Here is a 288,358-nt window from a genome sequence, read left to right on the forward strand (position 1 = left end):
TCAGTTTAATTTATTAAGCACTAAAAAGTCAAAATAAAAAATCAAAATCCATTTAGCTATTTTATTTGCTTTATTTTAAGATTGTAGCCCTTTTGGCTCGCTGAGCACCGTCATGGCAGTCGGCAAGAACAAGCGCCTTACGAAAGGCGGCAAAAAGGGAGCCAAGAAGAAAGTACTATGATTGAAGCTCATGTTGATGTTAAGACTACTGATGGTTATTTGCTTCGTCTGTTCTGTGTTGGTTTAACTAAAAAACGCAACAATCAGATACGGAAGACCTCTTATGCCCAGCACCAACAGGTTCGCCAAATCCGGAAGAAAATAATGGAAATCATGACCAGAGAGATGCAGACCAATGACTTGAAAGAAGTTGTCAATAAATTGATTCCAGATAGCATTGGAAAAGACATAGAAAAGGCATGCCAATCTATTTATCCTCTCCATGATGTCTTCGTTAGAAAAGTAAAAATGCTAAAGAAACCCAAGTTTGAATTGGGAAAACTCATGGAGCTTCATGGTGAAGGTAGTAGCTCTGGAAAAGCTACTAGGGACGAGACAGGTGCTAAAGTTGAACGAGCTGATGGATATGAACCACCAGTCCAAGAATCTGTCTAAAATTCAGGCTTTTAATAATGACAAATAAAGAATCCTATTTGTGAAAAAAAAAAAAAAGATTGTACTAACTATACTAATTTGAATACAAGTCAAGTCTACTGTACTACTTGATGAATCAATAAAATTTCTAGGCATGATAACAAAATAAAAGATCCATATTAATGTTGGAATGAGCATCTAGGTATCAGAAGATTAATATATGTATCTTTTAATATCTGACATACCAAATTGTTCATATCTATATAGATTTTTACATAATTCTTTAAAGCTTTAAACATGCTTAGTAGTATAGAATAACACTTATAATAGAATGAAATTATTCAAAGGTACATTTTTTTCTTTATGGACAATTACACTGTGTTCAATTTGCCAAGCAATTACTAAGGAATTCTGTGCACAAGCTCTGTGCTAAAGGGACACAGGTAACACAGAAATGAGTAGCATATGGCCTATACCTCCAAGGGGATGAGGGATACACACAAAGAAATAATTAAAATAGCAAGTGAAACATGCAATTGCCAGAGAGCTTAGTCTCTAAAAATGTCTGTCTCAGTACGGGAAGGGCAGGGACATTTAAGCAGAAGGAAACTGGTTCCTGAGAAGAATAAGACAATTTTGGAAAGATGAGGGGAGGAGAGTTTTGCAGGAAATTGGACTAACATGTACAAAGTAACAGTGCCCAGAAAGTAGTCGGTTTCATTCAGATTCTCCAAGCAGTTCTCTGTGGCTGAGACATAGTTTGGTATTGTTGCCATTGTCACACCTTTGGATTGTGACATAACAAAAATATATATTTTTTGATTTTTGGTTCTGGCATTTTACCAGTATATCCCTTCATTAAATCCTTTTACTTTAACCTGAAGGGTCTGGATGCCCCCCGCCCCAAACAGATCATACAGATACTAATGTGCACCCAAAAAGACAAAAAAAAAAAAAAAAAAAAAAAAGAAAGAAAAACACCCTCTATTCCCAGCTATTCTTCCAAGCCTTTCTCTGTGGCTTTCAGTTTGAACAGTCATTTGTTCAATTTCTTTCCGGTAAACACTCTGTGATTGTGATCATTTTTGGAATGAGCTTGTTTTGTCTACTTTCTGTGGTACATTGCATTGAATTCTACCTTGCATTCTTTCCAGTGAATGACAAATGAACAAAGTGGCTGTAGGTAAATGTACAGAATATTCTGGAAGGGAAAAGTAGCTTGCTATGTGGTTCTCCTTACTATTTGTTAATCTTCTTATCCTTGAGGTAACTCAAGAGGCTCTGAATTCCACTTTTACAGGAGGAAGGAAAGGAAAATAAGAATAGGCTCATGTTTGGAGGTTTGGCCCCTACAAAGAATAATTTTACAAGGAAAACTGAAATATGAGAACCAAAGCAATAGCCCTGTACATACCTCAAATGCTAAGGGGAACAGAATTGTCCCTATTAATATCTGAAATATGGTTCATTCCTGGTATACTGAGCATTGGAGCAAATGTAGTATACTTTTGTATCCTACTTTTATACCCCTCCAAGGCTTACAACTTTGGAAGCATAAGGAATTAATACCAAATAAAAGATTGACAGTCTCAAGGATGTCAGAAGCTGCAGTAACAGAGGAGATATATATATTGTTAAAAATGCTTCATGGTAAGTAAATTTAAAAAATAGGGTGGAAATAGAAAATATAAGACAAGAGTTTACAAGAATATGTCAGACACTCCCTGAAAATTTCAAAAATAAGAACAAAAAATCCAGAATGGCTCACCAGGATTATGCATGTAGGGAAAAATTGATGATATTCAAATTATTATTAATATCATACCATTTACTCATAAGCAGGAAGGCGTATATTTTTATGTCAACAAGAAAGGCCACACATTTTTATAGCAACAAGAAGATGGAAAGAATAATGGAAATATATACTTGAGCTATATATGTGCATGAGAGAACCTTAAGGGTTTTAGATATATTTGATCCTTAGAAGAATCGCCTAAGGTGGGTATAAACATTTCTATGATTCCAGTGAGAAAAATCGACATACATAGACCTATTCCCCATGTCTCATTCAAACAGGTTGAAATATATACATGTTAACTACTTTGTTTCTGATCATTCAGATAGTAAATAACAGAGCTAGGTTACAGAGAGGATAATCTTACCTCAAAGTTTCTGCTTTTCTCATAAAATAAGGAGGTGCGACTGTCTCTTAGGTTATAGCTTAAAGTGGAATTCTAACGAAAGTGACCACCAGACCCCAAATCCATAACAGAAAAGAACATTCTCAATTCCTATTGAGACCTAAAAATTAAAGTTGCCAGATTTAGCAAGTAAAAATACAAATGCCAGTTAAATTTGAATTTCAGATAGGCAATGAATTTTTTAGTATAAATGTGACCCAAATATTTTATGCTAAATAATTTATCTGTGGTTTATCTGAATTTCAAATTTTGCTGGGTGTCCTATATTTTATCTGGCCATCCCTACTCAGTACAGAAATTATGTCACTCTCTTTATCAATCTGTATCAAAAATATTAAAGTAGAAAAAAATTCAGTGTTGACACTCTAACTCATAGGACTATTTTCTGAAAATATTAGATAATGGCTGTGTGTTCTATGCTGCTTTCACTGTAGCAACAAATATGCTCAGAATTTTCTCTGAATTTTTGAGTAGGTCTACAAAACAGATGAATTACTGGGAAAAAGGGCTTCGGAGAATCTTTAGTAATTCTGTGTACCTCATTGTAAGCTGTTCCAGGGATTCTCTAGCAAATGATTCACTCTGAAAACAAAAACAAGAGAAATAATTGATGTTTACTGAGACCTAGTTACCATCATTTTATCCCACAGTGAAGCTCAACTTCTTCCTAACATGGCTAGACAAAAGATGAACTTATCATTTCTAACAGGCACTATAGCAACAGAAAAATTTAATGCTTTTAAATGTAAAATTACTGAGTTTGACATGTAATTAAGAAATGTGAGTTCACACTGACTTCCTAGTATTTAAGATTGTGCACTGTGCTCAAAATCCTACTTCAGATCTGTTGCATTCTCTCTTCTCTTTATTTTCCTGAAGTTTTGGGTATGAATACACTTACAGAAGTTTTAAGTCATTCCAGAACCACCACAGCATCTGCTCTTATTGTGAATTTCCTCAGTGTGTGGTTTTACAAGTAAAGCTGCAGTCTCATTTTTCCCTTGAATTTGCTTTAGAATCATGTGCAAATTCTGCAGCAGCGCCTCTATACACAAGAGAATAAACGTATTGAAAGGCTAAGTTTTTGAGCCAGACTGCCTGGTATCAAACCCTGACTGTGCCAAGGTATCTATGTGTGACCAAAGAAAATTATTTTGTTTTACCTGGCTACAATTGTTAGGAAGATTAAAAGCACACAGGAGAGTGCTAAGCATATACTATTTTCTCAATATGTGTTATTTACTTTATTTTCTTATCAAAAAATATTCTTATTACATAGGATATTTTACAAAGATAAATGTCAGTAATTAGCCTGTGACTCATAGCAACATATGAAACAATTTTGGATCTTAATTTCCATTATAGTAAAAATGAGGGGATTTGAGAAATGATCCTTAAATAGTGACATGTAAAATAATCTATGATACTTAATTACAATTGCTGCTGGTAAAATGTGGGACCACACCTATGGAGCATATGACAAGGGTACAAGTCAAATCTGTCAAGTGTAGGAGATAAATGTCTTAGCACAATAATCAAGTAAATGAGGTGAAAGCTATGTTGATTGGTTTGATCTAACTATGTCAGATTGTCTAAAAAGAAATCAACACATTGTACCCCACATATGCATAAATGTATTCATGATCAAAAAAAAAATTGCTGCTGGTCATTGTAATAAAATATCCTAAAAATATATAGAATAAAATTAGCAATCATATTGCAGAATTGGAGTATAGGTAATAAAGTTCCAAAGTTAAATCTTCCCATTCACTGATTATGTTTCTATCTAAATCTTCTGGTTTGTAATCATTCTTGAGACCACAGAGAGATGAGGAAGAAGTTATATACTAAAATCTGTAAACTTGAGAGAAATTAAACAATCCAAGAGGCATAGTCCCTTGCTCAAATTAGTTAGCAATTTTGTGACTGTGGTAGCCATTACCCTAGGATAGCCCAATGCCTGCCACTCCTGTGAGGTACATGAGTTTCTCCTACTGAATATGGGCTGGACTCAGTGACTTGCTTTTAATAAATACAGTAACTAGAAATAGTGGTGTGGCTCCTTCTCCTCATTCCCCTTTCTTATTAGCCAGCTGACAACAGGAACAGCCAAAAGGAAAGGGCCAGCTGGCAAGGAAGTGAAGGTTCCTGCCGACGGACATGTAGGCGAGTTTGGAAACAGACTCCAGTCAACTCTTCCAATGAACGTTGCCTGACTACAGCCTCATGAGAGACTCTAGTTCAGAGCCGTACAGCTAAGCTGCTCCAGATCCCTGGCCCTCAGAAACTGGGTGAGATAATTCTGTTTTTTAAAGCTGTCAATATTTGGGCAAATTTGTTATGCATGACCAGTTAAGCAATGCAGAGGCAAAATCGTTACTAGAACATCATATTCTTACTGAGCTGATGTCAATTTCTCTGAGTAAAGTGTGAAATCAGTATTTGTTTTTTCTGTTTTCCCAACAGTCCTTAACAATGACTTAAAGAGAGTTGAAATTATTAGTTCAAATAAATCAATTATTAGTTTAAATTAGTTCAAAGTTGAAGTTGTTATTTCAAATGGACCCATTACTTAACTATAGGAATGGAAAGAACCAAAGTCACTCCTCACTTACCAACTACTTTGGCCACAGGTGCATTTCTGGTTATTTACTCAGGCTGGACTTAAACAGGGCAGACTTCAAAGCTACCTCTTCGGTTTGGCGTGGATAAACAGTTCTTACAAATCCTGCAGGTGATGACACATTTTGCAAACGCAGAATTCACAGGTGGATTGGATTCTCTATATTTTGACAACAAAACTCCAAACATAAAATAGATTCTATTTTTTAGAGAAAAACTATTTACCTAGCAATTTTTTCAGGTAGATCAGGATTTTAATCTTGGCTGAACTGTGAGGAAGCATACTAGTCCCTCCCAGGTCATCAAAATCATATCAAGCTTGGACAAGCATAAAAGTTGAGGTAAAGGGGCATTATGTCATCGCTGGTGTACAAGTAGAGAAAACCTCCCAAAAGTTGATTTTCATGAGATTTCAGGAACTTCAAGCCACATTCAAAGCTGACTACAACATTCTAGATTTTAAAAACAGATTGAATACAAATGCATTTGGAAAAAGAGGGAGACAATGGAAAGAAAACTCCATGGATGAAGAAAGATTTGATCCAAAAATGACAGTTGCCATGACTGTCAAGGGAAGGGGACAATTCCGATTATGATATGGCATCTTCATTCAATTTGTCTCCCAGGTATTCCTCACTTGGATTCACTCTTGGATCCCATGAATAATAGAGGGGGGCTAAATAAACCATGAAATAACTGGTCATTAAAAACTGTCGCTTATTGGGAGCATTGCCTTTGACTCACTTAGCACAGAAGAGTACCAAGAACAGAGAACTGTTTTTCTTTCTTCTTTTTTTTTTCCTCAAAAACTAACCTGCAAATTGTGGCCGTGTTTTGGGGATGGCTCTAGGAGGGGTCCAGTGGTACCCAGAACAGAGCACAGGATATGCCAGCACAACAAAATCTACTGGAGATAACCTTTGGAGCACTGTGGTGTCCAGAGAGCAGTGTAATCTTCCAGGAAAAGTGCACTGTTTTGAAGCAAATGTGTAGCAACCTCTGACAGCTCCCAGGAACACTGTGGAGGTGGGGCCTTGGCAAAGTGGAGAAAAGTGCCAATGAAATCTTAATAATTGCAACTGCCTTGACTATAGAGATGTTTTCAGGCCAATGAGGCCTTGGACAAATCAGTCTTCATGCGCTTATGCACATTTAAAACAGAACACTGAGGGAGGAAAGAAGAAAAACACTTTCTTGGAATTGGGATGGATAGATGCAGCTAACGGATGCAAGGGCTTAGGGAGACACACTGCAGCTACGGAGATGCAAGGCTCAGGAACTTCATGTGGGTTAGTATACAGAAAGCCTGCATTATATTCACATCTTATTGCTGCTGGAACAAATTACAGCAAAATTAGTTGCTTAAAACAACAAAAGTTCATTACATTATCTGGAGGTCAGAAATTCAAAGCCACTACTGGAAGGCCTTCTTAAGCCGACCCTCAGGAAAGAATACAGTCCCTGGCCTTTGCAGCTTCTAGAGCCTGCCTTACTCGTGGCACCGTCCTTCAAAGCTGGCAGTGTGACCTCTTCTCTTCTCCCTGCCCTCTACTTCTGTTTTTAGGTCTTTTCTTCTCTAATTCATAAGAATGCTTGTGACTTCATTGGCTGACCCAGGTAATCCTGAATAGTCTCTCTATATCAAAACCCTTAACTTAATTATATCTGCAAAGTCTTTTTTAATATGTAAGATAACATAGTCCAGGTTCTGAAGATTAGGACATAAACATCTTTGGAAAGGTACATTCATTATTCAGCATACAACATGCATATATAGGACTCATAAATTTATACCTTATAACAAATTCTGTTCTCTTCCATTTTTTTTGCTTTTCCAGGGAATAATTTTTCTTCATTGTTTTTAAAACTCAGAATTACAAGTTAAAGACCCTTTTTAAATCTCATTTAATTATTAGATCCATGACCTTCTAAGAGTTCATTTGTTGTCACTGGTATAGAACAAAGGAAATTTTGCCTGAGTTATGAAATGTCAGAAGATCTGTTTAATTCAATGAATACACAACTCTATGATTCTTGCTCATAAGCCAACATTTCAAAATTTTCATGATGATTCTTCTTTTCCAGTGTGGTTTTCCTATATCACAGCTTTCTGAATATAATAACATCATCATCCTTAATTATAATGACTCCTAATCTGCCAGCCAGTGATTATTTTTCTTTCCTCATTCCTGACTTTTTATATTTAATATTTTTTCCCTTTTCTATATCAGTTAACAATTTTAAATTAATTTTCCCATTTACTGTGTGATTAAATCTTAAAATTATCTTCAAATTATATAGAATCTCCATTTTTTAAAAAACTGCTTTCTTGGGGACATATATATGTATAAACTAAGGAATATCCCAACTGTGAAGATTTTACCACTCAAATCCCATTATAGCATTACAACTTCTGTTCAAACAAACCACAAGTGTTTCTATCCCCATTATCCCAATAGAGACAGATAAAAGGAGCTTCCTCTTTAGTAATCTGGCCCCATTTCATGAGCTATTTTTTCAAAGGACTACAGTCTAATATGCTAATGCTAAGATAACTACGTAACATTACTGTGGATGAAAATCTGGCCAATTACACATTTTCACAGGCCTACTATTAAATTTCATGTAATTGCTCAATTCTTGCATAACGTGAGCTATTAACGTCGCTTATCATGTAGCATGCCAGTATTGAATTTCCATCTAAAGGGTTATTTAATAATGGCATTGAAATAAAAAATGAAATCTCCAGACCCTGAGCGATATTACTGCTTTTACATGCTCTGCAGTCTGTAATAGGCTATTAGATAAAAGATAGGAATGTGTTCTGGAAGAGCAGGCCCATTGACAATGAATAAAGGGCATGATTTTATTCTTGCTTTGCAAAGAATGATGTCTGTATCTTTCATAAAAGAATTATAGTCTTCAAAGGCTTCCGGACTTATATCCTCATATAGCTGGCATACAGCTCTAGTTCTATACATCTTAAGCAGGAGAGACAGAAACATTCTAGAATATTTAGAAAAGTATCCAGGAATACAGATGTTTTGAAATGTTTAAAGCACCTAGAATTGTCAGGAAGTATTATTCACACCTTCCACATTTAATGAAGAACAGGAAAAAAGAAAATATTTCTTTAACATTTGTAAGATTGAGTGCATATAATTTCTAAATTAATTTATGGTAACAAAATAAATATTCACAGTATACATTTTTAAAATTATTAACCTTTTATATATTTCTAACTATATTTTTGTTATTTTGAAGTAGAGAATAACCTCTGTAAGTTGACCACCCAAGGGACTGTAAGAAACTGGTCCTTGTAGGGAGGTGGTCAGTAAAGGAACTAAGTCCACTGTACTGATAACGTATATGTGGTGCATGTCCAGTCTATGAAAATCAGGCCAACTTCTGGAGGTGGTCAGTGTAGGGAGAAGGTTGTCTATGGAGGTTCTCCTGTGTGTTTCTCAGTTACTCAAATATTTAGCAATGGTACAATTTCTATATAAATATTGAATGATTTTTTACTATGTTTTAAATGCTCAAAAATAAATACATTAATAATCCTCAAAGAAGTTGACTGTCTGATTTCTCATTAGTTATGCATTCAAGAGCAGTGCAGAAAGAATTTTTAACATCTGCAAGAGCCAGGGCTGTTAGTTAGAACCCAAGCCAAGCACACTTCATTTCTGTGGTTCATGCACCCTGCGGCTCTTCTCCATAAGAGGGAATTTGAAAAAAGGCAATTTGCTTATGTTAAAAAATCATAATGTAATCTCAAGTTACTATGGTGATACTCTAGAGACTTGTAAGGATTTAAAAGTGGCATATGCTTCCTGTTTACATTCCTCATTTGACATTCTTAGCTGACAAAAGAGAAGTCATTAAACACATTTGAAAATTTTATGACGAACTTGAAGTATTAAGCAAAAAGAAAATTAATAAAGAAACTTGCTATGCCCTTTCCAGGTACCAAAAAGATTTTGAGTGTAATACTGCCCTTCGATTTGCAGAAATCACTTGAATGCTGAATATTGAATTTTATGTCTTTCCTTTATGCTTGTAAAGGACAAACTGCCTTTCACCATTGGAATCAATTCAATGACTATTCATAGTCAATGTCTTTAACAGGACCTGAAAAAGAAATATACACATTAAAAGGAAAAAAGAATTATCTTGCTTATGTGAGGATGGGCAGCCATCAGAACATAGTCCACTAATTAAGAGTTAACTTCCTTCACAAACATATTGTGGCAATTGTTTAAAAACAAAAGAGGTCTCTTTTATTAAGGCATTAGTGTATACAAAATAAGGAAATTGATTGAGTCAGAAGAGAGGATCTGTCTGAATTTAAAAAGGAAAATTAAAGACAGGATCATGGTTTGCCTATCTATCACAGCAAAAATGTTATTTTAACAAAGTAATGGGGATAATTACCTTGTTCCCATGCAAAGCCCGGATTGACTTACTTTGTAAATTCAGACAACTCCATTAAGAGCAATAACTACAAAAAGTTTGAAAATATGAGTGGACTACTTGAAGTTGGCTTATTGATCTTGATTTAGATGCAAGGACAGAACAAAAACAATTTTAAAAGGAAGTTGGAAATAAAGATCTATTTGCCTTATTGCAGGTTTGGTGTAGAGCTGAGATTTCCTAAAGTTCCTGAGATTCAAGATCTGTCCCAAGACATTCTACTTGTATGAAAGGTAAGGAAATAATCAGTATCATTTCTTCTTTTCTTTACCCACATAAAGGGTATTAATGTCACAGAAAACATGCTGAGAAGGCTTATTTCAGGTAAAAATGACTAACTTTGAAATATGTGCATTTATCTATAGACAGTATTCACATGATATATCTCATATGTTCATAAGAGAAAACTTCATTATCATTTTTTAGAGAAGAGTTTTCTTCTTCTTCTTCTTCTTTTTTTTTTTTTTTTGTACAATGAGACAGTTGTCTCTCTCTGTTGTTAAAAGGAACAAGCCTAATTCTGGGCACTCATCTTAACATCAGTCTCAGTTTGTTTCATTATTTAAGAGAAAGTCTTTTGCCTCTCTTAAGTTTTAATTTCTTCATTTAAAAAAACACCAGAATATTTTATATAAAAAGAAATCCAATTCCGAAATTTCTACATGTTGTATTATGCAACTAGTGGCCAATAATCACCACTAGTTGCATAATAGTGGATAATAGTGCAAATCACCTTCCCAGAGCCCACCTTCCATGTTTGAGTGATAATTTGAAGCTCTAAGGAAGAGAGAAGTGGAGATCAGCAGCTACAGAAGGTTTGTCCATAAGATGCTGGGAGAATCTTCCTGCCAAAGATGTGCAACTTGAGGGTTCTCCTTGGTTGAGAGGGAAGGTTCGCCATCCTACTGGCAGCACAGTGCTGTGAGCTCCACACTCACAAAGACACTTACAGCTTCCTTCAGTGCATGAGGACGAGGCAGGCACAGAGAGACAGGCATGGGAGATGTATCCCCTGCAGAAGGCCTGCAGAGCGGTGGCCTGATGAAGAATGGAGAAGAACGCGTGTGCCTTGCAATGCATTTCCAGGAATGCTCTGAGATGACGGAAGTAGATGTTGAGGAAGGAGAAAGAGTGGACTAAGATCTTGTCAGGAGAGAGAGGTCAAACAGACATTATTTCATTTTAATAAGATCTCATTTGCACCCAGAGATTAGTGCTGGCTGGAATAGATTAAATCATCATTCTCTAGTGGCCACACAGACAGGTTTTTAGGTGACCTGAACCATGCCCTAAAGGTGTCGGAGCAGCGGAGATCCAATCTGTAGAGATCGTCATGACGGAGTGCAGGGCAAATTCCTGCTCCTCAGAGTTTATTATCTAGTGATTTGTAAGAGGAAAAAGAATCTTGAACAGGTCTTTGGAGACCTGAGCTGTGGCTTTGAGTCTATCGTTGTGTGAAATAAGAGCAGCTTCTTCCTATCTATAGGTCTCTCACACTGCCCAAGCCTTTAGCTTCCTTCTGTGATGAGCTCAATGAAATGAAAATACTTTTATGATGACAATTGCATTTTTATTTCCACTGATAGACAAGATCTAATAGAACAGAACAGAATTTAATGAGATAGACAGAAAATAATAACCAATAATGCAAAGTTATATATAATGAACTGTTAACTTGTATGCTGAGGACTTTATAAAATACTCTCAAATCAGCTCACATCAGCTTGCCAAGGTAAGAGCTCTTTGAGGGCAAGAACTATGTCAAAGTCATCTTTCAATCGCTGGTACCTAATGCTGCACCTGACACACAGACTTACATAATTAAATTATTTTAATCACTCAAGAGGACAAATAAGATTACAATGTACACATAATTATTTGTGTTTTGGTAAAAATAAATTTAAAACTTAGACTCAATAAAAACAAGATGACATATATTAAGCACTTCCCATATTTCTGGTACTGTGTTATTTTTATGTAAGTTTCATGTTCATCGCTTCTCTAAAGGTTAGTTGCTATTGTTAGTATCTAGATGGGGGGTTATGGTGTATGGCACATCTCCTGGGGGTGGGAACCAATTGTAAGAGGGACTTTACCTAACAAATGCAATCAGTAAAATTTTTTGTACCCACAATGAATCACAAACACGAAAAAAGAAAAAAAGAAAAAGAAATGAATCTGAGGCTAGGAAAAGATTGGAAACCACACTTGAGTCTGAAGAACAATGATCTTTACATGTGTCTCGTGTTCTCACCTAAGTGACTCTCACTTGACTTACACATATACTGAATGAACTCACCTACTCTGGATAAATTTCCCAACAATTCTACATTGTGGGGAGTGTTCACATTTCCCATCAATGGAACACTTAGAGAAAACTTACTGCTACTTCAGGTGTTTACCACATTGCACTTAAACCCTTATTTGCATATAGTCTAATGTGTGTGAACTTGACAATAAGAAAAGCAGTGTTTACTCCATTTTGTGTCTCAGCTTTTGCTTTACTGTAGTAAAAAAAAAAAAATGTAAAGCTGTTTTTATTGTCATATTAACTAATCCCTGCTTACTAAATTGATGATCTGTTTACTGAAAAGGTGATACCTCCGTAGCTGTACTTGCAGCAGAATTTGATCATAAGGGAAGGAAAGCAGAAGATACTTGTCTGCCCCAATAAGCCAATGAGGAACAAAAAAGATGTTTGAGATGTGATTATATTTTTAAAGGAGAAAACTTGGCCTTAAAATTAGTGTTCAAAGCCATCTTCATCCTTTGAGAATCAAAACTCCTTAAATGATCTTTAATAGACAAAGCTTTGGTAGGTTGATGAACAGAAAACAACTTTCTAGAGTTATTTTATAAAGGTTTTAGCCTGCAGATATTTATTCTAACTGACTTCATTTGTCCCCTTTATGTAAACTTTTCTTTCATATGCCTCACTGTCAGATAACTTATTTATTGATTATGATGAACTTGTAAAGGTTATAATTTATTTTCTGAACTCCTATCATGAGTTTGTATGTCTGAGGTAAATTGGTTTATCAATTCTAAGGCTTACATACATTACTATTAAGAATAGTTTCTACAATTACCCCATGGCCACTTTACTGTGACTAAAAATATACTAGTTTGCTGATGATCTATAGTTGAAAATGGTTAGGTGAATCTTTTGGAAATACCAAGAGCAGAACCTAGGCTGACCTTAATTATCATTTCTTTAGACCACAGAATTTCCAGGAAAGACTTTAGTTAAATTGATTGACCAGAATTAAAGCAATTGAAAATACATCAGATAATAATGAGCCATACTGATTTCTAGTAAATATGATCTCTTTAAATTCATTCCAAGTGGAATTATTTGATTAACTTAATTAAAATAAATGATGAAAAATGTATATGAATACCCCCCAAAGGTCTTGTAGGGAATATATTATTTTACATGGTTAAGAATCTCGTGTTAAGCAGCAAGGGAAGGTATAGAAAAGTATGGGCTTCCTAAGAAGTATTTTCCATTGAATAAAGTGTCCTTAAAATAGTCAAATTTGTATTCATGGAGAATTTATTTCTGTTTTTAAAACTCATGGACTAAGGAAATAGAGATTACATCAACCAACTATGTATCATCAATGCAGATCCTGTTTTAGGATTCTTAGCGTCCTAAATCCACTTACTTTCCCATCAGTTTTATTGGATGTCTTACAGATATCTCAAGTTCATCACATCCAAAACTTGACTGTTGATACTTCCCTTACACATGTCTTCTTCTTTAATATTCTTATCTGACTACCTAGCATTCCATTTTCTTACATTCTCCAGATGGTAAAATGGAAATCTTCCTTTTACTTCTCTCGTTCTTACTGACGCAAACACTATCATTTTTGCCTCAAAAATATAGTTTGACCTTATTTATTTCCATCTCCACTGCCACTCTGTAAGCCTTCATTCTTTCTCACTCACGTCATTCAAGGAGCCTCAAAACTGTTCCCTTGACATCTACTCTTGTCTGCTTCAAAGTTTCAGAGTACTTTCCTATTTAAATCCTTCAAGGGTATCACTTCTCATTTAATATAATACAAAAACTCCTTAAAAATTAAAAAAAGGTCACACCAACCTGCAGGAACTGTCATCTCCACTATTTGCTGGCCCCTCTAACCTCTTCTGACTCTCCCCACCACCACCTCTCACAGGATTTCAGTTACATTAGTTTTCTTTAGGTTACTAAAAACTTATTTCCTGCCTCGAGGCCTTTGCACTTGATGTGTTATCTCCCTGAAATTCCTTCCTCTCTCTCTTCATTTTTTCTTTTCTTTCTATTATTTGAAAATATTTTCATTTATGCATATTTATTTGTACAATTTAAATTTTATATAGATAACTTAAAATCTTTTTAAAGGATGTCTTATTTTTTATAAATGAGATATAATAAATAATAAGCTACATATGAATTCATTTGATAAATGCATCCATTCATCATGGTGTTCACTTTAAATATGTGTGGTTTTATATCTCAATTATACTTTAATAAAGCTGAAAAAATTAGTGAATATAAAATAACAAGACATTATAATGAACATATCAGTTATTTCCAAAAATGCTCTTGTGTCCCTCTGTAATTTCTGCCTTTCTTCTCCTTGCCCTTATTATTCCAATCCCTGGGCAATCAATCTTCTGCCCTTTATGATTATACATTAGTTTGTATTTGTATAAATTTTATATGCATGGAATATTTAAAAAATGGACTTTTTAGAGGGTATAGTTCTGGCTTATTTTCTTTAGCATAATTATTAACACATGTTGCATGTGACAAAAGAGTGCTACTATTTATTACTGTGCATCACCTCATTGTATAGATATATCAATATTTGTTTATCTATTGGTAGACATGTGGGGTAGGTCCAGTTTTGACTATTAAAAATTAACCATTTGTTTATTAGTCTTTACATTGACATGTGCTTTCATTTCTCTTGGTGAAATATAGACAGTGCTATAGCTGCAGCCTATGATGTGAGTCTGTTCAATGTTTTAAGAAACAGCCAGACTCATCCAAAGTGGCACGACTTTACATTTCCACCACAATGTGTGAGAGTTCCAGTTCTTCCACACCCTTGCCAAAACTTGACATAGTCAGTCACTCCTTTTACTTCTGAATTTAGAGTGCAGTGACCTCTTACTGTAGTTTCAATTTGCCCTTTCTAATGACCAATAATAATGATCATGTCTTTACGTGCTGATTTGCCATCTGTGTATCACCTCATTGAAATAACTTTTCAAGCATTTTGTTCATTTTAAAATATTTGACTGGCTGTCTTATTATAAGAGTTATAGGTAGGTATTCTAACATAGATATACATTCTCGGATATATATTTTATAAAAATTTCTTCTTCCTTTGTAGTTTGCTGTTTCATTCTGTCTTTTTAAAAAGAAGAACAATTATTTTAACTTTGGAGAAATTCATTGTAAAGATTTTTTTTCTTTTACATTTTGGAACTTTTGTGCCAGAAATATTTGCCAAACCAAACAGCACTTAAATTTTTATATGCTTTTATTTAGACATTTTATAATTACAGTTAGGTATAAAATATATTTTGAGCTATAGTTGTATATAGTGTGAGGCCAGGGCTGAGGCGTATGTATTTTTTCCATAAGGTTTTGTAATTATTTTCAGTGTATGTGTTGAAAAAGTTGTACTCATTGCATCGACTGGCATCTATGACAAAAATCTACCGTGTATTTTTGGGGTTCTTCCTGTACTCTTCCTATACCTTTCTGATGTATAATACTAGGGATAAGATATTACTTGATAGTATTTCTGTGAAGACTGCAGAAAATGAATATAATCATGATGAAAAAAAGAAAATCTAAACTGGGGATGTCACAAATTTAGACAACTGGCCTATAAACTTTGAAAATATTAAGGTGGTAAAAGAGAAGACAGACTGAATAGCTGTTTGAGTTTAAAAGATTAAAAACTAGGGAAAACTGAATAAAATGCATGAACATGGATGGAATACTGGACCAGAATTTCTTTTTTTGCCATAATGACATTATTAGGGAAATTGGAAAAATTTTAATCTAATCTATATATTAGATAACAGTGCTGTACATCTTTATTTTTTATTTATTTATTTTTATTAAATCATAGCTGTTTCATTGATATGATCATGGGGCATCATTCACTAGCTTCACAGACTGTTTACCAAGTTTCACGTATACCCTTGTAAGATGCACCACTGGTGTAATCCCACCAATCCCCTTCCCTCTACCCACCTGCTCCCCCCTCACCTCCCTTTCCCTCTTCCCCCTATTCTTAGGTTGTAACTGGGTTATAGCTTTCATGTGAAAACACCAAATTAGTTTCATAGTAGGGCTGAGTACATTGGGTACTTATCTCCATTCTTGAGATACTTTACTAAGAAGAATATGTTCCAGTTCCATCCATGTAAACATGAAAGAGGTAAAGTCTCCATCTTTATTTAAGGCTGCATAATATTCCATGGTGTACATGTACCACAATTTATTAATCCATTCATGGATCTATGGGCACTTGGGCTTCTTCCATGACTTAGCAATTATGAATTGACATTCTGGTACAAATATCTTTGTTATGATGTGCTTTTTGGTCTTCTGGGTATATGTCCAGTAGAGGGATTACAGGATTGAATGGCAGATCTATTTTTAGATCTCTAAGTGTTCTCCATATCTCTTTCCAAAAGGAATGTATTAATTTGCATTCCCACCAGCAGTGCAAAAGTGTTCCCTTTTCTCCACATCCGCGCCAACATCTCTGGTCTTGGGATTTTGTGATATAGGCTAGTCTCACTGGAGTTAGATGATATCTCAAAGTAGTTTTGATTTGCATTTCTCTCATGATTAAAGATGATGAGCATTTTTTCATATGTCTGAAGGCCACGCGCCTGTCTTCTTCAGAGAAGTTTCTCTTCAAATCCCTTGCCAAGCCTGCGATGGGATCCCTTCTTCTGTTCTTGCTAATGTGTTTGAGTTCTCTGTGAATTCTGGTTATTAAACCTTTGTCTGAGACATAACCTGCAAATATCTTCTCCCATCTGAGGGCTGTTTGCTTGCTTTACTTACTGTGTTCTTGGCTGTGCAGAAGGTTTTTAGTTTGATCAAATCCCAGTAGTGTATTTTTGAAGCTGTTTCAATTGCCCAGGGGGTCCTCCTCATAAAATACTCACCCATCCCGATTTCTTCAAGGGTTTTCCCTGCACTTTCCTCTAGTATTTTTATAGTTTCATGTCTTAAGTTTAAATCTTTGATCCAGTGAGAGTCTATCTTAGTTAATGGTGAAAGGTGTGGGTCCACTTTCAGTCTTCTACAGGTTGCCAGCCAGTTCACCCAGCACCATTTGTTAAATAGGGAATCTTTTCCCCACTGAATGTTTTTAATTGGCTTGTCAGAGATTAAATAACGGTAAGTAGCTGGATTCATTTATTGGTTCTCTATTCTGTTCCAGACATCTACTTCTCTGTTTTTATGCCAATACCATGCTGTTTTGATCACTATTGATTTGTAGTATAGTCTGAGGTCTGGTAGCGTAATTCCTCCTGCTTTGTTTTTATTTCTGAGTAATGTCTTGGCTATTCGAGGTTTTTTCTGATTCCATATAAAATGAAGTATTGTTTTTTCAAGATCTTTAAAGTATGACAGTGGAGATTTAATAGGGATTGCACTGAAATTATATATTGCTTTGGGTAGTATAGACATTTTGATAATGTTGATTCTTCCTAGCCATGAGCATGGTATGTTTTTCCATTTGTTAATATTTTCAGCTATTTCTTTTCTTAGAGTTTCATAGTTCTCTTTATAGAGATCTTTCACTTCCTTTGTTAGATAAATTCCCAAATATTTCATCTTCTTTGGCACTACTGTGAATGGGATAGAGTCCTTAACTGTTTTTTCAACTTGACTGTTGTTGGTATATATAAAGGCTACTGATTTATGAATGTTGATTTTGTAACCTGAGACACTGCTGTATTCCTTGATCAGTTCTAAGAGTTTTGTAGTAGAGTCCCTAGTGTTTTCTAGATATACTATCATATCATCCACCAAGAGCGAAAGTTTGATCTCTTCTGACCCTATATGGATACCCTTGATCACTTTTTCTTCCCTAATTGCAGTGGCTAAAACTTCCATTACAATGTTAAAAAGCAATGGAGACAATGGGCAGCCTTGTCTGGTTCCTGATCTGAGTGGAAATGATTCCAATTTAACTCCATTCAATATGATATTGGCTGTTGGTTTGCTGTAGATAGTCTCTATCAGTTTAAGAAATGTCCCATCTATACCGATTTTCTTAAGTGTTCTGATCATGAAGCGATGCTGGATATTATCAAAAGCTTTTTCTGCATCGATTGAGAGAATCATATGGTCTTTGTTTTTTAATTTGTTAATGTGCTGGATTACATTTATAGATTTACGTATATTGAACCAGCCTTGAGAACCTAGGATAAAACTGACTTGGTCATGATGTATAATTTGTTTGATGTGTTGCTGGATTCTGTTTGTTAGGATCTTGTTGAATATTTTTGCATCTATATTCATTACTGATATCAGTCTATAATTTTCTTTTCTTGTTGGGTCTTTTCCTGGTGTGGGGATCAGGGTGATGTTTGCTTCAAAGAATGTGTTGGGTAGTCTTCCTTCTTTTTCTACCTTTTGGAACAGGTTGAGTAATATAGGTACTAATTCCTTTTTAAAGTTTTGGTAGAATTCAGACGTGAAACCATCTGGCCCTGGGCTTTTCTTTTTAGGGAGGTTTTGTATGGTTGATGCTATTTTCGAACTTGATATGGGCCTGTTCAAAATTTCCATTTGATTCTGGCTAAGTCTTGGAAGGTGATGTGCTTCCAAGTATTGGTCAATTTCCTTCAGATTTTCATATTTCTGAGAATAAAGTTTCTTGTAATATTCATTAAGGAGTTTTTGGATTTCTGAGGATTCTGTTGTTATTTCATCTTTGTTGTTTCTGATTGATGAGATCAGAGATTTTACTCTTTTTTTCCTGATTAGGTTGGCCAAAGGTTTATCTATTTTATTGACCTTTTCAAAAACCCATCTTTTTGATTTATTGATCTGTTGTATTATTCTTTTGTTTTCAATTTCATTTAATTCTGCTCTAATTTTGGTTATTTCTTTTCTTCTATTGGGTTTGGGGTTGGAATGTTCTTTCTTTTCTAGTTGCTTGAGATGTCCCATTAAGTTGTTAACTTCTTCTCTTTCTGTTCTCTTGAGGTAGGCTTGCAGTGCTATAAATTTCCCTCTTAGAACTGCCTTTGTGGTGTCCCAGAGGTTCTGATAGTTCATGTCTTCATTGTCATTTTGTTCCAAAAAATTGGCGATTTCTTTCTTAATCTCATCTCTCACCCAGCTATCATTCAGCATAAGGTTATTTAACTTCCATGTTTTTGTGTGAGTATGCAGATTCCTGTTGTTACTCAGCTCAAGTTTTATTCCATGGTGGTCCGAGAAGATGCATGGAATAATTTCTATTCCTTTAAATTTACTGAGGTTAGATTGTGGCCTAAGATGTGATTGATTTCGGAGTAAGTTCCATGGGCTGATGAGAAATATGTGTATTCAGTTTTGTTGGGATGAAATGTTCTGTAGATGTCTGCTAAATCCAAGTGTTGGATGGTTAGGTTTAAATCTAAGATTTCTTTGCTCAGCTTCTTATTGGAGGATCGATCCAACAATGCCAAAGGAGTAAAATCTCCTACTATTATGGAGCTGGAAGAGATCAAGTTGCTCATGTCTGTTAGAGTTTCTCTTATAAATTGAGGTTCATTCTGGTTGGTTGCATAGATATTAATAATTGAGATCTCATCATATTGAGTATTACCCTTAACAATATGAAGTGACCATTCTTGTCCTTCCTTACTTTTGTTGGTTTAAAGCCTATTGTATCTGCAAATAAAATTGCAACACCTGCTTTTTTCTGATTACCATTTGCCTGAAATATGGACAACCATCCTTTCACCCTGAGTTTGTACTTGTCTTTTAAGTTAAGATGTGATTCTTGTATGCAAGAAATATCCGGCCTGAGTTTTTGTATCCAATCAGCTAACCTATGCCTCTTTAGAGGACAGTTTAAGCTGTTCACATTAACGGAGAATATTGATACGTCTGGTGAAGTTTTGGGTATCGAGTTTTTCAAAAGTCCAGTGGGCATTTTTAATCCTTTTGCCAGTGTGGAAATTGGATTTTGATCCGAAGTTTCTGAGTGAGTTTACTTTTGTGGTATAGGATTGGGTTGGTCATTATGGAGGATAGGTCTGAGAATATCCTGAAGAGCTGGTTTGGTTATGACAAATTTCTTCAACATATGAATGTCATTAAAGTATCTAATTTCTCCATCATAAATGAAACTCAGTTTAGCTGGATACAAGATCCGGGGTTGAAAGTTATTTTGCTTTAGGAGATTAAAAGTCAGTGACCACCCTCTTCTGACTTGAAAAATTTCAGCAGAGAGATCTGCAGTCATTCTAATATTCTTCCCTTTGAAGGTAATGGTTTTCTTTCTCCTGGAAGCTTTGAGGATTTTCTCCTTCATATTAACTTGAGTGAAGTTAATTATGATATGCCTGGGGGATGTCTTATTGGGGTTGAGTCATGCTGAGGTTCTGAGAAGCTGTCTGTTATCTGAATTTCAGAATCTCTAGATATGTCTGGAAAATTCTCTTTCATAATTTCATGCAGAAGGGCCTCTGTTCCCAGAGAGGCCACTTCATCTGTTTCTGGAACTCCTATGATTCAGATATTCGCCTTCTTCGAATTATCCCAGAGCTCTCTGAGAGAATGATCCATTTTTGCTCTCCATTTCTCTTCCTCTTTGAGAGTTTGGGAGCATTCAAAGGCTTTATCTTCGCTGTCAGAAATCCTTTCTTCTGCTTACTCCATTCTGTTACTGAGGGATTCTACTGTATTTTTCATATCTTTGAGGGCTGCAAATTCTTGCTTCAGTGTGTCTAAGTCTTTGGTGGTTTTGTCTTTAAATTCGTTAAATTCTTGAGACAACTTTTGAATTTCTCCTCGAATTCCTAATTCCACTTTGTTAATCTTGTCTGCAGTCCAAATTCTGAATTAGATTTCTGACATCTCAGCCAGTTGTTTATGAATGGGATCTTCAATTGCATCTCCCATATCTTTCCTTGGGGGGGGGTGATCTATTCTGGTTATTCACGTTACCAGAGTTTTTCCGCTGATTCCACCCCATGGTTGTTTTACTTCCTGTGATTTTTTCCCCTGGGGCTTTGTTGAGGGCCTGTACAGTGTTGTGGCCTGAGAAACTGGGGCCCTGTCTGGTGTAGTGGGGCTAAGTGGTCTGTCTTGTTTTCAGCTGGTTTCTGTTCCACCCTAGTGAAACAGATACTTTGAATTGAAGTCTCAGCTGTGGAGAAATATCAGTAATTAAGTCACCCCGCCCTCCAAAGGCAAACAATTTGAAAAGAAAAATCAAACCTTCCACCACCCTGCACCCAGGGCACCACCTGATTTGTCCTCAGGCGATTGGTTCAGTTCAAAAAGGTCCAAATCAATTGTCCTAGTCTGCACCTGTCTCGGGTGAGAGATTTTATGAGGTCTCTGGGAACTGGATCACAGGATTCTGGTGACTACTCTGGTATGGCTTGCTCCAGTGCTGCGTGGAGTCAGGAGAAGCCACCCAGCCAATAAATCAGTCTGGGAAGGTTGCTGCCTCCTTCCCCACCTTGCACCACTTCACACCCAGTCACTGATAGCCCTGCAGTTGGCTGACCCAGTTACCTGTAGTGAATTGGTACTCCAGGAGTTTGTACCTGCCTGAATCATAAGGAAGTCTGCCAGGCCGCTGCGCTCTGCCTCTCTCCAGCAGGAGGAGGTGAGGCCTGACAACCTCGGGCACTAGATGAAGGTTGAGGGGTTTTCACTCAGGTCCAGTCTCACCCCTGATTAATGTTACTGACAGAACAGAACAGAACAACTCTGCCGTTCCCCTGCAGAAGAGAAGCTGAATTGAGTTCCAAATCAGCTTGTCTTTGCTCTTGTATTGTCTATAGGCTGACGATCCCCTGAGGGCCAGGTGCGTCTTAGGTTTAGTAAAGTGGAGCTCTGGGTCAGCCGTGCCCTGGGAGTTTCCCCGGTTTGCAAGTTGGAGTTGCCTCAGGCAAACTCAGAGTCTCTGGTTGCCCAGGGAGACAGGGGGTGTGGCTTCAGAATATTCGGTAGTGAGCCATATTGCTAGCAAAAGAGGGCTGCTGTTTTATGGCTCAGGCAACCGCTGTTCCGGTGTAGCTCCTTTCCGGCCAACCGTCCTCTCTCTGCTCCCATACCCCAGAGTCTGCCCCCACCGGCTGCAGCCCAGCACTGTCTACACCCCTCGAGCAATCGCCCAAGATTCTGGACCCCTGGGAGACAGGCCTCCAGGCCTTGGAGCGAGAGTAGAAGGGAGTGCGGGGAGTGATGGGAGCCTGGGGTTGCGGCAGAGAACACACACAGCTTTACACAGTTTTATGCCTGGCCATATTGTCACCAAAAGACGACTGTCGCACTGTACCTCAGGGAACTGCCATTCCGGTGCAGTCCCCTCTCTGCCGACCGACCAGGACTGGCCTCCAGGCCCCAGTGTGAGCGAAGGGGAGTGCTGGGAGCTCAGAATTCCAGGTAGAGACTATATACATTTTATACAGTTTAATGCGTGGCAGGAAGATGCCGTGGCACCCTAGTAGGGGAGGTAGGTCCAGTTTTTAGAGGGTCTCTCCTGTGGAGTGTAGTGGGAGGACCTTTGAACTCTGCCCGGTTGTTTGTGGGGCACTCTGAGCCATTCTCATAGGGGAGGGGACTCCCGTCTGCTTGGTGATGGATTTTGTACCTTTTGTTTGTATCCTTGTGGTCGCAGCTTGCCTCAGCGGGGTTGATGTGCGTTCTACAACCTTCTCTCTTAGTGCAGCTCAAATCCACCAGTTACTTGCTGAATTTTTGTCCTTTAACTCTCCTTCTGGATGGGAGCCTCTGTGGAAAGCTGGCTTCAGTCAGCCATCTTGTCTCCTCCTCCCTGTATCATCTTTAATTTCCTAATCTTTATAATTTTAACATGGTTAATTTGATGTCCTTTTTCTTAGGAAACATATACACACATGCACATATTCCAGAAAGATAATAATAAGAAACACATGGTTAAATACTAACAATTAGAAAAATTGTGCACAGAGTTAACTAGAGTTCTTTAGAGTATTTTTTTTTTTTACTTTTCTGCAGGTCTGAAATTATTTTAACATACAAAGTTATCTAAAAATATCACTATGCCAGCTTGATGCCCATAGCACATTGGTTACAGCGCCAGCCACGTAGACAGAGGCTGGTGGGTTCGAACCCAGCCGGTCCATTGTTCGAACAATGACAACAGTACAACACCAAAAAACAAAGCAAAACAGAACAAAAAAACCCAGCTGGTCATTGTGGCAGGCACTTGTAGTCCCAGGGACTTGGGAGGCTGAGGCAAGCGAATCACTTAAGCCCAAAAATCTGAGGTTGCTGTGAGCTATGATGCAACAGCACTCTACTGCGGGTGACATAGTGAGACTGTGTCTTAAAATAAATAAATAAATAAATATAAAAATATCATGATGCCAATAAATGGTGCATTGAAAAAAAGCTTGTTATAACTATTTTCAAGTGAAAAAAGGAAATTTTGAAACTATATATAATGTCTCAGTATATATTTACTTAAAATGACCTAAAGAAAGAAAAAATATTATCAATATGTAGCTCAAAAGGATGGGATTATGTATGACTTATAACTTCTTTATACATTTTGTATCATCCAAATATTACAATAAATATGCATCATTTTATCTGAAAAAAAGTTAAACATTTTTATACATAATTGCATAGTTTAAGGCCAAGTATATACTTTTAGAAGTTAACATGAATGTATTTTTCTTTTCCTTTTCCTCTGATAATTAACATGAACTTGACTTCCACTGAAGACTTTTAGCTCTTAAAATAACTTGCTTCTGTGACTAGTCTTAGGCAATTCAGCTTTCAATCCCTCATAACTGTAATTTTCTGAGAGTAAGAATGGCTAATAATTAAGAGAAGTAGAGTGTGAGTGAAGTCAGAAATATGTATGAACCTAAGTTCAAATCTATTTACCAGCTGTGTGATCCAAGACAATTATCTCATTTCAGTTCTTTTATTTTGCAAGTAAGAAAAACTCTATTATAATATTTCATATAATTTATTATAGATTGAATTATACCCCCATGTAAAATTCACTTGCTAAAATCCTAACCCCGAATTCATCAGGCCGTGACTGTATTTAGACATAAGGTCTTTATAGAGGCAATTCAGTTAAGATAAGATCATTAAGACGGACCCTAATCCAGTATGACTAGTGTCCTTTTAAGCTGAATAAATTTGGACACTGAGGGAAGATGACATGAAGAGACACGGAGAAAAGATAGGCATTTATAAGACAAGAAATCTCAGATTTCTAGCCTCTAGAACTGTGAGCAAATAACTTTCTGTTGTCTAAGCTAGCTAGTCTGTGGTACTTTGCTATGGCAGCCCAGCAAGTTAAAATAGGGTTATAGGAAACATTAAAGAGACCACTTGAAATCTTACAAATGCCTGGTACAAAATGAACTAGGTGAATTATTGTTTTTAAAGTATAGACATTATTATGGGTAGCTTCCTGATGACTACAGAAAATAGTGACAGCATTTTTCTGTATGGTACTTCTAAAATATAAAGGCAAATTTTTTATTCATTCGTAAATCCGGCTGTGACCTGAAAATCTCTCTTAAAATAATTATTATTATGTGTATATATTAAAAGTGATTTAGAGTTTGTCTAGTTTCTCTCCCTTGATTTTTCTAGGAATGCAGAGTTTATATAATCTGTTGAAGGCAATCAAAGGTGAAACCATGCTTATATTATAGCAGGGACCTCCAGACTTTCATTCAAGAGTTATTTTAAAACATAGTATATTACACATAATTATGTTTGTTTTGCCTAATAAAACTGTCATTTTGCAGCTGGTGCAACACAGCAAGACCACATCTCTACAAAAACATTAAAAGTTGGGTCAAACTAAGTGGCCACATTGAGGCAGCACTGAACTGAAGGTTCATGAGTCCAGACAAATTCTGAAGAAGCATGATGCCAGGCAATAGGGGTGGGAGTGATATATTAAATTGGATTGAGAGACAATCAAGATGTATCTAGGAAAAAAAACATTGGCTATCATATTTGAAGGCGAAAACAAAAAGACAAAATGAACAACTGATCTGGAAACTGGGTGAATGGAAACCCAGGTTAGAAAATGTTTCTAGAAAATGATTGGGAAGTGAGAAAATAGAAACAGAAATAGACATAAGAATAGGGATGACTAGAGAGAGCGATGACTATGCAGAAACATTCTATACAACGCCATACCTCCAGTTCACTCAGACAGAGGCACTATAAAGAACCACACGGGGTTAGAAGGAGCCATGCATACTAGGATCAGCAACGGGGACGCAGTCAAACTATCGCTTTCCTCTATTCTTTCATTACTTTGCTAGCCACTTACAGAGATTCTGATTATTTGTAGGAAGATAGTAATGGAAAAGCAATAAGAAAAACAAGGCATTAATTATTCTTTTTTTTTTTTCAAGACAGAGTCCCACTCTGTCACCAGGCATCAGCCTAGCTCACAGCAACCTCAAACTCCTGGGTTCAAGAGATCCTCCTGCCACAGCCTCCTGAGTAGCAGGCAGGTGCCTGCCAAAACCCTGGCTAATTTTTCTATATTTAGTAGAGATATATCTTGCTTTTCTCAGGCTGGTCTTGAGCTCCTGAGCTCAAGTGCTTCTACCTCCTCGGCCTCCCAGACTGCTAGGCTTACAGGTGTGAGCCACCATGCCAGACTAATTATTCAATTCTTAAGATCACTCTAGTCTTTCTTCTTCAACATGGCTCCTATTTCCAAGGTTGGGATGCTTGATTTTTATTTGCAAGATCGAGTCCATGCCAATATAAAAAAAAAATCCTGAATATAGACAGGAAAAAAATCTAAGAATCTTGATTATCACTTATTATTTTTAGAAATGCTGTTGGTCTGATTCAGTTCCAAAACTAGGTCTCTGCCTTATTCCTCTGATGAAAATTTGCCCTTAAATCCAAGTCTTAAAAAGGCTTGTGCTTTTAAGCCCCTCGTCCAGGCACCTCTGTTGATTACTGGTATAGTAAAGTGCTTCCAGGTTTGGGATTTACTATATTCTTGCCAGTGTACTGGGAAGGGCAAGACATACAGCTGCTATGTAAGTAATCTTCATCTCTTGGCTGTGTTCTGCTTGTCAGCCAGTGGGCACCTGTCGCCTGTTCTCGCTGGTACTAGATGGTGTCTCGAAGAAGTGTCCTCTTACTCCACATTATACTTTTAGTATTAGGAAACCTACTGTTTGGGCCTTTTTCACATCACCTTCACCTGGCTAAATATTCCAATGTTACTCTTCTCCAGTGCCAAGTTCTGCATCATCTTCTCAGTTCCTAATTGGGTTCCTAATTTTTACCCTGCTTTGCTAGTGATCCAGCTTTCAGATCTGTGGTATCTTCAGCCTCTAGAAGGGCCTTATACTTGAAAGCAGGGTAAAAATCCACCAACACTCCAGCACTAGGAGAGTATCCAGTCCTTGCCTTCCCTGTGACTGTGTGGTATGCCTAGAAATGACTATAAATTACAACTTTATCATCAAGAAGGGCTGTATAGAGTAGGCTATACAAATGAAAGGAACATTTATTTCCTGCTCATATCTTATACTCATATTAGGCTGGTAGGGAGACATCTGCTCATGTAGTCTGTCTGCACCTCGGTCCCTTACAACAGCCACTATCCTGAACATTCCCAACCCCTATAAGAAAACAAAGAGAAAATGTCCCCATGCCTCATACTGGTCATTAAGTATTCAGCTAGGAAGTGACAAACATAGTTCTCTTCACAACATATTGACCAGAATTATTTGATCTCACTCAATCCCAAAAAGTTCTCAAAAACTGCAAGCTATCAAATTATTTGAATGGAAATAACTGGAAATTTTGTTAAATAGCACTAATAACTATCTTTGTGTTCAAGTTGTTAGCAACAACACCTGCCTGTACCAAAGTCAGGAAGTATAGGGAAAAACACAAGAAGATGGAAAAATAAATATCAGTGGCCAGAACATGAAATAGAGGAGTGAGCTACTGAATTGGTGATAGACTCAAGAGGCAGGAATGACAGAGATGAGAAATATCTTTACTGACAGAAGTGACCCCAAAGACGTGCAGTAGCTGGTAGAACAGAGGACAGTCCAGCAGTGTGCAGGGATGGACAAGCCACGTCTCTGTGCCTTAATCCCCTCTGAAGTTGGCGTTTGTTCACACTTTGCTAGAAGGGCTAAATTATATTAATTTTATTCTGTAATGAGACTTATTAACAGGTTTAATGTCAAATTTAGAAATTTGAAGTATTGATGACATTGTCTTACAAGGTTACACTGTTTTAAATAATAACATAGGAGAGATCTTGGAAATACAGATGTACCTGATGCACAACAGTGGAGTAAAGAGTGTTGCACATGAAGTGACTTTTGCCAGAGAATTGAGGGAGAGTTTTGATTTAAGAGATTTTCCTTCCACTTACTAGTGTTAATGGATCATTGGTTTCAAAAGTCATCTCAGAATATCTGGCACCAAAACAGAGACATAGTCCTATAGATCAGAACAGAGAACCTAGAGATGAAATCACGCTCATATGCCCATCTGGTCTTTGATAAAGAAGCCAAAAATATACACCGGAGAAAATAATTTATATTCAATAAGTGGGGCTGGGAAAATTTAATAGCCAGATGTGAAAGACTGAAATAGGATCTGTACCTCTCACCACTCACAAAAATTAAATCACAGTAGATGAAAGACTTACACCTAAGGCATGAACCTATAAGAATGCTGGAAGAAAATGTTGTAAAAACTCTTACAGATATTGGTCTAGGGAAGGAATTTATGAAGACCACAAAAGCAATGACAGCAACAACAAAAATAAACAAGTGGGACCTAATCAAATTAAATAGTTTCTGCACAGCTAAGAGCACAATCAATAGAGTAAATAGGCAACCTACAGAATGGGAGAAAATATTTGTATACTGTGCGTCTGATAAAGGGCTGACAGCTAGAATCTATGAAGAATTCAAGCAAATGAACAAGAAAAAAAAAATAAAACAACCTCATTTCAAAGTAGGCAAACTGAGATGTACCTAACACCATTGAAAATGGCTTATCTCAATAATCCCAAAGCAGCAGATGCTGGGTGCATGTGGGGAGAAAGGAACAATCATTCACTGTTTTGGGGACAAACTTGTACCTCTATGAAAAGTACTACAGAAATACTTTACAGAACTAGAAGTAGACCTACCATTTGACTTAGTGATCTCAAACTGGGTATTTACCCAAAGGGGGAAAAAAAGACAGTTTATAAAAAATGACACTTGCACTAAAATGGTTTATAGCAGCATAATTCACAATCACAAAGATGTGGAAACAACCCAAGAACCCATCAATACATGAATGGATTAATAAAATGGGTTATGTGTACACCCTGGAGTATTATAGTGCTATAAAAAAGAAATAGTGATTTAGTATCTTTTATAATAGCATTGATGGAATTGGTAACCATTCTTCTAAGTGAAGTACTACAGGGACAGAAAAACAAACATGACATGTGTTCATTACTAAATTGGAACCAGTCAATCAAAACTTATGAGCACATTTGGATGTAAAATTCAATGGAAACCAAGTATGTGGGCAGGTGGAGGAGGGGTTGGGTAAATTCACACATAACTTTGGTAATATACATATTTTTGGTGAAGGGGTCATTTGGAACTTTGCCTTAAAATATACAAAAGAAATTTATGTAATCAAGACATGTGTACCCTTGTGATATTCTGAAAAAAATTTTTTTAAAAGACTGAATTGAACAGGCTAGGTCCTTTTTGCACTTCTGCCAAATGAGAACACAGCAGTTAATATGTGTTTTGGAAGCAGAAAGTGGGCCCTTACTCGACACCAAATCTGCTGATGTTTTTATCTCACAGCTCCATAACTGAAGAAATAAATTTTTTTTTCTACAGATTGCTTGGTTTCAGACATTTGTTATAGCAACATGAACAAATGAATATACCAAGGATCAGTCAGAATGTGGGAGAATGGTGACTGTCATATATTGGTTTGGAAAACAGTCAATTTCTTACATAAATTTAAACAACTGTCCCAGAAATCCCACTCTTATGTGCCCAAGAGAAATAAGTGGTGTGTGCAAACATAGACTTGTACATAAAGGGTGACAGGTGCTTTATTTATAATAGTCCCTGACTTTGTTTACTGAGGCTGCTGTAACAACTTACTACAGACCTGGTGGTTTCAAACAAAATAAACTTATTCTCTCAGAGTTCTGGAGATCAGAAGTTCAAAAGAAGATTAATTGCATCAAATCAAGATGCAGGTGTGGTGGTGTTGTCTCTGGAGGCTCAGGGGAAGACTCCACTCCTTGCTGTTCTGAATCCCAGTGGCTGTTATCATTCCTGGACTTGTGGCTTATCATTCTGGTATCTTCAAATCTCTCACATTGCTGTCTCCTCTGTAAGTGTGTTAAATTCTCTTCTGTCTTCCTCTTATGAGGACATATATGATGGCATATAGGGCCCATGCTGGTGATCCAGGAAGAACTTCCCATCTTGAGATCTTTTATTTTATCTCATCTGCAAAGATGCCTTTTCCATGTAAAATAATGTGTACATATTTACAGGTTCAAGGGATTAGTACTTGAACATCTTTTGGGGTGTGGGGCATTTTTTCAGCCTACCATACCCTCAGATTAAAAATAATTCAAATGTTCATTAACAGATGAATGAAGGAACAAATCTGGATATTCATTAAAGAAAATAAAAAGGAATATCCCAGCAGGGAAATAACCAAGGGCTACGACTTCCACAGTATGCCTATTGCTGTGGTGATGTGTAACATGTCTCACAGTTATTTTTGAAAAATATTTTATTCTGAAGTTTCATTAAATTCTAATTGGGTGAATTTTTAACTTCCGAAATGACCCAGTTTTCAACATTCAACTCAATGAATTTCATGAACATCATATGAGAAAGATTAGCTTCTGGTTTAGATAAACTTGAAAAATGGTTGTGGCTAATTTGGGGACGTCTAGCATTTGAATCTTTAGTTATCCTTACTGCTTTTATCTGAAAAAATGCTTATTTTGATATAAAGAATGGCATTTTTTAAAAAAAGTTAAAATAATGAAGACCAATGAAGCCCTTAGGTAATAGTAGGAAAATATCTTCAAATGTATGTTTAGAGTGGAAAAAAAAAAAAAAAAAGGCAGTGTGCCACGCAGAGTGATGTGTGTTCTACCCTACCAGGAAAATTACTTGTATATGTATAAAAATAGTTGGAAGGACATAAAAATATAATAAAATTGTTTATTTGTGTGTGGGTTCAGAGAAGTTTGCTAAAGAGTTTAGTGGAAACTCTCTTTATATAAGGTTAGGTATTTGGATACAATAAACATGGAGACCTAAAGCTTAGTGACTTAGATTAAATTATTAATTATCTTCTTAATAAGACTAAAATATGTCTAGGGGAGATCATCTTATCTCCCTTATATCAGGAATTCTACATATATATGACTGTTGATGAAGACATATAAGAGAGAGAAAGGAGAAAGTTAACATAAAGTGATTGATTACCCAGGATTTAGTGGACTTCCATAGAAAATTTTTGATCAGCCATAATAACACCAAGGGGTAATTTTATAGCTAGAATTTTTCCCTTACCAGTTCTCTAGGGATACTTTTCGTTCTTTGCTTTGAACTTAGCTATAAGTCAGTAGAATGAAAGAAATCAGAAGATTTAGGCAATACATTCACTGTGAAACCACCTTTACTTCCCTGAATTTCCAAAGCCAAACTTTTGGAGCATGACTTTGCGCCTTCCAGGCAAGCAGTTGACCATATATCATTTCTAAGTGATATATGATAGCAATCCCACTGACTGTGCTCAGTCCTTATTAGGAAAGACCCAACTTAATTTTGATTAAAATTTAACTATGCCCTGTGACATAACCACAGTACATCTGAAGGTTTAATTGAGCACATATTACTTATTAATAAGAGTTGAATCATAACCAAATTAAAAAAATCAGCAACATCTGACATGAGAAAAGATCTCTTTTTATTTCAGTCATGCTTTGTTCGAAATTTGGCAGGAAAGTTCAAATTGTTAATGGGCAAAAGTATTTTTAATAAGTATCTGGTGCAAATGTCTTTGCTGTTTACGGCAGCCCAACTCATAATTGCCAAGTCATGGAAGCAGCTCAAGTGCCCATTGACTCAAGAATGGATTAACAAATTGTGGTATATGTACAGCATGGAATACTATACAGCCACAAAAATTATAGAGACTTTACAGCTTTTATGTTTACCTGGATGAAACTGGAAAATATTCTTCTTATTGAAGTATCTCAAGAATGGAAGAAAAAGTATCCAAGTACTCAATACTACTATGAAACCAACATATAATCACCCACACTCATACGAATGATAAAACACAACTGTAGTCCAGAAAGAAAGAGGGAAGAGAAGGGACAGGGGAGGGAAGGGGAGAGACCAGGAGAAGCGAGGGTATTTGGTTGGACCTCACCTAATGTGCATAATACAATGGTACATTTCAAAACTATTAAGAATAGAGTATAAATGTCTTACCACAACAAATAAGCAAGCGAGGTGATGGTTACAGGAATCAGTTCTATGTAAGCATTCCACATTATTTAACAGTTCAGCACATTGTACCCCATAAATGCATTTCTGTACATAGTCATAATTTAATAAAGAAAAAAAGTGGCCCAAACCTCTCATTTTCAGACAAGAGACCAGAGGTTTGGGGAAGTTGGATTCACTCTGTATATTCCCTCAGTAGAAGTTAGCGCAAAAAGTAGGTCTCTCAAGTCTTTCACAAAAAATACTGATCGTTTTCGTCATGCCATGCTTCCTAGCAACAACGTTAAAAATAAGTAATCAAATTAAATGGCACAAATATAATTATGCAATGAAGAAAATGTACGAGTTTAGTAAATTATTTTATGTGCAAGGTGTCTCTGGGTCATAGACAAGATACGTTCCTGAGAGCATCTTTAGGTTGGATTTATATGAAACTTGGATCCCTGAGGAACAGCACATATATGTAATAATAACAATGCTGTAATGGCTCATACGTGGTAATAAGACTGCAACTTCATATGGCAATAATAATAATAATAATGACACTCCTGTACTGTAAAAAATAAGTTACCAAAACTATTCACTCTTTCTTTTGATTACCAGGCTAATAAGAATGCTACGCTTATTTTGATTTCTAACTAAATCAATGATAACCTTTCCATTTCAATAATTAACCTACTATGGTAATATAATAATATATAATAATTGGTGCTTTCATTAAAGGCTTTCACATCTTCCATTATTCTCACTTTATCTTTCATAATTGTTCCAACAGTTGAATAAATGAAGCTTAATCCTTTCCCAGGATTAAGCCAGTAAGGCCAGTAAGTGCCTGGCCTTTCTCTGGACACTTAATTATTTCTACTTTTGCTTACATTGCCATCACCTTTCCCTTCCCCGCAGGCTCACCTATGGACTCTTGCTTTGGAGTCCTGGTGGTTAGCATAGACACAGCCTCACAAGATGGAATGAAATAGTTAAGACAGCAGAGATGCTGCATCAGCAACTGCGTAAGTGAAAGACTCTGCACCAACGAACCACTTGCACCATGCATGTTTGTTTACCAGTTCCTGAATTATTAATTCAATTATTTAATGATGAATTATCCTTGTTCAGAGGCTTAGAAGCCCATTCATAAGTACCAAATAGTATAAGTTAGGTTGTCCATAACCGAGGGACTGCCTGTACTATTTTATTATGCTGACAATGCAAAGCAGATATATTCAGTAACAATGAAACAGAAAGTATTTTGCTCTTATGATGATGTTTAGTCTTTCTGATTTTGATATTATGGTTTCAAAAAGAATTGAAGGTTCAATAAAGTTTAAATGTCAGTTACTAACATACGCATAAAATTTCTGTTACAGCATTAATAGAAACGGCTGATTTGAAAATGTTTCTTACAATGATAAAATTGTCCTTATAAGTATTTTGGAATCATGTATTTCTTTCCAATTTCATGGTTACACTAATATAATTCTATTTATATTTCCAAGGTGTATCTTAGAGTTATGGTTTCATATATATTCAATATATATCTGAACAATTCCATACAATGACAGAGATTCTTTTAGCACAGATGCATTAGGCAAGCAAGTCTCTTATGGCTAATGAGAGAGTGAATTCGGTTGAAATTATGATTAACCATTTCACCTATGAACCCTTATGCATGCTAACATATTTCCTAAGCTTCAGAAGTCTGAATAGTTTGTAACACTCATTGCAAAAGAATTATTTCTTCTTTAAATGGAGAAATATCACAAATCCAAGACGGTTCTTTTCCTTCTGGAGCTGTTATTCTTAAGGGATAGATATAAATATGTTCTTTAATGATGCACACAGGCAATTTCAAATATAATAGGAGTTATGCAGAGAAATTGAACAGAAAGTAGATCCTATCACGGCTAACTCAATGGAGCTCAGTCTCTGAAAAAAAATCACTATTATGGTCAGTGGGAACTTGAACAGATATTCAACTTTTGCAAAATAATATAACCCAAAACATTACCAGCTAAAAGGAAGTTTTCTAGCAGCCAGTACATACATCATAATAACTTTTGATCTCCATTCAAAGACAGAGAAGATCCCTATTCCTAGGCTTAATGTTAGCTGCAGGAAATAAGATTATTCACTCTGAAGACAAGTTTGCTAATGTCTTGGGAATAAAAATTCATGTTGGATAAGGTTAACCATGACAAAAAATGAACAGTGTCAATAAAGATATAATTTTAACCAGAAAGCTATTTCTTATGACAGCACCAAAAAAAAAAAAAGATAATTTTCATCTGCTATAAAAATAGAAAGAATTCTAATAATGTATAGCAGGTGTAGTACCATAGTTTCCGATTATGAGCCTGGCGTACCAGTCATATTAGCATAAATTATCATACCTAGTCCATTAACATGGGGTTATTATTTTCTTCTTTTTTTGAGCTTAAAACTGAATCATTGAGTATGGAAACAATTTACTTAAGGTAGTAAAAGATCACTGGTCTGCTGTGATACACTGGTGTGCTGTGAGAGGATCTTATATGTGCTGCAAAAAATTTTAAGGATCATTTTTTTTTTTGAGACAGAGCCTCAAGCTGTCGCCCTGGGTAGAGTGCTGTGGCATCACAGCTCACAACAACCTCCAATTCCTGGGCTCAAGAAATTCTCCTGCCTCCACCTCCGAAGTAGCTGGGACTACAGGTGCCCACCACAACGCCTGGCTATTTTTTGGTTGCAGCCGTCATTGTTGTTTGGCGAGCCTGGGTTGGATTCGAACCCACCAGCTCAGGTGTATGTGTCTGGCACCTTAGCCGCTTGAGTTACAGGCACTGAGCCAAGGATCAGTTTTAAATTATTTTTGAAACAAGTTCAAAGCATAGTAAATATATATATTTGTTTTTTTTTTTCAACTCATTTTCTTGATTAACATAATGTATGTGTGCTGTGGAAGTTTACCAGTTTCATAGTTCAACTGTGCGATGAGATAAAAAAGGTTAAAAAATACTGACTTGCAGTTATTGACTAGAAGAACTGAAATTCAAATTATAGAAGCTAATCCTGACCACTGCTAACTTCTTAATCTCTCAAATAAGTTATGCTGGCATCTCTAATTCTGTAATGATTAAATACAGATCTACATATTAAAAATATCGGGGACTACTGACTTAGAGGGAAAATTTTAGAATCAGAGAAACATGAACTCATATGTCATTTTTTCACTTGTAAGCGGGATATATTAAGCAAATTAATTAACTGTGGGCTTCTTAGTTCCTTTATGTATTGCTTAAATTCTATTTTTTAACATTTATTTTGAATCCACTCTGGACACTTTGAATGATCATTTTTAAACTCAATGAACAGTATAGGTACAAATATTAAAGTTGCAAAAATAATATGTTTTAGAACAGGATGTCCAACCCATGCCTGTGGGCCACATGTGGCCCAAGATGGCTATGACTGTGTTCCAACACAAAATTGTAAATTTACTTTAAAAATTGTGACCTTTTTTTGTGTGTGATTTTTTTTTGGTGGAACTTGATTGTGTGGTTCTTGAGCACAAACTGTGTAGACAACCACATCGTGTTGCAATGTCACATAAAATAAACATGTATGTTCTTGCTAGTTTTACACATGCCTGGCTTTAGTTTGACAGTGCCGTGCATTTTCCAGTGTGTTGTCTTCCAAACACACATAGTTGAATTGACACCATCAGACATTACTTGTGCTTACGGTGACTTGGCAAGACAGCAATTAACAAAAATATTTCAATGTACCATTGAAATATGGTAGATTGCAACATTAGGCATTTAATGTTATTTAGAAGTCAGGTAAACATTCTTATTTGATTATTAAGGATATTTACACTTCAGCAGCACCTCACACATTGCCCACTGTGCTTTATAATTTGCCCTCAGCGTGCTTTATAATTTGCCCTCAGCTTCATCCTGCGTTGGTAACTGAGATCTGGAAGGGCCCAAACCTTGCTTTCTGTTTACTTGTCAATTAATTTTTATAATAAAAGTAAATATAGTCCCTTATTTATTATGTTTTTTTATCCCAGCATGTGCTCTATAATGTCTCAAAGAAAACACTCCATCCAAAAATATTGTTAAAGGAAGATTGTTTAATGAAAAAGTAAACAGATGACTTCTGTTTTCTGGAGGCAAATTGTAAGGGACTCTGCTTAATTTGGAGGGAATGTGTGCAGGTTTTAAGAGAATATAATTTGAAAAAGCATTATATGACAAAACATGCTGCCAGAATATGCTTTGATGCATATGAAGTGTTGTAAGGACAAAATAGCAGAACCTCAACAAAAATTAAAAAAAAACTGAGATGGATTTCACTGTAAAATGGTAGCATATTTAATAGTAAAAAAATCAAAACCATTCAATGGTGGTAAATTTATTAACCAATGTATGAAAAGCATGACAGATATAATTTACCTGGAAGAAAGGGGGATATTTCTTTTTTCTTTTATTTATTTATTTTATTATTATTATTTATTATTTTTTTTTTGCAGTTTTCAGCCGGGGCTGGATTTGAACCCACCACCTCCAGCATATGGGGCTGGCACCCTACTCCTTTGAGCCACAAGCACTGCCCGAATGGGGGATATTTCTAAAATCAGTATGTATCACCACACTAGAGCCAGGTGAATTGAAGAAATTGGAAGATTCATTAAAAGAAATTTGCAGAGTAAAGCTACTAATTTTAAATTTTATGCCTTGGTGATAGCTGATAGCACTGATGCTACAAATCCGGCTCAACTTGCCATTTTTATTACAGATATTGATGATGAATATAATGTCACTGAAGACACGACCTCTTTAGAGCCATTAAAACGCACAACTAAATCAAGAGATATATACAAGAGTAAGAAATATGTTAAAGTGATTTTCTTTGTCCGTTATCAATATATGTGCTATAGTTACTGATGGTGCCCCGGTGATAATAGGTAAAAGACAGGGACTTATAAAATTAATAGAAAATGATGCAATTTCTGCCCAAAACTCACATTTGATGAAATATCATTGCATTGTACATCAAGAAAATGTATGAACCAAAGCTTTAAAAACAGCTAATGTTATGTAAATAGTCATCCAGACCGTGAATTTCATAAGGGCTAGAGGATTGAATCATCTCCAATCTTAGTAATTCCTTAAAAATACTGATGCTGACAACTTTTTGACCCAATGTTGAAAAGATTTTTTGAGATATTTTGATTTGAGACTTGTTATCAAGTCGTTCATAGAATCAAAAACCAATTTTGTGCCAGAATTCAATGATGAAAATTGGCTTAGAGATTTAGCAATTTTTATTCATCCATTCATTTAAATGAGCTAAAAATATATCTTCAAGGTGAAAACCAACTTATCAATACAATGTTTCAAACCATAACAGTATTCCAAATTAAACTGAAATTATGGCAAGCTCAAATTAAGGCAATTTTATGCATTTTGACATGTGTTTGTCTTGTGAACAGTGAAAAATATTCAGCCTTGCTTTTCAATTTGATATAAGAATTTGAAAACAGATTTTAATATTTAAGGAAGATTTAAAGATTTCAGTCTATATAAATATGTTACCTGCCAATTTTTAAATAGAATGCATAGAGCCACATGCGGACATTCAACTTAAAGAAAAACATCATATTTCTTTACTGGACTTCTATAAGTCCCATCTTCCCAGAAACAAACATCCCTCACTTCACAATCATGCCTTATTCATGTTATTGCTTTTTGGCAACACATTGGAGAGCAACTATTACTTTGTTTTGTTTTGTTTTGTTTTTTTAATTTCAGATAATATGAGGGTACAAATAATTAGGCAACATTGTTTGAATTTGTTAGGTACGGTCCAAGTTGTAGCTAAGCCCTTCACCCAGTAGGTGTGCCATAAACCCTTACATTATATGCACTAGGTGAGAGCTCACCAAATCCTCCCCCTTCTTCCCTCCTCCATCCTTCCTCCCCCCACTAACTTACCAATATGAAACTACATGCTCACAGGAAAGAGCAACTGTTTTCAAGAATGAAGCACATTAAAAGTAAAATCAGGACCAAAACATCTGATGAGCACCTTGAGAACTCATTAGCTATTGCAACTATTTCTATCCAATGAGATACTAATGAATCAGGTACTCAAATACAATGCAAATATCTCACTAGTTTTATGATGCTCACTTTTCTTCTACTTTTATAATAAAAAAAGCCAAAGAAACTCAAAGATGTTTCGGGTTAGATATGTACATTATCTATATTAGTGATTGCAAGCTAGGGACCTACTTAATGATTTCAAGAGACTCTCCGAATGGGCCACTGCATAATTAATACTTTTGTGCATGGAATTTTTTTGCTCATTACTTTTTTTTTGCTCATCAGCTGTCATTTGTGTTTGTGTATTTAATATGTGGACCAAGACAACCTTCTTTTTCCAGGGTGTCCCAGAGAAGTCAAAAGGTGGGATACCCCTGTTTTAGAGCATGAAAAAAAGTCAAAGAAACTCAAAGATGTTTGGGGTTAGATATGTACATTTTCTATATTAGTGATTGCAAACTAGGGACCTACTTAATGATTTTAAGATGCTCTCCGAATGGGACACTGCATAATTAATATTTTTGTTCATGGAATTTTTTTGCATATTGGTGGTGGGGGAATATGATAAAAATTATGTATAAAACTTTTCTTTTTGCTCATCAGCTGTCATTTGTGTTTGTGTATTTAATATGTGGACCAAGACAACCTTCTTTTTCCAGGGTGTCCCAGAGAAGCAAAAAGGTGGGATACCCCCGTTTTAGAGCATGAAAGACAGGCAGTTGAAATTAATATCTGACAAGAATTAAAAAAAATGTGCCTAAGCATTAGATCTTAATACTTCTCTCCTGCTCACAGACATATTTTATGAAAATATTTTTATATTAACTTCAATATGAAATAATTATTTATTTACCTATGTATTTTTTTAATTTGGATAGAAATGGATACCATTCTTCTAAGTGAAGTATCATAAAAATGATACTTTATATCATCATATGATATATTTAAAATAATATTTGAATTATCAATAGCTTTCTTAATATTGAGCCCTGTTGCATTATTTTTTAAAAATTTTTATTGAATACAGACAAAACAAAATAACAATTAATTATTATAAGCATGAAACCGGTAAACGTCCATGAAACAATACCTTCTTACTATCCAAACTACAATGGAAGTTAGAAAAATTCTTCATGTATCACCTACATATCAGCCACTCATAAGCAATCTTATTAAAGAAGAATCAAAAAACTTATTACCCTCTATCCATTGGTTGATTTCTTCTATTTCATCTCATGGACCAGAAATAGCTTCATTTTATCTTAAACCTAAGAAAAACTCAGAACATTTCTTGTGACCTGAAAAGTCCAGTAATTCGAATAATTCGAATATTTTGTTTTCCTTATTAAATTACAAAATTTTCTTTAAGAAAAATATTTTTTAAATTGTGATGCTGTTTAGGTCACGGTAGAAGCTTGTTACAGTAACAAGATGTAACAATGTAGCAAATAATTTTTAAAAGGTTAAGTATATCTTAACATTGTTGAAATAAAATTAATTTTTCCCAGGTTAGGAAATTTTCTATTATAATTTTAATTGGCTTGACAGTTAATTCTGCCAATGAAAGTTAATGAATCTTATTTCTTCCAAATTTATTCTAAACTGTCTTATATACTGTATGTATACAACACGCACACATATATAATATAATATGATATACTAAATTCTTTGGAGAAAAATGACAATGAAGAATAAATATTTATGTATGTATCTCTAACGGATATTTTCCTAGCTCCAGTAGGTAATTAAGTTGAAAATAGCATGGTGAATACGTGCAGAAATTTATAACTAGTGTTCAAACAGTTGTTTCATGACTGCTCAAGGAAACTAATGCTTGTCTTAGAATTTAAAAGGTCAGATGGAACAAAAGAGGAATGCTCAAAAGAGTCTGCTGTTACAATTTGTCACAACAAAAGGCAGCTCCAGAATTTTTACAAGGAGACTGATTTGGGGGGTACATCACGACCTCTACTGACATACTTAATATGGAGCATTCTTTGTTCTTTTCAAAGTATACTGCCTTACCAAAAATAAAGTCAAGTAAGACAAAATGGATAAAATTGGAATTAAAAACAAGAATGCAGCCTTTCCCCTACAATCATACCAGAGGGACATTGTTAAAGCAGGTATTCAGTTGTTTGAATTTAGCTAAAATTGGTTCACCAATGCCTCTCTGTTGAGAAAAGTTGACCCATTCAATTTTTAAAATAATCTTTTTTTGATTGAGTTGGCCCAAAGTGAAGTCACACGTCAATGGCATCTTTTTTAAGTATTTTTTCTGTAACTTCCCCAATTGTTGAAGACAGCAGCAAATGCATCTACATTTTATTTATCCCTCCTCCTTTATTTATAATTTCTCCAACATTTTCTAAGCTCTGCTCTGTTCCAGCAATACTGGTTGTCCTCTGGGGTGCATGATGATAGCAAGGTGGTATTGCTCTATCGACTTGTTTTCTTCAGTCATTCGTGGTGTTTAAGACATAGAGGCCACTGCCTCTTTATGGTCATGACAGCCAAAATAGCTGCTTTGTATTTACCACTACAAAGGCTATTTTCTAGAACCCCCTCAGTAGTCTTTATTGAATTTAGTCACATTGTTTCTAGCATAGAATGTGCGATTTCTTCCCCATCTAAGACCCCTGCACATCATAGCCTAAACAGCGAAACTGGCATCTATGGAACGCCAAAGTGCATATGTGACTTAGATGGACTATTTCACTTTTACTTGGAATCCATCTGCAATTCATTGCTTTTGCTCTGAGTCCCCACATGCTGGGCTTCTTCTTTTTCTTCTTCTTCTTTTTTTTTTTTTTTTTCAATTTTTGGCCGGGGCTGTGTTTGAACCCTACACTTCCAGCATATGGGGCTAGTGCCCTACTCCTTTGAGCCACAGGTGCTGCCCCTCATGCTGGGCTTCTTGTCTCTTCTACCTTTCTTGAGCGATTGATAGCCCTTCTCTTCTGAGAGGTCTCTTTTCTCTGTCTGAGTGATCAGCATTTGAACATCTGCCCCCTGCATACTTTCTTCCTGTCTTCTATGTCTCTGCCTTTCATCTCATTAATTTGCTTCCTGAAACAATCTCTTTTTATTTTATATATGCAGATGCCCTTTAAGTTTATTAAGTTCCATCCAGGGCCATGGAGCTATCTTATTCTTCTTCCAGAGAACATTCTGGAAAGGGACATCTCCTTATTTTTTAAATAGGAGCCACTCCCGAGTAGTCTGGAACAGATTTCTTCAGCTTTTTTTTACATTAGGTTAATAGCTGAGTTCTGCCTATAAAATTATCTAAATCTATAAAATTTTGCTTCTTTCTTCCATCTAAATATTTAGCATAGTTAACAAAAACCCCCAATTCATGTTCATTAACAACTTCCACACAATTTGATGTCCTCTAATTTTTATATGGACACGTGTACAATTATGCTCTTTTCATAGTTGCTACCAATTAGCTCTTGTAAAAATATTATTAAAAAACATGCTTTTAGTTGCTATTGTATTTTGAACAGTTATGTCAGACATTTTGATAAGTATTTATATAAAAGATCATTTAATTTTCTCAGTTGTCCTACAAGACAGATGTTATAATTATTATTGTTACTAATACCTTTTTACAGATATGAAAACTGAGAATAAAGTGGTTAAATATTTTCTTCAGAGTTATACAATCAGTAAAAAACATGTCATATTGCCAAATTAAGAAGGGGCAATCAAAAACTACATGACATTAACCAATACTATGCATGGCCTAAACTTTGCTTAATTTTATTCTGAAAGTATAAAATCCTTTCAGGTACTGCAAGAATAAATATCAGCTAAGGCTGAAAAAATAAAAGAGTATTTTGGTAAAGCTCTGTCATTGATCAGGCTTGAGTGAGAGATTGGACACAGACAAAGCTAGCTGGTACATTAATGGGAAACATTATTTTCCCAAGAGCCAACTGTAAAATGCCATAACAATCTCCTCACATGACTTCTGGGTGTTTACCAGTGATGCCTCCCACCCCTCCCCCCCGAAGTTCTTTGTCTTTCTTGCATTTTACTGAAGACTCCTGATTGCTCAAATGCTTTTACCTCATGACAGCACTCAATACCTTGTTAATCCTGGGTTGTCCATTTCCTGCCTATAAGCAAAAACTAATCCAGAATTAATACCCAATTCCCTTAAACATTCTTGGGAATCATTCAACAAGAACCAAAGCTTTACCTTCAATGCTTCCTTGCTCTCTCTTGTTAGGTGGTGTTCTATAGTCGCCATGCCCTCTCTTACTATATTAAGTCAGTAAATCTGATTCTGTTAGTCTTTGGCTGATTAAGCCCTTAACAATGCATGGTGAATTAATACACATAAGTAATTCCCAGAAGAAGAAAAATAAGTAGTCATTAAATATTTGAAAGAATCCTTAGTGGATATTATAATAAAAACACATGTTAAAATGGTATGCTATTTTTGTTTACTATTTTGGTAAAGACATTTAAAACTTTCCAAGATTCTGTATTATCAAGATCTGTTAGTAAAGGAATAGATGCATGGGTGCATACAGGGAAGGGGAGTTAAATGCTATTTCAACATTTCTAAAAGGGAATTCAGACTTAAAGTTTTTATGACCTAACTTTTAATAGGTTGTGAGCCAAAAAATACAGAAAAATTTTACTAGAATACTTAGGACTACACTTTCATAAAAAGAAACAAATAATCTGAATGTCCCTAAAGAGGCATTTAATTAAATAAATAATGGTAGGTGTATTAAATAGAATTATATGTCAATAAAAATCTTTTATAAATTAATATTTAGTAACATAATATATTAAATTGAAGGGATAATTTGTTGAATATATATTGGAGATCAAAATTTATTAAAAATCTTGGATCTATGTGGAAATATATAAAGATATGAACAAAATAGTTTAAAGACAACAGTGGCCTGGCATAACAGAGCCTGAAAGGAGCAAGGAGAAATTCCATAGAGAGGGTGGCAGTTATGATAGAAAATTGGTTGCATTGTGAAGGAATGATCAAATAGGTAAATCAATTGAGGCTAATAGGAGAGGGGGAAAATGAAAATGAAGCTTGCAATATTGGATTGGAATTAGAGCTATTGGTGTGAATTTGTGCTATTTATTTAAGAAATTAGACACCCTGCAATGCTCATTTTCTACCCGAGGCTAAAAAATATAAGAAGCATAAACACTAGATTATATTTTACGATTAATTCACCATTTATATAATAGATTTTTACCAAGCACTTCAGATGTTCTAGGTTACAGTTCCTTGACCCTGAGGAATTCATTGTGCAATGACATTTCAGATATATCAAAAAATAACTGCAGAGCTATTGTTAGTTGTGTAAAAGAGTTATTCAGAAAGTGTAATGGAACCAGGTGTAAATTTCTTCCCTCATGACTAGTAATTTCAAATGACTTATACAACAGAAGGAAGTGTTTGTGATTTGTGAGGAGCCTGTTTGTTAATTTCTGAGATCACTGAATAAATGTTAGGCAAAGGTTCTTATCCTAGTAGGACCCAACAGAGTCCCTTTCGCTCCCCTAATAAGAATATGTCAGAGGGTGGTGCCTGTGGCTCAAGGAGTAGGGCGCCGGTCCCATATGCTGGAGGTGGTGGGTTCAAACCCAGCCCCAGCCAAAAACCACACACACACACACACACACACAAAAAGAATATGTCAGAGACATAATTGAGGGGGAGAGTGGAGATCAGAAAAAAAATTATATATTCTCTAAACCAGTGGTTCTCAGCCTTTCTAATGGCACAGTCTTTTACTACCATTCTTGTGGGTCATGACCCACAGGTTGAGAATCGCTGCTGTAAAACCTTCTTTTACAAAAGAAACCGTTCTTTAGAAATTTCAATAGAATATATCAAAAGCATTAACTTTTGCTTTGTCTGGGAAATGCATTTTAGTTCAGGCCCATTTTCTGCTAAAAATTCTTTCAGAAAGCAAAAATCAAAAATGTAAACCAGCATTTCTCAGGTACTATTCTATTTCAGTGAAAATGTGCTATCCATTTTTTATCCCCTCACAAAGGAAGTTAAAATTTTTAACCTTAAGTGAGGGGAAATTTTACTCTTTAAAGATAAGAATAAACAACAGACTGAAAAAAAAAAAAGAAAGAAAGAAAATAAGGAAGAAAGGAAGGGAAATTATAGTCTTTGGAAGAAAAGGTATTAAGAATATTGGGGTTACCCGCAGACTTTGTGGTTTATTTAAAAAAAAAAAAAAGAATATTGGGGCTTCCACCTCCATCCTATACCAGTTCAGACTATCCTACTGAAAAGCAAAGAGCTATTTTGATAGTTGAGAGACATAACTTTGAATATATTATTGGGTCTGTTAAAGACTTTGACTTACTAAAGAGTTTCCAGAGTCCTGATGTTACTGAGGTTTTTATTTTTATGGAAACATTTTCAAATAATACAGCTTAATATACAGAAATATAGGAATGAAATACATAAGAAACAAACACGTAAAAATAAAAATAATCTCAATGGCTGAAAGTGTCATGAAGAAAATAAATAAGGATAATGTGATAGAAAGTGATTTAAGTTTCATTAAAAGTTTATTTATGGCAGAAACATAAAATTAGAGACCTTAAAGAGAGAGAAACATTCTGTGAATAGAAGGGAATTTTTAACGCGGGAGACAACTAATCCAGAAGCCCTGACTGAGGAAGACCGTGGAAGGCATTCAGTGGTTTTAAATGTACATTCTGATGTACACTTTAAAAAAATGTCATTGTCTACTGGGTTAGAAACTGGTAATCACAGGTCAGGAGTTGAAGATGTGAGATCAGGAGAAAGCTGCCGCATTACTCCTGATGAAAAGTGAGTTGGTATAAGTTAATGTGTTGGTAATGAAGATGGAGGGAAGTAAGAGAGGGGGTTAAACTGGGCAGAATAACTAATGCATTGAATATGGGATGGAAGGAATGAAGGAATCAAGTGTATTTCTGAACTTTGTGGCTTGAACCACTAAATGGAAGCTGACACGGATTCACACAGACGGGGAATCTTGAGGAAGAAATCCACGAAAAGAGTAGCGGGGAGAAAATTGGTTTAGAGGAATCAAGAATTCTTTTTCAGACATGTTGAATTTGAAAATCCCTATACAACTTTAAAATAAACATGCCAAGTAGAAAGTGGTGGTCAAAGGATAAGTTATGTTGAGCATAAGATTTTAACACAGAGACAGAATTTCAAGCCAGTGTTCAAAGAACATCACTTTGGGAGAAAATATGGAGACAGAAGAGAAAAAGGAATAGTGGTCTCCCAACAATAAAGTCTGGGAAGAGTAAAAAGAATCAGGAAATGAGCTTAAGGAAGACTAGCCCGTGAGATAGTAAGACCAGAAGACTTGTGTGTCATGGGAGCCAAGTAAAGTGTTTCAAATGAAGGGAGTGTAGTTCACACACTCTGGGGAATGTTGCTAAGAAGGTAAGTAAAATGGAGACAGGGAAGTGTCCATTAAAACTGGTTCCATGGAGATCATTGATAACCTAGACAAGAGCAGTTCCAGGGGTATAGTGAAGAAGCAAGCTGGATTAGAGAGAATGTAGGAGTGACAGGGACGAGAAGTGCTGAAAGAACTGAGAGGTGAATGGGATAGTACAGAAAACAGAAATAATAGTTAACAACTATTTTTAAAATTTGGCTGTAATGATTGTCAGAAAAGTGATTAGCTTTAGCTGAGGTGGGGAAGGAGGTTTATTTATTCTTAAAACACTGGAGTACGTTTCACATGTTGGTAGGAATAATCTATGAAAAAGGAGTTAGAGGGATGACAAGCAGAAGGTAGAAGTAAGAAATATAAGAGAAAAATCTTATAGAAGGTAATGAGGGATGGGACGCCGCAGCACAGTGGAGAGAGTTGGCCTTCAACATAACATGTTGTTTTTCATTACAGAGGCCGGAGACATAAAATATAGACCCAGATGCAAGTCCGTTAGGATATTTGGAGGCAAACAAGGGAGTTCTACTCTCAATGGTTAATGGCGATGATGTAATAGGTACGGTATTCGCTGTGTTTGTGTGTGTGTTTAGATTAGAGAGGGAAAGTAAGAGAATAGATTGCTTGAGGTTTTCAAAGCAAAGTTAGTATGGTAAGCTTATAAACTTAAATTTTGTAAAATTGGATTAAATATAGTTCTGATGAGGATAAAATATAATCAAGTATGTGGAGTCTTTGGATGAAATGTCTGAGATACAATAGATGTTCTAAAATGTTAACTTTATTACTTATACATTTTGAAGCCCCAGCCTTTTGCTTTGTTATTAAAAAGAAAAAAGAAAAAGAAGATCGGAGGAAATGAATACAAATGGAAGAATGAGTATATGACTATTTCTGTCAGTTCTTCATTTTTAAAATTTATTTTTCTAGTTTTTTTTTTTTTGTTATGGAGATACAAGTGTAGTTTTGTTTTGGTAGCTGGATAGAGTTACAGTGTAACCATTACCAGAATAGTGTACATCGTACCAATTAAGTAATTTCTCGCCTCTCTTCCTCCACCCCTCTACTTTCTCACCCTTCCGAGTTTTAACTGGGTATTATTCTACTCTACACCCATGTGTACACACTCTTTAGTTCAGTTTCCATTTCTGAGTTACTTCACTTAAGACAATGGCCTAAACTTACATCAATGTAGCAAACGACATGATTTCATTCTTTATTTGTGTCTAAGTAGCATTTCATGGTAAATATACTAAATTTTCTTTATCCAGTCACCCATTGATGGACATTAATGTTGATTCTATGTCTTTGCTATTATGAATAGTGCTGTAATATACAGTAGTGGGACTGTGGTATTGGATGTCAGTTCTATTTTTAGTTCTTTGTGAACTCTCCATATTATTGTCTATGGAAGTATTGATTTACTGTATATGAGATAAATATTCTCTTTTCTATGAATCCTCTCCAACATCTGTTTTTTTTTTTTTTTACATTTTAATAATAGCCATATGTCTGGTCTAAGATAGTATCTCGCTGGGATGTTAGTTTATATCTCTTTAATGATTAATGTTCTTGAGTTTTTTCATATACATATTGGTCATTTTTATGCCTTCTTTTGAAAAATACTTGTTCATTTCTTTTAATTTTTAATACATGGTCTGGTAATTAAAGTTATGAATTCACCTCTGTGCCTCTACATTCACAGAAATGTGCAAAGAACTCATGATCAGGGTATGTCAGTGTCTCACAGCTGTGTTTGGCTCAACATGTAGCATTGTCTTCCTAAGTAGCATTCATTATTGTTGTTACATGATTTTGTGGGGCATCACAACAGTGTCAGAGCTTTAATTAGTGCAACAAAAAGTATTAAATATTTTGTCTGGCTTATTTCACTAAGCATAATTATTTGAGATTTTTTTTTTCATGTTGTAGGAATCAATACTTTTTTCTATTAATGAGTAGTATAACTTTGTCTATCTATTCTCCTGAGATGGAGATTTAGGTTGTTTTCACTTTTTTGGCTGTTATAAGTAAAGGTGTTATCAATATTTGTGTACAAGAATTTGTATGGACATATAGTTTTATTTCTCTTGAATGGGAATGGAAGACCTCAGTCCTCTGCTAGAGGCATGTTTATCACTTTAAGAAGCTATCTTGCTGTTTTCCAAAAGGTTTGTGTCATTTTGCCTTCTCACTCACAGTGTGTAGATTCCCACTGTTCTCATCGTCTCCAATACTTGGCTTGCTCAGTCTTTTTAATTTCAGGCATTCTGCTGAGTGTGAAATGATTTCCACTTGTGTTTTTTTTTTTTTTTTTTTTGAGACAGAGCCTCAAGCTGTTGCCCTGGGTAGAGTGCTGTGGCATCACAGCTCACAGAAACCTCCGACTCCTGGGCTCAAGCAATTCTCCTACCTCCGCCTCCCAAGTAGCTGGACTACAACTGCCCTCCACAACTCCCAGCTTTTTTTTTTTTTTTTTTTTGGTTGCAGCTGTCATTGTTGTTTGGCGGGCCCAGGCTGGATTTGAACCTGCCAGCTCAGGCGTATGTGGCTGGCGCCTTAGCCACCTGAGCCACAGGCGCCGAGCCTCCACTTGTGATTTTAATTATTTCCACAATGATTGATGATATTGAAGATTTTTTCATAAACACAGTCAGAGAATTAAGTTCAAGAACTCATTCTAGAAAGAGTGCTACATATCTTATTACTGAAAATCACTAGGATTACCTTCAAAGTACTCCCCTTAGCCATGTGTTGACCATAGTGATATTCAGCAATAAGTTATGCAGCACTTTTCTGGGAAGAATTCACAAACTTAATTGTCTGACCTTGTATTTGCTTATCATTGATTTATCTGCTTTGATAAAGTTAACATGTTCTGCTCATTTTTAATGATTGCTTTCATTTTGTTGAGTTCTGAGGGTTCTTTACATATTCTATATGCAAGTTCTTTATCACGTTTGGTCTATGAATATTCTCACCATTCTGTGGCTTTTTTTTTCATTGTCTTCATGTTGTCTAATGAATAGCTGAAGGGCAGTGCCTGTGGCTCAGTGGGTAGGGCACCGGCCCCATATACCGAGGGTGGCAGGTTCAAACTCAGACCCAGCCAAACTACAACAAAAAAATAGCCATGCATTGTGGCGGGTGCCTGTAGTCCCAGCTCCTTGGGTGGCTGAGGCAAGACAATCGCCTAAGCCCAGGAGCAGGAGGTTGCTGTGAGCTATGTGACACCACAGCACTCTACCAAAGGCAGTAAAGTGAGACTCTGTCTCTACAAAATAAATAAATAATAAAAAATAAATTAAAAAAAATTAAAAATTTTTCCAAATAAAAGGCCAAGCATGGTGGTTCACATCTGTAATCCTAGCACTCTCGGAGGCCAAGGCAGGTGGATTACTTAAGTTCACAAGTTGGAGACCAGCCTGAGCAAGAGTGAGACCCCCCCCTTTCTAAAAAAATAGCTTGGCTTTGTGGCCGGTGCCTGTAGTCCCAGCTACTCAGGAGGCTGAGGCAAAAGGAACATTTGAGCCCAAGAGTTTGAGGTTGCTGTGAGCTATGACAGCACAGAACTCTATCAGGGGCAAGAAAGTGAAACTCAAAAAAAAAAAAAATCTAATTAATACAAGAGTACATATAATTAGGCCACATTGCTTACATTTGTAAGGCAAAGTCCACATTGTAGCAATGTCCCTGACACAGGAAGTGTACTGTATGCCTACACACCCTTCCTGCGGAGAAAGGACCTCCAAACCTCCTACACCACTCCCTCCTTCTTGGATTCAATTGAGTTCTTCTATCAGGTGGTCATGTTGTTGTTAAACTACAAGTTTTAAATTACTATTGTGTACACGCGATGCCCGTCTTTCCATTCTTGTGATACTTTACTCAGGAGAGTGTTCTCCAAATCCATCAAAATTGTAACAAGAATACAAAGTCTCCATCTTTTTTATGAGAGAAGAGGTTCATAATATTGGTGAAGTCCAATTTATCATTTTTCTTTCATGAATCATGCCTTGGCACAGAATCTAAGAAAATGTTTACCTAACTCTAGGTCATGAAGGTTTTCTCCTATATTTTTTCTGAAAGTTTTCTAATTTTAGGATCCCCTCTGACAGTTATTAGATCAGGAAGCACGAGTAACTCCAATACAACTTACATAGTAAGCAGTGGAAACATCAACAATAGTACTTCAAATCAGCACAAACCACCCTGTCCACAAGTTACTTCAAATTCTATTTCCCACTGTGAAATTATTAGTTAAATCCCGCACAGAGGGATGCTATGCTACAGAGTAGAATGGCAACTTGGTCATGTGTCCAAGTGGGTCAAAAAAGTTTGAGCCCCTCCTGTCTCCAACATTCCTCAGTATAATTGAACAGGTACGCATTGCCTTTACTTCTCCTGGGGACAGAAAGACCTTAGCCCCACCCCAATCATCTTTTTCTTTAAAACAGTTCTCAACATATCTCTTACATTTCTTCACATCTTTAAGAAAGGAATTAACTGACTTTTATTCTGGACTATATTTTCTAGAATATCTGCATAGTGAACAGTTTAGTCTTCCTTCAGAGGAAGAACTTATCATGCTTCATATCCAGTTTAAAGATTTGGACTCCCAAGTTTCCTCTGATATAACACAACCCACTGTATGTCCAAGTGTCATTTCTCTTTCTTTCTTAAAATCACTTTTCATAATAATTTATTATTTCTTCTCTGAATCATGCTTCTCATGTCTTCTAACAGTATCCATGAAAACACAGCAGGCTAACAGGTTAGTTTATAAGTCGAGTAAAATCTCAGACCCATTACAATTTTTCAACAAGGTTGGGTGCTAAAAAGACATGTTTTGTGGAAAAAGAAGGTTGAGTGCTTCATGGACCAATTCAGAGGATTTGAGGACGACCATGAGAATCAATAACAAATGTATTGACCAAATTTCATGGTTAATTGAACAACAAATGTTACTCTATGTTATTTTCTATTAATGGAGAGGGAATGAAAGATGTCATTGAAATGTGGGCACCAGGAATTAGCTGTCCAAAGACAGGGGCCCAAATGATCCTCTAAGTCTCTTCCAGGTGAGGCACATAGTAGCTGCCAGCCTCGTATGTGCATACTGTAACAATAAAAATTAAGATATTTTCTGGATTGGGCGGCGCCTGTGGCTCAGTCGGTAAGGCACTGGCCCCATATACTGAGGGTGGCGGGTTCAAACCCTGCCCCGGCTGAACTGCAACAAAAAAATAGCTGGGCGTTGTGGCGGGCGCCTGTAGTCCTGTAACTACTCGGGAGGCTGAGGCAGGAGAATTGCTTAAGGCCAGGAGTTGGAGGTTGCTGTGAGCTGTGTGACACCACAGCACTCTACCCAGGGCCATAAAGTGAGACTCTGTCTCTAAAAAAAAAAAAAAAAAAAAGATATTTTCTGGATTGAGAGATGCGTGGTCCTTTTTAGACAACAGTTACAGAGGTAGGCAGCTCCACCTAGAATGAAAAGAGGAAATTTAATGATTTCTATTAGCCACCAGGCAAAAGGTAAGCAGTTTGTCTGGGTTCCATTTGGAGATAAGGGAGTGGTGACTATATATTTCTTAAAAAAGAATAACAATGAACATATCATTCTATGGCTCTTTATGTTCTTTACCATGCTAACTTTAGATCCATTCAGAAATGATAGTGAAAGTTTAAGAGTTGTTGTTGGTGTCATCGTGCTTCCCAGGGAATCCTGGCTGCTCTATGAGTGTTTTGGGCATCTTGGAGAGATTTCCTGAATGCACAAAAACTCCCAAAGGAAACCATAAATGGGGCATTTTGTATTTGAGCCACTGGTCTAAACTGGGTTTATAAAACTGATGAAAGTGACCCTGAGAGAAAGGGAAATGGATTTAAAACAATCTAGATGAAGTCTTGCAGTTATATCCACCATGTGGAAAACTCTCCTACACATTAAGCTATAACCCAGTGAAACCTTAAGAGATGTTACCTCTTTCATGGTTACATGGATGGAGCTGGAACATATTCTTCTTAGTAAAGCATCTCAAGAATGGAAGAAAAAGTATCCAATGTACTCAGCCCTACTATGAAACTAATTTATGGCTTTCACATGAAAGCTATAACCCAGTTGTAACCTAAGCATATGGGGAAGGGGGTAAGGAAGGGGAGGGAGGAGTGAGGTGGGCGGAGGGAGGGTGATTGGTGGGATTACACCTGCGGTGCATCTTACAAGGGTACATGTGAAACTTAGTAAATGTAGAATGTAAATGTCTTAACACAATAACTAAGAAAATGCCAGGAAGGCTATGTTAACCAGTGTGATGGAAATGTGTCAAACGGTCTATAAAACCAGTGTATGGTGCCCCGTGATCGCATTAATGTACACAGCTATGATTTAATAATAAGGAAAAAGAAAGCAGCAGTCAGGGAATCCTGACTGGTTCAAAAACAATTGCAAGTGTAGTAGGAAAAGAAGACATACAATGCTATTTGGCCACCAGTATTGTGTCCGCCAAACACGTGGTTTATATATGAGTACAGGCAGGAGCATGGTACAAAAGACAGGAAAACCTAAAAGGGAAGGCTCATGTCAGTGTATATTGAAGAATATCAAAAAAGGCAGCACACCACATAGAAAATGAATGTGAATGTATTCTCCAAAGAGAACCATGTCCTAAAAGAAAAACAGAGGCGATTCCCTGTAATGCAAGACTTCAAAGTAGTAATGACCATGAAAGTTAGCCAGCTCTTCAGAACCAACTCTGTGCAACTGCCCATAATCTAGCTCTACAGTAGTACACTTCACTATGTGTCAAATTTTCTTTAGGTTCTTTTCTTTTCTTTTTTTAGTTATTTGTTTCACTATTTCAAATTGCCAGCAGTATTGTTTACAATTTCACCTTCATATCCTCTCCAATACTTGAAGTGTTAATATATTAATTGTGTGAAGACTTTTAGAGAGTTCTAATTCATTTTATGCATTTTTTGAAAATTACCACAATGTTGACTTTGTGTATTAAAATTGTAATATATGTATGTAAAAATGTTGAAACCTCCTCAATTAATGAAGAGATGTCCTTTTGTATATCTGCATTTGTGAAAAGAGATTTGAGATTGTGGCTCTCAAGGCATACTGATGCAGTGGTAACACACTGTAGTTTTTAATCCTTCTTGCCAACTGAAGTTGTCTATCATGGTATTTCAGGTGACTACAGTGTTTAGGCTGGGTGTACACAACTATAACCATAGACATACGAGCAATGACTTTATTTGTAAGTGTATAAATAAAATTGTTTTATACATTTCACTTTTGACCTGTTCCTTTATGAACATGGTGTATCTGCTCATAAATGTTATACCTGTGTGACTGTTGATACCCTGTTTCCCTGAAAATGAGACATCCTCCGAAAATAAGACTTACTTACAGGAAAGATAAGACATCCCCTGAAAATAAGAACTAGTGCATCTTTGGGAGCACACTTTAAAATAAGACACTGTCTTATTTTTGGGGAAACGGGGTAGTATGTAGGTGTTTATACTTGCAAACATGTGTTGTTGTGTAAAGTGGCCTATGTAGTATTCTATTGTGTTTTTGTGCTTCTCAAATACATTCCCTTTTAAAAGTGTCAACAAAATTTTAAAGAATTAAAAAAAAATTATCTCTATGCAAACCAAGTCTGAGACAGATAGAGCAAAACCCTCAGCTTCATACTGAACACTATGAAGCTGTGGCTGCAGAATTGAGGGATTTCCAAAGTTGAAATACAGACATCTCAGTGAAATGAAAATATTATATGTTTAGTTGGTTAACATGCACCACAGGAATTGGAAGGCAAATGTGCCTAGCTTTTTGGCTGCTATCTTTCTCTGCAGCATGTGGTTCCTCCCTCCCCGCTGTCCCAAACTTAATTGTCTCAACTCATGACAATTATTGGAATAACTGGAGTCTTTCTCTTTGTGTCATGGTCCAGAAACTTTCTCCAGGGAGTTAGCTAGGAAAGCTGGAGGGCTCACCTCATTTATTTCCCACCTCTCAGAGATCACTAGCCTTCATTATCTCATATCTAATATCTTGAAAATTATTGTTCCATGCATTTTATTTGTTTTCTTTTTAAACTGTTTCCAATATGGGTCAATTTGATCTCTATTAATTTTTCTTGGTCATAAGCGAAGTTAGGAACTACTTTGTTTCTCAATATGAATCATATGCTTCTCTTCACATTAACTCAGATTTGGGTTCAATTGACATTAATTGCAATTTCTGGTGGATAGGAACCAAGTCTTTCTGAATCTACTTTGCCTAATTAAATATACACAGGGTGGACATAAACTTCATGTGAAATTTAAGATAGTTTAATATAGTAAATTGCACATAAACTTTATGGACCCCCTATATATTGCTTAAGAATATATATAAGAGATTAGAACCCTGACCTCTTAGAAAAATAAGAAGCTATTGAGAATAGGTATTCCATTATCTCTATTTAGGAAAATGAGCCTGGAATAATTATAAAAGTTGGTCTATGGCCACCTGATTAGTGATAGTATGAAACTAGAATCTAGGGCTTGCTATTGCAGGCTTGCTACTATATTTAATTACTTTCATTTATAGGAAACATTTTAGAAGTAAATGGCCTGAAACTTTAGCTCTATTCATAGTCAAGGTCATGGTAAGTCTCCAGCCTGGTTCCTCTACTTCTCTGTACACCTGCCATTCTGCCAACTATTCTATACTTAAATTAATTGATGAACATATGTTTGCAGAACACAAAGAACAAATTGCCATTAATAAGGCAAAGTTTAGATGTCATTACCTGCCAGACATTTCTATTGTGAGGTTTAATTGTGGTGTGTCAAAATATTTGTCATTCACAGCTGAAAGTCGATCGAGAAAGTCAGCCTTACAGTGAATACAGGGGAACTCCATGAATATAGCCATATGCTTACAAAATAAATTCCAATTTTAGCTATTTTAAAACACATAATTAATGTCTCATTATTATATTGTGGCAGTGGATGAGTTGACATTTAAGTATTTTAAATAATTGAGCATAAAATAACCATAAAAGCAAAATAGTAGCTTCATAGTGATGCCACTGCCAACAAGTCTTAACTCAGGATTTTGCTCCCTTCAAAGCTTATCTTTCTTCCCATTCTCAGCATTTGCTACTAAAATGTTCTTAATAAACAATGTAAGTCCCATAGTCCATAAGCTTAAATTACTCTCTCACACAGATTGCACCATTCCTAGGGAAAACTTACATTATTAGCTTCTGTTGGCATCAGGTAAAGTGTTCTGACTTTCCAGAAGGTGCAGTATTTGCCATTCATTTGCAGGTCATAAGTTTTTACAAAGTCAAACTTGGCTGTCTCTACATTTCTCTTGGACATTGAGGGCATTTTTTTTTTTTTTTTCGAGAAAATGGGGAGTGATATTAAGGCTAGCGAGGTAATGAAGTCACCTATTAAGCCAGATGATAAATTGCAAGTCATTGGACCATTCTTTTGTTTCAAGAGCAAGAGGTCTGAGATTGCTATAAATTTATGGCAGCTTAGTAAGATACTCTGTGAAATTATATTGAAACCTTCAGGATTCAAGTACAGGGAAGATAGAATTCTTTGTAGAAATAAAGACTGAGAAGGTAGAAACATATTCTATCTTTAAAAAGAAGAAATGTATTTTGATCATTACATTATGCTGAAGATTAATCTTATAATATAGAGGTTAGAGAAATTATGAAATTTACAACTATAATTTTCTTCCTTTTTGCTGCAGAATCATTTATGTAAGCTTAGTAACTAAAATTTGGGCCCTAGTCTTTCTATATTCATTACATCCCCTGTGATCTTTGATATATTACTTCCTCATGAAATTAAGTTTTAAAAGTTTGTACCTAATATAGAAACCGAGGTTTTATATATTATTTAACTTACCCCTCAGGGGATGCTATCACCTCTTCATCTTTACTTCTCTTTGTGTATTCTTTTTCATCTCTATTTACATTTATTTAGCTCTTAAAAATGGTACAGAATAATAAATTATTCTCATAATTTTCTGGGAGATGATAAAAGATAATTAAAGTAACAGGAAAGTTCATATCAATTCATTAACTAGAGCATTGCTTTTCACATATGAATTATAATAATGATATAGTGGTTTATAAGCACTGAGTAAAATGCCCCCTGGTGTAGCTGCCACAGGGGCTAAAAGAATATGAAGTGCAATGTCTTATAAAATGGGAATTCCTATGGCACATGTGAGTTACCTCAAAGGCATTCCTAGATGCCCTTTGTTCAGTTCTAAAAGAGACACTTAGAAAAATTGACGGCTTGGAATGGAGTCTTAAGATAGTAACCAGATCATGATGGAATTAAAATTTGGCTACATGAAGAATGGTTGGAATGAGTGAATGGAGAGGTGTGGGGCACACATAGTCATCTTTTTGGGTCTCAAACATTTTCATTAGAATTTGATCTATGTATTTGATTCTTCATGTCAGATATAGAAGACAAAGTGGAGTTATGGGGAGGCAGCGGCTGCTCTACTGCTCAACAAAGAAGAAAGCTTTCACGTAATTGAAACTGTCAAAACTAGAAAGCAGTATTTGAGTAACACAAGTGTCCACGGATGTGTTGAGAATTCTATCAACAGGGTTTATGGTTCTGATCAAGAAGTTTACTAAATGATTTCTTATCCTCTTCTAACTCTGCAGGTCTATGAATTTTATTTTTATTAAAGATGGCTAATATTTACCCAGAGACTCATTTGAACCAGTAGAAGTTTGAGATTAAATAAGAACCATGTTTTATAGAAGAAAAATTTCTAAGAGATTGATAACAAATTTGGAGGTTGTTTTGGGTATGTCTGATTCTGCTCCAGCTATCTATGAAATTTACCTTTAATAAAGAAATGTGACTCATTTAAAAATTACTGTCTTCACACCCCCGCACCAGAAAACCTGCACCCAATGACTGATTCAATAGCAGGTGTAAATACCCAGTCTCCTGGCCTCAACTAGGAACAACTCTAAAATGCTGTTTTAGCTTCAGAGTCCCGTATGAAGTGAAGTTATATTCTGACTATGCTATAATCCATAAGTACAAGTTGCCTAATCTTTCCTTCCCTTTGCTCTGGAAGTTTGATCCTTAGAGCACCTCCTAATAAAAATCCTGTAAACTGTTTTCCATCTCAGAATCTGCTTCTTACAAAGATTTGAGGATGAAGAAGCTAGGATTAGATTTTAAAGTTAAATTATTTGCTGTCCTGTCAGTAGGATGTGATTACTAGTGCCGGGTATAAGGTAGTCAAACAACTGTAAGACCTAGGGCAAAGACAGTGGGAATTTATGAACTTGTAAATTTTGTTTTCTCTCTACGAAACTTCTGTTCTCCCTTCTGCTGAACCCTCTGTGCCTGCTGAAGGGAACCCCTCTTTCCAGTTAAGGACAGTGCTTCCCCTTTCTTGTAGTCTTTTTTCAGCCCACAGAAGATACCTTTTGCCCCCTTAGAAAATCCCCTACCTTCTTTCCTGACCACAAAGCTAACAACTAGATTTATTTACCACATAACATGGCCAAGGGTACTCTGGGCCTCCTAAGGGATAAAGGGAAACTCTCATGAAAGAACAATAGCACCTAGAAAACATATAATGAAAAGAATCTGGAGGAAACACATAGAACTAGATGCTGAAGATGTTGGATGGGGGTGGAAGAAAGTGGCAGAACATAAACTGGGCAAGAAAGAAAAAAGGGCTTATTGATGGGTGAGCACATCTCAAGATACAGGATTTATCACCCTGGCTTGCACCCTGTGAGACAGTGCTAACAAGGAGCAAAGGTGGCTATGAGAAGTCTGGAGAAAATGATCAGCCAAAGCAAAAATGCCAGAACTGCTCTCACAGACAGTGGGAGAAGGGGATTAGGAGTTAAGAGAAGCAGGCACTCTTGTGTGGATAAACTCTAGAGGACTGAAAGCACATCAAATGCCTGTCTTATTATGAGAAATCCCAAAGGTTATTCTGTTTACCAAAAGTATAAAGAGATTGCTGGTGAGAACAGCAGCCTCCCTGTGAAGCTTGGTGGTGATTATACTCTGTAAATCAGAGAAGACCGATAAAAATACTGTTACCAAACTGGGATTACTAACAACAGTGTGGGGATAATAGGATCCCTCAATAACAGAAGATGAGTGTGGAACTCAACTATGAAAGTTAGGCCACAGTATGACGGAAATGGCAGCCAGAAGCAATGGCCTGCAGAGAAGAATGAAGATGTCCCTTAGAATCAAAATAGATGGGCAGCCACCCAGGGTATCACTCAATCTATGCAACCCGAAAAATGAAGAAGAGGTAATTAGAACGATGAAGACAAATATTCAAATAAAACTATCACTATCTTCTCTAGGTTTTTAAATACAAATCACAACTGAGACACTGTTGATGAAGGACAGAATGGATCCCTGAAAAAGACTATTATATTGAACCATCAGGAAGAATTTCCCTAAAACTCTTCTAAAGGTATCTATGACTATTTACTCAGGTCACAATATCCCCAGAAAAGGGGATGACCCCAACATTATAAGGACAGTAAGACACAAGTCAGTGTTGATGTTGATATCCAATAAATAAACATTTCATTGTAGTCCCCCTATTAGAATAGGGGCACACAGTAGGCAGGTAACAAATGGAGTCTAGTCCAGCTAGTTCACAATGTACATGTGACCCCACAATGTAGCTCTTTCTCAACCACCAAATTGATTGTTGGAGTGTATATGTATGGTGGCTGGAAGAAGTCCCATATTAATTTATTGACTTTTGGAATTTTTATAATAGCAGCCTCAGCCTATGAAACATACAAACTGACGTCTACTTTAAGGACAAAAAGAATACCGTGGTAGTGAGCCCTACATATCCAATTCACTGATACAGCCCCTGTAAAAATCAGATGCAATGCTAACAGATGGTAGTAAATTACTCATTGAAGTATTGATCTCAATTGCAACTGTTTTGTCAAATATTGTTTGACAAAGGTAATTTTGATAAAGCCAATTAACACAGCCTCGGGTACACAGTATGTGATTGCTGATTTGACTAACTTAACTTTTCAGTCTTTGTGAAAAATAAACAGAAAGAATTCATATTCACTTGCTGCAAATGTCAGTACAAATTTGCCTTCCACTTCTGCATAATCTATTCTGAAGAGATCTATAACTCCAGGACATATAGTGGCACACCTGAGTGGTTCACTGTATTTGTGACATTGTACTAATAAGAACACATAAGAATTAAGTGGTAAGTCTGTTAGAGGCCTTGGAAAGACACATGTCCTTTAGAGAATGGGATATAAACTTTATGAAGAGTTAAGATGCTACCACATTAATAAAGTTTTTAGGGATCTAGTACTTTGTAGCATTCCATGAAATACCTCCCCACGTAAAAAAGAATATATCCTGCAGGTGCCATCATTCAGGAGGAGACTCCAGCCCTGAGAGGGCACACTATGCAAGACTTACCTGGACATTATATGGAGTGACTTGAAAACTGGAAACTTTCAGCAGCTCACAGAGAAGGAAATGGCTTTGAAGCAGGTCTAGGTTTCCAGATTTGGGGTTTTTTTTAATTACTATTATTAAATCATAGCTGTGTATATTAATGCGATCATGGGGCACCATACACTGGTTTTATAGACTGTTTGACACATTTTTATCACACTGGTTAACATAGCCTTCCTGGCATTTTCTTAGTTATTGTGTTAAGACATTTATATTCTACATTTACTAAGTTTCACATGTACGCTTGTAAGATGCACCGCAGGTGTAATCCCACCAATCACCCTCCCTCCGCCCATCCTCCCATCCCCGTCCCCTTCCTCTCCCCCTTCCTCCTATTCTTAGGTTATAACTGGGTAATAGCATTCATATGAAAGCCATAAATGAGTTTCATAGTAGGGCTGAGTACATTGGATACTTTTTCTTCCATTCTTGAGATACTTTACTAAGAAGAATATGTTCCAGCTCCATTCATGTAAACATGAAAGAGGTTAAGTCTCCATCTTTCTTTAAGGCTGCATAATATTCCATGGTGGAAATATACCACAATTTATTAATCCATTCATGGATCGATGGGCACTTGGGCTTTTTCCATGACTTAGCAATTATGAATTGGGCTGCAATAAACATTCTGGTACAAATAGCTTTGTTACGATGTGATTTTTGGTCTTCTGGGTATATCCCTAGTAGAGGAATTATAGGATTGAATGGCAGATCTATTTTTAGATCTCTAAGTGTTCTCCACACATCTTTCCAAAAGGAATGTATTAATTTGCATTCCCACCAGCAGTGTAGAAGTGATTAGTGGTCCTAAGTTCGGGCCTGTGATATTACGAATATCTGTGATAGGAGAAGATACTATGCAGCATTTATGTAGTGCTTACTCTGGAAATACAATGTTGACCTCTCCAGGGCTTGGGAGAGGGACACGCCATCTGCAAAGTAGAAGAACTAAACAACTTTCAAATGACAATTTCTGATGTGATACTGATCCTGCTAGAAATGCATTATAAAATACCAAATGACTTGTAGTTAGAAATTCCCAACTGAAGAGTATTCTGTCAACCACACTACTATTTAAGGGCTTACAGCAAGGCAAGGGTAGAAACAGATTAGTTAGGAGTCTATTACAACAATTCAGGGGGGTAAAACAAGTGGTGTTAACCTTGGATTCTGGATATAACTTGATGATACAACTGACACAGTAGACTGGTGGATTGGATTTGGACTGTGATGGAAACAGAGGAACAAGGATGACTAGAAGATTGGGGGCCTGAGCAAAAGGGGGAAAAATGGCTTGGTCATGAACTAGAAGCTCAATGGCTACGAGAAGAAGTTTACAAAGAACAGGGAGGGTGAGGAAAAAGCTATTCAATGTTCAGTTACAGACACGTTGAATTTGAGACAGGTACTAGACATACAAGTAGAGATGTCAATCAAATAAGCAGTTGATATACAAGTCTAAAGTCCAGGGGACAGATCATAACTGTAGAAATAAAGCTGGGACTTATTAGTAGATAGACGATATTTAAAGGCATGAGTCTGGATGAGATCATTATCAGAAGGATGCATAGATAGAAAAAAGCTCAATGACTATGCTGGGACTCTCAGGTCATGGAGGTGAGGGGGAGCCAGCCTTGAGCCACGATAACATAGCCAGACGTTGGAGAAAGACATAGAAGCCAATGTTTTATTCTGGAACAAGGAAGGAAATTGTTTCAAGGGGAAAGTGAGTGATGTGAACTATGGTGCACACAGATACTAAATAAGATACCTTACGTCGTTATTCTGTTTCTTCAAGTCTACTCTATTCTGACATTTGCTGTTTCTATTCAGTCCTGTCAGGACTCAGTTTTTTCTCATTTTATCAATCTTGTAATGTTGCTCACTCAGTTTTTCCTCCTGAAGAGATGTTCTCAGACCTCTTCAAGTACAGTAGTGAGTGTCTGGCAACACACATCCTTTGGAGTAGAAAAGGCATCTTTCTAGTTGGTAAACACAGAGTCCCAGCAAAACTGGGCTCTGACTTTGCATTTCCTCCAAAGAGTTTGCGGTTCTTTTTAGACATTACCTCATCAATCCTAAGGTCTATAAGTACAGAGACATTAAAAGGTATCGGGAAGCACATGGGCAGCATTAATTGCCTAAAATAGGCCATGTAGAACATTTAAATAAAGTGAAATAAATTTATCTGTAGACAAAGTCTTATGTTTCTCATAACCTTTTATACATGAATATTCATAGAAGTCACATAGAAATGGATCATTGAAGTATCAATCCAGACAGCTCAACAAGAGAAGGACCTAAAATGTTGTGCCTGATTTAACAGAAACAACAGCACATCGTCAACATGATCATCAGCCTCAAACATCATTAGTCATATCTATAAGAAGACTTAATCGGGATCATTACTGTGCTAAACACGGGAAATTATTATTTGTATTATCATAGCCACTCTGTAAAATAGGTACAGGAATAATTATTATAAAAAGTTCCAGGCTCAGAGACTTTAAAAAACTTGCCCAAGGTCACACATACAGAAGTGTTGGCCATGAAGTGTGCAGGTATAAAATCTAATAATATTAATAATGATGTTATCTAAATTTTGTTTTTAAAGAAAGAACTAAGATCCTTTCCTATAGTATCATGGAAGCTGAAAGGAAAAAATATAGAGGCTAGCTTAAGCAGATGAAATAGGAAAACAGATCAAACACAAAAATAAAAGAAGTTCACTATTTACAAAAAACAAATGAGCTTAATAAATATCTAGAAGACTAAGTAGGTTAATAAATGAAAGAAATAAAATATCTACATTTTTATCTACATATTAATCTGAGCTAATATAAACTTTAAAAGAAAAACTGGCTCAAAGCAAGAAAAGTAAATTACAGATTAAGCACACATGAAAATAGATTCAAAAGTCTAACAATTAAAATAGTAAAATATGTGATTAAGTATGCACAGTTGAATTAGTCCTTCTAATTCATAGTACTCACGTCACTTTCCCCATTTCACTATTACTGAAAACATCTTTCTCACCGGCTTCTTACTTCTAAATGTCATTTTGCTTATTTTGTTTGGTTTGCTATTCCTTTTTTTCAAGGCAATTCCACAAACAGTATTCCAGTAGGCAATAGTGAACTACAGAAAGATTTTGAGGAACAAAGAAACTTGACTAAATTTGAGCTTTACCAGAATTATACTTCCCTTGGTGTGTAGAATGTGTTATAGTGGAGGAACACATTCTGAGAAAACGGTTCTCTTTCAAATGGAAAGGTAAGACATCTAATTATAGTACATAGGATTTTAATCATAGTATTTATGATTACTAAAATAAGGTAAATATTGTAAATTCAACTATTTAATTAAAATTAAACCTTTCCTTCACATTGTAGATATTTCCAAAGGATCTATAAAAATAAATTAAATTCCTTAAATTAAAGAAATTGATTAATTTCTAATAAAAAGATTGGTTAAACATTTGAGTGTTATATAGCAATATACAAATTAAGATTAAAATTATAAGATCTAATTATTAGATGAATACATTCACCTACCCTAGTATTGAAAATCTTTTCTCAATAATGACTAGTTGTCAGGCAGTGCCTGTGGCTCAGTCGGTAGGGCACTGGCCCCATATACCAAGGGTGGAGGTTCAAACCCAGCCCCAGCCAAACTGCAACCAAAAAATAGCCGGGCGTTGTGGCGAGCACCTGTAGTCCCAGCTACTCTGGAGGCTGAGGCAAGAGAATCGCTTAAGCCCAGGAGTTGGAGGTTGCTGTGAGCTGGGTGACGCCACGGCACTCTACCAAGGGCCATAAAGTAAGACTCTGTTTCTACAAAAAAAAATTAAATAAAAAAAAAAATAATAATGACTAGTTGTCAAATGAAATGTGAAAAATACACAGAATCCAATGTTTATTAATATATTTAAATGTAAATGTATTATATTTACACAAATGTTAAATTATGTAAGAAAATATTAAATTTAAAGGTAGTAAAATACAGAAATTTTAATAAAATATTTTTAAGCGTACTAACCTTACATAAATAAATAAAACACATCATTTTGCTGAAGTATGTAAAAAATTTTAATAAGCATAAATAAACATTTTTATAGAAAAGTTTCTAAATAATGGTGTTTGTATTGCCAATAGCATGAACAAATGAGATTTTTACAAATGGAAATCTATTTGAAATGTTTGTAGATTTTCATATTTGTAGTTAGAAGAAGTTAAAGTATTTTCTTTATTAAAACATTCATGTATATTTTTAGGTAAATATTGCAATGGTGCATTTATCATTTTTAAATATTAAATATTTTTATTTTGATGATTCTCATGACTAATAACCTTAGTTAACATGTCAAACGAATGACTCAAATCTTATAGGCTGCATATTACAAGGGGGTTAAAACATAGGCTTTGGAGTCAGATGAGCCTGGGTTCAAATCCTGGAAGTGTCATTAATGTGCTTAATGGTGTTGGGCAAAGTTACAGATTAAAATTTGTTGCCTGAAAAGATGAAGTTCTTACATGTGATACCTTTCAATGTGAGTTTATTTGAAAATTGGGTCTTTGCAGATGTAAGTAAATCATGATAAAGTTAGGGTAGGTCCTAGTCCAGCAAGTCCTTCTAAGCAGAGAGGAGGCACAGAAACAGTCCTACATGGAGGGACAGAGTATGTGACGGCACAGACAGACGGGACGATGTGTCCTCAAGCCAGGAATGCCAAGGATTGTCAGCAACATCGAAAGGTAAGAAAAAAGATATGAAAAAATTCTCCTAGAGCCTCCAGAAAGAGCGTGGGTCTATAGATACCTTGATTTCAGGCTTTTAGCCTCCAGAACTGTGAAAGAATATACTTATTTTAAGCCACTCAGGTTGTGGTAATTTGTTACGGCAGCTCTAGGCAGCTAACATAGGTAAGAAATCTAGTTTATTCAAGATTCAGATGTTCCTTTTAAAAAAAGACGTGATTATTCCCATTGAGGACTTAATCTCCATGTGGTCTGAGTTTTCTCAACTGTAAGATGGGGATAATGATAGTATCCCCATTATAATGTTGCAAGGAATAAATGAGACTTTGTATGGATAAAGTACTTAACACCTGCCTGTGTGTGAAGCATAGGCAAAGGCCTGGTCCATGTGTATTTGCCATTTTACTATTAGAGTTGATAAACCTTGTAATGGGCTTAGCACAGGGATTAACACACAGTAAACACTTATTAAATGTTATTTATTATCCTGATTAAAGAATAAATTTATGTAAAATACTTATAAGGTACATCAAACATAGCAAGCCTTCAATAAATGTGTCCATTTTAATTAATTGCGTTTGGAAATAAAGTAATTAATTTATTCTTTATGTTATTATTTAACTTTCTAGTGAAATCACAAAATTAATCTTTCAAATGCTAAAATAATTACTTCCAATTGAGTAGCTTATGCCTTGACAAAAATCTCAAATCTATATGAATTCTGACAGTCTAAATTTTAAAATGAAAAAGCAAATAAGTATTTTATTTATTCTTCATGAGGCAGAAATTGGAGTGACATAGCTACAACTCAAGGAATACATTTATCTAAAAACATTTATGATGAATTTATCAAGTGCCTAGAATTGTGCTACACCAAAAAGGAAATGACATGAACATAGCTTATTGTCTATTAAAGAGATAAAGATGAGGGTTTCAAAGAAAAATAATGAGTATTACGTAGGATTGAGGAAGGCTGCATTGGGAACACATAGCAGGGATAAGCAGAAGTTCTCCAAGAAGAAGAGAGCTGCTACTTAGGGGGGAAAAAAAAATTAGATGTCAAAGAGATCCACTTTCTAATTTAAATAATTGTTCTAATTATGAAAAAGATTGCCCTGTTTTAGAAAATAAAACATTGAGGTATTTATGAGAAAAGGAATCATCCTGTACGTAAAATTCACTCTGAACTAGTTCAATAAATTATGCTGTACAGTCATGTGCCACATAAGAACATTTCAGTCAGTGAGAGACCACATGTGTGATGCTGGGCCCATAAGATTACAGTACAGTAAGTACTCTTAATGTATCTTTCTATGTGTACATTTTTTTAGATACACAAATACTTACCATTGTGTTATAATCGCCTACAGTACTCAGCACACTAACATGCTGTTCAGGTTTCTAGCCTAGGAGAGACAGATACCATATGGCCTGGGTGTGTTGTAGGCTGTACCATCTAGATTTGTGAAAGTGCATCATAATGTTCACACAAGTCTGAAATCACCTAACGGCACATTTCTTACAATATATCTTTGTCATTAAGCATGCATGACTTTATATGCATACTTACATACATACAATATATATATTAAAGAGGGAAGAACAAAAAGTGTGGGTAAAACATTGACAATACAGGAAATTTGAGAAAGGTTGTACGTGAATTATTTATACTATTTTTGTAACTATTCTATACTTCTGAAATTATGTCAAAATAGAAAGTTAGGTAAAAGATGTCGAGAAAGAACAAATAGAAATTTTCTATAGGACGGGTATAGCGGCTCATGCCTATAATTCTAGCACTCTGGGAGGCAAAGGTGGGTGGGTTGCTTGAGCTCAGGAGTTCAAGACCAGCCTCATCAAGACTGAGACCCTGTCTCTACTAAAAATAGAAAAAAAAAAAAAAAGAAAAAACTAGCTGGTTATTATGGTGTACGCCTGTAGTCCCAGGTTTCAGCTACTGGGGAAGCTGAGACAAGAGGATTGCTCAAGCCCAAGAGTATGAGGTTGCTGTGAGTTATGACACCAGGGCACTCCACCCAGGGTGACAGAGTGAGTCTCAAAAACAAACAAACAAACAAACAAAAAAAACATAAAAAAGGAATTTAATATAAAATAGAAATGTTCTGATTAGTCACTTGAAATTATTAAGTTATTTTTGATGACTGATTTAAAACATGATTTATATTGCATCTTTTTAAATTTCAGAATAAATGGGAAAGCAGGACTATAGTTAATCACTTTATTTATAACCATACTCAAATACAATTAGCTTGGAAGGTGATGAGAACTTATTCATTGTTTTTCAGACAATGGTACATTTATAAATACAGGATGAAAAAATAGGATTTGTTTAAATTAATTGTTTCTAAGCCTTATTTTATTTCATCTATACAAAATCGTGTTACTTATTGTAGCTACTTTTGTAGCTCTGTGAAAACAAGGGAATGTCTGAAGGTAAATATTACTATATTATTTTAAGGAACTACAGTACGGAATAACATTGATTTTAATCATTTTTATTTCTTATACACAGGGTTGCCTGATAGAGCATTCTGTGAATCTGGTTATCTGTTGTAGAGAGGAATTTTCCTACTAATCTTACAGACAGTGTGGCCCACCAGATGCTATTTTTGTTTAATGATTCTCTACCCTTAAGGAGATTTTCACTGTGTATAGCTGGTTTTAAATTGGAAAGCTGCCAAATTGACTCTACTTTAAGTTTTGATCTTACAAGTAAATCTCCACATAAGTATTATAAATCATCCTGTGAAAATATCAATGCATCCCGAAGTCAGACTAAAACAATTTCAGGTGCAAAAGATCACTAGGCCATGTTGAAAAAAAAAACTTTAATCCAGTAGTAGATCAAAAAGCATGTTTCAGTTATCTTCAGATAAACTCAACCAATCTTTAAAATAAATGCATGCACCAGACTTTTTCTATCCATGGAATAAATTTTTCATTATTGAACACATACTTTAACTTATTAAGAACAACTGTTTGACCAATAAATAAGTATGTGTCCCTCATGCGAAGACTTACCATAGACTAAATTCAAACCTTCCCAATTTATTCCATAAGGCAGCAGGCGACTTTGCAGTGAGAGTGCATTTAACTGGTGGTGACAAGATGCAGCAAGCTAGGTTCTTTTCTCCAAAGCAGCAGTGAAGCCCTTTCAGACAAGTAAATATTATCTCAATCACTTTGTTTGGTAAGGGGCATACAAAGAGAAAGAAGCTGTAAATGAATTTAAAAATTATCAACTGCATTATTTATTTAATTTATTTCTGAGTGTTTCATCACCCCCAAACTTAGTCATTCAAAACGACCACCGTTTATTTTCTTAGCTACCGGTGATTGGCAACAGGGGCTGAGCTCAGGGGCACGGTTTACTTCTGCTCCTCATGGCATCATCTGGACTCGTTCACGCTGTTGCGGATCAGTTGGCAGGTCACTTTGTCAGTTGGTTCTGGATGGCTTCACTTGCATTGCTGGCAGCTGGATGGGGCTGTCAGCCAAGGTATGTCAGTTCTATCCCTGTGGCATCTCCAGCAGGCTACCCTGGGCTTCTTTATATGCCATCTGATTTCAAAGAGGACAAGAACAGAGGATGAACATCCTCTGGAGTCCTGGGCTTGGAAGACATATCATGTTACTTTATGACTTTCTTGGTCAAAGCAAATCACAGGGCCAGCTCACATTAAAGGGAGGGGAAATCAGTTCCACCCTCTCATGGAAGAAATTGCATTGAAAAAAAATATATACCAATAGAAATGAGAGAAATGCAGTGACACATAAAGAACAGAGTTTCTTCTCTTCTTAAAAAAGGACTCTAAGTGTGATTTTTCAAATTTTCCAACGAACAACTCTCAATTGTTATTTTTCCAGCAGAGTAATTTTAAATGATTTCTAATAATTTTCACGAATCCAGGCCAATTGTTTTAGATGCCTTAAGGAATCTTGAGGGTGTGCTGACTCCCATCTAGCTCTGTAATCCAACTATTTCTCTTCCTACAAAGAACAAATGCTGTTATGTGTGGATCTATTTGTGTACCACATCTGCCTCCAATATAAGTTGTAAACAACCTAGCATTAATCTCTTCTTTCAGTAAACTTTTAAATTCTTATTTATTCTTACTCTACTTCTTCTAAAATCCATCTAATGTTGGGCATTTGCTAGATATTCTTTTTGGGTCTGGTCTTTTAAAATGTAGCCCATTGTGATGTGATATTTTATAAAATCGGCCACAATATCCGATTTCTTTTCACTGTTCTTTATACAAGGCAGGAAATCAGAGTGGAGGATGCCTTGAGAACAACCGGCTATGGTGAGTGATCTTTCTCTACTTGCTTTATTTATTTTCTGGACAGACTGACTCAGTGGTATGTGCCGGAAAGAATACTATGAAACAATATAAGAAAACAGGCAGCCCGGGGAATTCAACTATAGATCTAAAAACTTTATCAAGCAAAAATTTCAGAACTGGGATATCAGGAGAGAAACTCTGGATCTGGAAAAATAAGCATCTCCTTGCCTTGGTCACAGGACTTATTTTCTCCAAGTCCTCCCTCATCTTTAAAGAGGTGGGCCTTAGCAATCATCGTAAAACTATAGGCATAAAGCATGTCTCATGGGAAGACAGCTACAAAGCTGATGGCACAAATATGTTGTTTCCAGAAAATAAGCATCTTTCATAAATGGATCATGACTTTCCCCATCTCATTTCCATTCCTAAACTTCAGAAAATTGTAAGTTTGACCCGTGGGTAGTAATGTTATTTAGGCTACCAGGACCAGTGAGGCTAGTTTCACAGTGATTTACGCCCAGGAGTATGTATTTCACCTCCATTAAACGTCTGAGACAGAAGGAAGTCCTATTTTCTGAACACTTCCCCCCATCTTTCCACTATTTCCAGTTCTGTTTGGTCAGTCCAGACCTAGGGAGGGCTGAAAGAGGGAGCAGAAGGCAAGCACCATGCTTTAAGAACTTGGTTCAGAAGTTAGACATGACATGTAGTATACATGTCATTTGCCAGAAACAAATCATATTATCACTCCTAATTCCAAGAAAGGATGGGGAATATAGTCATTCCTCAGGTTACCAAGACCAAGCTGTAACAACATGAGCAAGATTTCATTCGAAACAAACAAAGGCAACAAAAAAACTCCACAAGCAATAAAATAAAACAAAACTATCAAATAAAAATAAAAATCTTCGAGGACTATTAACTATATCAACTTCATTATTCAAACACTACATTATGAACCAGAAATTAGTTACCTCCAGAGGACAGGTTGCATTAGGTATAAAAAACCTTAGACACAAATGTGTAAGCACAGAATTATACTACCAGAAATAGCTCTAGAAAATAATTATGCATATGTAAAAATATTTTACTGTAGCTACATTCATTGCAGTATCTATAACATGAGAAACCCCTAATAGTTGACATTTATATAGACTATGGAAAAGTAGTATTAAGATATAGGTTTGCCTACTGGAGTACATATATTACCAATATTCAGGGTCACTATTTTCACTGACAACCTGAATAACATGAATGACATAAAATTTTACAATGTATAATTGAGTGAAAAACTGTAAGTATAATATAAACATGATTTCATTTCATACAGTTTTATAATTATTGGACATACATGGTCAGACAATTAAGTTCATTAATTCATCCTGGAAAAAGCGCTGCATACCTCATTGCCAAATACCTCATTACAGTTATCTTCGAAGTACCCCCCTTGGGAAGCTGTGCACCCACACCAGTGCCTAGTCCACCCTTCAACGCAATTTTGGAACTCTCTCTCTGGAATGGGCATCAGAGCTATTGTGCTACAAGGTCTGACTAGTTCACAAACTCATCCTAGACTAAATGCTTCAAAGATAGATGAGGCACTGGTGTGAAGGTGTAGCCAGAACCAGGAGCATAAAGCAAACACTCGTGTGGGAAAAGTTGTCCTTTATTACTAAGATTCAGAATCCCAGGAAGACAGGGAGGTCATTCTCAAAGCCTGTCTTACTTTGGGAGCATGTCAAAGAGTTCTAATATCCTCCTTAAAAAGTTATTATCTTTAGCTATACATCATCCAGCCCTCTAATCTCTAGCTGAAGAACTCAGTGTTTGTTAATTTCCCGTGCTGTACATCTGGTGTTTTTTTCTTGAGCCCAGGGTCGTGATGGCTTCAGTGTTGGAATCATGGGAGGATTGAGAGTCCCATGACCGACCAATAACCATTTAGATTATTAACTAACTTTTCCAGGTAAGGGGGTGGTGGAGGCTGATTTTTCTCTTAGAGCCACCGTCATATTCAGCAATGAGGTATCTGACTCATTTCCTAGGATGACTTCTCATGCTTATTTGTCCAACGTCTTAATATATGTAATCTTACCATCAAATAACATTGATTCTCTCTCTGGATGGTCACATTCTTAGTTCTTAGGAACATGGAACTCTTTCACAATAAGAAATAAAATGCTTTTTTAAAAAAGGTCATTCTTTTAAATGACTGAAGTGAATATATGAAAAGGAGATTATTGTAAAACAGAATTCTAGTGCCCTATCAACCTCACTTTTCATGATGCAGTCCTTTATCTTGGTCATACTTTGCATTCAGCTCAGAAACTAAAAACTGAGGAATCACCACACTGTATTTTTCTTAGAATATGCCACCAAAGAAGGAATATGTTTTGGCTGCTTTAATTTCCTTAAGTGAGGTATATTTCAGAATGTGATCCATCAATTTAGAAATCTAGAATCCAGTCAAACTGGTTAAAATGCATGATCACACGTTATTCCATAGGAGAGAACCACTCCCATAGGAGCCTGCCCCTAATGTTACATATCAGCAGGAACAGAGAAAATTTCCTTTGGCGGCCTACTCACTCCTTTCTTGGAGTATCTTAATTCCTTTAACATAAACTCCTAGTAATAGCTTGCTGCATTTTTTGAAAGATAATAACGAATCTATACACATATACACATCTATTTTTTTCCGAAAACATACATTTATATTTGCTGTGGAAAAATATGTACATCTATATTTGCTTGTAGTAGGCCAATAACACCTCAACTGTCCACCCTACCAATGTGATATAAACTGGAAAATCTTCTTAAATAAGAATTTCACAAAGCAGCACATTGAGAGAAAATTCCCAGGAATGAATAAAGAAATCTGTTTGTTAAACAAACCTGGGCAGAATTTCCATGGTGGCTTTTCTGGCTGAATTCTTCAGTGTATCTAGTGGCAGGACCCCCCGGTTTTCATTTACTTGACCATCAGATTTTATTAAAAGACTGGAAACTGCATAATTATGATAGCTTCATCTTGTGAACAAAAAGGATTATATTTGTTAACCCTGTATTTACCAAGGCCTGTGGGGTAAATAACCCACTCCCATTTCAACATTGGCATTTGAAGGGGATACAATTTGATTGCAAAACAGCTGCAGGCATCCATCCTCTTAAGTCAAATGATTCTTTATCAATTTAACCTTTGTTAAGAAAATGAAGACAATGATTCCTTGTTTATACTCACTAGTTTTCCTTCTTCAACCTTTCTTAGAAGCTTCAATTAGTATTTTAAGTTTCCTATGAATTTTAATGATTGAGTCTATTTTACATGACACTCAGTAGCCAGCTAAAACCCTCAAAGAAGATTTTCTCTGTTCCTGCTGAGAGGTCAGGCTCATCTGTGAATGTTTCTCTCCTTTGGGATAAAGTGTAGCTCTGCTTTTTAGCCAAATTTAACTAAAAGGAATCTTGCTTTGCCTTTATATGCTACAAAATAACTGAACTTTTTGTGCTAAGATAACTCAGTGTTCTCCTTGGGTATACTTTCAGATCAGCTGTATGAGAAAGACTCAAAGTATCAACCAAGATGGAAGAACCAACAGTGAAAGTATCTCAGTGAAACAGAGAGATGGAGGTGTAAATAATGATAACAGTAAGCACAAAGATGTTTTTATTAAGTCTGAAAATGTATCTTAAAATATTCATAAAATGTATTTCCTGCTGATTATAGATTTATCCTTTGCTAACTCAAAAACTTAGAAGAAATGACATTCACTGACTGACTCACTCTTTTTATGTATAACAATATATTTAAATAAAATTTTTTCAAAAACTTAGAATCATAGTAACTTTGTTTTCTTTTTCCTTTTCATATGTGTTGTTAAAATTAGCTCCTAGTTTTAAGCTGTAGCTTTGTTCTAAACTATATTTCACAGTTCTGTACATTCACATGCTGCTTAACTTTTCTGATGAAGATACTGCAATATTTAATATATTTACTATGAAGATATGTCCTTGAACTATAAGGGCATTTCAAAATCAAAAAATCTAATAAAAATTTTTGACTTAACAGAACATAAAAGAAAACATTGACATCCTAAAAGAGGAATAACAGTAATTTGGTAATAAAGTTAATTATTAATTTTTAATAAATGTAGTAAAGTTGGAACAGAATATGATACCTATTGAAAACCTGCATGGTTGCAGAACAATGTAAATGTGCTTAATGCCATTCAACTATAGGGTAAATTTTATGTCACACATATCTGAACACATTAAGAATAACACAATTTTTAAAACATAGGTGTGGAAAGATACAAATATTTATATCATATCAGTAACATGTATAAGCTATTCTGAGTAGCTTGACAAAGATTAAGTATTACTAGTACCATGTTTTAAGTATGATAATGTTGCTATAAACATGTTTTATTTACCAATTTTTGTTCTAGACATGATACTAAGAATTTCATGCCATTTCATTTAGTTTTCTCTATGATTCTATTAGATGGGTATTAGAAGTTTCATTTCATAAGCAAAGAGAGTAACATTCAGGTAGTCAAATTAATTGCGTGACACCACACAGCTAGTAGGTGATGCATGACACAATTCGGACCTAGGATCATCTGATTCTAAAATTGGCCACAGTGCTTTTGCTCTTGTTTACAGTCTCTAAATCTCATGAGTCTCATACAAACAAACAAAGAACCCAGATTTTTTTTTTTTTTTTTTTTTAAAGAAAATCCTTCCCAATTGTAGGGGAAGTAAGCCCTGATTTTTAGCAGAAGACTCACTTCCTGCTTGAGAGGCCTGGAGAATCACAGGAAGGGCATGTAAGCTGTGCACGTGCCCAAGATCAGAAAACTGGCCTCCAAAGGCAGAATGTGTACGTGAGGTGTGGCAATACCAGACTTAATGGTTGTGGTAAGGAGTCTCTAGATTCAAAAGGTCTCGTGATGCTAGAGGCAGAGGTCTTGCTTAGGTCTGAGATAATCTGCCTAACACTTCCCATGTTCTCACTTTTTAGTGCTCATGTCTGATAACTTTTAACTACCTTTTCCTGTTTCATACAATAAATATGGACCCAAAGTTTACTCAGGAGGTCTCCTCCCAGAGTTCCTCAGTCCCCCAAAACAGACTCTGTTCATTTATGGTGACATGACCCACTCATCTGGTAACCCCAGACCCCTTCACACAATCATGTACATTCTAACTCCTGGAACATGTCAATGTTATTTTATTTGGAGAAAAAGATAGCTGAACATACAATTAAGTATTTTGAGAGATTATTCTAGTTTATCCAGTGGGACTTAAATTCAACGAGAAGGTTCTTTATAAGAGACACACAGGGGATATTTGACAAAGAAAGAGGAAGAGGCAATGTGACCATGGAAACCACAAGTCAAGGAGGGCCTGGAGCCACAAGAAGCTCTAAGGAACAGAATCAGCCATGTAGCCTTTGGAGAAAGCATTTCTCTACATCGAAAATGACCTAGCTAAAAAAGAAATCAAGAAAACAATCTCACTTATGATAACTTAAAAAAAAAAAAACCCTAGGAAAAAAATTAACTAAGGAAATAAAATATTTGTACACTAAAAACTATAAATCATTGATGAAAAGAATTAAAGAAAACACAAATAAGTGTAAATGTTCATATTGTTCATAAATGAGAAGATTCGATATCATTAAAATGCCCATACTTGATAACACAATCTCTATCAAAATCCAGGGACATCCTTCACTGAAATAGAAAAAAAAGAAACCTAAAGTTGGTATAGAATTATAAAAAATCTCTGACTAGCCAATGCAACACTAAGAATGAAAAACAAATCGGCAGGTATCACAACTCCTGATTTAAACTTACAAAGTTATAGTAATAAAAAATAGTATCATACTGGCATAAAAACAGACATGTAGACCAATGGGACAGGATAGGTAGACTAGAAATAAATCCAAATATGTATGATTAACTAATTTTCAATAAAGGAAAAGGATATAATGGGGAATAGGTAGACACTTCAGTAAAGTGTTCTGGGAAAACTAGATTTCCACATGCAAAAAAATAAATAAATAGAAAGAAAGAAAAAGAAATCTAATCCTTACGTTATACCACATACACAAATTAACTCCAAACAGATAATAGGCCTATATATAATATCTGAAACCCCTAGAAAAAGAAATAGAATAAAAGTTCCTGAACATTGGACTTAGTAATGATTTGGGGGATATTACACCTAAAGCTCGAGCTATAAAAACAAACAAACAAAAAAATACACGAGACTACATTAAACTAAAAAGCTCATTAACAACAAAGGAATTTATCAACAAAATGAAAAAGCAATCTATGTACTAGAAAAAAATAATTGCAAACCATAAAGGGTTAGCATCTAAAATCTATAAAGAAATTTTACAACTCAACTGCAAAAAACCAAACAAATAACCCAAATGAAAAATGAGCCAAGAACCTGAATAGTCATTTCTTCAAAGACCTAAATGCAAAATAGGTATAAGACAAGGTGCTCAGAATCATTAATCATAAGAAAATGCCAATTAAAATGACTTTGAGATAATTATCTCTCACGTATAAGGCTAGCTATTAAAAAAAAAAAAGACAAGCAATTATAAATGTTGGCAAGTGTGAGAAGAAAAAGGAACCCTAGTACACAGATGATGTGAATGGAGATTTGTACAGCCATTACAAAAAGAAGTATGGAAGTTCCTAAATAAATCAAAAGTAGAACTACCATATGATCTAGCAATCCCTCTTCTGGGTATATACCCAAGTAGATGAAATCATCATCTTGTAAAGGTATCTACACTCCCATGTTCACTGTAGCTTTATTCACAGCAGCCAATATATGGAAACAACATATATGTCCACCAAAAGATGAATGGGTAAAGAAAATTTAGTATATTATAATATACTTACATATTTAGTAATATGTTTTATATATATATATATATATATCCAGTGAAATATTACTCAGTCTTAGAAAAGAAGATTCTGCCATGTGCCACAACATCACACACCCAGAGGACGCTATGCTAAGTGAAATAAGCCAGACACAGAAATAAAAATGTTACATGATCCACTTGAAATATTTTTTTAAAAGAGCTCAAATACACAGAGATAGAAAATGAAACATTGGTTCCCAGAGGTGGGGGGATAGTAATTGGGGAGATACAGTCAAAGGTTATAAAATAGCAGATATGTAAGATAAATGTCTACAGGTTTAATGTACAACATGAAAACTAAAAATAAAATAGTTTTAAGGATTTAAAAAAAATAAGTAGATGTTATTTGTTTTTGTCGTGAAAGAGTATATACAAAGGGACACATAGTAAGATTAAACAATTCGACAAAGTTATATAGTTATAAAAGTATGAAGACAGAATTAGAACCAGGTGCATTTTAAGTCTAAAATCTATAGTCTTAACCACTCTGTGATTCTGTAAGGATTCAAGTTTAATTGTACTAATTTGGTGAATATATTCACCCACCCATCCATATGTTCTATAGCACCCTTTCCAGTTCTCTACCATATCTCTGAAAGCAGTCATTGTAATAGTGCTGGCACAATCAATCATCTGCCAGTGTTAACCCCCCCCCAGCCCCCACCCACACTGAAGTGATGGTGCTACATACATCCCTCCCTACTTTCTTTTATCACTAGATGTGTCACCATCATGATCAGCATAGATTACCTAATACACTATGTGATATATTTATTTATTATGTTTATTGTTGATTATCTATATCTCTCACAGATTTAAATTTATCAGGTCAAAATTATTTGTCTTGGGCGGCGCCTGTGGCTCAGTTGGTAAGGCGCCGGCCCCATGTACCGAGGGTGGCGGGTTCAAACCCGGCCCCGGCCAAACTACAACCAAAAAATGGTGGGGCGTTGTGGCGGGTGCCTGTAGTCCCAGCTACTTGGGAGGCTGAGGCAAGAGAATCGCTTGGGCCCAGGAGTTGGAGGTTGCTGTGAGCTGTGTGAGGCCACGGCACTCTACCGAGGGCCATAAAGTGAGACTCTGTCTCTACAAAAAAAAAAAAAAAAAAAAAAAATTATCTGTCTCTTTTGTTTACTGAATCCCTAGTATTCAGAAAAATACCTGGCATATGATAGAGAATCAAGAAATGTTTATTGATGGAAAGCATAAATAATTGGGGTAGATGTTCATGTCAGAATTTATAAGCAAACAAGTACATAATTGAATTATAGGTTTGAATTAGAGTCACACATATTTTAATATATTAACATATTTAAATAGATTTCTTCCCAATCATTTTCGATGAATTCTAACTTATTTACAAGTTTCGGATTAAATTTTATAGATAAGTTCCGATCCCTGACTGTTGACCTTGTTTGATTATAGTAGTCAAGACAGTCTCAGTGGACAGTGCAAGCAGGACTCTGTCAGGAGAGTATTTACTAAGGCACAGCATGTCTTCATTTAATGTGGTTGAAAGGTTCTCAGAAACGGCCACCTTAAGTGGAACAAAACCAGTTTTATCATTGGCTGGCAAATCTACATGAAGGAGAACTAAATTTCTAAGGCAGATTTTGCGTCACGAAAATCTAGGTGAAGACCCAAATTTTTCATCACGAAAATCAAATTTCTAGGTGAAGACCCAAAACACTTCTGATATTAAATATTAGAGTAAATGTGATCTCTGGTTACATTCAAGAAAGATTAAAAAAATAAGTAAGATAATTATTTATTCAATTATTTCAGTTTGAAGTCCAAGGTGGCCAGAACATATCCTGGCACATGGCAGAAACCATCCCTGGACAGGGTGCGCACACACGTACACGCACTCAACACTCAGACTGGGACAAGTTAGACATGCCAGTGAACCTAACATGCATATCTTTGGGATGTGAGGGAAACTGGAGTTCCCAGAGAAAACTTAGGCAGATGGGGGGAGGGGGGAACGTGTAAACGCCACACTGACAGTGGTGCCAGAAAGGAATCGAGTTTTTTTTCGTCAACATAATAACCAAAAGACATTGAACAAAATGACATTATTTGAGGACCTGCTAAAAAATGTTTTTACTGTTTGCTTGTTTTATATGTTACACATAGACCTCCCAAGTCCAAAAGTTAGTCAGTAGACTAGCACATCTAAAAATATCCTATTCAGATAATTTAGTCTAATAAAATAATAAACCGTTCAATGTGTTTTTGTTGATTGATTCTAAATTGGAGTCAACTTCAAATTATCTCTTTGCCTGGGGAGCAGCATCTGAGATTCAAAACTAAAGTCTTTCAGTTTCCCTGTTTAGTCACAGCATTGTACACTTGAGCCAAAGCAAACATACTCTTTGTTTTGAAGATGTGAGCATATTGCTTGCTGAGACTCAAAAGAATAAACTCTCTTAAAATTGTTATCTTGTCATTTGAAAGCTAATGATAACCAATAAAAGATAACCCAGCAAAAAATAAGTCGCCATTTTGCAAGAACAGGTTGTTTTTCCTAGAAATCAAATCTACAACTTTCTTGTAAACTGTACTTTCCCACTTTAATTGATAATATTTCACGCTTTTGATTTCTCCTTTAACAAAAGCTTGATCTGCAACCAAGATAATGTACACTGTTAATTCATTTTATTTAATTGATTTGTATGTATTGAGTTGAGCATTTCTCATTAACATAAATAAACATATAGATGGGATACTGCAAAAGCAGTTTTGAGAGAAAAATTTATCACTTTAGATGCCTACACTTGAAAAACAGAAAGAGAGCGCATCAACAAATTCAAGCCATCTTATGGAGTTGGAAAAAGAAGAACAATCTAAGCCCAATGTCAGTAGAAGAAAAAAAAATTTCAACCTTTTTTAGCTCACAGCACACTTGAACCTATAGTTAAACTTTACATTGATCAGAAAAAAGTAAAAAAAAGAATATACTTACTTTGCTTTAAACTTCTTTTGAAAATATAATCTTTAAAAATTTTCACAGCGCACCTAAGATTCTCTCATGGCACAGGAGAGTACTGCAGCACACTGGCTGAAAATCACTGATACAGAGAGAAAGCCGAGAGAAGGTCTCTATGTGCTTAGAGACCCAACAGGCACATGTAGAGTTCTTGTGTTATATAACACCTGTGTTGGAGAAACAAGTGGCCTGGGTTGCTGAAAGGTCTCTTTCTGTATTCCATAATCCATCAACATTGTAGCTAGAAAACATACCACACTACACAGCTAAAACTCTGCTGCCAGTCTTAGCACCAGGAAAGGAAAAAGCTCATTACAAGAGAGTGATGCAACACACTTCAACTTCATTTTTTTCTGAGTATTTCCAATAAGAATATCACCCCCAATTCTTACACTGCTGGTAGAAATGCACGCTAATACATTCCTTCTGGAAGGATGTTTAGAGAATACTTAGAGACCTAAAAATAGACCTGCCATTCGATCCTATAATTCCTTTACTAGGTTTATACCCAAAAGACCAAAAATCACAATATAACAAAGACATCTGTACCAGAATGTTTATTGCAGCCCAATTTATAATCGCTAAGTCATGGAAGAAGCCCAAGTGTCTATCGACCCACGAATGGACTAGCAAATTGTGGTACATGTATACCATGGAATATTATGCAGCCTTAAAGAAAGATGGAGACTTTACCTCTTTCATGTTTACATGGATGGAGCTGGAACATATTCTTCTTAGCAAAGTATCTCAGGAGTGGAAGAAAAAGTATCCAATGTACTCAGCTCTACTATGAAGCTAAATTATAGCTTTCACATGAAGGCTATAACCCAACTATAGCACAAGACTATGGGGAAAGGGCCAAGGAAGGGGAAGGGAGGGGGGAGGTTATGGTGGAGGGAGAGTAATGGATGGGGCCACACCTACAATGCATCTTAGAATGGGTATAGGCGAAACTTAACTAAATGCAGAATACAAATGCCTACATACAGTAACTAAGAAAATGCCATGAAGGTTACGTTGAACAGTTTGATGAGAATATTTCGGATTGTATATGAAACCATCACATTGTACCCCTTGATTGCACTAATATACTTCGCTATGATTTAACAATAAAAATAAATTAAAAAAAGTATCTGATGAGATTTTTGTCTCACCTCATAAGGATTCTGTCGTTATCTGCTCCACATATTAAGACACAGTCTTGACTTTGCAAGTTTCCTACTTAGGGTCTTCTCATTTCTGATGACTTCATTTTTGAGCTCCTTGAAGGAAATTAACTAAATATTCTACAGACATCTAACACAGAAGAAAATTCTTAATGGTTTCTTTTTAGCACTACCTTTAGTTGTTCTCTCTCTTACTTCTTCCATCTGCAGTCCTGCCACTATTTTTTTAAAGTTCTATGATATTTATTAAAGCATAATTAGCCTACACAATATGAAATATGAAAAGATCAATATAAATTTATATTGGTCATAAAGAATCTTCAACTATAACTGTGAATTAGCAAAAAAAGAAAAGTGCGATTTAGGAAGCTCTTGATCCTGAGTTAGCCTTTCTTAGAAATGAGTTAAAACTCTATATGAAACTTAAAATGAAACACAGCATCTTTAAATGTTCTCAAAATTATTCTAATCTTTACTGAAAGAAATGCTGCAACTCAGAATTAATCTTTGACTTCAACCAGTGGGCGCAGTAGTAGTGGCAAGAGTGACTGAACCAGCTTCACTAAATAAAGGCTATGTCATTTCATGCCAGAATCCTTTGGAGTCTTGCTTTCCTCAGATAAAATGGAAATAATAATCCTATCTAGCAACCAAGATGGTTATAACAAAAATTTTATGCGCATAGATGATGTGTAATAGATATCCTTATATTACTAATTACATTAGAATTAAAAATTAAACACATATTGTTACATTGAGTATGTAGAATAATCATAGGTAATTGATTCACAGAACTTCCCATGATTCCCATTAGAATTCCATGTAAAGGACTACAGTAAGGTCATCCTTGTGAGAACACTTTCTTTTTCACACCATGTTTATTCTTGTATATGTACCACTCTTTCTATTTTACACTTGATAGGCACTAGGTCCACCACTAGGTCTGTGTTTTCTCTAACTCTTCCTTCTTATTAGCATCATACACAGCTTACAACTAAGTGACTGAAAGACTGTCAAGATAAAATGGAGAACATTGATGGGAGGCTTATCGTGTGCCAGGCAACATTCTAAGTGCTTATCATTCATATGGCACCTTTCCTTATACAGCTCATACTTGTAGACAAAGGTGTTTTATAATGATCCTAAAAATTTGTTAATCACAATGGACTATATGCAACACTTTATTTCAATGTTATAATTGAAGATACGAGAGATGAAAAATGGGGAAAGATATAAAGGATTCTACTGGTTGCAGAGAATATAAGCATGAGAACTTAGAGATTTATTTTCTACTTCTTGTGCCTGTAAGGACATTGCAGCTCAATTTACAATTGCCAAGATATGGAAGCAACCCACGTGCCCATGAATGAATTGATAAACTGTGGTGTATATATATCATGGAATACAATTCAGCCATGAAAAAGATGGAGACTTTATATACTTTTTATTAACATGGATGGAGTTGAAACACATTCTTCTTAGTATCACAAGAATGGAAAATCAAGTATCCAGTGTACTCAATTCTAATGTGAAGCCAGTAGATGAACTAGGAAACTCTCACACAAGAGAAAAACTCAATGCCATTCAAGTTGGGGACAAGGGGAAGGAGGGTGGAGAGGTGAAAGAAGGAGGGAAGGGGATTGGTTTGCTCCCATATAATGGACATAATGGAAATGGCTATTCTTTCAAAATCTAATGACAAATATTAGAGTACTGTTGGTCTAGTAGAATATGCCACATAATGTAAGGGTATATGACACACCTCCCAGGTATGGGACACAATTACAACAGAAACTTTACCTAACAAATGCAAACATTGTAACCTAACCTATATTCCCACATTAACCTGAAATGTAAAATAAATAAATAAATAAAAATAAATTCTTGCATCTGAGTGCAGAGACAACTCTTATTGTCATTATTGCCTAACCTGGCATGTACTCACTTGATCCTGAGGGAAGATTTTTTTTTTTTCAGTTTTGGCCGGGACCGGGTTTGAACCCATCACCCCTGGCATATGGGGTCAGCGCCCTAGTCCTTAAGTCACAGGCACTGCCCCTAAAGGAAGATTAGTGATAGACTTATACTTGCACCCAAACATGAGTCATATGATTACAGCAAGCAGTATTTCAAATTATTCCCTGGAAATTCAAATGTTATGGACACCAGGGCCCATTCACATAATTTCTCTGCTTGGACTTAGTCTGGGGCAGGAATTGCATACAGAAGGTGTTGAATAAAGTTCTTGGCTTTTGTGTGTATTTTCAGAAGGAAACAAAAAAACAGTAAGGTGCAAAACTAAAATGTTTTTATTCAGGTTTTCCTGAGGGCTCATATAATAGAAATAAGGGTCACATTCTTTGGAAATAGTGCAAGCTTATAGAGACAATATCTCATGTTACTATTAGGAAAAACCATATAAGAAAAATACATTAAAGAAAAGAGAAAAGTCTTGCCCATGGCTATTCTTTCAAAATCTAATGACAAATATTAGAGTACTGTTGGCCTGGTAGAATATGCCACATTTTGGAGCACTAGAAAAGATGACTGGAATTGGAAAGTGAGTCACAGAAGTGAGCTTTTAACCTTCACATGCTTATTCTGAGGATTTTCATAGGGAGTGATTCACATTAGTTTCTCCAATCATTAGGGAACACTGAATTTGTATCAAATAACTAAAACACATTTTTATATGCCCCGAATCACAAAAACTCTCTTTGAAGAACAGCATGTATGCAGGGGTGCAATTGTGAATCCATGTTCACAAAACGAGCCCTGGTGGTTTTTTTGTAGTAAGAATTTAAAACATGATCATTTAGCCCCATAATTCCTAATGTTCTCAGTGCTTGGTGAGTCATCTGAATTAAAGTGGAAAATGGAAAAGAGACTTCTTTCCAAAGAAACACTACTGACAGACATATCAGGAGCAGCCCCACAGGTCATATGAAAATTCCCATAGTGGTTCTTGTTAAGGGATTATCCAAACTATCCCACAAACTTAATTTCTGTTAAAAAAAAAATCACATCTACAAAACATGATGATAGGTATTTTCTGGACCACATAAACAGAGAGCGGAAGCATTCATGGCAAAGTGCTTCTTTTGCCTTCATCACCACCTGCCGTGGAATTGCTCTCAGATAGTGGTGACAACCCTCCTTGTAGAAGGATTCCCTGTCTGCCCTGTTGGCTTCAAGAGGCAACAACATTCATCCACGCTCTTGGTCTAGTCCAGTGGCTATGACTTCAGACTTCATTGACTCAGCTTAAAATAGTCAGACTCCTTGACCTCATATTAAAGCTCCTCTGTCAAGATTTATGAAGTTTAACTATCACCTCTTAAATTGTGAAAAATCTATAATCTCTGGAAGAGTATTTGGCCACTCCCTCAACCATGAGAGATAGGGTAGGAAAGGCGAAGAATAAGTTGAGGCACAAATGCATCTTTCACATACACTTAAACTTGATTTTAAAAATGCAAAAGTAAATGCCCCCAAGAGGAGGTTCTTTGTAATCCATGAGCTGATAGATGCAAACACATATTCAAAGAAGATGCAGTAGTTTGAGTAAAAGAAAAATCATATCAAAGCAGGATCTGATATATTTTTTTAAGATTTCAGGGGTGACAAACCTGCAGCCTTTGGGCCACATGTGACTATTCTAATTGTTGAGTGTGTTCTTTTGACTAAATCCAAATTTTATAGGACAAATCCTTTGAATAAAGTTAACATAAGCTCAAATAAGTTTGGACTTACTTGAGCTAGCAGATCAGGAAGGGTAAATGTGTAATACTTCTGTTTAATACTTTGATTTCTGATCCTTTGAATCCTGGCTATGGGAGAAATAGCATCATATAATAGACACAGATTTGGCAGTGGAGACAGAGCCTTGTAGAAGATGTTGTCCAAACCAGGCAAAGTATTGCCAGAAAGCTGGCACAGAAACTGAGTCTTCAAAAGATCATTCCATCATTTTATTGAACTAGTTGCTTCAGGATTATGGGGACTATGATAAGGCTAGTGAATTCCATGAGTCTGGGCCTCTTGCCATACTTTCTTTGCTTCGAAGTGAGTATGTTGATCAAAAGCAATGCTGTGTAAAATACCACGATGATGGATAAGGCATTCTAGAAATGCACAGATGGTAGTTTTGGCAGAAACACTGAAGCAGCAAAAGCAAATCTATATCCAGAGCAAGTGTCTATTCCAATAAGAACCAAGTATTTCCTCTTCCATGATGGAAGTGATCCAATGTAATCCACCTGCCCCCAGCTGGCTGATCACTGAGAGAATGTGGCCATATTGGGAAACAGTGTTGGTCTCTGCTGTTGGCAGATTGGGAGCTCAGCAGTGGCCATGCCCAAATCAGCCATGATGAGTGGAAGTCATGGTTGCTGAGATAATCTCCATGCCTGCCATCATGGCTACTTTGTACACAGTCCTACTGAGAAAAGACAGAAGGCACTTGGGAGACACCTAACCTATATCAACATAATGGGTCAATGTACACACTTGATTATCAAAATCCTCCCCTACTGAAATTATGCTTTGATGAATGTTCACATCAGGCTCAAATGTCTTCACACTCTTTGCTCATTCAGAAAGGTCTGTCCACACATCTCTTTCACAGAACTTTTTGTCACTTATTTTGTAGTTATATTCCTTTCAAGTCCTTCACCGTGAAGCCAAATTATTGACTACAGCTCAAAAATTGGTATAGATTTCCACTTCAAGACATTTCTTCTTCTAAATAAAATGAACCATTAGATGCACCACTAGATGCACCACTGAAAGTTGTGCCCAGTGGGAGAACTTCACTGCAACACTATCTTTTTTAAGGAATCCCAGAAAGTGCTATAGCTGTCTACTTTCATGCTGTCTCTGCTTATTAGGTGGAACCATCTGTAAGTTTTTTCTTCCACAGTTAACTAGTAGTAGTAATTTATGGGCACATAAAACATGGCTGGGAAAAGAACATAACATTGCAGAAATAGTCACCATGGACATTTGGGCCACTTCCTCATGTACAGGCATACTTTGGAAATATTGTGGGTTCAGTTCCAGACCACCACAAGAAAGTAAATATTGTGTAATAAAGCAAGTAGCACCTTTTTTCCCTCTTTCTTGGTGCGTATGGCATTATTTTGTCTAGAAAACAATGTACATATATTTATCATAAAATAGTTTGTTGCTAAAAAATGCTGATGATCATCTGAGCCTTCAGTGAGTTTTAATTGTTTTGTTGGGTGGAGGGTCTTGCCTTGATATTGATGACTGCTGACCTATCAGAGTAGTGATTGCCAAAGGTTATGATGGCTACGGCAGTTTCTGAAAAGATGAAAAAGTGAAGTTTGCTGCATCAGTTGACTCTTTCATGAAGGATTTCCTTTAGTATGCAATGGTGCTTGGTAGTATTTTACCACAATATAATTTATTTCAAAATTAAATTTTCTTAAATGCTGCCACTGCTTTATCAACTAAGTATATGTACTATTCTGAATCTTTTGTTGTCATTTTATAATTATAAACAGAATCTTCACCAGAAATAAATTTCAACTCAAGAAACCAATTTCTTTGCTCATTCATAAGAAGCAACTCCTGACTTATTCAAGTTTCACCATGAGGTTGCAGCAATTCAGTCCCATCTATAGGCTTAATTTCTAATTCTAGTTCTCTTGCTATTTCTACACCATCTGAAGTTACTTTCTTCACTGAAGTCTTGAACCTCTCAAAGTTGCTCATGAGGGCTCAAATCAATTTCTTTCCAACTCCTTTTAATATTTGATATTTTGGGCTACCAGTTACATATCAAGGAGCACCAATATTTTAGAAGAAATCTTTTTTATTTCCCTAAGCAGTAGGTCTTAACAGTGGGCTTAAAATTTTCAATAAACCCTAAAATGATATGCTGCCATGGAGACTTTGTTATTTAGTTTACAGAGCACAGGCAGAGTAGAATTAGCATCATTCTTAAGGGCTCTAGGATTTTTAAACAGTGCATTGGCTTTAGTTTAAAATCATCAGCTGCATTATTAGCTGGAATCAGCCTGTCTTTTCAAGCTTTTACTTTTGTGTTATGGGGATAACTTTTTTCTTAAACCTTATTAGCCAACCTCTGTTAGCTTTAAATTTTCCTTTGCAGCATCCTCAGCTTTCTTAGCCTTCATATAATTAGTGAAAGTTAGGGTTTTACTGTGGATTAGAATTTGGCTTAAGGGAATGTTTGAGTTTTTACCTAGACCACTCAGATTTTTCTTTTCCTGTATCAGCAATAAGGCCATTTTGCTTTCTTATTATTTGTGTATTCACTGTGGTGCCATTTTAATTCCCTTCAAGAACATTTTATTCGTATTCACAACTTGGCTAATTCTTTGGCACAAAAGACTAGGTTTTCTGTGTATCTCTGTTTTCAGTGTCTTTCTCACTAAGCTTAATTATTTGTAGCTTCTAATTTAAAGTGAAAGATGTGTAACCCTTCCTTTCACTTCAACAGTTAGAAGCCATTGTAGAGTTATAGGTTGGCTTAATTTCAATACTCTCGTATCTTAGGGAATTGAAAGGCCCAAGAATAGGGAGAAGGAAGAATGACCATGTGGCAGTCAGACCATACACATTTATCAATGAAGTTCATTGTCTTATGTGGGCACATTTTGTGGTACTCCAAAACACTTTAGATTGTTGGATTATAACATCAAAGAACACTTATACAGATCTCCATAACAGATGTATTAATAATGAAAATGATTGGAATAATGCTAGAATTACCAAAATGTGCCAGAGGACACAGAGTGAACACAACTTATTGGAAGTGGCATCAATAAACTTCTTCAATGCAGGGTTGCCACAAACCTTCAATTTGTAAAAAGAACAATATCTGCGATGTGCCGTAAAGTGAAGCACAATAAAATAGGGCATATCTATAATTTACTTGTGCCTACAGTGCCCTCTGTAGCCTGCTCTTGTATATGCCACTTTCTTTTGATGATTTGATGTAGTGGACATCCAACTTCATGTTTGATCAATCAGATAACACCCAATTTATTTTGCAAATTTAAGTCAGACAGTCACTTGATGGCCAATGTTTAAGTCTTTGGTCCCATTAAAGCCCCGTTTCTCAATAAAAGCTATTATTCAAAAGAACAGAAGTTATCAACACAGGACTGGGCTTTCCTCCAACATCTTAAGTGTCTTCACTATGATTCAACTACAGGGGTTGGCCAAAAGCTCCAAACCTTATCTTCTCAGGCTAGTGACACTTCAACAACCACAGAATCTATTGGATTCTTTGGCTCAAGTGGCACATTGCTTGTTGGCAGCCTGAACCCATTTCAGAGTCTTTAATTGTTCTGGGCCTCACTCAGAACTATTATTTTAGCTTTTCAGGTAACCCAGTAAATAGAACAATAATACACTCAGTAGAGGAATACACTGCCTTTGAAACCCAAAGAGCTCCATTTGGCATTGTGCTTTGTTTTTTTGTTTGTGTAGGGGCCATATGCAATAACTTATCCTTCTTGTTAGAAGAGATATCTTTACATGTCCCACAGCTTCCTAGATATTTCACTAAGATGAAAGACCCTGGAGTATTTTTTTGATTTATCTCATACCTTCTCACATACACATATTGTACCAATATCCTACTGTAGTTGGTACATTTTCCTATGTCCAATCAGCATAATAATGTAATGAATGATTATGTTGCCATGTGAAAAGGAAAGATGATCGGGTCTCTGCAGAAAGCTGACTTAGCCTTAAGGTAGGACAATGAGGATGTATTACTAGCTTTGCCGATTGACAGCAATTTGCTTCTGGTTATCTTTGTTAAATGACATTTCAAAAAAGAAATGTTCAGAAAAGTAGGTACATACCAGTTATTGGGGAGGGGGGGCTGTTAATTTACTTTAACAATGAAACCAATTTGGAATAGGTGCTGAAATTATAATCATTATCCAGTTAAGTTTACTTAAGTTTAATAATTCACAGTGATTCTGTGAGGTTCATATCTTTGTCTTCTATGCAGTCCAAATAGGTGAATTGAATGGTTAAAAAAACAAAAAGAAAAAAGCCAAACTCCCTTAGCAGAAGGCTGAGAGAAAAATTAACAGCATAGATTTTTGGCAGTGAAGCAGGGTTCTTCCTCATGGAGACTAAGCCTCCCCTTTATTGTAGGGGTTTTAGTTCTGTAAACTGGCTCAAGTCTGGGAAGGTATTGAGGGGCACAACTCTGTTTTTATTATTTAACTGAGTCTTCTTTACACATGACTGAGAACTCTATTGCTTACACAGATCACATAAGATTTATTAGAATGTCCATCTATTTCACTTCTATGGACCCCATTATGAACTATCAATGGCTTACTTAGGTCTCTCTCTGCAAATCAGCCCACTCTGATTACTGCTTTGAGTCTGCTTTCCAACCATGTCTACATTGTCCTTGGTGATTAAGTGCTACCACTTAGTCCCTGCCACTTCAGCGTCTAATTATTCCTGTTGCATTTGTGTTTTCCAGTTCAGGGGTGGTTTATCCTCCTGTAATTTCTCACCTGTGGAGAAGAGCAAACACAGAGCTCTTCAAGGATGCTGCAACTTCTCACACAAATTTATTTCCCATTGTTAACAGTGAAAAGTAAGTCCTCTTGACCCTCCCAGGGTGAGTGATCATGTCTAACATGATAAATCCTTAACTGGCCTATCTCTTGGATATCTTCCTCTATAGTACACTAAGGTAGTTCTGGCATTTCATCTTAATTTATTATAAGTCTCCTTTGGTCCATGATCCATTCCATTAAGCAAACTATTATGCCTTTGAACCTCTTGAGCAGTAACACTAAATCTAGTATATTGGCTTAGTAAACATGTATCAATAAACGTTGACCTGATCCAACTTTATATTCCTTCCTCCATATCTCCCTCCCTTGATATCCATTCGCAAACATATAAACGAATGGAAACAAAAAAGAGCCTATTTTCCCCCTCACTCTGCCACTTTATTTTTCTTTCATAGGAAAAAGGAAATAAAGTATAAGGACAAAAGCTCCAACAACAGTTTCCTTCTCACATGTGAACAAGTAAATTATTTTCTCAGAGAAAATCTAGTTAATTATTGATAATTGAGCAAGAATTTCACAGTCTCAGCAATTTTCAATCACCAAAAACAAACATAATGAATGTAATCAAATATTTTGTTTGTATTTTTTGTTTTGCGAAGTGTTCTATTTTTCTTCTAAATGTTCAAACCAGAAAGGGTTTAGTGAGTGGTCATGAATAGTTAAGATACCTTTGCTTATCTCTTAGTAAAACTGGTAAAAGAAAGTAACAATTTTCCTAAGAGTAGAAACTCTTTAAGAAATTAAGCAGCAACAACAACAGTTGTTTTTTACTTAAAACTACTACTGTTTAATTTTTGTTATATTACTGGATCTGTGCTAAACACCCTGTATTATCACCCCATTTCATTCTAAAAGGAACTTCAAATGCTCTTTATTATCCCCATTATACTGCTTTGAAAATTTAAATGACTAGGTCAAGGTCAGAAAACTGGTAAAGGCAGAAAGAGATTATGAATTCAATGGCTGAGTTTATTCTCCCATGAAAGTACTATTTCCTATTAGTTTAATGAGAGACATATTTACATTATGTCTTCCTAGATGTATTTTTTAAAACACCATGACTAAGGTTGTAAAATACATAAATTTATCTTAACAACATGTACAGTATTAGTTGGATAAAGAGTTGTATTCTTAAGTAATTTAAGCCCTTAACCTTTAAATGGCTTCCTTTAGCCATCTTATCTGATTTTATTCAACCCATATAATTTGTATTATTTTCTATATAGTCACACAGAGCCCAGTGCTTAAAAGAGCCTCACACTGGTTAATGCTCAATTGCTGTTGTCTTTAAATTTTTAGTAACATTTTACCAAGGATTCTGTATTTTCTTTTCTTTTCTTTTTTTTTTTTTTTTTTTGCAGTTTTTGGCCAGGGTTGTGTTTGAACCCACCACCTCAGGCATATTGGGCCAGCGCCCTACTCCGCTGAGCCACAGGTGCCTCCCAGGATTTTCATTTTTGTTTCGGTACCACTCATTATGTATCTGGTCCTACTTGTCTCCATCTGAAGTTAACTCATTTACTCTTGCTACATGCTTATGTTTTGTCTTCTTTAATAGAATGTAATTTCCATAAGAATAGAAATTTTTTCTATCTCTAATGCCAAAATAGATGGTAGGTATTCAAAATATGTTTCTTGAATTTTGTGCCCAGAATCATTTATTCTTGTCTGAATAAAGTCATGCTTTTGAGAATAAACAGTCTAATCCAAAGAATCAGCATTCATCTAAAGTTATATAATATTTAAAAGGACTATCAAAGAGGGCACAAACATTCTCTCCAAGGTGACTTGACATTGCCAAACTTATTAAGTAAGGTAAATGTCATAGTGTATCTTGATAGAAGAATGCCAAATTTTTGCATTTAATATTAGTATCTAAATTATACTTTTTTGGGGACCAAATCCCATCTGGAATTTCATAAGCAAGTGGCTGATATTTTGTTGACCTTTTCCAAGCCTCTTTCAGATACATCTTGTCACTTCAATCCCCACTTCAGCAGAAAACACACACACACACAAAGAAGAAGGGGAAAATGGAGAAATTAAGTAACATAAATCACATTTGCTATCACTCTGAAGGCTAAATTCTGGCACTGATACTTAACACCACCACCACTATTTTGCCTACTTTATGTAAATGTGTTTAGTTCCTTCATCATAAAAAAAGATTAAATCTTATATTAATAGTTTTAGAAATTATAATAATTCTCTATAATATAAATTTTCCCAGAGAGCTTCTTTATGATGTGTCTCAGAGTAGATACTCAAGTTTATCCTATTGGAAATGCATTAAACTTCTTGGATGGGTGGACTAATAATTTTTCTTATTTCTTCAAACATTTTTTCTATCTTTTTTTTTTGCTCTTCTTCTTTTAGGATTCTCATTATGCATATGATGGTATGTTTGATGATGCAGGTCTGTGAGGCTCTGTTCATGTCTCTTCACTCTTTTTCTTTCCATTCCTCAAACTCGAGACTCTCAGTTGTTCTATCTTCAAGTTCATTAATTGTTATGCCTGCTGAAATCTGCTATTGAGCCCCTGTAGTAAAATATTCACTTTAGTCACCACACGTTTCAACTCCAAAGTTTGTTTGGTTCTTTTCTATAATTCATATATTTTTATTAGTATTTTTTTATTTGAGGAGACATCATTCTCATGCTTCTATTAGCTGTTCAGATGTGTTTTTATTTAGTTCTTTGAACATATTTAAAACAGCTGATATAAAGTCTTAGGCAAGTTCAACATCTGGGTTTCACCCGAGGAAGTTTCTATTGATTGCTTTATTTACTGTCTAGACAATATTTCCTTATTTTTTATTTTTTGCAAGTCCCATAATTTCTGTTGAAACAAGACATTTTAAATAATGTAATGTGGTACTCTGGAACTCAGAATCCCTTCCTTTCCATAGTTTGTTTCTTGCTGTTGTTCTATGTTGTTATAATTGACTTACTTGACTCTGCTGAACTACTTTTGTGATGTAGTGTAGCCACTGAAATCTCTGTTCAGTTAGTTTAGTGATTAGCTAATGCTTAGACACAGATTTCCTTACATATCCGGAAATAATTATTCCCTATTAGTTCTGAAAAGTCCTTAACACTTAGGCATGCAGCTTTTATTTTTCTGCTTGTACAGAACCACAAGATCAGTCTAAGATTATAGCACAGGGCGTCCTAAACGTGTACTCATCCCTGAACATGCACACAGCCCAGCATGTACAAGTGGCTTTCTAGGTTCCCAATGTCAGAGATTTTTAAAGTCCCCTATGGACATTTTATTTTCTGATTCTTTTTCTTTTTAGTTTAGCTACCATCTCAGCCAGGGAAAAAGCTGTTTATAATGGGTAAGCTCCAAGTTTGGTCAAATAAAGAGGATTGCAAGTGGAGATTTCCAGGGACCCACCAGGCAGATCAAATAATGACAGTTTTCTAGGAATAGGTGTCTGAAGGATTTGTCACTCCATTTGCCCACTTCATTGGCTCACGTGCAGCTGGCTTTCCCTGTGGTTGTGGGCTGCTGGTTTGGTTTTCAAAGCCATTGTGAAGCTGGAGAAGGAGGTGTGAGCATAGGATGGGTTAAAATGCCACAAAGTTCATTTTTCTTTAATAAACCCTCCAGGTTGCTACACATCTTTTTTTAATTTTCAGAGTTATGAAAAGTTTATTCCTGCAATTTTGCCAGTTTTCTCTTGATTTTAGGAGGTTGAGAATTTTTAGCGGTCCTCACTCTGCCACTATCACTGACATCACTATACTTTTTGAGAGAAGTCCTTTAAAAAAATAAGTATTTCATATTTTTTGTTGACTCACCTCTGTTGAGATATCTGAATTGCACCCTTGTTTGAAGTTGACTAACATTGCTTTTATGTAATATGTAGAAAATGGAAGACAACATTTTCCTCTGACTTCCCTATTAGTGGCGTAGGTAAATATAATTCATGTTTTATCTGGCAAGGAACAAAAAAGAATCAAAAGCTACCTCCATTCATTCCTTAAGAACCCTCTTCAAAACTTATTGCTAATCAGTTCTCTGATATCCTACCATGGACTACTGCAGCCATCCTGGAGATGAGAAAGCAGCTGCACTCCCGGGAGGCTGCCATCTCCACTGTTTCTCAGTTCTAGGCAGAGACAAAGCTTGATCCTGATTATATTCGGCAAAGAGCAGGCACAGGGAGATGTGCCCTTGAGTCCCCGTGCCCTCTTGGAGCTACATTCTGTAATACAGTTTAGCAGTCTTCAACTTGAACGATGCTCCCGTGTGAGGGGAGCCTCCTAAGATACACAGGCATGGATATTATTAATAGAACACGTTTTCGGCTTCTGAATTTTCCCTTGTGTGCTTACTGTGTATCTGTACCTATGATATATTTCCTTTCCTATTCTACACTCTCCTCCTACTGTATGGAAAAAAAGTACGCCTGTCAAGCGACATTCTATATTTTATGACTACTCTAGATGTAAAATTCTCTGGGTGCCCCATGAAGCTATAGTTTTCATTAGAATTAATAGATAACATCTTTTTATTAAGGCATTATAATGTTTTGGGTCTTTTTCAGTCATACACATTTATGTTTAAGGTTATGTTACTAAGAGGTGTGTATTATGGACCATATTGGGTTGCTATAAATTAAGGCAAACTATAGAGTAGGCAACATGAGTAATTTCTATTTAATAACTTAAAACTATTGGTAAAGAATCAAGGGAGCAAATAAGGAAGAGTTTGGGTTACACATCCTTGTCTCAGCTCTATCTGCAATACCGAAGTGTAAAGCATATGTTAAGGTAGAAACATGTTGTCCAAAAAAAATTAGCAAAAATATATTTAAAGAGTTATTTTGCTTATTTATTTCTTTTTATTGGGGATTCATTGAGGGTACACAGAAGCAGACTACATTGATTGCCTTCATTAGACAAGGACCCTCCCATATTTGTGTCCCACCCCCCCCAAGGTGAACCCTATCCCTTGACCTCCCATGCCCTCCCTCCTTCCCTTTCTCAGCTCTCCCCATCCCCCAACCTTTGCCTTCACCATGTACTAGGACCTTAATTGTCCTTATAACAGAATTGAGTACATAGGATTCTTATGTCTCCATTCTTGTGATGCTTTACTAAGAATAGTGTGTTCTACATCCATCCAGGTTAATACAAAAGGTGTGAAGTCTCCGTCTTTGCTTTTTGCAAAGTTTTTTTTCATATATTTTATTAAACAAGGTACCTCTAAAGAAAAGAGTACAAAGCATCTAAATAGTCATTTGAAAATTCTTGGTATTATAATTTTAGTTTGCTTTCTAGAAATCTAATGAGTGGGTAGTCATTCTGTAAGCTAGATTGTTTATAATTCATCACTATCTAAAAAAAACTTCAGGAAGACTTAACTGGATGTAGGTGTTATTATCACTAGAAATGATAACAATATAAATTTTCGTGTATGACAAAAAAGGAGTTTTAGCCTGGTTCTTTATACCCTTAATGAATCCCCAACAATAAAAAAAAAAAATAGAATTGAAGGATGCTGTCATTATAAAACATTTGCAGTTTCTATCTGCTTATTTATATGAACAAGGTTTCATATATGTATACAGTTAAAAATAGCTTAAATTCAATATTAAATTCTGTCTCAATATAGTAGTAATTATTTACTGATCTGCATATAAATGAGCTAATAATAATAAATGCATTAATAAATACATTTTCAGTAATATTTTCATCTACATATTTATTATTCATTAAAATATGGATTATATGATGTTTTGATTAATCTGTATTAATAATAATTATAATAAAACTTAACCCCCCCAAAATAACAAAAACTTAAAATACCAGAACTTAAAAAAATTAAGACTAATTAACATACAACATTTTCCAGCCAAGTATTATTGGATGAGTAACAATATTATCAAATATAAATATATTAACTAGTGATAACAATTCATCAAAACATGAAATGGAAATAGTAGTTCTAGTAAAGAAAGAAGAGTGACATTTCTGTCTTATTTAGAAAAACCAGTAAAATCTGAAAATAGTAGATCAACAACTACAAGCTCACACAAGAGAAAAACACAATTGAATTCAGGGAGAGGGTAGGGGAGAAAGGGACTTGGTAAGTTACCCCTGCTTGAGTATAATGTGGGGGTATATGGTCCTTTCCTATGCGAAGGACTCAACTACAACCCAGACTTTGGACTTTACCTTACAAACTCAAATAATGTAACACAATTATATGTACCATCATATTAACCAGAAATAAAAATATTTTTTAAAAATAAAGACATTGCATAGAAAATTATTTTTAAAAAGAAATTGAAACAAAAATTAAATAAATAAAAAGAATAACTAGTTTGCATGTTTTTAAATATGAAGGGCCATATGACTTTGATAAGTATTTCCAAGACACCAAGTTCACTTAAAAAAGCAATATAAAAAATTTATATTAAAGACCTAACAATTACAACATGTTTGATGCTATAGCATTTGGAACAATATAAATTTATGATGGAAAGGTTTATAAATCAAGTTATAAATGTGCAAGAAAATACACAATCATTCAAAATTCTTTTGTAGGTACAGAAGCAAGGTTTGCAGAGATTATTGATAAAGGTTACAAAGAGCTGTTGCCCTGCATACTGTCTGAAGTAAATTTGCTGAAAGTATTCTCAGCTCTTTCCTCCTGCATTTGTCTAACTTTTCCAATTTCATTCAGAATCAGTAATGATCAATAAATGAGAAATAATCATCAGCTGTCTTGGTTTATGTCATCAGCTCATTGACTATGCAAGATGATCTGATTTGCATAATTTGTAATTTAGAATTGAGTGGTGCAGAGTTTTTGAATAGTGAAGTGCCAGATGTCATGGACTTACCTAAAGAACGCCGAAACAGATTCATCTCCTTGTTTAGACCTTAGGGCACTAACGAGCACTAAAAAAATTATTGTTTTATTTTTCTTAAGCACATCTGTTTATTACAACTTCTAGAAACAAAATACATTTTTATTGATAAGTATATATAATTTTGTGTTAGTAACAATATTAACACTATTAACAACCAGTATTAGAGTACAGTACTAAACACTTCAATACATTTTGTCCTTTAATATTCATATAAACTTTTAAAAATATTTTATATAAAATCAATTTATAACAGGGAAAATTTCTCAGAGGTATTGAGTAATGTGCACAATTTTATACCTGTAGGAATGAGTAGAGCTGAGATTTGAATGCTAGAAGCTATCTGACATCTACACCTTACATATCACCAACTGGGAAATTCAGACATAGTGTTAGACCTTGTAAAACATAACGGGGATCATTTCTGATATTGACTTAAAACAAGAGTTCTGTCTAGACAGTGTCAAAATGTATATTTTTGTATTACAATAAAGTGGTGCCTTGAAAGGGACCAAACAAATTACAGATGTCAGCATATTTATGCTAGAAAATAAACACACCTAAGCAACATTTTCTTACCTTTGCCATGATAAAAGAAAAGTTTGAGCACTGTGAAAAGAAGAAATAATGACAAAACGTGCTCTGGATAGAAACTACCCAGTTAGAAGACTTGATTTACAGCACATATAAAATAAGTGCTGAAGTCGACAGTGATATTTGACATTGGAGACTAAGACTGAAAAATATCTACTGAATTTCATGGATTTCTTTATTGAAAGATGTAGACTCACATTCCCAGATAAAAGGCTCGCTTTAGTAATGTAAGTCTTTTAACAGAAAAACAGATCAGGAAGCCATTGGACTGTTTAAGAGCTAGGAGGTAACACTTTTAGACACCACTGAAAATATGACATAGCTTATAATTAAGGATAGCAGCTTCTGCATAAGATAGTAGAATGTTAGAATAAAAGGGACCTTGGAGAATCATGATTTAATATGCTCTTACTTACATATCAGAAGATTGAGACCTAGTGAATTAAAATGTTAAATACAAGCTTGTACTGCTAGTTATGTCAAGGCTAATCTTGAAATATGTGTTACTTTCTCTAGTAAATATTATTTCCACTAAACTATTCCTTGTTATGGGAGAGCAAAGTGTTTTGTGTTTTTTACTACCAATTGTAACTTGCAATGAGCTCCTGATTTCAAGTGAATACTTGTCTACGACTTCTTGGTTCCTTTTGCAAATGTGAGAACAGTAAGCCAGACCATGCCTACAAGCCAATGCCTACTTAATTTTAATTCTCTAACTTTTGAAATTTTCTGATTAGAAAATCAGAAAAAACTACTACCTGTACATTATCAATCTGACTGACATGTATGCATTGGACTTGCCACCCTTTGCCTTCCCCTAGGGAGTAGGGAGTACTGTGAACTAGCAGAGATTATAGTGGCCAGAATACAACTGTGGGTGTGGCATGCTGGGAAGGGGAAGAGAGGGATGTGGAGAATCGACCATGGTGTCTCAACCAAAAGGGGGGCAGCTACTCAGCTCTAATTAATTGTTGCTGTGTAGCAATATAGTCCTAGTTTTTATTCCATATTTCACAAAAATCCCAAATCCAAATGTCATCATGAAATCTTCCAATACTCAAACATTAAAAACCAACTTTTTATTTTAACAAGTTGTATATATCTGATTAGCTCTCTAACCTGTTGAGAGATGTCATGAACCTCTGGAGGTTCTCACAAACCCATTAGTATGAAATGTTATTTTGTAATATTGGGATATTACTGTATATTTTTTAATAATAAGAAAAATTTTCATTATTACTCTTTTAAATGTCATTTTTAATATCTACTAGAAATATATAGAGTTAACACAATTTGTTTACTCACTCTCCTTATGTTAGTCATGTAAATAACTAATGCTTTATTCTCTTGACCTAATGAGTGGGTCAAGGTGGAAGCACCATTTTAACATTTGTTCTCAAGAAGGTTTAGACCTATTTTGTTTCTTAAAATCAGTATATGAAAGTCCCTTTTACTGAACTACTCATGTTGTTGATAGTTGTATAAGTCTCCATATTTAACAAACAAAGTCTTGCACTTATTATATTGATCTACTCTTAGCCAGGTTAAGTATTTTCACAAACATCAGACAGCATCAAGTAATTATTAGAGTTTTTAAGAGTGTGAAATCTTAGGTTAGATTGTCTGGCTTTGAATCCAGGCTGCACCAGTAGCTCTGTGATTTGGGGAATTTCCTCATATGTAAGAGAAGTAATAGAACAATAAAGTAACTCACTAATTATATTATTATATTAGTTATTAGTTATATGATTATCTACTCAGCTAATGTAATTATTTGTTTGAGGATTAGTGATCAACACTGTAAGGCATTTAGAATATGCCTGAAATAATTACAAGCACCCAATAAGCATGTGCTAGTGCTACATATTACTATATGGTATTTATCTGTCATTTGTGGTTCTTCCGTAAAAAACATCTTCAGAGTGTGGTATTCCTTTCTTATGGGAAATTTGTTTTACTCATATTGATCATTAAGAACTATCAAAATTTTATGAATATTTGTCGTTTATAACATATCTTGAAAATATTTTTCCTACCTTGTCATCAGACTTCCAGGATTGTTTATGGTAAATTTTTACTGTCATATATTTGCTGTTTTTATGCTGACTGATGTATCAAATATTTTTTAATGTATACAACTTAATAAATTTGGAGATAAGTATATACCTATGAAACAATCACCACAATCTACTCCATTAATCTAATCATCACTTCCAAAAGTTTCCTCTCCCTTTCTTATTTATTATTTGAATGTTCGTGTGTACATGTTAACAGCATGTAACATAAGACCTAGCCTCATTGCAAATTTGCAATTATACAATACATTATTATTAACTATAGGCAGTGTGTTGAATAGCTAATCTCTAGGATTTATTCATCTTGGATAACAGAGACTGTGTATTCTTTACTAATATCTGCCTACGTTTCCATCCCTCTACCACTGGCCACCACAAATTATTCTCAGGTTTTATGAGTTTGACTATTTTGGAGTCATCATATAAGTGATAACTTGGAGTACATGTCCTGTGTATGGCTTATATTACTTACCATAACATCTAATTTTACTCATATAATGACAAATGAAAAGACTATTAAAATTTTGAATAATAGTCCACTGAGTGTGTATATATATATACACACAATGGATGTCAATATGCCACATAATATCTCACATTTTTAATTCAGTTATTTGTGTTAATGGACATTTGAGTTGTTTCTATATGTTGGTCATTTTGAATAATGATGTTTTCCTGGCTGACAAACATGTATGATATAAATCATATATCACACAATATATAATATCTCACATTTTTCCAGTTATGATAGGCATCTGAATTGCTTCCATGTCTTATCTATTGTAATAAATATGAGAGAGAAGATAGCTTTTCAGAAGTCTGATTTCAATTCTTTTGTATGTATACTCAGAAGTGGAAATGCTGGATCATATGATAGTTATATTTTTCATTTTTTGAGAAACAATGATGCTGTTTTTTATAGAGCTACACTAATTCTGCTATCATTTTATTTATTTGTTTGTTTGTTTATTTATTTATTTAGAGTCTCACTTTGTACCCTGAATAGAGTGCCATGGCATCATCATAACTCACAGCAATTCCAAGCTCTTGGGCTCAAATGATCCTCTTGCCTCAGCTTCCCGAGTAGCTAGGACTACAGATGCCTGCCACAAGACCCAGCTAATTTTTCTATTTTTAGTATAGACAGCATCTTGCACATTCTCAGGCTGGTCTTGAACACCTGAGCTCAAACAATCTGCTTGGCTCAGCCTTCCAGAGTGCTAGGATAACAGGAATGAGCCACCACACCTGGAGTATCATTTCATTTTTGGTAGTAGGCATTCTAATAGGTGTAAGGTAATATACTCATGGTGGTTTTGATTTGCATTTCTATGATTATTAGTGTCAAATCCTTTTATATATCTATTGGCCATATCCTACCAATATTTGAATGTCTATTCAAATATTCAGTCAATTTTTAATTGGCTTGGATATCCCAATAATATTGTCTTCTTCATGAACACAGGACATCTTTTCATTCATTTGTATCTGTTTTAATTTCTTCAAATTTCACTTTTATAGTTTTTGTAGTACAAGTCTTCTACCTCCTTTGTTATATTATTCATAAGTATTTTAGTCTTTTTGATGCTTGTGTAAATAGAATTTCAAATTTTCCCTAATTTTTTTTGCAGAATTTTCAATGTTAGAATATAGAAATGCAACTGCTTTTTTGAATGTTGACTTTATCACTACTTTGCTGAATTCATTTATTCATTCTATTCTAGTTTTATTATGAAATCTTTAGATTTCACAATAAAATAAATTCTAGTTTTATTGTGAAATATTCTAGTTTTATTGTGAAATATATAAATAAATAACTCTACAATAAAATACATTTAGATTTCATCTAAAGATTTCACAATAAAATAAGATCAGGTCATCTGAAAATAGATTGGAACTTAGTGCTTCGGTGTCACAGTGACACAAAACACAGTGTAGAAATCTGCCAGTAACTACATAAGGAACATTTAGACCAGCTTCAGCCACAGGATAATTTCCACCCCAGCAATAGGAAGCTGAACTTTGGCTAGCTCCACCACCATGAACTAAAGTGGCCTAAGGTTCAGAAGAAATTTGAAGGCCACAAGGAAAGGGTGCACCAGCTTGGAGGCCAAGGGAGGAGTGTATCACTCCTCTCCCAACCCCAGGAGGTGAACCTCAGGCTCAGGTTCTCCTGTTTGGGGAAAGAAAAGGGAAGAATACAGAGGACTGTGTCTTGTGACTTAGGTACAATCTCAGCCACAGTAAAATAAAGTACCAAGAAAAATCTAGAAGCTTCCAGTTCCAGGCCTTAGTTCTAATGGCATTTCTAGGCCCACCCTGAGCCAGAAGGGAATACACTACCCTGAAGAAAAGAGCCAGGATTCACTTGCCAGTCTTCACCTTTTGCTGACTAAAGTGCCTCTGGGCTTTGACTAGATACAGGGAATAGTCACAATAAGCCCTGAACAAGACCAAGCACTATGCTGGGTTTAGGTATGACCAGTGCAGTTCCAGCTGTGCTGACCATGGAGGAGTGCTCACATCACCTCTCCACCAACTACAGGCAGTGCAGCACAGACAGTGAGATGCCTTCTCTTTGGGGGAAAGTGATGGAAAAGAGTGAGAGACATTACATCCAGAGAATTCTTCTGTATCTTATCAAAGTTTACCAATGTGATTTCCCTAGGAGTCTCTAAGAGTTGCTATGTTACTAGACTTGGGGTGCTCTCTACTGCTGATACAGCTGCAGGGACTAAAGACTTAGGTCACAACACTCCTTTGAATAACTCCTTGCAAGAAAGCTACAAAAAAGCTCAGACTGTGAAGATAAGAATAAATACCTAACTTTTGAATGCCCAGGCATCAACAAATATCCATAAGCATCAAGAACATTGAGGAAAGCATGACCTCACTAAATCAACCTAGTAAAGTATCAGTTACCAATCCCAAAGTGATGGAGATATATGACCTTCCAGATAGAGAATTCAAAATAGCTATTTTGATGAAGCTCAATGAACTTCAACTCAACACAAAGAAAGAATGTAAAGTCTGTCAGAAATTGTGCAAAGATATTGAAATAATTTTTAAAAATCAAGCAGAAATTCTGAGCTTAAAATTTCAATTGACAAAATGAAAAATGTATCAGAGTCTCTGAACATCAGAATTGATCCAGTAGAAGAAAGAATTGGTGAGCTTGAAGACAGGTTATTTAAAAATGCATGGTCAGAAGAGTAAATAGAACAGAAAAGAATGAAGCACACTTATAAGATCTAGAAATCAGCCTAAAAAAGGAAATTCTGAGAGTTACTGGCCTTAAAGAGGAGAAAGAGAGAAAGAGTGGGGTAGAAAGTTTGTTGAAAAAAATAATAACTGAAAAAGGTTACAAACCTAGACAAAAATATCAATATTCAGGAAGAAAAAATGGCATAGAACACAAAGCAGATTTAACCCAAATAAAACTATTTCAAGGCATCTAATAATCAAACTCTCAAGATCATAGGTAAATAAAGAATCCTAAGAAAAACAAGAAGAAAGGGACAAATATAAAAGAGCTCCAATATGCCTGGCAGCAGACTTCAATGGAAATCTTATAGGCCAGAAGAGAGGGGCATAATATATTTAAAATAGTGGGGGGAAACCCTTTCATCTTTGAATATTATTACTTCTCACAAAATATCCTTCAGATGTGAAGAAGAAATGAAGATTTACAAAAGCTGATAGATTTTGTTAACATAATACTTTTCAAAAAAAAAAAGATGTTAAAGGGATTCTTTCAATCTGAAATAAAAGAATGTTAACAACTAAGAAACACAGAATATTATATCACTGTAATTACAGTCTGTAAAGCATTCACATCTTGAGTAGAAAGACTAAAAGACAAACTTATCAAAAATAATAATTATAACAACCTTTGAAGAAATGGAAAGTATAAAAATGTAAATGAAAACAAAATGTCAATAACTATAAAATTTTTCTTTAGCTCTATTTTTTTTATAATCAGAGTTAAGATGCAATTAGTTTAAAATGATTGGTTCTAAAATATTTTTTGTAAGCCTTATGGTAAACACAAATAAAAAAACCTACAAACAAACAAATGGAAAAACATATGCTCATGGTTCAATAGAATCAACATTGTTAAAACGTTCATACTGCCCAAAGTGATTTACAGATTCATTGTAACCCCATCATAATTTCAACATCATATTTTACATATGTAAGGCAATATTTATTAGTGCTAAAAAGAAAAGTAGATTCCAATGCTATGAAAACTGTTGACCTCAACACTGATCTTGAAAAGATCATCCAGACAGAAAATCAATAACAAAATATCAAACTTTATCTATACTGTAGACAAAATGCACAAGGTATGTTTTTGTGGAAACCTAATAAATATTTATACCTTGTGGAAATTTAATAAATATTTATACAATGTGTCATCTAACAACTGAAGAATACATGCATACACATTCTTCTCCTTGGCACATGGATCATACGTCAAGGGTAGACAATAATAAAGCTATAAAACAAGTAATAAAAAATTCAAAAAAACTGAAATTATATCAAAAATTTTCTCTGGCTGGGGGGCAGAGACAAGATGGCTGACTGAAGCCAGCTTTCCGCAGAGGCTCCCATCCAGAAGGAGAGTTAAAGGACAGAGATTTAGCAAGTAACCTGGCAGATTAGAGCTGCACCAAGAGAGAAGGTTGAGAACGCACATCAACCGCCCTGAGGCGAGCTACAACCCCAAGGATACAAACAAAAGGTACAAAATCCATCACCAAGTGGACGGGAGTCCCCTCCCACTCTCCTCGGAGTGCCCCACAAACAAATAAGCAGAGTTAAAATGTCCTCCCAATACACTTCACGGGAGAAACCCTCTAAAAACTGGACCTACATCCCCTACTAGGGTGCCACAGCATTCTCCTGCCAGGCATAAAACTGTATAAAACTGTATATATTCTCTACCTGCAACTCTGAGCTCCCAGTACTTCCCTCCACTCTCACTCTGAAGTCTGGAGGCTTGTCCCCCAGAACTCCAGATTCTTGGGTGATTTCTTGAGGAGTGTGGACAGGGTCTAAACTGCAGCTGGTCAGTGCCGACTCTGCAGCACGGGAGTGAGGAGTGGACAGTGGGCTGAGAGAAAACCACACAAGAGCAGCGGTGCCCCAAGGCACAGAGCAGCAGCCATCTTTTGGCAACAATAGGGCTCACTCCCAGATATTCTGAAGCCACACCCCCTGTCTCCCTGAACAAACAGAGGAGACTGGGCATCTACTCAGGTGGCAACCACCACAGAACAGATCTGGGACGGAAATGCAGGCCCCGTGAGTAAAGGGTTTGCCTGAGGCAGTACCGGCCTGGGTGGAGTGTGGGGACTAGAAATGCACGTGCAGAGCTGGGAAGTTCCCAAGGCGGGGCTGACCCGGAGGACCACTTTACTGACCCTAAGCTGCACCTGGCCCTCAGGGAATCATCAGCCTTTAGACAAAGGAAGACAGGAGGCTAGAACTGACAGGTAACTGAATACAAACCTGCAGGAGCAAAGACAGGGCCTGAGGTACAGGCTCTGGGAACTCAAAACAGCTTCTCTTCTGCAGGGGAATTTAGCAGGGACAGAAACTAATTCCTGCAAAGTTGTTCTGTTCTGTTCTGTCAGTAACAGCAATCAGGGGTTGAGCTAGAATTGAGTGAAAACCCCCCCAGCCTCCATCAAGCACCCGATGTTGTCAGGTCTCACCTCCCCCTGCTAGATAGAGGCAGAGTACAGTGGCCTGGCTGAGCAGAAATAGATTTCCTTGTGATTCAGGCAGGTGCCCTGGAGGCAACTGGGTCACAGTCATGCAGGTCTGTCACTACAAGCAACTGAGTCATAGCCCTGCAGGGCCATCAGTGACTGGGTGTGACAGAAATGCAAGGTGGGGAAGGAGGCATCAACCTTCCCAGACTGATCTATTTACTGAGTGGGTCCTCCTGACTCCATGGAGCACCGGAGCAAGCCGTATCAGAGTAGTCACCAGACCCCTGTGATCCAGTTGCTAGAGAACTTTTAAACACTCCCACCCGAGACAGGTGCTGAATGAGACAATTGATTTGGACTTTTTGAACTGAGCCAATTGCCTGATGGACTATTCAGGTGGTGCCCTGGGTGTGTGGTTGTAGGAAGGTTTGATTTTCCTTTTCCAATTGTTGCCTGTAGGGGACGGGGTGACTTAATTGCTGGCATTTCTCAACAGCTAAGACGTCAACCCAGAGTAACTGTTTCACTAGGGTCGAACAGAGACCAGCTGAAAACAAGACATAACCACTTAGCCCCACCACACCAAACAGGTCTTCAGTTTCTCAGGCCATAGTGCTGTGTGGGTCCTCAACAAAGCTCCAGGGGAAAAATCAAATGGTGTGAAACAATCATGGGGTGGAATCAGCAGAAAAACTCTGGTAACATGAATAACCAGAATAGATCAACCCCCTCAAGGAAAGATATGGCAGACGTAACTGAAGATTCCATTCATAAACAGCCGAGATGTCAGAAATTGAATTGAGAATTTGGCTTACAAACAAGATTAATAGAATGGGGGAAATTTGGAAGTAGAAATTTGAGGACAATTCAAAAGTTGGAATTAGAAATTCAAGGAGAAATTCAAAAGTTGTTTCAAGAATTTAAAAAATTTAAAGGCAAAACCACCAAAAATATTGACGCACTGAAGCAAGAATTGGCAGCCCTCAAAGATCTGAAAAATACAATAGAAGCCTTCAGTAACAGAGTGGAGCAAGCAGAAGAAAGGATTTCTGACATTGATGACAAAGCCTTTGAATGCTCTCAAACTCTCAAAGGGGAAGAGAAATAGAGAGCAAAAATGGATCATACTCACAGAGAGCTCTGGGATAATTCAAAGAAGGCTAATAATCACCTTATTGGAATCCCTGAAAGTGATGAAGTGGTCTCTCAAAGCACAGAGGCCCTTCTTCATGAAATTATGAAAGAGAATTTTCCAGACATGCCACGAGATTCTGAAATTCAGATAGCAGACAGTTTCAGAACCCCAGCACGACTCAATCCCAATAAGACATCCCCCAGGCATATCATAATTAACTTAACTAAAGTTAATATGAAGGAGAAAATTCTGAAAGCAGCTGGACATAAGAAATCCATTACCTACAAAGGGAAGAATATTAGAATGACTGCAGATCCCTCTGCTAAAACTTTTCAAGCCAAACAGGGCAGTCATCGATTTTAATCTACTAAAACAAAATAACTTTCAACCCCGGATCCTGTATCCAGATAAACTGAGTTTCATTTATGATGGAGAAATTAAATACTTTAATGACATTTATATGTTCAAGAAATTTGCCATAACCAAACCAGCTCTTCAGGATATTCTCAGACCTATCGTCCATAATGACCAGGCCAATCCTCCACCACAAAAGTAAACTTCCTCAGAAACATTTGATCAAACTCCAACTTCCACAGTGGCGAAAGGATTAAAAATGTCCGCTGGACTTTCGAAAAACTCAATACCCAAAATTTTACTAGATTTTTCAATATTCTCCATTAATGTGAACGGCTTAAATTGTCCTGTAAAGAGGCACAGGTTAGCTGACTGGATATAAAAACTCAGGCCAGATATTTGCTGCATAAAAGAGTCACATCTTACCTTAAAAGATAAATATAGACTCAGGGTGAAAGGATGGTCGTCCATATTTCAGGCAAATGGTAACCAGAAAAAAGCAGGTGTTGCAATTCTATTTACAGATACAATAGGCTTTAAAGCAACAAAAGTAAGGAAGAATATGAATGGTCACTTCATATTTGTTAAGGGTAATACTCAACATGATGAGATTTCAATTATTAATATTTATGCACCCAACCAGAATGCACCTCAATTTATAAGAGAAATTCTAACAGACGTGAACAACTTGATTTCCTCCAGCTCCATAATAGTCAGAGATTTCAACACTCCTTTGGCAGTGTTGGATCGATCCTCCAATAAGAAACTGAGCAGAGAAATTTTAGATTTAAACCTAACCATCCAACATTTGGATTTAGCAGACATATTTCATCCCAATAAAACTGAATACACATACTTCTCATCAGCCCACAGAACATACTCCAAAATTGATTACATCTTAGGTCACAAGTCTAACCTCAGTAAATTTGAAGGAATAGAAATTATTCCTTGCATCTTCTCGAACCACCATGGAATAAAAGTTGAACTCAGTAACAACAAAAATCTGCATAATCATACAAAAACATGGAAGTTAAATAACCTTATGCTGAATGATAGCTGGGTCAGAGGAAATTGCCAAATTTTTGGAACAAAATGACAATGAAGACACGAATGATCAGAACCTCTGGGATACCACAAAGGTAGTCCTAAGAGGGAAATTTATAGCACTCCAAGCCTTCCTCAAGAGAACGGAAAGAGAGGAAGTTAACAACTTAATGGGACATCTCAAGCAACTGGAAAAGGAAGAACATTCCAACCCCAAACCCAGTAGAAGAAAATAAATAACCAAAATTAGAACAGAATTAAATGAAATTGAAAACAAAAGAATTATACAACAAATCAATAAATCAAAGAGTTGGTTTTTTAAGCCTTTGGCTGAGCTAACCTGGAAAAAAAGAGTAAAAACTCTATTTTCATCAATCAAAAATGACAAAGACGAAATAACACAGACTCCTCAGAAGTTAAAAAAATCCTTAATGAATATTACAAGAAACTTTATTCTCAGAAATATGAAAATCTGAAGGAAATCGACCAATACTTAGAAGCACATTACCTTCCAAGGCTTAGCCAGAATCAAGTGGAAGTGTTGAACAGGCCAATATCAAGTTCTGAAATAGCATCAACCATAGAAAACCTCCATAAAAAGGAAAGCCTGGGACCAGATGGCTTCACGTCAGAATTCTACCAAACCTTTAAAGAGGAATTAGTACCTATATTACTCAACCTGTTCCAAAATATAGAAAAAGAAGGAAGACTACCCAACACGTTCTATGAAGCAAATATCACCATGATCCCCAAACCAGAAAAAGACCCAACAAGAAAAGAAAATTAGTGACCAATGTCACTAATGAATATAGATGCAAATATATTCAACAAGATCCTAAGAAACAGAATCCAGCAACACATCAAACAAATTATACATCATGACCAAGTCAGTTTTATCCCAGGGTCTCAAGGCTGGTTCAATATACGTAAATCTATAAGTATAATTCAGCACATAAACAAATTAAAAACCATAAACCATATGATTTTCTCAACTGATGCAGAAAAAGCTTTTGACAATATCCAGCATTTCTTCATGATCAGAACAGTTACGAAAATTGGTATAGAAGGGACTTTTCTTAAACTGATAGAGGCCATCTACAGCAAACCCACAGCCAATATTGTATTGAATGGAGTTAAATTGAAATCATTTCCACTCAGATCAGGAACTAGACAAGGCTGTCTATTGTCCCCACTGCTCTTTAACATTGTAATGGAAGTTTTAGCCACTGCAATTAGGGAAGAAAAGGCAATCAAGGGTATACATATAGGGCAGAAGAGACCAAACTTTCGCTCTTCACAGATGATATGATTGTATATCTGGAAAACACTAGGGACTCTACTACAACACTCTTAGAAGTGATCAAGGAATACAGCAGTGTCTCAGGTTACAAAATCAACATTCATAAATCGGTAGTCTTTATATATACCAACAATAGTCAAGCTGAAAAAACAGTTAAGCACTATCCCATTCACAGTAGTGCCAAAGAAGATGAAATATTTGGAGTTTATCTAACAAAAAATGTGAAAGATCTCTATAAAGAGAACTATGAAACTCTAAGAAAAGAAATAGCTGAAAATGTTAACAAATGGAAAAACATACCATGCTCATGGCTGGGAAGAATCAACATTGTTAAAATGTCCATACTACCCAAAGCAATATACAGTTTTAATGCAATCCCTATTAAAGCTCCAATGTCATACTTAAAAGATGTTGAAAAAATAATACTTCATTTTATATGGAATCAGAAAAAACCTCAAATAGCCAAGACTTTACTCAGAAATAAAAACAAAGCAAGGGGAATCATGCTACCCGACCTCAGACTATACTATAAATTGATAGTGATCAAAACAGCCTGGTACTGGCGCAAAAATGGAGAAGTAGATGTCTGGAACAGAATAGAGAACCAGCTACTTATTGTTATTTGATCTTTGACAAGCCAATTAAAAACATTCAGTGGGGGAAATGTTCCCTATTTAACAAATGGTGCTGGGTGAACTGGCTGGCAACCTGTAGAAGACTGAAACTGGACCCATACCTCTCACCATGAACTTAGATTGACTCTCACTGGATTTAAGATTTAAACTTAAGATATGAAACTATAAAAATACTAGAGTGCAGGGAAAACCCTTGAAGAAATCGGTCTGGGTGAGTATTTTATGAGGAGGACCCCCTGGGCAATTGAAGCAGCTTCCAAAATACACTACTGGGACCTGATCAAACTGAAAAGCTTATGCACAGCTAAGAACACAGTAAGTAAAGCAATCAAACAGCCCTCAGAATGGGAGAATATATTAGCAGTTTATGTCTCCAACAAAGGTTTAATAAGCAGGATCCATAGATGTTGCGTGACTAGCGAAGCGAATGAACAGCAGCTTTGCCGTGGGTGTAAACTTACTCATGTAATTATTAATTCAAGAAACAGACTACACGGGATGGGATGGAGTGTAGTGAAGTTCTTTATTTAGGGGTTTGATTTTATACCTTTCTAGTCACGTACACACTTAATCTATTATCTGTTAGTTTCACCATTACCTCAATTTACCTATCTGAAATCAACTTGAAAGGAAATATCCTGTTACCACATCAATACAATCACTTTTGCAGTAAATATCTTCTTCTAGACACTGACTAATCTCTGGGCAGGTGTCTAAACAAAATCATAAAGAAGAAAGTAGCCACAGCGGAACAGAGTTAATGGAAGAATATCTTCAAGTGTTCACTCAGTCTATTCAGTATGAAGTAATGACTGTGTCTTTTCCTCAGGGCAGAGCACCTATAGACCTCTGACAATATGTTGTTAACATACATCAACCCTCTGGCCCATATCTCTGAGGAAGGGCGGCATGCCCTTTGATCTCAAGCTTAATGGGGTGCACAGCTTCCGAGAATGGGCTTGTGGAATTTTTAACTCCAGGCAAGCCAACTCTGCTTGTGTCCCAGTGGGTCCCAGATCCCTTAAGCCTCTGGGAAAAAAGCACACGATTTTAAACTCACACTGAGTTCACTTTGTGTGCTTGATGTAGGATATGTTTATTTATAAATATTATCCTACACACAGAGAACTCAAATGTATAAGCAAGGAAAGAACAAGTGATCTCACCACGGCTGGGCAAGGGACTTGAAGAGAAACTTCTCTGAAGAAGACAGGCTCATGGCCTACTCACATATGAAAAAATGCTCATCACCTTTAATCATCAGAGTAATGCAAATCAAAACTACTTGGAGATATCATCAAACTCCAGTAAGATTAGCCCATATCACAAAATCCCAAGACCAGAGATGTTGGCGTGGATGTGGAGAAAAGGGAACACTTCTACACTGCTGGTGGGAATGCAAATTAATACATTCTTTTTGGAAAGATGTTTGGAGAACACTTAGAGATCTAAAAATAGATCTGCCATTCAATCCTATAATTTCTCTACTAAGTATATACCCAGAAGACCAAAAATCACATCATAGCAAAGATATTTGTACCAGCATATTTATTGTAGCCCAATTCATAATTGCTAATTCATGGAAAAAGCCCAAGTGCCCATTGATCCACAAATGGATTAATAAATTGTGGTATATTTACACCATGGAGTATTATGCAGTCTTAAAGAAAGATGGAGACTTTACCTCTTTCATGTTTACATGGATGGAGCTGGAACATATTCTTCTTTGTAAAGTATCTCAAGAATGGACGAAAAAGTATCCAATGTACTCAGCCCTACTATGAAACTCATGTCTGGCTTTCACATGAAAGCTATAACCCAGTTATAACCTAAGAATAGGGGGAAGGAAGAAAGGGAAGGGAGGGACGGGGGAGGTAGGCGGAGGGAGGGTGATGGGTGGGATTACACCTGCGGTGCATCTTACAAGGGTATATGTGAAACTTAGTAAATGTAGAATGTAAATGTCTTAACACAATAACTAAGAAAATGCCAGGAAAGCTATGTTAACCAGTAAAAAAAAAAAAAAATTTCTCTGGCCATAATGGAATAAAACTAGAAATCAGTAACAAGAGGTGCTTTGGAAGTTATACAGACATGTGAAAGTTAAACAATATGCTTCTTAATTATCTGAGGATAAATGAAGAAATTAAGAAGAAAATTTTTAAAAAATGATGAAAGTAATTGAAAGAGACACAAAAAATATACTCCATATTCATGATGGGAAGAATTAATGTGAAAGTGTTCATAGTAGCCAAATAAATGTACAGATTCAGTGTAATTCCTATTAAAATGCTAATGAAATTCTTCACAGAAATAGAAAAAATAATTCTAAAATTTATATGGAACCACAAAAGACCCAGAATAGCCAATGTCATGCTGACCATAAAAGAACAAAAGTGGACAAATCACTTTACCTGATTTTAAATTATGCTACAGAGCTATAGTCACCAAAACAACATGAGACTATCATAAAAACAGACACAGAATGATGGAACCCAGAAATAAACCCACATATCTATACCAAGTATATTTTCAACAAAAGTGCTAAAAACATACCTTGTGGAAAGGACAGTCTCTTGAATAAATTACGCTGGAGAAACTGGATATCCATGCACAGAAGAATGTAACTAGACTTTTATCTTTCACCATATACAAAAATCAAATCAAAATGGATTGAAAATTTAAATCTAAGACTTCAAACTATGAAACTTCTAAAAGGAAACATTAGAAAAGTGTTCCAGACATTGGTCTAGGCAAAGATTTTTTGAGTAATATCACAAAATACATGCAATCAAAGTAAAAAATAGAAATGTGGGATCAAACTAAGCTAAAAAGTTTCTGCACGACAAAGGAAATAACCAACACAATAAAGAGACAACTCATAGAACGGGATTTCTAAACTGCACACCAGACAAGGGTTTAATAACTAGAATATTCAAAGAGCTCAAACAACTCAAAAGGAAAGAAAATCAAATAATTTGATTAAAAGATGAGCTCTGAATAAAGAGTTCTCAAAGACATACAAATGTCCTATAGTTTTATTAAAAAACTCTCATCATTAGTCATCAGATAAATACAAATCAAACCTACAAGAAGATACTGTCTCTCTCCAGTTAAAATCTCTTTTATCCAAAACACAGGGAATAAAGACTGGTGTCAAAGATGTGGAGAAAGGGGAACCCTCATACACTACCTGTGGAAATGTAAATTAGTACATTCACTTAAAGAACAGTATGGAGGTTCTTCACAAACAAAAAATAGAACTACCGTGTTACCCATCAATCCCAGTGCTAGGTACATATCCAAAATTAAAAAAAGAAAGAAAGAGAAACAGCATATGGAAAGATTTCTACGTTCCCATGTTAATTGCAGCACTATTAATAATAGCCAAGATTTGGAATAAACTTAAGTGTCCATGAATGAGTGAATGAATGAATGAAGACAATGTGGTATGTATATATGCAATGCAAAATAAATCTACCATAAAAATGAATGAAGTCATGTCCTTTGCAACAACATAGATGAAATTGGAGAACACTATGTTAAGTGAAATAAGCCAAATATAAAATGTTAAATTTCAAATGTTCTTACTCATAAAAGAGCTAAATATTAAAGGAATTGATCTCATGAAGATAGAAAGTAGATTGATGGTTGTCAGAGGTTGGGAAGAGTAGTAGGGGAGTGAAGGATAAAATGGGGGTGGTTTATGGATACAAAAATATAGACAGATAGAATGGATAAGATATAATATGTACATATGTGATAGCACAACAGGGTGCCAATAAGATACTGCTCATTTTAAAATAACTTAAAACCTGGAACTAGAATGTTACAAACACAAAGAAATGATAAAAGCTTAAGATATGCCCACATCAAGGCATCACATGTAACCCAGATATATACACACAATAATGTACCTGTAATAATTAAAAATAAAAAATTAAAAACAAAATAAATTAAGGAATATTAATATGTAGCTTTCTTTTTTTGTAGTATAGCTGTCTAGCTTTGTTGTCAGGAATGCTGACCTCATTAAATGACTTAATAACTATAACTTTCTCTTGAATTTTTTGAAGAAGTTTGAGAAGGGTCTAGATTAGTATTTTGAATGTGTAGTAGATTTACAGTAAAATCATCGGGTCTCTTTAGTTTTCTTTTTGGGGAAAGTTTTTTTATTATTTATTCTATATTTTTACTAGTTATAGATAGAATAAAAATTTCTATTTCTTAGTGATTTAGTACTGTTAGTTTTTGTTTCTTAGAAATTTATTCATTTCATCTGTTACACAATTTGTTGAAATATAATTAAAGCGGCAGCAATAGTCCCACTTTCATTTTCGATTTCTGTAATTAAGGCTCTCTATTTTTTTTAGTTTATTTAACTCAAATTCTGTCAATATTGTTAACTTTTTCAAAGAATCAACTTTTGGTTCATTGATTCTCCATTGTTTTTCTACTCTCTATTTTATTTATCTCTGCTCTAATCTTTATTAATTTTTTTCCCTCCTGCTAACCTTGTGCTTAGTTTATTCTTTATTTTAAGTTCTTTAGGTTGTAAAGTTGGGCTATTGTTTTGAGATTTTTCCCTTTTTAAGCTATTTTTTCTTACATCATCTAAGATCTCTTTTTCTTAGTTGCAACTAAAAACTCTGATTCAACCTTCCATTTCCTTACTTTCTCCTCCTGTTCAAAATCATTGAGTAAAGTAGAATGTGATGAAAACATAATCTACAATAATGGCTCTAACCTTCCTTATTTTGCTCTAAGACATTTTGTCTCCTACTTCTCTTGCCTCAAAATACTTGTATTTGTTCAATTCAGTTTCTACATGGCATTGTACTTTCTGTTCAACACTAGTTATAATCTAAGGTGCTGTCCCCATGCAATACTGCATAATCATTACTCCTCACAGAACATGAAGCCAGCCCAGGTTATTTGTTTCGGACTTACTGAGAATAAATTTGATTTTCACTTACAGAATTCATATCTATGTGGTACTAACATAGCTAAATATATGTAGAATTCTGATCTCTATCATTTCATTCAGTTCTACAATTATGTATCACTTTTTCTTACAGAACTTGGGTCTGTACATCTTTGAAACCAATCATATCTATTCAACTTATTGCATACCATCTCTCCAACCCTGCTACTGAAACTCATTCACAGACACAATACTATTAGATCAGGTATAGTGAAACATAAGGAGGAATCCAGGCTTAGATAGTCTTAAAAAGTACGTAAAAGAGATTAAAATCAAGCAATAGGAAGACATTTTAGATTCTTTCTTTCTCCTTCTTTGTATATACGTATGTGTGCATTTGTATTTAGTAATGAGAAGACATGATAAAAATTGAATTTGATGTGGACTCAACTTGCCTTTATTCAATAAATTTGTTGAGAGACCTCCATGTATCATACAATTGTCATATGAATAAGATGGATATAGGTCTGCCTTCGTGTAGCTTGTAGTCTAATAAAGAAGGCAAATATATATCTATATTCATACATATTAATAAATATGTAAGTCCTAATTGGAAAAGTGCTAAGGAGAGGTACAGAATATAGAATTGGATCCAAGGTGCATATGCAGAGAACCCTGATGTGGTGTAGGGGAATGTTCTGTGGTAAGTGGCAAAACGGGAGAAAGAGTGGTCACAGGGAAGCCCATTTGGAAGCCATTTCAGCAAACCCAGCAAAGGATGATAGTGACTTGGACTATAAAAGGTACGAAGAGCAGGAAAGAACTGGAACTATTTATAAGATATTAAAGATAGAAACAAGCTGAACACAGAAGAAAAAATGGGGAGTGAAAGCAAACTTGAGACTCAGAATTTTAACCTAAGCAATTTTAACCTAACCTCAGAATTTTAACATAAGCAACCTAAGCAATTCACCATAATAAATTCCAGAAGAGGCCTGGGTTAGGAGAAGTAGGAGGTAATTCAGACTGTAGCATTCCACATAAATATGACATGCAATTATTTTACACAACTTTGAGATATGTTTGAATTAAATAGTAGTGTTGAGTAGCAACTGTATGCATGATTGTGGGGATGAGAGAAAGACACTAGAAAAATAAATGTGACAAAGTCAACATAGCAATCATAATTCAGAGTCAAGGGCATGAACAATATCACTAGGTCAAGTGCATGAAGTCTGAAAAGAAGAGAGCCAAAGGGCAATCTTTGAAGGCTATAAAGCCCAATTTAGAAGGGTGCCCCAGCAATAGGGGGTGATAAGCAGTGGAGCAAAGTAGATAGAAAACTATGGTTATTCAATCCAAGGGAAAAGAGCATTTCTCACAAAGGGAGTAACTAACAGTCTGCAAGATTGCTGAAATTCCAAAAAGAAGAAAAGTACATAGGGGAGTGTTTAGGAAAGGGTAGGTAGGTGGCTGTAACTGCAATTCAGGACACAAGTTAGGAGGCCAAATTAGGGCCTCGTGTGTAAGTGGTGATAACTTTAATTAGGTCTGAATATCTATGAATGGAAATTAAAAGGTGGCCAGACAAAACACCAAATAGTTTGGAAAGTTGAAGAATATGACTTGCTAAGTGATTTTACACACACACACACACACACACAAATACAATGGTAAAGCAGGGTAAACCTAAGTGCTTAGGTCTTCTAATCTGGCTTTCTGGAAAATTTAAGGAGTTACTGAAGGAAATGAGAGTGTGAAGGTGTTTGGAGGAGGATTGCACTTACGAAGATATGATACCTTCCAATCTACTGTCAACACCTATGTCACTCTCTGCAGTCAAGGATATTTTCTGTTTTCCTTTAAGCTTAATCCATTTATAATGTAAGTATTATAAAAGTTGGAACTATCACAAATTTCAGGACATGAGTGAAACATAAAGTCTTAAGAAAAAAAATTGGTCTTAAATTTGGCCTTGGCTAACTTACCTAATATACAGGAAATAAAGGCTTAGAATATAAATATGTCTCTACATGTGTTTATAATTAACAATTTTAAGCTCTTTGGTGATGTGAACTGTCTAGAGAGTTATAGCTGAGCCTCATTCCATAAGTATTTTCAAGCTGCTAAATTATTTTCCACATAAAGGAATTGACGAATGAAAACAGATGACTTCTGATGTGCTTGAAAAATATTTCCTGTAAACTGTGTCTTAGTTGAATTTGTGTCATCCTTTCAAGATTGCTAATAAGACATCTCTTTGGCTGGGGATGATTTCTGGCTCATCCAAGTAAAACTCACCTGCTGTGCTGAGGCAAACATGGAGCGAGCCTTGTCATCCTGTTCTTTTCTGCAGAATATGACATGTAAGAAGTGGGCTCAGCATGCAGAGTGGGGACGCCAGGACAGGGACAGTTAAAGGATTTATAGCTGTGGTAGCATGAGGAGTTTTGCTTCCTGAGGATCCACATGACATGCCAAATTAAATATTTTCATCCTCTTGGTCATGGTAACCATCTTATGACATGGTAGATGTCAAAAGAACTATGCAGTTATAACAGTCACATTTGAAAACACAAGATGTGTAACAGACTGTTTTGTCCACAAGATGTGTCCAATTACTGGGCTAGGGTAGTAGGTCATGAATTTGTGCAAGCATTAATACTTGTTCCCAGCATGTTTCAGAAATTGGCATTTCAATGCCATTTCTAAAACCACTCTCTTCACAGAGGGTTTTGTTGCATGTAAACCTATCACTGGCCTCAAAACCTAGATGGCAAATCTGTGAGAATCTTTTCTGCAGAAATACCTCAGAGGAAATGAATCACTTCAGAGGAATGAAGAGTTATCACTTTTAATTCAAGAAAGGAAACAAAGCAAGGCAACTTAGGAAATGGTAAAGAGAAAAATAACTGTTATACCTTTTATAAAAAGTTAATTATGGATAGCAAATCCTTTTCTTTCAGACGCCAACATCTTGGCAGAACCAATATGAAGATGCTTTGAAGAAGTATTTTCTATAGTAATATCTGTCTGATCCCAATCTCAGGCTATATGGGCCCAACTGAGATGTCTGCCAAGTAAACTGTTGCCAGTGTTATGTTCCAGTGCCACGTTTGGGCAAATTTTTCCTTCTGAATATACCGAGGGTTGGAAGAACTAGAGAGATAAACCTGAGTTTATTTCCTTGCAAGTGCCAAATATTGATCTACCAGTGAAAAATACAAGAACAGCAAAAACAGCAGGCAAGGTAAGTTTCAGAATCGATTAAAAAGGGAATAGTTAACCAATTAAAATTTGGGTAATTAAAATTGGGGAACAGCGGAGAACAAGCCAACTAGTATACATGTAGTTGGAGTACCTGAAGTTTATCTTTTTTTTTTTTTTTTTTTTGTAGAGACAGAGTCTCACTTTATGGCCCTCGGTAGAGTGCCGTGGCATCACACAGCTCACAGCAACCTCCAACTCCTGGGCTTAAGCGATTCTCTTGCCTCAGCCTCCCGAGTAGCTGGGACTACAGGCGCTCGCCACAACACCCGGCTATTTTTTGGTTGCAGTTTGGCCGGGGCCGGGTTTGAACCCGCCACCCTCGGTATATGGGGCCGGCGCCTTACCCACTGAGCCACAGGCGCCGCCCCCTGAAGTTTATCTTTAGCATTAAATTCATTAAAAGTCTTTACTAAGCACTGACTATATGCTAAGCATTTTTCTTAACACAGGTAAGTCAGTGGGAAAAAAAAAAAAAACAACCCGATAACAAGATCTGGTTTCTCAGAACCTAATTCCCATATTTAGAGATAGGAAAATACAACACCCTCTAGATAAAATAGGTAAGTAAATTACATAAGTATAAGAAAACAGTGAGTGCTCTGGAAAAAAATTTACTATTACTAGAACAGGGTAGTTTGTGTTAGGCATGTGAAGAAAAGGGCAGTTCGCAATTTCGACAGAATAAGAGCAAACTTCATTAATAAAATGGTATCTGAACAAAGATCTGAAGGTGTAGGGGTTAGCATGTGGATATCTAGGAAAATAATCTCCTGGGGAAAATGAAGAGCAAGTGGGCCCTGAAGCAGAAGTATGCCTGAACCTTAAGAAACTTGGTGTACTTTTGTCTTGAATTAATTAAAGGTGAAAGAGCATATGAACACTATCAAAACTTACTGACTCCCAATTTCTAAGTGGCTGCCCAGAGTGTTCAACTTTAGTTGGCTGTGTTATGCCCAACAGCCCCCTAGAGCGTCTGCAGTCTTCCTCCCTTTGTAAGGCTCATACGCCATTATTCCCAGTACACAACTGGCAATCTGCTTTCATTCAATTGAAGGTCGATAAAACCTTATAATACTGCTTCTGAGAGTAGAGGGGATCCAGATGGACTCATTCAGTTTAGCGAATGTAATAGACAGAATAATGGCTCCTGAAGATCTCCACATCTACATGCCTCAAACCTGTGAATATGTTGCCTTACATGGCAAAAGGGACTTTGCAGATATGATTCAATTGAGGCTTTTAAGATGGAGAGATTATCACTGATTATCTGGATGAGGTCAATGTAATCATAAAGGTCTTTGTAAGAGGGGGGCAGGGTCAGAGTCAGAAGGAAAGAGATTTGAAATGTATTCATGGCTTTGAAGATGGAGGAAGGAGCCAAGAATGGAGGGATGCAGATAGCCTCTGGAAGCCGAAAAAGGCAAGGCAATATTCTCCCCTAAAACCTTCAAAAGGAATCTTGATTTTAGGATTTCTGATCTCCATCATTGTAAGAAAAAAATATGTATGTTAGATTAAACCACTAATTTTGTGTCGATTTGTTATAATAGCCATAGGAAACTCATACTGTATGTGGGCAATTTGGATTCAATTGGGCAATCCCAGTCCTAGAAATGCTGTTGGTCCAAACAGAGAGAAAGGAGTGTGAGCTCTGTGGATGTGGATGAAAATTAGAAAAAAAGTGGTTGAAGTTGCTTCCTGATCTTTCTGAGAGCACCATTAAATATCATATACTCTATTCCCCAAATTTATGAGAAACCCTCAGTATCTCACAGCAAGTGCTACTTGGAGCAAGGGAAGCCCTTGGCAAAATTCAACAACTTTGCATATAAATTGGCTTTGGCTTGAGGGAAGTCAGAGTTATTCACATTGTTACTTTTTCCTCTATGTACTGCATTGTTCTCCTAGTACCTTACAAGGAAAATATTTTTAATAAGCACTGGCAAATTTGAAAAGACATTTCTATTTTTAAGACTTAGGATTCTGATGGGTGGATAATATTTGTGAACATTTATATTCTATTTACACTTTCTTTTTTTTTTTTTTTATTGTTGGGGATTCATTGAGGGTACGATAAGCCAGGTTACACTGATTGCAATTGTTAGGTAAAGTCCCTCTAAGATGCATTTTTTTATCTATTGAAAGAAAAAGAGTGAATGCAACAGAATAGATCCTAGTTTAAGTTATTTTGAAAACTATGTAGCCTTGAATAAGTCACTTTGCTTTGCTGTGCCAACCTCTAGCCTCTTTAAAATGTAATAATCCATAATGTTATTAAGAAAATAAATACTCAAGGGGCTCAGTAAGCTCTCATGGGCACAATGGAGGGTACATGGCACACTTCTTAGGTGAATGGTTCAACTATTACTCAGACTTTTCCCAACAAATGCAAACAATGTAACCTGATCCTATGTACCTTCATAATAATCTGAAATAAAAAATTATTTTTTAAAAAGATAATGTATGGGAAGATATAAAGATTTAAAGTTTACTAAAAAAAATCAAGTCAGAATCAAAGTGGAAAATACATGGTAACCCATCACTTATATGATACTGGATAAAAAGACATACCAATAGTCACTGAAGGCTAACCTTATAAGACAAACAACATTGTCTCAACCTACCTTCCTTCCTTCCTTTCTCCCTTCCTTCCTTCCTTTCTTTCTTCCTTCTTCCCTCCATCTCTCCCACCCTCCCTCCATTCTTTCCTTCCTTCCTTCCAGCAATGTTTACACACTAGACTGGAAGAAATATATAAGTAGTTCATGCAAATCAATGCAAAGTCTAAAGAAAAAAAAAAGAAAGGCAATCAGTTATCTATAGTAGAAAAACTCAGAGGTATGATATCATAAATATTTAAAAGATAAAATGTTGTAACCGGGAAAAATCTTTAGAGTTGAAATGGTCCAAGACACATTTTGAGTGAGAGAACTTTTTGACAGAGAAATATGGTGGTTTACACAAAGTCACATAGCTAGGGTGGGACAAGGACAACCTCTCATAGCTAGTGTATTTTAGCAGTTTTAGTGCCATCCCAGCTACATTCCATTTTAACACATTATTTTTTTTCTGAAGAATCCTAAGTCCTCCAAAGAATAAGCAGGGTCTTCAATTATCTTTGTTACAGTTTTTGTATTATCACAATCAACTCTCAGTCATCAATAAATTGCCACTTCACTGAGACTAAAAGTAGAGATAGTATCCACTGTGTTAGTAGTTCCCTGTGGAATGATTAGCCTGGATAAGTAAGGAAGTAGAAATAGGAAGACTTTAAATAAACCACTTTTCATGTACATAAAAAGTATGGTTTCTCCCAACTTTAGTTTTCTTGTTTCTGGCTTTAGAAAGTTTATATGTCATTTGGCTACTGTATCATGTAACAAATGATTACTCATCTATTATGCATATGCCATTCCTCTTTTTTTTCCCATGACCTTATTTCATGGGAGCTCTTTCATGAGAAGCTCTTTAATTGTGGCTTATGTATCAGAGACATTTTCTGAACCATTGTAAAGTGAAAGCTAATTTCCTTGGTTAGGTTTGATATGTACAAAAAGTGTTGGAAAACATTCCATAGATCATGTTATGTGTTTGCGTATATGTTGGAGAGTTAGTCGAGTTTCTCCAGAGAAACAGAATAGAGTATATGCATGTATCTATCTATCTATCTATCTATCTATCTATCTATCTATCTATCTATCTATCTATCTATCTATCTATCATCTATCATAGTGAATTAGATATAGAGAGATTCATTTTAGTGAATGCAAAATCTCATGGAATAGGTCAGTAGGCTGGAAACCCAGAAAAGAATTGTATTTGAATTACAAGGGCTGTCTGCTGGCAGAATTCCCTCTTGCTTGGAAGAGTCAATTCTCTGTGCTATTAGTACCTTTATCTGGTTGGATGACTGCACCCCCCTCAAGTTAGACAGGGCAATCTGTTTACTCAAAGCCCACAAACTTAAGTGTCGATCTCATCCAAAAAAACACCTTTACAGGAAACATCTAAAATAATTATTGACCAAATATTTGGGTATCAGGGCCCATTATCTCATATAGAGAGCCAGGAATCCATTGTTCCCCACATCTCAGCTCAGACATACCTACACCCTACCTGAGAGAGCCCATAGTCTACATTTACCAAAGGACTCCTTCTAAGATCTGTGCATGCGTTTGTGTTTGCTACACATGTGCACACACACACACACACCCCTGGAGGTATTATTTAATGATAAAAATTTTAAACAACATGGAATAATATTTCTGAACACGACTACATTCATACCGCCCGTGTAGTCAATGGCCTCCTCTGTAGAAACAGGAGCTACCATTTCTCATCCACTTTGAGAAATATTTTGTTCCTTTTTTCAACTTCCTTTCTTAAATTGAATTGCCTTATTAACTAGATATGGAGTATTTAGTGACCAATTATATGGAGTTAATTTCTTCTCTGTAATCATCTCTATTCATAAATGCCCTAGTCTTGTTAGATTTATGGGTCAAAAGCAGTCCATTCTAAACTTTTTAGCTAAAAGTCACGTGTGTATCATTTGGGTCAACCATCTCAAAAACCATGGCAATAGAAAAACAGCTCTTTCACACATTCTACATTTGGAGTTTGCTATTGTTTTAATGTGTCTCCCAAAAGGGATGCATTTAAAACTTAATCCCCAATGTACCAGTCTTGGGAGACGAGGGCACCTGAGAGGTGACTAGGCCATGAGGGCTCTGCCCTCATGAATGGACTAAGGCTGTTATGGGATTCGATTCCTTCCAAAAGGACACGATTTTTTCTCTCTCTTATCCTCTCTTTGACCTTCTTTCCTTCAGTCATGGGGTGACACAGAACAAAATCCCTTGCAAGATGCCACAACCTTGATATTGGACTTCTTAATCTGCTGAATGCGATAAGTTTCTATTTTATATAAAATATCCAGTCTTAGGTATTCTGTTATAGTAAAACGAATAGACCAAGATAGGTTTTCTGAGTCTTTTTAGATCCCTGAGAATAATCAGTAAGAGACATAATGATAATGGTAGTCATGGTGGTAAAGATGGTGGTGGGGAGGTGACAAGAGAGGAAAAAGGACAGTCATGAGAGTCACCTTTAAGCCAAAAAGATTGAACACAAAGTATCACGAAACTGCTTGAATTCCACCATTTTCAATGACTTCATTTACTACTTTCATTCCAGCCATCTATATTTGATGGATTTTCTTTATCAAGATCAGTGAGACACTCCCCAAGTTTCAGACCAAGTACTTATAAGACTGATTAATGACAAATTGGTGCTGATTACACAGACTTGCTCTAGAAACTGGTCCCTAATCACATAGCCCTCTGGGGTCTGCATGCTGAGCTACCTTTTCAGGCTCATGTGACTATCCAGGATAAAAGCTGCAGGAACTTGAGAGCTGATGCCTTCCCTGAGTCAAGTTTGTCTGTACATTCTCAACTTCATCTCTCTCTATCCTGCAAGTTCCATGAAGAGAATAATTATGACATTAGAAGCTGGGCGTGGGGCTCACAAGACTGTCACTTTGCTTCTTCTGCACAGGTTATAATTTGGTCCTGTCCAGTGTTCTTTCTTAAAGTAAACAGTGCTGTATAAAACCAATTGTGTCTCCTAGGTTTGACCATTGAGATGAACTTGAGATGATCTTGGTCAGTCAAGTAGACATCTGCATGCTCAATCTGATCGTAAATCATGATTAAAAAGGCTTGAATGCCACTGCTTTAGAAAAAAAGCTAGAGGTAGCATTTATAGAGATAAAATAATTACATTTGAGGAACCAATTATTTCTATTTATGCATCCTCACCTTGAGAGGAGAAATACAGCTCATTCATCACCATATTAGTGTCCTGAGAAGACTAAGCAATAGAGTAAAACTTCATTAACATTAGCTGATGTCCAGAGTAGGAGAAGTTGCAAGAACATGATAAGCTGAGTTTGAAATGAGGACTCTTCTCGTTTGCAAAGGTGGTGAGTCCTGGGTAAACAGCACAAAACATAAAGGGCTTAAAATGAGATGTTAGAAGAAAAACAATGAGAAAGAGGGTAGAAAAAATGAAGGATTTTTACATAGAAGCATTCACATGCTTGTCTGTCTCTCCCCACTCCCCACAGGTATGCCCATCACACATACAGATTATATGCATCAATCTTCTAAACCATAGCTATGCATATCAAGTTATCTCTGCAGAAGTCAGACAATTTAAATATTCCTATCCATAGAGGTTTGATAGTAGTATCTGATGTTATTCAGGACCTCATGGAGAGGAACATGATCACAAAAAAAAAAAAAAAGATAAATGTCCATCCTCACACCATGAACAAATCATCCACACCTCTTGATACGTTTGCAAAGCATAACTACATTTGCCTCTTTTTAAGTTTGAGAATTTAAAAAGTTTTATAGGCTCATTTGTGTCCATTACAATTCATATTTGAAGTCTCAACCCCCAGAACCTCAGAATGTAACCATATGTTAAGACAGGGCCTTGAAAGCAGTAAAGTTAAATGAGGTCACACAGGTGAACCTTAATCCAGGTGGTTACATTTGAAGATGGGACCTTCAAACGAGTCATGAAGTTAAAATAAGACCTATACGGTGCTTCCTAATTTAATATGACTGGTGTCCTTCAAAGAAGGGAATGAGACATCAGGGATGTGCTAGCATAGAGGAGAGGTCACGTGAGGACACAGCATGAAGACAACCATTTGCAAGACAGAGAGGCCTGAGGAGAAATCAAATCTGCCTATATTAAACTTGCAGCCTCCATAACTGTGAGAAAATAAATTTAGCTTATTTAAGTCAGTCTGGAGTGTTTTGTTGCAGCAGCTCCTAGCAAGAAGATAGGAAGAAAAAGAGAGAGAAGAGAGATTATAAGGAGTCACTATGAAAAAGTGATCATGGTAATATTAAAAATGGAAAACATCATAATATGATATTGAAAGAATATATTTCACTTTCTTGAGAGAAAATATTTGCTTCTATTTATTTTGTCTTTCACAAAAAATAATAATATAACAAGCAACTTTTCTTTTTTCTTAATAGGAATTATCTCCACTATTTTCTTTTTTTTTTTTTAGAGACAGAGTCTCACTTTATGGCCCTCGGTAGAGTGCCGTGGCCTCACACAGCTCACAGCAACCTCCAACTCCTGGGCTTAAGCGATTCTCTTGCCTCAGCCTCCCGAGTAGCTGGGACTACAGGCACCCGCCACAACGCCCGGCTATTTTTTGGTTGCAGTTTGGCCGGGGCCGGGTTTGAACCCGCCACCCTCGGTATATGGGGCCCGCGCCTTACCGACTGAGCCACAGGCGCTGCCCCTATTTTCTTTTTTTTTTTTTTTTCAGTTTCTGGCTGGCCGGGGCTGGGTTTGAACCCATCACCTCCAGCATATAGGGCCAGCACCTTACTCCTCTGAGCCACAGGCTCTGCTCTCCACTAAATATTTTCAAGTTTAAGAGGGAATGGACTGTGTATTCACTGTTCTTGATCTAGATATGTCTAAGTGTTAAGGAGCATTTAAGAAGGACAAAGCTATATCAATTCTTTTGATTGACTTATCTTGATATTTTTGACATAAATAAATTTTCTATTTTTATTAATGTAAAAAATTTTCAATGTAAATGAAAATAATCTTTGTGTTTGTGAAATCACCTCCAGGATGTGCAAGAAATGTGAATGGCCCTCAAAGGTCTTTCTAAAATTGCAGAGTGAATCAGACACTTAGAGTTTCATTTTTGTTTCTCTTATTTGTTTTATTTGTTAATTTAAATAAAAAGATTCTCAACATATAACTTTAAAATAAAATAAATATTCATGAATATTCTTCATTCAAGAATTATGTATTGACAGGGTTCATTTTTTTCTTCTGAGGAAAAAGCCCATTATTTCTATATTTCCCATTATAAAGCTATCTATGAATAAATCAATATTTTCCCATCTAGAAAACTGTTAAGCCATCAACTTTTTATTAATAAAACATGTGTCATATTCTGCTTGATGTCAAGCTATTGGCATCATATTCACAAAGAAATTAATAAACAGAGGAATGAAAGTTGAGATGATCTAGGGCCCTTCATCCATGTTGCATACCCAATGTGCCAAGTCAGGTTCACCTATACTCTCACATCCTAGGTGAGAGAAAATTAAAACTAGTTGCAGGAAGGAGCTAATTTTCAAGTATAACATTTTTTCTAACTTCATGCTCAGAACAAACTATGAGGTAAGGTTGATGCTCATTTTACAAATGAAAAAACTGAGGATGAAAGGAGTTAACAAATGTGGATCCTGGTCTATTTGACTCTAAAGTTCTTTATGCCATTTTCAAAGGTGAAGTATGCCATTATAGACTCAGGGGCACTATGGTAAACAATAATTACATTTAATCTCTTAAACATTTTTGCTTGCCACTAAAACCATGGTAGATATATGACACCTCTAAATTTTTCCATCTTAAGTAAGAATGGAAAGTTTTACCAGTGGTCTTTAAACTTTACTTCCTAAAATTCTATTGGTTTAATGGGATAACTTCAGGGAAAGCAATGTGCTGTTGTGGCATCCCTACCATTTAAAGCAAATAGCTTCTTTTAAAAATGTTTTACCTGTGAGAATTTCTGGTGAAAAATGTATTTCATTGGGGGGGGGGGGAAGATTTAACACTATGAAACTAGCTGGTTTCTAAAATAGCCTCCATTTGTAATCTGAACAAATATATAGTTTACTGCCTATAAGAACCTTGCAGTGTAGCTATAGAAATAAAACAAACAAATTAAGAATGTGAGGAGGCTTTACAGGCAGTACATGACTGAGCATCAAATACATGGCAGTGGTGGCTGGAAAAGCAGCTTCTCCACTCAGCTTGGGTCCTATTTGGCATAGTGCAGGTGACTCCATCTGTGCTGGGAAATTCAGAACCTTCTTTCTACTCCAACTGCCAACAATGTTTTTGGATTTTCTTTATAGTAGGAAATTGTTAGAGCCTCATGTACTGGAATTTAAAACTTAATAAATGTAGACAAAGAGTATGATTTTTGAATAATTTAAATTTCTATCTTATTAAAAATAAAATTTTAAATAGAGAGGAAAGGAAAGATACACTCAACCCATCTACAAGATGAGAGAAACAAAGTGAACTACTGGTTACTTTTTCTCATAAATTAACTTTTGATATAAAATCACCTTTATGAAAAATATATAGAGGACTCTCTAGTCATCTTTACTTTGCATTTTGTAAGTTATTTGGATTTGAAGGGTTGATGAATGCATCCCACATTAGGAGCCAAAGGTGAGATGGGTGTTGGAGTCCGGCAGATGGATGTAAATGATCAGTTTATTACAGACAGAGATGTTGAAGTGTGTGTCTTTGGGATGGTTAGCCAAGTGAGGCTGGCAAGAGTTGCCTCTAATCATAGTCACTGGCAGGTCAAATAACCCCCTTCCCTACCACTTCACCCCACAATGATTTGGTCCTGAAAAATTTACTGCTTGGTCTTGCCTGGGAGCATTCTATAAGGTTTTTTTTAGACTTATCTTTCTCCCAAACTCACCTTTCAGAAATATCGTTCATTCTTTAAAAGGCAGGAGACAAGGACTAACATCTATTGGCACAGTCATTTTGTCTGCTTAACTATTCAGGTATCTCTTCCAAGGTGGATGCTTTTTGGTGGGTGTTATATGTAATACAAAAATTTACACACTTTGCACCCATTCCCATGAGTCCAACCACATTCCTATGCCCCACATTTCCTTGTCATCAACCTTCTAATTCTTTTCCCTAAAAACCACTGACAGTTAACTAGGCCATTAACCCCAGCTCAGGAAGCCACCTACGTTCTCTCCTCCAACCACTTTCTTTTGAAAGTGGAAAGGACAGGTGAACCATTTGCTGCTTCATTCACTGGGAAAATTTTCCCCTCACTATTCTTTTTCAAGGCCATTTTCAAATATTATTATAAAGCCATCACCATCCATGTTTAGATTATATCTAATTAAAGACCCAGTACAACTTCACACTTAGCAGGAGCTTCCTGTTTCTACTCAGGACTCTCTTTGTAAATAGCAAAGGAGGACACGTGGGGCTGCCATGATGGAAAGGCAAAGTGAGCCCCTGTGCTATCCAGCCACTCAGCTTACTTGTGCCATCTGTCTAGTCTTGCTTGAGCATGTTGGCTATTCGCCATCTCCACTACTCCAGGAAGGTCACCCTCCCTTGGTTCTCTCTCTGACTTTTCTACTTGCTATGAGAGATAATGTGGTCCCATGCTTCTATCCTTTAAGTACATCCTCCTGGCCTCCACCACTTTGGAATTAGATTAACAAGCTCACTCCAGAGGCAGAGCAAGATGGCAGCGGAGTAACAGCTTCCTTGCATCTGGGCACCGTGAGTCTGAGGAGATAGGACTCCAGGCATCTCTGGCTGGTGGGAACTGCCTATCATCACTCCTATGAGGATACAGGGAGTCAGCAAGAGACTTCTGGACCCCAAGAGGAGGACTAAAACTGTGGAAAACCGGCAAGTGGTCGCGTGTGTTCAATCCGTCTAAACCCGCCCACAACTTCCACAGGCACAAGAACTTAAACAGCAAGAGGAAGTGAAAAGAAAATTAGGGCAAGGAAACAGATAAAAGAAATCACTCATGAGGAAGAATCAGCAGAAAACTCCAGGCAAGAACCAGTCCAGAACAACCCCGCCAAGGGACCATGAGGTAGCTACTGCAGAGGATTCCACCTATACAGAAATGTTAGGAATGACAGAAAGGGAATTTAGAATACACATGTTGAAAACAATGAAAGAAATGATGGAAACAATGAAGGAAACTGCTAATAAAGTGGAAATTAACCAAAAGGAAATCCAAAAACAGAATCAAGTAAGAGATGCATGATATGAAGAATATAAAAAGGATATAGCAGAGCTGAAGGAAATGAAACAATCAATCAGGGAACTTAAAGATGCAATGGAAAGTATCAGCAACAGGTTAGACCATGCAGAAGCAAGAATTTCAGAGGTAGAAGACAAAGTTTTTGAGATAACTCAGATAGTAAAAGAGGCAGAAAAGAACAGAGAGAAAGCAGAACGTTCACTGTCAGAATTACGGGACTTTATGAAGCGTTCCAACATACGAGTGATAGGAATTCCAGAAGGGGAAGAAGAATGCCCCAGAGGAATGGAAGCCATACTGGAGAATATTATAAAAGAAAATTTACCAAACATCACCAAAGATTCTGACACACTGCTTTCAGAGGGATATCGGACCCCAGGTCGCCTCAACTCTAACCGAGCTTCTCCAAGACACATTGTGATGAACCTGTCCAGGTTCTTCTCATTTCCTGAGAAGAGGCTTCATTTCCAACTTAGATCAGGTATAAGAGGAGAGATTGGAAAGACCACAAGGCAAACAGATAGGAGATGTTAGCCCCTTGGAAGGTCTGCTGCTTTGTTGCAGAAAAAAAGAAGATGCTAATGTCCTAATGTCCACCTCCTGTTTGGGCCAGACAGACTAATCCCACTTCCTCCCTATACAGCAGCCAGCATGAAATATCTTTGACTTTACCTGGAACAGGGCCCGATACAGGGTGTTTGCCAGCTTGCTTCTACTAAAATAAAAATCTTTTCCCCAAATAAATATTGGTTAAATAAAAAAAAAAAAAAAAAAACTCTAACCGAGAAGAACTCTAACCGAGCTTCTCCAAGACACATTGTGATGAACCTGTCCAAAGTCAAGACAAAAGAAAAGATTCTGCAAGCTGCCAGGAGTAAGCGCCAGTTGACCTACAGGGGCAAATCCATCAGAGTGACCGCAGACTTCTCTAATGAAACTTTCCAAGCAAGAAGACAATGTTCATCTACCTTTAATCTACTTAAACAGAACAATTTCCAGCCCAGAATTCTGTACCCTGCTAAGCTAAGCTTCAAAATTGACGGAGAAATCAAATCATTTACGGATATACAAACATTGAGGAAATTCACCACAACAAGACCAGCTCTACAGGAAATACTTCAACCTGTTCTAAACACTGACCAACACAATGGATCAGCAGCAAAGTGAGAACTCAGAAATCAAAGGACAGAACCTAACCTCCACACTGATGCAAAAGATTAAACTAAGCAATGGACTCTCACCAAATAAGACGAATAGAATACTACCACACTTATCAATTATCTCCATAAATGTTAATGGCTTGAATTCCCCACTGAAGAGACATAGATTGGCTGACTGGATTAAAAAACACAAGCCATCCATTTGCTGTCTGCAAGAAACACACCTGGCTTCAAAAGACAAATTCAAGCTCCGAGTCAAGGGTTGGAAGACAATTTTTCAGGCAAATGGAATTCAGAAGAAAAGAGGAGTTGCAATCTTATTTTCAGATACATGTGGATTTAAAGCAACTAAAGTCAAAAAAGACAAAGATGGTCACTTTATATTGGTCAAGGGAAAAATACAACAAGAAGACATTTCAATTCTAAATATTTATGCACCCAATTTAAATGCTCCCAGATTCTTGAAGCAGACCTTACTCAGTCTGAGCAATATGATATCTGATAATACCATCATAACAGGGGACTTTAAGACACCTCTTACATAGCTGGACAGATCCTCTAAACAGGAATTAAACAAAGATATAAGAGATTTAAATGAGACCCTAGAACAACTATGCTTGATAGACGCATATAGAACACTCCACCCCAAAGATAAAGAATATACATTCTTCTCATCACCCCATGGAACATTCTCCAAAATTGATCATATCCTGGGACACAAAACAAATATCAACAGAATCAAAAGAATTGAAATTTTACCTTGTATCTTCTCAGACCATAAGGCACTAAAGGTGGAATTCAACTCTAAGAAAAATGCTCGACCCCACACAAAGGCATGGAAATTAAACAATCTTCTGTTGAATAACAGATGGGTGCAGGAAGAAATAAAACAGGAAATCATTAACTTCCTTAATCATAACAACAATGAAGACACAAGCTACCAAAACCTGTGGGATACTGCAAAAGCAGTTTTGAGAGGAAAATTCATCGCTTTAGATGCCTACATTCGAAAAACAGAAAGAGAGCACATCAACAATCTCACAAGAGATCTTATGGAATTGGAAAAAGAAGAACAATCTAAGCCTAAACTCAGTAGAAGAAAAGAAATATCCAAAATCAAATCAGAGATCAATGAAATTGAAAACAAAAGAATCATTCAGAAAATTAATGAAATAAGGAGTTGGTTTTTTGAAAAAATAAATAAAATACATAAACCATTGGCCAGACTAACTAGAAATAGAAAAGTAAAATCTCTAGTAACCTCAATCAGAAACGATAAAGGGGAAATAACAACTGATCCCACAGAGATACAAGAGATCATCTCTGAATACTACCAGAAACTCTATGCCCAGAAATTTGACAATGTGAAGGAAATGGATCAATATTTGGAATCACACCCTCTCCCTAGACTTAGCCAGGAAGAAATAGACCTCCTGAACAGACCAATTTCAAGCACTGAGATCGAAGAAACAATAAAAATGCTTCCAACTAAAAAATGCCCTGGTCCAGATGGCTTCACTCCAGAATTCTATCAAACCTTCAAGGAAGAGCTTATTCCTGTACTGCAGAAATTATTCCAAAAAACTGAGGAAGAAGGAATCTTCCCCAACACATTTTATGAAGCAAACATCACCCTGATACCAAAACCAGGAAAAGACCCAAACAAAAAGGAGAATTTCAGACCAATCTCACTCATAAATATAGATGCAAAAATTCTCAACAAAATCCTAGCCAATAGATTACAGCTTATCATCAAAAAAGTCATTCATCATGATCAAGTAGGCTTCATCCCAGGGATGCAAGGCTGGTTTAACATATGCAAGTCTATAAACGTTATCCACCATATTAACAGAGGCAAAAATAAAGATCACATGATCCTCTCAATAGATGCAGAAAAAGCATTTGATAAAATCCAGCATCCTTTTCTAATTAGAACACTGAAGAGTATAGGCATAGGTGGCACATTTCTAAAACTGATTGAAGCTATCTATGACAAACCCACAGCCAATATTTTACTGAATGGAATAAAACTGAAAGCTTTTCCTCTTAGAACTGGAACCAGACAAGGTTGTCCTCTGTCACCTTTACTATTCAACATAGTGCTGGAAGTTCTAGCCAATACAATTAGGCAAGACAAGGAAATAAAGGGAATCCAAATGGGAGCAGAGGAGGTCAAACTCTCCCTCTTTGCTGACGACATGATCTTATACTTAGAAAACCCCAAAGACTCAGCCACAAGACTCCTAGAAGTCATCAAAAAATACAGTAATGTTTCAGGATATAAAATCAATGTCCACAAGTCAGTAGCCTTTGTATACACCAATAACAGTCAAGATGAGAAGCTAATTAAGGACACAGCTCCCTTCACCATAGTTTCAAAGAAAATGAAATACCTAGGAATATACCTAACGAAGGAGGTGAAGGACCTCTATAAAGAAAACTATGACCTCCTCAGAAAGGAAATAGCAGAGGATATTAACAAATGGAAGAACATACCATGCTCATGGATGGGAAGAATCAACATTGTTAAAATGTCTATACTTCCCAAAGCAATCTACATATTCAATGCCATTCCTATCAAAATACCAACATCGTACTTTCAAGATTTGGAAAAAATGATTCTGTGTTTTGTATGGAACCGGAAAATGCCCCGTATAGCTAAGGCAGTTCTCTGTAACAAAAATAAAGCTGGGGGCATCAGCATACCAGATTTTAGTCTGTACTACAAAGCCATAGTGCTCAAGACAGCATGGTACGGGCACAAAAACAGAGACATAGACACTTGGAATCGAATTGAACACCAAGAAATGAAACTAACATCTTACAACCACCTAATCTTTGATAAACCAAACAAGAACTTACCTTGGGGGAAAGACTCCCTATTCAATAAATGGTGTTGGGAGAACTGGATGTCTACATGTAAAAGACTGAAACTGGACCCTCGCCTTTCCCCACTCACAAAAATTGATTCAAGATGGATAAAGGACTTAAATTTAAGGCATGAAACAATAAAAATCCTCAAAGAAAGCATAGGAAAAACACTGGAAGATATTGGCCTGGGGGAAGACTTCATGAAGAAGACTGCCATGGCAATTGCAACAACGACAAAAATAAACACATGGGACTTCATTAAACTGAAAAGCTTCTGTACAGCTAAGGAGACAATAACCAAAGCAAAGAGACAACGCACACAATGGGAAAGGATATTTGCATATTTTCAATCAGACAAAAACTTGATAACCAGGATCTATAGAGAACTCAAATTAATCCACATGAAAAAGCCAACAATCCCTTATATCAATGGGCAAGAGACATGAATAGAACTTTCTCTAAAGACGACAGACGAATGGCTAACAAACACATGAAAAAATGTTCATCATCTCTATATATTAGAGAAATGCAAATCAAAACATCCCTGAGATATCATCTAACCCCAGTGAGAATGGCCCACATCACAAAATCTCAAAACTGCAGATGCTGGCGTGGATGTGGAGAGAAGGGAACACTTTTACACTGCTGGTGGGACTGCAAACTAGTATAACCTTTCTGGAAGGAAGTATGGAGAAACCTCAAAGCACTCAACCTAGACCTCCCATTCGATCCTGCAATCCCATTACTGGGCATCTACCCAGAAGGAAAAAAATCCTTTTATCATAAGGACACTTGTCCTAGACTGTTTGTTGCAGCTCAATTTACAATTGCCAAAATGTGGAAACAGCCTAAATGCCCACCAACGCAGGAATGGATTAACAAGCTGTGGTATATGTATACCATGGAATACTATTCAGCCATTAAAAAAAATGGAGACTTTACATCCTTCGTATTAACCTGGATGGAAGTGGAAGACATTATTCTTAGTAAAGCATCACAAGAATGGAGAAGCATGAATCCTATGTACTCAATTTTGATATGAGGACAATTAATGACAATTAAGGTTATGGGGGGGAAGCAGAAAGAGGGATGGAGGGAGGGGGGTTGGGCCTTGGTGTGTGTCACACTTTATGGGGGCAAGACATGATTGCAAGAGGGACTTTACCTAACAATTGCAATCAGTGTAACTGGCTTATTTTACCCTCAATGAATCCCCAACAATAAAAAAAAAAAACAAAAAACCAAAAAAAAAAAAAACAAGCTCACTCCATAACTGTGTCCCACTGCCAGCAGTGACCTAAGAGGGGAGCCACAGAAGAACAACTTGGAGATGCTGGTGCCCTGTCATCAGCACACTCCTGATAACTTTGGCACATGAGGTGTTTGGGGCGTCTTGTGAAATATAATCCTGGAGGGCTTTCTGGCCTAAAGTAACATAATCAAACCAATAGATCCACTTTCCTCAATCATTTTTTTCCTCTTCAGTGTGCTAAAAGAAACTAAGGCTTTTCTGTTTTTATCAGTATGAGCCATGCTTTTACCATTATTTTAAGAGCCACCCCAGCCACCCTGGGGTTCTTTTTTGGGTTATTAAATCCCATGTCCCAATATAACCATTCTTCAAATCAATAAATCCTTACTTGTCCAATTTTATGTTCTAGATCCTTGATCAAATCAAATCCTTGAGGTTTTATCATGGCTTTTGTGGGAAACATGACAGCTAATTCTTACAGCTTCTTCAAGATACAGTTGCTTTTCTTCATTATTAGGCTCTGTATATTTCCAATTATGTTGTAACTAATCATAGACATTGGCCTGATTACCACAGAAATGAATGAGGTAGTTCCTATATCAAAAATATAATGCCTTTGGAAAGAGAAAGAGCTTCTATTATGTCTTATTACATTCTAGCTGGTCCTATGAATCAGTAGGTATGTTCTGCAAGTTGAGCATTTGGAGAGGGTCCGTAGAGCCATAAACCTAAAGGCATATGCCCAGATGCCCTCATATCTGCTGCTGTGATTGGAGTGTTTCTTGCTTCAAAAACACATGATGAAATGTAATTGCCATTATAACAATATTAAGAAGTAGGGCCCTTAAGAGGTGATCAGACTGTGATCATGAGACTGTGCCCTCATAAATAAACTAATGCCCTGAATGTGGAAGTAAGTTTGTTATGAAAGGGTGAGTTTTACCCCCTTTTCTCTCTCTTATCACTTATTTTGATGTCCTTCTTGGCCCCATTCAAGATACTATCTTGGAAGTGAAGATGAGGCCCTTGTCAGACACCTAACCTGCCAGGGCCATGTTCTTAGACTTCAAGCCTCCAAAACTGTGGGAAATAAGTTTTGTTTTGTTTTTGAGAGAGAGTTTCACTATGTCACCCTTGGTAGAGTTCTGTAGTGTCACAGTTCACAGCAACCTCAAACTCTTGGGCTTAAGTGATTCTCTTGCCTCAGCCTCCCAAAGGAAGTAATTTTTGTTCCTTTCAATTACTCCGTCTCAGGCATTTTACTTTAACAACACAAAGTGGACTGAGACACCCATCTTGACATAACAATCCTGACTTAGCTAAGCCTTTCACGTGGTCTCCGAAGTTCCAAGACCTCCCAACTACCACTTCCATGTCTCTCCTCAACTCCATTCTCTACCTCCACTTCAGGAAATAAGGGCCATTTTGTAAAGCAAAGAAGCCCTCTTCCTACACATGTAGCCTTTGATTCTTGTTAATGACCCTGTTTCCTTTTGTCCTTCTGCCTAACATCAATACTACCTAATAATAAATAGCCAATTACACTGTCCTTGCAGACATTACTTTCCTAGTGTCTCTTTGTGCCTGAATCATCTCACTGGCAAGAGTGTTTTCCTCTGATGAAGCACCGTTTCTGTTGTGAAATCTCCAGCAATGGAATATCTTTTTGTGTAAGGGAATAACCATGCCCTACTACTGTGCACTCAAGACAGGGTTCCCCTTGCCAGCAGGACAGTGAGTAAAAAGTTTCCAGACCACATCTTACCACCTATTATCTACCACCACCCTCAGTACCACCTGTCAGTCTGGGTTCTCCTAGAAACAGACACCAAAACTGGATTTATATGTTCAAGCAATTTTCTTAGGGAGATACCTGTGAATGATGAAGTAGCAAAGAGAAAGAACAGACAAGGAAAGAGTTCTGATTATGATGCATGAATGACCCCTGAGAAAGAGGGAGGGAAGAAGGGATGTCGCTGAAAGAGGCTCAGACTGCCTTTCAACTGGACCAGGCCATGGAGAATCTTGTTTTCTCTTTAGAGACAAAGGTTGCTCATTATAGGTTCCCAAGGAATAATATTGGCTTGGCTCTAGTAGTCTTCACCATGTTCCATAATTTCTGGAAATGGCCTGCAGCATGAGTAGCCATGGTTAATGTCTTGGTGTTAAGACCAAGTCAATTCAAAGGTCTGACAGGCAGGGATTTCCCAACAGCAGGTGCATCCCTCAAATGCTCCACATTAACCATGGACTTAGCACTTTTAAAAATTGTACCATAAAGTCATTCTCAGAATTAAAATGAGGCTGTAAAATATTATATTGATAACATAGATAGGAGAGACAGTTCAATGCAAAGAAAAAACATAAGATTAGATAGAACTCAGGAGAACTTTGGTTTTTATCAGTGGGCCAAGTCACTCAACTCATCTAAAGCTTGAAGTTTAAGTTTATTCTTATTTAATCAATCACTTAAATAAGAATAATGAGACTGAAATCTCTTATTTAAATCTGCAGGACTAGTCTTTAAGAAAAAAATCAGGTAAGGGGAAAATAAATTTTAATGATTTATTTATGTCACATATATATTATTTTAATGTAAGAAGAGATACATGCACTTACAATCTTTTGAACTAGTGACCATATGATTGAGTTGATATCTGCTAGTTGAAATTCTGCCTATTTTTACAATTTGAGTGCAGAATCCATATAAATTTTTTAATTATTATAATTAAATATTTTCATTGCAAGTTTACAAATTATAGCTGTACATATCTAGGGGCTACAAAGTGATGTTATGATTTATGAACACAATATGAGATAATTAAATCAAGCTAATTAGCATATTTATAACCGCAAATATTTATTATTGGTGGGTTAGAACATTTGAAATTTATTCTTTTAGCAATTTTGAAATGTACAATATTATATTATTGACTATATCCACCATGCTATACAAAAAGAGCTCAAAAAAATCTTTAAAAAAGTATTCCTTCTGAGATTTCATGTTCTTTGAACATCATCTCCCCATTCCCCTACGCATGAGCCTTTGTAGCTGCCATTTTACTTTCTGCTTCTAGGAGTTGGGTTGTTTTAGATTCTATATCCATGTGAGAAAATGTGGTATTTGCCTTTCTTTGACTGGCTTATTTCACTTAGCATTAAAGTTCTTCAATTCCATCCATGTTATCACAAAATACAACTTTCTTTTTAAGGTTTAAATGCATTCCATTGTGTATATACCACATTTTCTTTACCCATTCACCTGTTGACTGGTAATGTAGGTTGATTTCATAACTTGGCTATTTTGAATGGTGCTACAAGGAACATGGAAGCTCAGACATCTACTCAACATACGGACTTCAAATCCTTTCTACTTTTTCACCAATCTTTTACTGTTATTTTTCTATAGCTCACTTAATAATAGGGTTGTCAGTAAATAGTGTTTACTTAAATGCCCTAAGCATTCAAGGAATTTTCATGGAAACGAGTCCTATTTTTCATTTGTAGTCACATATATAATTTCATTTTGTCACATATATAATTCTAAAAAAAAGATCAAGATTTTGCATCTTTGTATTTAGCTGGATGAATTTGGAGGACATGCTCCTAAGCAAAATATTTCAGGAATGGAAAAGCAAGTATCCCATGTACTTAATACTATGTTGAAGCTAATACACCGACAACTACAAGCCCACAGGAGAGAAAAAGACAGTAATTTAAAAAGGGAGAAAGGGGAGCAAGGGATTGGTACTTCCCACCTAATGGGTATAATGTTAGGGAATATGGCACACCTCCTGGATGAAGGCCTCAACTGCACCTGGGACTTTACCTTAGAACTGCATACAATGTAGCCTAATTGCTTGTAGCCTCAGGTTAATACAAAATAAAAAATAAATAAATAAATATAATGGGGAATGGGTCCCTTCATAGTTACAAACACACTAAAAAAATTTCTTAATTAAATACGTTCAGGATCAATTTTTGGTAAAATGCAACTCCAGTAATTGAGCATGAGCACGTTGGTGTTGTAAAACCTAGACTATAAGCTAATAGAACTTAGTGTACAATTATATATAGACATTAAATAGAGGTGTGATTACATAAAATATGTTATGTGAATACGGATTCAGAATGACTACATTCTTTTGGAGTTTATAAAAGCACTAATCTGTTTTGAATTAAGTAATAAACTAATAGCCAACAGGTATCAATCACCTGATTTTTAAAAATTTTATACTCTCTGTATCTTTCTCTATATTTTTATCACCTTTTATCTCGTCTCTGCCAAGATAGAGTTTCCACAAAACTCCATTTCCGAATCATTTCCTTACACAGATCCTTACATTCATTACGAGTTCACAGGTTCACATTTCAAAAAGACAATCATACCCTTGTCTCTTTTCTGACTCACCAGTGACTTTTTCGGCTCTGTAATACTAATTTCTATTTTCTTCCTTTTCCTCATATACCAATTCTATCTGACAATTATTAGCCTCAATGATCTAAAATAGCCCCACCATCAATACTGACCACATTAGCTATCTGTACAGTGTCCTAGATACATATCTATAATTCAATTGAATTCCTTGAGCAAGTTTTCCGAACAAGTCAAGGACCATTAGCAGTTTATAACTTTATGTTGCTAGATTAAGAATCACTTTGAATTCTCCTAGCCTAAAGTGAATTTGTCTCAGTAAGATGAGGCTTATGCTTCCTGCCCATTATCTTTTATTTATAGATTTGAAAAAGAGCTTAGGAAAACTGATCAACACATGAAGGAGATACTGCTCCCTTTAAGATTATAATTTCCTTTTCTACTTTACATAACTGGGTGCATATTCTTATGTCCTTTTACCTCTGAGGTCGGAGCTAAGTGCCTAACTGATTAAATTGTCATCTAGCTCACAAGTTTAGACCAACACTATTTAGTGACTTTTTATCATGTGCTAAATACTATGGGAAAATGAAAAGATCCATAAAGTATAGTCCATCTTCTACTGAGGCTGGCAATGAATTAGTAATTTTAAGACAAATAATCACATGATAAGGAAGAATACATTAATTTGAACAAATTACATTGACTATAAAACAAAGTGATATGATTCCTTGTAGAGTAGTAAATTTACAATGGGGGCTAGGATGCCAATATGAATGAATGAGAAGGAGCCACCAAAGATCTGGGTGAAGGGCATTCAAGGCAGAGTGATCAAGTATAAAGTTGAAATAATATTTTTATAAATGAGAAATAGAAAGAAGTCCAAGGTTGCCAGAGTACAACATGCTCAGGTATTATGATGTGAAGAAATGTCAGAAGGCAGGCATTCTGAGACCAGGGAGTCTTTTTTAGATTCTAGAGTAGATTTAGAGGCTTTCTCTGCACACAGAGACATACATACATACACACACACATGCATATGCATACATATATACCTAGGCACATATATGTGTATGTATGTGTGTATGTATATACGTGTATGTGTGTGTGTACAGAGAGAGTTAGATCAATAGATATACACAGTTAATGATAAATTTAATTAAGCATATGTGTCTTGTTTGTGGCTGAAGGGACAGGAACCAGTAAGTCAGTATGAAGAATATTTTTCTCTTTTGACTTTACTCCAGTATGATTATTTTGTGATTTTTTTCAGTTTATCATTTACTTTTGTAGGGTTTTGGATGCCAGACTTTATCTCATAAAATTTTGACATCAAAAGTGAATGAAGAGACTGAAGTCTGTATATGGCCCATAGACAGATAGTGCTCACCAAGTACTCACCCACATTTTTCTAGCTTCATTTGCAATTATGTTGGGACCATGTGACTATTTCCTGTTAATGGTGTATGCAGAATAAATAGGAGCTCAGACCATGCAGAGCCAGTGTGCCTCCTCCATTTCTCTGTCTGGTGGTCATGTCTTCAGATGGTTGTTTCATGGCTCCGGGAATCCTATTTCTAAGTCTAAATGTTTCCACCAGTCTAAATAACATTTGACAAAAAGTACAAATAAGCTCTTCTGCTAAGCCTATAGCTGCTGGTGTTAATTACTTTAATTAATAAAATAGGCTACCTTTTTATCCTTCAGCAAGTGTAGGAAAGTAAGCCTGAAGATCTTGTTCCATATCTCAGTTATAAATGTGCGATACATCTCATTTCTCTCACTCAGGCATCACTGTGTGTGAATACCTGATAATCCTGTATATTTGCTTAACAATTTATAATTTTTAAGAAATATTTCAAGATTTTATCTCTGTGTTCCAAACTAAAAAGGGTCAGGATAAGAATCCCTTTTAATTAATAAAGAAACATTAATAATATTAAATACCTGGCTCAATGCTCATGGCTACTAAAAGAATAAATTCAGATTTCAGAATTCCTTATTCTACTATCACCACACATATGAATGTGTGTAGATTTGTGTGTGTGTGCTTGTACTTTGGCTATACAGACAATGAAATTCTGATTGCTTTTTCTCATGATTTCTAAATCTCTCACCTAGTGTCTCAAAAATTATTGTTAATGACTTATATTTTTCAATCCCCAAATGACAGATAGTCATGGAAAGAACAGAGGCTTAAGAATGAGAAGACCGGAGGCGGAGCAAGATGGCAGCCGAGTAACAGCTTCCTTGCATCTGGGCACCGTGAGTCTGGGGAGATAGGACTCCAGGCATCTCTGGCTGGTGGGAACTGCCTATCATCACTCCTATGAAAATACAGGGAGTCAGCGAGAGACTTCTGGACCCCAAGAGGAGGACTAAAACAGTGGAAAGCCGGCAAGTGGTCGCGTGTGTTCAATCCATCTAAACCCGCCCACAACTGTAAGTTCAGTAGCAGCGAGACTGCAAACCAGAAAGGCCTTACCTGTGAACTGTTTTGATGTCCTTGGACTTGGCACTGAGTTGAACTGCCTTGGGGAAGGCCTGAGCGGGAGTGCGGAGAACTTTGGCCGTTGTCTAGGGCCCCAGTCTGAGCCACTGAGCCAGACGGAGCTGATAGTGTTTGGCGGTGGGTCACACGGATCCATTGTCAGTGATCTGCCCCGGCAAGCTCTGCCCTCAGGGTCGCAGAGCTAGAAACGGGTGGGAGCTGGTAACCCAGCAACCAAGTAGCCTAAGGGTGGGGTCTGAGCCGTCTTGCAGCCCTAACCCTCAGGGGCAGAGTGAGATCGGTTTTGGCACACTGAGTAAGTGCATAGCCACTTCAGCAGCGATTCCAGCGAGAAAGCTGGGAAAGCTTCTGCTCAGCAAGTTTACAAGTTCAAAGTGCCTTTTAAGTAGGCTGAAGAGAGATTTAGGGTGTCTACCTGCTGGGGTTTGAGAAATCAGCAGCCTCCAGTCGTATCAGAACTGTGACTAACATCTCATACCCCAGAAGACCACGTGTTGCCCAGACAATATTCAATAACATATACAAACTGCTTTGTTTTTGGTTGTGTATTTTTTTCTTCTTTTTTTTTTTTTGGTTTGGTTGTTTTTTTTGTTTGTTTATTTTGACGTTGCTGATGTTCTTTTGTTTTTTTAATTTCAATCTTTTCCACACAGATCCCTTTTTCTTTCTCAATTTTCCTAGTTTAATTATAATTTCCCATTGCTGCCTTTTTTAATAACTTCAACTTCATTTTTGCTAGTGTTTCTACCGATATAATTTGGTTTTTCACCCAATTTTATCCCCGTAAAGTTTTCTGTTTGCTTCTTTTGGTTTGATTTAAAGCATTTTTGTCTTTCCTCTCTACTTGGTGGAGGTGGGGTACTGTGTCTGATCAGGTTAGCAAAGAGCTGCTGACCTCAAGGGAACCACGCAACTGGGCACCCCCAGAAGGTGGGGTTTTTTAAGGTTGTGTCAAAGTACCCTACTGTACACCTATATTGCCCTGTCTCCCTCTTTCTGTGCCTCTCTTCTTTTTGTCAATATTCCTTATACCCACCCCCTCTCCTTTCTCTATCTTTCTTTTTTTCTTATCACTCGGTCCTCCTTTCTTTCATCCCCTTTTTTTGCTCTTCAACCTTCTCACCCTTCTGGTCCTATAACCCTTAGTCCACAGGCACAAGAACTTAAAGAGCAAGAGGAAGTGAAAGGAAAATTAGGGCAAGGAAACAGATAAAAGAAATCACTCATGAGGAAGAATCAGCAGAAAACTCCAGGCAACATGAAGAACCAGTCTAGAACAACGCCACCAAGGGACCATGAGGTAGCTACTGCAGATGATTCCACCAGTATAGAAATGTTAGGAATGACAGAAAGGGAATTTAGAATACACATGTTGAAAACAATGAAAGAAATGATGGAAACAATGAAGGAAATTGCTAATAAAGTGGAAAATAACCAAAAGGAAATCCAAAAACAGAATCAAATAAGAGATGAACGATATGAAGAATATAAAAAGGATATAGCAGACCTGAAGGAACTGAAACAGTCAATTAGGGAACTTAAAGATACAATGGAAAGTATCAGCAACAGGTTAGACCATGCAGAAGAAAGAATTTCAGAGGTAGAAGACAAAGTTCTTGAGATAACTCAGACAGTAAAAGAGGCAGAAAAGAAGAGAGAGAAAGCAGAACGTTCACTGTCAGAATTATGGGACTTTATGAAGCGTTCCAACATACGAGTTATAGGAATTCCAGAAGGGGAAGAAGAATGCCCCAGAGGAATGGAAGCCATACTAGAGAATATTATAAAAGAAAATTTCCCAAACATCACCAAAGAGTCTGACACACTGCTTTCAGAGGGATATCGGACCCCAGGTCGCCTCAACTCTAACCGAGCTTCTCCAAGACACATTGTGATGAACCTGTCCAAAGTCAAGACAAAAGAAAAGATTCTGCAAGCTGCCAGGAGTAAGCGCCAGTTGACCTACAGGGGCAAATCCATCAGAGTGACCGCAGACTTCTCTAATGAAACTTTCCAAGCAAGAAGACAATGGTCATCTACCTTTAATCTACTTAAACAGAACAATTTTCAGCCCAGAATTCTGTACCCTGCTAAGCTAAGCTTCAGAATTGACGGAGAAATCAAATCATTTACGGATATACAAACATTGAGGAAATTCGCCACAACAAGACCAGCTCTACAGGAAATACTTCAACCTGTTCTGCACACTGACCACCACAATGGATCAGCAGCAAAGTAAGAACTCAGAAATCAAAGGACAAAACCTAACCTCCACACTGATGCAAAAGATAAAATTAAGCAATGGACTCTCACCAAATAAGACGAATAGAATACTACCACACTTATCAATTATCTCAATAAATGTTAATGGCTTGAATTCCCCACTGAAGAGACATAGATTGGCTGACTGGATTAAAAAACACAAGCCATCCATTTGCTGTCTGCAAGAAACACACCTGGCCTCAAAAGACAAATTAAAGCTCCGAGTCAAGGGTTGGAAGACAATTTTTCAGGCAAACGGAATTCAGAAGAAAAGAGGAGTTGCAATCTTATTTTCAGATACATGTGGATTTAAAGCAACTAAAGTCAAAAAAGACAAAGATGGTCACTTTATATTGGTCAAGGGAAAACTACAACAAGAAGACATTTCAATTCTAAATATTTATGCACCCAATTTAAATGCTCCCAGATTCTTGAAGCAGACCTTACTCAGTCTGAGCAATATGATATCTGATAATACCATCATAACAGGGGACTTTAACACACCTCTTACAGAGCTGGACAGATCCTCTAAACAGAAATTAAACAAAGATGTAAGAGATTTAAATGAGACCCTAGAACAACTATGCTTGATAGATGCATATAGAACACTCCACCCCAAAGATAAAGAATATACATTCTTCTCATCACCCCATGGAACATTCTCCAAAATTGATCATATCCTGGGACACAAAACAAATATCAACAGAATCAGAAGAATTGAAATTTTACCTTGTATCTTTTCAGACCATAAGGCACTAAAGGTGGAACTCAACTCTAACAAAAATGCTCAAGCCCACCCAAAGGCATGGAAATTAAACAATCTTCTGTTGAATAACAGATGGGTGAAGGAAGAAATAAAACAGGAAATCATTAACTTCCTTGAGCATAACAACAATGAAGACACAAGCTACCAAAACCTGTGGGATACTGCAAAAGCAGTTTTGAGAGGAAAATTCATCGCTTTAGATGCCTACATTCGAAAAACAGAAAGAGAGCACATCAACAATCTCACAAGAGATCTTACGGAATTGGAAAAAGAAGAACAATCTAAGCCTAAACTCAGTAGAAGAAAAGAAATATCCAAAATCAAATCAGAGATCAATGAAATTGAAAACAAAAGAATCATTCAGAAAATTAATGAAACAAGGAGTTGGTTTTTTGAAAAAATAAATAAAATAGATAAACCATTAGCCAGACTAACTAGAAATAGAAAAGTAAAATCTCTAATAACCTCAATCAGAAACGATAAAGGGGAAATAACAACTGATCCCACAGAGATACAAGAGATCATCTCTGAATACTACCAGAAACTCTATGCCCAGAAATTTGACAATGTGAAGGAAATGGAGAAATATTTGGAATCACACCCTCTCCCTAGACTTAGCCAGGAAGAAATAGACCTCCTGAACAGACCAATTTCAAGCACTGAGATCAAAGAAACAATAAAAAAGCTTCCAACTAAAAAATGCCCTGGTCCAGATGGCTTCACTCCAGAATTCTATCAAACCTTCAAGGAAGAGCTTATTCCTGTACTGCAGAAATTATTCCAAAAAACTGAGGAAGAAGGAATCTTCCCCAACACATTCTATGAAGCAAACATCACCCTGATACCAAAACCAGGAAAAGACCCAAACAAAAAGGAGAATTTCAGACCAATCTCACTCATGAACATAGACGCAAAAATTCTCAACAAAATCCTCGCCAATAGACTACAGCTTATCATCAAAAAAGTCATTCATCATGATCAAGTAGGCTTCATCCCAGGGATGCAAGGCTGGTTTAACATACGCAAGTCTATAAACGTTATCCACCATATTAACAGAGGCAAAAATAAAGATCACATGATCCTCTCAATAGATGCAGAAAAAGCATTTGATAAAATCCAGCATCCTTTTCTAATTAGAACTCTGAAGAGTATAGGCATAGGTGGCACATTTCTAAAACTGATTGAAGCTATCTATGACAAACCCACAGCCAATATTTTACTGAATGGAGTAAAACTGAAAGCTTTTCCTCTTAGAACTGGAACCAGACAAGGTTGTCCTCTGTCACCTTTACTATTCAACGTAGTGCTGGAAGTTCTAGCCAATACAATTAGGCAAGACAAGGAAATAAAGGGAATCCAAATGGGAGCAGAGGAGGTCAAACTCTCCCTCTTTGCTGACGACATGATCTTATACTTAGAGAACCCCAAAGACTCAACCACAAGACTCCTAGAAGTCATCAAAAAATACAGTAATGTTTCAGGATATAAAATCAATGTCCACAAGTCAGTAGCTTTTGTATACACCAATAACAGTCAAGATGAGAAGCTAATTAAGGACACAACTCCCTTCACCATAGTTTCAAAGAAAATGAAATACCTAGGAATATACCTAACGAAGGAGGTGAAGGACCTCTATAAAGAAAACTATGAAATCCTCAGAAAGGAAATAGCAGAGGATATTAACAAATGGAAGAACATACCATGCTCATGGATGGGAAGAATCAACATTGTTAAAATGTCTATACTTCCCAAAGCTATCTACCTATTCAATGCCATTCCTATCAAAGTATCTACATCGTACTTTCAAGATTTGGAAAAAATGATTCTGCGTTTTGTATGGAACCGGAAAAAACCCCGTATAGCTAAGGCAGTTCTTAGTAACAAAAATAAAGCTGGGGGTGTCAGTATACCAGATTTTAGTCTGTACTACAAAGCCATAGTGGTCAAGACAGCATGGTACTGGCACAAAAACAGAGACATAGACACTTGGAATCGAATTGAACACCAAGAAAAGAAACTAACATCTTACAACCACCTAATCTTTGATAAACCAAACAAGAACTTACCTTGGGGGAAAGACTCCCTATTCAATAAATGGTGTTGGGAGAACTGGATGTCTACATGTAAAAGACTGAAACTGGACCCACACCTTTCCCCACTCACAAAAATTGATTCAAGATGGATAAAGGACTTAAATTTAAGGCATGAAACAATAAAAATCCTCCAAGAAAGCATAGGAAAAACACTGGAAGATATTGGCCTGGGGGAAGACTTCATGAAGAAGACTGCCATGGCAATTGCAACAACATCAAAAATAAACAAATGGGACTTCATTAAACTGAAAAGCTTCTGTACAGCTAAGGACACAATAACCAAAGCAAAGAGACAACCTACACAATGGGAAAGGATATTTGCATATTTTCAATCAGACAAAAGCTTGATAACCAGGATCTATAGAGAACTCAAATTAATCCACATGAAAAAAGCCAACAATCCCTTATATCAATGGGCAAGAGACATGAATAGAACTTTCTCTAAAGATGACAGACGAATGGCTAACAAACATATGAAAAAATGTTCATCATCTCTATATATTAGAGAAATGCAAATCAAAACAACCCTGAGATATCATCTAACCCCAGTGAGAATGGCCCACATCACAAAATCTCAAAACTGCAGATGCTGGCGTGGATGTGGAGAGAAGGGAACACTTTTACACTGCTGGTGGGACTGCAAACTAGTACAACCTTTCTGGAAGGAAGTATGGAGAAACCTCAAAGCACTCAACCTAGACCTCCCATTCGATCCTGCAATCCCATTACTGGGCATCTACCCAGAAGGAAAAAAATCCTTTTATCATAAGGACACTTGTACTAGACTGTTTATGGCAGCTCAATTTACCATTGCCAAAATGTGGAAACAGCCTAAATGCCCACCAACCCAGGAATGGATTAACAAGCTGTGGTATATGTATACCATGGAATACTATTCAGCTATTAAAAAAAATGGAGACTTTACATCCTTCGTATTAACCTGGATGGAAGTGGAAGACATTATTCTTAGTAAAGCATCACAAGAATGGAGAAGCATGAATCCTATGTACTCAATCTTGATATGAGGACAATTAATGACAATTAAGTTTATGGGGGGGGGAAGCAGAAAGAGGGATGGAGGGAGGAGGGTGGGGCCTTAGTGTGTGTCACACTTTATGGGGGCAAGACATGATTGCAAGAGGGACTTTACCTAACAATTGCAATCAGTGTAACTGGCTTATTGTACCCTCAATGAATCCCCAACAATAAAAAAAAAAAAAAAAAAAAAAAAAAAAAAGAATGAGAAGACCTGGGTGGCGCCTGTGGCTCAGTGAGTAGGGCGCCAGCCCCATATACCGAGGGTGGCAGGTTCAAACCCAGCCCCAGCCCAACTGCAACAACAACAAAAATAGCCGGTGTTGAGGCGGGCACCTGTAATCCCAGCTACTCGGGAGGCTGAGGCAAGAGAATCACCAAAATCACCTAAGCCCAAGAGCTGGAGGTTGCTCTGAGCTGTGATGCCATAGCACTCTACTGAGGGCAACAAAGTGAGACTCTGTCGCAAAAAAAAAAAAAAAAAGAATCAGAAGACCTATGGATGGGGTTTAGCTCTGGAACATGATAGTTGTGTGTTCTCAATCTTGTCACATGTATGTGGGTCTCTGTTTCTCTGTCTATGTATGAAATAAGGGGGATGGAATAAATAATGCCCCCAAAACCTTATGGCTTGAACTGCTATACTTTTAGGTCAAAACCACTAACTAGCTATTATCTCAGCAGTAGAGAAATTTTCCCAGTGTAAGAACAGTCAAAGATGGTTGTTATACTTAATAAGGTTTTTTTTTAAAAAAATGCAGTGTTATCATTTAAGGGGTTAGATCGGAAGAATCAGATATATTTTAAATGGAGTTGGGGTTAGATCGGAAGAATCAGATACATTTTAAATGGAGTTGAGAATTATTTGAAGTCACAGTGTTTTTCAGGAAAACCCCTTGAAATTTTTCACTTTTTTGAGCTCTGGTTTTTGGAGTTATTTTCAAGGACCATAGGGGAAGTGCAGTATAAAACCTAGATTTTCATTCCCCTTTCATTATCAATTTCCGTTCTCATTGGGCAAGTAAACTAGCTCCTGTACTCTTTAGTTTTTTGAAAAGTGACTAGATAATGGTGGCCTACTGCAAAAAACCTTTATAAAATGTTCCTAGGGAAAAAAATATGAAAGCACATGGTTCCATTCTCTTGGCTCTTAACGATTTGAATAATAATTATGCAGAGTGTTTCATTGAGAATCTACTCAGGGTTCAGCACTGTTTTTGTTTTGTTTTGTTGTTTTTTTTCAGGTTTCAGCCCAGACTGGGTTTGAACCCACCACCTCCAGTATATGGGGCTGGCACCCTACTCCTTTGAGCCACAGGCGCCGCCCTCGGCACTATTTTTCACTTGGAGTATTTAGAAAAATTAATCTCTCTAGTCTATTCTTCTCTGTATTAACTATCTATTGGTCAAAGGAAGGATTCACTTCCAACAGTCAAGGGCTTTTCATTAGCTTTTTCCCTAGAAAAAGTGATGAGGAGGAGACAAGATGGCTGACTGAAGCCAGCTTTCCACGGAGGCTCCTGTTCAGAAGGAGAGTTAAAGGACAAAAATTCAGCAAGTAACCTGGTGGATTTGAGCTGCACTAAGAGAGTAGGTTGTAGAATGCACGTCAACCCCACTGAGGTGAGCTGCGACCACAAGGATACAAACAAAAGGTACAAAATCCATCACCAAGCAGACGGGAGTCCCTTCCCCCATGACAATGGCTCAGAGTGCCCCACAAACAACCGAGCAGAGTTCAAAGGTCCTCTCACTACACTCCACAGGAGAGACCCTCTAAAAACTGGACCTACCTCCCCTACTGGGGTGCCACAGTGTCCTCCTGCCAGGCATAAAACTGTATAAACTGTATATGGTCTCTACCTGGAATTCTGAGCTCCCAGCGCTCTCCTTCGCTCACACTGGGGTCTGGAGGCCAGTCCCAGTCGGTTGGCGGAGAGGGGACTGCACCAGAGTGGCAGTTCCCTGAGGCACAGTGCGATAGCCGTCTTTTGGTGATAATACCGCGAGGCATAAAACTGTGTAAAGCTGTGTGTGTTCTCTGCCCGCAACCCCAGGCTTCCATTGCTCCCCGCGCTCCCCTCTGCTCTCGCTCCAAGGTCTGGAGGCCTGTAGCCCAGGGGTCCAGACTCTTGGGCGATTGCTCGAGGGGTGTGGACAGTGCTGGGCTGCAGACTGCAGCCGATGCAGACTCTGGGGTGCAGACTCTGGGGTATGGAGTGGAGAGAGGATGATTGGCCGGAGGGGAGCTACACCGGAGCAACGGTTGCCTGAGTCATAAGGCAGCAGCCCTCTTTTGCTAGCAATACGGGCTCACTACAGAATATTCTGAAGCCACACCCCCTGTCTCCCTGGTCAACCAGAGACTCTGAGTTTGCCTGAGGCAACATAAACTTGCAAACCAGGGAAACTCCCAGGGCGGGGCTGACCCAGAGGTCCGCTTTACTAACCCTAAGATGCACCTGGCCCTCAGGGGATCGTCAGCCTATAGACAATAAAAGAGCAAAGACAAGCTGATATGGAACTCAATTCAGCTTTTCTTCTGCAGGGGAAACGCAGAGTTGTTCTCTTCTGTTCTGTCAGTAACATTAATCAGGGGTGAGACTGGACCTGAGTGAAAACCCCTCAATCTTAATCTAGTGCCCGAGGTTGTCAGGCCTCACCTCCTCCTGCTGGAGAGAGGCAGAGCGCAGCGGCCTGGCAGACTTCCTTGTGATTCGGGCAGGTGCAAACTCCTGGAGTACCGATTCACTACAGGCAACTGGGTCAGCGAACTGCAGGGCTATCAGTGACTGGGTGTGAAGTGGTGCAAGGTGGGGAAGGAGGCAGCAACCTTCCCAGACTGATTTATAGGCTGGGTGGCTTCTCCTGACTCCACGCAGCACTGGAGCAAGCCACACCAGAGTAGTCACCAGACCCTTGTGATACAGTTCCCAGAGACCTCTTAAACTCTCTCACCCGAGACAGGTGCAGACTGAGACAATTGATTTGGACATTTCTGAACTGAACCAATCAGCTGAGGACAAATCAGGTGGTGCCCTAGGTGCACAGTGGTAGGAAGGTTTGATTTTTCTTTTCCAATTGTTTGCCAGTGGGGGGCAGGGAGACTTAATTACTGATATTTCTCCACAGCTGAGTCTTCGATCCAAAGTATCTGTTTCACTAGGGCAGAACAGAAACCAGCTGAAAACAAGGCAGAACCATTTAGCCCCACCACACCAGACAGGGCCCCAGTTTCTCAGGCCACAACACTGTACGGGCCCTTGACAAAGCCCCAGGGGAAAAAATCAGAGGGAGTAAAACAACCATGGGGCAGAATCAGTGGAAAAACTCTGGTAACATGAATAACCAGAATAGATCAACCCCCCAAGGAAAGATATCGCAGATGCAATTGAAGATCCCATTCATAAACAACTAGCTGAGATGTCAGAAATCGAATTCAGAATTTGGATTGCAGACAAGATTAACAAAGTGGAATGAGGAATTCGAGGAGAAATTCAGAAGTTGTCTCAAGAATTTAACGAATTTAAAGACAAAACCACCAAAGACTTAGACACACTGAAGCAAGAATTTGCAGCACTCAAAGATATGAAAAATACAGTAGAATCCCTCAGTAACAGAATGGAGTAAGCAGAAGAAAGGATTTCTGACAGCGAAGATAAAGCCTTTGAATGCTCCCAAACTCTCAAAGAGGAAGAGAAATGGAGAGAAAAAATGGATAACTCACTCAGAGAGCTCTGGGATAATTCGAAGAAGGCGAATATCCGAATCATACGAGTTCCAGAAACAGATGAAGTGGCCTCGCTGGGCACAGAGGCCCTTCTGCATGAAATTATGAAAGAGAATTTTCCAGACGTGCCTAGAGATTCTGAAATTCAGATAGCGGACAGCTTCAGAACCCCAGCACGACTCAACCCCAATAAGACATCCCCAAGGCATATCATAATTAACTTCACTAAAGTTAATATGAAGGAGAAAATCCTCAAAGCTGCCAGGAGAAACAAAACCATTACTTTCAAAGGCAAGAATATTAGAATGACTGCAGATCTCTCTGCTGAAACTTTTCAAGCCAGAAGAGGGTGGTCACCGACTTTTAATCTCCTAAAGCAAAATAACTTTCAACCCCGGATCTTGTATCCAGCTAAACTGAGTTTCATTTATGATGGAGAAATTAAATAATTTAATGACATTCATATGTTGAAGAAATTTGCCATAACCAAACCAGCTCTTCAGTATATTCTCAGACCTATCCTCCATAATGACCAACCCAATCCTATACCACAAAAGTAAACTCACTCAGAAACTTCGGATCAAACTCCAATTTCCACACTGGCGAAAGGATTAAAAATGGTCACTGGACTTTTGAAAAACTCGATACCCAAAACTTCACCAGACTTATCAATATTCTCCATTAATGTGAATGGCTTAAACTGTCCTCTAGAGAGGTATAGGTTAGCTGACTGGATACAAAAACTCAGGCCAGATATCTGTTGCATACAAGAGTCACATCTTAACCTAAAAGACAAATACAGACTCAGGGTGAAAGGATGGTCGTCCACATTTCAGGCAAATGGTAATCAGAAAAAAGCAGGTGTTGCAATTTTATTTGCAGATACAATAGACTTTAAACCAACAAAAGTAAGGAAGGACAAGAACGGTCACTTCATATTTGTTAAGGGTAATACTCACTATGATAAGATCTCAATTATTAATATCTATGCACCCAACCAGAATGTACCTCAATTTATAAGAGAAACTCTAACAGACATGAGCAACTTGATTTCCTCCAGCTCCATAATCGTCGGAGATTTCAACACTCCTTTGGCTGTGTTGGATTGATCCTCCAACAAGAAGCTGAGCAAAGAAATCTTAGATTTAAACCTAACCATCCAACATTTGGATTTAGCAGACATCTACAGAACATTTCATCCCAACAAAACTGAATACACATACTTCTCATCAGCCCATGGAACTTACTCCAAAATCGATCACATCTTAGGTCACAAGTCTAACCTCAGTAAATTTAAAGGAATAGAAATTATTCCATGCATCTTCTCGGACCACCATGGAATAAAACTTAAGCTGAGTAACAACAGGAATCTGCATACTCATACAAAAACATGGAAGTTAAATAACCTTATGCTGAATGATAGCTGGGTCAGAAATGAGATTAAGAAAGAAATCGCCAATTTTTTGGAACAAAACAACAATGAAGACACGAACTATCAGAACCTCTGGGACACCGCAAAGGCAGTTCTAAGAGGGAAATTTATAGCACTGCAAGCCTTCCTCAAGAGAACGGAAAGAGAGGAAGTTAACAACTTAATGGGACATCTCAAGCAACTGGAAAAGGAAGAATATTCTAACCGCAAACCTAGTAGAAGAAAAGAAATAACCAAAACTAGAGCCGAATTAAATGAAATTGAAAACAAAAGAATAATACAACAGATCAATAAATCAAAAAGCTGGTTTTTTGAAAAGGTCAATAAAATAAATAAACCTTTGGCCAACCTAATCAGGAAAAAAGAGTAAAATATCTAATCTCATCAATCAGAAACAACAAAGACGAAATAACAACAGACTCGTCAGAAATCAAAAAAATCCTTAATGAATATTACAAGAAACTTTATTCTCAGAAATATGAAAATCTGAAGGAAATTGACCAATACTTGGAAGCACGTCACCTTCCAAGACTTAGCCAGAATCAAGTGGAAATGTTGAACAGGCCCATATCAAGTTCGGAAATAGAATCAACCATACAAAACCTCCCTAAAAAGAAAAGCCCAAGACCAGATGGTTTCAGGTCTGAATTCTCCCAAACCTTTAAAGAGGAATTAGTACCTATATTAATTAACCCGTTCCAAAAGGTAGAAAAAGAAGGAAGACTACCCAACACGTTCTATGAAGCAAACATCACCCTGATCCCCAAACCAGGGAAAGACCCAATAAGAAAAAAAAATTATAGACCGATATCACTAACGAATATAGATGCAAAAATATTCAACAATATCCTAACAAACAGAATCCAGAAACACATCAAACAAATTATACATCATGACCAAGTCGGTTTTATCCCAGGATCTCAAGGCTGGTTCAATATACGTAAATCTATAAATGTAATCCAGCACATAAACAAATTAAAAAACAAAGACCATATGATTCTCTCAATCGATGCAGAAAAAGCTTTTGATAATATCCAGCATCCCTTCATGATCAGAACACTTAAGAAAATCGGTATAGAAGGGACATTTCTTAAACTGATAGAGACCATCTACAGCAAACCAACTGCCAATATCATATTGAATGGAGTTAAATTGGAATCATTTCCACTCAGATCAGGAACCAGACAAGGCTTCCCATTGTCTCCATTGCTTTTTAACATTGTAATGGAAGTTTTAGCCACCGCAATTAGGGAAGAAAAGGCGATCAAGGGTATCCATATAGGGTCAGAAGAGATCAAACTTTCACTCTTCGCAGATGATATGATAGTGTATCTGGAAAACACTAGGGACTCTACTACAAAACTCTTAGAAGTGATCAAGGAATACAGCAGTGTCTCAGGTTACAAAATCAACATTCATAAATCGGTAGCCTTTATATATACCAAAAACAGTCAAGTTGAAAAAACAGTTAAGGACTCTATCCCATTCACAGTAGTGCCAAAGAAGATGAAATATTTGGGAATTTATCTAACAAAGGACGTGAAAGATCTCTATAAAGAGAACTATGAAACTCTAAGAAAAGAAATAGCTGAAAATATTAACAAATGGAAAAACATACCATGCTCATGGCTAGGAAGAATCAACATAGTTAAAATGTCTATACTACCCAAAGCAATATATAATTTCAATGCAATCCCTATTAAAGCTCCACTGTCATACTTTAAAGATCTGGAAAAAACAATACTTTGTTTTATATGGAATCAGAAAAAAACTCAAATAGCCAAGACATTACTCAGAAATAAAAACAAAGCAGGAGGAATTACGCTACCAGACCTTAGACTATACTACAAATCAATAGTGATCAAAACAGCATGGTATTGGCACAAAAACAGAGAGGTAGATGTCTGGAATAGAATAGAGAATCAAGAGATGAATCCAGCTACTTACCGTTATTTAATCTTTGACAAGCCAATTAAAAACATTCAATGGGGAAAAGATTCCCTATTTAACAAATGGTGCTGGGTGAACTGGCTGGCAACCTGTAAAAGACTGAAAGTAGACCCACACCTTTCACCATTAACTAAGATAGACTTTCACTGGATCAAATATTTAAACTTAAGACATGAAACTATGAAAATACTAGAGGACAGTGCAGGGAAAACGCTTGAAGAAATCGGGATGGGCGAGTATTTTATGAGGAGGACCCCCCGGGCAATTGAAGCAGCTTCAAAAATACACTACTGGGACTTGATCAAACTAAAAAGCTTCTGCACAGCCAAGAACACAGTAAGTAAAGCAAGCAAACAGCCCTCAGAATGGGAGAAGGTATTTGCAGGTTATGTCTCCGACAAGGGTTTAATAATCAGAATCCACAGAGAACTCAAACGCATTAGCAAGAATAGAACAAGGGATCCTATCACAGGCTGGGCAAGGGATTTGAAGAGAAACTTCTCTGAAGAAGACAGGCGTGCGGCCTTCAGACATATGAAAAAATGCTTATCATCTTTAATCATCAGAGAAATGCAAATCAAAACTACTTTGAGATATCATCTAACTCCAGTGAGACTAGGCTATATCACAAAATCCCAAGACCAGAGATGTTGGTGCGGATGTGGAGAAAAGGGAACACTTTTGCACTGCTGGTGGGAATGCAAATTAATACGTTCCTTTTGGAAAGAGATATGGAGAACACTTAGAGATCTAAAAATAGATCTGCCATTCAATCCTGTAATTCCTCTACTGGGCATACACCCAGAAGACCAAAAATCAAGTCATAACAAAGATATTTGTACAAGAATGTTTATTGCAGCCCAATTCATAATTGCTAAGTCATGGAAGAAGCCAAGGTGCCCATTGATCCACGAATGGATTAATAAATTGTGGTATATGTACACCGTAGAATATTATGCAGCCTTAAAGAAAGATGGAGACTTTACCTCTTTCATGTTTACATGGATGGAACTGGAACATATTCTTCTTAGTAAAGTATTTCAAGAATGGAAGAGAAAGTACCCAATGTACTCAGCCCTACTATGAGACTAATTTAGAGTTTTCACATGAAAGCTATAACCCAGTTACAACCTAAGAATAGGGGGAAGGGGGAAAGGGAGGGGAGGGAGGAGGTGGGTAGAGGGAAGGGGATTGGTGGGATTACACCAGCGGTGCATCTTACAAGGGTATATGTGAAACTTGGTAAACGGTCTGTGAAGGTAGTGAATGATGCCCCATGATCATATCAATGTACACAGCTATGATTTAATAAAAAAAAAAAAAAGTGATGAGGTAGGCAAAATGTGCCATCCTTTCTCTCAAGTCCCTTCCTTGACTCTCAGCTCTTCTTTTTTTTTTTTTTTTTTTTTTTTGTAGAGACAGAGTCTCACTTTATGGCTCTTGGTAGAGTGCTCACAGCAACCTCCAACTCCTGGGCCCAAGCTATTCTCTTGCCTCAGCCTCCCAAGTAGCTGGGACTACAGGTGCCCACCACAACACCCGGCTATTTTTATATGGGGGCCGGTGCCTTACCGACTGAGCCACAGGCGCCGCCCCACTCTCAGCTCTTCTGATATCTGCTTTTCATATCCCAACAATCTGCTCCCTCCCAGATCTCCCCAGTCACAGTACCCAGGCTCTCTCTAACATACTGTTTCCCCCAATATTCCTATCAACCTGAAAAGGTATTTTGGAGGGACAGATCTAATAAACATATACCTTCAAATTTGTAAATATTTGGATATTTCCTTTTGGGTTTGGATCAAACCCAAAGGAAAACATGAATTAAGTACAGATCTGTAAGTAGGTGAAATTTCAGGGTTTTAAACTCAATTATGAGGGAGTACTCCCATTCATTGAATGCACCAATGTGTGCCTGACACTGCAGATGGAGTTTTCATGTATGCTCTTTACTTTTGTCTGTATAATAACTTCATAGGCAGACATTATGTTACATTATGCTGTGTGTGTGTGTAAAGAGATTGAGGAGAGAGTTGTGTTTACAAAAGATTAAGCAATTTAATAGCCGGGCGTTGTGGCGGGCGCCTGTAGTCCCAGCTACTCGGGAGGCTGAGGCAAGAGAATGGCTTAAGCCCCAGGAGTTGGAGGTTGCTGTGAGCTGTGTGATGCCATGGCACTCTACCGAGCGCCATAAAGTGAGACTCTGTCTCTACAAAAAAAAAAAAAAAAAAAAAAAGATTAAGCAATTTACTGAAGGTTACAAAGTCAGTAAGTGGCAGAACTCAATTCACATCTAGGTCTGTCTGACTGCAAAATCCACACTCTTCTACTCAATTGTTATCTGTCTGTTTCTGAATGATATTTTGAAAAGAGCTATAAACCCCCAAGACTTGTCTTGTTTAAAGCTCTACAGAAGCATCCTTTAAACTTTTATTATTTGCCAGGTAACACTTTTTAAATTTTAAAACTTCTTTCACATTTGAACTATATTTCCTCATTCAGTCTAGGTTTCATAAGATAAAAATGCTCTGGAAAATAAAAGAGAGAGAAAAGAAAGAGCGCTTGTGTACAACACCAACACAAGAATGATTGCATTAAATACCATTTAAACCCAAGATTTTTTTTTCCTGTTCATTTCATATAATTTTCACAAAAATATAAACTCAAGTGTAAATAATACAGATTAATTTCCTTTTATTTGTGAGCCTCTCTCTTCAGGGATGAAATAAATGCTTTTTTATTTTTATTTTACTTTAAGGAGGATGTGGGCTGTTTTATTTTTAGCTGTTCAGCCTCTACAGCACAAAAAGCTATGCTAGATAAAGTGTTCTTTTTTTAAAATTTCAAAATATTAGGGGGCACAAATGACTTTGTTACATGGATACTTTGCATAATGCATAAGTTAGGGCTTTTAGGGTGCTCATCACCAGAATAGTTTTTACTGTACTTCATGAGTAAGTTTTTACCCCTCCCCCTTACATCTTTTTATGCCCGTGTCTAACCTTGGCTTAGCTCTCAGTTATTAAAGAGTAGGCACTGTTTGTTTTTCCATTCCTGAGATGCCTCTCTTAGGATGATGTGCTCTAATTCCATCCATTTTTGTTACTGTAAAATACAGTATTTCAATATTTTTTATGGCTGAGTAATACTCCATGATATATAACACACACACACACACACACACACATATATATATATATATATATATATATACCACATTTTCTTTATCCTCTTATAAACTGATGGGCACTTAGGTTTATTCCACATCTTTGCAATTGTGAATTATGCTGCAATAAACATCTGACTGCAGGTGTCTTTTTGATAAAATGACTTCCTTTCCTTTGGATAGATACATAGTAGTAAGATTGCTGGATTTAATACTAAGTCTACGTTCCATAATTTAATAAATCTCCATACTGTTCCACAGAGATTATCCTAATCTGCACTGTCCTGACAGCAGTGTATAAGAGTTACTTTCTCTCTGCTGCTTCCACACCAGCCCTACTGCTTTTTGCTTTTTAATAATGGCTAGTCTGATAGGGGTAATGTAGTATCTTATTATCCTTTCAATTTGCATTTCTCTAGTGATAAGTGATGTTGAACATGTTTTCATATGTTTGTTGGTCATCTGTCTATTTTTTTGAATAACTTCCGTTTATGTTTTTTCATTTTATTTTTATTATAATGGTGCATCCTCATTCTTTCAAACATTCAAACACGTTATTTGGCTTGTGATTATCTTTCCAATTTTTTAGAGCAATTTTGGGGAAACCATGGATAAATAAAAAATTCATGCTATTTTTAAAGATGCGTTTTGTGGTGGAAACAATGCTGCTCAGACAGGTCAAAATATCAACAAAGTGGGAAGGATGTAGCTAATGAATGTATAGTACATTCATGGTTTGAGAAACTCCATTCTGGTTATTTTAATCTTAAAAATGACCCATGTGGGTAACCCGAACCTAAAGTGGATAATGGTGACTTGAAAACTGTAGTGTACGTGAATCCATCTCAACTTACGTGTGAATTAGCATGGTTTAATGGTACTATTCCAACAAATTGTCAAGATAAGGACACCAGATAGATGGGTACTATTTGAATTAAATAATCATTAGAGAGAAATTGTCTCAAAGCTTTCCATTCTTTGCTTTCAGGACATACTTACAAAGTCGAACTATTTTTACACTGTATTGGTACATGCAATGGAAAAGTGTTTATTTTGGACAATTTTAAGCATTCAGCACAATGTTGGATATAGATGAAGTACTAAAACACAGACCAAAATCAAATATTCATCAAAAAGAGCTAATGGTGTCTGTATGGTGGGCCAGCGCTGGTATCCACTGTGGCTTCATGAAACCTGATCAATTGGTTATAGTGGAAGTCTACTGCAGCAAATTGGATGAAATGATGAGGGCACTTGTGATTAAGCACTGAGATTGGTTAATAGAGACAGGACAATCTTTTTGCAAGACATCACTCAATTGTGTGTCATACAAAGTACACAGCTCGGACCTCAGAGGATGGACTTGAAAACTCTCTGTCATTCACCACATTCACCAGAACTTGCACCAACTGACTACCATTTCTTCCAGGCTTTGGACCACTTCTTCCAAGGAAAAATATTCAAGTCTCAACAAGCTGTGGAAATTTCTTTATTGATTTCATCACCATTCACTCCCCAGGCTGCTTCTGTTGTCACAAATGAGTTACCATTAAGATGGCAAAACTGTGTCAATCTGTATACTTTGGTTCATTGTACTGTTTCTTATTTGAGATATAATAAACCACACTTTTGATTTGAAATTGGACATTTCATATTTAATGACCTACTATCTCCCAATGCAATTTTATAATATTTACCATAAGAATCTTTTTTTTTTTTTGCAGTTTCTGGCTGGGGCTGGGTTTGAACTTGCCACCTCCACCATATGGGGCTGGCGCCCTACTCCTTTGAGCTCCAGGTGCCGCCCAAAAATACTTTTTTATAATTAAAGTTTTAAACTGAGTTTTTTTTCCAAAGTAAAACTATGAAAAACACATTTAGAAGAAAACATAAGAAAAATTTCTCCTGTTCTTTGGTTTGTCAAAGAGTTCTTAGATGGTTGTGATAGTGAATTTTATGTATCTACTCATCTTAGCCACAGTTCAGATATTTGGTCAAACATAAGCTAGATGTTTCTGTGAGAGTATTTTTGTGTAAAATTAACATTTAAATTAACATTTAAACTGAATAAAGCAGTTTGACCCCTATAATGTGGGTCAAGCTCACCCAATCATTGAAGACCTTAATAGATCAAAATACTGCTCTCCCCCAAATAAGGAAGAATTCTGCCAGTAGACTCAGATTGTCATCAGACTTGAACTTCAACTGCAGCTCTTTTCTGGGTCTTCAGCCTGGCAGCCTACTCTGTGGATTTTGACTTGTCAGCCTCCATGACATGATTCATGGCAAATGATTCTTTTTTTTCATTTTTTATTTTTGTAGAGACAGAGTTTCACTGTACCGCCCTCAGGTAGAGTGCTGTGGCGTCACATGGCTCACAGCAACCTCCAACTCTTGGGCTTACGCGATTCTCTTGCCTCAGCCTCCCGAGCAGCTGGGACTACAGGCGCCCGCCACAACGCCCAGCTATTTTTTTGTTGCAGTTTGGCCGGGGCTGGGTAACCCACCACCCTCAGCATATGGGGCCGGCGCCCTACTCACTGAGCCACAGGCGCCGCCCCACAAATAAAAGATATAAATTGAACTAACTAAAATCCAAATTCATTGCTCTGCAAAAGTCACTGTTAAGAGAATAAGAGCACAGACTAGAATATTATATATGACAATTATATATGTGGCAAAGGTTTTATCAAGAATATGTAAATATTTCTAAAAATTTAACAACAAAATAGCAAAACATAATTTTTTAAATGGGAAAAATATTTGAGTAGACATTTTATCAAAGGACATAAATATATGGCAATTAAGCACATAAAAAGATGCCTAACATTGCCATTCATTAGAAAAATTCAAGTTGGTATTTCATGAGATACCACTACATATCTATTAGAATGCCAAAAGGGAAAAAATCCTAATAACAAGTATTGACAAAGGTATAGAAGAACTTGAACTCTAGCACATTGTTTCTGAAAATTTGAAATGTGGCAACCATGATGGAAAAAAAGGTAAAAGTTCCTTTAATAGTTAACTGAATACTTACTATATCACACAGCAATTCCATTTGTAGGTATTTATCTAAAAGAAATGAAAACTTACATTCACACAAAACCCTTCACATGAACGTTTATAGCAACTTTATCCAAAATCAACAAAATCTGGAAACAATGCAAACATCCTTCCACAGTTGAATGGAAATGTAAATTGTTTTAAAACTATACAACATGATAAAAGGTAATCAACTATTTTGACACATGCAACATGACTAAACCTCAATTTCTTTCTAGGATGTAAAAGTTGTCAGAACTAAAAGTCCAATCTCTGTGTAAGTCAGTTCTCAATTCATATGACATTTAGAAAAGGTAAAACCCATTCAGACAGAGAACAACTGAGTAGTTGCAGGAGCTTATATGGTGGTGAGGGGCTGACTACAAGGTGGGTAGCGCAAGGTAAATTTTGCGTATGATGGAACAATTCATCATCATGATGTTGGAGATGCACAACTCCATCAAAATCCATGAAACAGTACACCACCAAGCTTTTCTGTATGTCAATTTACAAACCACATTTTGAAAGGATATTTATAATATTTTATTCAACTTTCTTGTTCCAATCTTTTTATTGGTATTGAGGTAAAACTCTTATTTCTGGACTCTAAATGAGCTACCTTATGATTGCTGATGTATTATAGATATATTCATTAAAGAAGAAGCTAGGATAAAGAACACTAATTCAAAATTGTGATGCCCACTCTGTGCCAAGTGCAAAATTGTACATTTGTATCCCTGACACCATTTAGCTTTTGCATCAATACTGTGAAGTAAGTCATTATCATGCAGACACTTGTCATACAGAGACAGCAGGAAACCAAAGCTGGGAGAGGCTAACTAGGTCGATGTCTGGTTCAGCATTTGTGCAATCTCCATTACACTATTATAGAGAACTTATTAATAATTAAGGTTCTTATGATTTATGGGTGAAGGATACAGAAGCGTATGTGGTATTTTGATTATTTCTTTGCTATTCCTTTCTCTCTCATAGTGACAAACTGTGTGGCTTATAAGACAGGTGTCTTTGATGAGAACACACTACATGATAGCAATGCCTTCCTTCAGGAGACTGTTTGTCTTACCAGGAGCCTGCTGTGTAGGTGACAGCCGTGTATCCAGTGCCACACTGTAACTAACAGAACACCAGAGTCTTTTCTATGTTTCTGACAATGTTCCAGATCTATCAAATGTGTAATCATCCTAAAGTTCATGAAATTATTTTCTCTCTCTTTTTGTTTATTTATTTTTTTTAATTTTTGCAGTTTTTGTCCAGGGCCAGGTTTGAACCCACCACCTCCTGTATAGGGGGCTGGTGCCCTACTCCTTGAGCCACAGGCACGAGCCCACCAAATTACTTTTTTGTGAAGAAGAACAAGGCTGCTCTTACTCCTGTTTTTTGAACAGAGGTTGACAGGTAAACAGGTAAACAGAAAATATTTCTTAGAGAAAATCTGAGTCATTAAATTGTCTAAATAAGCATTCACTTTGCAAACTGTATTTTTTGTGTCATGATCAATGTTTAGTGTGTACTGAATATGGCATAAAAACATTTCTTCGAAATTGCATGAACACAAGCTTTCTGGGATAACGTAGCTTTGTCAACACAGGGGCTCAAGTCCATTTTGTGTCACAAGTGTAGGGGAAAATGAGGTTAGGGAATAAGGGAAGGTCCTATTAGTGGCGGGACAATGGACAGAGCTCAGACTTGTCAACGTGAGTCAAAGGCTGAACCTTTCAGACAGGACTAGAACTAGACGGGGTGGTCTAGAATGAGAGAAGCAAAATCTCAGAGAGCCACGAAGTTGGAAAGGGAGGTGAGAGGCACAATTTGGCATTGGCATCAAAGAGGCATCAGTTGAGGCAACCTTCAGCAACGCCCCAAATGCATTGCACACCAAGGCAAGAAGATACTGTTTTTGAGCAAATATTCTAGTTTATTTTGTGCTACTATAACATAAAACTCAAGATTGAGTAATTTGTGAGGAGCAGAAACTTATTTCCCTACAGTTTTGGAGGGTGGGTGGTAGTGTCATTGGTTGGGGGCCCTCTTGCTGCAATTTCACATGGCAAAAGGTGGAAGGGCAAGAAAGAACCCACTCCTAGGAGTCCTTTCAATAGCAGCATTAATTCATTCATGAGGGTGGAGTTCGTATACCCCAAATACCCCCATTCGGCCCTATCTCTCAACTTTGTTGAATGGGTGATTAATTTTCTAGCACATACATTTTGGGGGACACAGTCAAACCATACCAGCAAGGCAATTCAAAACTACTAGTACAGAAGCAGGCAGAAGGCATCAGTTTCTTGAAAAGGGAAATATGCTTGGATAGAAAAGAGGCAAAAATCAACAATTTACTATGATTGGTCAAAAATTCACATTTGTGACTTCGAATTAAGAAATTGGTGCAATTACTTTCCTTGAAACTTGAAGGTTTTTATTTTGTCTTGTTTTCTATTTTTGGCAATATGAATTAGGGGAAATTATCTACCCGATTTATAGACCAATTTAAAAACCAACAGAATAGCACCCATTAACCTAATTTGATTCACCCAAAGCCCATGCTAATTTTCATCCTTGTTTAAGACTTGTTAAATTAATCACTTACATTTACTCTTAAGCCAAAAACTCTAAGTAGGATAATCTATTGACATATTCATTTGTGTAGGTTTTTCTTTAATTTCCTCTCCTCTCATTCAAGCTGATAGCAAAAGCTATATATTTATTGCCTCAAGAGAATTTTATGGGAGAGAAATCCGAGGTATCCCAAAGGTACTGGCCCTTCTTGTGTTCAGTAAATGCCACAACAAATTGAAGGGACTATGACAGAAAAGGAAAAGAGAGAGAATTACTACACAGCAGAAACAAACAAAAGGTCGACAGGCCTACTCTGTGTCAGTGCCCTGAGGAGAAGTCATGGCCTTGAGAGGTGGAAGTCTGCTGATCATGGGGAGGCTGTCCCCAGAATAAGACCACAGCCTCTGCAAAAACAGTGCTATGCTCCATGAGTTGCTCAGAAGTAGATTCCTGCTGGATACAGGGGATGAGGATAGCAGCAGCCCTCGTGGTGCAGTAGAAACAGAAGGACCTCACCGTATTTGAGAAGGGGCCCTCTTTTTGAAAGAAAAAAGAGATTAAAATGGATCAAAACAGATTTTTTTCCAGAGATAGAAGAATAAACAAGGGAGAAATTTGAAGGCAGATTTATGTTGATATAGCAGAATTTCTTAGTGTGTTTTTTGAATTTGAAACACTTAAGGTGTTTTTTGAATCTTGCACTCTTGAGTTTGTAGATTAATATTCATCTCTGGCACATGCTTAATAATAAGTCTTTACATCTGAAGCCAGCAGGGCTAACTTGACACAGAACTTAAAGAGTCCCACATAGAAATACTGTACTTATTTATATTTAGTGTTTTCCATGTGACCAGAATGATCTTTACTATATTTATAGACTTGGACAATACTAGGAAGAAAGCCAAATAAGAGACCATTACTTTTTTTTTTTTCAGATTAAAAACAAATCTAAAATACAGAGTCATAAAGTGGCCTCTAAGATCACACAGGTCCAGAAGCAGATTTGGGACCAGACCACATGTGTTCTGGAAGAAAGCCACAACACTGCCTGTCTTCCTAACTTATCCAAGCCAGACTGGCCAGACTTCAAAACTGCTAAATTGAGAAAAGGAAATCTCTCCCTTCATGTAGGGCAAGTTTGCTGGTTAGCTCTGTTGAATTTAGAAAATGATATTCTTCCAGCAGGTTGTCCACAGAAGGTATTGTTCCTCAAAATCGGCCCCCGCAGGGGTAAAATGATTTGGACGCAGCATTCTTCTCCAGCTCCATCAAACCATGTGAGGGGCCTGAGGTGGGGAATTCCGTGAAGGAAAAGAAGGAATAAGTGGTGGGGTTTTTTTTATGTATTTATTTATATTTATTTTTTAATTAAAATTCTTGTAAGAAAGACATCAGCAAAAGAAGATTCATTCTGTGCCACCGGTGCCTTTGTGCAGTGTGTGCTGGAGAGAATGCCATGTGGGTTTTGCATCGAAAAATTGAGCATTTTTTTAACTTAATTTTTATTAAATCTGTATACATTTATGGGGTACAATATGATGATTTGATATACAATGTGGAATGCTTAAATCAAACTAATTAACATAAACATTGCCTCATTTACTTATTTTTGTGGTATGACATATACTCTAAATTGTTTTGAAATGGACCCCTGCACTGTGTACATTAGGTGAGATCCTGTCAAATACTCTCCTCCACTTGCTCTCCTCTCTCCTCTCCCTTCTCTCCTTCTGGACTACCTTTGTATTTTATCATTTGTATGAATGTGTAAGTGTTTATATATTGGCTTCAGAATAATATTGAATACATTGGATACTTTTTTCCATTCCTGAGATACTTTACTAAGAAGAATGTGTTCCAGCCCCATCCAGTGAAATGGGAGTGGGAAGCATAGGAAATGGAGATGGGGACTTTGGGAAGGAAGATAGGGTCCCTGAGGAAGTGGTGAGGTCTTCTCAGGTGATAGCAGCAGCGCAGAAAGGGAGCTAGACAGGCCTGACATGTAAGGCAGCAGAGCGGAGCACACGTGCAACACCCTCCGGGGACTCCCAGAAAGAACTGAGGCTAGAAGGTGGGATGTGCAACTTTTGGAGGCTGAAATTCCAGCTTGTTCTCTGATGATGGGATTGAATCACAGAAACAGTTTAAAAGTTGTTAATGCAATCCAACTGATGCAGGACAAGGCAGCACCAGGACCTGCTGCCTTAGCCCTGGAGGTATTGACACTCCTGCGAATGGAGGAACCAGCTTCCTGGAAGGGCCAGACACCTGCAGGGGAGATGCTGGGGCCTTGCTGTCTCCTCCACTTGGACTTCTGACTGGTGAATTTCCTGTCAGTTTCCAAGGCCTGAGAGTTCATTGGACAGCTGGCTGTAACTGACAAGACTCATGCCCTAGCAGAACAACCCCCTTGCCACTCACTATATAAACCCCTGAGCAGAGAGCCCATAGACAGACCTTGAAGAGGGAGTAGGAGAGCTTGTTCCCCTCCTGGGTTCTCTCTGCCAGGGAGTTTGGTTTTTATAGTTGTAGTAATTTTTGGTTTCTGTAAATAAATCCTGACTTACCACTGATCCTGTGGTCCATGGATTTATTCTTCAGATTGCCAAGACCAAGACCAAGATGGGTTAGAGTGTGGCAATCACATAGCATCTGCCTTGTTTATCTGACCTCATTGTATCTCCTGCCTCTGCTTTCTCCCTTCTCTCCGCCTGTCTCAAACTTGCCTTTTCCCAAGTTTGGTCTGATCTTTATCTCTGCCCGCTCTCTGATCTGCTCTTCCATATCTTTCTGGTTTGTAACACCCAGTTTTACTTTACTTTGTTACTTTGTTTTACTTTTCATCTTTTCAGGAGTGTCTGGTTTTCTCTTTCTAAATTGTAACCTTATGGTTCTGATTTCTGAATCCCCCTGTACACTCACTAAAGCGTTTGAAACTTTGAATAAATGTCTATTGATAAAATTGTTGACAGTAAGTTTGAAGGTTAAACTTATGTATCTCTCTAATTTTTTTAAAAAGAAGCAATAACAACTCTATAAAAGTAGCTGTTTCCCCTTTTGCAATTAAATAAGGTGAAAAAGTCTTAGTTGTGTACAGTGGCAGGTAAAAGACTTTCTGCTATATTTTGATTATCTCCTCTATTCAAAATGATATGTGAAAATGGCAATAATAACCAAGAACAAATGACAAGACCTTTTGTGGTTTTGTTTTTTAAGTGCTCCTAAAACCACCTAATCAAAAGAAAAAAAAAAGTGTGTCATACAAACTATGGAAGACAAATGCAATATTTTAAATGCTAATTTAAAATGTAAAGGTTTTAAACATTTGATGAAAAACTGAAAAGCAGTCAAACTTCCACATTTTACACTTTCCTTAAAAATATGTATCATTTAAAGGAAGTCTTAAACTTAATAACCACAAGATAAGTTTTATCATTTCCTTTTGAAAAGTTTACTGGATGAATCAATCAAAAAAAAAAAAAAAGGCACTTCAGAATAAATAAAAAAGAAATACTTTAAAGTTTCCAGTCCCAAATGTCTTAGCAGAGCGTTTAGGGCCAGATCTCAGCTGGCCCCTGCATCCACTTCAGCTCCAGAGTCCATTTTTCTCCCCACTGTCCCTTATGCTCGTGCAATTCCTGTGAGATGACCACACTTTGGGTCCCTGCCCTTGCCCTCTGTGTCTGCCTGGAGAGCTGTCATTCCCTCTCTTCATAGAGAAAACTCAAGCTCCCTCTCCAGGGATAGCAGAGCCCTCTGGGATTCCTCAGCCCAAAATCTTTCTCCCATAGCATTTTAGCACATTTGTCACTCTTCTCAGCTCCAATGGCACATGACAGAGAGACCTTCCATGACCACCTACCCAAACTGGCTTTCCCAATTCCACCTTCCTACATCATTGCCCAATTATTCCCTTTCACAGTAACAAACACTTTCCAATTCTCTTGCTTATTTACTATTTACATGTTTATTATCACATTACTCATGTAAACATTAGCTAGTCTACTAAGGTAGAGATTTGGCTTGTCTTGCTCAGCCTTCTGCATTCCTAAATTCTCCCTTAATTCCTATAAGGTAGCTGCCCTCATCAATTGAAAGGGTCTTGGAATGTTCTATAAGCCATTTGTAGAAAGGCAGTTTATTATCAAAGAGAGTAGCAGAAAACATTTGGAACATTTTGGAATTTGGAAAGCTGGAGAAAAGGCCATCATCAGAGCCTTTGCTTCTGGCTTTACCAGTGACAGAGTTATGAGGTCTGACATGAGTTACCTGATTTAAAGGACATAGTTAAGATAATTTTAAGCTTGAACAGTCAATGGTTCTATGATTTGTCTTCTCTGCTTTGGGTTTTTGTTTTAATTTTTTTTTCCTGTAGCAATAGCTATGTGACATCAGCAAGAAACTTATTTGTAGTTTTTGGTGTTAATTTCTTTACCTATAATTAGAGAGGGAGGGCAGAATGAGAAAAAGAACTCATATCACGAAATCTCCTTTACATTTGTTGCTATTGTTCATTTATTTTTGCTTTGCTTTTTGTCTGCTTGCTTGCTTTTAGGAGATAAAACTGTATAAAGGAGAAATCAAGAGAAAGAGGACTACAGACCCCAGAAACTGGTTTGAGAACAGGCTTTCACCTAGTTACGGCTAGCGGACATATTGTGACCTGCTGATGATTGAGGCCAACCTTCTTCTATTCCCTGTGGGTAGAAATGTGTGTATTTCATGTCTCACCTGGGGAACAGCCAGCCATTTACTAAATCCCAAGTGTCACTAGCTTATGCATTAAGACAATTGGCATGGTACTTGGCACACAGTTAACCTTAAATAAACATTTGAAATATTAAAATAAAAGCTTTAATCATAGTTTTGATTTCTCAGAAAAATAAATCTCTGGAACAATAACACATGTGGAGGCAGCCCGCATGCTGAAGGACTAGGGATGTCACCAGAGTTTTAGGGTTTTCTACCATTCTAGTCATTTATACTTTTAGAATTCCAAATTCCTCTTCCCACTAAATCTTCCCAAGTGGCCCTATTTCTCTCCACTCTTAGCTACCAACTTGATGGAGCAGATGGGTTACTCTAAGTAGCAGCTGCCTGGAACACCTACTTTTGTGATGAGTTTTAAGTTTTGTCAGTTGAAAACAAAGGGCTATATCTACCAAAAGCGCTATAGCAGCTCACACCAACTTCATACATCTGGATGTACTCTGCACAGAATGTCCATGTCTTCCAGGGGCTAGTCCTATCCTAAAATAAAGGCTGGACTCACCTGATCAAATCTTCTTGATTTAAAAGTAACCATTGGGTGAAAACAGTTAAGATGTTGAATGCAGGGTTTAAAAATTGCCTGAATGTGTGTGCTAAGCTTTGCCACTTATATGCATGTTTTAGAAGGTTACTAAACCTCTCTGTGCTTGTTGCCTCATCTGTGAAATTGATGCAATATAGTACCAGGCACTGTAATAAGTATTTTCATCCGTTTTCTATTTTAGAAAAAGTCCTCCTAAATGGAAATATTTAAGCAAGCACATGCATTTGGGAGGGAAAACTTGGAGAAGAGAGAAAAGAAGGGTGCCTGTGCCTAACCATAAACCCATCCAAGTTGGTGCTAGCAGTCACAGATGGGGTGGTATTACTTTCTAAGACAAAGAAGGGGGAAAGGGGAAGCACCTTCACAGCCTGATGACTAAAAAGAAATTATGTTGCCAATAATTCTATTCTTTAATTACTTTATAAATGCCAGGGCATCTAGCTTCTGAAAATAGGATTTGTAATTTTTAGGCATATATGAAGAACTTTTTTACATTTATTAATGATGTCATAAATCAGGAATAGGGGGCTGGAGATGGGAGGGAGAGGTAAGGGTTTTTCATTCGTTCTTAATCTCATTTGTAAGGCAATATAAATATATTGTAATGCGATAATAAAAATATACATTTTCTTATTTTTAATTATTTCAAATGGCCTTCTAGAAAGGAGCATTGATACTAAAATTTCAAGTACAGAAATACGTCAATGAAATATACCATTATTTTTACACTGAAGTATCTCTTTGAGGGTAACATTAGTTCCAATTTTCCAAACTTTACCAGGTAGAAAGAGTGAAATTCAAAACTACAATATGATATCAGCATTTTAAAGACAGTGGTAAACATTTTATGGCCTTGTGTTCAATTGTATGCTATTTCTTCTGTGAGTAGCTTCTTTCTTTTGTTTGATCTTAATTAGTCTTGTTTCATTTGGGCAGATTGTTTCATTTCATTTAGTCAATTTTGCTATTGAAATTCAGTTATTAAAGTCTATTCATAAATTAAGTTGTCATCCAGCATATTCAAAATATTTATGAACTTTATTTTTATTCTAGCATATTAGGTCAGTTCTAACTATAACCTTTTGAAACTTGTTTTCTATGTTTCAAAATAAGTCTTAACAGAAATATATGCATTTTCTTTTCTATTTACCTTAGATTTGTTGAGTATTTTAGAGCTGAAATAGTGACATTCAGGGTCAGTATTTTGAATTAGGTGTTCTTCCTTTGATTCTAAACAAGACTACTGTCTTAGGGCGGTGCCTGTGGCTCAAAGGAGTAGGGCGTAGGGCGCCAGACTCATATACTGGAGGTGGCGGATTGTAATCCAGCCCTGGCCAAAAACTGCCAAAAAAAAAAAAAAAAAAAAAAAGAGTACTGTCTCAGCCAGTGTCATCACCATCAGCATGTCAGCAAGGAACTTTTTTTTTTTTTTTTTTGTATGTACTATGAACCAAACACTGAGTTTAGTACTTTTCAAGTATGCTCTGATTTGATACTTACAGCAAACTCAATACAAATATTATTTTTTCAGAGATTAAATTACTTGACTAATGTTTCATAGTTACTAGGTAGTGACTAAATTCAGTATATTTAAATCTTTTCCTTTACTTGTATTTTTCCTCTCTCTCTTCCTCCGCCTCTTTCTTTTTTTTAATGTTTATATGTCAGTATATTCTATATTCTCAACAGAATGCTTTTATTATACTTTTAATTTAATGTATTTCCACTTAAACCAAAGTATCTTAGTAAAGTCATACAAACAATGTATTTTGAAAGAATTATTTACCTACAATGTTTATTCAATCACAGATCAAAGGAGACCTAGAAAAACAAAACTACCCATTCTATCAATAACTCAAAATTCATTTTTAGCACAATAACTATCCTTGAACAAATTTAACATTGAGAAAAGGAATTTGCAAAGGAATTTGCAAAGTGATTATATTGCTTGTAGTTGAATTACCTGTAAGCAAATTAAAAGAGATGAAAATTAAATTCATGTACTGCAACACAAATTTTACCATAATTGTATTTAAATATAAATTCTTTCTTAACTTAAAGATTGCATTCCTGTGAGAATTAGTGGGAGAATTTTGAGGAGAAGAAAATAGGCATTCAATTTCTAAACAAGTGGAACTTACTTTGAAAGCTTTTATGCATAGTTGCATATTGAAACACAGCATTGTTTTCAGTTAATAAATGAAAGCCAGTTGTTTTACACAGGTAGTATTGGTGATCACTCATTATACCTTATTACATGTTTCCCTAGGATCTGAGCTCAAAACTTGAATCGCAGTAGGCAGTAAGATTTGAAGTGGATGTAGAGGATGGAGGAATTTAATAATAGAATTTTGATTCCTTTCACAATAAAGGAGAATTCTGTTGAAATTGCATATGCTCATAGGTTGGGCATGGGTACTCACTCCCGTAATCCCAGCACTCTGGGAAGTTGAGGCGAGACGATTGCTTGATTTTAGGGGTTCTAGACCAGCCTGAGCAAGAGTAAGACTTCATTTCCACTAAAAATGGAAAAATTAGCCATGCACTGTGGCTTGTGCTGGGCACCTGTAATTCCAGATACTTATGAGGCTGAGACAGGAGGATCTCTTGAACCCAAGAGTTTGAGGTTGCTATGAGCTAGGCTGAGGCCATGACACCTTAGCCCAGGCAACAGAGTAAGACTCTGTCTCCAAAAAAAAAAAAATGTTCATAAGTGATGACACAAACCATCAGATTAGAAGATTCAATAACCCAGACTGGCCCTGGCTTCTCACTGGAGATATAGCATTCTCCTTTTAGTCAATGTTTTTGAAAATGTCATTTAGAGACTATTTATATCATAATGTGCTAAAGAGCATAATTTAAAAAAATACACATTTCTAGGACTACCTCTGGCTACTAAATCAATCTTTGGGAGACCTCAAAAATCTATACTTTGCTAAATACTTTAAGTATTTTATAAAGTTGAAATATAATGATAAAGTACAAGAATCTTAAGTATGCAGCCGAATAAATACTTACACATGCAAGTATTCAGAATCAAGAGATAGATAATTTTATCATCCTGGAAGGAGTTTTCATGCTTCTTTCTAGGTAAAAGCACACACAAAGGAAAAGCTTGCCTTTTGCTAAATTTTGTACAAATGGAATACCTTTATATGCTTTCGTAACTGACTTCTTTCCATATCCCATATTTTAGATGCATCCGTGTTGTTGAGTGTATTCTTACTGCATTCTATTTAATTGCTTTATGGTTGAATGATGAACATGCAGGAGGTTTTCCAGGTAATTTTATATACTATAACATTATAAGAACTTTAACTTATAGCTTTGAAGAACTTTTCTGTAGCCGATCAGGACAGCCTGCAACCAATACCAGAATGTTCAAAAGTTCTATCTTTTAACCATTTTCCCATGTGATTTCAAATTTGAATCAATCCTTTGATTAAACCATAGTTACAAAGGTTAGATGTTTAAGGAATTGTTACCTGAGAAAATTTTATATGCATAAATGTTATTGTATGTTTTATCATACATAAATTACCATGTATAGAGTTATTCAATTAGAATAAGGAAGATTGATAGGTACACACTCACAGAAAAAGAGAGTGACGGGAAAGAAATTAGGTGCGATTTCAGGGAATCTTACTTTTATTCAAAAAAAGAAGGATGGAGAGTTGGGAAGAGAGGAGGGGAGTGAAGAGATTGCTGCCGTGAAGGTCCCCTTTCTCATTACAAACACATTACACCCCCTGGCAGACCCCCATGTCTTCCCATGTCCAGCCTGTTACCTGCTACCACTTCCTATTGACTTCATCCTGTTCAGGGCTGAGCACCCCACTCTCTCCCCATGTGTCTTGGGTAAATTATCAGCATCAAATAGGCAGGATTACATCTTAAGCTTTCTTTGTCCAGGTCCTGGCCCCAAGACCTAGGCTCACAAGAAAGCCCTCAGTCATTGGTGCTTTATCTCAACAGCATTAGAATTATCTTTGCCAGACAGTACATTTAGGTAGTTGCAGGGATGGTTTATGAATACAGACCCTCACTTCACCTTTTACTTGTCATAGCGCTAGTAAACATGGTACGTAAACTGAGAGAGCAGGGCATTCTTGAGCTACAATTAAACCACATTTGAGTTTTTTTTTTTTTTGAACAGTAGTCATATTTCATGCATAACATAACTGGGAACTTAGTGAATAACACTTCCATTTGACATTGGAATTCATTTCCTTTAAGGTTCCTGAATATCCTGCAAGAAAATGACTGATCCAAGATTCGGTAAATAAATCAGAATTAAAGCACAGTTGATGGCTCTATGCTGCTCGGTGTGAAATTATCTATGTATATTTATGTGTATGCACATGTACAGGAGCATTTACATGTGTGTATGTGTGCGTGTGAATTATCCTCATGTATACACACAGAGATAATTTCTCAACAGGTTCTCTGGAATGTGTCGTACAAGACTTGGACTTTTTGTCTTATTTCAACTTAAGGGCTCAGGGCTAGACTCTGTCAACACTCAGTTCTGAAAATTTTACATTGTGAAAACCCAGTCAAAAGCTAAATATCCAGCATATTCTTAAATCACTTCAAAAGTACCCAAAATTTACAAAAAAATAGTGTTTCCTTTAGTGATGTGCCTAGTGTTTTCATGAAATAATTTGTAAAATTTCTTTCTTCCTCATTTTTAAATTGTTCTACTACAATAGTAACAGCCACTTTGCTGAGTATTTGTTTTTTTAACCATCTATAATGATTTACATAATGACTTCTGAGAGTTGAAAATTTCAGTATTTAATGTTTTCAAAATAGTATATGCTCAAGAATTAAGAAAGCTTTGAGACCTTTATAAAGCAGGGCAGAAGAGTGTCCTTTTGAGAAATGAAGTAACTGAGCCAAGAAGAAATATTGAATTCGTTTGCACGAATCAAGCAAAGAGACTGTAAAACTTACTCTAAGATCTTTACCTGTAATTTTTTCACAAGTTTATGCTATGGACTAATTTCAGAAAACTTTTGCACAACCTATAATGAATTTGTTGGCTGAACACCACTGATGTAAGGAAATCACAGGTGAAAACTGACAGACAGTGTGTCCAGGAATATCCTTTTTGAAGCTTAATTTCATAGTGAAGCACCTTTGCCTTTCACTACGGGGAAAAAATATTTTTATTATAAGGACAGTGAAAATTGTTGCCTTTCATCAGTTTAATATCCATCCACTTACTGTTTTAAAACACTGTAAAAGATAGCTGGATCTTTGTTTCCCTCACTGATGGGAGTGAGTTCTGCTGCATCCCACAGGTTATAGGAGCACGATTCAACTTCTATGCCCAAGAAGTAGCTAAAATGGTCTGTAAACATCTACATTCACTCATGGTGCTTTGCCAAAACTTTTCAATGACTTTCTATGCCACTCATAAAAGTTAAAAAAAAAAAAAGTGTATTCCTTACTCTAGTCCACATGATTGCAGATGATTTGCTACCTCCTTCCCTTCACCCCTAGCCTTCATCTCTCCCACGCTTTTTCCCACATTGTCTTCATTACAGTTTCTAAACCACACTGAACACACACCTGTGCACTCACTGAGGCTTCAGTCTGGAGATTCTCTTTCCCGAGCTGTTTTGATGCCTTGCTCCCTTTAGTTACATGCTCAGTCTTATTTAACAGGTTGGGCCATTCTTGACTAGGCTATATAAAGTAGTAATTACGTTCTACTATGAGGCTCTTTAGCCCCATGTATACGTTGTATTCAGTTTGAAATTTTGCATTGCCTCTTTCTCCCAACTAGACCTGGAGCTGGGTGAGGTCTGTGTGCTTTGCTCCCTACTGTTTTTCTAAGAATAGAAAATAGCATGTGGTGGACAGGCAAAACATATTTTTAGTGAACAAAAAAGTGAAACATAATTAATATCTCAAGCCTTAAATTATGAAACTTTGAATTTGTGCTCAATTTGTTCCTCTTTAATTAGTAAAGACATAACTGTTTAGCTATTACAGCTGGCCTAACAGGTGCCAACACAAATGCCTGAAGCTCACAGATAAAAGGTCTGGGTTGGGGGGGTTTGTTACGGGGGTAGGAGTGTATTTATGTTTCTTTTATATAGAAATGAGGTCTCTGCAGCATGCCCTAGAGGTTACACCAACATAAAACATGAACCCATGCACGGCAGCAGGTGTGACCCGGGATCTTTAGCCTTCCTATGGAATTTCAAGAGGCTAAGTCAGTTCCCACACACCCATAAACAGGAAGTTTTCAAAACTGATTTTGTGATTCTGCTACTTTTATTCTTTATCTTTTAATCCATTTCCCCTTCTTCCTTGACTTCGTTTTGTTTTTTTTACTTTGCCTCACACACGTCATCTTTTCTACCTTCTGAAAATTGCCAATTGTCTCAGTTCTTGAATATCTTCATTGTAGTTTCAATTTCCTCCCTGCACGCCATTTGGTGAGGAAAGGAGAGAGACAGACGTTAGCTTGCCTCACTGTGCCTGCAACTAGCTCCATCCAACACCACCGCGTATGCTCTATTCTTAAGAGGAAACAAATGGTCTGTCAGAGATTTCAAATCAGTGTCAGCAGGGAGCAAGCTTTTCTGTTGGTACCAGCTCTGTTCTGCATCTCACATATAAATTCACTCTAGATGTGTTTGCTCTAAACCTGGCAGGCAGAGTGGCAGGGGAGGTCTGGAAGCAGGGGTGTTGAAAGCACATCACTGACTGCTAGTAGCGACAGCAGTAACGTCAGCTCATCTATAGTTTTCTTTCTTTTTTTTTTTTCCATAGGACAAATGGAAAGTGAGGGGGGAAAAAAAAAGGAAAGTGAGGAGAAAAAATGTTTTATATTTTCAAGAAAACCAAGAAATGTAATTTTATAAGGGATCGAGAATGGCAACAAGACACACGGAAATATTTACTGGTTAGGATAGAGAGATAAATGGTAACTTTTTCTCAATGTGGAATTTTGTCATGTTTGAACGTTAGGAATTTGTATTAATAATCATGTGCAATTTTACAACAAAATGAACAGTGTTGTAGATTTGCTGATAGTAAGTCTAAGGATTATATCTCAATTCTTAGAAGAAAATGGTACTCATAATTAGGTTTTTGTGTACACCCAGAAAATTGCTATACCTTAAAGTGGGGAAGAAGTGGAATTACAGATGTCTATAGCCTCACCATCAAATACTAGTGATGAGATAATGCTACCGAGGCACAGAAACCCAAACAGGGAAGGACAGACATTTGCTCAGCACCTGATACAAGGTTACCTTCACAGGTTACCTCACTCACAGGTTACCTCACTCACCCTGCAGCATCCCTGGGGAATTCTGTAACTCCACTTTAGAGAAGAACAAACAGAGTTTGGAATAATTGAATAACTTCCCTAAAACCACAGCGCCAGAGGATCTGATTCACTTTTGTGCCTGCCTATGGTTGAGATGAGAACATGTGTAAATGAATATTCACTTGACCCTCAAGGAGTTAATTAGTTTTATATTAACAAAGTAGTTTGGCATCCATATTTAGATGATCTGGAGCATCTGGTAGCCGAGTTCTTGGGAGCTAATGTTATTAAGCTCCGATTTTAAGGAATCTTCGTAAAGCAATAAAAAATGTTATCAGTAATTATGTGTATATTAGCATTTAATAGACAATCTCATAACCTACTTCTACTTTATTTACTTGTCAGATAGTCTGAGTAACATCCACCAATTTCTCCATAGTATCTTTCTACTGAGAGCCACAGTACATTGAACATTATGGCCAACAGGTCAGGATGCCCATGCATGTGTATTTTTACTAAGTTAACTACATAAATGTCTTCCACTAAGTCATAATGTTTGTTCCCAAACTTGCTTATGGCAGGTTTATATACACATATTACTTAAAATAACTACTTTAATTAAATATTATATAAAATGCTAAAATAATAGTGGAGAAAATGCTGTTGGGTTGATAAAAATTAAATCAAATGCATTTGAAATATAAAGACAAATCTTTAAGTGATTTCTGTGGAACTAGGTGTGATCTAAACAAATGAAGAGATGGGAATGGAGATCACAACATTTGAAATGATTCTAAAAGCAGATTATTACACCACTACCTTTGAGGTCTTGTTGAAAAAAAAAATAATTCTAAACAAGAAAATACGCAAGTATGGTAAGTCTTATTTACATAAAAAGACTATTGTTGTTTCAGTTGCAGAATCCATTTGTCTTACCATAAAAAAATCAAGAAATTAATAAACTTTTATGTATTTACTTTTGAATACTTTAAATGTTATCTATATTATTTATCGTAATGTTCTTCCTTAAATAATCATTTTGATTAATAAAATAACTCATCATGATTGCCTTACTAAATCTGTTTTCTATTAGCTGCTTAAAATAACAAATTTATTTCTCACAGCTTCTTGGGTCAGAAGTCTGGGCATGGTGACTGGATTCTCTGCTTAGGGTCTCACAGAGCTGAAATCAAGGAATCATGTGGGGCTGCCATCTGGGGCTTGGAGTCAGTCCTCTTCCAAGCTCACTGGCTGTTGGCAAAGTCTGTTTCCTTGCAATTTTAGGATGGAGGTCCCAATTGTCCTGCTAGCTGTTAACTGGGGACCACTCTCAGCTCCTAGAGACTGCCTGCAGTTCCTTGCCATGTGGCCTTCAAAGACCACTCACAGTATGAAGGTTTGCTTATTTCCTGGCCAACCAGAGAATGTCTCTAGGACTTCCTTTTCTGTGACCAGCTGGACAAAATGCTTTGCTTTATAATTTTAAAGGCTTCAGTGATCAGTTTCATCTAGATAATCTCTCTTTCTTTTTTTCTCTTTTTTTAAAAAATAACTTTATTGAGATAGGTATGTGAATGATATATAAATAACTGTATACAGTTAATGTCTACAGTTTGATGATTTTGGACATAAGCATACACCTCTACCTTGACTGTGGTGATAAAAATCTCCTTTTTGTAAAGTGAATTCTGCCATACTGCGTAACCTTAACACCAGAAGGAAATAAACACGTGTACCAGAAGGGCTTAGACTCTTACAGGGCATCTTAGAATTCTGCCTGCCACAATCACCTAGGGACACCAGTCCACCACAGTCCACAGCCAAGTTCAATCAGAGCCAAACTGTTAACTGTAACCTCTGGTTTTTGTTTATGACTTATCTTTTGTTACCCTTCTATTCCTTTCAAAACAATTTAAATGTTTATAGAATAGTAAGATATTCATAATCATATTAGCTATGAATGGTTGCTGTATTTAAAGAAAGGAACTTCTGATTTTGATTAACAGAAACACTTTGGGAGGACTCCTCAGTTGACTTTCATCAGATAGCCTCCTACTCCCTGACACCTACATCACTTTTCTTTAAAACAAGACTTAGTTAAAAAAAGAAAATGCATTTGTTTGAAATATTATTAGTTTGGGCTGGTGAGAATAGATTGAAATCGTGATTTGTCACATAAACATTTGTTCTCTCTAACATGAAAATACTTCACAATAAAAAATTCAAGTAATAAGAATCATAGCAATTAATAGTCTGATGCACTATCAGGTAATTGGAGAGATGGCTATAGTCAACTGTGTTGATGAAAAGAGACTGAGAAATCTAAAGTTAATGTGATAAAAGAAGGCACTTCCGGTGGTTATGGCATTGTGGTTTTTAGGGACAAACCCCCGGTGTTTTCTAGCTGATTTAATCTGTGCCTTCCACTTGACAGGCATCGAATGGCTTCCTCCTCCTTAAGAGCCTTAGTCACAGGAAGAAGGTAGACCTTCTGTGATCAGACATACTCTTCATGTTCTCTTCTGTCTTAGAATAAAAAAGAAAGCATGACTGATGTGAGAAAAAATAATAAAACTCATTTTCAGTTCATAAATATATGTTCTCTATACCTTCTCCATGTCCTGTGAAACAAACCCTTCAAATGTTGAAGGTAAACAACAAGAGGAGAAGATGCTTCAGATGAAATGTAAGCATCAAATGAAATCTTTTACTAAATTTTCTTAAGGTTCTTCTCTATCATAATATTAATAGAAAAAAAATCACAAAATGTTTAGAAGATTACAAGAGTTGAACAGAGTGGATATGAGTGAGTCAATAGTTAAGAGTCATCATATTTTCATTCCTTCTGCTAAATCTCTCTCAAAATTCAGTGGACCCTTCTTCAATCCACCTGTATCTTTTTCCTGGATAAAATGACATTATCTCATTAAACACACAAAAACGTTTATTTATTGTGAAAAAAATAACCTTCCACATGACACATTTTTAAAATGTTTCAGCAGAACTGCCTGAAATATTAGACAAGCTCTACTACAGATATTTGAGATTCAAATGATATTTACAAAACTCAAGATTTTTGTAAGAAAACCTAGGAGTACCAATCTATAGAATAAATAAAGTCCTTATTGTCAATATCTAATCTCTCATTGTCATTCAATACTTGTTATTTCAGTACAGAAGTGAATTATGAATTTCTGGAATAACTACTAATTCTACTATACAGAAACAAATTGTACTAGATTTCGTAATTAGTAAACATTTTGCAGAGAAATTATCTGGGCACACTATAGAAACATGAACAAATCTCTCAGTCACTAGAGAGCATTCAGTTATACCTCAAGAAAACATTTGAGTCACAAACAAACTCAAAACATATGGCTAGATTCCTCTGAATCTGACTCCTAAAAGAGTAGGCTAATATATTTCTCATTTCTTTTGACAACTCTCATTTCTATAATATCTATGTTAGTATTTCACAATATATATATCTCAGGCTGTTACCATGTGTTTGACAAAAATTCTTTATGGTCAGTAATCCTCATATGCTTCTGTGGGGGTGTAAAATGGTACAGGTAAAACCAATTTGAATAACCTATGTGTGGTTGTGTAGAAAGTTAAGTATATATTTATCCTATGATTCATCAAAATCCACCCTGTTTCATGCAAAATAAAGGAAAACCTATGTCTGTAGAAAGTTTGTATAATACTCATAAACATATCTATTCATAGTAAAACAATAAAATGTCCATGAAGAGAAAAATAATAAACTAAGATATACAATGAAATGCTATTGAGAAACAGAAATGATTAAACTACTGAAGCGTGCAACAACATAATAATCTTAAAAGCAGTATGACAGACAAAGAAGCTAGACACAGAAGAGTGTATTTGTATGATTCTCTTTATAAGAAAAAGCTAAGAATAATCAGGTAAAGGTAAGAATAATCCGAAAAAGGTAAGAATTCATGGATTCATCAGAACTTACAGAGTGACTGGAAAGAGACACAAGGGAAATTTTTCAGTGATGAAATGTTTTATATCTTGGTGGGGAGAGGAGATTACAAGAGGTTTGAATTTGTCAAAGCCAGACAAGCCATCAACTTGAGATCAATGCACTATACTGTGTATAAATGATACTTTAATAAAACACAATTTTATAAAGTATTATAAAATTTTTTCTTCAATAAGTCTTAAACAGAGTTAATCAAAGTAAGTTTTCTTTAACAGTACCAATAGTATTTTTTTAATACTACTAATGTCCACTGTTAATCTCTAAAAGAAGCTATAGTAAGTGAACTTTTTTTGCCATAGAATATTTTAAGGATTACCTTTAGAGAACTTTAGCCTCAGAACACAAGGATAATATTTCTGCATAACACAAATAAAAGAACAGAGAAAAAGTATGTATGTGTGCACACACTTATGTTAACAGAATAATGAGAGGAGTGGTACCAAATTAAGACATCTATTTCTGTGGCATCATAATGCATATCATATCTTTGCTGCCACCTGTTAATAGGGTCAGAAAAAAAGAGGTGTTACTGAGCCTGCAAAGAAGGTTAGAGGAGACAGCTGAAAAGAATAGCAAAGGGAGACTCCCAGGATAGTAAAAGAACAAGCAATTGAGACTTTGATTTAAAAAGGCAAAGCAGTTGTATGGGAAGAGTCAGAAGTTTTATTTTTAGCTCTGCTGCAGACATAGCCAGGGGCCCTGGGCAATTCACACATACAATTTAGGACACTCTGGTTAGCCTTGTACATCTGCCCTGAGAGTTTGTAATTGTCTTTTACTAGTGGCAGCTGTCATTGGAGTATGTACAGTAAGCTAGGGGATCCTTCTGTGCTCCATGCTTTGGAAAACACCAGAGCTAAAACAGAAAATCTTCTGGTGAAAATAAAGAAATATTACTCCACATTAACTGTAAACAAGTCACCTTGTGACCAATGTTTGTGGATTATAATACTGAATATAATAATGCCCAGTGTTTCAGAGTTTTCAGAGAACTGAAAAGTACGCTTTCAAGAGCTGTTGACATCCTGATGCTAAGAGAAAACTTAAATGCATTTGCATAAACACCAACACCATGGATAGTGAAGAGGCCTTCAGACCTTTCACATCAATCCTTTACACCACATGTTTACAATTTACAGGTAATCTTCCCTTTCAAGAAATGTATATTGTTCATAATAAACAAATATTATACATATAAACAAAATCAGTAATGATTTAAGTTCTTTTCTCCTGTATGGAAAATAATTCATTTTTTCTATGATGCCTTCTACAATAAAGTGTGGACTTGTTTAGGAGTTGATTAGTCTTGGAGGTCATTGTTTCACTGTTTCCCATCTCATGGCTCAGGGGCATCCAGAATAGTTCCTCACACCTAATGAACACACACTGAAGGTATTTTGGATAAAAGAATAGTATGAATGAAGAATAAATGAATACATGGATGTAAGGATAGCTGGTTGAGTGTATTGATGATGTAATTCAACATTAAATGTTTACTGCATGGCAAAATAATCTAAAATAAACATAAAGGCCATTCTGATGGGGTAAGATGGTATCTCACTGTGGTTTTAATGTGCATTTCCTTGACAACTAGTGATGCTGAGCTTTTTTTCTTGTCATACAATGTCATGGCCATTTGTATATCTTCTTCTGAAAAACTAAAACCCCAAAACTTTATGTATTTTGCTCACATTTTAATGGTGATATTGTTTTTTTTTTCCCTCTCTTGTTGATTTGAGTTCTTCGTAGCTCCTAGATACAACCCCTTTGTTGGATGTAGTTTATAAATATATTCTCCTATTCTTTTTTTTTTTTATTAAATCATAGCTGTGTACATTAATGCGATCATGGGGCACCATACACTGGTTTTATAGATTGTTTGACACATTTTCATCACACTGGTTAACATAGCCTTCCTGGCATTTTCTTAGTTATTGTGTTAAGACATTTATATTCTAAATTTACTAAGTTGCACATGTACACTTGTAAGATGCACCGCAGGTGTAATCCCACCAATCACCCTCCCTCTGCCCATCCTCCCTCCCCTCTCTCTCCCCCTTCCCCATATTCTTAGGTTATAACTGGGTTATAGCTTTCATATGAAAGACATAAATGAGTTTCATAGTAGGGCTGAGTACGTTGGATACTTTTTCTTCCATTCTTGAGATACTTTACTAAGAAGAATATGTTCCAGCTCCATCCATGTAAACATGAAAGAGGTAAAGTCTCCATCTTTCTTTAAGAATGCATAATATTTCAAGGTGTACATATACCATAATTTATTAATCCATTCATGGATCGATAGGCACTTGGGCTTTTTCCATGACTTAGCAATTATGAATTGGGCTGCAATAAACATTCTGGTACAAATATCTTTGTTATAATGTGATTTTTGGTCTTCTGGGTATATACCTAGTAGAGGAATTATGGGATTGAATGGCAGATCTATTTTCAGATCTCTAAGTGTTCTTCAAACATCTTTCCAAAAGGAACGTATTAATTTGCATTCCCCCCAGCAGTGTAGAAGTGTTCCCTTTTCTCCACATCCATGCCAACATCTCTGGTCTTGGGATTTTGTGTTATGGGCTAATCTTATTGGAGTTAGATGATATCTCAAAGTAGTTTTGATTTGCATTCGTATAAGCAAGAAAAGAACAAGTGATCCCATCGCAGGCTGGGCAAGGGACTTGAAGGGAAACTTCTCTGAAGACAGGCACACGGCCTACAGACATATGAAAAATGCTCATCATCCTAATCATCAGAAAAATTCAAATCAAAACTACTTTGAGATATCATCTAACTCCAGTAAGATTAGCCCATATCACAAAATCCCAAGACCGGAGATGTTAGTGTGGATGTGGAGAAAAGGGAACACTTCTATTCTTCCATTCTGTACGATGATATATATCTGCTCTTGATTATTTCCTTTGCTGTGCAGAAGCTTTTTAATTTAATTAAATCTCATTTATTTATTTTTGTATTTACCCTTTTTTTTTTTTTTTTGTAGAGACAGAGTCTCACCTTACCGCCTTCAGTAGAGTGCCATGATGTACACAGGACTCACAGCAACCTCTAGCTCTTGGGCTTCCGCGATTCTCCTGCCTCAGCCTCCCAAGCAGCTGGGATTACAGGCGCCCGCCACAACGCCCGGCTATTTTTTGGTTGCAGTTCAGCCGGGGCTGGGTTTGAACCTGCCACCCTCGGTATATGGGGCTGGCGCCTTACTCACTGAGCCACAGGCACCACCCTTTACCTTTGGTTTTATAGTCATAAACTCTTTGCCTAGGCCAATGTCTACAACAGTTAGTCCTATGGTTTCTTCCTAAATTTGTATAGTTGTTGGTATAGAGTGCTGAACAGGGAATGGATATATGCTGTTAATAGAACTGTAAGTTAGTAAGTCTCTATGAAAACACCAATGGAGATTTCTCAAAGAACTAAAAGTAAAATTGTTAAATCCAGCAATTGCACTACCCAAAGGAAAGGAAGTTATTATATTAAAGAGATACCTACACTCAAATGTTCATAGCAGGCCAAATCACTATTGCGAAGACATGGAATTAACCTAAGTACCCATCAATTGATAAACAGATGAGGCAAATCAGATATATACGTCAGATACATATATACACACACACACACACACACACACACACACACACACACACACACACAAACATACCAGAGAGTACTACTCAGCTATACAAAGGAATGAAATAATGTCATTTTCAGCACCTTGGATGCAACTGAAGAATATTACCCTACGTGAAATATGCTATCTCAAGAATGAAAAAACAAATACTATAGGTTTTCACAAATAAGTGGGAACTGAACAATGGGTACACATGATAATAAACTGGAATAAAGGCCTTTGGAAACTAAGAAGAGGAAGTGGGAGGGATGAGGTATAAAAACTTACCTAATGATCCAATATGCACTACTCTGGTGATGGGCACACTAAAAGACTTAACTTCAGCATTGTACAATTGATCCATGCAACAAGAACACTTGTACTCCCTAATATTTTGAAATAAAAATTATAATAAAAAAAATAAATATGGATGTCAGGACTTCTAGTATTACCAAGATAGGATATCCTCATTTCTTGTTAGTCTTCTTTTATACAACTAACAAAAAAATTCTGGACATAATATATGTATAAGCAAAGAAAAACTGAAAGGTAACAAAAAATGAGGTGAGTGGCTAGGGACCTCAGTACTTGAAGACCATGATGATAATGAGTTCCTTAGGTTTTCTTTACGGCCAACAAATATAGATAAGGATTAAAAAACTTTAGAACATATATAAGAATACACTGTTTTGTTGCACTTCGCTTTATTGTGCTTCACAGACATTGCACTTTTTTTGTTTGTTTTACAAATTGAAGGTTTGTAGCAACCCCACTTTGAATAAATCTCTTGGTGCCACTTTTCTAACATCCCATGCTCACTTCATGTTTCTTTTCACATTTTGGTAATTCTCAGAATATTTCAAAGTTCTTTTTAAAATTTTTATATCTGTTCTGAAGACCTGTTGCCAGTGATTTTTGATGTTGCTATTGTAATTATTGGAGGGACTCCATGAACCACGACCATATTAGACAATAAACTTAATCAGTAAACGGTGTGTACTCTGCTTGCTCCATCAACTGGCCATAGCATATCTCAATCCATTTGTTGGCCTCTCTATTCCCCAAGATACACAAATATTGAAAGTATGCCAGTTAAAAGGCCTATAATAGTCTCTAAATGGACCAGTAAAAGAAAAGTTGTATGACTCTCACTTTAAATAAAAAATAACAAATGGTCAGGCTTAGCGAGGAGGTATGTATGTCTAAAGACAAGATATGCTAATAGACATACCACTTGTGCCAAAGAGTTAGCCAGATTGTGAATCCAAAGTAAAGGTCCTTGAAGTAAATAAAAGCACGAGTGTAGTGAACATACAAATGATAAGAAAGGAAAATGGCCTTATTGCTAATAATGGAGAAAGTGTTAACAGTACAGATACGGTTCTTCCCAGACAGCAATACTCAATTTCACATCTCTAAGGAGCATAGCCTCCTGCCCTTCATGTCACAAATAGCAACTAACTTTAGACCCCTATCTGCAGGCTTGTCCAGATGCAGATCCCAAATAATGAACTGCCTGACCAGAAAACAATACATCTTGTGATCAGCCTAATCAGAAGTCATCTAATTAGAAGCCAGCAGCTCTATCTAATAGAAGGGGACTCTATCTACTGATTGGAGGTCTCAACAGTTAGCAAAATCCAGCCAGTAGCCCCATCCAGCACCAAAGCAAAGGCAGTGGTCTACATTATAGAGAACTCACAACAAGTTTCACTTGCCCAGGGTCATCACCAGCTGACCCTTCCAGGGGGAACTTACATCCCTGCCAAAGAAAACTGTTTCCTTAAATGTGCAGACAATTATGTGAAAACACGAGATTTACAAAGAATTGGGGTATGATGGATCACAAAGAAATGGAGATCTATAAAATGACTGACAAAGAATTCATAATAATACTCAAAGAAGTTTAGTTAACCACAAAAATATACGATTAGAAAAATGAACGAATTCTAGAAAATGATACACAAAAAAGTGAGAAGATGGGAAAAGAAATAGAAACCATAAAAAATAACCAGTTATAAATCCTATATTGCATTAAGAATGCATTGACTGAACTGAAAAATCCAATAGAAGTAGTCAACAGCAAGTTTTGCCCAGTGGAAGAAATAACCAATACTGTGGAAAATGGAACATTTAAAGTTATTAATCAAAGGAACAAAAAGACAAAAGAATTAGAAAGAATGAAGAAATCCTACAGAAATCATAAAACACTCAACAGACTAAGCACACGTGCTGAAGAAAAAAGGGGGGGGGCAGAATGTATATTTGAAAAAACAATGACTAAAAACTTCTTTAATCTGGAGATAGGTGCTAACAACCAGGTAGCACAATCAATTAAATATTCTAATATTTTGCTAGGGGACAAGGGAGAGGAGTTCAGGGAGGACAAATCAGATGAGAGAGTAGTGTGATAGAGAGCCAATAATTCCTATATTAGAGTTATTCAAGAGAACATGTCTAATATTAATAAATTGTATTGATTAGCTATGTATAAAAATACTGGAGGAGGCTGGGTATAGTGTCTCATGCCTGTAATCCTAGCACTCTGGGAGACTGAGGCAGGGGGATTGCTTGAGCTCTCCAGTTCAAAACCAGACTGAGCAAAAGTGAGACCCCATCTCTACTAAAAATAGTAAAACTGAGGCAAGAGGTTCTCTTGAGCCAGAGTTAGAGGTTGCTATAAGCTGTGATGCCACAGCACTCTACCAAGGGCAATAGCTTGAGACTCCGTGTCAAAAAAAAAAAAAAAAGTACTGGAGGAGCATAAATAAATAATTGTATACTCTTTGAACTACCAGGCATAATCCTGCCTCAGGACCATCACATTTATTTTTATTTTTTTTATTAAATCATAACTGTATACATTGATATGATCATGGGGCATCATACACTCGCTTCATAGACCATTTGACACATTTTTATCACAGTGGTTAACATAGCCTTTCCGGCGTTATCTCAGTTACTGTGCCAAAACCTTTACATTCTACATCTACCAAGTTTCGCCAATACCCCTGTAAGATGCACCACAGGTGTGATCCCACCGATCCCCCTCCCTCTACCCAGCCCCCCTTTCCCACTTCCCCCTATTGTTAAGTTGTAACTGGGTTATAGCTTTCATGTGAGAGCCCCAAATTAGTTTCATAGTAGGGCTGAGTACATTGGGTACTTTTTCTTCCATTCTTGAGATACTTTACTAAGAAGAATATGTTCCAGCTCCATCCATGTAAACATGAAAGAGGTAAAGTCTCCATCTTTCTTTAAGGCTGCATAGTATTCCATGGTATACATATACCACAATTTATTAATCCATTCGTGGATCGATGGGCACTTGGGCTTTTTCCATGACTTAGCTATTATGAATTGGGCTGCAATAAACATTCTGGTACAAATATCTTTGTTATGTTGTGATTTTTGGTCTTCTGGGTATATGCCCAGCAGAGGAATTACAGGATTGAATGGCAGATCTATTTTTAGATCTCTGAGTGTTCTCCATATATCTTTCCAAAAGGAATGTATTAATTTGCATTCCCACCAGGACCATCACATTTATTGTGCAGAAACCTCTGCCTCTAGATATTCTCTTAAGTCCTACAGTTCCTTTAGACAACAAAAGTCACCCCTCAGTGTGAGGGGTGAAGCCTTCCCATACAATCTAATATTTCACTCCTCCTATTTTATATTCCTTTCTGTGTTGCATTTTTTGTTAGAGTTTATGACTATCCAATGGATTACACATTATACCTTATTTATATATTTGTTTATTGTCTTTTCCTCCATAAGAATTACACTCCATATTGGTGAGGAGTTTTATGTTTGTTCATAGCTAATTTATACCACTTCAACAGTGGATGGTACATAGTAGCCTTTCATTAGACATGTGATGAGTAAATAAATACTATATGTTGAATATTATCTCAGAGGAGCAAGATAAGAGCTATGAAAAAGTGGCATCCAAGCTGGCTTTTTGCAATTAAAACTTTGTTTTCATGTGACTTTTTTATTGTGCATTTATTTACTCTGATTGAAAGTATGTCAAAAATAAAAAGGAAATGCTTCTAAAAGAATACAGTCTAAAAAGTATTTGTATAATCCATTGGAAGTTTTTTGAGATATGAAAATTTAACCTTCTTTTATGCTGAAATAAAGATATAAATTCTGAATGATAAGGATGTTGGAAAGATTAACTATTAGATCAGCAACTTAAAATAATATTAAACACTTTACAGAAATTAAATATGAAATACAAAGAGATAAACAAGTGAAGATAATGGGTAATCTTGGGATTATCTTTTAACTACATAAAAATCCAACAGAATAAGAAAATCGTTATTTTTTTCTTGTAGCATAAAGTAATATATTTCACTGTACAACAATTACAAAATTGGAATTTGCAAAAATATATAATTTAAAATTATCCATAATCTTGATGTTCAGAAGCATATATGGTGGACATTCTTCCAGTTCTATCCCTCCATGTCTGAATGTGTTTTTACCTGTGTGTTTCTATGATTATACATTCTTTGATATGTGTATTAATTTCCATTTATTTATTCATTTATTTTTATTAAATCATAGCTATGTACATTAATGCAATTATAGGGTACAATGTTCTGATTTAATATACAATTTGAAATACTTTCATGAAACTGGTTAACATAGCCTTCACCGCATTCTTTTAGTTATTGTGTTAAGACATTTATATTCTACTCTTAGTAAATTAAACATGTACCCTTATAAAATACACCATAGGTGTGGTCCCACAATTACCCTCCCTCCACCCATCATCGTCCCACTTCTCCCCCTCCTTTTTCCCCTTCATCTTGGGGTGTAGTGGGTTATAGCATTCATACGGAAGTGTGGGTGTTTATAAATTGGTTTCATAGTAGGGCTGAGTACATTGGATACTTTTTCTTCCATTCTTGACATACTTTGCTAAGAAGAACATATTCCAGCTCCATCCATGTAAACATAAAAGAGTTAAAGTCTCCATTTTTCTAAAGGCTGCATAATATTCCATGGTGTATTTATTAATTTATCCATGGGTCAATGGGCACTTGGGCTTCTTCCATGACTTAGCAATTATGAATTGGGCTGCAATAAACAGTACAAATATTTTTATTATAAAGTGATTTTTGATCACCTGGATATATACCTAGTAGAGGAATTGAGGATTTCTAACATTGAAGACAAAGCTTTTGAATGCTCCAAAATGCTAAAAGAAGTGGAGAGCAAAAACAGATTATTCTCTCAGAGAGCTGTATGATAATTCCAAAAAAAAAAAAAAAAAAAAACTAATATTCACCTTATAGGAATTCCTGAAGGGAACAAGGTTGCTTTGAAAACCCAGATGCTCTACTCCAAGAGATAATTGAGGAGAACTTCTCAAACATGGCAAGAGATTCTGAAACTCAGATAGTTTCAGAACCCCAGCATGACTCAATCCCAATGAAGCATCTCTCAGACACATTATAATTAACTTCATCAAAGTTAATATGAAGGAGAAAATTCTGCAAACAGCCAAACATAAGAAAACCATAACCTACAAGGGGAGGAATATTAGAAATTTTTCAACCTAGAAGAGGATGGTCATCGACCTTTAACCTTCTAAAACAAAATAACTTTCAACCCAGGATCCTGTATCCAGCTAAACTGAGTTCATTTATGATAGAGAAATTAAATACTTTAATGACATTCACATGTTGAAGAAAATTGCCATAACTAAATCAAGGATTTTCTCAGACCAATCCTCCACAATGACAAGCACAATGCTTTACCACCAGAGTAACTCATTCAGAAACTTTTTGTCAGATTTCAACTTCCACAGGGGTGAAAGGATTAAAAATGTCCACTGGACTTTTGAAATACTACAAGGCTTATCAATACTCTCAATTAATGTGAGTGGCTTAAATTATCCTCTAAAGAGGCACAGGCTGGCTGACTGGATATAAAAACTCAGGCCAGATATATGCTTTATATAAGAATCTCCTCTTACCTTAAAAGATAAATATAGACTCAGGGTGAAGGGATGGTCATCTATAATCCAGGCAAATAGAAATCAGAGAAAAGCAGGTGTTGTAATTTTATTCACAGATACAATAGGCTTTAAACCAACAAAAGTAAGGAAAGATAAAGATGGTCACTTCATAGTTGTTAAGGGTAACACTTAACATGATGACATTTCAATTATTAACATTTATGCACCCAACCAGAATGCACCTCAATTTATAAGAGAAACTCTAACAGACATGAGCAACTTGATTTCCTCTAGCACCATAAGTCAGAGATTTTAACACCCCTTTGGCAGTGTTGGATAGATCCTCAAATAAGAAACTAAGCAAAGAAATTTTAGACTTAAACTTAACCATTCAACAATTGGATTTAACAGACATCTACAAAACATTTCATCCTAACAAAACTGAATACGCATTCTTCTCATCAGCCCATGGAACATACTCCAAAATTGATCACATCTTAGGTTACAAGTCTAACCTCAGCAAATTTAAAAGAATAGAAATTATTCCTTGCATCTTCTTAGACCATCATGGAATAAAAGTTGAACTCAGTAACAACAGGAATCTGCATATTCCTACAAAAATATGGAAACTAAATAACCTCATGCTGAATGATAGCTGGGTCATAGATGATATTAAAAAGGAAATTACCAAATTTTTGGAACAAAACAATAATGAAAACACGAATTACCAGAACCTTTGGGTACTGCAAAGGCAGGCCTAAGAGGTAATTTTATAGCATTGTAAGCCTTCCTCAAGAGAATGGAAAGAGAGGAAGTTAACAAATTAATGGGACATCTAAAGCAACTGGAAAAGGAAGAACATTGCAATCCCAAACCCAGCAGAAGAAAAGAAATAACCAAAATTAGAGCAGAATTAAAGGAAATTGAAAACCACTTATTTTTAAATTAGAATTTATAATGTAAACATTTTCAAAAAGTGAGGTTGGAATACCTTCCTTCTTTCCCTTAGCAAACTGACCAGGACTTGTACTCTGATGACTTCCTAGCTCCTATCAACTAAGGGTACATTGGAGCCATTGACACTGAGGGTAAAGTTTCCATGTCACTAGTTGCTATTCTCCTGAGACAACTTATCCCCAGATAATATTTATTTGAGTATATTTTGTCTAAGTGCCTTCTCCCAAGAATCTACCAAGTATCCATAAATCTGAAAATGGTGAAAGCTGATCCTTGAACAACTGTCCCATGCTCCTTGATACCCTTTGAACTTTGATCTTGTTGTTGAAATTTCATGGTATGTATGAAACACCCTGCCAAGAAAATTTCCTCTATTGTTGATAAAGAGAAACATTTTAGATAAGAACAGTTTATAAGATAATCACATGGCATCCAAACAAATAAACAGCTTACCAAAGAATTGCTTTTCAAACAGAGAGTCATTTTTTTCCCCAATTATTATGCTCTATTTTTGTAAGGGATCAGTTATCAATTTTCTCCCTTCTATCTTTTGTTTTCTTCATTCCTTTGAATAGATCCTGCCCAGAATAGCTAATCTTGTTACAACATAGGCAGAGTGACTCACTTCTACACCAATTCATAAATAGAACAAAACACAGTATGTGTATTCATTTTATAATTTTTCGGCTTTCATTCATCACAGGTATATGAAATACTACCTAAGTGAAGCCAGAATCAAAGAAAATTCCCTATAACATAAGTGACACTAAAATTTCAAAGTGAATTGTTGTCAATGTCAAAATAACATTTAACTATTACTGTATATACAATCTCTTTATAAATGCATATTTTGGACTAAAAATAAAGTTCTTCACCTTTGCAGGAAATTATAAACCTGCTTTCCGGCCATTTCAGCACAACCATTAGTATATATTAATATAGGTCAGGTGTGATGGCTCATACCTGTAATTCTAGCACTCTGGGAGGCTTAGGTGGGTGAATTGCCTGAGCTCAGGAGTTTGAGACCAGCCTGAGTAAGACAGAGATACAATCTCTAAAAAAAAAAATTTAGGCATTGTGGCAGACACCTGTAGTCCCAGCTACTTGGGAGGCTGAGGTAGGAGAATCACTTGAGCCCAGGAATTTGAGGTTGATATGTGAGCTATGATGATGCCACTGCACTCTACTGAGGGTGACATAGTGAAACTCTGTCTCAAAAAAAAAGAAAGAGAAAGAAAGAAAAAGAAAATATACAAACAATCAACTTCTTCACTTATAATTCAGTTCATATAAACAACTACTTTAAACAAAACTAATCTTAATTTCATGAAGTATCTACTGTTTGAAATTCAGTTGTATTAAACTTGTATCATAAACTATTTAATGCCAGCTCTTCATTACCCAAATTAACTACTGGCATCTCTATGTTGCAACATTTTTTTCTCTGTGTATTTTCTAATAGAATAAAAATACATAAATTTGGATTTGACTGGAAATCTAATCTTAATAAAAGGAAGGTGCGGTAAAGAACCACTTTTCTGTCTTCTGAGAGAGTATTTCTTAGCTTAGTTTGGATCTGTTTATTTCACTTTAAATTTTTAAATAGTGGCTAAAATGACCCTGTCCCCTTTTCCTCCTAAAAATCATGTCAAAGCACAGAACAAAAAGGAAAAATGAACTACCATCTTAAGAGAAATGGAAGATTTTTATAACTGAAATTATAATGTATAAAAAACTATTTCAAATGCAGAGAAGGTGAAGGCAAATGGCTATGAAGAGATCATCAGAGTGAAGAAAGCTACAGAGCCCATGAGTGCAGAGCTGCCCACAGGAGATGGCACATCTTGGGGGAGGGAACCCAGAATCTCCATTCTGAGATTAAGAAACATAAAATGTTAATAAGAAACAATAAAAATGTAGTGTTGGAACTAGTGTTAGTTGTTTTCCTGCTACATAGAAAGTTTTCTGTTAGGAAAAGAAATGCTGGATCATAAGGAGCTCTGTAGCTACAAATCATGATGGTGATGGTGGAATAAAAGAGAAACAGTTCACCAAATGCATACATCTTTGCATCATAACAAAGTTCTATTTAAATTGGAGAGAATCCTTGATATTTGGTTATCTGTGCTATTAACTTTTCCAATAACTATTCTGTAATTTAATCTGAGATGGCACAGAAAGAAGGAACTGGAGGGAGATGGGAGGAAAACCAGGTCTGCTGAACAAGGAAGCCTGGAGGGCCCATAAGAACCTTCAGTACTCAGCACCTCTCAACAATAAAAAGGAGAAAAGAATGCAGGTATGAGGTAACCTAGGTAGCCAGTGACCAATAGGAAAGGACAATAACCACTGACAAATAGAAAAGTGCAATGATGTTTGCTGGTGCCCAGAGATACGTGAAAGACTTACAACCAATTTTAAACCGAGAGGAGTGGGTATTTATACCTCTACCCTGCTGTTGCATGCATCTCTTTCTCTCTCTCTTTCTCTCTTCTCATTCATGAGCAGGACTTACTTCCAACTCTCCTTGTAAGTGCTCTAAGTTTCCTCTTTGTGCTTAAATAAAATTTCTTTTTGTTACACTAAAGCCTGTGGGAAATTATTTTTGCTCTCTATGCTGCCTCTGCTGCTCTAGTTTTACTTCTAGTTTCTAGGAACTTTCATTTTTGATTCCTGCCTTGCCTCAGTTGAATTTTCTAGTTCAGCTGAGTAATAAAAACAGGTCCCTGGGTTCAGGGAACTGGGGCCTCTGACCACCAACAAAATCATCTTGTTAAAACTCAACCCATTCAGAGGTGAGAAATAATAAAGAATTAGCCAGAAACCACTGAAGAAAAAAAAAAAAAAAAAACAAGAAAAATGAACTGTAAGTGAAGAAAAATACTATGCTTTGACAAATCAGAATAACTTTAAAATCAGGAAAAGTTATCAAAGCAGAGATGCAACAACTCAGGATGGAAATGGAGAGATAGGATATAAAATATAATCTCAACAAATAAAAGTCAAAAGGATAGGAAAATCACAATATAAATAAAGGCACCATTTATGTAGACATAGATGAAAACACCAAATGAACAAGAGTAAGCAAAATAAAAAGGTAACTGTTTAATTGCAAATAAGGAAGACAGTCAAAGGAAATACTGCATAAAGATAACAACTCCTAAGGTAGAAAACTCAGTTTTCCCAGAGAAAAATATATTTAAAGATATAAATTTGAAAGTATTATAAAACAGTTGAACTTACAGATTTAAAAAGCATACTGTATCCCAGAGAAATACATTTTTTTATGATCTAATATTTCTTTAAGAATAGTTTTAGTTCCATAGGTTTTAATATGCTATGCCAATTTGTATCTGAGTTTAATAACAGAAAAGGCTAAACTGGTGGTATGCATTTCTTTACAATTTTTAAATGTAAGGCCATTTATTAAAATAGACAAACTGCAGGACGAAATTGAAGGCAAAAGAAAAATTCAACTTTTCACAACTAAAAGAAAATGAGCACAACCTTCAAAGTAATTTAGAAAAGACTACTGTCAAAGATATGATGTAGATCTTTATTCTATTACCCAAGATTACATCAATTCATCATTCTAAATAAATATCTTTAAAGTATAAAATTAAAAAAATCATGTTCAGAGTATATGTAAATTCTGCCTCATCACATAGGTATGCTTATTTAAAGACTAACTTTTGAAAATAGGCCATTAAAAAAGACACAGCAATTTCCACTCTGTTTCATTCAAGTTTTCTTAGGGTTAAATACACCTGAAATGTGCTATCAGTGCATAGAAATCACAGTGGATAGCGTGGCCTCTTAGACCCACATACTCCCAGAAGACAGCGTCAAGATGCGGGTGAGAGTCAAAGTCTTGGTCACTCCTCCCCAGTCCGGGTTCTGCACTGAATGGTGTTGGAAAGATTTTCACGACCTTCAGTCTGAGCTGCGTGCCAAGAGCAAGCGAATTCTGGGAAGAGATCGGCCTCTCAGAATGGAGACTTGCGTCTTTACCTGGACACAGAACATGTTCCTGCAGTTACTGAACTCACCCCTGAGAACTCCATTCAGTACACTGTGCCTTTAGACGAGGGGAGGGATCCTCTGGATTGACAGCAGAGCTACTGTCTGGACGGTTTTCCCAAGGAAAATTAAAGATATAAATTTGAAAGTATTATAAAACAGTTGAACTTACAGATTTAAAAAGCATACTATATCCCAGAGAAATACATTTTTTTATGATCTAATATTTCTTTAAGAATAGTTTTAGTTCCATAGGTTTTAATATGCTATGCCAATTTGTAACTGAGGAAGTCTCTGCGGTTCCTCCTCAAGTGGGAAGGTGCCCTTTCCCTGAGGGTGAGCATTAGGTAGACTCTGACCTAGTTGAGGCCCCAAAGATCTTTGTGGATCAGGTTGTGAACAGATTGTTGACTGGCATCAAGGCTTCCTTTTGCAGAGCCCCAGAGAGGGTCATGATGATGTTTCTCCACTCTCACCTCTGCTACCTCTACTGCAGAATTATCAAATCCAAAGGAACTGGGCTCACTGGTACTGATGTCCACTTAGCTAAAAGCATGTGCTGTTATTTGAATTTTGATCCTAACTCTGCCCCTGGGGTTGCAAGTGTTTATGACTCCGTGTGAAGTAACAGACCCATGGCTGTGCCGAGCCTTACTGAGGAGCTGAAATAACTTGCAAAGCAAGGATGGTACTGGGGACTATCACACGCTAGGAAGCTGAAGGGAAGCTAGCAGATGTGCTAGATGGTTCTTTTCTCATTCAGGACAGTTCTGATGACTGTTATCTTTTAAGCTTGAACTTTTGCTCCCATGGTAAAACACTTCACACTAGAATTAAGCACTCAAATGGTCCGTTTAGCTCTTATGAACAGCTAGTGTGGAAGGACATACATCTATGGTTGACCTAAATGAGCATCTAATCAGGCACTCTGAAAATAGAGAAATACATTTTATATAGAAGGTTTATAGGCAACAAGTATCTGTATAAAATTACTGGACTTAGAAGATTAAAAAAAAGTCCTTTGGACAACAACAACAACAACAAAAATAGAGAAAGACCTGAGTAACTTATAAGAAAAAATTCAGATTGTTCTCAGACATACTATCAGCAACATCTTTCAACACCAGTAGATAGTGGGTCAGTACCCAGATGCATCAGGTAAAAAAGATACAAGAATATCACACCAAATAAATTGCTGGTTTCTGGCCAACAGTACTCTGGGTCAAACATGGTATCTTGACAATAGTAAATAAATGAATATGTGAATAAACTGTGTAATAGCATATGTTAATTAGATTTCCTAGTCAACATCTAGAAGAGAGTATTGAAGGAGCTCAGGTAATTTCACCCCAAAATATGACTCCTTGAAATAGGAATATTTTGAATAAAGGCCCTTCAAGATTAAAAAAGTACCAGAAGGGGCTTTCCCCTACCTGCATAAAGCAGGCTGATCTGATTAAAAGATCAAAGGGGCAACAGACTTTCTTCCCTATCCCTATAATCTCAATCTTTTTCAGGAAAAGTGATAAAGAATGGAAGCAGATCTGACCCAAATTATTTTAAACACTACCTGTCTCCCAGTTTAATTTTCAAAGAGCATCATTTACAATGCTCTTTATTCCAGTGAAGTTCAGATTCTCCCCCATGTACACAATATTAGAATTTAAATGTACACAATTAAACTTTTTCTCTTATTTATCTTAATTTTGAGTTGATCTTTCAGCAAACTTTCAGGAGAAAGGGCAAGTTTCTCCTCACCCCTACAGCTTCTAGCAAACTTAGAGATATGAGAGTCAAGTTAGAGACGAGAGAGGTCACATTTGTGAATGATGATAATTAGATAAAAGTATAATCAGGAAGTAGATACAAAGCTTAAAGAAAAATAATAACTCTTAAGAATACCATCTTCTCAGAACTGACATCATTAGGCATAGTAATGATACAAACAAAAGTAAGTTGATTCTATCTGCCAGGCACTGTCACGAATCCTTTGCCCAGGCTAACTCATTTAATTCTCATGAGAACTATGAATATATTCATTATTATTATTAAGTTTGTTTTACAGATGAAGAAGAATCTGAGACACAAATTTTTAAGTCACTTGCCTACATAGCTATTAACAGTACATCCCACATCTGAACACAGTTCAGTCCCATATAAATAGTTGTTACCATCAGAGAAGAAGAAAGACTATTGGGAGTGGGCAATAAAGAGAAGGAGAGAATTTTAAAGCATTGAAATCAACAATAATGTTAGACAATATAGAAAGGTCAAATTGTCTTTAGCAATAAGGTAGACTTTTGTGACAGGTTAGAATACATCTTAGTGAGTACTGAACGCAGAAACTAGACAAGGGTGAAAATAGTAAGTGTAGGCAAGAAAAATGAAATAGTAAATATAGTTAAACAATCATAAGCTTTTGATAGGGAAGAGGAGATACAAGTATCTCCTAACACACTTTGGATGTTCTATCTTTCCTCTGTAAGGAAAGTCCAAATGTGAGATCATTACTTATGCCTAACTTGAGAAACACACCTCAATATTATACACATATGAGGCACTTAAACTTTATCTCCCTGTCTGAAGGAGTGTTTATTGGCTTACAAGACACACAGTATATACAGGACAGCTGCAAAATGTATAATTGGAGCATGAGCAACAGAACAGTAGGTAACATCTGGTTTTTCCTAGATTTGTCTTGTTACTAGGAAAACCTGTTTGTAAAACTATTTTTGCTTCCTCCTTTAATTCTTTGGGGGTTTTGTTCTTGTTGCTGTTAGAGTTCACAATACTATTTACTTAAAATAGTGATCCCTTAGGCTAGGTGCTGAAACATTTAGTAAAAAAGAATAACGATCTCAGTAACTAAATAGCTAAAACAATTCTGATATTGACAGATATCATACTATCTGAAGTAACAAGCCACAGAACAGTGCTTTTACCTAAATAAGAAATGGGGTTTTGAACTCTGCTGTCTCCTCTTTGGTTACCTAGCAATATTGCCCAGTAACAGTCTGTCTTCCCAAGCTGAGTCAAATAAAGCAAGGCCACATATGCTATAGATTTCAAAATTGCAAATTTACACTGCAGCATAGGCCCCTTGAGGCCTTGAGTTCATGTATAATAGTGATGACATACTCAAGATGTTTAGATATATTTTCCCAATAGTGCAGTGGGAAATTCTTTTTAAAAATCACAAAAATTATTGGCCAGCTGTTAAGAGCACTTTCCTAACTAAGATGATTTCTCTCTTTCCTTTGATAGAAGGAGGTAGCTACCTTTCCCTAGCCATCTACTCTTTTAAGCTTCTTGCAGCATCTGGGAGATGAACTAAGGAGAGATTTTATGTTTGTGCTGTCATAAAAAAAAAAAAAATTCACTACTCAGAAGCAGTAGAAAATATGTATACAAAGCATTATCTATATATGAGGCTATCCTACAGTTGGCAGGAGAGAGATGTGTGAACAGACACAAGATTGTGCTCTTCATGCCAGCAACGGAAGACATGTGAATCCTTGTGCAATCAAACTCTGTGCCAAGATCCCGTGCCATACAAACTGAGGTATCAGAGGTTCTAAATTGGAAAAAAGCCCTTCATGATGTTAGGCTCTTGATAGTATGACCGTCACCTATGCAATCCCTTCTGAATAAAGAAATATTTTTGTTACAAATTTTCTATAAGAGCTAAAATAGCTAACTATAATCTCTGAAAGGTAAGAATGCAATCTTTAGCATCTTTTTTTAATCCCCCAGCACATCATAGTCTGGCACATAATATGTACTCAATAAACAGATGAAAGCTAGACATTTGTCAACTCTCTCCACTGCCATGGACACATAGAATGTTAATTCTCTTCCAACTACACCAAAAGTAATGTGTCTTTTGTGACTGACCTAATCTTCAAATAATTTCTAAACATGTTATAAGTTATACATTTATGAATTGTATTTCTTAAGATCAGCATCCTCATTAGTTTAGAAACCACTTTCTTTTTCCATTTGACCTATGGGTCATCATTGTTACCTTATATTCTTTTCACTCCATTCTATGGAGTGGTTTTCTAGTACCAAAACACAAGCATCAGTCTGATCCTCCCAACCTTAAGACACCATTACTAGTTTCTGCGATGCTCTTTCTGCTGTTTCTCAGGCTGTAAGAGGAGATAAGGACAGTTTAGATCAGGTGCTTGGACAGCTAGGCTGAGCATAAGTCAGGCCAGTCTTGGAGAGCAGTGTATAACTAACATCTGCTTATTTGTATCATGGTCATTCTCTTACCCTTATAGGGATTCATCAGAATCACTGCATGTGCTACTTAGATAGATGGATTTAACCTGAAGGAAGAGAGTTTAGTGTGTCCCTAATAGTACCAGCATCTGCCCATCAATAACATATCAATTATAAGGATCATAAAATTATAAAAGGAGTCAAGACAGCTGACTAGATGCAGCTATTATCACCACCTCCAATGAGAGGAATCAGAATGGTAAGAATAGACCAGCTAATAGAGAAGGTTAGGATTCAACAGAGAAGTGATGAGAAGCACTGAAAGCAGATAAGGAGAATGAAGGTAGGCAGCTTGCTCAATCCTGATCATCTGGGAGCTGAAGACATGAAGAAAGATTAAAAGAGAAACCATAGCTCTACACTCCACCTTGGGCTTTTGCAGTCTTTGTGGTGGGAAAAGTCCCTGGTCTCTGCAGCCCTTAGGCCTAAAATAGGAAGCTGCCTAGAGACTGCACAGAGACATTACTCTAGAAAGGTAACTCACACAGAGGCCCACAGGCATCCATGCTCAGAGCAGATTCGGCTTGACATCATCCTAAAAGCCTCGCTGTCGGAACTTTCATACTGACCAGAGGCCAGACTGGCTATTGCTGCTGCTACTGCTGCTTCCAGGCCAAGGAGGGCAAGGAAAGCTGGGACAGTCCCACATACCCCTGAAAAAACCTGCTGTTGCTGCTAAAACTGTTATGAGATGAAAGTGTGAGCTTACTGTCTGCACTCTGCTAAACTCCTTGTCCATGCTGCTGTGTCTAAAAGGGCCCCACTTCCCCGGGTAGCAGGCCCACAGCAAGCATCATTTTGAGAGTTTAGCTATCAGGGATCTACACTCTGCCCTTGGGGTAGGCTTGGGGGATGCTGATTCAGCTGCCACCAAGGTGAACAAACAGAAGGGAGACCAAGAATTCTCATGTATCCCTAAACATCCCACTCCCACTGCTATGGGTGACTGTGAGAGTCAGCCATGAGCAGACTGCACCGTGAAAATCTACCTGCATATTCTTCTATAGCTGACAGGGTCCCCACAGCCCACAAAGGTCATTCTACTCCTGGGACCACTGCACCTCTGCATGTCATAGACAGTGCCTAGAAAATAAGGCACCAAGGTTAAGTCTGCTGGATTGTACTAATCCCCACAGTCCCCAAGCACATCATCCATAGGCATAAAAATTGCCCATCCCAGTCCATCACCATGAGCACATGATCTGTCTTGCTGGGCTCTGAGGTTGGGCCAAACCAACATACCCAATATTACCATAGCTGACACCATTTACATGTACAAATAGCAGGCCAATAGATTCAGCTCACTGCTGCCACCATTGGGGATTGAAGATTGACAGCATTCTTGACCCCAGGAAAACTTCACCACATCCTACACTAATGATCACAGCCTAAGTCACCTAGGAAATCATAGATACCACTGATGCCATATACTGCCAAAGATATCACACATTGATCACACTTCTACAGGAACCCACAATCAAAGCCAAGGTGTCCTCTTCCACCAGCTACACATATACATCAATAGAAAGAAATGTCTTTGTACAAAAGTATTTCAAAAACTCAGAAGAAACTATTTTTACACCAGATATGCAGATATCACCATAAGGACACAAGAAACATAAAAAAAAAATGAGAAAATATGACTTACAAAGAAATAGGACACACAACAATTCTCCACCAACATATCTCAATCAAAAATACATTTATAAAATCTTGGATCAAGAATTGTAAATTCTGATTTTAAACATGCTCAGTGAGATATAAGAGAATTCTGAAAAATAATACAAAATAGTTAGAGAAACCATTTAGGATATAATTGAGAAATTTACCATAGAAATACATCATTTATAAAAGAACCAAGTAGAAATACTGGAAGTGAATAATTCATTGAAAGACACGCAAAATACATTTGAAAAATTTAACAGTAGACTATATTAGACAGAAAAAAAGAATCTCAGAGCTTAAAGACATGTCTTTTGACATCTCAGTCAGATAAAAAATTTTAAAAAGGAATTTAAAAAACAAGCAAAGTTTTGTGACATTTGGCACAACATAAAGTGATTAAAATATACAAATTATTAATATCCCTGAGGGAAAAGAATAAGTACAAAATCTATTTAATAAGATATCAGATGAAAACTTCTCACATAAGTAAGCAAATTAGACAATCAATTACAGAAGGCTCGATGATCCTCAGGAAGGTGTAATGCAAAAAGGAGAAATAGTCTTTCCAAGACAAACAAATGCTGAGGGAATTCATTACCGTAGACAGGCTCTACAAGAAATGCTCCAGGGAATTCTAAAGCAGGAAATGAAAAAACAATATTTACTCTCATAAAAACTCTCAGAAATATCAAAGTCACCAGTAATCACACAAAGGAAAAATGATGGACTCAAATGGAACTACTTCAGAAATCTACCAAACCATAATAACAAATAGCAAGAGAGAAAAAGGAATACATAAAACAATAAAAAAATTGACAATATGACAAGAATGAAAGTTTGAATAACCTTAAATGTAAACAGAAAAAATCTTCCCTTAAAAGATATGAAATGGCTAAATGGATAAAAGAATTCAATTATATACTGCTTATAATAAATGTATTTATTTATATCTTTTTTCTTTTTTAATGATTTTTTTATTAAATCATAGCTGTGTACATTTTTTTTTAATAAATCATAGCTGTATACATTAATGTGATCATGGGGCACCATATACTGGTTTTATAGACCGTTTGACACATTTTCATCACACTGGTTAACATATCGTTCCTGGCATTTTCTTAGTTATTCTGTTAAGATATTTACATTCTACATTAACTAAGCTTCACATATACCCTTGTAAGATGCACCACAGGTGTAATCCCACCAATCACCCTCCCTCCGCCCACCTCCCCACTCCCTCCCCTCCCTTTCACCCTTCCCCCTATTCTTAGGTTATAACTGGGTTATAGCTTTCACGTGAAAGCCATAAATTAGTTTCATAGTAGGGCTGAGTACACTGGATACTTTTTCTTCCATTCTTGAGATACTTTACTAAGAAGAATATGCTCCAGCTCCATTCATGTAAACATGAAAGAGGTAAAGTCTCCATATTTCTTTAAGGCTGCAAAATATTCCATGGTGTACATACACTACAATTTATTAATCGATTCGTGGATCAATGGGCACATGGGCTTTTTCCATGACTTAGCAATTATGAATTGGGCTGCAATAAACATTCTGGTACAAATAGCTTTGTTATGATGTGATTTTTGGTCTTCTGGGTATATGCCTAGTAGAGGAATTATAGGATTGAATGGCAGATCTATTTTTAGATCTCTAAGTGATCTCCAAACATCTTTCCAAAAGGAATGTATAAATTTGCATTCCCACCAGCAGTGTAGAAGTGTTCCCTTTTCTCCACATCCACGCCAAAATCTCTGGTCTTGAGATTTTGTGATATAGGCTAATCTTACTGGAGTTAGATGATATCTCAAAGTAGTTTTGATTTGCATTTCTCTGATGATTAAAGATGATGAGCATTTTTTCATATGTCTGTAAGCCATGCACCTGTCTTCTTCAGAGAAGTTTCTCTTCAAGTACCTTGCCCAGCCTGAGATGGGATCCCTGGTTCTTTTCTTGCTTATACGTTCTGTGGATTCTGGTTATTAAACCTTTGTTGGAGACATAACCTACAAATATCCTCTCCCATTCTGAGGCTGTCATCTTGCTTTACTTACTGTGTTCTTGGCTGTGCAGAAGCTGTTTAGTTTGATCAGGTCTCAGTAGTGTATTTTTGAAGCTGCTTCAATTGCCTGGGGGGGGGTCTTCCTCATAAAATACTTGCCCAAACCGATTTCCTCAAGGGTTTTCCCTGCACTCTCTTCTAGTATTTTTATAGTTTCATGTATTAACTTTAAATCTTTAATCCAGTGAGAGTCTATCTTAGTTAATGGTGAAAGGTGTGGGTCCAGTTTCAGTCTTTAACAGGTTGCAGCCAGTTCACCCAACAGCATTTGTTAAATAGGGAATCTTTTCCCCAGTGAATGTTTTTAATTGGCTTGTCAAAGCTCAAATAATGGTAAGTAGCTGGATTCATCTCTTGGTTCTCTATTCTGTTCCAGACGTCTACTTCTCTGTTTTTGTGCCAGTACCATGCTGTTTTAATCACTATCAATTTATAGTATAGTCTGAGGTCTGGTAGCGTGATTCCTCCTGCTTTGTTTCTATTTCTGAGTAATGTCTTGGCTTTTCAAGTTTTTTTCTGATTCCATATAAAACAAAGTATTATTTTTTCAAGATCTTTAAAGTATGACAGTGGAGCTTTAATAGGGATTGCATTAAAAATAATATATTGCTTTTGGTAGTATGGACATTTTAACAATGTTGATTCTTCCCAGCCATGAGTGTGGTATGTTTTTCCATTTGTTAACATTTTCAGCTATTTCTTTTCTTAGAGTTTCATAGTTCTCATTATAGACATCTTTCACATTCTTTGTTAGATAAACTCCCAAATATTTCATTTTCTTTGGCACTACTGTGAATGGGATAGAGTCCTTAACTGTTTTTTTAGCTTGACTATTGTTGGTATATATAAAGGCTACCGATTTATGAATGTTGATTTTGTAACCTGAGATGCTACTGTATTCCTTGATGATTTCTAAAAGTTTTGTAGTAGAATCCCTGGTGTTTTCCAGATATACAATCACATTATCTGTGAAGAGCAAAAGTTTGATCTCTTCTGACCCTATATGGATACCCTTGATCGCCTTTTCTTCCCTAATTGTGGTGGCTAAAACTTCCATTACAATATTAAAGAGCAGTGGAGACAATGGGAAGCCTTGTCTGGTTCCTGATCTGAGTGGAAATGATTTCAATTTAACTCCATATAATACGATATTGGCTGTGGGTTTGCTGTAGATGGCCTCTATCAGTTTAAGAAACGTCCCTTCTATACCAATTTTCTTAAGTGTTCTGATCATGAAGGTATGCTGGATATTATCAAAAGCTTTTTCTGAATCAATTGATAGAATCATACATCTTTGTTTCTTAATTTATGTGCTGTATTATACTTATAGATTTACGTATATTGAACCAGCCTTGAGACCCTGGGATAAAACTGACTTGGTCATGATGTATAATTTGTTTGATGTGTTGCTGGATTCTGTTTGTTAGGACCTTGTTGAATATTTTTGCATCTATATTCATTAGTGATATTAGTCTATAATTTTCTTTTCTCGTTGGGTCTTTTCCTGGTTTGGGGTCACGGTGATGTTTGCTTCATAGAACGTGTTGGGTAGTCTTCCTTCTTTTTCTACATTTTGGAACAAGCTGAGTAATACAGGTAATAATTCCTCTTTAAAGGTTTGGTAGAATTCTGACATGAAGCCATCTTGTTCCGGGCTTTTCTTTTTACAGAAGTTTTGTATGGTTGATGCTATTTCAGAACTTGATATGAGCCTGTTCAACATTTCCACTTGATTCTGGCTAAGTCTTGGAAGGTGACGTGCTTCCAAGTATTGGTCAATTTCCTTCAGATTTTCATATTTCTGAAAATAAATTTCTTGTCATATTCATTAAGGATTTTTTGAATTTCTGAGGAGTCTGTTGTTATTTCGTCTTTGTCATTTCTGATTGATGAGATTAGAGACTTTACTTTTTTTTTTTCCTGGTTATGTTAGCCAAAGGTTTATCTATTTTATTGACCTTTTCAAAAAAACAACTTTTTGATTTATTGATCTGTTGTATAATTCTTTTGTTTTCAATTTCATTTAATTCTGCTGTAATTTTGGTTATTTCTTTTCTTCTACTGGGTTTCGGGTTGGAATGTTCTTCCTTTTCCAGTTGCTTGAGATGTCCCTTAAGTTGTTAACTTCCTCTCTTTCCATTCTCTTGAGAAAGGCTTGCAGTGCTATAAATTTCCCTCTTAGTACTGCCTTTGCGGTATCCCAGAAGTTCTGATAATTCATATCTTCATTGTCGTTTTGATCCAAAATTTGGCAATTTCTTTCTTAATCTCATCTCTGACCCAGCTACCATTCAGCATAAGGTTATTTAACTTACATGTTTTCGTATCAGTATGCAGATTCCTATTTTTACTAGGCTCAACTTTTATTCCATGGTGGTCCAAGAAGATGCAAGTTTAAGTTTACTTCCTTTAAGTTTACTGAGGTTAGACTTGTGACCTAAGATATCAATTTTGGGGTATGTTCCATCAGCTGATGATAAGTATGTGTATTCATTTATGTTGAGATGAAACATTCTGTAGATATCTGCTAAATCCAAATGTTGGATGGTTAGGTTTAAATCTAAAATTTCTCTTGTCAGCTTCTTATTTGAGGATCAATCCAACACTGCCAATGGAGTGTTGAAATCTCCAACTATTATGAAGCTGGAGGAAATCAAGTTGCCCCTGTCTGTTAGAGTTTCTCTTCTGCATTCTGGTTGGGTGCATAGATATTAATAATTGAAATCTCATCATATTAAGTATTACCCTTAACAAATATGAAGTGACCATTCTTATCCTTCCTTACTTTTGTTGGTTTAAAGCCTATTGAATCTGCAAATAAAATTGCAACACCTGTTTTTTTCTGATTATCATTTGCCTGAAATATGGATGACCATCCTTTCACCCGGAGTCTATATTTGTCTTTTAAGGTAAGATGTGACTCTTGTATGCAGCAAATATCTGACCTGAGTTTTTGTATCCAGTCAGCTAACCTGTGCCTCTTTAGAGGACAGTTTAAGCCATTCACATTAAGGGAGAATATTGATAAGTCTGGTAAAATTTGGGGTATAGTGTTTTTCAAAATCCAGTGGACATTTTTAATCTGTTCACCACTATGGAAGTTGGAGTTTGATCAAAAGTTTCTGAGTGAGTTTACTTTTGTGGTAGAGGATTAGGCTGGCCATTAAGGACGATAGGTCTGAGAATATCCTGAAGAGCTGGTTTGGTTATGGCAAATTTCTTCAACATATGAATGTCATTAAAGTATTTAATTTCTCCATCACAAATGAAACTCAGTTTAGCTGGATACAGGATCTTGGGTTGAAAGTTATTTTGGTTTAGGGGATTAAAAGTCAATGACCACCCTCTTCTGGCTTGAAAAGTTTCAGCAGAGAGATCTGCAGTCATTCTAATATTCTTCCCTTTGTAGGTAATGGATTTCTTATGTCTGGCTGCTTTCAGAATTTTCTCCTTCATATTAACTTTAGTGAAGTTAATTATGATATGCCTGGGGGATGTCTTATTTGGATTGAGTCATGCTAGGGTTCTAAAACTGTCTGGTATCTGAATTTCAGAATCTCATGGCATGTCTGGAAAATTCTTTTTCATAATTTCATGGAGAAGGGCCTCTGTGCCTTGTGAGGCCACTTCATCACTTTCAGGGATTCCAATGAGGCGAATATTAGCCTTCTTATAATTATCCCAGAGCTCTCTGAGAGAATGATCTGTTTTTCTTCTCCATTTCTCTTCGTTTTTGAGAGTTTAGGAATGTTCAAAGGCTTTGTCTTGAATGTCAGAAATCCTTTCTTCTGCTTGCTCCACTCTGTTACTGAGGGATTCTACTGTATTTTTCAGATCTTTGAGGACTGCAAATTCTTGCTTCAGTGCATCAAAATCTTTGGTGGTTTTGTCTTTAAGTTTGTTAAATTCTTGAGACAACTTTTGAATTTCTCCTCGAATTTCTAATTCCGACTTTTGAATTGTTGCTCGAATTTCTAATTCCATATTTTCCTCCATTTTATTAATCTTGTTTGCCATCCAAATTCGGAATTCAATTTCTGACATCTCAGCCAGTTGTTTATTAATGGGATCTTCAATTACATTTGCCATATTTTTCCTTGGTGGGTTTGATCTATTCTGGTTATTCATGTTACCAGAGTTTTTCTGCCGATTCTGCCCCATGATTGTTTTACACCATTTGATTTTTCCCCTGGAGCTTTGTCGAGAACCCATACAGTGCTATAGCTTGAGAAACCGGTGGCCTGTTTCATGTGTTGGGGCTAAGTGGTTCTGTCTTGTTTTCAAATGTTTTCTGTTCAACCCTAGTTAAACAGTTACTCTGGGTTGAAGTCTCAGCTGTGGAGAAATACCAGCAATTATGTCACCCCGCCCCCCACAGGCAACAAATGGAAAAGGAAAATTAAATTTTCCTACAACCACACACCCAGGGCACCACCTGAATAGTCCTCGGGCAATTGGCTCAGTTCAAAAGGTCCAAATCAATTGTCTCAGTCAGCACCTGTTTCAGGTGGGAGAGTTTAAAAGTTCTCTGGCAAGTGGATGACAGGGGTCTGGTGACTACTCTGATATGGCTTGCTCCAGTGCTGCGTGGAGTCAGGAGGACTCACCCAGCAAATAGATCAGTCTGGGAAGGTTGATGCCTCCTTCCCCACCGTGTACCTCTGTCACACCCAGTCACTGATAGCCCCGCAGGGCTTTGACTCAGTTGCCTGTAGTGAATGGATATTCCAGGGGTTTGCACCTGCCTGAATCACAAGGAAATCTATTTCTGCTCAGCCAGGCCACTGCACTCCACCTTTATCTAGCAAGGGGAGGTGAGGCCTGACAACCTTGGTTGCGTGATGGAGGCTTGGGGGTGTTCACTCAGTTCCAGCCCCGCCCCTGATTGATGTTACTGACAGAACAGAACAGAACAACTTTGCGGGAATTTGTTTCTGTCCCTGATAAATTCCCCTGCAGAAGAGAAGCTGTTTTGAGTTCCCAGAGCCTGCGCCTCAGGCCCTGTGTTTGCTCCTGCAGGTTTGTATTCGGTTACCTGTCAGTTCTATCCTCCTGTCTTCCTTTGTCTATAGGCTCATGATCCCCTGAGGGCCAGGAGTATCTTAGGCTCAGTAAAGCGGTCCTCTGGGTCAGCCCCACCCTGGGAACTTCCGGCTCTGCAAGCGTTTCTAGTCCCCGCGCTCCACCCAGGCCTTTCCTGCCTCAGGCAAACCCTTTACTCACGAGGCCTGCTTTTCCATCCCAGATCTGTTCTGTGGTGGTTGCCACCTGAGTAGATGCCCAGCCTCCTCTGTTTGTTCAGGGAGACAGGGAGTGTGGCTTCAGAATGTCCGGGAGTGAGCCCTATTGTTGCTAAAAGACGACTGCTCCTGTGCGCCTTGGGGCACCACCGCTTCGGTGTGGTTCCCTCTCAGCCGGCCGTCCTCTCCTCACTCCCGTGCCCCAGAGCCAGCACTGACCAGCTTGCAGTTCAGGCCTTGTCCACACCCCTCAAGAAATCACCCAAGAATCTGGACTCCTGGAGGACAGGCCGCTAGACTTCAGAGTGAGAGTGGACGGGAGTTCTGGGAGCTCAGAGTTGCAGGTAGAGAATATATACAGTTTTATACAGTTTTATGCCTGGCAGGATAACACCATGGCACCCTATTAGGGGATGTAGGTCCATTTTTTAGAGGGTCTCTCCTGTGGAGTGTAGTGGGAGGACCTTTGAACTATGCTCGTTTGTTTGTTTGCACACTCCGAGCCGTTCTTTTGGGGGAGGAGACTCCCATCTGCTTAGTGATGGATTTTGTACCTTTTGTTTGTATCCTTGGGGTTGCAGCTCACCTCAGCAGGGTTGATGTGCATTCTTGAACCTTCAATCTTGGTGAAGCTCTGATCCACCAGGTTACTTGCTAAATTTCTGTCCTTTAATTCTCCTTCTGGATGGGAGCCTCTGTGGAAAGCTGGCTTCAGTCAGCCATCTTGTCTCCCTTCAATAAATTTATTTTATCAGTAAAGACACATATTGGCTGAAAGAAAAAGAATAGAAAGAAATATTCTATGCAAGTAAAAACTAAAAGCAAGCAGGGGTAGCTATACTTACACCAAATAAACTGGAATTTAAGCCCAGAATATATATATTTAAAGAAGCTACAAAGGGTCAATTCAGCAAGAAGACATAACAATACTAAACAAATATGCACCCAACACTAGGCCACCCAGATTAATAAAGCAAATATTACTAGATCTAAAAAGAGAGATAAACTTTAATGCAGTAATAGCAGAAGACTTCAACACTTCACTTCCCACATTAGATAGATCAATTAGATAGAAAATCAATAAACTTTAAATTTAAACTGGACTTTAGACCAAATGTACCTAACAAAGATTTATAGAACATTCTATTCAACAACTACAGAACATACATTCATTTCATCAGCACATGGAACATTCTTTAGGATAAACCATATTTTAGGCCATAAAATAAGTCTCAACAAATATTGAAAAATCAAAATTATATCAAGTATCTTCTTAGACCACAGTGGAATCAAACTAGAAATCAATCAATACCAAGAAGAACTCCAGAAACTATGGAAATATATGGAAATTAAACTAAATATTCATGAATGACCATTGGGCCAATGAAGAACTTAAATGGAAATTTTTTTTAAGCCTAGAAATAAATGAAAATGGAAACATAACATACCAAGACGTGAGGGATTCTGTAAAAGTAGTAATAAGAGGGAAATGCATAGCAATAAATACCTACATCAAAAAAGTAGATTAACAATTTAACAATGCATCTAAAGTATTTAGAAAGGCAAGAACAAATCAAACACAAAATTAACAAAAAAAGAAAAATCATAAATATCAGAGCAGAACTAAATGAAATACAGATTCTTAAAACAATACAAGTGATTGATAAAAGAAAAAGTTTTTAGAATGGATAAACAAAACAGATAAACTGCTATTTAGACTAACCAAGGGAAGACCAAAATAAACATAAACAGAAATGAAAAAGACATTACAATTGATACCACAGAAATAAAAGCTCATGAGAGACTATAATAAGCAACTGTATGTTAAAAAACATGGAAAATAGGCTGAGTGCAGTGGCTCATGCCTGTAATTCTAGCACTCTGGGAGGCTGAGGTGAGTGGATTGCCTGAGCGCAGGAGTTTGAGACAAGCCTGAGCAACAGCGAGATTCCATCTCTAAAAATAGCCAGGTGTTGTAGTGGGCACCTATAGTCCCAGCTACTTGGGAGGCTAAGGCAAGAGAATTGCTTGAGCCCAAGAGTTTGAGGTTGCTGTCAGCTATGATGACACATCACTCTACTGAGGATGACCAAGTGAGACTCTGTCTCAAAAAAAGAAAAAAAAAATACTCTGAAAAATCTAGAAGAAATGGATAAATTCCTGAAAATATATAAGCTACCAATGCTGAATCCGTGGAAAAAATAAAAATTAAAAAACCTGAACAGACCTACAATGAGTAACAATAATGTGTAATGAATTAGTAATTAGAAAGTCTCCTAACAAAGAAAAACCCAGGAATGGGTCTATCAAAGAAGAACTGAAACCAGTCTTTCTGAAAGTTTCCAACAATATCAAAGAGGAGAGAATTTTCCCTACCTCATTTGACAACACCTGCATTCCCCTAATATCAGCATCAGAGAAGGTCACAACATAAAATGAAAACTATAGGCCAATATCCCTAATAAACATAGATAAAAATATCAACAAAAATATACCAGCAAACTGAAGCCAGTAGCACACCCAAATGGTAATACATCAAAGTCAAGTGGGATTTATATCAGGGATGCAATGATGGTCCAATACAGGCAAATTGATAAATGTGACTCATGAGATCAACAGAATGAAGGTAAAAAAACATACAATCATCTCAAAAATGAACAAAAAGCATTTGATAAAATTCAGCATATCTATTTACAAGAAAAACTCTGAACAAACTAAGCATAAAATTAACATACCTAAAAATAATAAAGGGCATATATAACACATGCACAGCTAACATCTTACTAAATGGGGAAAAGTTGAAAGCCTTCCCTCAAAAACTAGAACAAGACAAAGATGCACTTTTACCATTTTTATTCAACATAAAACTGAAAGTCTTACCCAAAGCAGTCAGTCAAAAGAAAAAAAAGTAGGTGGGGAGGGGGCATTCACATTGTAAACTAGGAAATAAAACTGTTTCTCTTTGCTTGGTGATATGATCTTATATCTAGAAAAATTTAAAGACTCCAGCAAAATACTCTTAGATCCAACAATTCTTACTAATAAAAACAAAGCTGGAGGCATCACTCTATCAGACTTCAGATTGTATTACAAGTCCATAGTGATTAAATCAGCATGGTATTGATACAAAAAATAGAGATATAGATATATGGAACCAGATGGAAAACCAAGAGCTGAAACCTGTCTCTTATTGCCATTTGATCTTTGATAAACCAGACAAAAGCATACAGTGAGGAAGAGATTTCTCATTCAATAAATGATGCTGGGAGAACTGGAGAACTACATGTAATAAACTAATACTGGACCCACACTCCTCACCACTTATAAAAATTGACTCAAGATGAATAAAAGATTTAAATCTAAAAGATAAAATGATAAAAATCTTAGAAGAAAGTTTGGGAAAAACTCTTGACAATGTTGGACTGGGGAAAGATTTTATGAAGACTTCAGCAGCTATTGCACCACCAAAAAAATAAACAAATGGGACTTAATTAAGCTTCTGAACAGCTAAGGACACAACAAGTAAAGCAAAAAGACAACCTTCAGAATGAGAAAAGATATTTGCAGGGTATGAATATGATAAAGTGTTGATAACTAGAATCTACAGAGAACTCAAATTAATTAACAACAACAAAAGCAAACATTCTCATCTACTGCTGGGCAAGAGACATGAACAGAAATTTCTCTGAGGAAGACAGACAAATGGCTCACAAAGTTTGAGAAAATGCTCATTGTCCCTAACCATAAGAGACATGCAAATCAAAACCACCTGAGATATCACCTAATTCCTGTGAGAATAGCCCACATCGCAAAATCTCAAAGCTGCAGATGCTGGCCTAGATGTGGCGAGAAGGGAACACTTTTTACACTGTTGGTGAGACTGCAAGCTAATACAATCTCTTTGGAAGGAAGTATGGAAAAATCTTCAAAGAACTCAAATTAGACCTCCCATTTGATCCTGCAATATCATTAGTAGGCATCTACTCAGAAGAAACAAAAATCATTTTATCATAAGGATATTTGCACTAGATTGTTTATTACAGCTCAATTTACAATTGCCAAAATGTGGAAATAGCCTAAATGTCTACCACCCAGGAATGAATTAACAAGCTGTGATATATATATACACACACACACACACACTATGAAATATTATTCAGCCATTAAAAAAACATGGAGACTTTACATCTTTTGTACTTAGCTGGATGGAGTTGAAACACATTCTTCTTAGTAAATGTGTTTCTTAGTTGAAACACATTCTTCATACGAATGCAGAAGCAAGTATCCAATGTACTCAATACTAATACAAAGCCAATAGTCTAATACACATACACACAACAGAAACACACACCACAAATCAATTCAAGGTGGGGAAGGGGGAACAAGGGACAGGAGTAAGGAAAGGAGAGGAGAATGGGTGTACTCCCACTTAATGGGAACAATCTTAGGGTATATGGCACATCTCTTGTGGGAAGGATACTTTTATAAGAAGGACTCTACCTAACAAATGTGAACATTGTAACGTATTTCTTTGTGCCCTCAAATTAACCTGAAATAAAAATAAATAAATAAGAATTTTGGTCACATGGAGTTAAAGAGTGAACATCACATAACAGAGACAAGGAAGGATGAGAACAGGGGAGCAGAGAGGAGGAAAAGTGGGTTAAAGGCTACAAACATCAGTCAGATGGAAGGAATGAACTCAATGTTTGCTAGCAGAATAGGTGACTACAGTTAAACAAACATGTGTTTTCTCTGAGATGAACACCATAAATGCCTTGGCTTAATCATTACGCAATATACACATGTGACAAACTTTCACATATACCTGTCGGAGCTGCTCGAAGGAAACAGCCAGGACGTGGATTGAAAGCACAAGCTTGCAAGAGGTGAGAGAGGTGCAGGAGAGCCTCGAACAACCCTTGCAGTGGCTATTTATTGAGGGGATAACAGGTGTGAAGAGGGCTGAATAATGACCTACAGGAACTACGTGCTTAAAGACCACAAAAAGGAAACTACAGGCTTTCTCCACAACTCCCACAATGAAGTACCATGAGATGTTTAAGGTTTAACACCTGCTTACTATGGAGTAACCAATCTTATCTTCATTCCAGAATGCCGAGTTACTTGGGGCTTGCCTCCAAGTTACAAGATTTCTCTAGGCTTACCAGGAGAATGTCTTGCTCCCAGAGTTTCATTTGACGTGTTAAGACCCGGTGACTGTCCTTGTAAGCACGATGTTTACAGTACCCCATAAGTTTGTGCAATTATAAGATTTTTTTTCTGATTGCCACAGCCTGTGCAGATTAACAGCAACTCTAAGCCTGAAAGAAAATCAAAAATTCTCTTTTTTTAATATGATTTCTTTATGTTAAGGTTTTCACGTTGTTCCTTTGCTAGCAGTCCCAAGTGCAGAGGTTGTAAACTACATCGTGAGATGGTGATGTCATTACACATGTATACATGACTTTATACATGGCATTACAATTTTTTCTTGTGTATTATCTTATTGGAATTTGATAATATACAGAATTATATTATTGGTTTCTTTTATAGAAAAAATCAAATTTCTGTCTGAGAAAGCATGAATATGTAAAAATTATAGGGCATTTTTAAGCTTTTCATTCCAAGAAGTTATTTAAACTCGTAAGGTCTCAGTTTTGTTTTTTCTAAAAGAGGCAGTAATACCAACCTCATAACGTTGTCTGAAGACTAAATAAGTCTACACATGAAGGTTTATTAGAATAGCGTCTGACATAGAGAAGTGTTAGCTGTTACTATTTTATAGCAGTAGTACTGTCGGTATTAGTTTCAAAGGAGTTGTCCTAGAGAAATACCAGAAACTTAAGTTACAAACAGACTTTGTTTGTAAAGTGTCTCTGTTTATATAGTGGATTTTGGATTTTTCACTCAAGTTGAAACAAGTATAAATAGAACTTTTCTTTGTGTTTTTGCTGCTGTCTGAAAGGTGCTATTTTCAAAAGACCTTTCTTGTAGGCAGGTGAATAAAATCTAAAAATCTTGGCTGACTTTGTCATCTACCGAAGCTAGTTTTTATTAAATTGCAGACTTTTGTAATTTCTTCATAGCGTTTTGAGCTGTGAGTAATAATGTATTAAGATTTCTCAGACTCATTTAATGTTCGTGATTACGCAGGGGCAAGTGTATCCTGGATGTATGCTAAATTTTATATCTCATCTTTTTATAATTTAACACATAATTACTAATAAAAGAATGTGGTATGGACTATGTGTCAAAGGTGGTACTATGCTACAAGAGAACATTCAAATACAAAGTTTTCTATTTTTAACTTCAAATAACTTTATTTCCACTAACAGACTAATTTTGAGGCAAAAGATAGATTTTGAGGGCTTTGTTCTGAAACCATATTCTTCAAAATGTGTTGTTCTGTCCTGTGCAGGAAAAATGCAATCACAAGTCCCTCGACTTAGCCTGACCTTAACTCTGCCTCCAAACTACTCAAAAGAGGAAGAAAACAGCTGAGGTTAAGCCACCAGTGAAGCAGGCAAAGCACTTTTTCTGTGTGTCTTTATACATTTGCAATGTTGACTGCTCTGGCCTTCAGATCTAAGCCAAGAATTCTGTACCCCAACACTGCTATAAAATCTTCCCTGGGCCTATGTGAGCACTTCCAGGGCAGGCCTTATGTGTGTACTGGCACAGATGCCTGGCCGTGGAATCTTCTTGACTTACTCACTTAATCCGTGATTCCATGTGTACCCAGTTCTTTCCTGGTCTTTGATAATAACCATTCATCTCTCACTACTACCACCAGTGATGGACATTTCCTTTCAAGCTGCCAAGTTGCTGGTATTTTCCAGCCCTGGCAGTCTGGTTAAACACGTGTGAGGTCCATTTTTCTGTATGCTCTGCCCACATCTGGTATATCGGTGATGCTTAGGCAGCACTTCTCCCAACAAACTCTGGAAGTGCAGATTTCCCAACCTTACAAACTGCCCTGTGGTTATGGCCTGGCCTCTCATCCTTTAGATTTATCAGATGGGTCAGACTGTCGTCCACCAAACTCCAAGAGACACATACAATACTTGATTTGACGTGGGAAACGAAAATCCCCATTCTTCCTCCCCAGCTAGGGTTCTTGGGGAAGGGAAAAATCCAAAGTGCGCTGATAGTGCTCTCCGAAAATCCTTTCCTAACATCCACACTGATGTTTAGGAATGTTTACTTAAATGTAGATGAGACATTGATTCACAAAGTAGAAACAGCCACTTCCTGGGCCGCTTGCATGTGGTCTCCTGCATGATTTTGAAATATGTTGAAGGCTCCAACAAAACTGAGTCTAAAATGATTCAATTGCAAAATAATATTACCAATGTGTAGAATATCATGGAAACACTGGTAAGAGGAGACTTCATTTTTGCTAGATAAAAGTCAAAACTTTATTGGCCAAATTGGCAGTAGAAAATCCCACAGAATTAGGAATTTTTGTTAACCTTCAGGAATCTGTGCACTTTAAGGAAGGGGCCTATGAAAAAGGTAATGATTAATGAAACATGATGTAAATAAATATTTGTGATTTTTCAAATACCAGTTGGGAAAACATTATTTAAAAGGAGACGATCTAAGTTTTGTTTGGATTTCTTCATATCCCTCTGCCCATAAAAGAGAATAAGATCTATTTATTAGGAAGAAAAGGCTCAAAATTGAACATATTTACCTTTTGCTTACTAATTCTATGCATAGAAAATTTCAGAGGATATAAATTTAAAATGATCTATGTGCACAGAGGATCAGAGGAGAGAAAGCAAAGAAAGAAAAAAAGAAAAATTCTTAAGGCTCAAATAGAGCTCCACCTGTGCGGAAGCTGCAGTCTGTTCTTCTGAGCAGTTGTTTTTTCTCGTGGCCATGCTAGACTCTTAGCTGTGACATGAACATTGGTTGCTTTCCATTTCTGTGTGTGTTTCCCACTACACATTCAGAGCTATATTTAAACTCTTTGAACCTTTTTCCATGAAACTTCCCTTTGTTCTCTCCCCCAGTCTTCCTTTCTTTTTTCTTCTCTCTCCTTCTCTGTTTTAATAAAAAGTCTATTTTCTCCCACTACTTAATGTGCTTTTATCCTTTCCATTCACCTCCTGACAGTTGTCAGGTAGTTTTCCAAATTGAGCCCAACACAATATTGAGCCCAGTATCCACCCTTCTTCCTTTCCTTGTCTTTCTTTTGTGCTAAAGCCCTTTGAGGTTTTGGATTAGCAGGTTGGGCAAAACCTAGCAAAGCCTCATCAAAAAGTTCTCCCAGAGGCCAGATGTGGTTGCGAGTGCCTGTAATCTGTCTACTCCAGGAGGCCAAAGAGGGTGGATCTCCTAAGTTCAGGAGTTCGAGACCAGCCTGAGAAAGAGTGAGGCTCCATCTCTTAAAAAAAAAAAAAAAAACAGAAGAAGAAGAAGAATTCTCCCAGTAGGATAAACTTCTGCTATTTATTTAGAAAGAAAAAGTGTGAAGCCACATTTCTTGTTACCTCCAATGGTATATGGCAAATCGATTATTTTATATTGTCTGACAAACTTCACACCACATCATCTGTGCATTGCATTGGAAAAATATTTCATACTGGTCCTTGTCTGCAGAAAGCATAAAAATGTTCAAGTTATCCTTAAGCTGGTAAGTAATCTGTAGTAAAAATGTTTAATCAATCTTTGATACCTCAATCTGTCATTAGCTCTAGAATAACTATTGCAGCTTATGTAAAACTGAATTTTATTCATCTCTCATCAGGTCACTTATATTCACAAAACTCACTACTTTGTATCACTTTTCAAAAAAAGAAATTAAACAGCTACTTAATTTTTATATGTGAAATAGCAGTGAGCACACAAGCTTAGAGAGAGGTCATTTTATGTGTGAGAGTAAGCAATCACGGTGAATGTAAAATGGGAATAAAAATGCAAATAGATTCACTACTGATAAAAATAGTTTAATTCATAAATTTGCCCCACTGTAATAACAAATCAGAAAAAAATATAGTTTTCTTTTAAATAAGTTGGAAATAATCATTATCAAAAAGCACTTGCTAAACTTATTAGAGTACAAATTAATGCAAAATTTTACAGGACTATTTTGAAATATATCAAGAATATTAAAAATGTTTCTGTCCTTTGACCCAGTATTCAAGATTAACAAAGTTGTATAAATTACTTATGTTTCCGGATATTGAATGCTTCCTTACCTACAATAGTAAAAAGCTAGATAATGTGCCTCTGTTTAATATAAGGTTACACAATTCACGTTGTACACTTAAAAAATGTTATAAACTTTTTACAAGTCACATTTTTAAGGAATAGTTACTGATATTGAAAAGTACTCTGAAGTGAAGAAAAGCTGATATAAAATTGTTTGATAAAGACTGTTCCCCTATCTTTATGTAAATATAATAAAATGTATGGGCAGATCAATATGGAGATAGAAGCAAGAGAACAAGCACTAGAAAAAATGTACCATTTATGTAACAGTGGTGATTTATTAGTGATGGATATAACATAATTTTTGCTTATATTCTTCAATAAGCACGTATTAATTTTATGATCAGAAAGGAAGAAAGCTTCATTTTAAAACAGTCAAAATTATGTAGGTAAAGGTGGTGAAAACAAGAGTTGATTGAATAATGAATGGAAGAAAAGAGGGGAGAAATGAATATGAAGGGAGAGAAAGGGCTTACGAATCACAGTCTCACTGGAAAAGGTGAACTATTTAATTCCCTAATTATTTGGTAAAATTATGGCAGTAGTATATCTGAACTTCCTCCTAGAATTGTCAGTATTCATTTCAGCCATTTTAAATAAACACTTTGTAAAATACAGAGAATGCTACTTTTTTTCATACCCCATTTCCTTCTTTTGAGCTAGTTATGTTTAATAGCTTAAGTACTAACCATATATATCTCTGAAAACTCCATCTGATAGTTTGTAGTATTGGCACCCTAAATATTAGACAATCATACTATTTCTTAGATTACAAAGGGGAAATTAGATGTGTTTCGGTGCCATAGCTCAGTGAATAAGGTGCAGGCCTGAACCTGCTAAACAGCAATGACAACTGCAACTAAAAAATAGCCGGGCATTGTGGTGGGCGCCTGTAGTCTCAGGTGCTTGGGAGGATGAGGCAAGGGAATCGCTTAAGCCCAAGGTTTGAGGTTGCTGTGAGCTGTGATGCCACAGTACTCTACCAAGGGCGACATAGTGACACTCTGTCTCAAAAGAAAAAATAAATAAATAAAATAAAAACACAGAATTCTCAAGCCAACATATTTTAAAAAAAGAAGTTTTATTAAACTATAATATCACTTTCCCAACTTCACTCTATATTCTATCCTAAAAACCGTTCCCACATTGAGATACGCAAGAATGCTAAACATTGGCAGTTAGGAAATTCCCTATTAATTCTGGAATCTCCACGTGCCCACACCCAGCTCCTCACTCTTCTGACTAAAAGCTCTGGGCCAAATTTTCTTCTTCCAGTCTGTTCCTAATTCTGTTCCCAGTAAACTTACTCAAACTCATTAAAACTCTGTACAGTTTGCCTTTATATCTCTTGAGTTTCCCCCCCCCCCACATTTGAGGCAATGTGATCTTTTCATTATCTACGCTTCAAATCTGGCTATTGTTCAAGATGCTTACTTTGAGCATTCCATTTTATTATCCCTAGAAAGTCCTAAAAATTAATTACTGTTTTCTGATTTTTTTGATAGAATTTTATTTTAAAAGGCACTCAAATACATTCTAGGAAGTTGATCACTGCTTTGTCATCTTCATGGTATCTTCCCTGAAGACAGACCACTGCCTTAGTCAATCATGTCCCCCCAGCATGTACTCTAATGCCTTGTGTATAGCAAAAGCTTACTACATATTTTTCCATTTTCTTTTGGAGATTTTGCCAAACAGGTTATAATTATTCTCCTCCTCTTCTCTATATAAGAATTACCAGGAGGATTTACTTAAAAAGTAGATTCCCAACTTCTTTCAGAAGAGAATTTAATTCAATGGATCAGGGAAAAAGTTAAGTAATCTGTCATTTCAAAAGTCATTCCAGTGATCTTAATAATGACCATAAGACTAATTTAAAAACAAACAAACAGAAGTTTAGAACTTAGTCCAGTGATTTTAATAATGATGACTATAAGAATAATTTTAAAAACAGTGATTTTAATAATGATGACCATAAGAATAATTAAAAAAGCAAAAGTCTAGAACTTATTCCATGATTTTCTGAGTCCTGAAAGTGGGCTTTGCTACTAAGACATAAAGTGAACAGGATCAGAGCAACTAACTTACAATGTATTTGACCATATTAGTAATACATTCACTTAAAATAAGAAATAGAACTATAGAAAGACTAATCGGTGAGTTGGTTAATTCGCACCTATAGGGAAACAAACATGAAATATGATAAAATTAAATTAGAAAATTGCTTTGTGAGCCAGGCCAGTTGTGTGGGTGATATTCACAAGTTGTGTCTTCTAACACAGAAAGCTTGATGCTTCCGTCTCCACTGAGGAGTCTTCCTGTCCAGCAGCCTATATAATGTTAGTGAGTTAGCTAGAGGACCTTGATGGGTTCCTACTTTCTGGATGCCCCATTTCCATACCTCATGCAGGCATCTTCTCTTAGAAGTATATCCTTCTTATGCAAAAGGTTTCTAAAATTAACACTTTAATCATCTCTTTGGATTTTCTGATCACTTTGCAGAGTAAGACAAATGTATAAAGTTCAGATTACTTTGAAATACTCCTTTCTCAGTTTAATTCCCATATGATAATTTCATTCCCAATTCCTATGGATACCTTTAACTATTTCTAAATGTGTTTAGTCATATATTTGATAATAATTGTTGTAAACTTAGGTAAGCATTTAATCTCTGAGTCCCCCAAATTAGAGAAATAATAAAAGACTTATTTGAAATTGCTTTCTGCATAAGAAAGTGATATCATATGTGTTTAATCATTTGTATTATTGTAAAGTTCTTTAAACAAAGATCTAACTTTGCTGTGGGGGTTGGTAGCTTGTTTTGATTGGATTATAGTATATGGGAAGGATACTGTGGGAAGGTACTTCACTTTGCAAAGGAGGGCATTTTTTTTTCTTTCTTTCTTTCTTCCTTTTTTTTTTTTTTTTGGAGACAGAGTCTCACTACATCGCCTTTGGTAGAGTGCTATGGCGTCACACCTCACAGCAACCTCAAACTCTTGGGCTTAAGCGATTCTCTTGCCTTAGCCTCCTGAGTAGCTGGGACTACAGGCGCCTGCCACAACACCAGCCCATTTTTTTCTTTGTTGCCATTGTTGGTGTTTAGCAGTCCCAGGCTGGGGTCAAACCCACCAGCCTCGGTGTATGTGGCTGGCGCCTTACCCTATGAGCTATGGGCTCCGAGCTGAGGGTATTTCTTGTGCATATACATACACACACAGACTAGATACCCAATCAACGTTAGATAAGATGAAGTAGGATATCTTCACACAACATAGGGGAAACTACAGAAACAGAAAAAAGGCTGTCTTGCACTATCAACATCAGAGGCTAATCAAGCAATTCTACAAAACGTTCATTGATAACTGAAAAGAGCACCACGTTTCCATCCACAAACCAAATAAGAAACCTTAGCAAGAACTAAAGTGGCAGAATACACAAGAAAAAAATTAACAAAAACCAACAGATTTGGCTGAGAAGTACAATAGATAACTACAAGGAGGCCTCCCCAAAGCAGCTGCATTCTCCAGAACATTCACTTAAATAAGCTTCCAGAAAACACCCTATTCTTTTCTTTTTTTCCTTCCAAAAGTAGTTTAAAATAAAAGTATACAACTAAAAGTTCTAACATTTCAATCTCTTCTTATTGAGATTAAATGGAATTTCATGAGTACAATATGTTAATTAGCCAAAACTTGGATATCTACTTTGCATGAGAGCTTAATTTTTAGAAAATAAGGGAAAACAGCTCTTCTGTTCTATGGAATCACTATGATAAAATAACCACGGAGAAAGTTATCAGTGCAGTAGCTTTCTATAATATGTATCTACAACATCAGAGAGTAAAACATTAGGAGATTTGGTGATAGAAAGAAAAAAAGCTTTAAACTGAGCAAAGATTTCATTTGCAGAAAAGCTGCTAATGCACATACATGAGAGTCGTTAAGATGCCATCCTAGAAGGTTTTCACATTCAGATTAGATTGTTTACTTTAAAAACCCTCAGAAACTGGAGGATTTGCTGATTAAAGAATGAAAGGCTCTATATACAACTATTTTCACTAATTTACTGAAGGGCTTTGGTAGCAAATCACTTGGTCTGAGTCCCTGTACCCTTATAATTTTCAAAACACAAATAAGCCCTGCATATCTGCTTCCACAGAGAGGTGGAGTCAAATTCTCTTCCAGTTGAATATCAGGGAGCCTTGTAAATTGCATGTATAGGAGAATGAAGAAATGATGCTCTGGAACTTTCAACGTTAGGTCCTGAAAAGCGTTTCATCTTCTACTTGAAACTCTTGGAGTACTTGGGGAAGTCAGTCATATGTAAAAAAATGTCTACTAACCTGAGACTTCTGTCCTGTAAGAAGCCTTAACTAACATGGATAGAAAAAACTAGCCAACCAACCCTCACATATTCCAGCCTTCCAGGCCATGTGCCGGATAGGTGCTTGAAGAAACTTTAGATGACTCCACCCTAGGTTGCAATCATATGAGAGAGACCAAACAAAAATTTCCCAACTGAAAAAGAAAATTTCTTTTGCAGTATGAGTTTTTATAAATATTGTTTCCTTTTACATCCAAGAACCATGTCACTCAAAGTCAAAACATTTTCTCCAGGATCTTGAAAAGATATGTTCAGCTGGTTCAGATGATGAAAAGTGTCAAGTTCTACAGTCCAATGTTCGACATCCATTCTTCATCGTCAAAGCTTTTTACCAAAATCTGGTTAAATTATTTCATAGCATTCCTATAATCATCCTTTTAGTTCAAGCACCCCATTGTGAAGTCTTCCTTTACTGAGCCACCATATTTCTTGTTATAGCAAGAGACTCATAAGCTTTTTTTTAAAGTTTTCACACAATTATCTAAAACATTCTTAAATGATACAGTGTACATTTCCTAAAACTAACCATTTCTGAATAGTCATTCAAAACTTTGGTCATTTCATCTTTAAGAATATTTGACTGGTGTGAGGAAAGTAAATGGTGACCACATTCAGAATCTTCTTTTACCTGAGAAACAAAAACTTTTTTTTTTTTTTTTTTTGGCCAGGGCTGGGTTTGAACCCACCACCTCCAGCATATGGGACCGGCGCCCTACTCCTTGAGCCACAGGCGCCGCCCGAAACAAAAACTTTTTATAGGGCACCATAAAAACAGATACTAAGTTCCTCCAAGATACATATTGTGTTTCCAAAAATAAAAACAATAAAATTTGGCTATTTCTTTTGGGGGACAAATTTTTGCAGCAGAAAAACAAATTATTAATTTTGCAATCATTTTCAAATCATACAAATGCTGAAACATGACATTGATGAAACCCTTTAATGTCCCAAACTGTTTAGAGAAATAATTGGTTTATTACAGTTTATTACAAAAACTTTTCAACATCATGTGATGTGACATCAATAAATTGACTTACTATACAGTTTGTCATTATAACCTTTTAGATCTTTTCATCATGAGCCTTCTCAGCATTTTCTTTTAGAAAAGACATCAAAATAGCCAATAGATATATGAAAAAATGCTCAACATCATTATGTACCTGAGAAATGGAAATCAAAACTATAATGACATATCTCATTCCTATTAAAATGGCTTTTATGAAAAAGGCAGTAATAAATGCCGGTGAGGATGTGGAGAAAGGAGAATCATCATACATTGTTGTTAGGAGTGTAAATTAGTGCAACCACTATGGAATACAGTATGAAGTTTCCTCAAAAAACTGAAAATAGAACTATCACATAACCCAACATAGACATATACCCCCACTACTGGGTACATATCTAATGGAGGAAAAATCAGCACATTGGAATGATATCTGCATGCTCATGTTTATTGAAGAACTATTAACAATAACCAAAATTTGAAATCCAATTATGTGAATATCAGCAGATAAACAGATAAAGAAATTGTGGTACATATATACAGTGGAATACCATATAGCCACAAAAGGAATAAAATTCTACCATTTGAAGCAACATGATAAAAGTGAAGAATATTATGCTAAGTGAAATAAGCCAAGCACAGAACAACAGATTTCTCATGTTTTCATTCATATGTGGGAGCTAAATATTAAAAATAATTGATCTTACGGAGACAGAGAGTTGAATAAGGCTATCAGAGGCTGAGAAGGGTAGATGGGAAGGAGCATAAAATGGGGATCCTTAATGGGTATAAAAATGAAGTTAGTAGGATGAACAATATTTGACAGCACAATAAAGTGATTATAATCAACACTAAGGGTACATGTTAAAATAACTACATGAGTGGAATTGAAATAGTTCCCATGCAAAGAAATGATAAATGCTTGATGATGCTCCAATTACCCCAATTTGATTAATTCACAATGTATGCCTATGTCAAACATCTTATGTGCCACATCAAAATATACAACTATTACATACTCATAATAATTAAAAATAACAGTTAAATTCACAGTAGTAGAGAACAGAATGATGGTCATCAGGAGCTGAGAAGGAGAGTGCTGGTGAGATATTGGTCAAAGGATACAAAATTTTGGTTAACTAGAAGGAATAAGTTCAAGAGATCTATCGTCCAGCATAATGACTATATTTAATAACAAGGTATTATATTCTTCTTAAAAGTTGCTGAGAGAAAAGATTTTAAGTGCTCTCACCACAAAAGGTAGCTATGTGAAGTAATATGTATATTAATTAGCTCAATTTAACCAACTATTTACGTATTTCAAAACAAGTTGTACATCTAAGTATAAACAATTTTTTGTCAATTTAAAAATATATATGATTTATATTATAAATGTGTGGAAAAAATATAATTCATTCAAATTATATTTTTTAAATACAAAAAAAAATAAATGTGTGAATGAGTTTAAAAATACACTACATGACTGAGTTTTATCCTGGGATTTTATACTAAAACTCAAATGACTTCTTCAAATGGGTTCTTCTTGCTGATTATTCAGGTAAATCAAAGCCAGAAATGCAACAGAGAGTCAGGCAACCAAAGGGAGACATATTGGTCTATTTAACACAGCTCCAATATCAACTAAAATAACCCCATTCCTTTTTTTATCACTGAGTCCCAATAAAGTTCTTTCATATCTTAAAAAAAAAATTACAGCAATTTTTTTCTGGGCCTTGGACAGTCCTTATGTGTATCATACAGCAGAAATTTGGCTTGCACGAAGGATTGAAGGGTACCCAGAGGGCTTAAAAAATAATTACCTCAAGTAGCTGCCAAGTCAACTAAGCGATGGATGCAAGAAGTTACCAGATTTCTGAGGTATCTTCAAAAGTCTTTATAAGAAAGGCATTCCTATCTCATTTATATTCCAAAACGTCCAGAAAGTAGACATTTATCAATAATACCATGACCATAATTTTCTAAAGTGCCTCCAACCAAAAGGGGAGTCTATAAAAACAACATGGCACAGTAGAAAGAATATTGGACTGGAAGGGTCCAAACTGGGGATCCAAATCCAGACCTGCTAATAACCAGCTGTATAACTTGGGCAAATTCTCCTCCTTTTCTGGCTTCAGGGTCTTCATCTATAAAAGTGTGAAAACAGAGCATATCATCTCTAAGGCTTATTCCAGCTCTATCTTCCTATGAACCCAAATTGTAAGAGGACAGTTAGTGTATGCCAATGTGAAAGTCTGGAGGAAAGTTTAATTTCTTAGCATCTAGTATACATATAGTAAACATATTAGAATATTATAGAGCAAAGGAGGAATAAAGTACTAATATACTTAACAATGTGGATGAATCACACAAGCACATTATAAATTAAAAGAAACTAAACGTGAAGGAATATTTATAAGTTTCTGTGTGTTTTAACTTCAAGAAGAGACAAAACGAATTGATGGCAAAAGAATTAAGAATAGTAGTTACCACTGGCTCAGGGTGGCTGGTACTGACTGGGAGGTGATAAAAGACAATATTAGCATCCAGGAAATATTCTTTAATTTGATCTAAATGATAGTTACACTGTTGTGTACATATGTAAGAATTCATTAACAATTAGAAGATCCAAATTGGAGTGTAGAGAAATGTGGATGCTACTGATTAGAGAAACAAGTTTAGAGAAAACAGTGAGAAGATCAGTGCTGGAGAGCTGGAGACGGAGAAATATGCAGGAAAGGAGCTTTGTAGAGACATTAGCCCAGGCTATGACGAGCCAGGTGTCCTGGAGCAGGCAGGCCGAATAATAATGGATGAGAGGGAATGGATAGGCTGGGAGGGAACGTGTGGGTAGAAATAGGCAATCACTTGGATTATCTGAGGTATTTTCTTATTTAAATGAAAAAGTTCAGAAATTTTAGCTCTTCCAGGTTTTAGCTCAAAGGGCAGAAAAATTAAGTGGTAAATAAAGAAGTGAAACTGGACAGCCCTATTCAAATCTAGATTACTGTCTAAAGGAGTCTAAACGAAGTGATGGGTTTACGTTAATGAGTAGGAATATTTTGCACCTTGTTGTTCATACCTCAAACTGAATGATTGAGCATGTGCAAGGCTAGCTAAAGAATCCAACAGCTAGGAAGAACAAGAGAAATGTGAAAATAGAACATCCTAAGTCCCAAGACTGTTGATTTGGGAGAATAAGCTTATTTCTCCTTATTTTAGTGGTGGCATTAAGAGTTACCCAATCACACAAGGAGAGGAGACTCTGGGATTTGGCCCTGTTCCATCACACCTTACTATGTACCTGTGTAAAATCAATTGTCCCTTTTATTTTTTTCTGTGACACTAGTATAGTATGTAGTTACGGTGTATGTGAATGTGGTAAATTCCTGGAGAATATTGAAATAAATGAAAGAATAAAAAATCCTATCCATTATTTATTTCTGCTCCTTAATTTTATTCGGAAGCAAAAAATATTGTACTCCAAAGTTTGGTTTAAGATGATTTAACATTATATTCCAGTCATTCATATGCATTCTATATTGGTATTAAAGGTACTAATCACATACTCATGATACAATCATCTGAAGACTAAATCCAATTAGTTTTCATCTGAAAAAAGTCTTGAAAGTAAAATATCCACCAATAATATGTTAAGTTGATACCTTATAATGGAAACTGGCTTTATTGGCTGTTCTTGTTTCCAAATCTATATGTACTTCCAGTTCTCTCCTCCAAATGACCCCATGAGTTTTGGGGTGTTAATAGCTTTTGAAAATAAAGAAAAACCTTATTGATATAAGTGTTACAAATCTATTTTCTTAGTAACTTATAGGTTTGTGATTTTAGAAGTCTCGTAGCTCCTAGGGTAACATTTGATGACAAAATTCTAGTGTTTCATCTTAAAAACATTTCTAAGCCTGACACTGTAAGTCACAGTGGACTAGAGAGTGCCCTAAGTTAGTGTTTTGTCACTTCATACTGTGTCATTCAGTTCCTGTCATCACTCAAATTTTCCTCTAATACATGCTTGCTAAGTTTCCCTATAATCGCCTTCTCTGAAGGGCCGTGCCAGATTCTTTAATCTCACCGAAAGCTTGGCTTTCCTCAGTCATAATTAAATGATCATTTTAAAACCCTACATGATCCCAGCAAAGAAGATGTGAGTAATAAAGTGAATGGGTTTTTTTTTTGTTTGTTTCTGATATCCGAACTTCCTGCTGGACTGCTGCATATAAATTAATGTAATTTAAGAAATTAAAATAAGTATCTTTTTGGTAGATAAATGTATGCAATATAGTAATTTAGAACAAAAGAAGATTTGGGTGAGAATTGCACCTTTCCTACTTGTTTCAGAAGATAGAATTTCGTGGAGAAAATTTTATTTTTTAATAAGAAACATAATGTCCACTCACTTAAACAGTGACCTAGATTTCACTTCTTATAGCTTTGATCCAGCAGTCTTGGGTTTTTCTGAAGAATATTAAAGCAAATTGTTTAATCCTTCATTGCTCAGTTAAGCATTATACAGTCAGAGGTCACACAATTCTGTGAGGGCAGTGTCATCTCCTAGATTTAGGTTGGCATTTTCCCTTTGGTGATGGTGTAAGTTTAGGAGATATTAGCAAATCTATTGAGCTCTGGGAGTTCTGAGAGTATGACACTGGACAGAAGTTTAGATGAGCAGACAATGCAGACTTCAGTCAGTCAGAATATGGTTTGGTTGAATACACACAAGATTCTGTGGACTGTGGCACCTAACTGAGCTTCCCACTGGCCCAGACATTCCCTAGAGGTGACTCATCCAGTTTTAGGTATCCCTGACTTACATGCCTCACTGCTTCTTTTTATTTCTTATCCAGGAAGCTTATGAATCTTTGGAGAAAAGTGAGAAATGAGTTTCAAAAGAGGCTTTAACAAGTGATTAGCACAGAATTTGTACCTCGGAGGAAGAAAGGCAATGGGGAAAGTAATTAAAGTGTTCAGAGGTTCATTTAATTTACCAAGCTCAATAAAGAAGCTGTGGGGTGAGCTGCCTCGTGGTTAATATTACACAGAAACACTACTATTTTCTTTTGTTCTCCTCTCAAAATGAAACTTGAATCTTTTTTTTCCAGTTACTTCACAAAAGGTGGTGCTTGTGAGAAATTACATGTTATCGGAATATGGTACATGGTCAGTGAGATGTGTGATTTGATTTGAAGTAAAGGAACTCGCAGAGAGCTGTCTCTCTGGCTTTGACAGCAGAGTCTCAGAGCTTGTGAAATGGGAGATGCCACGTAGGACATGCATTCCTCTCCTCCGCCTGCTTTCTGGCCAGGCAGTACATCCTGAGCTGATCAGAGCATTCTCTATTCTGTGCAGAGCTGGTTATATCCTTCAGTGCTCACTACCCACTTTCTGCATAGTCCAAAGTCTTTCATGTGGGATAAAAAGCCTGTCTCAGGGTGGCTTTTGGCCCCCCTCCCAGTTCCTCACCACCCACCTGCTGGTGCAGATGCCTAGCTTTGTCTTTTCAAATGCCTGCAATTCCTGCAAAGTTCTGGCAAGCACGTGTTGTAAGGGGCTGTTTTTTCTGTGTTTTTCCCCAACACACAGCCTAGCCTTCTCCTTCGTTGTGAAGGCTATGTTTGTCACATCTTAAAAAGTTTATTCTCCCACAACTCCCACAGCTTTTATGGCACTGATAACATTTCAATAGTCCTCCCTTCTGAGCGAGGATCCAGAAGTTCCTGAAGCCAAGAACTGATCCCTCTCACAGTTCAATCTTTAATCTTTCCGTCCCTTTGAGCATAGTGGTGTCTGAAATAGAAAGGAAGGTTTATTTATTTTTTAAAATTTATTTTTCTTAAAAGAATCTTCACCTTTCCATACACGATAAATGTAACAGGTGGCTTCTGAAATGACCTCAAATAAACTCTGCCTCTTGTATTTGTGCTCTTGTAAAATCCCCTCTCAGTGAATTGGCTTTTGATTAGGGATAAGGAGGGTCTACCAGGACGTAGGAGAAAAGTCTAGTCTCCTAGATAAGGAGTTAAAAGGGGCCCTGCAGCAAACAATAAGTTTTGGGAACCTTGTGACTCAATTGACTATGTCCCATTCTTGGAAAGATGCAGTTTACAATTTATGACACAAAGTACAATAATGGTGACAGGCACACAGCAAATTCCACAAACATTACAAGACTGATAGTCACCACCATACAATTGTCAGAAAAATAGCTGAGAGCAATTATGGCTAAAAAGAGGAGGAAAATGGGCACCTGTGGCAACCGAGGTAATTTATGACCAGAGAAACATAGATGAGAATCCTTAGACCTAGGGGGACCAATGAAAAACTTGATAGCTAATTCCTGGAGGAACCAAGATAAGATACTCACATTTGTGTACTGCCTTTGTGTGGTGTCTCCTCACACTTGTGAGGAGCATGCTTTTCCAATCTCACTGGGAAAGTCCATGCTCATCTGTGCTTTACTTTAAATAAACTTTGCTTCTTTTCTCCTGCATTGGAGTCCCAGCTGCTTTATTCCCACTTCCCCCATCCCTTGCTTTCACTTTGACTCAGCCTGAGCTTGCTAATTCTGCTGAGTGAATTGGACCAGGTCTACTGAACAGCCCCGGGGTCTCAGAGACCCCTGATGGATTTAATGCCTCATTTCTAGTGAAGAATGCAACAGAGGAGATGGAGCGTAACATCCAATGTTAGGTTTCACGAAGACTGACGCCCATCTCAGGATCTCTCTTCTCTCCTCACCCTCTTTGAGGGAAGCCACCACACTGTGAACCTTGAAGAGGCCCATGTGGGAAGACCCGAAGGAGGATTCTGATCAACAGGCAGAGAGGAAATGCAATACTCAGTTCAGCGTCCTGAGAAAAACTGAAATTCTATCAACAACCAACACTTGAATGAATGAGTTTTAAACTCTGAGGAGACCTCAATGTCACGAGAGACTTTGAACCCGACTAAGACAGACCTGTATTCCTGACACATAGCCACCATGTGGTAGTAAATTTGTTATTTTTAAACTTCTAAGTTTGGGGATGATCTGTTACATAGCAAAAGATAATGAATACAGAGAGTAGAGAATTATACTAAATAAGAAAACTCTAGATTACATAGTGTTTTGCTATGAGTTTGCAACTATATCAAAATTATTCAGTCTTGATTTTACCCTGCTTTTGAAAGCAGAAATACGCATTGCACTTTTTTCTTTAACTTTGTTAATTTCCACTTGATTCCAAAAATAGTTATTAAGTACCTACAATTTAGAAAGAACTATATTAAGACATCTGGGAATACAATGATGATGAAAGCAATTCCAGTTACTGGTGAATTACCGCGTATTAAACTCAACCTTCTACTGATAACAAGGATAAATCTGTAGGAAAAAATATTTGAAGTATCTGAAAGCATAGTAGAGTGACAAATGCAGAGAGAAACTGAAGAAATTTTGAAAGAAAGTAAGAGTATGTTCCTCCTCTGGTGCGCACTGCCTCCACCAAGGAAACCCCTCAGTCAGCAGAGTACATAGAACACTTGGAACTCAAAAGAAAGCTGAAGTCCTATGGTGTGTGGGTGTAATGGTGGAAGGACAGAGTCCAGGCTTCACCTGGTGGGAAGAGAGGTGGTTCTGGAGGGAAGGGAGTCACAAAGTAGATACATACAGAATATATACATAATTCCTGAAACTTACTGTTGAAAAAGACAAACTACCCTAATTTTTTAGGGAAAAAAATGAGAACGAGCAAAAGGCTTGAAAGACACTCAAAACATCATACTGTACGTGAAAGATCTGTTCATTTGTATGTATTGAAGTTTTTTAAAACAAAATTAAAAAAAAGAAGAAAAAAAGGAAGAGTACAGTGCTCATGCCTGTAATACCATCGTTTGGGGAAGCCACAGTGGGAGGATAACTCGAGGCCCAATTAGGTAGCATAATGAGACCCCGTCTCTACAAAAAAGAAAAAAAAATTAGTAGCTTGATGTGGTGGTGTGCACCTGTAGTCCGAGCTATTTAGGAGGCTGAGCCAAGGAGTTCAAGGCAGCCATGAGCTATAACTATGATCACCTTACTGGGGGACAGTGAGAGATACTGTTTCTTAAAAAAAGAAAGAAAAGAAATAAAGAAAGGAAAGAAGAAAATCAAAGTATACACTATTCCAATTAACATGGAGCTTATATTGTATTAGGTTAATGTGATTTTGCTTCTATCTGGCTAATTGTTTGAGGAATGAAATCTGAATATGAGAATAGACATAATATAGGAGATGGGTGCACAACAAAATGAAGTGGGGTGTAGGCAAACATACAGACAGTGAATCTCGAAAGAACAGTTGAGATACTTAGCAGAGAAGTTGCCACTGTGTGATACTGTGTGGCTCTGGTGAGTGAGATGATTTTACCTGGGTCTACCAGGCTCAGAGCCACCCAGATTTCTGTAGATTTTATGCCATTATTTAAGCTTAGTTGACAGGCAGGGAAGTGGATTACGTTGCCTTTCCCAAATGGTTTTATTCATTGCACACCAAAGCTGGAACTACTGAGAAGGTTAGCCTTAGCACAGAGAAGGACTTTAGCATGAACATTGTATAGATTAATCTGTGCAAAGTCTTAACAATGGCAGATTGATTTTCACTCAGTTTTAGTTTTGCTTTGAAATTTGTTCACAGTAAAAGGAAATATACCCTTTACTGTCTTGCACTGGGGCAATTTATTCTCCTGCCACTCATTCCATGGTACAGCATTGGATGTATCCATTTGTTAGAGCAGTTTAGCCTGCACGTTAGGGCAATTTACTTTAACTCACTCACCCTAGTTCCCAAATCCTTAGCAATTCCAGATTTCTTTGCTTCACCTTCCTCCATCCACATAATGAAAGGAGGCTAACCTGAGATTATAACTGTCCTGAGAGTTTTAACTCTATCTTTGCTCATAATCATACATGTTAAGTAGAACTGACATCACACTCTTCTTTGAAATTGAAATGAAATTTCTCAAGCCCCCTAACCCATAATTTTGTGATTTTGTGAAGTCCTAGGAATTTAGTTCCTCATAACTACATCTAGCTCTGAGTTGCCACCTCTTCTCACTTTCGCATTTCAACCTTGTCTTTATTCCCAAATTATTCTTATCTCTGTCATCTTTCTGAGCAAGGTATGTAATACAACATCCTTTTCTAGATTTTACCAAATTCACTTACCTAAGGAAGGCAATTCTGCTTGTAGAAGACTGCTAGAATTTTGTGTCTGGGAAAATGATTGCAGTCCAATGAAATACATCATCAAAACTGAGTTTTAGATCTCCCTATTCTTAAATCCTTCAGAGGTCTCCCACGGATCTGTTCAATAGCACTTTTTTTTATTAAATCATAGCTGTGTACATTAATGCGATCGTGGGGCACCATACACTGGTTTTATATACCTTTTGACATATTTTCATCACACTGGTTAACATAGCCTTCATAGCATTTTCTTAGTTATTGTGTTAAGATATTTATATTCTACATTTACTAAGTTTCACATGCATCTTTGTAAGATGCACCACAGGTGTAATCCCACCAATCACCCTCCCTCCACCCATCTTCCCCCCCTTCCCTGCCTTTCCCCCTTCCCCCATATTCTTAGGTTATAACTGGGTTATAGCTTTCATATGAAAGCCATAAATTAGTTTCATAGTAGGGCTGAGTACATTAGATACTTTTTCTTCCATTCTTGAGATACTTTACTAAGAAGAATATGTTCCAGCTCCATCCATGTAAACATGAAAGAGGTAAAGTCTCCATCTTTCTTTAAGGCTGCATAATATTCCATGGTGTACATATACCACAATTTATTAATCCATTCATGGATTGATGGGCACTTGAGCTTTTTCCATGACTTAGCGATTATGAATTGGGCTGCAATAAACATTCTGGTACAAATATCTTTGTTATAATGTGATTTTTGGTCTTCTGGGTATATACCTAAACAGTAGCATTTTTTTCACCAGGTACCAGCTAACAACGTTTCTCCTGATTCTCTCTCTGCTCCTCCAACTCTCTTCCTAGGAAGCCTATTTTTTTTCTCTGAAGATTTATTTATGTGTTTTTTGAAGCAGAAGTCAATCCATCTACTCTGAATCTTAAACTTAAGTGGCCTAGAAAAATAGGAAGAAGCAAGATGTTCTATTCTCTTTTTTCTTTCTTCATGACACCCTGAAATATAAAGAATGAAGATATTTACCACTGCTTATATGTGGTACATCATCCCACAGAAGAAAAAAGCTATTGCGGTTTGCTTCTTTTAGTATACAAATGCTTTTTCCATGTATGTATGTGGCTTTCTTTATTTTGCTACAAACTGGTCAAATTACTCCACCTCCTTTGGCCTTGCTATCCATCTTGATAACATTCAGTATTTTGGGGGCCTCCATTATACATGAAATAAAAACATGACAAAACCATAAATAAAGTTGCCTCTTCCTCAAGCTCGTTATTTCTCACTATAATACGTATAATACTGGCCTTTCTGTTTACAAATAAATAACGTTTCTCTCTCTGTGTGTGTGTGTGTGTGTGTGTGTGTGTGTGTGTGTGTGTGTGTGTGTGTGTGAGTTTATGGATCCCTTCTCTGTGAATGTTTTCTGGAATATTCTTTCATCACTTCTACTTCTGCATGACCAAACCTTCTCCATTATAACAACTCAGTCTAATGTAATCTCATTCATTTAAAAAAAAAAAACAGCTTTCTTCTTTTTGACGCTTTTTTCCTGAACTTCCATAGCACCTTGTGTTTCTTGTATGTCCTTCCATGTTGTCATTATTCCAGCTTTATAAATGTTTTATACCTCCTTTTAGTCCGTCAGTAATTTTAGAAAACTTCCCCCAGTTGATTCCCTGTGGTGTTTCCTAATAATGTCTAATATAATGGTTTGCTCTTACTGACACTCAACAGATGTTTGTAGAAAGGATGCATCTCAGCAGATATTGATATTTTTATCACCTGTTTCCATGCTTAGAATTTGAATCTGCTTTGAGTCTGACTCAATCATTTCATGCATTGACACAAATTATCATGTTTTTTGTTTCATAGTAGATTGCAATTCTACTCTTCCCATCTTTTATCAATAAAAGCAGATCTTTAGTTCCTCCCTGTCTTTTCTTGTTAATCTGTGCAATATTTTCTAGAAATTCATACTAGATTCTGTGGCCAAAATAATTTTCTCCTTTGCTCTAGTAAGACTCAACTACTTCCTTGAAAATATTTATTGCTTCCTCCTCAACTTTTCCGTTAAAAAGAAGTTTCTTGCTTTAGATTCTTGGTAATCAGTCATAGTTATATAATTTAATATTCTTATTTATTTGTATCAATATAGACATTTTAATGCAAAGCACACAGAGAGATACCTGTTTCCCAGTTTCTTTTTAGTCTTTTTTTTTTTTTTTTTTTAATATCTTTTACTTATCACCCTACCAGTACAGGGAAAAAAAGAGAAACATGAACTTTGGAGCTTAAAATTTTAATAAAGATACAGAATACTATAACCATTATTTTAGAAAACAGCAGAAAGGCCAACAGTATGTACTAGATGGTTATGTTCATATTGTTACTGTTACTGTTAAACAGTCACAGAATCATTAAGAATCATGTTTGAGGATCTGTATGTATAAACACATACTAGGTAGTGGCTCAAAAGTACATACTGAGGGCGGCGCCTGTGGATCAGTCGGTAAGGCGCCGGCCCCATATACCGAGGGTGACGGGTTCAAACCCGGCCCCGGCCAAACTGCAACCAAAAAATAGCCGGGCGTTGTGGCGGGCGCCTGTAGTCCCGGCTACTCGGGAGGCTGAGGCAAGAGAATCGCTTAAGCCCAGGAGTTGGAGGTTGCTGTGAGCTGTGTGAGGCCACGGCACTCTACCAAGGGCCATAAAGTGAGACTCTGTCTCTACAAAAGAAAAAAAAAAGTATATACTGAATGGTGGCATTTCTGAAGAAGTTATCGTAATTGATAAAAATGGCATCAAAGAAATTTGATAAAACACAAGGGGATAGGCAACCTCTTAGTAACCATTTCAAAATGAGAAACTGCAAATTCCTTGCATTTGTTGGTAACCATTGAAATACTACACCCTCCACTCAAGAGCAGCACTAGGGGTAGGAAGTGGTGACAACTAGAAGACAGAACAAAGTAGCCTTCAGGGAGCAGTTTACATTAATGGGTTCCTGTGACTCTATATTAAACCAGAAATGAAACATATGGACTTCCTCACAGCTAATTAGAATTCCCCCCAAACTTCCTAGATTACTGTTTTTCTCCATGAGGACACAATAGTATACATTTTTCTGATACTGAAAATATAGGAATAACATATCTTACATTGCATAGGCCCGTACCCATTTCAAATCACCTCTTCCGTAGCTAGACGATGTACCAAAATATATGTCCAAACATAATTCTGGAAAAAATGGAAGCCTAGAAATTCCAGAACCACTATTTTATACTGATGTTTAAATTAGTTTTAAATTGTCTGCTAGTTGCCATTCTCTCTTCTCTGCTAAATAAACACTAATAAGTCTACTAAAAGTGTGAAATTGGCTTCTTTGTTGTTGACCATGGTACAAAGATAAGAAGGAGGAAAAGCTTGCCTCTTCTGTGGGCTAGACAAACAAAACAGATATACTAACAACAACAACAAAGAGAGCTTTGTCCTGAAGACCTCCAGGTTATCAAAGGTGATCTCCTAAGAGACTTGCTGGGAGTTGCTTCTTTATTCATAGATACAGCCTTTTATTTAGGTTTGGCTAAATGGGGTCTTTGTTACCAAAATACCAGAGTCTGAGATATAAGTTGCTACTTGCTGAAGAAAACACACTGTACAATCCAGGCAAGTTTCTGAGCCATCCTATATAAAATATACTTTAAACAGGAGATGTTCTACAGAAGATAGATTTTTTTTTTATCCTTGATAGTATTATATCTATTTCTTATCTACCACAACACATACTTTGAAATTACTATCTCAATCAAGTAAAGGGGCCAGGGAAACAGCTTGATTACACCCTCTTGCCCTAACTTTTAACAAAGTAGCTGTCTAGCTAAGGACGCTCACTCCCTTATCAGGGCTCAATTCTCTCATCTAAAAACAAAGAGGTCAAATTAGATGCCATCAAAGATTTCTTCAAGCATTAAAAAATTGAAATTGTCATCCTAAATTCATAGGAGATTGCAAGTGGTGCCCAAGAAAAAAATTATAAACAGCCACAATTAGATTTTGCCAGGTTTTCAATTAACTTGCTCAGCTGTGAGCATTGTGATAAGGTTGTAATATAAGTGTGATTAATGTTGTAATCATTATGATAATTTTTATCATAACAAATCAGGAGGAGATCTTCCACAGCCACAAAGGCAATCGTACAATACAGGTCCCTGCTAATTTTAACAAACCCTTCATTTACCTAGAGTTTTACAGCTGAAGGAAATAAATATTCATTATCCCCCTTGATCTAGCATCTGCTCTATGAAATGCCCCTTGATGAAACGTGCTCACAGAAATTGAGAATACGTGAAGGTAGAATCACGAGAGCTCACAGAAAGAAGACATCTAACTTGAGGAGGAGACGATTAGTTTGATTTTCAAGGCAGGTCACACAGCGATTCTCAACATTTTAAAGTTCAACACTAAAGAGGTGATGCTCTTGGTTACCTATGAGAATTGTTTGGATCATGGTGAATACGTTGAAGTAAATAGAACAAGATTGGATTGGAGCAAGACCAGGAGAAGCACATCAAAGATAAGCCCATAGGGAAAAACTTTTTATCTGTGACATCAGAAGAAGGAAGGAGACATTAGCATTCTCACCAGAGGGAAATGTGGGACTGCCATGGTACAGTCAAAGCTGTCACATGTCTTCACACATGTGAGCACTTGAGCACTGTATCAGGGCTGGAGCCTCCTCACAGCATTTGGAAAGATCACCTTGTAAGACTTGCACGGTTCAGTCTCAGAGTCCTTGTCCACAGCTCTACCATGATTCCAGCAGACCATTCTGTAATTTTTACCCCCATCTCTTTTAATGGACTCCAACTGTCCTATACACTTCTCATGGACCAGTTATCAGCAAATCCTATTAGTAAAACTGAAGCATTTCAGCTCTCTAGGGCTTTGCTTCCTTTCAACTAATCTGTCTGTAAAGGAAGGAACCAGCATCTTGTAACAACTTCCAACAGGCTCACCAGAGCCATTCTCTTGGGAGCATCTCCTGAGAATTTGATGCGCCATCACTGGGTAAAGAGAAGGTCATTTCTCCAGGGACCAAACCCCTAGAAACCTCAGGTTCCCCCTTTTCTGTTTGTTTGTATGTAATGTGTTTTCCTTATAGTCCCCACTGTAATGCTAGAAATCTACTCATAAATCTTCCGATTTGTAAATTTGAGGAGGGATCTAGAAATAATCTGTGCATCCACCATCTATCCATCCATCCATCCATCCATCCACCTACCTATTTTTATTACTCTCAAGGTAATGATAGTACTAAGTTTGGAATATCTCTGTACTATAGAACATATAAAAGCAGGTATACAGTTCAGATTTTTTACTTGGAGCATCAATCAGAAACAAGTAACTCAAAGTAATTCAAAGTCTAGAATATGTTAGAATGCATTTGAAAATGAATAATTTTATTGGGGCACTTTGGAATAAAAGCTTCATGCATCTTTAGTAAGATGTAACTATACGAACTTGTATTATTCATCAAATTTGGCCTAAGCTGTACATATCATAAAGTTATTGCTTCTCCGTCTTCTAGTTAACAGTGCCACCTCTATGCTGGAGACTTCTTTCCTTAGCCTCAGGCTGAACTTCTCCTCTGGTGTCACAGCATCCAGAGAGAGAAAAGCAATCTTCTGCTTGAAACTGATTCATCCTCTCAACTTCGTGTCGAAATTGACCTCAAAGTCACTTGAACTATGACTCAATCAAGTCTTCTCTGCTTTAATTTCAATCTCAATGAGCATATCCCAGGTTTACCTTTAATTATAATTATATTTTTAAAAATAACTTTAACTTTATTCACATGCCTCTATAGTTCTTATTTACCTAGTAGGAGCCATTCTAATAGATTCTTATTTCAGCTACCCTGCCTCACAATCGTGATTCCTCTGGCATTATCAGAGTTACTCCGCTACATTTTGGTTTTATCACATGAAACTGTTCAACAGAGATATCCGAGCTTAATTTGTAAGAAGGGGTGGTTTCCATAATCTATAAGGTACAAAGAAATCTCTAGGCTTTAAAACTTGAAAACTGTTATGAGTAAACATCACCACAGGATTCTGAAAGCTCCCAATAAAAACTAAAGAATCACAATTTTAGGATCTGCCATTTTAAGATCTTATTAAAGATTCAAGAGATGAGGCAAAAGGACAGAAGAAGTCAAAGAAATAAAAATTTTATTAAGAAAGTAAAAATTTAAGGTCCCTTAGGATAGAGGTTAAAAATAAAAAAGAACAAATGATAACTGAACGTTAACAATCCAGGCAGTGACTCCATACTTCAATTAATTCAGTTTAGTTAGCACATTTTTATAAGGTTCTGCCCATTGTAAATTCATATGGATTACCACAGGGAGCTTCTATCATTTCCTTTGTGAGACTCGAATCTGTCATTTCCTGATCTTACTCACACATTTCTTTAAAATTGCCTTGCAATTCCTAGTGATGTAAACTTCAACTGAATACCAGCAATAATTGACTCCTGGTTAATTCTGAACTTTATTCACAGAAGGGAGATTGATATTATGTGCTGTATTTTTGAGAGCCACCCTGACTGTACTCAGCGGGGGCTGGAACTTGCGTCTTATCTTCAGGCCAGAAGTCATGAATTCTTTTGAACACAGAGAGGCAAGAGTCAAAAAACAAACTAGAAGTTCGGCTCTGCAGAATGTGAAGCAAAGTCCCGGTGCAGCATTTCCGATGCCCCCTCAATCAGAGTTTCATAAGTTTTTGTTTATTAAATAAACATAGTTTATACACAAGAGGTTACATTTTTAGGATGATTCAGGGCAGCATATAGACTGCTTTCTCAGATTTTGCATGCAAAATAAACATTCTGTGCTGTAATATTTTAAATAATTCTGTGTTGTTCAATGTTTTGCCAAAAACATGCCATTGTTTCATCTTCTTGGCAGTCATTCAAAATATGTAGGGTTGATCAAAATAGTGTTTTAAAGTAGAGAAGTTAATATTTTAAATAATGAAAGGACTTGACACAAATCATTCTATAAGGCATTGGTGAAGACAGGATTAAAAATTGTAGAAATTAAACCTGGCCATCCTGAGTTCTCAGATCTGGTCAATATCTACTGTTATATCCCTAATTAATTTACAGCAATATTTAAGAAGGTGCATCCTTAGGTAAATGTGTCCCAGGGCAAAGGATGTATGTATGTAAGCAGCATATGTATATTTATATAATATATGAGACTATATTGAAGAGACAATAGAGTCATGATTAATACAAATGATGCCTCCAAATCTGTAAGTCCACATTGTTCTTTCATTGTTTTGCCTGCAAAATGTAATAGTATTTACTCCTAACATAGTTACTGTGGGGATTAAATTAGTTAATACACATAGACCAGTATGGGCAATGACATTTTGCTTATAAGTGGTATTGTCATAATTATCAAATATGAAAGAAAATTTGTTAATTTAGGTCTAAATTTAAAATTTTAAACAAAAAATACCTTGTACTCAAACACAAACAAAAGCACAGAAAATGCAATAGATACCTGTGTGTTGTGTTTTTAATGTATCCACCAAAAATCTGTGTTAAAAATTTAAACCTTTTCCCTTCACTGAGTGGCTTAATAAAGTAATGATGGCTGGGCCGTCATGAATGGGTGAACCCTGCTATCATGGGAGTGGGGTTATTATCGCAAGAATGGCTTTGTTATACAAGTGAACGCTGTCTGCCACTCTTACCCTTAACTTCTCACCATGTCATGTCATCTACCATCGTGTGATGCAAGAAGTAGTCCATCACTAGATGCCAGTGCTGGGCTCTTAAACTTCCAGACCTCCAGAACTGTAAGAAATGAGTTTCTTTTCATTATAAATTACCCACTCAATGGTACATAGCAAAAAATGGACCAAGACACTTTATGTTGAAAACTCAGATTTATCAAGGGTTAATATGACGATATTTATCTCAGATCATGCTTTATGAAATAAGCATATAGATAAATAAATAAAACACACCTAAGACCCACCTCCTTATTTCTTCTCCTTTCTCTCCCAGAGGTAATCACTATTCTGATGTTGACGTCTATTAGTTTCAAACATATATTTTTAATACATATATTATCACTTACATATTTTGTAATTGACCCACATATCATCATACTCTAAATTACCATTTTATCATTCGATCTTTTTTTTTTTTTTAGGCATATGTATTTTGATACATGAAGCTTTGGTCGATTTATTTTAATTGCTATAGAACATTCCACTTCATCAATTAAATACATGCACCTTACTTCTCTACTGAGGGATAGTAAAGTAAAAGTTGCTGCCATTTTTCTTATAGACATACTATAATTATTTTTCCTATACACATTTAGGATACTTTTTCTAGAGCAGCTATCTAGTATTTTATATGCTATCTAGTATTTTATATGTGTGTATCCAATAGAATAAAGCATCTTCAGCTCAGCTAGATTCTGACAAATTACCTGCCAAAGTTTTGGTAGCAATGTACACTTTTACCAGAAAGGCTATTTTCCTCATCTTTATCATAACATCAGACTCTTAAATTTTACCAGTAGATAGTATATGAAATAATATACAATTATGTATTTTCAATTTTCATTGTTCTGATTATTAGAGGGATAAACATCTTGTAACAGTTTCCTGATTATTATGTTTACATCTTTTCATTGTTCTTCTTAAAGCCTTGTGGAAGGGGGTGGAAAGAGTAAATGCACAAGAGATCAGTCAGTAGGTCACAAAAATAAGTTCTCCCTACCTAGGTAAAGCCTGGAGACACATGGTAATAGAATTGACCTCAACATTTGCATTTATAAACAGAAATAGAATGTATAAGGGCTGATGCTGACTCTGTTGGATTTTTATCACAGCAACCATCCTCACAGTTCTCACATTCTTCTCTTGCTCCACTTTAAATAATAGTCACCCACAGAGAAAAACAAAAACGTAAAATAAGAATAATTTGAAATAATGGGATATATTTCTCTCAAAATTGAGATGAATGAGAAAACTCCCACATGCTTCTCTGGGATGAAATGACCTTTTGAATATTTAAGTGAGTTATGAAGATATGAAAAATTTAATTAATGAGCAACAGCTAGAAAACGAAGAAAGGCCTCCATGGCCAAGGACTACCAGCTCTTACGGAGACAGGAAGGTGCACGTGACTATGAAATAACTCCTTATGTTTAATTAAGGGACTATCAATCATATACGATTTTACTGTGGGGCATCTTTATAGAGCATGCCATCCACTACTGTATGTCATGGAAATGTGAAAATAGAAAATCTTAATTTCTCCATTCATTGTCATTACCTTTTGTATTACTTGCTACAGAAATTGTGGATATGTAGGGTGAGATGTTTCAAACAAGCACCATTACTACTACAACTCTGTGTTTTATGACATTTTGTATTTTTCATGATTTACATGCTTTTAGGTTACCCATTAATGTGCTTTGTTGCATAAAAGGAAATGGGATCAATGCACATCTTAAACTCATTATGCTGATATTACAAATGCAAATTGCCTGCTACCTACAGAGTAGTTAAATATCATCCTGCCGTTTCCTGTTACTTATGAACAATTTAGAAATAGCATCTGCAGTTTTAAATACGTTTTCTTTGTCTATTCAACCTTGCGGTGCTCCCAAACATATATGTCACATCTTGGAGTAAGACTTGCAAAGTCAAACAAACTGTGCCCCCTTTACTTGCTTGATTATTGAGTTAAAAGTAAAAATGCATAACCACTTGTTTTAGAATTAAGAAAGTAGGAAATTCTCAGTATCTACATTGTACATCTACTTACATCTGTGATGAATACCAAGGCAAACACCTTGCTGTCCACAGACAGGAACCACCCAAAGCAATGGCTTTCGGTCTTTATAACCTCTCATGACAGCACAAGTACTGAGTGTCTCTGGGCTTCTCAAAGTAATGCTTTGGGAAACTTCCACTAGCAGCATCACAGAACGCAGGAAATAAATACCCGATTCGACCCGAATGCATAAAAGCACTTCCATAAAAACACAGGCTTCAAAAGCACAATTATGAGAGAAGAATGTGTTATCAAAGATGTCTAAGCAATTAGTATGAGGATATATTTTATTTTTCAGCAGAAAAAAAGTTTGATTCCTTTATCTTCTTGTGTTTCACCTTTCTCAAATTCAAGGCTCAGGATTCCATTATGTCTTTTCCTCCCCAGGTTTGAGACTTCGACTAGTATCTCAGAAAACGACAATAAATGAATGTGTTTTTCTTTTTTTCCTTTTTTGCTTTTTAAAGTTATTATTATTTCAATCCTTTATTTCTTTCTTACATATTCACCACTTGTCTACTAGTACATGTTCCAGCCTGGATCTTATCTCCTGACCATGAACTTTGCAGAGCAGCGATTAGCTTAACTGATAAACTTCTGCACCAATGGGAGGGCAGTAAAGGAGATACTCACCACTTTAGTGGTTTCTTTGTAGATTTATATATATATTTGTTATCCAAAAAAAAAAACCAGTAGCATTAATTGTAAACCTCAAGTCAGAAGAAAGAAAAAAAACAATTGAGATGTGGGTTGGTACATCTACTTACAAGAGAAAGTGGCATTTTTGGATAGTTGAAACAAGACTTGAACATGCTATATGGGATATCAATTTACTTAACCGCAGCATATGTAATAATAGTCACAAAATAATGATGTAATTCAAAGTGCATGATCCATTTAGTTCATCATGACGAAATTTTATAATTAAATTTACATAGTAAAATATTAATAAAGACACCGTATTTGTTTGCCTGGACTGAGACAACAAAATACATGGAAGAGGTGGCATAAGTAACAGAAAATTATTTTCTCACAGTTATGGAGGCTGGAAGTTCAAGGTAAATGTATGCTAGTTTGTTTTCTCCTAAGGCCTCTCTTCCTGGCTTGCAGCTGGCTACCCTCTTGCCTTGAACTCACAAGATCTTTCCTCTGTGCACATGAGTGGCTGGAATTTCTCTGTATGCCCAATTTTTTCTTATAAGTACATGTTAGATTGGATTAGAATCCACCCTTATCCCCTCATTTTAACTTACTCATCTCTTTAAGACTTTAACTCTATTTTATTTATTTATTTATTTATTTATTTATTTATTTTTGAGACAGAGTTTCACTATGTCGCCCTCAGTAGAGGGCCATGGCATCACAGCCCCCGGGAACCTCAAACTCTTGAGCTTAAGTAATTCTCTTGCCTCAGACTCCCAAGAAGCTGGGACTATAGGCACCTGCCACAATGCCCGGCTATTTTTTGTTGCAGTTGTCATTGTTGGTTAGCTGGTCTAGGCTGGGTTCAAAACTGCCAGCCTAGGTGCATGTGGCTGGCACCATAACCACTGTGCTATGGGTGCTGAGCCAAGACTTTAACTATAAATACAGTTACATTCAATGGTACATGTTCTAGGGGCTGAGGCTTCAACAGAATTTGGAAGAAACACAATTCATGCTATAAGAGGCCTGAAAATCATAAGCTTCATTTTTAATGCTTCATATAATGTCACACCCCTATCTAATATGTGATTGGCATTAACTGATAAGGCTACCTAAAGCTTGGGTGTGGTTTCTGAGTTCCTTTTAGTAAAGTTTTCTAGGCTGTTGCTAATAATATGAGTTTTCACATAAAAATAAACTTATTTGCTAAGCTTGATTATGTCTTAAACTAAAGGACATAATTTTTTTTAAAAAGCAATATTTTACAGGTATTTTAGTTAATACATTGATGCTATTCCTGTACAAAGACACTATTATATTAACACAACCTGTGACTTCGATTGTTCAGCATTTTCAAAGATGATATATTGGAATTTTATATAGAATAATTCTTTATTGTAGTGGACTGCATTGTCTGGAACAACATTTTCTACTACTAAATGCTTGCAACGTCTCCTCGTCATTGTGACAACGAAGATTGTGTTCCCATTTTTCCAAATGTCTAGTGAGGTAGGTTAGCTAAGAGCCAAGAAATACGGAAAGCTATCAACACAACCACATCACATTATTGGAATAACATCATCTAAATTCCTTTAATACTTTTCAAAAACAGTGTTTCTCAACCCTCTGTGCTTATTCACAAAGCTGTATGTATTTTGATTAAATTTGAGTTGACAGTATATACTGACAGATTTTGAAGAAGTTTACCATTCAATTCTGCATTTCCACTTCTAGAAATTTGAAGATATACAGGCAATTACGTAGAGATGAATATACATAGATGTTTACCAAAACAGTCTTAATAATGGCATTACATATCAAACTAGTAAATGCTTACCAGGAGTAGACTATTTAGTAAGTTGTAATATATTTTTTAATAGATGACTACATAGTCATCATTATAATGAGGGGGTATAATTTATTAATATGTAAAGATGATAATAATTAAACACTACAATAAAAATGGCTTTAGAATATAATCTTATATTAGAAAGTGTGCTTGTGGGCGGTGCCCCTAGGTCAGTGGTAGGGCGCCGGCCACATATACCAGGGCTAGTGAGTTGGAACCCGGCCCGGGCCTACTAACACAACAATGACAACTACAGCAACAACAACAAAAAATAGCCGGGCATTGTGGCAGGTGCCTGTAGCCCCAGCTACTTGGGAGGCTAAGGCGAGAGAATCACTTAAGCCCAAGGGTCTGAGGCTGCTGTGAGCTGTGATGCTACAGCACTCTACCCAGGGTGACAGCTTGAGATTCTGTCTCAAAAAAAAAGAAAATGTGCTTGTATATGTCACAGAAAAAAAACAACTAGAAGCATATACATATATATCACATTTTAATAGTAATTGTTTCAGGGTACTAGAATAAAATAAATTGATCTGTATCAATTATCAATAAAATAAATTGATCTGTAACTTTTCTAATATGTATGTGTGTACATTTGTGTGCATATAACTTTTTATGTAGTACCAATCTTTATAAACAGTATGTATTATTTTTATAATCATAAAAAGAATTTTTTCAAGATTTATTTTATCACAGTTGATTCACAATTCCACCCTAAGATCTCATGGTTCCTGATTCAATCATTTAGTGCATTTCATTGATATCACCTGAAAATGAAAGTTTCCAAATCTTGGATAAAAAGACTCAACTATACACAAGTAAGTAAAGAACAAGCCTTAATGTAAGTCACTAAAAAAGTATCCATTCATTAGTCACTATCATTTTAGTAAAGTTAATCAACCATATGGTTCATAAGAGTGTCAGTAGAGATTAAGTGTAATATGATTTTTTTGAATTTCTCAAATGGTATATCAGTCACATATAGTTTGGAGTAGTAATTAAGAAATGTTAAACAAAATTTTATAATCTGATCTATCCTTTATAAACCCATGCTAATTATTTTTATAAACTGTTCTAGAATCTTTCCTAAACACTTAATATGCTTCCCAAATGTGTCATGCTCTTTTATTTTACCTTCAGACCTTGGCTTATGCCACCTTCTCCTTCTGGAAAGTTCACTCAGATCTCTCTCCCCCCACACATCCGTCTTACTCTCCCCCTTATATATACCCTCACCTTTTTTTTTTTGAGACAGAGCCTCATTTTGTTGTCTTATTTCACTGGGTAGAGTGCAGTGGTATCATCATAGCTCACTGAAATCTCACACTCCAGGGCTCAAGTAATCCTCCTGCCTTACCTTCTCGAATAACTGGGGCTACAGCTGTGTACTACCATGCTCAGGTAATTTTTCTATGTTTTTTGTAGAGATGGTATCTCACTCTTGCTCCAGCTGGTCTTGAACTCCTGACCTCAAGTGATCCTCCAGCCTTGGCCTCCTAAAAAGCCAGGTTTACAAGCGTGACCCACTCATCTGGCCTCATTTTAATTTTAATCTCTTAGTGGGCCATCTGGTTAGAGATTAAAATCTTCTACATTATGCTCTTTGAACTCTATTTTTTTAATCTATTTGTCCTTAATTGCCTTTTTAATTGTTGGTAATCTATAGATTATAAACTCTTTAAAGTTATGGAAAGTTTCCTATTCATCACTGCATCCTCAATACCTAATACCATGTCCAGCACACTAAAGTTCAGTAAATGAATACAGAATGACTGAATCGAAGAATTAATCAATAAATGAGTTGGCCATAGTAGGCCTCAAGGTCACTAGTGGTTTGAGGTTTATGAAATAGGCACTTTCCTCTGCCTGTTTGCAGCCTTTTGAAATCTTTTCTATCTTCTAAAAAGCCTTTCCAAGTTCTTAGACAGGGGTTTAGAATTGGCATGGGAGATTGCTGCACCCCTGCATATAATTGAGCTGAGCCTACAATCTTGAATTTGCTTAAAGAATTCAGAGCTTCTTTAATTTTTTTCTAGACTTCAGTTCTCTTTCACCAACATGTTTTCAACATGTTTTATTCTGTAGAAAATCCAACTTGGAATTCATATTTAATTAATCAAAATTACAAAAGTTGTTATAATTTTAAACGCCTACAAAATAATTTCTGGATTTAAAACATTTTCAAGCAAAGTCATTTTTCAGAATTAACATACACAAAGCCTTTGAGTATTAACATTGTAGAAAACAAAGAAAATGTGGTGAAGAAATCTATCAACTAATCCCTGATAAATGTTGACCAGAAAAAATTAAATGATAATAATAGTAATCGGAATCATGAAAGCAACAAAGTCTGGCTTCTCTCCTCACATTTAAATACTCTCAACTGTAAAATTCATTATGAACTGTGAAATTACAATTGTTCCCTTGAATAACTGATCATTTATAATACTTGTGAGCAGTTCCTAATTTAGATACAATTTGGAAGATCTGCCTCTGATTCACCATATTCAGAAAGAGAAAACACACACACACAAAGCTGGACTTTACTATTAACATTTTTCTGGTTCACAAACACTATTCTTAAATAATGTATTTAACATGTCAATATTGTCTAATAAGTACCAACTGTTTTATAGCCCCGAGGTTATAAAGGGGCTTGTTTGACATCAGCTTCATTTGCCCTCACAATTCCAGAGACGATTATCAGCACAGAGAGATGTTAGAAAGGAACTGCTGTGGAGAGGTGAACCTGAGGTCACACTAATGGCTTTCTGAAAAGATAGCGATAGCAAATGCAAAAGGAAAAAGATGATAAAAATTTTAGAAATGGCCTATTAACACGAACAAAAACAGTTTATGTCCCAAAATCCAAAGGCCTATCGTTTATCGGTCTTCCTTTTTGAAAATCATCTCTCCAAATCTGGGTCATAAATCATGTCACAAACACCTTTATAATTGAAATACATAATCCAGTTACTTCTGAAGTACTAACTGAATTATGCACTTCAATTATAAAAATGTGTAATATAGTCTCATAAAAGACTTGAAGAATGAGCACATTTTCCTGTTGTATATGAAAGAATTCCTGGAGGAGAGATTTTGTGAAGGGTGGAACTGTAGGTCTCCCTTACCCTACCACATTAGGCAAGTCAGTGGGATCCATAACAAAGGCAAACATTCTCAAAGCAACCAAACAAACTGGAGTCTCAGAGGATAAAATGGGATGATGAGGAATTTTGGATAAAAGAATAAATAGTTGGGGTTGTCAGCATCTATAGTTTTCTATTTTAAACTTTTCTCTGTTCCTCTAACTTTTTGTAATTTATATTATTACGTTTGCCATTGTAAATAAAATAGTTTGGTATGGCTGTTGAGAGTTATGGCACAGCTAGCCTGAGGTACATTAAAGAAAAAGTAGATTATTGAAAAGGTTTTGATCAAGTTACATGAAAAATTGTTTTAAAAATGAGTCAAAAAGAGTGAAGAAAGGAAAATTTCATTTTTCTACAAAGCAAATTAGTGGTAGGAAAAAATGATTAATCCTATAAATGGCAAAGAGTAAAGAGTGAGGTTCTTCGTAAATAATTCCGGTGTCATTTTTTTTTTTGCAGTTTTTGGCCAGGGCTGAGTTTGAACCCACCATCTCCAGCATATGGGGCCAGCACCCTACCCCTTTGAGCTACAGGCGCCACCCTCCAGTGTCATTTTTATCAAACATCTTATCAGTAATCTAAAGCAGGAGTGCAGGGTGAAATCTCACAGTCTGGGAGCATACAGCTGTTTCAGAGAGTGAAGTGACAAGTGAATGAAGATAAGCAGTAGTCAATTGCTCAGCATCTGTCCACGTGGAGAGAGGTACAACAGACAGAAAGCCCTCTGAACTCAAAGTCTACATTACGTCATACATCTCTGTATTTTCTAGCTCCAACCAGAAGTTATAGACTCTAATATTTTTGTCTATTCTTTCTTCTCTAAAAAGAGAAGAAAGGTATGTAAGGTGGACAACCAAATAGTTAACCAATACTTAACAAATCTAAGATGCATGTATAAACTAAGGAACAGTCAGCTGTCATTTATCACCCTGCAAAGGGATGTGGGAATAGATGGAGGAAGTTGGCTAAAAAAGCTCCAAGACCACAGAATTAATGCAATTTAATTCAGCAAACAAGGAACATACAAGGAAACCCAGACATAGATAGACCTGAAGTGAATAGGGCTAAAGGGGCCTGGATTAAATCATTCCATTTCCCACTTGGATAAAATTGAGCTCTTCAATTCTCTAGTTAGCTAGTTGATCTCAGTTTATACACTGATAAATCCCCGCACTGGTAGTAAAGCAACTTTACAAGAGACAGTGATTTAATAGAGAAGTCAGAACAAGAGCTAACACTGAAAGATTGTCTCCAAGAATGAAGCCCTGGAGGACTGAAGTGGTGCAAGCACAAGTGGTGGTGGGAGCAGATAGCTACTGTTTGTCAGTCAGCAAGCTGGTAAGTCTCCATCATGCACCCAAGCACCAAAGATATGAAAGTCGTAGTGATAAAAGACTACTAAAAATACTTCCACTTAGAAAAAGCACCCTAACTCTATGTAGAAACACAGTCAATCTAATCCAAATTAGTTGCCTTTTATGGGGAATGAAAGAATAAGGGAGAGAGCAAAGTTCCAAGAAGGGAAGAATATTCAATGATGCGTCTAAGGCAAGAGTATCTGTACGCTTCCCTTTAGAAAATGTCTTCTTTGGAAATGAAACTAACATCATACACCTACCTAATCTTTGATAAACCAAACAAGAATATACCTTGGGGGAAAGACTCCCTAGGTATTGGGAGAACTGGGTATCCGCATGTAAAATACTGAAACTGGACCCACAACTTTCCCCACTCACAGAAATTGATTCAAGATGGATAAAGAACTTAAATTTAAGGCATGAAACAATAAAAAATCCTCAAAGAAACCATAGGAAAAACACTGGAATATATTGGCCTAGGGAAAGACTTCATGAAGAAGACTGCCATGGCAATTGCAACAACAAAAATAAACAAATGGGACGTCATTAAACTGAAAAGCTTCTGTATAGCTAAGGAGACAACAACCAAAGCAAATAGACAGCCTACACATTGGGAAAGGATATTTGAATATTTTGAATCAGACAAAAGCTTGATAACTAGGATCTATAGAGAACTCAAATTAATCCACATGAAAAAAGCCAACAATCCCATATAACAATGGGTAAGAGACATGAATAGAACCTTCTCTAAAGAAGACAGATAAAGGGCTAACAAACATATGAAAAAATGTTCATCATCCCTATCTATTAGAGAAATGCAAATCAAAACCACCCTGAGATACCATCTAACCCCAGTGAGAATGGCCCACATCACAAAATCTCAAAACTGCAGATGCTGGCGTAAATGTGGAGAGAAGGGAACACTTTTACACTGCTGGTGGGACTGCAAACTAGTACAACCTTTTTGGAAGGAAGTATGGAGAAACCTCAAAGAACTCAAGCTAGACCTCCCATTTGATCCTGCAATCCCATTACTGGGCATCTACCCCGAAGGAAAAAAAATCCTTTTATCATAAGGACACTTGCACTAGACTGTTTATTGCAGCTCAATTTACAATCGCCAAAATGTGGAAACAGCCTAAATGCCCACCAACCCAGGAATGGATTAACAAGCTGTGGTATATGTACACCATGGAATACTATTCAACCATTAAAAAAAAAAATGGAGACTTTACATCCTTTGTATTAACTTGGATAGACATGGAAGACATTATTCTTAGTAAATCATCACAAGAATAGAGAAGCATGAATCCTATGTACTCAATTTTGATATGAGGACAATTAATGACAATTAAGGTCACAGTGGGAGTGGGGGAAGGGGAGAGCAGAGAGAAAAAGAAGGAGGGAGGGGTGGAGAAAGGAAGAGCAGAGAGAGGGAAGGAGGTGGAGGTGGGGCCTTGGTGTTTGCAGCACCTTTTTGGGGCAAGACAAGATTGCAAGAGGGACTTTGCCTAACAAATGCAATCAGTGTAATCTGGTTTATTGAACCCTAAATGAATCCCCAACAATAAAAAAAAAAAAATTGTCGGTGTCGCTCTGCCGCCGGCCAGCAGGGACGAACACACCAACGCAAACAGCTTTCAGCAAGTTTATTATGGGGGGCAAGCAGCTTGTCCGGGGAGAGCAGGATGGAAAAGCCCTAACCTTGTCCGGAGAGAGCAGGATGGAAAAGCCCTCTAACCTTGTCCGGGGAGAGCAGGATGGCAAAGCTCCCTAACCTTGTCCGGGGAGAGCAGGATGGCAAAGCTCTCTAACCTTGTCCGGGGAGAGCAGGATGGCAAAGCTCCCTAACCTTGTCCGGGGAGAGCAGGATGGCAAAGCTCCCTAACCTTGTCCGGGGAGAGCAGGATGGCAAAGCTCTCTACCTTGTCCGGGGAGAGCAGGATGGAAAAGCTCTCTAACCTTGTCGGGGAGAGCAGGATGAAAAAGCTCTCTCCTTGTTTACAGCACTCTATATTTATACTCTAGGACACTTCCTGTTGTCGGTTTCTTGACTTAGATATCTCTCCAATGAGCGCAAAGGGCACGGGCGGCAAGGTTGTTGCCAGGGCGCAGCCTGCAAGCAGGTTTCCTAAAGTACGCCTCCGCCATCCTGTTTTTGTGCCTGATCGATACATTGTATAAGGGCCCTCCACAAAAATGTCTTCTTTGATGATAGGCATCACATTGTCTATTATGGAAGGTTCTCTTCATTTGAGCAGATACATTTATTGTTTAGAATTTAAGGGAAAATTTCAAAAATATATGAAAGAGGATAGAATAGCATAATAATCAGTATGAACATATTCAATAACTATAGACTCATGGCTAATCTTGCTTCATAAATGCCTTGACTCATTATATTTTTCTTCTAATTTTTAAATTTTTTTGTAGAAATGATTCCACTGTGCTACCCAGCCTTATCTCAAACTCCTGGTCTCAGGGGATCCTCCAGACTAAGCATCCTGAAGTGCTAGGATTACAAGCATGAGCCTCTGCACTGGGCCCCATTAGATTAGTTTGAATTCAGTCTCAGACATAATGTCATTTCATTTCTTGTGTTTACAATTTTTGAATCACTATAATATAAGGATAAATTTTTAAAAACATAACTATAGTATGTTTTAAAAGATTAACACATGACATTAATTCCTTAATAGCTATCTAATCAGTGTTCAAACTTTTCATGTTGTTTCATGCTCCTCTCTGGCTTGTCTATTTAAATTGGAATTCCTAAAGAACTTTAAAATTGAGTGATATATATTCTAAGATTTAAAAAAATTCTTTTAACTTACCAGTTTTCAACTGCCACATTTTATTTTTGCTTGCAAGTTATTTTTGAAGAATTCAGACTTTTTGGTCCTGAGATATTTTTTAGGCTCAGTTTTATAGATACCATTCCCATGGCAACATTTGACACTTTTCTCTGTCCACTTGATTTTCTGCAGATTGATAGCACCAGAGCCTTCAGCATATTTAGGTTTGACTTTAGCAAAAATAATATTTGAGGATATATTTATTTTAAGACAATAATCAAATGTATTTCAGAGGCCAAAGTGACAAGAAAATAGAAGGATCACTTGAATAGTATATCTTATAAGAAATATGACTCAAAAATAAGATTTATTTACTCATTTTACTCAAAATAGTTGTACAGGCAATTCCAAGAAGAGTTTCAATGACTTTTTTATGAAGCATTATCACTGAAATAAATGTGAAATACTCTCATGTTGAAAAATTTTTGTGGGGTATGAAGTTCCCTGTATGTTTGAAAAATTACTTCTTGTTGCTGTTGTTTGAATATTATATTTTATGACCCTGACTCTCAAGAGCATAAAGGCAAGTTGGGAACTCATGATGGATATAATAAAATAATTAAATTAATTATTTAAAATAATTAAAGAATACAAACAAATATATTAGAAGGTATTTAGTGAAATGTGTTTGGAAAACAAAACATTCTCACACACAAAAAAGAGAAAACAGAAAGTCTTCTCTGTTTTTAGGGAATATTAAATACCATACAAATATTGATAACTCAAAGCAAATTAGGAAAGGTACTGTCAGTGGCAGGAAGTGATATTTGAGGACATATTTGAGGAGCCATTTTATGAACAGAAAATAAAGAGACATTAAAACTAGTGGATTTCTTAAAATTTAATGACCATACAAAAGTTTAGAGAAGTTACATTTGTTCTTGACTTTAGATTTTTATCATAGACTTCAAACAGGTGTAATCTTATCTTCTAGGATGTAGTAAAGTTAGTTTACAAAAGTTAGCAAAACAATTAATTGTAATATCTATGGATAAATAGCATATCTGTGATTTTAATAACCATTTTGAAAATAGGTTAGGACATAGGTTAGAAAAACTCATTGTATGTTAACAGAGTATTAGAGTAATTAACATTAACAGAATCTTTCAGGACGTGAGAAAATGTATTTACAGGAGATTCAGTGGATTAAGCTCATCAAAAAATAAATTCAACAGAACAGTAATCATCCAAAGACACTTTTCTGCCAAAGATTTTATTTAGGAGTTTGCACATAAGGCATTCTGAGAATTACAAGATACACTTTCATGAGATCCACTGATCGGTAGAATCCAAAACATACCATTGATAAAATATCAGCTGATTCTACAATGAGCTTCAGTGTGGTCCAGCTATGACTACAACATAACTGGAAAACTGCATAATCAAATTTTGGGCGGACAAAATACAAAGCATCTCTCTGCCACCCTCTCCCTTCCCTAGGACGGATACTATGAAATACTCTTGAATTCTGTCTGGAGGGACATCACCTTACATTGTATTATGAAGCAATAGTTTTTAGTATCTACCTGCAGTAATCATGATGCAAAAAGTGAGTATGTGTGCATATTTAAGTGTGTATGTTCATAGAATTGGGGATGAAACTGTGACAAATTTTGTGCCCACTGCGAATTTACCTAAGATTTTTTCTCTGAAATTTCACATGGCTAAAAGATAGCAGCTGTTTAATTTATCCTCCTGACATTTGCTCACAAATATTTCTAGTGATCCAGATAATGTACTCTAGCTAATAGATCTTACTTGACCTATCAGCAGCATTGACACACTAATTACTCCCTATCCATTGAAATTCTACTATCCTGGCTTCCGGGACACCACACTTATTATTTGCCCCACATCACTGAGTGTTTCTTTGCCCCTTTCTTTTTCTCTGGCTTCTAGTCGCTTTAAACTACAAACATCAAAGTGTCCCAGAGATGAGCCCTCTTCCACATGCCCTCTCCTGGTGATCTTTTTCAATCTAGTAAATTTAAATATTATATATATACGCCAAAGGCTTCTAAATTTAGATCTTCAGCCTAGATATCTCTTGAACTGTAGTCTTGTATTTCCAAAGACCTACTGAAAACTTTCACATGAGCATCACATGGGCACTTTGAACACATCATGTCCCAAACTGTATCCCAGATCCTCCTTCTTTTCATGCAATCTTTTCTATTTAGTAAGTGTGAAGCTATCTTTCCAGTTGCTCAAAATGGACCACTCATTCAGCCTTTGCTCTTCTTTTCCTCTCAAACTCCAGATTCAATCTCTCAGCAAATCCTGCCATTTCTATTTTCAAAATGTCCAGAATTAACAATTTTTCTATCCCTCCCAGGCCCTGCTACCACTCAATTTCAAATTGTTGAGTCTCACCTTGATTAAAAACAGTGTCCTTCTAACTGGTCTCTTTGCTTTATCTTGATGCTGCCTGCCCCACCATTTACCAACCTGTCCTCAAGCCAGTGGCCAGAGAGACCCTTTAACCCTAAGTCATACTTTGAAGGCCTTCTTCTCAAACCTCATTTTACTTCCAGAGTAAAACTACTCTGGGGCAGGTACGGTGGCTCACGCCTGTAATCTTAGCACTCTGGGAGGCTGAGGCAGGTGGGTTGCCTGAGCTCAGGAGTTTGAGATCAGCCTGAGCAACAGTAAGACCCTGTCTTTAAAAAATAGCTGGGCATTGTGGTGGGCACCTATAGTTCCAGCTACCTAGGAGGCTAAGGCAAGAGGATTGCTTGAGCCTAAGACGTTGAGGTTCCTGTGAGCTATTATTTCACAACACTTTACCTAGGGCAACATAATGAAACTATTTCGGAAAAAATATGGGTAGTGCCTGTAGCTCAAGGAGTAGGGCGCCAGCCCCATATGCCAGAGGTGGCAGGTTCAAACCTGGCCCTGGCCAAAAACTGCAAAAAAAAGTAAAATAATAAAATTACTCTGGAAGAGTGAGAAAAGTAGATGAAATCATGGAGGAAATAGAGTTGGGAGCAGATCATGGGGGCTTTGAGGGCCTTTGTGAGAGCTCCAGATTTTACTGTGGAGAGAAGGGAGACTTCCCCGTGTTTTGAGCAGAAAATACAGCATATGTCAGATGGTCATAATTGTCTCTAGGGAAAAGTAAAGCAGAGAAGTGGGAAGGATACAGTGCTGGTGGGGTAGGCCAGTTATAATATGGAACTAGGTGGGCCAGGAAAGGCTGAAAACCCCTGGGGATCAAGTTGTATGAATATCTGGGAGCATGTTGTTACAAACAGAAGAAATAGCAACCACAAAATGCCTGATTTGGGAGCACAGCTTGTTATTATTCAAAGAAAGTATAAGGAAGATGATATTACTTCAAACCAATTGCAAATCCCAACCTAAACCTTCTAGAATGTAAGTTTCATAAGATTATAGATCCTTTACATTTTCTTTTCCACCAATCTATCTCAAAATTCTAGAAAAATACTCCACATAATATGCCATTAATAACAATGTATTGAATAAATAAATAGTAAACTTTAAACTATAATTACATATACTGACCCAAACTTGAAATTTTTTTTCAGTAGCTTGATTCCATAATTAATAAAGTTTCACTATATTCAAGAATCTTCTGATTCTTCTTTTCCACATGGACTTATCTGAAAGGAACAGAAAGTGCTATGAGTACATGTACAAAAATGTTTTTCTGACCATCACCATCTGGATCAGGTAATCTTTTCTCTGCATTATTGTCTTGTTCTCTTTTACTCTCACACTTACTACCGGATGTACTCATCTCTAATCTCAATACTGAGATTTTAGGGGCTAATAAATAAATTCTTCTTGTACAAGAAAATCAGATAAACATGGAATCAAACACATAGAAATTTTAGGATGCTAGCTAGATTCATCACCAATTTATAAAAAGGAAAAACACCGAAATAAAAGATATGGCTAAGGAATATGAACAAATAAATATGATAATAATCAGCACTGAGTTAGAATTCACTTTACTCGTTGTCACAGTTGAGCTAACATTGGGTTCTTCTGCTTCCATGGAAAATGTCCCTTTTACCACATGACAGATGGCAGATGTGAGAACTTCCTTTCTGTAAGCAGAAGATTCCAAATCTGAGTGGTTCCTCAGGGGGCAAATCTATGCATGCCTAGTACCCAATATTAAATTCTCCATCAAATAAAACAATTAAATGTCTCTGGAGAGGATTGGCAAAGAGGTCAAGAAAACTTAAGATTGGTAATTTTTCTCCACTTGGAAACATGACAAATAGGGGGAAATTGACCCATCCAACTTCCAAGACTCACTGAAGCATAAAGTCCAACATTTATGGATGACGATCTGTCATGTTCCCCATTTAATTCTTAGTGCTTAAGACATAGTCTGGTATACAGAAAGTGAGAAACAGATTCAGATAAACTGTTGAAATATCATGTCCCAAATTTTAATATTATCTATACCTTATCCCCTCCCCCACCCCCCAAAAAAAACCTACCAAAATTGTCCAGACAAGGCAGGCAAAATAGAATATGTGCTTAAACTTCTTGCTTTGTTTCCACAGCCCACTTCCAAATGGCCAAAACTTATCTTTAAGTCTAGTTAAGAATTAATCATTAAGATAGGATCTCTCATTCATCTAGAGATGAATGTACATGCAGTGAGAACTACATGTAAGTCACTATGAAAGTATTGAGACAAACTGTGCTATGGTCCGTTATTTCACCTCCAAATAGCAGAGTTGACCCCTTTTTAAGAACTATTCTCTAATTTTAGAGGAGTAGGGGCAGAGGATGCAGAGGATGCAGAATGGGCCATCAGTGTGATCCAACACAGCATAGGTAAAAGGAACATATACCATGCAAGTGAGGTGGCATCCAAAAACAACCAGGCAGAGACAAAAATACCTAATGTTAAGACATTAGTTTAGAAGCTGGAATACTAGATGAGCCCACAGAGAGTAGGTAAGAATAATAATAATAATAACCTCCGATAATCTGGGAGGTTAGTATTTGTCTTTCTGATGCTCCAAATCTTTACAAATAACAAAGAGTGAAACCCAAATTCACTCCTCACTGGGAGAGATCAAGAAAAAGAAGCACTTGCTATTTTGATTAGCATGATTCCTGACACACTAGGAATCAGTTTACATTTTGGAAATCTCCATCCCCACCCCCACACACACCATTGGAGTCTTAGGATGGCAGGGATTGAGCTGGTGTCCGTTTCAATTTTTACTTTTAGTTTCCAGAATATCTATATCTAAGCATGTTGAGAAATAAATAATTATCTCTTGACATTCTTACCAATTTGAATAAGCTGCTTTCAAGTTTATTGTTTTTTTTTTTTTTATCTGCTGCCTTTAATATCATTGATTGCATTTTAGTTTTTCCTGGACTATCTCCTCATTATATAATTATTCCCCTATAGTTTATTGAAATAGTTTCCATAGTTAGTTTAAACTCCTTGTCTGATATTTTCAATAACTTGATTATCTCTGTGTTTCTATCTGTATTTCCCCAATTTTTGCTTGTTTGGTATTTTTTTATTGAATTCAAAGCAATGTGACTAAATGAACAATAGAAGCTGTGGTAGGCAGACCTCTGATATGCTTTCTCATTATCTCCAGTTTTTGGCATCCCTGCATTTGTGTAATGACCAATGGAATGTGTGTGAAGTGATAGGATGGTACCTCCACGACTAGGTGACTGAAGAGTGTGACTTTCGTCTTGATAGCTGGCTCTGCCTGTGACCTTGTTGTCTCCCACTTTGATGAAGCAAGCCACTTTTTGGAAAAGGCCCAGGTGAAAAGAAAGTAAGAGTTGTCTCTGCCTCATAGCCAGTGAGGAACCGTGTGACCCTCAGTCCAACAGCCCACAAAAAAGTGAATATTGCCAACAATCACTGAATGACCTTGAACAGAATCCTTCCCCAGATTACCCATCCCCGGAGGAGACAGAAAGACACCTTGATTATAACCATGAGAGATTTTAAAGTAGAGGGAGAAGCTATGCCACAGAATTTGTATGATTATATATATGAGTTTTTGTTGTAATTTGTGCATCAATATATAATTAATGAAAGGTCTTTAGTTTGTGAGGAAGCTACAGTAAAAGTGTAATCAGTTTGTTTCTGATTTTGAATGAGTTCATAGAGAGTCTAGAACTTAAATTTCTCTCGTTCTCACACAGAGCCTGGGAATTCATGTACCAAGAGATTAAAGAAATATCTCTTTGCTTTTCCATCTAGCTTCCAACTTTTAACACAGTGACAAGGTCCCAATATATTTGATCTTACCAGAGATTAAAATAAGTTGTAGATTTCATTAGTTTACCTAATTCAAGCATTTTGAGAGTGAGTTCAAGTCCCTTCCTACAATAGGACCCCAGGACCAAAAGTTGCCATCAGACTTACACAGACCTTCAGATCGTTAGACTTCGAGAATGCCAGGTATTGATACCATGAGAACACAAGCCTGAAGACCTTGCAACTACAGGACCAGGAGACTTGGAAATTATGAGACTAAAAGTTCATATCTTTCTAAATTTTTTTTTTTCTTTTTGAGGCCATGTCTGGCTTTGTCACCAAGGCTAGCATTCAGTGAGGCAATCATAGCCACTGAAACCTCAAACTCCTAGTCTGAAGCAATCCTCCTGCCTCAGCCTCCCGAGTAAGTGGATTACAACTGAACCAACTTTTCATTTTTTTTTTTTTTTCATAGAGACAAGGTCTTTCCTGTTGCTTGGGCTTGTCTTGAACTCCTGAGTTCAAGCAATGTTTTGTCCTCAACCTCCCAAAAAACTAGAATTATAGGCATGAGGTACCACACCTGATCCCTCTTTCTAATACCATTGCTTCTATTTTCTACTTGGTTGGCCAAATTCCTATATGAGACAATTACTTGAGGGAGAGGATAATTTTGGTGCTTGGAAATCTTCAAGTTCAACATTCCGGCACATGTTCATCAAAAGTTTGCTGGTCTTTCTTTCTCTGGGTAAAGACATTCCTGCTTTTGCAGGCTGTCGTTGCCCTGTCCCTAACATCAGGGACAATTTTAAATGAATGATCTTTGTGTCTCTTTTGACTTTTTTTGCTGTTTCAGCAAAAATAAAAGTCTTTCATATCCTTTTACATAATATGCAAAAATAAGATAACCTGGCATTTATTTACGAATTTACAAATTTACTGGTTAAAATAAGCTTACTGTCTTTCATCTGTATAGTTTTACCGACCTATACAATTACTAACTAAAGGGGATATTTAGAACATCTCAGTTGAAATCTTAAATTTAACATATTAAATACGTTAGGTATAAATACTATTATTTATAAGTATATGTGAGGTATAAATACATATTAGGTATAAATATTTCTTATTTATTCTAATGTGCTAGAATATATGTTAGGTATAATTATTTATTCCAGCTCAACTGTATATTAGTTTAGTGTACGCAAAAATAAAGTAAAATTTATATTTTTAAGTTTTTAAACAATCTTTAGAGAATTTGGGAGTCTCAGAAATGGTTTTAAACACAAAATAGGGTTTGTATGATTAATTAATCTCACTTCCTATCTCACTTCCTATTTGTACAGCAGAACTAAACTAAAAAGTAAAATAAATTGGATCTATTTTCATAATGTTAATGTACATTATATTATCAAAATTTCTAAGATGTTACTGCAGAACCATGAAATTATTGTATTACCAATTTTAAATGATTTTCTCAAGATCAAGTAGTGATATTTATAAACAAAAACGTTTTTATTTATTTATTGAGAAGCAAAAAAATTGAACACTATTTGGAAGAAAATATTTGTATTTTTCTTCTTTAACAGCCTAATCTCCCTTAATTTGATGCAGTTATGGTGAATTTTCTTCTAAAATGATTTTAGAATATTAACCTTTGAGGGAAAAAATGTTAATGATTTTTTTCCTCAAAGCTCATAGGGAAAGGTCATTATTATGTAACTTAAATTTGAAAGCCATCTTTCAGTTGAATTCTGAATAATTAAATTCCAGCAGTGGTCAATGTTCACTAGAAAAAAGTCTCTAATAAAATATCTAAATATATCATTCCTTCTTTCCCGAGTATTTAGAATATTAAAAAGTACAAAAATATGAATTATCATAAAATTCTTAAACAAGAAAGAGAAAGGCCCTTAATTGTCGAATAATTTATTTGTTAAGTAAATTATTTATTTATTATTGGTTACAATTTTCACAAAGTGAAACAATCAGTTAAGACTATATGAATCAGATGACTTAGAAATAGAGAACACAAACATTGCTATCCTCTTACATGGATTATTTACACAATGCAATTTAAAATGAACATACGACACCGTTCACTTAGTTAGGCAGGTAGTTGAGAAGGGAAAATAGCTGTGGTGAGCCTAAGTTATTATATCCTGACTCCATTTGAAAGCTGCACCATGTGGCAATTTCATAAACTGGTCTTTATAAAGCTTGGCAAGAACAGTCCATCATTTCTGGTTACACGATTGAGAGCATAATTTTCTGGTCTTAACTCCTTAATCATCTTCAAAATTTAAGGAATATTTTCATTTTAATTTTTTTATACTCAAAAAGCCCTTTTATACATACATATCAGGATTCAATACCTGTAGAATTTTATGTTTTAAGTTCTATTATTTATAGGCTAAAGGATACTTCTTATTTTCGGTGCTTTTCTTAGTTTTCTTTTTTGGTACTAAAACTTTTCATTAATTCATCTCTAACTGAAAGTTAAACCAAGATTCACTTTGCAAAAGCCTTCTGACATTTTAAAAATGAATAAACATCACTTCTGATCACAAAACAAATGTAGACAGTTTTTCTGGAAGATCAGTGATTTAATAATACATCCTAGATCTATGCCTTTCCTACAAAGCTTATCAACAAAGTGAAAATTGAAAGCCAGAATATATATCTGCGTGTTGCACTATGTAACAGGAGTAGTAAAATGTTTTCAAGTGTCTAAGCATGCATAATCCCTTTATTTAAAATGAAGTCCTATGTAAGTCAGAGTGCGGAGCATCTGAACTCTGCTGCTGTATATAATTGTCCTGATGTAGGAAGTCTATTAATTACATCAAATTTCATGGTTTTCACACATCAAAATTCAACAAGGAAAAAATACTCTAGATAGAATTCAACAAGGAAAAATGAGGATAATTTTCTGTTAAAGCTGGTAATTTTTATGGATCTATTGTTTTTCCTCATTCACTTTGTCTATGTTACCTTTATCCTTTCCTATGTACTTTCAACTGTAAAGGCTCTGGAATTCCTGGAAAAAATATATCTATGCTCCATTCTCTACCGGTATAGTTTTAACAAGATGAAATCAGGTTAAATGAAAAGAGCAATCACTCAGGGATCTAAAATTTACAAATTGGTCACCTGAGAGGGCTTCGTGCTTATAAGCCTCATGTATAGTTTTATGATATTAAATGGTATGGCATAATTTTTATACCTCAGTTAGCATTTTTGAAGCTTCCTCTGTTTGTCTCCCCTTTTGGGATCTTTTCCTGTTACATATGTTTATACCAGTGTGGTTTAATTTCAGCTAAATGAAGCAGAAACATATTGAACATCTACCGTGTGCTTCTGCCACAAAGATGAACATGAAGTTTGTCTTCACCTCAAGAATACCTACTATTTAGCAGAATGCAAATATTATATATTCAAGGAAGATTTCAAAGCAGATTCAAAACTATCAACAAGTGGGAACTTCTTCCTTTTATAGGTATGACAAACTAAGATTCTAGATGAACATACAGCAGGGAAGTACTATAAAATCGGGGTATATGTCAAAAAGCAACTTCTTTTTTTTTTTTATTTATTTATTTATTTATTTTTTTTTATTGTTGGGGATTCATTGAGGGTACAATAAGTCAGTTACACTGATTGCAATTGTTAGGTAAAGTCCCTCTTGCAATCATGTCTTGCCCCCATAAAGTGTGACACACACTAAGGCCCCACCCTCCTCCCTCCATCCCTCTTTCTGCTTCCCCCCCCCATAAACTTAATTGTCATTAATTGTCCTCATATCAAGATTGAGTACATAGGATTCATGCTTCTCCATTCTTGTGATGCTTTACTAAGAATAATGTCTTCCACTTCCATCCAGGTTAATACGAAGGATGTAAAGTCTCCATTTTTTTTAATAGCTGAATAGTATTCCATGGTATACATATACCACAGCTTGTTAATCCATTCCTGGGTTGGTGGGCATTTAGGCTGTTTCCACATTTTGGCAATGGTAAATTGAGCTGCCATAAACAGTCTAGTACAAGTGTCCTTATGATAAAAGGATTTTTTTCCTTCTGGGTAGATGCCCAGTAATGGGATTGCAGGATCAAATGGGAGGTCTAGGTTGAGTGCTTTGAGGTTTCTCCATACTTCCTTCCAGAAAGGTTGTACTAGTTTGCAGTCCCACCAGCAGTGTAAAAGTGTTCCCTTCTCTCCACATCCACGCCAGCATCTGCAGTTTTGAGATTTTGTGGTGTGGGCCATTCTCACTGGGGTTAGATGATATCTGAGGGTTGTTTTGATTTGCATTTCTCTAATATATAGAGATGATGAACATTTTTTCATATGTTTGTTAGCCATTCGTCTGTCATCTTTAGAGAAAGTTCTATTCATGTCTCTTGCCCATTGATATAAGGGATTGTTGGCTTTTTTCATGTGGATTAATTTGAGTTCTCTATAGATCCTGGTTATCAAGCTTTTGTCTGATTGAAAATATGCAAATATCCTTTCCCATTGTGTAGGTTGTCTCTTTGCTTTGGTTATTGTGTCCTTAGCTGTACAGAAGCTTTTCAGTTTAATGAAGTCCCATTTGTTTATTTTTGATGTTGTTGCAATTGCCATGGCAGTCTTCTTCATGAAGTCTTCCCCCAGGCCAATATCTTCCAGTGTTTTTCCTATGCTTTCTTTGAGGATTTTTATTGTTTCATGCCTTAAATTTAAGTCCTTTATCCATCTTGAATCAATTTTTGTGAGTGGGGAAAGGTGTGGGTCCAGTTTCAGTCTTTTACATGTAGACATCCAGTTCTCCCAACACCATTTATTGAATAGGGAGTCTTTCCCCCAAGGTAAGTTCTTGTTTGGTTTATCAAAGATTAGGTGGTTGTAAGATGTTAGTTTCATTTCTTGGTGTTCAATTCGATTCCAAGTGTCTATGTCTCTGTTTTTGTGCCAGTACCATGCTGTCTTGAGCACTATGGCTTTGTAGTACAGACTAAAATCTGGTATGCTGACGCCCCCAGCTTTATTTTTGTTACTAAGAACTGCCTTAGCTATACGGGGTTTTTTCCGGTTCCATACAAAACGCAGAATCATTTTTTCCAAATCTTGAAAGTACAATGTAGGTACTTTGATAGGAATGGCATTGAATAGGTAGATAGCTTTGGGAAGTATAGACATTTTAACAATGTTGATTCTTCCCATCCATGAGCATGGTATGTTCTTCCATTTGTTAATATCCTCTGCTATTTCCTTTCTGAGGATTTCATAGTTTTCTTTATAGAGGTCCTTCACCTCCTTCGTTAGGTATATTCCTAGGTATTTCATTTTCTTTGAAACTATGGTGAAGGGAGTTGTGTCCTTAATTAGCTTCTCATCTTGACTGTTATTGGTGTATACAAAGGCTACTGACTTGTGGACATTGATTTTATATCCTGAAACATTACTGTATTTTTTGATGACTTCTAGGAGTCTTGTGGTTGAGTCTTTGGGGTTCTCTAAGTATAAGATCATGTCGTCAGCAAAGAGGGAGAGTTTGACCTCCTCTGCTCCCATTTGGATTCCCTTTATTTCCTTGTCTTGCCTAATTGTATTGGCTAGAACTTCCAGCACTACGTTGAATAGTAAAGGTGACAGAGGACAACCTTGTCTGGTTCCAGTTCTAAGAGGAAAAGCTTTCAGTTTTACTCCATTCAGTAAAATATTGGCTGTGGGTTTGTCATAGATAGCTTCAATCAGTTTTAGAAATGTGCCACCTATGCCTATACTCTTCAGAGTTCTAATTAGAAAAGGATGCTGGATCAAATGCTTTTTCTGCATCTATTGAGAGGATCATGTGATCTTTATTTTTGCCTCTGTTAATATGGTGGATAACGTTTATAGACTTGCGTATGTTAAACCAGCCTTGCATCCCTGGGATGAAGCCTACTTGATCATGATGAATGACTTTTTTGATGATAAGCTGTAATCTATTGGCTAGGATTTTGTTGAGAATTTTTGCGTCTATGTTCATGAGTGAGATTGGTCTGAAATTCTCCTTTTTGTTTGGGTCTTTTCCTGGTTTTGGTATCAGGGTGATGTTTGCTTCATAGAATGTGTTGGGGAAGATTCCTTCTTCCTCAGTTTTTTGGAATAATTTCTGCAGTACAGGAATAAGCTCTTCCTTGAAGGTTTGATAGAATTCTGGAGTGAAGCCATCTGGACCAGGGCATTTTTTAGTTGGAAGCTTTTTTATTGTTTCTTTGATCTCAGTGCTTGAAATTGGTCTGTTCAGGAGGTCTATTTCTTCCTGGCTAAGTCTAGGGAGAGGGTGTGATTCCAGATATTGATCCATTTCCTTCACATTGTCAAATTTCTGGGCATAGAGTTTCTGGTAGTATTCAGAGATGATCTCTTGTATCTCTGTGGGATCAGTTGTTATTTCCCCTTTATCGTTTCTGATTGAGGTTATTAGAGATTTTACTTTTCTATTTCTAGTTAGTCTGGCTAATGGTTTATCTATTTTATTTATTTTTTCAAAAAACCAACTCCTTGTTTCATTAATTTTCTGAATGATTCTTTTGTTTTCAATTTCATTGATCTCTGATTTGATTTTGGATATTTCTTTTCTTCTACTGAGTTTAGGCTTAGATTGTTCTTCTTTTTCCAATTCCATAAGATCTCTTGTGAGATTGTTGATGTGCTCTCTTTCTGTTTTTCGAATGTAGGTATCTAAAGCGATGAATTTTCCTCTCAAAACTGCTTTTGCAGTATCCCACAGGTTTTGGTAGCTTGTGTCTTCATTGTTGTTATGCTCAAGGAAGTTAATGATTTCCTGTTTTATTTCTTCCTTCACCCATCTGTTATTCAACAGAAGATTGTTTAATTTCCATGCCTTTGGGTGGGCTTGAGCATTTTTGTTAGAGTTGAGTTCCACCTTTAGTGCCTTATGGTCTGAAAAGATACAAGGTAAAATTTCAATTCTTCTGATTCTGTTGATATTTGTTTTGTGTCCCAGGATATGATCAATTTTGGAGAATGTTCCATGGGGTGATGAGAAGAATGTATATTCTTTATCTTTGGGGTGGAGTGTTCTATATGCATCTATCAAGCATAGTTGTTCTAGGGTCTCATTTAAATCTCTTACATCTTTGTTTAATTTCTGTTTAGAGGATCTGTCCAGCTCTGTAAGAGGTGTGTTAAAGTCCCCTGTTATGATGGTATTATCAGATATCATATTGCTCAGACTGAGTAAGGTCTGCTTCAGGAATCTGGGAGCATTTAAATTGGGTGCATAAATATTTAGAATTGAAATGTCTTCTTGTTGTAGTTTTCCCTTGACCAATATAAAGTGACCATCTTTGTCTTTTTTGACTTTAGTTGCTTTAAATCCACATGTATCTGAAAATAAAATTGCAACTCCTCTTTTCTTCTGAATTCCGTTTGCCTGAAAAATTGTCTTCCAACCCTTGACTCGGAGCTTTAATTTGTCTTTTGAGGCCAGGTGTGTTTCTTGCAGACAGCAAATGGATGGCTTGTGTTTTTTAATCCAGTCAGCCAATCTATGTCTCTTCAGTGGGGAATTCAAGCCATTAACATTTATTGAGATAATTGATAAGTGTGGTAGTATTCTATTCGTCTTATTTGGTGAGAGTCCATTGCTTAGTTTTATCTTTTGCATCAGTGTGGAGGTTAGGTTTTGTCCTTTGATTTCTGAGTTCTTACTTTGCTGCTGATCCATTGTGGTGGTCAGTGTGCAGAACAGGTTGAAGTATTTCCTGTAGAGCTGGTCTTGTTGTGGCAAATTTCCTCAATGTTTGTATATCCGTAAATGATTTGATTTCTCCGTCAATTCTGAAGCTTAGCTTAGCAGGGTACAGAATTCTGGGCTGAAAATTGTTCTGTTTAAGTAGATTAAAGGTAGATGACCATTGTCTTCTTGCTTGGAAAGTTTCATTAGAGAAGTCTGCGGTAACTCTGATGGATTTGCCCCTGTAGGTCAACTGGCGCTTACTCCTGGCAGCTTGTAGAATCTTTTCTTTTGTCTTGACTTTGGACAGGTTCATCACAATGTGTCTTGGAGAAGCTCGGTTAGAGTTGAGGTGACCTGGGGTCCGATATCCCTCTGAAAGCAGTGTGTCAGACTCTTTGGTGATGTTTGGGAAATTTTCTTTTATAATATTCTCTAGTATGGCTTCCATTCCTCTGGGGCATTCTTCTTCCCCTTCTGGAATTCCTATAACTCGTATGTTGGAACGCTTCATAAAGTCCCATAATTCTGACAGTGAACGTTCTGCTTTCTCTCTCTTCTTTTCTGCCTCTTTTACTGTCTGAGTTATCTCAAGAACTTTGTCTTCTACCTCTGAAATTCTTTCTTCTGCATGGTCTAACCTGTTGCTGATACTTTCCATTGTATCTTTAAGTTCCCTAATTGACTGTTTCAGTTCCTTCAGGTCTGCTATATCCTTTTTATATTCTTCATATCGTTCATCTCTTATTTGATTCTGTTTTTGGATTTCCTTTTGGTTATTTTCCACTTTATTAGCAATTTCCTTCATTGTTTCCATCATTTCTTTCATTGTTTTCAACATGTGTATTCTAAATTCCCTTTCTGTCATTCCTAACATTTCTATACTGGTGGAATCATCTGCAGTAGCTACCTCATGGTCCCTTGGTGGGGTTGTTCTAGACTGGTTCTTCATGTTGCCTGGAGTTTTCTGCTGATTCTTCCTCATGAGTGATTTATTTTATCTGTTTCCTTGCCCTAATTTTCCTTTCACTTCCTCTTGCTCTTTAAGTTCTTATGCCTGTGGACTAAGGGTTATAGGACCAGAAGGGTGAGAAGGTTGAAGAGCAAAAAAAGGGGATGAAAGAAAGGAGGACCGAGTGATAAGAAAAAAAGAAAGATAGAGAAAGGAGAGGGGGTGGGTATAAGGAATATTGACAAAAAGAAGAGAGGCACAGAAAGAGGGAGACAGGGCAATATAGGTGTACAGTAGGGTACTTTGACACAACCTTAAAAAAACCCCACCTTCTGGGGGTGCCCAGTTGCGTGGTTCCCTTGAGGTCAGCAGCTCTTTGCTAACCTGATCAGACACAGTACCCCACCTCCACCAAGTAGAGAGGAAAGACAAAAATGCTATAAATCAAACCAAAAGAAGCAAACAGAAAACTTTACGGGGATAAAATTGGGTGAAAAACCAAATTATATCGGTAGAAACACTAGCAAAAATGAAGTTGAAGTTATTAAAAAAGGCAGCAATGGGAAATTATAATTAAACTAGGAAAATTGAGAAAGAAAAAGGGATCTGTGTGGAAAAGATTGAAATTAAAAAAACAAAAGAACATCAGCAACGTCAAAATAAACAAACAAAAAAAACAACCAAACCAAAAAAAAAAAAGAAGAAAAAAATACACAACCAAAAACAAAGCAGTTTGTATATGTTATTGAATATTGTCTGGGCAACACGTGGTCTTCTGGGGTATGAGATGTTAGTCACAGTTCTGATACGACTGGAGGCTGCTGATTTCTCAAACCCCAGCAGGTAGACACCCTAAATCTCTCTTCAGCCTACTTAAAAGGCACTTTGAACTTGTAAACTTGCTGAGCAGAAGCTTTCCCAGCTTTCTCGCTGGAATCGCTGCTGAAGTGGCTATGCACTTACTCAGTGTGCCAAAACCGATCTCACTCTGCCCCTAAGGGTTAGGGCTGCAAGGCGGCTCAGACCCCACCCTTAGGCTACTTGGTTGCTGGGTTACCAGCTCCCACCCGTTTCTAGCTCTGCGACCCTGAGGGCAGAGCTTGCCGGGGCAGATCCCTGACAATGGATCCGTGTGACCCACCACCAAACACTATCAGCTCCGTCTGGCTCAGCGGCTCAGACTGGGGCCCTAGACAACGGCCAAAGTTCTCCGCACTCCCGCTCAGGCCTTCCCCAAGGCAGTTCAACTCAGTGCCAAGTCCAAGGACATCAAAACAGTTCACAGGTAAGGCCTTTCTGGTTTGCAGTCTCGCTGCTACTGAACTTACAGTTGTGGGCGGGTTTAGACGGATTGAACACACGCGACCACTTGCCAGCTTTCCACTGTTTTAGTCCTCCTCTTGGGGTCCAGAAGTCTCTCGCTGACTCCCGGAAGAACCCCCGGCCACGATCTGCCAAGAAGCCTCGCGCGCTAAGCCGACATCGGGCTTGGCTGGCATCTTCGCCGGCGGGAGGACGAGGGATTGGGCCGAGTGAGTGGGTGAGCTCGCCGCCTGAACGCCGGCCTGCACAGCCTCTCCTAATCCAGAGAGCCAGGGCTCGGTTGATCCTCGGGCTGGGTGGCTCCCCGTGGGGCGGCAATCCCACAACTACTGGAAGGCGGAGGTTAGGGCCGCAGATTTCCTGAAATATCCCTGGCTGGTCGGAACCTGTCCGCTGCGCTCCTTCGGAGGCGCCCTTTGCTAGCAAAAAAAAGTCACTAGAGAGAAAACTCTGATGCACGTCAGGCTTGGTCTCTTAGATTGGCGCCCCAAAAAGCAACTTCTTGAAGGTTCTGAAGATTAAGCAGAAAAAGATTCTGTCATGTGTGCAGACTAACCTGAGGAAGAAAGTTGGGAGCTAAACTTGGAAGCAACAGTCTGCAGATTTTAACTTTGAACTAATTTCGGTCCACACTGCTCACATGGTGGTGGCAAAGACACATGGTTGAAAAACCCACGGTCCATCTGGCCTGGGGAACTAGAAGACTAAAGCCTGAAAACCACAAATGCTAAAAAAAATTGAGGAATCCAAGAAGGGAATGAGTCAGAAAGGGAATCCCTAAACTGTTTTCTCACATCTCTGACTGAATCCTGAATTATGTATGCATGGAACAGACTAAAAGCAGCCTCTCGCCTAAAGATAATAGATCTGAATTGACATCAGAGATGTTGTTCAAGAAACAGAGATTGCAATTCAGTTCCATGCTAAAGGAAAGTACCTTATGGAACAAAGAAAGCACTCATTGGAGAAAATGCAATACAAATCTCCATGACTCAAAACTCAAAATGTCCAATATGCCACCCAAAATTACATAAAGTAAGAACCAAGAAAATGCATCTTTCTTGAGAGAAAACAAAGTCAATTTGGTCTTACTGCTAAATTCACCAGATATTAAAACTAACAGACATATATTTAAAAGTACCTGTTATCACTATTCTCAGTAAGAAAAAGAGTATTTTTAGTTAAATAGAAATATAAAGAAAGTAATAAAAAAAATCAGCCATATAAATAAACCAAATGAAAATTTTAGAATACAACTTTGAAATAAAAATTTACTGGATGAACTAAAGATCTAAAAGGACAAGAGAAAGGAAGGATAAAAGGGACTTTCAGGTAGATAGGTAAATATTATTCAAGGTGAAGAACAGAGAGAGAGAGAGAGAAATTAAATTGAGCCACGGGGACTTGTTAGCTTATACAAAATTGTCATACATGTTATTAATACCAAAGAAGAGAAAAGAAATGAGGCAGAAAAAAATTTAAAAAATAATAATGGTGAAAATTTTTCCAAAACTGTTTAGACAGGAATTTGGAGACATAGGATAGTAAAGGTACAAGAAATATTATAGTAAAAAAAAAAAAATGAATCAAAGACTTTGTTGAGGCACATCATCCTGAAACAGTTGAAACATAAATATAAAAAATAATGTTTGAAAGCAACAAATATAAAATGATATATCATGTACATAGTGGAGGGGGTCTAAGTAACAGCCAACTACTCAGATTGACCTGAAAAAAGTAGAACAACATACTTATGATGAACATTAAAAAAAGCAAAACAAACAAAAAAAGCAGCCCCAATTATATAACTAATGAAAATATCACCAAGAATGAGGGCAAAATTAAGACATTTTCAGAGAATCAAAAATAGCAAATCTGCACTACAAGAAATACTAAAGTAAATTCTGTGGGCTGAAGAGAAACCATACTAAATACAAATTCACATTCCCAGAAAAGAAAGAAGAACATGGAAAGTGGTAAAAATCTAAAAAATGGACTCACATATCATACATAAAAACTATCTATGTTATCAAAAGGAAGGGAAAAATAAATCTATACATTTTTATAATTTCCATAATTTATTTCACATAGCATAGTTAGTGAACTGTGAAAAATTAATGATGTATGTTGTTGGTGTATATAAAATAACCATCTAAAATATAAAAATGTAACAAAAAGGCTATGGAAAATGTTAAGTAAAATTTTAATAAACATCCAAATAATCTTTTAAAACCTGGAAAGCAAGATAAATAGAACAACAACAAAACAAACAAACAACAACAAAAAAGAATAAGTACAAAACAAAAAAGTAAAGTAGTAAGCTCAAATACAAACACATCATTATTACAATAAAAATTAACTACATAATCCAATTACAAAGTAAAGATTTTCAATCTTATTTTAATCTCCTTTTTAAAAAGTCAGATATTTAAGGCAGCACCTGTGCTTCAAAGGAGAAGGGTACCAGCCTCACATGCTGGCAGTGGCAGGTTCAAGCCCAGGCCCAACCAAAAACTGAAAAAAATAAAATAAAATAAAAAGTCAAATATTTAGAGGCTATGCACAAGAAATGCATGTTAAAATATAAAAATACAAATTAGCTAGAAATGAATGAAAAATGAATATTTTCAAACACTGAATTAGGCTGGACAAGATGTATAATTATCAGAGAAAACAGATATTAAAACAAAAACAGAAATGCTTCACAGTAGTAAAAATATAAATTCATCTGGAAGATATTAATATCATAAGCCTACAAGCACCCAGTCACAAAAGTTAAAAATACACAGAAATTTTTTTAAGTAAATGGAAAATTTTAACACTTTTTTCTATGCAATTTATTAAATAATTAGACCAAAAGTAGCAGTTATGAAAGGTCTAAACAACCTTATTTAATTGCTTGACTTGACTGCACCCAACATAGAAGAATACACATTATTTTCAAATACATTTTCCAAGGTAAACCATATTTTGAGTAATAGAAAGCCTCAAAAAATGCAAAACATTTGAAATCATACAGCATATATTCTCTAATCCAAATAGAATAAAATCCAATAACAATAGTGATAGAAAAATTGTAGCTGTTTGGAAATTACACAATATTTTACTAAATAAATATTGGGTTAAAGAAGAAATCATAAGATAAATAATAATAAAAATACAATGTGTCGAAATTTGGGGGTTGCAGCCAGAGCATTGCTTACAGGGAAATGTACATCACAAAAAGCTGGTATTTGAGGAAAAGGGAAGTCTGAAATCAATAATCCAAGTTTCTATTCTAAGAAACTCAAAAAAGAAGAGCAAAATTAAACATAAACCATGCAGAAGTTGAGAAACAAAGAGGAGTGGAGCAAAAAGCAATAAATTAGAAAAAAATAGAGAAAAATCAACAAGGCTAAAATTTTTTAATTAAATAAATAAATCTTTAGCCAGAGAGAGTGAGGAAGGAAACAAGGGAGGGAGGGAGGGAAGAAAAAAGGGAGAGAGAAGGCACAGATTACTCATAACAGGAATGAAAGAGGTAACATCATTGCAGAACTTTCCAACTTCAAAAAGGATGGTAAAAGAATATCACGAAGAACTTTATGGCAATACAATTGACAACCAATATAAAAGTTATATACCCTGAAAGATAATAAACTACAAAAAGACTTGTACTAATCTATATAAGTTAAAGAAGTTGAATTCATAATCTATTTTTCCGTCTTCATCATTCGAATATATTTCTCCAAACTCAAATGGCTTCACTACAGATTATTCCTGAATTTTTAAGGAGGAAATAATTCCAGTCCCATACTTTCAGAAAACAGAGATGTGAACAAATCTCAACTTATTTTGTTAAACCAATATTACACTGATTTCAAAAATACATGAAGATGTCCAAGAAAAAGAGAACCACAGACTAATATTTCTCATGAACATACATCCAAAAATTTCTTAATAATAGATTGGCATATACAATACAACAAAATATAAAAAGTACAATGCAATATGACCACATGGAAGTTTAGTCTAGGAATTCAAGGTTAGTTTAATAGCTGAAAACTCAACTAGTGTAATTCAGCATATTAATTAAGTAAAGAATAAAAACCATATGATCTCTGTAATATACGCAAAAAAAGCATTAAAAAACTGGCACTTTTTAATGATAACATTTCTCAGCAAACTAGGAATAGAAGAAAGCTTTTCAATTTGATTAAGAACATTGAAAAAATCAACAGCTAAAGTAGTATTCAATGTTGAAAAATTGAATGATTTTTACCCAGGGTTAAGACAAAGTAAAAAGGTCCATTATCGCTACTTCTATTTAATGTTTACCGAATATCCAACTAACATGTTAAAGTAAGTGAAAGATATGAAAGGCATCTAGATTGTAAAGGAGCTATGAAAATGTCCTTATTTGCAAATGACATGATCGTATATGTAGAAAACCCCTAAGGAATGCACAAAAGCCTTACCACAATAAATAAGTGAATTTTACACTGGTTTTGGATGCAATATCAACATAAAAAATGAACTGCATTTCTATGTAGTAGTAAACATAAGTAGAAAATAAAATTTGAAAAAGCGACATCATTTTATAATAACTGATAATGTAAAATAGCTGGTAATGTAAAATCATTAGGGTTTAATTTGGCAAAGATGTGTAAAACAATACATTGAAATGTAAAATTTTAAAAATCGAAATTAAAAAAGACCTAAATTCATAAAAAGAATAATACAAATACATATCCATAAATGGAAAATTCAATAATGTTAATATGTTACTCTTCTCCAAGTTGAACTGTGGGTACAATCCAATCACAATTAAAACCCTGCCACACTTTGTGAAAAAAATTCATAAGTTTATTTTAAAATTTATATGGATATGAAAAAGAATAAAAATTGCCAAAATAATTTTAGAAAGTAAGTACAAATTTTGATCATTTATATTAACTCATTTCAAAAGTTATCCTAAAGATAAAATAACCAAACAATGTGGTGTTGGTATAAAGGCAGACCAACAGATCAATGGAACAGATGGATGAGTCAAGGAATTGACTACACATATAGTAAATTGATTTCTGACAAAGGTACAAGATTAATTCACTTGGGAAAGAATACTCTTTTGAATGAGAGATACAAAGCAATTGGATATCACTATGAAAGAAATGAACTTTGATTCTCATCTTTCAGCATATACAGAAATTAAGTCAAAAGAAATCTTAGACTAAAACTATTTTAAACTTCGACATAATACACAAGATAAAATATTTCTGACATTAATTTAAGAATGAGATTTTAAACAGGACCCAAAATGTACACATTTTTTTAAAAATGATAAAACTTCAAAATTAAAGCTCATTCTATAAGCCATTATCATCAGAAGCAAAAGTCAAAGTCACAAATGTGATACTGAGTTTTCAAAGTATTAAACAGCCCATCTCCACAATATATAAAGAACTTTTACAACTCAACTACAACACAATAGAAAATTCCTACCTTAGAATTGTGACAGATTAATGGATCTGTGATTGGCATGCCTCTGCAAATTTGTGGGTTCCTGAAAGGCATCATAAGCACAAACACCATACCTAACTGTCTATAGCAACAAGATCTTTTGTTATCTTAGGCCTATGATAAATTCCACGAAGAGTCTGTTGGACTGAGTAGCTATTAAAATAAGTACACTGTTGGAAGTTCTAATCAGTGCCGAAAATGTGAATCTTTTACTGACCTGTTTTCTCTAGAACTTGATATGGGCTTCAGCCAAGTGAGACAAGATAAACTTAAATCTTTTCCATTTACAAAGGCATTTTAAATCCAAATATCCTTTTAAACTAGTGAGTTTTGCTGGTTTCATGGCCATAATTTTAAAATCACAGTTCTAAAGCCTTTATTTGTTTTTGTCTGTATTATTGTGCATATATGTTTATATATTGTCTATGTGGTACAAATCGAATTGACTTTTATATAATTGAATACTCATAAAATAGGTAAACAAGCCCAAATCAAGTAACAGCTATACTATAGGTCTCCCCCTCCCCAACTAAGGTAAATTGTAATAGTACTAATTTCTTTGCAAAATAATTTGTAGCATTCTAATACTTGGTCTGATTATTTACATGAACTGAAACAAGTATAGTGATTGTCCATATAGGCTCTTTTAAAATTAATTTTGCTTAGAATTTTCATTAGAAATCTCAGATTACATTTTTAAAATCCCCTGAGCTCAGGAAGACACACCAGATTTTATCATCGAATTGCTCCTGTTATGCTTGTATAAATTGGGTGAATTGCTCTCTTTTTCAGGTCCCCAAACATCTTAAGATTCCCAAATATGTCAGAAAGTGAAATTTTTAATTTACCACAAAGTTGGTTACTTTGCAAAGGAACATGTGGTCAAGGTAGCAATTCAGACTATTTGGAGCTTTTTATTGCCCCTATCATGTCAACCTCAATTCCTCAAAGCAGTTTGGTTTTATCTGAAAATATGTCATTTAGTCATTTTGGTAAAATTACTGGTGTCTCCAAATGTGTTCCATTACAAAAGAAACCAGATTCTTATTGAACTTTTGTATATGTTTTGTAAATGCCATAAATTAGGAATGCTCACATATAGTTTTTGAGTTCTGGAGAAATCAAGTAGAGAGAAACGTAAATGCTTTAATTTTTTAACAATTTTTTAACTTTTTAAAAGAAAGTATACTTTACCCAAATGGCATGAAGTACATAAATAGTTCAAAAGACAAAAGTCTTTATTCTGGAAAACAAACTTAAGAATCAGCAATGTTTCAAACAAAACAAGGCATTCAGTCCCGTGTATTATAATTAATCCTTGTTTTACTTGATGTTGGGTTAACAATCTTCATGAATCCATCAGCTCTTTTTTTTTTTTTACTTTTTTTTTTTTAATTAGAGTTCTAGAAATTTTTACCTAGTTAGATTGTATGATTTTCAAAGTTATAAATCTAAATTTAAGAGTACTTGTCAGGGTCCCTTTCATGAATTTCCTTGTAAAAGAAGCCAATCTTTGACTATAGTTCATTATAAACTGCTTCGTGAAAAAAATCAGGATAAAACAATAATTGTCTGCAACTGGAGAAAGACTATAGCTATAATTAAAGATGTAATTGACAAGGAAATTTGGTTATTTGTGTAGCATACAACAATTTAACATAATAATCATAGTAATGACTTATAAAATATACCAAGACATATCTTTAGGAATCTCATATAATTTTATGTATTTATGTAAATAACACACTTATACAAATACAACTCAAAGTAAGTTAAACATTTTTTCTTATTTGACAATGTTTCACACATGATTTTTAACTACCAAATAAGCCGAATATGTCTTTCTTGAGCTTCTAGGATTAGATTAAGATCAGAAAGATGGAATTTAAATTTTGAAATTTTATTTTTAGAATGCTTACCAAATATCAAAGATTTAAAACACTAGACTAAAATAGGACCACAGGTCACTGTAACATACTAGTCATTTTTAGTCAAAGTTATAATTTAAATATTTCAAATAGCAAAAACATTTACTCTTTGATAGAGAAGAAACTCAGTTTTTTAAACAAACCAAAGACCTAATAAAGACAGGTTGATTGAGGGAATTTGAATCTTTCTCCTCCCTTTTTTATGGTTCATTCAAAAAGTAAGCAAAAATCTTTCACTATGTCTTATTAATACTACATGAAAATCTTGTTTGAAAAAGAGAGCCAAATTCAACCCTTTTATTAACTTGTTATTAATGCTAAAGCTAATTTTAATAAAATCTTATAAATAGATCTATCCAATCTCAATAAGTTTTGACCACACAAAGTGACTTGTGGGAATATGGAAGCATTAAAACCCAAAAACCTTTATCTTCTATTCTCTCTGACGGCTGCTACCTGTGAGATTTCGGGTATACAAGGGTAGAATATTATCACGTTCTATGTGAGTGAACCATATTTAGAATAGTGTGATAGCCTTGAAAATAGACAAATTAAGATGTATGTTTTGGAAACAGATGTGTAAGACCTGATGGACTAGTGGCCTGAGAAAATGAAGACAAAGTTACGATACCTATGCCTTGAGCAAACAGGTATGTGGTGATGCTATCTCCTCAAATGGAGAAGATTTTATCTAAAAACAGAGGTGACCTAATGAATTTTTAATATTTTAAAACTATATAGAATATATCTTTTGTTTTGACCTTCCCATATTCAAATTTGTTAAATATATTATGTATGAAAGTTGGGAAGGATCTATATTTAAAATTGGTTTACTACACCACACTTCACAACTGGGTGCTGGGCTCTATAATTCCAAGCAGCAAGTTTATTAAATGTGAAACATTTGTTGTCAAAACAGGAATGCACTTGAAAAGATATAATTTCATTAAGCATTCAGATATAAGGTTTAAGATAACTATGTTAGATGAGATTACTAAGAGTTTTACAAACCTCCATAAATAATCAGCCAGATCTGAGCCCTTTATCGAATTACACCAGAATTTTGATAAAATAAGGTCTGAGCTAAAAGAGTCACTTTTCACCGGGCTCTCTGGTGATGTCTTGTTTGTCATGAATTGCTTCATTAAAATTTGATCATATATTATTATGAGCACTAAGATGACCTGAAGTTAAAATTAACCTCCATGGAGGAGGAAGCGTCTATTGTTTGTATTTATAAGCACTGGAAATTCTGGGAGTTTGCAAGTCTGAAAACCAATAAATACATTTCGGAAGTAACTGCGCAGATTTAAAGCTCTGGAGCTGACAGAAATTTGAATACAATCAGTTTTTCGTAATTCGATGAAGTTCAGGAAGAAGGACTCAGAGCCATAAGCATTTTCAACAGAAGATGAATCTGTAGGGAACACAGGAGAACTGGAGGGATATTTTCCAGAAAATGAGGGGGGCATTTTGGGTGAAATGCCCATATTATAATACTAAAATTTGATTTTCAGGGACTTCTTAGTATGTAAATGATCTCATTCAGGCAAGGGAAAAAAATACACAGGTATAGAGTGAAACAGACATCTCGAACTGCTGAGTGACACAGCAGATGTTTTATAAGTTTTTGCTTACTGACACATTCATTGAATGAAAACATTCAAAGGAGAGTGGAAAAGATACAAATACACACCTTTAAATACTTCACTTTCTCATAATATTTACAAAGGGTACTATAAGCTGTATATATGATATGGAAGTATTATTAGCAGATTAGGAACTTTACAAAATAATACTTTTATTAATTTTCCATATAACTCTTCAGTGGCTTTTTGTTTTCGCACTTTTATTTGTACACAATGTCATTCTGGGTCACTACAGATTATAAAACTTTTAAAGAAGGTGAGTTTATTTTTATAAAGAAAAAAACATGACTTTAAAAACTAAGTGATTTCGATTGACATGTCAGACAAACCCCAGGCTTCCTTCTGTCACATAGAATGTTCAGCGAAACCAGTTTATCAGACTTGTGCCTGTTGACCCACTGCCAGCTACTGCTTTGATTAAAATCAATAGAAATTTTTAAAAAGTTTAGAAGAAAAAACTAATCAATTGTAATTTCAAGTTTTAAAATCATTTGGTTTGAAGACAAGCTATTGTTTTCCCCCAATGCCACCTGTAAATGTTTATAAAATCAATTAATTTTTAAAATAAGGAGCTCTCTCCTTTACCCCTTGACATCATTGCCACCCCAGCTCCACTGAGGAATATAACTTCCCACTCATTGTGAAAGCACCTGTTGCATGAGATGAGATGATGCCTTTAGTGCTTTTCATAAATTGTTACTAAACACTTACTCCATACCAGGCAACAAAATAGTCTTTGAGAAGCAGAACATTAGAATAAACCATTGTTAAATATTCATTAAAAAGACATGCTCAGATGATTTTTAGGCAATGCTTTGTTACCCAATTATTAGAATAATACATGTGTTAATAATGAACTTGTACATTAGAACTATTAGAAATACTTTCTAATAGTTTAAACTTTCTACTTAAAGATGAAATGAGGCATCTATTTGATACTTCTTTTCCTGGGTTGAGTCTTTTCTGTCCATCTTAAACTTCCAGACTTTTCTGCACACAGCCCTTGCTAATGTGCTATGACAGCACCTCCTCTCAGTTCTCCCTAGAATTTCTCACACTCTACTCGGGCTTCTGTGACTCAGAGGCAGGCACTCATGCAAATGCAATGCAAAGGATGAGGAAGTTAATGCTCTAGTTGAGCAAATGTGAATAAATGACCCCTTTCCTGTCCCTTGGCTGGTCATTTTGTGAGATGACTCCTCAAGAAGTCCTGGCCTGATCAGTGTCAGATGCACTCCTACATCTGAGATAGTGTTTACTAAAATGGGTTGTCCTCTATCCCTATCTCCCTCATCTCTGCCCCCATTCTTCTGACCCCTGGGGTGATGTCTCAAATAAATTATCAATACCTCCATGCAAGCCCTTGACTCAGGTTCTTCTTTCATGGGGTAAGCTAGGCTAGGACAGTGAATTTTCATGTAAGTTGCAAACACCAGGGAGGCATGTAGCTGCCAATCCATTCAGCACCTCAAAAGTAGCTTTATAAGAAGCCTTCGTTATTATAATTTTCTGTTCATAATGTATCCAATAAGATCTAAGATGTCTTGCCTGATGTTAAAAGGTCTTGATATCTTGCCTTTCAATCCCAGGCCCCATCACTGTCAATATCCTTACTTCCTTTCTGTAAACAAACCATGCTTGCTACTCAGCCAGGACCTCCTGGTAAGGGAGGGCTCTTCTACTCCCACTCACAAGTCAAGAATAACCTTCTTTCTTCTCCGCATTCCCAAAGCTTTCATAACCCATACAACTAAATTTAAAAAATTGTATTGTCTCAAACTATTATCTAATAATCTGGGGTCACTTTTTAAAAATTCTATTCAGTTCTGTTTAGTAACTTGGGGACAGATACACAATTGTTACTCTGATTTACATTTCACAGCACAGAGCAGACCTGTGGGCACATAGTAGGTCTTTAATACTGTGCATGTGCAGTGTCAACTGATTCTCCTTCTAGCATACTTGATAGCATGTTAAAAACTATTCAGATAGCAAGTGACCAAGAAGGATGGCCTACCTTTTCCCCAAGGTCACACTCATTGCTCTCTGCTTCCAAGAATGATTAGGGACACGACCGAGTCTGATGGAAATTAGCACACGCACATGCATGCACACACAGAAATAACTACTAAATTCCCCCTTCACATTAAAATGTCCCTATATTTTTGAAAGAAGTTTTTAACCAGTGTGAATAACTCAAATTGGTAGGGAGTATAACTTTGTAACTTTCTTGGTGAGTTTGAAGTACAGATAAAATGGACAGCTGCCCAGGCTTCAGTGGTAGTGCTGTTCTTGAGCCTCCTTTCTGCAGTAAATCGATCCACAGTATGCCTTAGTTCAAGTCCTTGTTACACTTTTCTGAATTAGTATGTAAAGACCAGAGACTGTCCACTGAATCAAATTCAGTCACTTTAGGATGACCTTTAAGGCCCTTCCAGGTTTTCTCTCGGAATACTTTTTCAATCTGAAAGGCCTCCACGCCTCACAATTCTAAATTCCAATCATTCAGAATTAATTAAACTTTCCTTTTAACTCTTTTACACATTTTACCTCTTTTTGAAATATACCATCTTTCTTCACTTGACTAACTTATTATTTTTATTTTTTTTTTTGGTGTTTCACGCCAAACTTAGTGTCTATTTCCTCTAGGGAGAGACCCCAGATGTTGCCATCCTAGTTTAAAAACTGCATTACTCTGTGCCTATCTCTAAAATTCTATGCATCACATTAAATTGTACTTAGCTATTTATCTGTATCTAAGTTTCAATTAACCTACACATTTCCTAAGGGCATGAACCAATTCATATGAGTATTGGTTTCCTCAATATATAATAAGCATTCAATAAAATTTTAATTGAATAAATTGACACTAAAAGGAGATTGAAGTGAGTATATGACTGTTGTCATAAACAGTAATGGTGTGGGACTGATGTGGCTTCATATGTCCATGCCTGGTGATTCCCTAACCGAGCTGACCAGTACACCCTACTAAGGGTAAAAGAGAAAAAAAAAAAAAAAAAACAGTAGATGAGGAGGAAGGGTTCTGAACATGTGGTTTGCTGTACATGATCTACAGACTGAAACTCTTCACACTGGTATTGGATTTGGCTACTCAAGAGTTCTTCATTGCTATCTGACTAAGGAGATGTTTGAACAATTCTCCTCTTCACTTGGAGCATTCCAATGAGTAGGCCTCTTATCACCCCTTCATTTCATGACCATTTCTGGGACATTAGGGAAGCAAACAAAACAAAGAGAAGTCACAGTGCATTGAATGAACAATAGTCACAGGACTATTGTTTATTCTTCTTCTCCCATGTTTTAAATTCTTTCTCAGATGCCTGCCTGCCAGCAGCTCCAGACACCTCTAAATCCCTGGGGCTAGGGAAGTCTATTTTCCAAAGTGCTGCAAATTATTTTTAACAACACCTCCCATCTCTCCTTCCAAGCAGAGCATATGACTCAGAAACTACCCTCCCTCCTGCTAACTGCAATCCCTTTGTCATCCCAGGATAAATAGACCATTTTAATGGTGATAACCACTCATTTGTGCTGGTATTTCCCAGTTAAAGGGACCTATGTGTGATATTTGTGGGGGTCCAATTAGATATTACTAACAAACATGAGATCTTTTTTGAATTTGGTCTGCTTCAAGGGTTTATGTATAAAGCAAAATTTTGTTGCTTTGCCAGGATCTTGTTTGCATTTCTCCTTTAACCCAAGTTTGAAGCCAAATATAATAATGAGACACAAGGCTACTGACAATATTCAAATACCTGTTTGATGGCAAAACTCATTAAAAGCCACAGGGCTCTTATGATGAGCCAGTCCTTTCCACATGACACCAAGACAACAAGTCTCAAAGAACCAGCTGGAAATGACATACTTTACCAAAAAGCGGAGTCAAAATTGTGAAGCAGCTGATAGAATATGTACAAAAATCACTGGCATTTGGGAAAGCTAAGAAACAACAAACCAACTGCCTGCAATAGCATCCCTTTCATGATTCAAAAGAAAACACTGGATTTCTATGGTAATCCACCTTCACAGCTTTAACACACCTAATCCTAACATCTAGCAAATCCAAGAAATATAAAAGGAAAAAATTTTATCTTTAAATTTATATAGGATATTTGTTTCATTTTCCTACATTACATGAGTAAATGGTACAAGTATTTACAAATACATATAAAAAGGATACCTTCTCAATGATGCATTTGAATGCAGTGTGCATATTCACCGAGAGAGGGCACTCTATGGGGTTATATTCAATACTGTACAAATTAAAGCCCAGAATAAGACAACATATTATCACAGGCCTATTATTATTACTCTATATAATTCCTGACATAACAGCTTTCAGCAAAATTATATGTTTCTACAAAAAGCCAACCCACGGTCTTTGGTTGAGATTATTCCTTTGAAGCTATATTTTCCTAAACCTAGGGATTTGGAGTTTTAGAATGTCATACCTGTAAAACCAAGTACTGCTCTTCTTGTTGCTCATCCAGAATGTCGAATGATCTTCTTGCCCAAAATTCCATTTATAGCAATAAATGTAGGTAGCAAAACACATTATTTTTTCTTTCACTAAGTATAACCATGATTACAATAATGCTGGGAAAATGCGTATACTGTTTTCTCATAAGGACATGAAGATACTGATAAATGCATGCATCATCCCCTTGTATTGATAAAGCAGGTTGAAGCAGATTCTATACCCTTTCCATCTAGAGCACTGACTTTGTGCTCTGGCACAGTGGAGCCATGAGAGGGTTTTAGGTGTGCCATGAAAATTTTTAAAGATCATTAATTAAATTATTTTTGAAAGAAGTTCAAAGCACAGTAAGTTTATTCTTTTTTTTTTTACTCTTTTTTTTTGTCTCATAATTTAAGTGTGCCACAAAAGTTTAACTATGGGTTCAAGTGTGCAGTGTGATTTTAAAAAAGTTGAAAAACACCGATCTGGAGAAACAGAGGCAAAGTGATTCTCCTAAAGTTTGTCTTGGTAAAACTGTATCATAGTTTTTCATTCATCCACCAGTTAATCATCTATCATTCTGCTATCTGTGTGTGCCTCTGTGCTATGGTCTGAATATTAGTGTCACCCCCAATATTTCTGTGTTAATATCTAATCACCAAGATGTTGCTATTAGAACATTAGGGCTTTGGAAGGCAATTGGGTCATCAGAGCTCTACCCTCATAAATGGGATTACTGCCCTTCACAAAAGAGCTTCCCAGAGAGCTACCTTGCCTTTCCACCAAGGGCAGACACAGCAATAAGGTACCATCATGGGAGCAGAGAGCCCCAGTCTGCAGGTACCTTGCTCTTGAGCTGCTCAACTTCCAGAACTGTGAGTGATAAATTTCTGTTGTTTATCAATTACCCACTTTCAGGTGTTATGGCAGCCCAAGTAGACTAATGTCAAACATTCAATTAGAAATAACTTTTCATATATGAAATATGTATTCTTTAATAGTTTCAACACTTGGACCCAAAACATACCCTTAAATTAAAATGAAGTTTTATCATGTATATATGCCAGTGTTTTTCCACCCACTTTATAACAATCTATTATTTTTATTTATTATGTTGTCTCTCAGGCGTAGAAGCTCATTCTGGGAGGCTTTCTTAGGTGTCTTTAACATAGAATAGCTTAGTGCTTAGGAAATTCTATTTATAAACACTTAAGTATAGAAATAAGCAGAGCCAGGCATTGGTCAAGTCAAGGCAACATACTCTAGAGGGGCAGTACTCAGATTAAATTAAAAGGAAGGTATTTCTAATTATACAGGTCAATGACATGACAATTTGAATTGCTTGATTTAGTTTACAGATAGAAAGTTCATAGTGACCTCTACCTTTTTTTTCACTTCACCTTTTGATAACCCCTTTAAAGGAATGCTGAAAGCTGCAGGCTTCAAAAGGGGTGAACCCATAGGAGGCTTAACTTTCCTAATGGCCTCTCAAGGCAAAGCAAAAGGTCAACAGTTAAGTGTTACTCACATTAAGACTGACAATGTTGCCTAAACCCAAATAACAAAGACCTGCTGCTGGAGATCACTTCTTAACTTGTTTTCCTGACATACATGCTTGTTATAACCCAGGCAACTCATTTTGAAGTTGCAGTTCCCTCTTGAGGGTCTCCTTTATCATAGACGATGTATTTGTCAAAAGACATAGTTCACTGTTTATTCAGCTACATGAAGATTCTAAAGAACCCACCCTTACAATGTTGCTCATTCTTTCACAAGATCCATATTATAACACCATTTCTTTAAACTGAATTGGGGTTTCAAGCTGTATCTCTGGGATATACCTTTAATGAACTTCAGGTCTGTGGCATTCCTGGACATATCAATTGTGTTAATACTCTGGGTGTATTCATAGGGTTTTCTCCATTACACACATTTTCAAGAATTAGTAGCACGGTGAAATGCAGAATGGACTCTGACTCAGAATATCAGAGTTATAATAAAGTCCATATGCTATTTTTTTGAATTGACATTATTTAGATGGCACTCTTAAATTCAGGAGATTTCTAGAAGTTTATATGAGATGCTAGAAGACAAGCATTCTGTCACTAAAATGTTCTGGTTCACAGCAATCTAATTTATAAATTTGTGATTTGTATAACTGATCTGTATTGTAGCTATACTGATACTGAATTTCAAACATGTGTTCCCTCTATCACAATTAGCTGAAATAGAGTAACTCAAATATTCTGTAGCCTGTGGATATTCATGTTATGTTAAATAACCTGTTTTTTATTATTTCTCCCAATTTGGTGAACACGTATTTCTCAAAGCAATTTGAATAATTCATGTTGATCAGCATTTTTTTCTTGGATATTTATTCTTTATTCTTAATAGAAGAAAAAACTTGCCCATAACCTCAAGTTCAAAGCTCCTTATAGTCGTAGGCAAGGAGAGACCTTAAAAGGGAGTACTCGCCAACCATCCCAGTGACTGACCACTCAAACCTGTTGCAAGAAGTCTGCTATACTCATGTCGTCCAATAAAGATGCCACGATTTAAACTTAAATGAAAATTAAATAAAATTAAAATTTAGTTCCTCGGTTAGTCACAGTTTAAATGCTCATAAGCTACCTGTGGCCAGCAGCTTCCATCTCATGACAGAAGCTTCTGTTAGACAGCGATGATAGGCAGGTACTTTTAGCCCTTTCATTACAAAAAACTCACTACTTCCCAAGAGCATCTTTAATACTTTTACACTACTGTTTTGTTAGAAATGTTTTTCCAGATTTATGATCAAACTCCCTAAAACGTCTGTCCATTTTTCCTTTTAACTTCCTTCCCTCAAAGGAACCTGATGTCACCTACTCTTCCACATTGTAGCTTTTCCCATATTTCAAGAAAGTTGTCATGTACTCCCTTTTCTTTCTCTCTCTCTCTTTTTTTTGTTTTTGACCGGGGCCAGGTTTGAACCCGCCACCTCCAGTATATGGGGCCTGCACCTTACTCTTGAGCCACAGGCACCGCCCCCACTTCTCTTTTTTGTGTCCTCCTATATGGATATCTTTTGTATTTTATATACATGATAGAATTTCCTGGGTTTGCCCCGGAACATCATTTTAAACATTATAAAGTTTGTTATATTCTGAATCACAAGTTTACAAACCTAAATCACAAATACGGAAATGCATTTTAGATAAGAAGGAATAAATTTAACTAGGACATATTGCTCTTAATATGTTAACACTTGCTCTTGTTATCCTTTCCAAGCAGTAAATTAAAAATTTTTCTGATTATAAAAATAGAATTCATCACAGATAACCTTGAACAAGAAAAAAGATCGAGATTCTACAACTTAGAGGTAACCACTAATATACTTTTTATGCAAAATTAAGTTATGTTAAATTTTGCTTAACAAAGCTGGACTGTATTTCATAAGCTCATTTTTTTCACCTATTTTGTATGATGTGCATAGTTTCATGTCATTTGTGAAGCTCTGACTGATTTCTATTTCTTTATTCTCTATATTGTATTGGATATTTTATATTAGTGTATTTTTTATTATTTAATATTTATTTATGCTATTAACTGAATTGTACAGCACACAAATTTATATACTGAATCCCTAACTCTGACTATTTTAGAAGGTAACTGTGTTTGGAGGAAAGGCATTCAAAGAAGTAATTAAGTTAAGATGAGATTGTCAGGATGGGTCCTTAATCCATTATAACTGGTATTAGGAGTTAGGACACAGAAAACATAGTGGGATGACATGTGAGGGCAGAGCAAGAAAGCAGCCTCCATGTCTAGAAGAAAGGTGTCAGAAGAAACCAAGCCTGCTGCCACCTTGATCTTGGAGTTCTAGCTTACAGAACTGTGAAAAAAATGAATTTCTATCCTTGACGCCATCTAGTTTGTGGTGCTTTGTTATAATAGCCCTGATTAACTAAAATACTACATTTTTATTTTTATAAATGAAGCTGTGATTTCTAAAAATTTCTGTGGCCATCCCTGGTTGTTTTCTTGCACAAAATGTTTGCAAAGAAATTATTTTTAGAAATTTATGGAAAAGGCTTTAGTAATTTTTTAACATCATCTCATGAAACATGTACTTTGAAAGCATACTACGCTTCTTACCTTTCAATAAGCAAAGCAATTGCATTATTCTGTGTCTTATATTGCATTTTTAAATTTAAATGAAAGTACAACATATTTTTTCAAATGGTTATTGGTCACTTTTTATGATAGTGTGATGTCCACACTTTATACCCTTCATTAATATGTAAAATGCCCACACTTTATACCCTTTATTCATATGTAAATACACATGATTAGTTTTGCATGTCTTTGAACATATATACATATATGTGATATATAACTTCTTTCCCTGGCTTTTATCATTCGGCATTATCTTGGTATCAATTTGCATGATATAGTTATTTCATTTTCACTATTGTATAATATTCTAAATGACTGAATCTCAATTCTGTTATTAATGAGGTATTTTTAAGTTATTTCTGTTTATATCTTTCTATAAAGAATACCACAACCTGGATAATTATAAAGAAAAAAATTATTTCTCGTTGTTCTGGAGTCTGGGAAGTCCCATATCAAGATGTGGGTGTTTTGCAAGGACCTTTGTGCTGTATTAACCCAAGGCAGAAGGCAGATGGCAAGAGAAAAAAGACCACTAAGAGGGCCAAACTCACTTTCATAGCAGCCCAGTCCATAATAACATTAAACCATTCAGGATGGCCTAACTACATCTAAATGATCACACCTCTTAATACCCTCAAAATAGAAAAACAATCAATCTGTTTGTTTGTTTTTAGACAGAGCCTCACTTTGTCACTCTCAGTATATTTTCATGGCATCACAGTTCACAGCAACCTCAAACTCTTGGACTCAAGTAATCCTCTTATCTCAGCCTCCTTAATAGCTGGGACTGCAGGCGCCCACCACAACACCTGGCTATTTTTTAGAGTCAGGGTCTCACTCTTGCTCAGGCTGGTGTCAAACTACTGAGCAACAGTAATCCACCTGCCTCAGCTTCCAGGAGTGCTAGGATTATCTGTGTGAGCCACTGTGCCCAGCCTGATTTTTTGAGAAGATATTTAAATCATAACAGACAGACTTATAATGTTTCTTTGTTCTATGGGGAAAATTTCTCTAGGATGTGTGTCAATAAGTAAAATTCCTGGCTTTACTTGTTGGAAGGGACAGTGTAATAAAATGGTTAAGAGGACAAGCTCTGAAGCCAGATTAACTGGATTCAATGCTAGTTGTACCAGAAATAGACTTTTTCCCCTTGGCTAAGTTAGCCAATTTCTCTGTGTTAATTCCCTCACATACAAAATGATGAAAATTATAGTACTTATCAAACACAGCTATAAGGACAAAATGACTTACCACTTGTACTTTTAGGAAAATAAATGGCACATAATAAACATTCCACAAATGTTTATTACATTTCAACAGTATAAGATAATCATAAATTGGCTCAGCATCCGTAGCACAGTGTTTGTGGTGCTGGCCACATGCACTGAGGCTGGAGGGTTTGAACCCAGACCAGGGCCAGCTAAGTAACAATGACAACTGCAACAGAAAAATAGCCGGGTGTTGTGGCAAGTGCCTGTAGTCCAGCTACTTAGGAGGCTGAGGCAAGAGAATCACTTAAGCTCAAGAGTTTGAGGTTGCTGTGAACTGTGACGCCACGGCACTCTACCCAGGGTGACATAGTGAGACTCTGTCTCAAGAAAAAAACAAAAAAGATAATCATAAATTATTTTCCAAAGTGATCATATGAATTTACACTTCCACTAGTGGTACTTACAGGTTCATGTTGATTTATCAGCCCTTGACATTACAGGACTTTATTCTAAGATATATGTAAATAACTATAGTTTATCTTTTGTCACTGTTGTATAGTATTTCATTGTTTACAAATATCCCAGTTTACTCATTCTTCTTTCAAAGGATCTTTAAATTGTTTCCTGTTCTTGGTATTATACGCGTCACTGCTATGAACATTTGTGTATATGACTCTGTATACATTTGCAAAAACATCTACCTAGTATATGCAAAGAAAAGGTATCTCAAAGACAAGCACATGCCCCAAATTTGAGAGCAAACCAATTACAGAGACTTAGACAATGTACCCATGCCCAATGTCTAGACTCGAATTCTCTTATTTCTGAGTATTTCTAGAGATTTTCTCAAAGAAAACATTCATGATATATACAATATTCCCAAGACATAAAAACAGATTAACTTTTTCTGCTCAGAAGTGATTTAGTAGAGGCTTTCTGGAAAAGCATAAGTGGTTTGAGAGAAGAACTTTGGAAATGGTCTAACAAGTACCACAGCATGCCCAGATAATATGTGTCACCTATACATAAATATGTTCAGTAGGTCCAGGGTTGCAGAGATGCATCTTCTCTCTATATCTAATATTTTTGATCATTGGAAAGTAGCACAAATGTGCCCCTCCCTTTTTATTTTTTGAGACAGAGTCTCACTCTGTTGCCTCAGGCTAGCGTGCCGTGGTGTCAGCAACCTCAAACTCCTATGTTCAAGCAATCTTCCTGCCTCAGCATCCCGAGTAGCTGGGAGCTGGGCCTATAGGCACCTGCCACCACACCGGGCAGTTTTTCTATTTTTAGTAGAGACAGAGGTCACGTTCTTGCTCAGGTTGGTCTCAAACTCCTGAGCTAAAGCAATCAACCTGCTTGCTGGAATGTGAGAACTATAGTCATGAGCTACCATGCCTGGAAGGTAGCACAAATGCACCAGTGGAAAAAGAAAATACTCTAAGGTTATTTCAAAATATATGGGTGAGGTACACACAATATCTAACATTGAGAAAAAGACCTTATCTTCTGCCTTCCCTCCCTGCTAAAATGACACCAATCATCCTCAATTTCTTGCCTTTTTATTAGTCACTTCTTTAGTATTCATCTTTAATAATGTGTAACCATAACCTGTTATTACAATCAAAGGACAAAATCAAACATAAAAATGTGAATAGACGCTACATAAAAAAATAATCAGTTTGCTCATTAAACAACTAGCAGATGCCTTGCTTCATATTCAGCTCCATCGTCTCATTTGCTCTTCCTCGGGCTTGTGCTCCGATCCTTCCATTTGCAATGACCTGACAGTCTATGGCTTCTCCCACCTTGTCACCTGCAAGCTTGGAAAAGCACCTTCATGAGTACATGGACCTTTTCAGCAGTATCTATATTAATTTTATAAAAACGAGATGGTAGAAATCTCCACTGGATTAGATACTACAACCTGTCATTCAAATTAGCTCAGGTGTAGAGTCCCAGATCTTGAAATATAAGCAGAACAGAAACATCAAACATTGTGAATAAAAGGCCTATGATGGAAATGGCATGGAAAATTTGTGCTGATGTACAAACTGCTTGAGCTTGTAAATCCCCCATAGTTATAATGTTAGAAGCTGTTATAAGAGATGAGCACCACTTGATTCATTTTAACATGACCACAGCAATATGTAAAAATAAAACACTGGCCTGGCATTGGCGTATGACTGCATAACTTGGACAGATCGTTAAATTTTCTGATTTATAGTCTCACTGTGGTAATAATAAATGGGGTAATTAAGTCTTTTTGACTCAATAATCTAAATAATTTTCTCCTTAGAGAAAGACAAGAATCTGGAACCTCATCTCCATGTTGGCCAAAAAGACTTTGATCTGTTTCACACATTGGATTAGATGATCTTTAAGGGGCCTTGAATGATCTCTAAGCTACCTTAAAAAAATAATTCTGTTATTCTCAACCTCGGCTGCAAGTTAGAATCATTCTGAGAACTAAAAAGAAAGCCCAGTCTCCAGAACATACCCACAGAGAGTCTGACTTAATTGGTTGGTGGGGTCATGCCAGCAATAATATTTCAAAGCTCTTTAGGGGGTTCTCTGCGACTGGAGTCAAGAAACCCCTTTCTCAGGGCTTATGAATACATGACTGAATTGGGATTCCTGCTTTGTCCCTTCATATTAGCCCACATGCCAAACAGCCAGCTATTCAGTTGGCTAGAAATTAGGCAGCAGACTTGAAAGAAATTGAACAAATATTGTCTCTCCCTATTAATCCTCTGGCTAGACTTTTTGTGGAAATAAGATTGTTATAAAGTAAATCTGGACAGCAGAAGCTGATGTTATCCTTAGGCCACTGAGATCAGGAGCAGAGGACTGTCTGGGAAAATCTAGACTAGGAAGCAAAGATACAGTGAAGTTCAGTACACTTAATAGAAACCCTATCAGCCTTTCAGAAAACCTGCAGACTTCCTAAACCAATGCCTCCAGGCTGGATTTCAATAACAAGCAAGCCAATCTTTGCTGCTGTGTATGGGTGAATAGGCAAGATTCCATGAATTAGTGACAGTTCCATTCTCCTTCAGTATGCCTGGTCTGCCCTGGTTCAATCACAGTGGACTGTCGGTTAGCTCATTTCATTCTGAACTTTGAGACCTAGACAATCTGTCTTCTCTAGGCAAAGAGCAAACCGGTAGCCTATTCATCAGATCTATGAACTTCCTTCTCAAGACATGGGACCAATATACACTTCAATATACAGTGATGTTCTTTGTACAATTGGCATCACAGAACTATGTTGATTCTAATTATACTGCCAAAGATGCAAAATTAATTTATTTTAAATATAGTAAGGAAAACTGTGAAATTTACTTATAATATGAAGGTATCCATTATGAACATAAGTTCAGTTAAATGAAAAGTTGACTTATTATGACAATAGGGCAACATGTTGATAAATGATGAGTGGAAAAAATAATCATTATTTACATGTATGACAATATATTAACTCATAATCTTATTAAGTAATCTGAAAAATAGCTTAAGAAAAGTAGATAGATGATCACTAAAGATTGAAAGATAGTAGTGGAAAGCATGAACTAAAAGCAGAATATAAAAATGGTGAATAAGAATTGAATACAAAAGGCAAAGGACAGAGCTGTATCAAATACTGGTGCATACATCCTTAATTTTAAACAAAGTCTACCTGAGAGGAAATGGTTGGGAATGATTTAAAGCTGCTAAATACAATGTCAATTTTTAGTCAGTACTCATATGCTCACGATTTAGGATAAAATGTTGAGGGGAGAAAGGAAATGAAGTCGGTGTCTCCTCTTTATTTGAGAATTTAGAAGTAGTAAATTTAAAAAAGTACTGAGCTATACTAACCAAATATGACAATAATAATGTGTTTCACTTAAAATTATTATGTACTGGGCACTAATAGACACTACATATTTCATCTTATTGAATTATCCAAGAGGTATACATATATTCTTGTGTTACAAGAAAAAAAAAAACTGCCTCTTAAGACCTTAAATAATTATCCTAAGTTCATACCAGTTATGAATGACAGAGATAGATTTAAAACCAGGTCTTTGTTTTTAGCCCTCTATGGGTGTCCGTGAATATAAATTTTACAATATACTATGAATTATTAGAATTCATGGCAATTATTAAAGGACCCTGGGAATTATTTTGGCTAAAGAACTGGTAAAAATCATCATGAAGGAAATCAGCCACTTATTAGCTATTATCTGTGTCAGTTTTCTATCTCCTCATATACAAAATAAATAGTAACACTTTCTTGAAAGTATATTCATACTTGTTTAATGTGATTCCTATCCAGAGGTGTCCAGCCTGAAACTCACAGGCCACATGCAGATTATTGGAGGACTGTTTTGCTTATCTGCGGCATCAGATATCTTGAAAAGTATATGTGGACCTTTTCTTTTGCTCAGCAGCTTTTGTTAGTGTTTGTGTATTTAATGTGTGGCCTGAGACAACTTTTATTCTTCCAATGTGGGGCAGAAAAGAAAAAAGGTTGGACACCCCTTGCTCCATTTCCTTGAATGGCACTGATACACACCCAGCTAGATACCTGGAAGTCATCTCAACCCTACTCCATA

At 36.3% G+C, this 288,358-nt stretch overlaps 1 protein-coding gene and 1 pseudogene across 1 annotated transcript; both read left to right on the forward strand.

The window, feature by feature from the left end:
- The first annotated feature begins 107 nt into the window (after positions 1-107).
- Positions 108-672, forward strand: LOC128567624 (40S ribosomal protein S3a-like). Its single transcript, XM_053564977.1, has one exon. The coding sequence runs from the start codon at positions 178-180 to the stop codon at positions 613-615; it is 438 nt and encodes a 145-aa protein (XP_053420952.1). The 5' UTR covers positions 108-177; the 3' UTR covers positions 616-672.
- A 62,816-nt stretch (positions 673-63,488) lies between these two features.
- On the forward strand, positions 63,489-192,777 carry LOC128567444 (suppressor of cytokine signaling 6-like; annotated as a pseudogene).
- Positions 192,778-288,358: the final 95,581 nt, after the last annotated feature.

Source organism: Nycticebus coucang, chromosome 16 (assembly GCF_027406575.1).
Source record: "Nycticebus coucang isolate mNycCou1 chromosome 16, mNycCou1.pri, whole genome shotgun sequence".
Lineage (NCBI taxonomy): Eukaryota > Metazoa > Chordata > Mammalia > Primates > Lorisidae > Nycticebus > Nycticebus coucang.

Excerpts from the sequence above, each read along its gene's own strand:
- LOC128567624 (XM_053564977.1), top strand. The coding sequence starts at position 178 with ATGATTGAAGCTCATGTTGATGTTAAGACTACTGATGGTTATTTGCTT.